General features: G+C 44.7%; 4 protein-coding genes across 15 annotated transcripts; 1 reads left to right on the forward strand and 3 right to left on the reverse strand.

The window, feature by feature from the left end:
- Positions 1-1615: 1615 nt before the first annotated feature.
- DDRGK1 (DDRGK domain containing 1) lies at positions 1616-13816 on the reverse strand. The gene is made up of 9 exons (XM_007073211.2): positions 13651-13816; positions 12282-12488; positions 10892-11004; positions 10560-10661; positions 7309-7431; positions 6987-7025; positions 4360-4416; positions 3798-3846; positions 1616-3419 (listed from the first exon to the last, which is right to left on the reverse strand). Exons 1-9 carry the CDS (start codon positions 13814-13816, stop codon positions 3253-3255), a joined length of 1023 nt encoding a protein of 340 aa, XP_007073273.1. The 3' UTR covers positions 1616-3252.
- Positions 13817-19162: 5346 nt separating this feature from the next.
- ITPA (inosine triphosphatase) lies at positions 19163-29197 on the forward strand. Of its 2 annotated transcripts, XM_042980814.1 has the most exons (8): positions 19163-19313; positions 21732-21789; positions 21882-21946; positions 22550-22623; positions 23435-23466; positions 24094-24209; positions 27495-27571; positions 28711-29197. In XM_042980814.1, exons 1-8 carry the CDS (start codon positions 19236-19238, stop codon positions 28850-28852), a joined length of 642 nt encoding a protein of 213 aa, XP_042836748.1. In that variant the 5' UTR covers positions 19163-19235; the 3' UTR covers positions 28853-29197. The 2 variants fall into 2 exon arrangements, with proteins under 2 accessions (XP_042836748.1, XP_042836749.1); XM_042980815.1 differs by lacking the exons at positions 19163-19313; positions 21882-21946 and adding an exon at positions 21164-21616.
- A 2233-nt stretch (positions 29198-31430) lies between these two features.
- SLC4A11 (solute carrier family 4 member 11) lies at positions 31431-42831 on the reverse strand. 9 transcript variants are annotated; one of them, XM_042980819.1, is made up of 20 exons: positions 42760-42831; positions 41102-41149; positions 38705-38857; positions 38527-38576; positions 38007-38238; positions 37842-37923; positions 37509-37632; positions 35304-35516; positions 35131-35224; positions 34894-35019; positions 34696-34809; positions 34473-34605; positions 34130-34203; positions 33435-33708; positions 33253-33359; positions 32993-33161; positions 32728-32901; positions 32308-32503; positions 32048-32217; positions 31431-31872 (listed from the first exon to the last, which is right to left on the reverse strand). In XM_042980819.1, the coding sequence occupies exons 1-20, from the start codon at positions 42800-42802 to the stop codon at positions 31809-31811; spliced, it is 2640 nt and encodes an 879-aa protein (XP_042836753.1). In that variant the 5' UTR covers positions 42803-42831; the 3' UTR covers positions 31431-31808. The 9 variants fall into 9 exon arrangements, with proteins under 9 accessions (XP_042836753.1, XP_042836750.1, XP_042836755.1 ...); XM_042980816.1 differs by lacking the exon at positions 42760-42831 and adding an exon at positions 41437-41793; XM_042980821.1 differs by lacking the exon at positions 42760-42831 and adding an exon at positions 41682-41770.
- Positions 42832-51428: 8597 nt separating this feature from the next.
- On the reverse strand, positions 51429-179320 carry DNAAF9 (dynein axonemal assembly factor 9). 3 transcript variants are annotated; one of them, XM_042980827.1, is made up of 38 exons: positions 179168-179320; positions 162127-162206; positions 158560-158679; positions 154792-154916; positions 153812-153908; positions 152838-152944; positions 146053-146130; positions 136970-137068; positions 133125-133180; positions 129819-129954; positions 125997-126078; positions 124980-125016; positions 120577-120664; positions 119133-119209; positions 117310-117354; positions 116892-116937; positions 113327-113438; positions 112686-112756; positions 111701-111751; positions 110484-110571; positions 99520-99623; positions 95869-96015; positions 94702-94790; positions 94186-94287; positions 93568-93685; positions 91595-91683; positions 90135-90293; positions 84653-84778; positions 74839-74876; positions 65490-65625; positions 62886-62972; positions 58795-58901; positions 58394-58468; positions 56462-56667; positions 55284-55349; positions 53875-53968; positions 53167-53322; positions 51429-51942 (listed from the first exon to the last, which is right to left on the reverse strand). In XM_042980827.1, exons 1-37 carry the CDS (start codon positions 179248-179250, stop codon positions 53210-53212), a joined length of 3534 nt encoding a protein of 1177 aa, XP_042836761.1. In that variant the 5' UTR covers positions 179251-179320; the 3' UTR covers positions 51429-51942; positions 53167-53209. The 3 variants fall into 3 exon arrangements, with proteins under 3 accessions (XP_042836761.1, XP_042836762.1, XP_042836760.1); XM_042980828.1 differs by having other exon boundaries at positions 51932-53322; positions 120577-120661; XM_042980826.1 differs by having other exon boundaries at positions 51932-53322.
- Between the last annotated feature and the right edge of the window lie 34605 nt (positions 179321-213925).

Raw genomic sequence — 213925 nt, forward strand, 5'->3', positions numbered from 1 at the left:
TTCAAATTATCTTCTCCACAAGAAAGAATGAAAAAAAAGACCACCCATTTTGTAGAAGGTAGATGTGTTGGCAACAAGGAAGACAAGATCAACAGGCTTATTAGAAGGATGACCTAAGGGATCTACCACAGTTATTTCTGTAATCTGGTCAGTTAATAAACAACTACTTTCAGGGACACCTGGGTGGCTCAGTCAGTTAAGCACTCAACCCGATTTTGGTTCAAGTCATGATCTCACAGTTCCTGAGTTTGAGCACACATTGGGCTCTGTGCTTACAATGCAGAGACCACTTGGGATTCTCTTTCCCTCTCTCTCTGGCCCTCCCCCACTCACATGCGTGTGTGTGCTCTCTCAAAAATAAACAAACTAAAAATAAATAAATAAATAAATAAATAAATAAATAAATAAATAAGTAAATGACTTCTTTCAAATTGAAAAAACTTACTTTTAAGTAATCTCTACACCCATTGTGGGACTTGAATTTACAATCCTGAGATCAAGACTGGCATGCTCCACCCACTGAGCCAGCCAGGCGCCCCTTATTAATTTTAAGCTTTTTTTTTTTTACGAGAAACTTTCAATATAAAAATAGGAGTATAACCTACATGTACCCATTACCCAGCTTTTACAATTTTTCAACTTATGGCCAATCTTTTAACCATTTTTGAAAAGACAAGTTGTATTATATGGCTCTCCCACCACAGGCTTGTCAATAATAGGCCTTGGGGTGCCTGGCTGGCTCAGTTGGTTGGGCGTCCAACTTCAGCTCGGGTCATGATCTCACAGTTTGTGGGCTCAAGCTCCATGTTGGGCTCTGTGCTGACAGCTTTGGATTCTGTGTCTCCCTCTCTCTCTGCCCTTCCCCCACTCACAGTCTCTGTCTCTCTCAAATAAATAAGCATTAAAAAAAAATAACAGGCCTTGAAGGTCCATGAAAAAGAGACGTTGTGATAGAACAAAACTGAACTGGGCTCTACTGGGAGCAAGTGGCATCAAAACAGGCCTGTCGAACTGGGCTATAAAGATAAGGCACCCAGAACAAGCATAATGAGCGTTTTGTAACTTGGGAACTCCAAAATCAGAATTTACCTGATGAGCTGGAAACAACAGTCAAGTGTTTCTGATGTGGAGGGGGGACCTAATGATGAAAAAGGGGCCACACAACTAAAGGACTCAGGGTCACAGTGAAGTCCTGGGTCCCTGCTCCTGAATCACCATCCTTCATATATATGCATCCTCAGCCATCCGAGATAATCATGCTGGGGCTCCAGGAGAAGTGAAAACTACCCTCAGGAAGCAAAAGAAATAAAAGCAGAGCCAGTGAATAAGCAAATGTAAATCATGATATTGAAATGTTTATAATCAGTTTCAGTATCACACACATAGATCAGTAATGTCATTGTTTTAACACCAGGTCTACTTTTTAAGATGTAAAAGCATTTAAAATAATTTCATGTATTAAATTTGGGGGATTTAAATGCTTAGAAGTATTTAAGTAATAATTGTTTAAATGCTTGAGAAATTACAAGTGGTTAAACCTGAAAGTTTTCATGTACTAATTGTGAAAGCGCTTTATACATATTTAGAAACATGTTAATCACTATTTCAAGAACTGTCCATTTGATAAATTTATTAGATTAGTAGGTTGATCACTAAATAATGCACAAGGGGTCACAGGTTTTTTCCTCCACACTAAGTGGGACATAAAGGGTTTTCGAAAGCTTCCAGGATGTGAGAAAGGGAATTTCCTTTTCCTCACTCTTGGCCTGTGGACTGTGTCCTGAGGGTGGAATGCAGGTGCTAAGACTCCTAGTCATCCTGCCACCTGGATAGAAGTGGCTAAGGACAAGTGAGGGAAAGGACGGAAGAGACCTTGCTCTGTAAGAAGCCCTTTCTGGTGGGGTCTTATTCTGATTCCCCTAGTCCAGAATGCAATCTGGCATGAGACTGTTCACAACTCCCCAGGTGCTTCCAATGGGCAACCAGGGCCCAGAACCATCCATCACTCAGACTGTAAGCCCCCTTTTCCCTTTGTAATTTTATGTTTCGTTCTGACACTAACGGTGCCTATATCTGTTCCTTCTCTCTCCTACTGGATTACGGGCTCCCAGGCAGTGCACGTGGCCCTTCCTAGCTCCAGGTGACTCCCAAGTGCCTGCTGCTGACGGAAGCAGCAGAGTCAGACCTCACTTGGAATTTAGGTACTATAGTTAATACTTACGGCACCAAATGAGTCAAAATCATCCTTGACAACACTCAGGAAGGCTCCACCCTAAAGCCTAATGTCCTGTCTCCGCATAATCATCCACACGGTTTCCTTCAGGGTGAGAACAGAAAGCTGCCTCCTCTACCAGGCACGAGAGGAAGTAGGTGGTTTATGTTTAGGGGCAATGTTGCATAAAAAATACACCTTTAAATACATGCCTCACCCTCAGCACAGCAGGATGCACACGCCATGAACAGCCTACAGGAACTACAGTGACTGACCCTACAGGAGACACACATCTCCCATCTCACACCCACTCCTGAGCATATGGTCCTTACATCCACCGGTGGGTGGAATCGCCCACACCATTTAAACTTTGTTGAGGATGCAGAGCTAAATTCATGCGATGGACTGTAGGAAGCACATCTCTCCACTGTACAATTCCTTCCAGCTCAAGTAGGTTCCCCGCTTCCTTCCACCTGCCCAGCCTCTCTCCCTCCCTGACTGCCCTTCCCTCCCTCTTAAAGACCGATGTCCCTTAGGATTCTATCCTTGGCACTTCACTCTTCTCCTTAAGGGCTCTCAGCACTCTATAGGGCTCCTGAATCCATCCATGTAAGCAACAGTGAGACCTCCCTCCCCAGTTAGGGGAGATGTGGCCCTAAGGTTGCTCACTTTTGCTCTGGGAAGGTTGCTCTGAGGCAGGGAGAGAAAGAACTCATCTATGTAGGGTACAAAGGAACACAATAAATGCTCAATATTCTTTTTAAATGAATGAATGCATAAGAATGGGACTTTCACCACAGGGCTCCTCCCACCCCCACCCACCCTGGATATAATTTGAGGACTAGGCTTCACTTGCTCATCTGGAATCTCAGGCCAGGCCTTTTGTCATACCAAGCCACACCAAGCTCAGCAGTGCTCACAGGTCTTTAATCTATAACTGCCTGGCCACATTCCATCTTTCCCCCAGGATGGTGGGGAGGGACCAAGATGTATGGCCAGGTAGGCTGTACCAGCTCCCAGTCCAAAAGGGAAGGGCTAGGTCACGCTGGGGCCTGGACAGGGGGCTCCTGGCCCCAGGCGATGAGGGAGTTGCTGGCCTGCGCAAGTTCGGTGATGGACACCCGGCCCCGCTGTCGGATGAAGTTAGCCACAGCAGTCAGTTCCTCGGGGGTTATGTAGATGAACTTGCCCCTGTCGTCAATCACACCTGTGGAGACAGGAGGGTTGTGGGGCTGAGCCCAGCCCTCTAAGCCCCCCTCCCCACCACTGCATAAGAATGCCTACCCAGCCACCCCTTTCTGGCTCAGAGCCCTCCAGGCTTGCCTGCCTGCCTGGCCTCCCCTGGCTGCATCCAATCGTGGCTAGGTGAGTCAAATCAGGCTGTCCCTGTCACCCTGAGCCACTCCCAGGCCTGGGCATATCCCTCTGCTCTGCGCCCTTCCTGCATGCACACCACTTCCCCATCCAGGGCTGGGAGTGCGGAGTCATCTGGCCTCTGGAACAAGTCCCTGCCAGGCCCTCTGTGGCTAGACACCCACCCCCCTCCCAGGCCAGGGTCTATGGCAAATGATTCTCATCCCCTCACCTGTCAGAGCCCCCTCAGCCAGCAGGTCTTGGATGCGGTTTATGGTGTCCTACGAGAAGAACAAGTCTCAGAGCAGAGACGGGCACTGCCATCCCCAGAAGACAGTCACAATCGCCCTCCGACCACAGCCGACTCTCCTCCCCTCCTTCTCATGGCCGCCCCCACGTGACTCTGTGCTTCTCCTTTGGAGGGGCCTAGGGGAGACAGGACTCTGGTCTTGGGGCCCTGTAAGACCCCTGAGAGAGGCTCACTTCAAGGCAGGAGAGGAGAGGTGGGGATGTCTGGCCACGAAGGCTGGCATAGCCTGTTTGCAAGACAGTTATCAAGGTAACTGGGTTTGGGCTGCCTCAGTTACAGGGGCTGCTGGAGTGATGGGGTTTGGGCTTTTTTCTTTTTCCTCCATCGAGTAGAAACACAGGATTCCTGGGGTGCCAAAGATTCCTACAGTCTACTCTTGCTTGGGGACATCAATACCCCATCTTTCAGGCGGGCCCCCTCTGACAGCCATATGGGCCCCGTGGCCACATTTCACGTAGCAGGCCACCCACCTTCAAGGGCTTACCTGAGTCCGTAGGCCCACCTGGGAAGCCAGGTCTTCCAAGAGCACGACCTTGGACTGCTGCAAAGAGGGGAGAGGAGAGAGAGGGGGACCTTGGGCAAAGCTGCTCGGCATAGAAGCCCTCTGAGGTTGGCATGCCCACCTGCTCTGCTCTGGTGGCTGGCTAAGCAGGCTACATGCTCCCATGGGACAGCCTTGTTCCGCTCACACACTACTCACACGCTCTCCCAGTTGCCTGTACACAGGCACACACGCACTCATAAACTCTCTTGTGCCCCTGCTTGCAGGGAGGGATCTGCCCAAACCACCACCTGCCCCATGAGCCACCTCCTGGCCTGGGGACTACCCTGGGACAGACACACATGAAGAGCTGAGTGCCGCTGCTACCTTCTCCTCTGCATCCGGCCATATCATTTCAACATCATGTACAGGCCAAAAACGGAAGCACCACAGAGATGAAGCCAGGGGCTGACAATTGCCAGAAGCTGACTAAAAAACTCCCTAGGACCTGTGTATGCTGAACACAAGGCCAAGGAGCTGAGGTGTATGTGGTGGGAAGGAGGGTGGGAAGGAGGTGTATGAGGTGGGAAGGAGGGTGCAGAGGTGCAAAAGACACATCCCCTGCCTGAGCTCAAGGCTGGCCGGGTAGACAGGTGAAAGCAGATGAGAAGCCCGGATGAGCCAGGGTCTTGGCAGAAGCAGTACAGCTCGGCTTGTCTCACCTTTGTTCACTGCCCCTGGCCTAGAGATCCCTGCGACCATGACATGCCACACTTTTCACCATCCCCTTCACACTGCTGAGGCACTATGCTCACCCTTAAAATAACTATGGCTAAATTTGCTCAGTGCTTTCCATGCACTACCATGCTGTGTGTGCTTCCCTCTCACCCTCAGTAGAAAGTTTAGTTCCCGGGGTGGGGGGAGGGGGAAGTGCAGGTGCTGCCGAGGCTCTACCTCTGGGTCCTACACATGCATCTGCGCCTGCCTCCCCTCCAGACAGCATAGCATGTGACTCGAGAGAAGGCGGTCTTTTGCGTTTCCAGGAATCTTCCATAGCGAATCAGCTGGGGGAGGAGTGACACGGTGACACCTCCTCAGCTGCAGATGGCATGTGACTGTTCAAAATGCCAAACTGAACGTTCAGGCGGGGAGGCAAGTGAGCGGCAGTTGGGCCAGGGGGTGGCGAGCACAAAGTGACCTGGCCAGCTGACCTCTACCTACAAAGCAGGGAGCAGGCGCGGGGTTCTCAGTGACAGCTCAGAGTGTGAGCATGGAGTCACCCTCTTAAGACCCGGCCCGAGGGGCTGCTGGGGTCAAGAGTATGTTTAGAAAAACAAACCAACCCACTCAGCCCTGGTCAGGAAAGAGAGGGGACTGACAACCTGGAGGAGCCTGGAGGAAGGCAGGTGGGCTGTATTCCAGAAGTCCTCCTCCCTGCCGACAACAGCGCTGGGAGGATCAACTGGCACGGGCCGGAAAGACCTCCAGGGTCCAGAGGAGTCTGGAGAACCCCCGGAAAATGGCCTCTGCAAGCAAGCGCTGCAACTGCCGCAGGGGGGGCGGGCCCTTGCTCAGGTCTCTGCAGAGGAGAGGGGGAGCTAACGCTAGCGATCAAAGCTTTCCTGAAGGAGACTTAAGACCATGTTGCTGTCCGCTGGGTAGGTGGGGACGGCAGGTTCCAAACAGCAGCAGGAAAGTGTGAGAGAGGTCCTGCTGGCCCTCGAAGGTGCCAGCGTGGAGAACCGGCAGAGAATGGGCTGTATCAGAGGGGAACGGCGCTCTCTCCCTCCCAGTAACACCCGGCCCCCAGGCTGTGAGCACGGCTCCTCGCCGCTGGGAGGAGTCTGAACCCTGTTCCCTTTGGAAGAGGTGGGGGGGAGGATTATGCAAGGCCTGGCTCCTTGGCACCCCCTAGTAGCACCCCCACTGCCGCCCCCACTCCCTCTGTACCCCTTCCCTCAGCCGCCTCTGCACCTGTGAGCTGCACTTGAAAACCTCTCCCCTTGTCGCATCCTTCGTGGGAGAGAAGTTGCTTAGCAGCAAAGCAGAGCAGGACGTGCTTATGCAACCCGGAGCAGTACCCGGTGCGGCTACAGACAGAGTGGGGCACACGTGCCGCCCCGCCCTCGATTCCAAAGGAAACATCATCCTGTTTCCCTGAAGACCTAAGTTCCCGGTCAGGAACACATGGCAAGAGATACTTGTTTCAACTCAGTGGAGGCTCAGTGTGACAGAACTGACAGAAAACACATGTGAAGAAACCTGAAAACACAGTGACTCACTGAGCGTGGGGTCTGAGGAGCAGGGAGACTGTCAAACCCTGACTGTGAGGAAGTGATTGAAGGCTCAGGCCTCCCACACAGACCGGGTCCCTCTCCACTGTCAGAGGAGAGCGAGGTCTGCCAGGAGCGGGCAGCTCAGACTCTCCGGTCCCCCATCCATGCCTGCACAAGCACGAATAAGCTGCCCGTACCCTGGCTTCAGTCTGCTCCCTCCAGGCCAAGAGAGCACACGTCACACACACACACACACACACACACACACACACACACACACACACACGACTCACAAGTGACACACACGCGTGAGGCAGGGGGCAGACACCCAGGCTCTGTCCGGTGGCTTCTTACCTTTATGTAGTTGATGAACTCTGTCAGGAAGCTGTGGGACTAGAGGGGCAGAGAAATCAGGGTGAATGTCTCCCCTGCAGGGGCCACAGGGGTCTACGCCTACCCACCAGCCTGTGTGAGCAGAGCCTCCCAGAGCGAGGGGTGGGAGGCACCACCTCTCCTGAGGACGAGGCCTCTGGCCGCTAGAGGCTGCTGGGCCTGATGCCCACCCACTTCTCACTGCCTGACAAGGGTGGCAGGCGAGGAGCAATGGGGCATCTGGGATGGGGTGGTGGGCCTGGTGGGCATGGGGAGGGGCTTCCCAGGGGCAGTGTGGACCCACCTGTTCCTCAGTCATGGTCTCACCCACACCTTCCTCCTCTACCACGAAGGCCTCCTTCAGTTTCAGGTACTCCTCATGTTCCCGCTGGGCCTGCTCCTCCCGGGCCTTCCTCTCTTCCTCCTCCTGTGGACAAGAGTCAGGTACTGTGGGGCAGGTGCCCACCCCATCCCTATTCTGGGCTCTGCTGCCCCCACAGCGCACCAGGGCACACAGTCCAGCCCTCTCTCAGTTCCTTCAAGACTCTGCTCTCTCAACCTCAAGCTGAGCTGCAGGCAGAGGCCCCTCTTCTCACCAGTTTCATTACCTCCCAGACACATGCTGCTCAGCCCCCTCTCCTTGAAAATCCTCCCGTGACCCCACCCCACAGTACCTTGCAATCACCCCCCCTCCTTCTCTTCTTGTCATGTCTGAACTTTGTGGACAAACGCCCAGGCTCCATTTCCTCATCACCCTTTCACCCCTCCTGCCTACTCCAGTCTGACTTCTCCACCAAAACAAGTGCTACAGTCCCACCCCTACCCTCCATCTCACCAAATCCAAGGGACAACCATCAGCCTCACAGCCTCTTAGTGGTGCCGGGAGAGCTGACCATTTCCTCTTCCCTTGCTTGGCTTGCAGACCCTACCCTCTCCAGGACTTCCTCCTGCTCCTTGGGCCATTCTCCCCACCTCCTCCTTGCTCAGCCCTGTTCCCCGCCCCCCCCCCTTCCTCGGGTCACCTTGCCATGCCCACAGCATCAACAACCATCTCCTCGCCAGTGACTGCCACAGTTGTACCCCTGCCCAGATCTTTCCTCCCACGTGACACATCCACTGGGCCATCTCACAGGCACTTCAAATTGCATATGTCCCAGAAAGACCCTGTGATCTACTCCCCACACGTCCGGTCCTCCTCCTGGGTCCCTGGCTCAGTGAGTCACACAGCCATCTGGCCACCTGGTCAGAAATAAAGTCCTATCTACCACTTCTGCCTTCAACTTCCGGAAAACTTCTCAGTCCATCCGTGTTGCTCAATCACCACCACCACCTAGTGCCATAGCCTCCCCCCAAGTCATCCTATTTTCCACAGCTCTCAAGAAGATCTTTTTAAAACACATAGCTAAAGTTGGGGCAAAGAACATAGAAAATGAACCTGGTGCATCTTGTGGTGCCAGAAAGAAAGTACTCAGGAAACCAAACAATGAAGTTACGTCAAAGGTACATGGGAGCCAATTGTGAGAGCTCCCAATGGTCTATATAATAAGATAAGACAGTATTGGACTCTAACACAACATACAAAATAAATATCCTCTAGTCTGTGTAGATATAAACAAACAATTATATAAATAAAAAAGAAAAAGTATAGCTCTGGAACAAAAAAATTCCCAATACTTTGTGTAGATACTCTCCCCTGAAAGAGGTGGAGAATAACTCTACCCACCCCTTAAGTGTGGGCTGTGCACAGCGACTTGTTTCCAAAGAAGTACAGCAAGGAAAGAGTTAACATTCCAGTGCAGAAATCTGGCAAATACAACCTGAGCCAAGCAATCAAGGTTAACATCAGTAAAGACAAGTTGACAACATGTATCTTTGATACAATGAGAATGTCACTTCACCTGTGACCTTCCTCCCAGAAACCCATAAGCCCAGTCCAATTATGAGAAAAAAACCCATCAGCTGAACGCAAACTGAGGAATGTTCTATAATATTTGCCTGATATTCCTCAAAACTATCAACGTCATCAAAAGCAAGGAAAACCTGAGAAAATGTCACAACCCAGAGAAGCCTAAGGAGACATGGTAACTAAATGTAATGTGGTATCCTGGATGCAACCCAGGAAAAGGAAAAGGAAAAGGAAAAGGAAAAGGAAAAGGAAAAGGAAAAGGAAAAGGAAAAGGAAAAGGAAAAGGAAACTGGAGGAAAATTAATGAAATCTGAATAATGTATGGGGTTTAGTTAAAACAACGTATACTGGGGCGCCTGGGTGGCTCAGCTGGTTAAGCATCCAACTTTGGCTCAGGTCATGATCTCACGGTTCATGAGTTCAAGTCCCAAATCAAGCTCTCTGCTGTCAGCACAGAGCCCACTTCGGATCTTCTGTTCCCCTCTTTCCTTGCCTCTCCCCTACTCGCATGCGCTCTCTTGCTCTCTCTCAAAAATAAACACCAACAAACAATGTGTCAGTACTGATTGTGAGAAATATACCACATTAAGATAAGATGCTAATAACGGGAAACTAGGTGCAGGAAAGGAGAATCCTTTCCTAAAGATCATTTAGGGTCCATTACACAATATCAATATTCAAAAAGGTAAAAAAATCCTTTCCACTAATGCCTCCTCTCTGCCGTGGTCTGGCCCATCTGCTATGGCACCCACAGCCAGGCTTTCTGCCATCCAGGGTCCCTGGACAATAGGACCAGTCAGAGGCCAAGGGCCAGCTTCCCCCAGGTGGGAAGCCCTCGCTCTCACTCTATACACACCACAGCTTTGTGATGTTCCTTTTCTCAAGCACTCGTTCTCAGAAAGGGAGCCACTGGCAAACAAATGCTCATTAACCACCTTTACTGCAGAAGTCCCCATTCTCTGGGCATCTATCTTCTCCATGGCAGGCCCTAAACAGGACCTGGATCAGGCAGGATCCACCAACTCTTACAATGACCTCTAACAATTTCAAGGCCCTTAGGGTCCAGACCCCACCCCCTCTCTGACCCCTCTCCTTCTTGCTTACCTTGTTCCAGCCACTCTAGCCATCTCAATTTTCTTTAAATGCTCACTTTCCTTTAAACTGTATGCTCAATAAGCCAAATGAACAAAAATCCCCATCTCAGGGGCACCTGGGTGGCTCAGTCGGTTGAGCGTCCAACTTCGGTTCAGGTCATGATCTCGCTGTCTGTGAGTTTGAGCCCCGCATTGGGCTCTGTGCTGACAGCTCAGAGCCTGGAGCCTGTTTCAGATTCTGTGTCTCCCGTGCTCACTTCGGCAGCACATATACTAAGATTCTGTGTCTCCCTCTCTCTCTTCCCCTCCCTGACCCATGCTCTGTCTCTCTCTGTCAAAAATAAATAAACATTAAAAAAAAAAAAATCCCCATCTCAAGCTCTGCTTTTCAGCAGCAGCTTTATATAGGTTGTGTTTAGAGTTCAGGGCCAAATAAACCAGGCCTGCTCCTGAACCCAGTCCATGGCCCATCTTCTAGGTTAGGTGTGGGGAGCTGCACAGGAAGCAAGGCTGCCTGGTCAGGGCTCAGAAGTTGGGGGGGGGGGTTTGCCTCACCTTTTGTTCCTCCTCCAGGCGAAGGCGCTCCTCCTCTTTCTTCCATTCTGCCTCACGCTGGGACTCAAGGCGTTTCCGCTCCTCACGTTCAGCCTCCTCTGCCTGGAGAGAGGCCTTTGTAGGGGGCATATTCCCACTCCCAACTAGAGTTTGCCCACCTCACAAACAGGCCAGGGAAGGTAATGACTGGGCCGGACCACAGACCCAAGCTGCAGGAGACAGAGCCAGGCAAGCAGCATGCAAAGAGCCCAAGGTAAGGTTCTGACATGGGGGACAAGAAAGGCAGGACCCTTTCCCATTTCCCAGAGCTGCACCCCATCCCTCCTGCTTGCCTCACGCTGGGCTTTTCGCGCCTGTTTTTCCTCTAACTTCCGTAGTTTCTTGGCTCCAATTTTCCCTGACAGGTGACTTTCCACTGGCTTCTCGATACCTTCTTCCTCTTGGGCTGAGAACAGTCAAAGAAAGACATTTCAGCTCCTGGAGAGGACCAATGAGGATGAGTCCATCCTACTCCTTGTTCTTTTCCACATTGTGGGGGGAGGGGGGATGGGATCCCCTTCCTCCCACCTGTAAATGTCACTAGCCCAGTTCTGCCCTCCAAAGACATCTGTCATGAACGTAGAAATTCACACTCTGAGTGCGTGTATGCCAAAAAGTGTGTGTAGAGTGTGTGTGTGTTGAGGATAGCAGATAAGGTGGGGTAAGGGTGAGAAAATGATGGGGCAAAGGAACAGATGATAACTTTAGATGCTGCATAGCCACAAAAAGGGAGGTGTTGGGTTCCAATATCGGAGTGTCTGAAAATCACAGTCAGGCATATCTGGGCTTGCAGAGTTCTCTGGTTTGTTTCTGAGCCAAACCTCCAGGGAAGGATGGCCCCATGGGGAAATGTATCCCTCCAGGGAAGGATGGCCCCATGGGGAAATGCAACCCCACCTCATATCTGAAATTGTCCTCACTGTGGTCAGGAACGGCTGAGGGTTCTGGGCTCAACGCCTGGCCAAAAAAGATAGCTCCAACCCCAAGACTACCTAAAATTAAGGCTAGCTAAAGGTTAACTGTTGATGCCGGGGCAGCAGGAACGTCTGATCCCAAGTCTGAGACAAGGGGGATGGTACCACAGAGTGAGTCTTTTTTGAGTCAAAAGGGGCTAATTCCCAGAAGTACAAGGGCAAAAGCCCCAAATGCCTCTTCCTCAGGCTCACACCAGGTTTCAGCACTGGAGAAGAGGTATTTTTTCCCACAATCCCAGGGGCTCTGTTGGTCTCTCAGGGATATGGACGCTTCTGTCAACAAATTTCTTCAACCTCAAACACAGGTGATCTCACTTCAGGAACTACAGAAGCTCTTGGCTAGGCACTCTGGCCCTAGAGTGAGGCTCTCAGAAAATGAATGTGCCGAAACCACTAAGGTGCTGGGATATGAGAAGTAGACTAAGGAACTTTCTGGGTCAATCTGAAGACCTCTGCCCTCTTGCTTAGACACTGAAAACCAAGATAAAGGAAGAGGGGGCTGGCCTAATAGAATAGGGGTCAGGGTCCAGAACTGCTGGTTTCTGGGACCAAAGGATGGGTCTCAAGTATTCCCTACTCCAACTTTATCTTGTGGCTCCCAGACATGTCTCCTATACTCTAGCTTCACACTCCACTCTTCCATCCAGCTTTGGAGGTGCCCTTATGCCCTTAAACAGCCCCTTTCCCCTCCAGCCTGGGCCCCTCTCACCTGGGATGATGGCCTCCTCCTCATTCTCATCCACCTCTGCCCAGGCAATACGCTGAGCTCGACGCTGGGCCTGCAGGCGGCTGCCCAGGTCCCTCCGGCGCCGGGGCCTGCCCCCTGCTCTCTGCTCCTCGAGGTCCAGGGGCTGAGGCTGGGCCACTGAGCCTGCTACTACAGGCTGCTCCTCATTGTGCAACGACTCCTGGCCAGCTGTAGGGAAGAGAGGAACCACAATACTGTCTAGCAACCCAATCCACTTGATAGCAGGGGAGAACCCCGGATGTCTCACCCTCCACTTAACGTTCTCCAGGCTCCTGCTGCCCAAAGCACAAAGCCCCAATTTTCTCAGATATTAAGGCCTTTATAACCCAGACCCACACCTTGGTCCTATGCAGCAAGATCATCCGTTCCCTCTTGCCTTTGTCAATACCTTTCCATCTGGTCTGTCAGGATACTGCCACCCTGCAAGACAGAGATGAAGCCCTACCTCCTCCAGGAAGCTCACCCTGACCTCTCCAGACTTCATGTGAATGCCCACTGCAGGACTGCATCTATTGCTTGCCTCAATACCACCTGCCATAGTTTTATAAGGCATGCCAACCAGGAGCACACCTGCTCCCGGGGGCTGTGTGTTTCCTTCCAGGAAGACTTCTTGGCTATCTGCTTTACCTCAGCTTTCTCTCTCCTGCCCTTGGAGCATGTAGGTGCTCTGAAGTAACTTGTGGGCCCAGGGAGGGGAAGAGACCATATATATACAAATCCACATAACGACAAGAAATGGGAAATGACGAGAGGAAGAGAATGATAGGAGTATCTGAACTGTACCCTGGCAGATGACATGGCCTCCTGGTCGGGGTACAGAACAGGGAAGGTGCTCTCTTTGAAGGGGAAGGACAGAGGCTCAGGTAGTTACAGCTCGTAGGTAAGCACAAAACACTCAAGTGCCCCCTTCTTGGCATCCACTCTGGAGCCGGCCTGGGTGGGACGGGAAACCCCTGCGGCCTCTCCGTTGGGTGCCCCAATGAGGGACGGGAGTGTGTCCGCCAGGGCCTGGCCCTCTGGGTCTGGAGTGTCGGAAGGCGAGAAGAGGAATTGAGAGAAGCTGTCTCTGAGGTTAGGAGAGAGGTGTAGAGCGCTGCCATCTAGGCGGCGAGTAGGGTTAGAACGCTACGTCTGCGCCCGCTCCCCGACGCGCAGGAATGCGCATGCGTGCAGCTGGCCTGAAGCGCGACGAGCGCCATCCGGCGCGGAGCAACTCGTCGGTCCAGGCAAGCAAGGCCAGCGCATGCGCAGAAGCCGCGGTGCGATGGCCTACAAAGGCTCAGGCCAGAGAACGCGGCCCCACCGGTCCTGGAGCGGCGGTATCTCTTACCTGCTGTTGCCCGGCCCCTGCTGCGAGTCAGGAAATAGATAAGGCCGACAAGCAGAGCCGCTGCCACCAAGTATACCACGGGGCCCACCATGACGAAAGCTTTCAGGCGTAACAAGCTCTTCCACCCTGAGGCCCGGATCTCCCGGGTCCCGCCCAACGTCCACATGGCCCCTCCTATCCCCCCTCTAGACCCCGCCCACCACCCGGGGCTCCGCCCAGGCCGCACACTTCATCTCATTATTTTACCCTAAGGAATGTGGGAAGCATAAAAATACCCATTCCTTTAGGTGGAAATTATTGCAAACGGTTTTGTGCAGTGCGACATTTATATATGTTTTAAAAGCACTGAGCAATACCACACAGTGTTTATGAAAACATACATATGTGGAAAAAGTACAATAAGATGCTTAGGAATGATATACACCAACTTCAGGATAGAGGTTACCTTTGAGGGAAAGCCATGGATAGGATTAAGGGCAGAGATTTGCCTATATCTGTGACATATAATTTCATTAAAAGGGGAGAGAGGAGTAGACTAAATCTCCTATTTAGTGATATACTTTGGTACCCAGACCTGCAGTTTTATACCTATTTTAACATTAGGTTTATTATTTTAAATTAGCTTTATTAGACTAATATGAAAATTAGTGACCCAGTTTTCCATAGCGAGCACTCAAAATTTAAATACCCAGAGGAGATTTGAATTTCCAATTAATTCTTAAGAATTATTTAAAGGGCCGCCTGGGTGGTTCAGTTGGTTGAGCACCTGACTCTTGATTTTGGCTCAGATCATGCATGATCCCAGGGTTGTGGGATCAAGCCCCTTATTGGGGTCTGCGCTGAGAGTGAAGCCTGTTTAAAATTCTCTCTCTCCATCTGTCCCTCTCCCCTGCTTGTGCTCTCTCCCTCCCTCTCTAAAATAAAATTAAAAATTAAAAAAAAAAGAATTACTTAAAAACTAGGAAAAAAATTATACTTCAATAAAGTTGTTTGGAAAAAAAAAAAAACAGGGGACAGGATGTGAACTCAAGAATTTTTTTTAATGTTTATTTATTTTGGGAGAGCGTGCAAGAGTGGGCAAAGGGGCAGAGAGAGGAGAGAGAGAATACCAAGCTGACAGTGCAGAGCCCCACATGGGGCTTGATCCCACAAACTGTGAAGTCATGTCCTGACCCAAAACCAAGAGTCAGATGTTTAACCAATTGAGCCAACCAGGCACTCTTCAAGATTTTTTAACAAGCAAATAGCAACTGCTGGGAATTTGCTGTAACAGTAATATGAAGTTTTTGTGTGTGTAATAACACAAAGATCAAAGGACCAATGGTATGAAGTGTAAGATTTGAAAAAAGATGGTACCATGTTAAAAGTTTAACATCTGTTATGTTGGAATATTGGGAACTTCAGCATCTATTTTATTATTTTCTGTAACTTTGGAAATTTCATAATTCACATTTTTAAATTTTAAGCAAGCAAACAGGCCAGGATAGGTGAAATAAAAATAGCAAATGTTTAAAATTGTTAAATTTGGGTAATGGGGCTTTTTTCCATATTTTGCTAAGTTTGACATTTTTGCATAAGTTGAAATTTCCCATTAAAAAGTTTTATTGAAAATTAAAAATTACGGCAGCGCCTGGATGGCTCAGTTGGTTGAGCCTCCAACTCTTGAGTTCAGCTCAGGTCTTGATCCCAGGGTCCGTGGAATGGAGCCCCACTTCAGGTTCCACACCAAGCAGGAAGCCTGCTTGAGATTCCTTCTGTCTCCCTTTGCCTCTCTCCTCCTTGCTCACTCGCTCTCTCAAAAACAAAAACTAACAACAACAACAAAACACTAAAAAATACACAGGGCATGTAGCTGGCTCAATTGATCTCAGGGTCATGGGTTTGAGCCCCACATTGGATGTAGAGATTAATAAAATACATAAACTTCCTCTAAAACCTAAAAATTAAAACATCATACATTTTTGTGTGTAATTTGCACATGCATAGAAAGTTTCTGGAAGGGCAAAGCAACAGCCAATAGAGAGAACTCTTCCTCGCTGCCTCAAACAGATATAATTTTTACAGCTTTCATTTAGTTCCCAGGTTCTCAGAATCCTGGAGCCCAAGCATGTCATTAAGATTTGTGGAGGGGGTGGAAGACAGCAGGGAGAACAGGGAGACAGCTGCTGCCGCCCGGGTCTAGGTATGAACAAAATAGGGCTGGGTTCATGACAGTAGCAGTGGGGGTAGAGAGGAGGGGACTGACTGAAGAACTATTTCAGAGGTAGAATTGACAGGACCTCACGAGCTCCTTTGAGAGCAAGAATCATCCTTCTTTGCTTAACGGGATTTCCCTCACAACGGAAGGGTGTGTGATTCCAAAGAGATTTCCCGTTATATTCCTTACTAAATTTTAGGAGGTAAAAATTCACATAGTTGAACTCAAGCATAGTTCGTTTAATGAACTACTGCAATCCCCTTTCGCTCTCTTCTAACTATGAACTTGACTGTCTCTTTATACCTTTGCTCATCAGTTAAATCAGTACATTTCTTTTTCGTTTTGTTGTTGACTAGGAGGATCTCTGTCATTGCAAACAAGAGTCCCGACTAAAGATTACATATACACAAACTTTTGCATGAATTACAGGTATTCATGTATCTCCTCTCTCCCCACAAGCTCTTATACTCCTAGGCCTTCAGCTTTAGAGTGAGGTGTAGCTAAAGCGAATACCCACTCACAATATTCCCTGCTTAATAACCCTTTATGGGCTCCAACGGTTTGCTGGGTGACTGTCCACACCTCTCCAACCTCAGTGATGATTCCCTTAGCACCCAGTGCTCCCAGGGTCCTTCCACTGACCATATTGCATGATATTTGTTTGTGTGGTACAGGGACACACGTCCCAGGCGAAGAGCTTCTTGCCTGAGGCTGTAGCTGAAGCTTTCCACAACCAGGAGCTCAGCTTTGCTCCCTGGGGAGAGCTCCCCTGGGGATTCCCAATGCCATCATGAAGAAGGAAGACAGATGACACAAAAGAAGGGCCACTCACTCCCTGAATCTAACCCACTATGTTCAGATGAACTCCAAGGACCCTCGTAGATTGCCTCATCAAATTGCCTAAACAGGAAACTTCAGACCCCATCCCCCCACCACCACAGGGCACAGTAATGCCTTTTGGCCTCTGCAACATTCCTGCTATGGTAACGTCATTGAGCAAAGGTTTTTAGAGAACATGGGAATTTTTCGATATTCCCTGACAAATTTGAGGGTCTAAAAAAAAAGGGATTATCAGAGGACAAGAACATTAAGCAAAATAACTCATCCAGGCACTGACAGACCTCTGACTTCTGATGCTCTGTCAGGAGTTTCCTCACCAGTAAAGAACCACCCTGAATCTGCCCTTGCTGAGTCCCTGGAGGAAGGAGACAGGTGATTTGTTCACTGGGGATGTCAGCAGTGGGTCAAGGCCTCTGGTACAGGTGGGTCTGCTGGGGGCACTCCCTACTCTTTGTACTGTCAGGGAGAAAGAACTTCCTCTGTCCTACAGTCCTCCTAGAAGGATTTAGAATCAAATTGACATGAGAGATTAAGAGGAGAAAACCACATTAAAAAAATTTTTTTTAGTGTTTTTGAGAGATAAAGAGAGACAGAGACAGAGTGTGAACAGGGGAGGAGCAGACAGATAGGGAGACACAGAATCAGAAGCAGGCTCCAAGCACAGAGCCTGATGCGGGGCTCAAACTCACAAACCGCAAGATTGTGACCTGGGACGAAGTCGGACGTTCAACTGGCTGAGCCACCCAGGCGCCCCGAGAAAAATCACATTTAAAAGGCATGTGTACAGGGAATCCACATAGACAAGACATTCCAAGACAATGAAATTGCTGCCTCCAATAAGACAAAGGGGCAATGTGAGGCTCACTAGGAGGAGAAGGGGTAGGGGACTGAGGATACAAAGGGAAGAAAACTCATTAGCAAGGTGAAAAGAGATATTTGGAAAAAAACAAGGTTGCTCTATTATGCAGATAAATGCCTTCATAAAGGGGGGGGTCTCTGTTAATTAATACTTCTCTTCCTGTTGCAGACTCTCCTTTCCAATGTAAATTTAGGCAGTTGGGGGGGGGTGGGGAGATAGAGAGCGTTTCCTGCATCGATTGCGTTTTCATTACTTTTAACTCGGAATAATCTTTGTGCCACAGTGGCACATTTTGGGGCATCTCATCCTGTACCCCTTCACTGTTTTCGGGATGCAAAGAACTGGCTGAGGCAGTGGGCATGGAGAAGGCATGATGGATCTGAGAGGCTGTAGGGATGAGGGAATGAGGGAGTCAAAACACAGAGGTCTCAAGCCTGGGAGACAGGTGAAAAGACCAGGTTTGTTTTAGGCTATGCCAAATTTAAATTCAAAGGCAAGTAGCGGGATCTAAAAAAAATGAAAACAGGGGCGGCTGGGTGGCTCAGTCAGTTGACCCTCAACTTCAGCTCAGGTCATGATCTCAGGGTAAGTTCAAGCCCCACATCCGACTCGCTGCTGTCAGTGCAAAGCCCACTTGGGATCCTCTGTCTCCCTCTCTTTCTCTGCCCTTCCCCCGCTGACGCTCTCTCAAAAATAAATATTTAAAACAAACAAACAAACAAACTCATAGTTAACGAGAACAGACTGGTAGTTGGATGACTGGAGAATGGGTGAAGGGGGTTGACAGGTACAAACTTCCAGTTGTAAAATAAATAATCCTGGAGATGTACAGCATGGTAGCACGTTGACTACGTACTGCATATTTTAAAGTTAGTGAGAGTCAATCTAAAAAGTTCTCATCACAAGAAAAAATACATAAGGTGATCGATGTTAACCAGACTTACGGAGGTGAACGCTTCCAAATGTATACAAAGATCAAGCCATTAGTTGCACACCTGAAACTGATACAGTATTATATGTTAATTATATCTTAATTTAAAACAAGTTTTGTTCTTGTTTTTGTTTTTAACCCACGGTCAGACTTGACGGGAAAGGAGAGACGGGAGTGGGGCTGAAGATGAGGTCAGGATAAAGACCCAGGTTTGCAGCCCTTGCCCGGAAGGAAACAGCTCTCAGAGGCAGATTTGGAGGCGCCCGCGGAGAACGCGAACCGCCCAGAGCACAAGACTGCAGCTCATTACCGTGAAGGTTCTTAGCCTCCCTCGGTGCCCCCTTCCCAGAGTGGGGAGAAAGCAGGGTAGGGGGCGGTGGTTGCAATGGTCTCTTCTGGTCCTCGAAAAGAGCGCCCCTTGGCGGGAGGGCCTGGTCTCGACCGCCAGTCTCTGGAAGACCTCGCAATTCCGGCGCAGACGGGCCGCGCCATTTTCCCCCCTTCTAGCGCCCGGCGCCCCAGGCTGTTCAACCAGATAAGAGGCGCTCTGCTCCCGGAATCTGAGCAAGGAAGCCGGGCCCCCAGCGCGGACTTCTCGCTCCAAAGGCAGCTAGGCTGCCGCTCACAGAGGACGCGCTTCCCGGGAGCCTTAAAACCGCCTTGTCCGGGACGCTAAGCCGGAAGCCGTGCCGCCCGCTTCCGCGCGCCAGCCGGAAGTGCCTGCCACCCGAGGCAAAGGGGCTTCCTGTGGGTCATGCATGCGGTTCGGCATGGCGGCCCCCTTAGCCGGGAAGAAGATCGTGTTTGTCACGGGGAACGCCAAGAAGCTGGAGGAGGTGCCGGGAGGGCGCGGGAGGCCGACCAGTAGGCGGCTGGGGGGTAGCGTGTGGCAGGGCCCGCTGAGGATAGGGCGGAGAGAAGCGGTCTCCAGCTGGAGGGGGCACGGAGAGGCGGACCCGGGCGTGTGGAACGGGCTGGGCCTCGTGGAGTGAAACAGCCTTGTGTGCGGAGTGGGGCGGCCGGTGGTTGGCCTTGATAGAATGAAGGCGTTGACAGATCCGGGCTTGTGAGCTCGGGGTTGCGGGAGCCAAAGGAGTGCCGGGTCCATAGTACCTGTGCCAGTGGTCACCTATTAAGCTAGACCCCAAACCGTGCCTCTTGACACCCCTCCGGAGCTGATCCAGGCCGCCCTGCGGACCCAGGAGTGCCAGACAACGCGTGGGGCAGGCATCCAAACTGAGCCGTCCACGCCCCACCACGGTTCAGAAATGTGGTCCTCAGTCTCTCCAAGCCTGTTTCCTTCTCTGTGAAATGGGGATGGTTTGAGAGGTCTGTTTCACAAACCAGTTGGGTGGAGGAGTGAGAGAGGCAATGGATCCAGAGTTCCTGCCTCTGGGAATTTGTGGCTAGCTGTGAGGATTCTGCGGGTGGACGGATAGCCTTTGGCAGCAAGTAATAGGGACACCAGAAGTTTATATAAACCACCAGGTGACTTTTCCTAGTAATACAATGTTACAATGTGATGTCTCACAAGACTTGAGCCTCTCAAGGGCCTATCTAGTCCTTGTAGTTCTCTCTGGATGCTCATCCCTTTCCTGCTGGTGTTTTTCTGCTTCCTTCCCTCCTGCTGGAGGGGGCAGTGAGGCTTCTGCCATACATTAGCTCTGATTAGCTTTGCTTTGGTCAAGGGTTTGCCCCTGCTCAGTCAGCCATGGCCAAGGAGGTGAGTCATGGTGCAAGATTGGTGACATCCGCTATATATGTCTGAGGCAGACGAGTGGGATGCAGTCATTAGGGGCCTCTTCATTTGTCTGCAGTATAGAGAATGATAGCACTTTTGTACCAGTATAGGGTGTCCTACTCAGGAGCCAGAGCCCTGTGCTAATGAAAAGTTTGGGATCTTGAGGCCAGACCAGTCAAACAGACAAGTAGTGACACGCTGAACAGAGCACCATCACAAAGGAAATTCTGTTGTACAATTCTCAAAATATAAATATTTGTAGGGGCGCCTGGGTGGCGCAGTTGGTTAAGTGTCTAACTTTTGAGCTTGGCTCAGGTCATGATCTCACAGTTGGTGAGTTCGAGCCCTGCATCAGGCTGTGTGCTGATGGCATGGAACCTGCTTGGGATTCTGTCTCTCCCTCTCTCTGCCGCTCCCCAGCTTGTGCACTCTCTCTCTCAAAACAAATAAATAAACTTAAAAAAAAAAAAAGGAAAGAAAGTTCAAAATATACATGTTTGTGATCTAGTTAACATATACTTTATTAACGCATTAAAGGATTCAATCTAGCAGTATGTAGTTACCATACTTTTATTTTATTCATTTATTATTTTTTTAATGTTTATTTATTTTTGAGATAGAGAGTGACAGAGCACGAACGGGGGGGGGGGGGGTAGAGAGAAGGAGACACAGAATCCAAAGCAGGCTCCAGGCTCTGAGCTGTCAGCACAGAGCCCAACTCGGGGCTCAAACTCACTTAATCGTGAGATCATGACCTGCACTGAAGTTGGAGGCTTAACCGATTGAGCCACCCAGGCGCCCCTGTTACCATAATTTTAAAAGAGTATTGTAAATATTGTGAGATTCTGCTCTAGCTATAATGGAATATGACAACATGTGTGATTTTATTTTTTATTTTTAGAGAGAGAGTGAGCAGAAGAGAAGGCAGAGGGAGAGAATCCTAAGCAGGCTTCACACTTACTATGGAGCCTGATGCAGGGCTCAATCCCACAACCCTGGGATCATGACCTGAGCTGAAACGAATGGATGCTCAACCCCACGTGTGTGATTTTAATAGATTTAAAGGTCACAGGAACTGCTGACGCTGTTTTGGTTTTCTATATTCACAATTGGAAAAGATGCTAAATTTCAGCTAGGGAGTAGTGAAAATAAAAAGGTATTTTTTCCCATCCAGGTTTACAGGCTTCTTGAATTCTGGGTAACCCCCGATCGAGAACTGGAATAGGAGGCTAGGTAGAGTTGCAGGGAGCAGGGAGAAGGGGAGAGGGTATTCCGGGTAGCTGGTTAACATGAACAGAGAGACCTGAAGTAGGAGGGGTAGGAGGCTGAGCAGATGGGGAAGCTGACCTGCTGGAGTGGGGCCCTGAAGTCTGGAGTGAGGCTCATGGGCCTAATTTGGTAAGCCTGAGGGGACTGGCCCGAGAATTACCTGAAGAGAAAAGTGGACGACAGCTTGTGTAGTATGGGGAAATTGTTAACAAATGGTGATAAATGTTCTTTCATTTTGGAACAGGTCATTCAGATTCTGGGAGATAAGTTTCCGTGCACTTTGGTGGCACAGAAGATTGACCGTATGTCTCTGTTTTGTTTTATTTTTGAAAACTCGTTCCATTTCTCTGTCTCCCTGTGACCTGACTCTCTGTGTGTCTGTTTCTCCAATAAGTGCCAGAGTACCAGGGAGAGCCTGATGAGATTTCCATACAGAAGTGTCAGGAGGCAGCTCGCCAGGTGCTTGTTCCTCCCGTGTCCCATACTTGTTCCTCTTGTCCTGGGGGCTCCTGGGGGCTGTGCCTGCTGGGCTCAGGCAGAGAATAATAGGGTGGGCACAGTTGGTCAAAACTTCAGGGACCTGCCCAGGCCAGCTAGATTGGGGCCAATTAATGTTTCTTTCTTCTCAACATTGACTGCATAGTATCTCCCAGACCACCACACACACACACACACACACACACACTTCTCTCTCTGATTTTCAGATACATACATTCCAATCTCTACATTGTCCCCACACACATCTATCTACCGCTGCACTCACACATCTCTGTGGAATTGAGAAAGAGCACTTTATGAAGAGCCTGAGTGTGAATCTCAGCTTTCAGCTCTCCTGTTGCTGTGCCTGGAATAAGCTTTACAACCTGCCAAGTTTTTGGTGTTCCTATCTCTAAAGTGAAGATAAGAGATTACCCAAGGGCTGTTTCCTGTAGCTGTTTCCTGCTGCTACAGATCACAACTAGCTGTGTGTCTGGCCCCAGCCAGGGTGGCCTAGGAATTCAGGCTAGGGACAGGGCCTACTCCTGGTCACAGGTCTCAGGGCTCCATTTCCATGTGCTGCAGGTGCAGGGGCCCGTACTGGTGGAGGACACCTGTCTGTGCTTCAACGCCCTTGGGGGCCTCCCTGGCCCCTACATGTGAGTGCTCCCCTTGCAGGCGCCTGGCCACAAAACCCCCTCAACTTTGAAATGATTGGTTACCTAATACTGTGGGTCATTCACTGTCTTGGTGTCAGCACCAATATTTCACATTGTCTCGAGAAGGGATTAGGCATGGGGGAGAGGCATGCCTTTCTTTCTTTTGTAAAGTGTGAGAATGTGATTGTGTAAGTGGAGATGGGCAAGAGGAACCCACCCGCTGGAGAGGTACATTTGTGGCAGATCAATTTCAGGAAAAAGGAAATAAGGAAGTTGAGATCTGAAAATGGATTTCCTTAAAACTGTCCAGCGCCCTGGACACCCTCAGATGGTCCTTGTGTATCTCTAGGATACAAATACCCCGATTTGAATACCCTTGGCCGGGGTTGGAGGACATACGCACAGAAGTGCTTTTGCTGGGTTTTGGATATGTATATGCTGAACTTTTGGATCGCCAGTATGTCTGCCAGGGCAGCTGCACCTTACGTATGTTGCACCATACCCTCACCGGCGCTTATTAGGGCTTCAGTGTTTTGCAGTGTGGGGGATGTGAAGTGTTACCACATTTGGTTTTAGTTTGCATTTTTCTAATTACCAGTGAGGTTGAGGTCTTCATAGGTTTATTGATCTGTGCATTGCCTGTATGCCTCCATCCTTTTTCCTATTATTTCTCTTCATTTTGAATTGCGGCATTTTCTGCCCTGTCACGTGGCCGTCCCAGGGCTCTACTCCCTGGGGAGTGCAGCCCAGAGAAGATGGTAGGAAGCTCCAGCTGCTCCTGTTGTCTGATTCACCTTCGTTTCTCTTGCAGAAAGTGGTTTCTGGAGAAGTTAAAGCCTGAAGGTATTAATCTCCTTTATTATTCTCTTCTGTTATCTATTGGGAATTGAGAATCTGGAGGTGGTCCAGTGGAGGAATCCCAACTAGTAATCAGGAATCTCAGGTTCTAGCCCCCACCATGGAGCCTGTGTTCATCTGTTTCACTATCTATAAGGAGCAGCTGCCACTCTCCCTACACACACCCAGCTCCAGGGAGCTCTGAGAAGATGGGAGTGGGAGTGGGGGTGCTGTGAGTTTTGGAGACAAAGGGGCTGCAGTTTATTCTGGCTGAGAGGGCTGGCCCTATTGACTGCTGGCCTGTCCTTGCCTTAGCGAGGGCCTGGGCTGGGGGACTGGCCGCCCCTTGCATACCCTGTCACGTTGTGGGCCAAAATGTCCCCTCCTTAGGTGCCTTAAAAACACTTTATATTATGGAGCATTTCAAACATATACAGTAGTAGAATAGAATAATGAGCTCCATGTGCCCGTCACCCAATTTCCAGGGTTATAAGCATGGAACCTATCTGACGACATGTATAAGCTCCCCAAATTTGGTGGCTCCCCCGTCCAGGGACTCAGGGATGGGGAGTAAGGCTGGGAGCTGAGCTGCACAGCCATCACTGTATCCGCGCCCCCCCCCCCCCCACACAGGTCTCCACCAGCTCCTGGCTGGGTTTGAGGACAAGTCAGCCTATGCGCTCTGCACGTTTGCACTCAGCACCGGGGACCCCAGCGAGCCAGTGCGCCTGTTCAGGGGCCGGACCTCGGTGCGTACGAATAATAGTTCCCCCATGTGCCGCCAGAGGGTGCTGTGGCTTGAGCCAATGGCCCAGGGTCTAATGCAGGAGGGTGGTGGGAAGGGCCCTCCTGGCCAGTTAGTTCCCAGAGCTTTGCCCAGGCATGCCCCTGGGCATGACAACCTGAAGTGCTGTCAATCCCCAAATCTATTTGACCTCTGAGGCTGTTGTTTCTGGGATACACACAGTGGCTCATGGCTGTTGAGGCCTGGTATACCTAGAGCCCTGCACTGTGCGCCCTTCTAGGAAGCAGATATGGAACTGAAGGTGACAACACCCAGAGCTACATGGACAACCCCAGTTGCTTCCAGCTCAAGTCTTTTTATCCCACTGCTGAGGCTATAGCTTCCCTTGAGCATCTCACAGCCTTTCCAACTTTTCATGTTCCTGTGGAATCTTCTTCCCCTAGCTCATTCCTTCCTTGGCTGCCCTTGAACACACCCATGCCTGCCTAGCACACCCTGGGGTTCAGAAACACACCCCTGTGCTTCTCACAGGGTCCAGACCACCTTCTGGGCTGGCCTGCTCCCCCGACAGTGCGGCTGTTCATCCTTGTGTCGGGAGGATACATTCTGGCACATCACTCCTCTGCCAGTCCCTTCTTCTCATGATAAGATCCAGAGTCTCCTGTGGCCCACAGAGCCATACCCCAGAGGCTCCTCTGGGGGTTGCCCACAGACATCTCATCATGCCCTGCTGGTTACATTTTTTTTTTTTTTTTTAATTTTAGAGAGAGTGTGTGCAGGGGACAAGGGGCAGAGGGAGAGAGAGAATGTGTGCCCTGTTGTACAACAGATCTCTAGAACTTTTTCATCCTGCAAAATTGAAACTATACCCATTGAGCAAAAACTCCCCCTTTCCCCTCCCCACTGAACCCTGGCAACTGGTATTCCACTTTTGTTTCTAAGAGTTTGGCAACTTCAGGCCCCTCCTATAAGTGGAATCCTACGTACAGTATTTGTCTTTTTTGTGGCTGGCTTATTTCTTAGTATAATGTCCGTCATGGATCATTTGTGTTGTAGCATGTGACAGAATTCCTCCTTTTTATTGAGGCTGAATAATATCCATTGTATGTATATTCACATTTGTTTTGTCCATTTATCCATCGATGGGCGTTTCAATTGCCTCCACATTCGGCTATTGTGAATAATGCTGCTATGAACATGGGTGTGCAGATACCTCTTGAGATCTTGTGCTCAGTTCTCTTGGCCGAACAGAGCCAGGATTGCTGGATCATAATTGCTGGGAAAAATTAGTCGTAGTTGTCTGCTACTTTCACAGAAATGTTCTCTAGAAAATCAGAAGTATGAATGACTGCAGGCCCTGCTGATGGGGCTTGCTCCCTGGGGTCCCCGTTCCCTATTTCCTGTTGTCTCCGCAGCTCTGGCTGCTTCACGCACTTTGTTGCTGGCCAGCCTCTGCTTTCGCTGAGGTGGCTTTGTTTCTTCTGGTTTTGTTCTCACTCGAGCTTTCTAAACCCAGTCACGTTGTCTTCTCTGCAACGCCCGTGCCAAGCCCTTCCCCATCTTGGGTCCTGACACCGGCTGTGTCTACCACCTGGAGTGTTCTTGCCCAGCACTTGTATGTGGCTAAAGTGTCTCCTCATGGAGTTCCTCATCTAGGTTACTGCATGCTGTTGTTCTTGAGCCCAGCTTCCTGTCTGTTCCCTCAAAGGCACTTTGCATTTGGTAATCGTTAATCTGTTGACTGGTGGAAAGCCTGTTTTGCGTAAGAGACCCATTCTATGAGGGTAAGGCTGGGCCTGCTATTACCCCAGTGCTGAGAACACTACCTGCCCCACCATTCGTGGTGTGGGTGAGGTTCAGAGTGGTCAGCTGTGGGCCTTGGTCACATAGCTCCCCACTAGCGGTAGCAGAATTTGCCTTTGGTCTGAACAGTTTGGCAGTTATGGCTACTGGCTCATCCTCATCCTCTACCGCTTCCCTTGTATTTATTTTTTTTTAAGTTTATTTACTTTGAGAGAGAGAGAGAAAGACCAAGAGAGCAAGTAGAGGAGGAGGAGAGGGAGAGGGAGAGGGAGGATCTGAAGCTGTAAGCACAGAGCCTTACGCAAGGCTCAAACTCCTGAACTGTGAAATCACAACTCCAGCAGAAACCTAGATGGATGCTTCACTGACTGAGCCACGCAGGCACCGCTTCCCTTGTATTTTTAAGATTACTATTATTGTTATTATTTTTAAGTTTTTAAATTTATTTTGAGAGAGACAGAGCACGAGCAGGGAAGGGGCAGAAAGAGAGGGAGAGAATCTCCAACAGGCTTCACGCTTTCAGTGTAGAGCCCGGTGCGGGGCTCGAGCTCACAAACCGTGAGATTGTGATCTGAGCCGAAATCAAGAATCCGAAATCAAGAGCTTAACTGACTGAGCCACCAGGAGCCCCTTATTATTTTTTAACTTTTACGGCAACATGACAGCTCATGATGCTGAGTTAAATTGTTGTTTGTTAACATTTTTCTGTTGGAATTTGCCTATTACAGCCAGTATTTACTGAACTCATTTGTGTATTGGACACTGTGCTAAGTGATTTCTGTTTCTTCATTTAATTATTAGGGCCTCCTTTGTATTTTGAGAAATGCAGCAATTTATTTCACTTAGCATAATAAAAATGAGCGCCTGGGTGGCTCAGTTGGTCAAGCATCCAATTCCTGATTTCAGCTCAGGTCATGATTTCACTATTGTGAGATCGAGCCCCACGTCAAGGGACAGTGCAGAGCCTGCTTGGGATTCTCTCTCTCCCTCTCTCTACCTCTCTCTATCACTAAAAATAAAACATTTGTTTAAAAAAATTGAGTAGCAGGCCGAGGGCTTCTTTGCATAGTTTGGCACCTTATAACTTCTATTAAGAGAAAATGTTTTCTGTCAGTTTTTCCAAGTTGACTTTCTTCTTTATTGAGGTCACAGTTTGTGAAAGCTAGGGAGGGCAGGTGGCCCCAGGGGTATCAGTGTATCTGTGGGCTCAAGTTTGTCATTCTTCCGTGTGTGTGTGTGTGTGTGAGAGAGAGAGAGAGAGCGAGAGAGAGAGAGAGAGAGCGAGAGAGAGAGAGAAGGGAGAGCTGCCCCACTGCATATTATTTGTGTATTCAGCAAACATTTGCAGGTACCATGGACCCCTTGAAACCATATCTTTTGAGTAAATGGGGCTTAACCAAACTGAACTCACACTGGCTACTACCCTTCTCCTAGTGCATCTCCTCTATGGCCAGTGACATACCTGTCCCTCCCTTTTGTCTGGCAGGGCCGGATTGTGGTGCCCCGAGGCTGCCGGGACTTCGGCTGGGATCCTTGTTTTCAGCCTGATGGATACGAGCAGACGTAAGGAGCTCCATTTTCTCCCAGGGATGTGGGGTCAGGATAGCCACAGTCTGGGTTGGGTCAGCGCCCCGCCTCAGTGCAGGCACGCGGGCACGGGCGGGGCCAGGCCACGGGCTGCAGTTCCAGCTGAAGGCAGCTCCGCTGGGGTGGACTCAAGGAATCCGAGTGGGCCAGTCTCCAGCGTAGGGGCAGCCGGGCGGAGCTGGGAGTCCTGGGCGCCCGGGCTCCAGCTCGCCATGGAGCAGCTGCAGGACTGCAGTGCTTTCCCCTTTCCGCCCTGACAGTTCTGTGGGATGATTTGACTTCCCTATCTGGTTTGGAAAAGCGTTAATATTTACAGCCTCTGGTGGGCACTGCATGAAACCCCCACGGTGCCAAGCGTTCTCAGTGTGTCACGGGAACCCACCCCCTTTATTTACACTGGACATGTTGGCCATTATTGGAATCAAGTGTTCCAGGCTAGAGGGGCCCTTAGGGAGTGTGGCCTGGGGCCTCACAATAGCCAAACAGGGCTGAGGACAACATGAAGCCCCACCGTCCAAGAATGCAAGAGACAGAAATGCTCTATGTCCGCTCTGTTCAATCCAACACGTGGTTAGGGTGACTGAGGTACTGAAATTATTTTTACTCCATTGTGGTAGATTTCAATTCAAATGGCTGCTTGTGGCTAGTGGCCACATAGCGGACAGCATGACTCTGAAGTACCCAAGAGGGGTGTGGGATTCTCACCTCACTAGAGTCCTGATGTGGAGGAGTGGCCACTGGCCGGCTGTCCCGTGCCACCCCCGCAGTACATGAGAGGAGACTGTCGTATTTGCTCTGTCAGGCCCCACTGCTTCCTGTCAACAGATGACAAAGCTGATCAAATATGCAGCTTATCCCCCAGTCCCTGGCTTCCCTTAATGACTTTTGGACAGTAGAGCAAATCTAACATCTTTCCGCACTCATTAATATGGGTTTCCAGCTACAGGGGAATTTAAAAATCTCTCCAGTTTTTTAACAAATTAACCCTGGCTGTCAGGAGCTGGTGGCCCCGCCACCCTTTCCTAGTGACTCCTTGAGCTTGGGGTTCCGGGGCAGGTGAGGGATGAACACCCCCTGAATCCAGCCTCCTCTGAACTGCTGCTGTTGCCCCTTAGGTATGCAGAGATGCCCAAAGCTGAGAAGAACACCATCTCCCATCGCTTCCGGGCCCTGCTTGAGCTGCAGAAATACTTTGGCAGCCTGAGTCCTCCGGTAGCCGGTGACAGTCGCCCTGGCGGGGGATCTGGGGAAGGCTAGCCCGAACCTCCCCCATCAGGCACCCCTCCAAGTACTTCCTTCAGGGTTCCCACTTGCTAGGGGTGTTGAGACCACCTCACCAGCCCTGCTTGGAGGAGCAGCTGGCTCTGCTTGGAGAAACTTTGGGCAGGGACACCATTTTCTTGCCCTCGGGGATTCAGTGGTCCCTCCTGCAGCCCCTGGCTTAGGATCCTAAAAGGACCTTGGATGTTATCCTGGCCACATCAGGATGGAGGTTTCGGGAAGAACCACACAAATAGCCCTAGATGTGTAAAAAATGCAACAAGTAAGTGTACTGGAAGACGCTTGTCTCGAAAATAAACGATACGTCCATTTTGAAACCTGCCCTGGGCAGTTGTCTGTCTCCCGAGTCCCTTTTGGCAGGAGCAGGAAACCTCTCAGGTTGGGGGTGATGGTGGGACAAGGGCGGCAGCTGAGGGTGTTGGAGTAGTGCATCTTTCCTTTCGTTCTTGAAGTCTCTGATCACAAGCTGATCTTTTCTTGGCCAGATCCACACCGCCCACCCACCCATTGTGGGATGCCACCACCCAGCTGGCCTCCATGGTGTTTGCTGGGTTGGGGGCAGGCAGTGCAGAATGTTGAGTGCTTTTGCAGTATTTCACTATGGCATTAGAGCAGCCAAAGTGTTGGTTTATGATTATAATGCCAAGTTCATTTGTATGGCAGGGGAGCAGGGTGGAATCTTGACCCCAGTGGGATGACATGACATGGTTCAGCCTGGGGCCTCCAAGCTTTTCGGGAAGCTTGTCTCAGCTGCCCCAGGTCCTCGCTGTGACCCAATGAAGCCATTTTCTGGACGGGACTTTAAGGGGCCTGGGGTGGCTCCCTTTCCTTCCCTGCAGGTTTCTCTGATAAGGAGGAGGTGCCCACCCTGAGGATATTCAGAAAAGCCTGTTGTGTGCAATGGGGGAGGGGAGAACATAATGCTGGGAGTCCCTCCCGGGCTTATTTCTTTGCTCACAGGCAGCTCTGGAGAATGTCACTTCCAGTCACTGTTCCTCAGTCCTGGCAGCATGGCCCAGGGCCTGAGTTTAACTGTTGTTTCCTCCCTGAAACTGCATCATTGTGTGTGGGTGAGGACAGAACAGCATTCCTTTGCTTCCCACTTGCCTGTGAGGCTCAGCTGGGTTATCTCCAGGAAGTGCCAGGGCCAGACCCAGCCTTCTCTAGTTGTCTCCTTGGTAGTGAGTGACGTCTGACTGGGCTCAGGCATGGGGTACTGGGGACCTGTCTGCTCCTGGCCTGGTGATTCTGGATAAGGCCCTACCTGCAGGGGACACCTAGGCCCCTGGGGAGGGGGCCCCAAAGGATCATGAGCCACATGGATGGAGTGGGGACCTGGGGCTTAGGGCAGGGCAGCCCTCTGTGCTTGCTACTCAACTCTTAAAGTGATGTCCTGGGTCCACAGGACACTGTCCCCCTTTGTTAACCTTGAGCTACCCATCGCCGCACACAGCGCCGTGAGTGTTCGGACCCACGCCACGTGCCCAGGAGCAGTCGCGCAGTTGGAAGATGGGTCTTGATTGTGCTCGGTCCCCATTCCTCCAGTCAGCGCGCCAGGGGATACACCTCTCCCGCTCCGCCGTCCAGCCAGCCAGGGCAGGGTCATTGTTGCCAGTTACAAGTGGAAGATACCATCTCACCGTCGGGTTGCATTTCTCAGGTACCCAAGGGCATTGTCGCCGCCTGTTACCGTTTGGGTGCCCCCCCGCGCAGGTTTGCCTCTTTTCTATTGGGGGTTGGGAGTCGTGGTCTTTTTTTGTTGGTTGGCAGAAATTCTTAGCATATCTAGTTATTATTTAGAGGTAGCAGATGTCTCCCTTGGTCTGTGGTGTATTTGTCAAGCCAAAGTCCTGTAAGGTGTGTGATGGGGTCCGTGAGCCAGTTGCTCTACCACTGCCGGTGCCCCCGATATGGCCAGAGTCTCAGATCTGTATTCCCTGCTGCCGCCATGGACTCTGGCCAACCACCAAATGACCAAGCCAGAAACACGGCACCTTCTCCCCTCCGGCAAACCAATCCCTGCATCCTGCCATTTGGATTCTTCCCACTTCAGTTCATCCCCACTCTCAGGGCCCTGGTGCAAAGTGCAGCCCCTGCCCCCCCCCCCCCCCGTACCCCTACCCCCCGACGTATAAAATCTGTACCCACTCAGCAGAGGGGACACGTTGCAACTGCAGCTCTGACCTACGTGCGCCTGTTTTTCAATCTGTTGGGCTGCTCTGCAGCTGCCTCTGGGAACCCAGGCTCACGGCCATCAGCCCTGCTCTCTCCTCCACCAGCCATGGCCCTTCACTGGCCCCGAGGGCCCTCCTCAGGGCCCTCGCACATGCTGTTCCCAGAATACTTCCCCTGCAGTTTCCTGGCAACACAGCAGCACCGAGGCCTGGACCTTCCGCATTTCCCTGTTGGACCAGCATCCACTGTGCGGGGTCGGAGGGGACAGTCCACAGATGGCGCTCCACAAACACCGGTCCTTTTCATTCCACCTCCCCTTCACATTCTTTTATTCTCAGGTGGCCTTCTGAGGCCGGGGCAGGGTGGGACAACAGAGATGGAAGCGTAGAAACGGGAGCTTTATTCTCTAATGTGCACACAGCAAATTCCTTATACAATCAAGGAAATGGTTTCTCTTTCAGACATCTGACTCTTTTATCAAAAGAAAATCCGGCTTTAGTTCCACTCTGGGCAGAAGTTGTCCTGAGCAGTGTTACTGACCCAAGCGAAAGGCTAATGGGGACAGGGATGGGCACACGCCACAGAACCCCCCCCCCCCCCACCACCTTGATGCCCAGATGTCCTAGGCCTGTTGGGACAGCTGGGAGGGAGTGCAGCACAGAGGAACACCCCAAAAGACACCCGTACCTCTCCCCACATGGCTACAGTCAGCCTGGGAAGAGCCAGAGGGACAGGTGAATGGGACACGGCCAGGGCCTCAGTGTTCAGCATCCATGACGTCCAGGTACTTGGCTTCAATGATTCGGGGCAGCAGGTTGTAGCTGCGGGGACAGCGAACAGACCGCAAGATGAGCACTGGGTCAGAGAGGAGAAGGCGGAGGCTACTCCCCGCAACCCCCCACGGGGCCAGGCTGGGCCCCTCTGGCCCACCGCCCACCCTAACCCATTGTCTCCCACCCAGCGGGGTCTCTGCTGCCTCTGCCCGCCGTCCCGTACCGGATGGGGATCATGACGATCATGATGAGGGGGAAGATCATCTTCATGTAGGGCAGGTTGCTCATGCCAAAGGCACAGAGCAGCAGCAGCTGCACGACCTGCAGGCCCGTGAAGTAGTGGATCTTCCGCTGGGGCACCCTCCGGATGTAGTGGGTGGGCGGGTACGAGGTCTGCGGGGCGGGGCGGCAGGGGCCGGGTGTGGGCAGGTCTGGAACTGGACCTCCCTCCCCCACCCCTCATTCTCCAGGCCGGACACTCACCTGGTCCTTGAGCAGCAGGGCCACGCGCTCAAAGAGCTGGTTGCCGTCAATGGAGGTGAGCGCGATGTAGAGGAAGAGGCCGTAGAGCACCGGCTTGGGGATCCACTGCAGGGGGAAGGGCAGCAGCAGGAGGGAGAAGCCCACCAGGATGCTGGCACCCAGCGTAGTCAGCCGTGTCTCCTTCACATTCACGATCCTGTGCGGTCCCAGAGCGCCAGATCACCTCCGGCCCTGGTGTGCGGGGCATGCCGCCCCCCCACCCCCGCCTCAGGTCACACGTGGGGCCCTGGGCTCTTTCACTTCTGGGGCCCTAGTCTCCTGAGCCGTATCCCTTCCTAGGTCACAGGTGGCCCAGGGTTACCCCCACCTCAGGGTCCACATGACTTGCCTCCGGCCTCCAGGGACCACTCTCACACTCACGTCTCGTAAATGTGCCCGTTCTCCACACGCTCCTCCACCATGGCCAATGCCCGCACGTGCAGTGGGGAGTGGGGGTAGGCGGCATGGATCCAGGGCAGCCCAAACAGAGACAGCCCACTGTTGATGATGGCGATGAGCAGGAGGTCCCAGTGGTAGGCGGTGCCCTTGACCAGCCTGCAGCGGACAGGGGCACGTGTGGCGGGACACCCGTGGCCCCTCGGAGGGCCGGGCACGCACTCGCCCCTCCCCACCCAGCCCCGCAAACCTGTTCTCTGGGGCATTAGCCAAGGCAGCCACCAGGTTCTGCTCAATGAAGAAGAGCAAGGAGAGCAGGAAGCCCAGGCCCATGGCACTGGTGACGGCGCCCAGGGACAGGGAGTGCATCTCGGCTACCTCAAACAGGCTCTTGCTGGGGTTGTAGCAGAACTGGCTCACTGCAGCAGGGTACATACAGGCCCCTGCTCAAGCCTGCAGCCCCGAGGAGCAAGCCCACCCCACCGCGGCCCCTGCCTGAGCCCAACTCACTTTTAATTTCCCGGAAGCCGTAGGAGCAGATGAGGGAGAAGGTGAGCACCGAGATGGGCAAGGCACAGTCTGACAGGATCTCCCTCATGTAGGGGTGTAGGTAGGGGCTGGGGATGCAGGTGGGTGTATGAGTGCGGCCTGGGGCCGGTGCCTCCTTCCCCTCACCCCGAGGCCCCCCTCACCTCTTCTTGAACTGGTAGAGGGTGTAGCTCAGCCACAGCGTGCCCAGCATGATCAGGAGGCTCAGTACAGCAGTCTCCCGGCCCGGGTGCTCATTACCAGGGCCGCTTACGGAGGTGAACTCCAGGGGGCTCGCCAGGAGGCTGGTGTTGAGGGCGGTGTGGAGGCTGGTGTTGAGGCTGGTGTTGAGGGTGGTGCCGAGGTCCAGCAGGCTCACCATAGAAGTGCTGTCTTCATGGTGGTTCCCAAAGTTGTCATAGTAGTACTTCTGGAAGACTGTGGACACAGGCCAGCAGGCCTCAGCCATTGGGGCTCTGGGAGACTGAGGCCCAGCTTCCTCCTGGATGTGGGGCGGAGGGGGCCCTGAGGGGAGAAAAGACTTCTAGGGGCAGGGGGGAAGGGAGGGGACTGCCTTTCTCAGTCAGCCAGGACCCCCTTGACCTGCCTGTCCACCCCCCACCCCCATCTCTGACAGTGGCTCACGCATGGCCCGGCGCCTCTGATCCTGCCTGAGGCAGCCCGGTCACCCTCCATTACATGGGGCAGCTGCTCTCTGCTAGTCACAGGTCCCCAGAGCACCCTGGACTGTGGCAGTAGCCTCAGCTTGCAGGCTGCTTGGCTGTCCTGGTCACAGCCCACAGTCCCCCTGCTCAACTGAGCTCCCCCTGCAGCAGGTAGCCACCAGCTAGACACTCACTTTTAACCATGCCCTTGACAGCATCCAGCATGAACGTGATGGAAATGAACAGGGCAATGATCTCTTCTGTTGACCTGCCAGGGGGTGATAATGCCTCAGCAAATGGGGGTGAGTTGTCAGGAGGCCACAGGGTAGGCTTCCCTGAGCCTCTGCACAGCCCCCCAATCCTCCTGCCATGGAGACCAGGGTCGCATGCTTCTCTCCTGGGGCAGTGATGTGGTGGGGGCACCCCATCCACTGCAGAGCTACAGGACCTCAGAGGCCAGCGTGGAGGCTGACCAAGCTCCCCGGCTTTGGTCGCCCTCCTGCTTGAGGGTCCCAGCAGCTCGGGGAAGGCTGTCACCTCTTGAAGAGACTCATGAGCAGGCTGAGGTTGAAGAGGGAATAAAGCGCGAGAAAGAAACTGTTCCACAGGCCCGTCCACGCGTAGAAGGTGTTGAAGTCCAGATCGTAGTCGTCACAGATGCCAGAAATTACTGCAGGCAGCAGGGCAGGGGTGGGAGGTCAGGGCCAGGCTGGGGCCAGGGACCGTGGGAACCACCTTCCCACCGGAAGGGCCACTGCACCTTGGATGTAGAGGGCCAGGGGTGCAGTGGTCAGCAGTACCACCAGCGGCTGCCCAGAGAAGAGTGCGTACAAGAGGCCTCCAATGCTCTGCCCTGCTATGGTTTTCTGCACATCTGAGAAGTGGGGGAAGGGGAGGTCAGGCAGATGCCGCAGTGCTCGGCCCCCTGCCACACCCTCACCGGCCTCCAGCCCCTCACCGATGGCCCCGTTCGTGTTCTCATCGTTGAGGGACCCAAAAGCGATGGTAGGCAGGAGGCAGGCAAAGTAGAGGAACAGGGTGGTGGTGATGTATTTGCCCACAGCCTTATTTTTGCCGATAATGCCTGGGAATGGGACAGGACAGAAAGTGTGTTGGGGATGCAAGACAGGCACATGTATCGTCCTGGGACCTAAGCCATAGGCTGAGCTCTCGGGGGGACGACAGGGCCACCTACCGTCAGTGAAGTCCAGTGGGTACACAGGGAATCTGCGGGCAATGTCCTCCCGGATGCCCTTCCCCATAGGGAGAAAGTCCTTGTGCTTCGGGGGCTGGGCAAGAGGACAGATGTCCGTCAGCCCTGAGGCCCATGCCACAGGCCACTCGCCCACGCCCTCCTCTCCCCTGTACCTGTGGGGATTTGTGTATGCTGATGGAGTTCATGTAACCCTTTGTCCCGATGGATGAACGCTGCCTCTCCATGGTGAGCAGCTGTCTCTGATGCACCAGAGCCTCCTTGAATTCTTCCTCCGTGCGGGTGTTCAGGAGCTTCTGGCGGAAGGTGATGTCCAAGAACATGGTGGCGAATGTGCGCCCCACCTCAGCTGCAGTCTTGGTGCTTTTCTGGGGGCAGAGGACAGGAGAATCACATCTGCAGCTCGAGAGCGGGGGGCACCCTGCCCTGCCCATCACTGACAGCCCGAAGCATGTGGCAAGTGCTCCCCACTGTGAGCTGGCAGCAAGTTTTGTCCCCCAAAGGTCAAGTGTTAGTGGACTCTACCATGATTCCCACCAGGTCAGCAGATCACTAGAACCACAGGCAGTCTCAGAACTTCCTTTAAAAACTCATGAGTGGGGCGCCTGGGCGGCTCGTTCGGTTAAGCGTCCGACTTCGGCTCAGGGCATGATCTCGCGGTTTGTGAGTTCGAGCCCCGCATCGGGCTCTGTGCTGACAGCTCAGAGCCTGGAGCCTGCTTCGGACTCTGTGTCTCCCTCTCTCTCTCTACCTCTCCCCTGCTCATGCTCTGTCTCTCAAAAATAAATAAACATTAAAAAAAATTAAAAACAAACACCTCATGAGTTCTCATAAACTGAGGCAGTGGTATTGTCCCAAGGAACACAAATCTGTATAATCGTGGATGATGAAATCACAGCGATGGAGAAGAATGTTCACCCAGCTCCGTCTCACTAGTGGTATTTGTACAGCTCGTAGGTATCTATGTACATACGTATGTATGTAGGTTCGATGCCCAGCGCAGAGCCCAATGTGTGGCTTGAACTCCCAACCTTGAGATCGACACCTGAGCTGACATCAAGAGTTGGACACTTAACCAACTGAGCCACCCAGGTGCCTCTGGTTTATTTGATTTTCAGAGGGGCTCCAGGCCTGTCAAGCCTTCCCCTTTCCTGACTAAAGTCAACTTTGTCCATGAACTTAGGGCCCAGCCTCTACCATGGCAACCTGTCCCCTGAGAGCAGTATCTGCCCCTCCATGCTGCCCCAAAGCAGTAGTCCCAGGGCCGGCCAGCCCACACTCTGCTCCCTTTAGCTTTAGAACAGTCTTGTTCTCCCGAGGAGGAGCCAGGCGTCGGGCTGGTTGGCCTGTCACGAGGCACCAGTCTAGCCGCTCAGCCCTGGGGATACTGTCTCTTCCACTGCTCTGGCCACCTGGCCAGCTGTTGCCCTCTCTGACCCATGAGCTGCCCACTTCCCTAAATTCTCTTTCCCTCTCACCAGCAGAGTAGCATTCGGGGAGGCTCACAGCACGTCTGTGAAATTGCTGGGGGGCACCCGCTTTTCCTACAGAAAGCCTACGGAGGAGGGCCATGCCAAACTTGAGTCTGTACCAGAGGCAAGGGCAGAATCATCAAGAAGCTAGTGGAAGTTGAAGCATGAAGGCCCTTCTCAGTCCTGGGCAGCAGCCTTAGCCGTTTTCTATTTGATTTGGAAATCTTTTTCCTTGAGGGACTCCTGGGTGGCTCAGTTAAGCATCTGACTCTTGATTTCGGCTCGGGTCATGATGTTGAGATTACTGAAATCGAGCCCCACGTTGGGCTCCATGCCGACAGTGTGGAGCCTGCTTGGGATTCTCTCTCTCTTCGCCCCTCCCCTGTGCATGCTCGCTCACTCTCTCTCTCTCAAAATAAATAAATAAACATTTAAAAAAATCATTTTCCTTGAAAAAAGACTCCTCGAACTATATCAGCCTCAGCTCCCACAAAAGCAAGGTGCCCCTGACCAGGGGGGTGTACGGCCCAGGCAGAAGCGGGGATCCTTGGCCAGCAAATCACAAAAGCGACCAACTGAAAGAAGGACTGGGGTGGGGGGAGGCCAATGACAAGCTCCCGTATTTGAGGGATACGAATTTTAACAAGTATCTCTTTTCAGTCAAGAAGGAAATACAACTTCCTGGGCAACGTCTGGGGGAAATTAGGGCTTGACGAGGACCTAGCAAGGACGCTTCAGAGAAACTCAGTAGGGCGGATGTGACGGACAGTGTGAGCATGAGCCCCGGACTGTGGGGTTCTCCGGCACATGGAAGAGATGCCTCCAAGAAGAGGGCCAGGTAACCTGGAGCCTTCCTTCCCAGGAGCCACCGCGAGACCCCCTACTCACCATCTTGGGCGGGGCCAGCACCAGGATGACGAATCGCACCTCACACGAGTTCTCCCCCCAGTTCTGTGGGCGAACCAGCCGGCTGATGCACACGTGCCGCTTCTGCAGGGCCTTGGAGGTACAGCTGCCGGGGTGGGGAGGGCACGCAGCACACAGTTAGTTGCCACCTTGGGAGCCGGGCTCCCGGAACCCCTAACTCTGACCCCCCCAGTGACCTCTCTTAGGGAGAGAAAGAGACCAAACGGGACAGAGTGCCCCCACCCTCTACCCTCAGAGCCGGGGGTGGTCAGGCTGAGCCGCGGGGAGGCCGGCTGTGGTGTCCTGGCAACTCACATGATGCAGATCCAGGACTGCTGGTATTGCACCCCTGTGGCCGTGGCAGTGACCCCTTGGATGGTGTCTGACAGCAGGTGGGCTGAGGCCGGAGTGAAAGGGGTAAGAGGGTCTGCCAGCCCGCCTCCCTGACCGCCCCTGCCCAGTTGGGCAGCTGGGCCTCACCTTTACCCTCCATGGGAGCCCCGGCATCCGTGAAGAGCATGGCCATGAACAGGCGCAAATTGCAGTCGGGCTCGGTGTTGTGGGGGTCGTGGGCTAAGCGGGACAGCATGGCCCGCAGCACATCATCCAGCGAGGTAGCCGTCTCGTTCAGGATGATGCTGGCCCGTGCCAGGAAGCCGTCGAGGTCCCGGTGTGCGCGTACCTCTTCCTCAAAGTTCTTTAACTTCAGGTACTGTGGGGACCCCCACGCACAGAACCACGGAGGCCCGTGAGTGCGATCCGCCGTCGCCCCCTGGGCCCTCTCCTCTGTGCTGGTCCCCTGGCTGCCCCTGCCCACCGAGACCAACACCCCTTCCAAGAGGGACAGCCCGGCACGGCGGGCCCCCGCAGCCAGGCCGAGGGCCGGTGTGAGACCCCTGTTGAGTGTGACGGGGAGCAGCCACCTCCCCCCACCCCACCCCCCCCCTTCGATCAGTGGCCCAGGACCAAGTGTCCCCTGTCCTGCAGACGGGCCACTCACCTTGCGGGAGGTGTGTAGGAGCCCGCAGCCGCCCGGCGACTCACTCTCGGCTAGAGGAAAGCGGGAGGGCTCAGGGGGCCGCCCCGCTTCCTCGGGACTCTTGGCGGAGCGCGGCCGTGTCTGCCCGCTCCCCGGTGCCCTGCCCTCCCCCAGCCTGGCCCTGCTACGACCCCCATACCAGCCTGGGCGGGCTGCACCTCCAGGTTGACGTTGACAAAAAAACGGATGCTCTCGCCAGACACAATGGAGGAGGTGACCGTGTCGAAGGCCTCATCACCCAGGTTCTCCTCACGGGTTTCCGAGGCATCGTCCATGTCACACTTGAGGTAGCCTAGAGGCCCAACCACCACCGAGAGAGACCCCCCCAGAGAGGACCCGGCTGTCAGTGCTACACACGCCAGAGGGAGGGACTCCGGGCCCGAGGAGCAGGGGCCCCTAGGCTGTCCCACTTGGTGCACTCTCCGTGAACGCTGAGGGAGGCCTCCTGTAGGCCTGGGAGGCAGACTATCTAGTCCCCGCCCAGCCCCAATCAAAGTATGGCAGCCAGCTGGCGGCCCGACCCAACTGCTTTCTCCAACATTCTTCAGCTGCGGGGAACCAGGGCCCTGCACTGCTCTGACCCATGTGTATCCTTCAGCTAGAGAAAAGTATGGTCATTTCGCAAACTCTGGGCCAGGCACCTGGTGCAATGATGCAGGCAAGACTGGCCCCTGCCCTCTTAGAACCCCCAGATTACAGGACCTAGACCTGTCTGGCTCTCTAGGTGGGACCCAAGGGAAGCCGGAACTGCTGCGGCAGCCAGCCCCCTCCTCACCTTACTGGCACAGGGTTTTAGGGCGCTTCTTTCGGGGAGGGCATGTGGGTCGAAGCATCAAGGCTGAGAGACCCGGTCCAGACACCAGACAAGGCCCAGGAAGCAGGGGAGCCAGAGATACAGTCAGGGACTGACAGAGAAGGGGACCCCCCCCCAGGAGAGACCCAATGGAGGGCAACAGGGGTGTCGTGGCACCTTGGGACTCCCAGTGCAGAGCCTGGTCTTAGTGCCTACAACTGCTCACAGCCCACACCCGCTTCCGGGTGACACGCGAGTGTTCCACTCTTGCTCCTCAAGACCTCTGGGATGACAGTTGGGGCCAGCTCTGCTACCCCTGCCCTGACCCCTGGTCCCTCAGGCCCGGTCCTACCCCCCACTTCTGATCTCACTCCTGAGGCCAGTTGGCCAACGCCCCAGGCATGCCGGGGCCTGTCCTACGAGCAGAGGGCTCCCCTCCCCAGAGGGCCTTCTTCAAGGCTCAGAGGAAGCCTCCCCTTTCGGCAAGTCCTCCTAGGTCCCTGCCGGCACCCCTTCCTGACTGCCCTGTTCCCCTGTGGTTCACCACGTGCGAGTGCTCCAGAAAAGGGGCTCTTGTAGCCCAGACCCCACCAATGCCTGACAAACACCTGTGCTGGGACGGGGAAGGGTCAGCAGCACGCCTACACCTGCCAGGCAGTGACTCACCCTGACTCACTTCCACTCTAGCCCGTCAGTTTCCTCTGCACATCCCAGGCCCCGTTCCCCCCAGTGTCCTGTGCTCAGCCTGGGCCCTTTTGGGCAGGAGGTGCTAGGCCTTCCCTAGGAGGGCCCCCTAGCTCTAGGTCTACACTGTACTCAGAGCCCAGAGTCAAAAAATGTCCTTCCCTCCTTTGTTATGGAGTTCACGTCCATGAAAAACTCCTTCCTCCCCAGTCCCGGGCCTGTTTTGCTTAGACTATCTGGCTCCCCAGCCCCAACCTGCCCTAATCTCCCTTCTGTCACCCCCATCAGCACCCATTATTTCTGGGCACTGCACCATCATGCTGTCCCCTTCTCCCCTACTCTGGGTTCTACCTAGGACCTGCCCAGCTGATACTACCCAGTCCCTGAGACACTCCTAGGAGGCCATGTCCCCACCTATAAGCTGAACCACACACCTAACCTGCCTACCAACAGCCTGGCACATGCAATCACCATGCCCTGGGGACCCTGGGTAAGAGCATATCATCGCTCCACCCTATCCAAGCACTGTCCCACTGAACAACCCTCTGATGGCCAGGCCAGCCCCCCAGGTCTGGGCACAGGAGAGCCCAGAGACGTGGAGAGCGGGAGAGCTGGTCTGAAGGAAGCAGCAAAGCTGAAGCCCAGAAAGGTTAGGTTACATTTTGTTAGAGGGACAATGGCAGCCCTTGCCTCACAGGGCTGGGCGGGGACTGAGGGATGTGGGCAGATACAACATGGCCTAACCAGAGCATTCCAACAGTGAACCAAGGGCGCTCATCTACATAGCCCAAGAGGGGGAACCGCCTGCCTTCCCAGATCCACGAGACCACCAGAGAGCCTGTCAGCGTCCGAGGCAGTGTTAGCTGCCCCCTCCACCTTACCACGATCTCCCGGAGGAGAGGATCTAAAAGCATCCAGCACCAACAGAGGGCCACAGATGGGTGATCAATGCCATGGGTGCCCCAGTGGAGGAACTAGGTCTCTTGTGACTTTTGACCAAGGAGCTCTCTTAGACACCCCCTCCCTCCCCCCCCCCACCCCCCCCACAGATGTACTCACCTACTACATCCTCAACGAATCCATTCTGGGACATTTCGGAAGAGGACTCTGCAAGGGAAACCCAAGAGTTGTTACCAGCTACACGAACGAGCCCTGGACAGTGTCCCGTGTCCAACTGCTCCCCACCCCACACCAACTCTGCTGACTCCTTACCCCTTCCCAGGTACCCAACCCAAGCCAACCTGGGGACAAAGAGTGTAGGGGGTAGTACTAGGCAGGAGCCCCTTAAGAGGAAGCCAAGCCTGTTTGTTATTCTTCAGCCAATCTGCTAGGGTCTGCCCAGGTGGGAAAGGGGAAATGTTCTTAGCATGTTTCCTCTAGGAGTTTAACAGTACCCTCGCGGGATTCGCTGCTTTTGCTACTCAGCACAGGCCGCCGAGACTGTTGGGAGGGGGCCCGTCCCTCCACCCTCCTTGTAGCAGCCGGCCTCCCTGGCCTCCCGCTCGCGCTGTTTCGCGGCCAAGCCCAGCACCTGGGCGGGGGCCTTCCTGGCGGCACATCGCGGCGCCTCCTACTCTTTCTTCGCACCCAGGGGCCATCAACACCTATCACACGTGCAGTCGCCCCCAACCGCACACGCCTGGGGTCACCGGGGGGCGACATGGCAACGGCCTCCTCCCCTCTGTGCCCCCCCACGTCCCGGCCCTCCTGGGAGGCGGAGCCGTTGGTCCTCCAAGGAGAAGGCGCGGGGCGGGGGGTTGCGCGGGGGAAGGGGGCTCTGTGCGCGCTCACCGCACAGGGCCCCGGATGGTCCCGGCTGTTTGTGCCGCTCTGTGCGAGGAAGGAAGCGACAGGAGGGGCCGCGTGCATGAGAGGAAAGCGCTTCCAGACTCGGAGACCCTGGGGGCCGGGGGGGGGGGCGGGGGCAGGATGCGGACGGACGCGCGGGACGGGAGCGGGGTCTGCATCCAGAAGGGAGGGGCGGGGGCAGTAAAGCTAGCATCCGAGGCCGCAGGGATGGCCAGAGGACTAGGGTGACGAGGGTTTGGAAGGGTGGGGGTGGTGCACACCTTACTCCCATATCGGGAGCCCCAAGTTCAGGTAAATAGTCCTACAAGCCCCAGGCTGGCCCTCAGGTATCAGAGCCGCGACGTAAAGAGTGCTGCGGTCTCACAGGGGACAGTCGGAGGCCCCGGGATCCCCCAGAATGGGCAGGCTTCTCCGCAGCGCCGGGGGCGAGAAGGTGTCCCTGGCAGAACGTAACCAGAGGTGGCAGCGTGCCCGCTGGGAAGAGGCCGGCGCTCGGGGTGCTAGGGACTCCACAGTTCCGTCCCAACTGCTTCCACGCCCCCACCCCTCCACTGGTTCAAAGACTAAGAATTTCAAGCCTGCAATAGAGCATTAAATCAAGCGCGCAGTGTCCACGAGGCCCCCTGGGCTTCCCTCCACCACCCGCGTAATCCCCCGGGCTCGGGCTCGGGCTCGGGCTCGCACTCCCCCTCGGGCCGAACTCACACCTGACCCCCCAGGGCTGGGAAGCCTCCACGACCCCCTCGCCCACCGTGGCCCGGGGCCTGTGCAAGCCGGCGGCATCCGCGTTCTCCCCGGTGCTCCGACGGCTCCGCATCCCTTCCTAGCAGCCCTTTGCGGCGGAGACCGAACGGCCCTCCCGCCGCGCCCCTGCCGCGCCCGCCGGCTCCGCCGGCTCAGGCACCCACCGCATGGCTGGAGATGGAACAGGCGCCGGGTGGCCGCGGCCATGGCCCGGCGGTAGGCCGCCGGACGGCTGCACACACGCGCGCACGCCCGGACTCCTCACCCGGGATCTCCGGGACCCCGAATTTGGCATTTCGGGCGGGCCAGCGGCGGGAGCCGGCGACACACCCCCGCGCCGCGTCTGGGTCCTAATGCCGCTCCACGCCCCGCCCTGGTGCCGCCCTGGGCGGGGTCCCGTCCGCCCGCCCCGCGCCCTCACCCGCGCTCCTGCCAGTCCCCAGCAGGCTGTTCCCGGGAGCCCGGGGCAACTCAGCCAGAACGTGTAGATCGGGCTTCTTCGAGCCCGTGTGCCCTCCCAGGCGTTGCCGGATTAGGAGCTGGGCGGGGCTGGGAAGTTTCTGGGAAGAAGCTCGACGGGCCCAGGGACCCACGGTGTTGTGCCTCTGTGGCGGGTCGTGGGAGGGCTTCTCCACAGTCGGCTTTATGCACGCTGCCGGCCCCCGCCCCACCCTCGGCAGGGGGCCTCGTCGGGGCCCAGCCCGCCAGCTGCCCCGCCCCCTCCATTCATCCCGGTCGCTCGAGCGGTAAACCCTCCTTCTCCTCCTCCAGGAAGCGCACCCCGACTAACTAGAAGGGCCGGCGCGCGTTCCCTGGGCTACGCCCTAGTCCGCAAGGGCCAGCGGCGCTCCGGGTTCGGCGGCGTCGGATTTACTTTCTGCGCGCCTCGCGGTTCCTCTTCTGGCCTCGTCGCATCCCCAGCAGTCTCTTGGGTCAAGGTCTTGACTCGTGGCTTCTATTCTTCCATTATTCGAGGTGGCCCTGCCGTCCGGTTTTCCTTCCCGAACAGGAGGGAGCCCGACCTGGGGACGTACATCCGCCAGCGCCTGGTCTTCTGAGAGTCGAGTGTGTGTGAGTGTGTGTGTGTGTGTGTGTGTGTGTGCGCGCGGGTGCGTTTGTGTAGGGAGGCGGTGTTGCGCACAGGCAGGCCCGTGTGCGCTGCCACAGGTTAGGCAAATCCAGCCCATACGATGAATCCCTGGCTTGATCCTCGGTGGCTTCTCAGCAAACGATTCTACAGCCCTTGCACCCCACTTTGACTCAGGAACTCTCCCCACCACAGTGTTTACCCCATCTCTTCACACTCCGGCTGCCAACCCGAGGACTAGCAGCGACGACCCCCCCCCCCCGCCCCGCCCCAACCCCCGCCCAGCCTCCTGCTGGAAATGAGTCCTCAGCCACGGTCCCCCAGGCATGGAAGAGAGGGGGCCGGGCAAGCAGAGTGTGAGCCCACCTCTGCGGAGGGGTTGCTCTGAAGCCCCCAAGGGCTCCTGGTGCATTGGGGGAGCCCATGTCACAGACCGGGTAAGCCGGGCGGCCGGTTTCCCCTCCCAACAAGACAGTATGCATTGGGAGGGAAGCCATGAGGGCATTCCTCTGCACATGAATGGCCCCGGAGTCGGGAGGGCTCTGAGCACCCTGCTCCTTACTACCAGAGGAGACGCTGAAATCTACCAGACTCAGGACTGGCTGGGGGCTGGCTGCATGTTTTCTGTGGGGCTGAGCAGGGCCTGGGAGGATAGACACAGGGTATTCCTGGGGAACCCCTGCACTCCACCCATGGGATCTTCTTTAGCTAGACCCTCAGCCTATTTTACCGACTTCCAGAGTCCTACAGGTGGAGAATGGAGGTTGAGGAGGAGCTGAAGGACAGATAGGCTGACTGCCCAGAGAATAAGGCTGGATGGGGTGGGTGGGTGCCAGGGTTGGACCCCTGAAAAGCCACCCATTTTGGCCCCTGTCTGGGAATGCTTAGGCTTCTGCATCTGTCTCCCTGTGTCAGCAACAGCTCCCAAACACCCAGACCTTCCAACCCACCTTCCAGGAAGCCACCCTGGATTGGAGGGGCAACCTCCTCCTGGATCTGGGACCTCACCACTTGGCTCACTGAGGAAGCAGGAGCCCACAGCCAAGGCCTCCCTCAGGGGTGGATGGACCTGACTCTCAGAGAAACTGCCACTGAGCCCTTCCTTGCTTCCTGCCCTCTGCCCCTGCAGGTTCTGTTCTTCTGGTTGCTCTGGAGAGAGGCCCCAGACCCCCCAGGCCACCCACCCCATACCCCAGCATGAGAAGCTGTTTACTTTAACCCTCCCCCCCCCCCCCCCCATCACCTGCCCTCTGTGCATCAGAGGCTGAGGGAAAACACAGGTGCCGCAGGTCTCCCAGCCTGTGCCCCGTCGGGTCCTTACACAGGCAGGCAGTTAGGGATCCAAACATGGGCATACACATTTCCTCTGATTCTCTCCCTTGGGGTCTCAGACTTTACTGGGCTATGGATGTGAACACTGGGTTCCACAAGGCACTTAATGGCTTTCCAAAGGCTTTCAACTCCGTTTCCCCCATAAGCCTATAAGGCCTAAAGATTTTAGAATCTGGAGAAGTAACTCTATAGTATCTCATTTAAAAACACAAAATAGGGGTGCCTGTTTGTCTCACTCGGTGGAGCACGCAACTCTTGATCTTGAGGTTTTGAGTTTGAGTCCTAAGTTGGGTGGACAGATTACTTAAACATAAAATCTTTAAAAAATAAAAACACAAAATAGAAACAAAGCCACTCCCTTGAACTCCCTCCTCCAGGTACCATCCAATCTCCAGAGGGATCTCTGCTGCTCTGTCTTCACACCCTCTCCCTACTTCTCTTCAACCCCGTGATACATCTGTTTTCTGTCCTCACCCCTGCACTCAAACTGCCTCAGCTCCCCTGCCTGTCCCCCGCCCCCAGCAGTGCCCAGCATCATCCATCCCTCCTTTTTCCTCCTCCTCCTCCTCCTCTGACCCAGTTCTCAGCGTGGGCCTGCCTGGATCTTGGGATCTCTCCCTGGGGCTCTCTACCAGCCACAGATTTCATGACTCCTGTCATTGTGTTCCTGACTTCAACAGGTCACAACTTACCTACCCCTTCCCCCCAACCTGGATGGCTGATAGGCAATTCTGAGGAAATCCAGGCTAAACGGAACTTCCAAGTCCACCATCCACCTGGCTGCTCTGGACCTGGGAGTCGCCCCAGTGCATCCACACCCAATCCATGCGCAAATTTTGCTGGGTTTACCTTCAGAACGGAGCACAGTTCTGCCCACTTTTACCTCCAGCCTGGTCCATCCTCTAGCCTTCTGACTTGCCCCCACCCCTATCCATTCTCCACCAACAGTGGCTTCTCGTGGTTTTTCGAAAAACAAACGAATAAATAAATACGGCAATCTCCTTCGGTGGCCTAGGGAAGTAGGGGTGTGGGGTAGAGGGTGCTATATGACCTGGCCCCTATTCCCCACCTCATCCTGTGCCTCCTGCTCCCGGGGGAGTGCTGCTCCAGCCACAGTGGCTGCCAGCTGTTCCTCCAATACCAGCCTCCACCCGAGGCCCTGATAGTCTGGGTGCCAGGAAGGTGTGTCTGCTGCCTTGAACTGCTCATTCCATCCTTCAGCTCTCAGGGCGCCCTTCCCTGCTCACACGGCCTCTAGCAGTTCCCGTCTTTTCCTCACAGACCCCCATGCCCCCTAACTGCAGCATGGCCTTAGCTCCCTAAGAGCAAGTCTGTGTGTCCTTCACCAGCACAGCACCCAGTGTAGTAGTGTTCAATAAAGCTGACATGACTGATGTCTCCACATATAGTTTCCAGAGGCTTACGAGCCGGGGAAGCCCTCCGTCCTCCACTCCCACTCTGGTTTTCCAGCTGCACCTAATGGGGACCCAGCCGGATACCCCTGATTTCCCCAGACTCCCTCTCGCCCCAAACTCCTCAGTCGGCACCGAGTCCCTTAATTTCAGCTTCTGGTCTGCCCTGTCCCATCCCTCTGCCTTCCCCTTCCTTGGACTCCTGGCAAGGGTGGCTTCGCACACCTTGCAGTTGTCAGGCTTCCCTCGAGACACCTGGGGTTTTACAAGCCTTTTGGGGCTCCTGCTGCTTTGACCAGCCTTCCCAGCCCCTCACAGCCCTTCTCTGGTTACAGCTGTACAGTCCCTCATGGTCCTGGGAGGGGAGATGCTGTTCCCACATTATCCCTCTGGTGATGCTGGTGGCCTGGGGGAGGGAACATGGCCTCCACTGACCCTCCTCTTCTGGTGTCCAAGCCCCACAGGTGGGTGTGAGGAAGAGCTTTTGGTGCCCAACGAACACAGCATTGAGCCCTCTCCCAGTTCTATTTATCCGTGCTGAAAGATCTAGGCTCCTCTGAGGGGAGGCAGGAGGGGAAGAAGCCCTGTGGAGGGCCAACAAGGACCTGCTCCCCTTAGGGGAACATTTCTTTGTGCCCTCCTCCCCTCCCGTCAACTCACAGTCAGAATCTAGAGATTGAAATGGAGTTTTTTTTAGCTAGAAAATTCCATGAAGGTTTGGTTATCAAATCATCTTTCCTCTTCCTGTTGTCCTTATTTTACTATTATTTGTACATTCATCCAGGCATGAAACTTCTGAGTAAATATGTAAAGTTTCTTAAAAATCTGAAGCCCATGTGAGGAAAAAAAATTAAACTTCTTTAAGGGTATGGTAAAAGCAGGAGTAATTGTAGGATAAAATGGATACTCACATTTTATTTGATTAGCATTTAAAAAAACAGATTTATAGTCATTTATTAGTGTGACATAAAATTTATTGACACTGATTTTTTTTTTCTTTCTTTCTTTCTTTTTTTTTAACCAAAGCCTGGAAAGAGCAGGAATAATTTGTGGATGAATTTATTTTTCTCCAAATTTTTGGATAATGAAACAACAAAGTTTTTGGAATTGTTTCACATTAGGTTTTTTTCCACTTTGGTTTTTTTCCACTTCTACCTGGAGGTCACCCCTTTGCTCTTGTCTAATTAGTCATTTTGCCTTGTCAATTGTTCCTTCAAAATCATTCTCCAGTTAGTCCTCTTCTCATCTCCAGCAATATGGAGCAGCTGTCCACCCCCACACTACAGTCTACACCATCTCTCTTATTTAGGGGGGAAAAAGATTCTCAAAACAGGCTCCTACAGAATACTGGTGTCCCTGAGTCCCAGAATACCGGCACGCTGAGGCACTAGAGAGCCAAAAAAATGGTGGCCTTTTCTCTCAGTCTGCAGGGCAAAATGGTCCTACTGCATAGGATGTTTTCAATTAAAAACATGTTTTTCCCTTGGTTAAAAGTCACTATCACCACAACAGAACAACTTTGTGCTTGCTATCTCTTGTAACAGAAAAGATTATCATAAAGCAAAATTTAAAAAATCAACTATATATCTGATTTTAACAGAAAAGCTCAGAAACGGCCTAGACCATGGTGGTCTAAGGGAGCAAGTCCTATTCTGGGGGACTGAGATCCCCAGTGGGCCTGATATGGGGGGGGGGCCTTTGGAAGTGCACAGTGACCCTTGGCCAAGCCGGTCAGAATATTCCTGATCGTTGTGACTGGTTCAGGGATGGGAATGTGACCCTAGACTTTGGTGCTGCTTCTGGAGGAGGCTGGGTCTTCCCTTTGGGGTGCTGGGGCTGCTGGTGGCGTAAAGGAAGCTTACCAGCCGGGGAAAGGAAGGCCACCAATTGCGGAGAGAGGGCTCTGATGACATCTGAGTGCCTAGGTCCAACCTGAAGGTGGTACCACCCTAGACTCTTCTTAACAGCAACCAAGCCATTCCCTTTCCATCACGGGCTACAAGCGGGGCATATAGTCAGGTTTCCCTGGGGCATCACTTTCCTAGATTGTATGATAGAAATGAATACCTGATTATTTCTCCGTGCTTCTGAGAGAGCTCTGTGATGTTCAGCAGCCCTATCTGAAACCCTCTACTCCAAGTCCCTTTCCCACCTATGGGCCAGAATTCTCTAATTCTGAGGCTTCTGCTCTGTCAAGCCTGCTCTCAGCTTTCGGTAGACCGACTGCCCTACTGTGCACTCCAGGTGGGGACAGGCCCCCTTCCTGGCCCTAGGTTTCCTGGCCTCTAAGACCTTCTGGCTCTCAAAGATCATCCCACCCAGAAGCCCTTTGATATATCTGGTCTCCCCCATCTCCCTGACAACTGTGGAGGGTAATCTCCAAATCCTGATGGTTTCCTGGGAATTGAAAGCACAGGAGCTCCGTCACGTGGCCCTGCAGGAGGGGGTGGCATGAGACTCTGGGGGGAGGGGTTGTGAGGAAGGTGATACTGCTGCCCCCTCATCCCCAATTCTTTGGGCCCCTCACATGCAGTTTTTCTTTGGTTTGTACCTAATTGAGCACACAGAACCTCCAAACCCAAGACCATCTTCCCCACCATCTGAGGGGGTCAGCTCTCCATCTTCCCAGCAGAGCACTTCCCTTGTCCGGAGGCTCCTTCCTTGAGAGGGGGACAGAAGGCAGGGTCTCCATGGAAGCATGGCACCTCAGCAACAAGCTCCTGCCCTGAAATGACAGCAACCCTACGCCAGCCAGGCCCGCCCCCAGCCCAAAACCCTGCCACACGTGGAAAGGGGCACTGGTGACCGTTCCACCAGAGATGTGAGCCTTTGGGTGGCTTCTCCCTTGGAGCATGCGGCTCCCAGGCCCGCTCTGTGGGGCAGTGCCGGAGAGGCATCTCGGATGGACTGGGAGCCAGGGCAGGGGCTCTGCTCCTTGGGCGTGTCTCGGTGGTTCCCATTTGTAAAGTAGGACCGAGGGCCACTCATGGAGTTTTGGTCATGGTTAGATGGCCAACAAGCTTTGTAAAGCACCCAGGCTGAGGCGGGGTGTAGGGTCGCGAACCCACACCCGAGCCCCGCCATCCGGGATGAGTGAGAGGTTACTGGTGGATGTGGCTTCTCCCGGGCCACATGAGGGTGAGGGTGGGGACAGGATGGCTTTTCTCTGGGGTCCTGGGGAACCCCTGTGTCCACAACTGGCTTCCTCGAGCCTCTCTCTGGGTCCTGGGAGTCCTGAGAGTGCCCATCCCCACGCAGGGTGGTATCCTCATGAACCTTACTCTCTGTGGACCCTCTGGGATCTGGGGATGGGAGTGTGCACCCCAAGGGCTCCTCCCCAGCTGCCCCCACAAAGCACTTCCCCAAGAGGCCCCAAGAGAATCCCCCGCCTTGTCCCAGGGGCCAGGCCTTCTCAACCTTGGGGCTGAGGCCACAGTGACAACCAACTGCGCCAGGTCTTGCTTGTTCAGTGAGTTTATTGGTCCTTAGCATGACGTCTCAGTTACCAAGGTAAATTCACATACACGACTGCAGGTAAAAACATGTAAAATAATATAAAAATAAATTGAAGGCTACTTTTATATATTTACTGAATTAAGTAGTGTAATAAATACTATAAGCAAAAAGCTTCAATCACACAATTCAGTTTCACTGAAGTTACAGTAGTGTCTGTAAATATGAGTTTTAAAATTTAAGTTACAAATATTAAAGCACTGAAAAACTAGTATAAAAGTGAATTTTGGCACGTAAGTGAGCTCTTCTGTCATTAGTATTCGACAACCTGGGACAATGAGGAAGCCTTTTCTCACCTACTTTTTGAGGTACAACTATCCAACGAGGCCAGCAACACGCTGGAATACTTAATAGTTTACAATCTTTGAGTTAACTTTTCCCTTTTGAGAAGCCCAAAGAGCAACCCAGAGCTTATTACTGTGCAAAAATTCTCCAAAATCCTAATAGAATTTAGGAGGGAACTTTTTCTTGTGACCTGCGGGGCCACGTGTCTTGGCCTCAGGTCAGAGAGCCCCCAGGGCTCGGACAGGGCCAGCTGGACTCCTTGCCAGCAGCCCCTTCCTAGGGTGATCCCTTTTCTCCAATTTCTGCCTCCTTCCAATCAAAAAAAAGGAAAAATCCCACATCAAAACGTAAAATAACCTATAACTTCAGCGACTCCAACATTATCACACTCACTCTGGGTGGTATAAAACTGAAGCTGCTAATAGGGAAGTTGGCAAAAAGCATGTAAGCCCCTGGAGGACTTCTGCCTGCCCCTAAGAAACCTACTACTTCTGATGTCCCCGCTGGGTTCCTGGCATCCACTCCTGAGGCCAAAATCTACAACACAGTGTCATGGCCCTTCCTCCGGAGAAAGCCTAAGACCCTGTCCCTCTGCCTGGAGCAATCAAGTGGATATTCAACTTCACAGTCAGAACCCAGAGTCGCCTGGCAGGTTCCGGAAGGGGCGGTGTGGGGGAGGCGGCATCCCCCTGCCTCAGTCCTCGAAGAGCTCACACAGCTAGTGTGCCTCTTTGCCAGGGCACAGCAAGTGTGCCGCAAGGAATGCCCTTTCGCCAGTGTGCCCCTTCACACCCCCTAGCAGGCTGAGAAGTGTCAACAGAGGCCTCAGCCAGTTCTGCCTTTTTGGCTTTGGAACTTCTTAACGTTTTGACTTTTTTCAATCACAGTTTCATATTCAAGTTGAGGTAATCACAGTTTTCCCTCTGACATCAGAGGGATTGGGACAGTGGGGCGAGTTGGTGAGAGAGCATTTCTGTGGACAATGGTCAGAAACCAAGACCACCACGTAGTACTACAGCCCCACGCAGTGGGAAGACCCGCTTTTATGGGCGGGCTCCGAGCCCTCTTTAAAAACTCTTTTGTGCAGCAGCCAGGAAATGGCTCGAGCTCCTCAATCTAGAGCTTTCATTTATAAATTCACAGCAACCCACCTGGAGTAAATGGCCTATAGTTCCCCCACCCCACCCACCCACCCCACCTCTCCCTTTTCTAAGGCTGCTCAAGTTTGAGTTTTTAAAAAGAGCTCGGTAGAGCTAAAAGAAGCTACAGTAACTCATTGCTTATTTCATCAATTGCACTTAAGATCTATGTTATTGATTCTGAAGCAGAGGCAGGTCCATTGTGGACCCCAGCCTCTGGCCAACCAGAAGTGAGGTGCTCCCTGACTTGGGCTCCACATCTGGGCCCTTGTCACCACCAGCTTTGGGAGCTGGGACTGGAGCACACAGGCCTTTTCAGAAGGCTTTCTTCATGCAAGAGTTCTTATTCAGTGGTATTTGGAGTTTTGTTCATTTGGCTTCAGATTATTTTTTTTCTAATACAAGTACATTTTACTGACAAGCCTTTGCTTTGCTACTTGCATGGAGGCCTCTGAGTGATCAGGCACACAGACCACATGTGCTCCATCCTTTCTCTGTCTCTCCTCTGGGCCAGGGGCCTTTATCAAAAACCCCTATACATTACTGGAAACTTTGCTGGTTTCGTCTATGTGCTTCTTCCTAAGGCATGCAAAAAAAAAAAAAAATGTGAAATTCAGAAAGCATTTACAATCTAGGCAGCTGAGGCGCTGAAGTCCTAAAAGACATCACCCAAACATCAGTGCCTGTGACCGCCCCCCTCCCACATACTAATTCTGGAAGTTAGGCATGGGATGCATTTGTAATACCCCTCTGCTTTGTGGTCCAGCTGAAAACAAAGCCACCGGAAGAAATTCTAAATTGGATATTGGAACTCTTTGAAGCTCCTGATCCTCAGGAACCAAGCAAGTCCAGGGCCAGCAACAATGCTTGGGGACATAAGTTTCCTGAAGTTTGTGGCTGAAAACCAGGCCTTCCCTGGCATGGCCGAGGAGAGGACTAGGTCTGGAGAGTGAGCCCCCTTCGGGGATGCCCCATAAATGATCATAGCTCTGGGGCTAAGACAAAGCAGTTGCATGCAGGATGTTCTCCTCAAAAGTGAGGCAAAGCATCAGCAGGGAGGCTGAAGCAGCAGGTTTGCTCTTGCCCCCGAATGAGGCAAAGTAGAGGCATACCATGAGGGGAGCTGAGCACCAACCTCCAGGGAAACTGCTTGTGAATTCAAAAGCCACATGCTTCTGGAAAGCAACATGCCTTTCCCCTCAGTTTAGTCTGTAAGGGACATCCCCTTATCTTAGAACAGACTGTTGACCTCAGCCCAAGCCGCTGGCTCAGTGGGCTGAGCTTGAGCAGAGCTTGGGCTGCTCCTCCCAGGACTGGGCCCAGGGCCAACAGGGCCAGCTCCTTCAATGCAAGTGGCCTAAACAGAAAGGCAGGCACTCCACTGGGGACAGGCTCTCCTGGGGCAGTGTGTGAGGCCTGTGGTGGCTTGGCCCCCAGGCACGGCCACAGTTTGGGCAGCCAGGGTTCCTTCTGCATCCCAACAGCTCCTTTGTGTAACCCAAATGCTTCTCCCCACTGTCACAGTGTCTCAGTAGCCCATAGGAGATACTGTTACCAAAGACCCAGAGGTTTTGCACTGCCAGCCCCACACACAGGGCAGGGCAGTCCCTATCGACTCTTGCTCCATGAGTACCCCCCCTCCCCCCCATCAGTGGTGCAGGTGATGCTCTTCAGCGCTGTATAGAGAATAAAGACAACATGCACTCAAGCCAGCACACAAAGGCCAAGGAGAACAAAGACAGCCCCTTTAGGAGGGGCCTCTGGGAGAGCTGAGGTTAAGTAACCCCATTTCTAAACATCCACCTCCAGGGTGGACGTTCTGCAGGATGCACAGCACAGCCTTCCCCTAGGGCCTCTGCTCAAAGAGGTCGTGATACTCCTGCTGCTCCAGCTCCCGGTTATACTTCTCGATTTCCCGGTTGGCTTCTTCCACGTAGTCATTCATGAACTGGTCCATGACTGGCATTTCATTAAGGAAGAGAGCCCTGATACTGGAGGATAAGGGAGCCTGTCCCAGCTCAGAGGGATCTGTGGGCAGGTGAGGTGGGGGACACTGACGTAATGAGCGTCCAGCTCACACAAAGGGTACGTGACTCTTTTATATTGGCAGCACCACAGCTACAGAGAAGGGACTGGGGTTGGCACAGTCCTAGAGCTGAGCCCTTCAGCTTTCATGAGGACTCCTGTCTGCCTTCTCACAGATTAACTACTGTAATCACGTCTAGTCTCCAACTTGTAAATTAGGACCCCTGATGACCACAGAAGTCAGGATGTCACCACAGTTACATTTAAACTACAACCCACAGTTGCATCAGCAATCACTGAATGAAGGCGAAATTAATTTTAATGATGTTAAAAGGCCACAATGAAAAGTCTGCCTCTGTGGCTTGCTGTGTGTTCCCAGAACCCAGCTTGCTCTGGGGGCTTGGCTGTATTGGCTCTAACAGACACCCTCTTTACAATCAGGCTTTCACATGCCCCCAAAGTTACTGCCCCTGATTCTAAGGATACGTGGGTGAAAATCAGTCTTGTCACCAAAGAAGTTGACAAACTGGGTGCCATTGTAAAAGTAGCCTGCAGGCAGGGGGTCCAGGTGGCGTTTCACCTGTAGGAAACAAGAGTCCTGTTAAAATTATTTGACCACTTTGTATCATTTCTTATTCATTAGAAACAAATAAACATGCCTATTTCCCTAGCAAGAGAGCCTACTCTGTCCCATGGAAAGCTAGACATGTCAGGGAATTAACACTTCCCCTCAGCAGTCCTCAAATAGTGACTGATGAAGGTTCCCCAGCTCTCAAGGAGGAACTCTAGGAGCCCCTCATGGGATTAAACTCCATTTGTCCTCAGTGGCACTGGTTTGATAACACAGTCTTTTTAGCTGTCTCCCCCCCCCCTTTTTTTTTTAAGTTTTATTTACTTATTTTGAGAGAGAATGTGAGTAGGGGATGGGCAGAGAGAAAATCCCAAGCAGGCCCCAGATGGTCAGTGTGGATGGAGCCTGATGCAGGGCTCGAACTCACGAACCATGAGTTCATGACCTGAGCCGAAACCAAGAGTCAGATGCTTAACCAACTAAGCCACCCAGGCACCCCTAGCTGTTTCCCCTTCTTTCTCCCCCTTACTTTCCTACTGCTAGTGACTCCTAAGAAGCACTTCCAGAATAAGCTACCTGCACTCAAATCCATGTTCAAGGTCTGCTTTTGGGGGAACAAATACTATAAGGACTGCCTTCTGGGTGTCTTCTTCAGAAGCACCGAGGGTTGCCAAGAACAGGGGCTGGAAATGAACGGGCCTCTTCAAGTCCAAAGCAAGGGCTCCTGAGGTCCCAGATTCTCTCCCACCCACTCGTTACAGGGAACAGCGACACAGCCTGTTATGGGGCCTGGATTCTGTGTCCCTTTTAGCCTTTGTCCCCAAGCCCCTCCTCAGTGGAGGTGGGAACTGGGGCACAGGCTGGGGGTCAGCTTACAGGTTGGGGGGGTTCATCAAAGAGCCTCTCGTGCTGGTCCCAGGATTCCGCCATCTGCCTATCAGTAGCTTCTGGATCTAGACAGTTTTTTCTGGGCCCTTGTTACTTTAACTGTGGTTTATCTAGCATGGAGGGATGGGAGGAGAAAAGGACTTCTGTGGCAGATTCAACAGTGTGACAAAACAGGGCTCCCTGTCATCCCTTTCTCCTACAGGCACTGCTTCTCAATCTCATGCCCAGGTCACATCAGAGGTCACCTGGTACCCTCTTCCTCTTTCAGGCTACAAGGCTGGATGGGCTGAGGTTTCTCTGTGCCCAGCTTCCCTCTGTGGTCTGAGAGAAGCACAACATCCAGCATGCCCTACAAATAGGCTCCTCACTCAGGGAGTCCGAAAGGATGGAGCTGTGCCAGCCCAGAAGGATACCCTTGGGCTCTTAGGGGACTCACATGGATGTTCCTGATCTCCTGCTGGGTCAGCATCCCCCTGGTCTTCAGGGCTTTCCTCTGAGGCTTCTGTGCAGAGATGAAGGAAGGAAGGGAGGGGTCAGGTCTCCAAAGAGCTGATAGAGTACATGGCGGGTGAGGGCTCTGGGAGCTAGTTACGGGACTAAGATCCCAGCAGCAGGGAAAGCACAAGCACGGTCATGGCCTGGACACAATATCCTGCCTGTGTGCTCAAGGAGACCACCCTCCCAACATAGAACCCTGTATGCCAGGGGAAGCAAGCAGCAGAGGAAACACCGGTGCTTTTTGCAAATAGGCACGTTCCTGTCTGTGCAGATCCTCAACTCTAAGCCCAACCAGTGACAGATATGCAGACAAAGGGACAACATGAAGTCCCCTAGTCAAGCACCAGTTTATATGAGAAAGACACAGCCCACAGGCAGCCATTCCTCAGTATAAAAGACAGGTTCCAACTAAACATCTGCAAAGGAGCCAGAACCCAGCCAACTCTATTTCCAGGGTTCTAACTCAGGCTAAAACCCTGAGGCTGTGCTAAGAGGCCTAGTACCCAAAGCTTGCATCATATTAGAGGATTTTAACTGGGTTTCATCTGGGTTTTATTTTTCTTTGCAGTACTGGGCTAAAGATGCTTGTGTGCCTCTACAGGCAAGCGTCCTCTTCCCTTGCACCTGTTTCCAGGGCCCTGGGCTCACTGCTATCAGTGCTTGAAGTCTTGGTTTGCAAACAGCTACAAGCATATCTTTGTCGTTTCTCTTTTCTAGAGAGAGAACCAAATTTAAAAGGATTCTGGGCTTAGAACACAGGACAGCCCTTGAATTAGGTTCAGCTAAGAAAAGACATTTTGAGTTTGAGTTTAGACTGCCAGGCTGATCCAGGATCCACATGGAATGGCCAGGTTTTACCCAGGACCTAGTTAAGCCACCTAATAACTGAGGTTTGCCTTGGCAGTAGAATTAGAAATGGCTGTAAGACCAGGTCTGCCTTGAGGCTGCCCTGGGTGGCTTCCTCCCAATCACAAAGCATCCCTGAAAGTGCTGGCTGAGCCTGTGAAGGGCGGACCGGGAGGGAGGTCATGAAGGGGCTTCTACCCCACAGCCAGGAGCAGCTCCGAGGTGTGCTGCTCACATCTGTGCCCGGTGTGTCTGGGCTTTGGAAACTACCTGCTTAGCTGACTGCCGCAGCCAGTCCTTGATGCTTTCTTCCTTCAGGGAGCAGCCAATGAACACGAGGTAGCTCTCCTGCTGCCCGTTGCTGTCCTGAGGTGTGCTTCGGGAATCGGGTGGTGGCGAGGGTCCTTCTAAAACTGGGACGATGCTCAAGGAATTGGCCAGAGTGTTGTGGCAGACCTCCATGGTCCTCTCAGAGTCTGCAGGGAGAACACACGTAGGCCCTGAGCCCCAAAAAGATAAAGCTACACTAAGATTGTAACATGCAGATGGTTGGGGACAGATTCCTGTGACACGCAGGAGGGAGAAGTGATTGGTGGCAAGCTAGAAAGCATGAAATAAGAGAGGGAGGAGCAATGTCAGTTTCTGGCTTGGCTGATTTGGTAATCAGGTAGAAACCACTAACCCAGAAAGGGAATACAAGAGAGCCCTTTTGGTCTCAGCAGAGCCCTGAGAAGCCAAGGGAAGAGGGTGTGTCAACCAACACACAAGTGCGGCAGGAAGGTCACATGATAGGAACAGGAAAGATTGGGTTTACAGACCAAGAAGCTGGGGGCTAGTAGTGGTGACCCAAGAAAATGGCAAGGTCCCCCTAAAAAGCAGGATGAAAAAAGGGATCCAGAACACAGAGAGGTTAACCTTGAATAACAAAAAGGTCAAGAGAAGGTCTAAATAAAGAAGAAAACAAGGTGAGAGGAAAGGTGGAGGCATTATGACCTCTGAAGCAGGTCTGTTGGAGCCTGAGGGAAGTGGGCTTGAGTAAGGGGCCAAAGTTTCAGATTCAATAACATAAATTAGGCCAAAAGTATGGGTTCAGGACCTTGAGAGATTCTTTTATATAGGTGATGTCATCTAATTCTCCCATCCAAACCCAGATGGTCCCATGCTTACAACTCTCAGTGGCTCCTTACGGCAGACACTGATTGTTGCCTGTCCAGCCTCCCCCTTTCGCCAATACCAATTCCCCATGGGTGATGGGTCCTGGAAGGCACAGCAACTCAATCATGGCCAATGAGAGGAGAAGTCTGCTGAGGAACTGGCAGGAGATGCCTCAGTAGAAGCTGTTGTGTATTGATAAAGCCACCCACAGGAAGAGCCTCTCTTATCAGCTGGATGTTGTGTCTGGGTGTGACACCTAGACCTGCAACAACGAGGGGTGGGGACCTGACACACTAAGACTGGAAGAACCCACGTTACCTATGTCCTCCGTGGCCTTGCTATGCTGCTTGACCTCTCGACTTCTCATTATGTAGCTAACACCTGCTAGTTGAGTTGGTGTTTGCTGTTGTGACAGCTACAAACACCCTAACAGACAGTCCCACTAGGTCCCTGCCACAGTGAACCTTTTTTGGTTCCTGAAATGTGCCTTTTTTGCTTGGTTCCAAAGCACATGCTATGCCTTTTCCCTGGAATATTCTCCCCTTTCTCAATGTTGAGTTGACTAGCTAACCACCTCCAGCCAGGATGGACAGACTTCAGGTCATGAGGGCTCCAGAGGTCTATGGCTGATAAACAGAACTAGTGGACAGAAGGGAGAAGGAAGGCTAAAGGCTTGAAGACTTTGGCAGAAACGGATGTGCAGCTGGAGAGCTCGGCACAGGGGCAACTCCTGGTGACAGGTCTAGGAGGCCACGGATGGCTTGAAAGGGGTGTGTGAGTCTCTGGAACAAGGAAGTCAAAGAGCTGTGAGGAGAGGCTCTGGGCAGGACATCTGGGGGAAGAGAGAACACATCTTCCACTGTGGAGCAGCACCTGCAGCAAGGTGGGGGAACTAGAAGAGCTACTGGTGTCAGGCCCACATGGGAGGGTTTTCCAGAGTCTGAGAGGCATCTGTGCTCTGCAGAGCATCAGTAGAAACTATGAACCCACATCATGGGATGTAAGCATTCCATAGTGCAGGACTCCCAAATCCAACTCCCCAGTTACCTGAAAACTTCACTTTGCCCAGGATGTGGTAGATGTTTCCAGAGAAGGGACTTGGCTTGATGGAAGACTGAATTGCTGGTGGAAGAACAGGATAGGGCTGTCACCCACCCTGGGGCAGAGGCCAAGTTCAGGGCACACAGCTGGGAGAGAGTTAGGGTCTGGGAAGGATCCCCACTTGAGGGACCAGGGCTCATAAGTCCTCCCTCCACCACACCCTCCCCAGTGGCTCTGCCACTCTTCCCAGGGTGGGGGTACTCCAGGGTCCTCAAATCCCTCTGTTTTCAGACCCCAATAGTGAGGAGACATGACAACACACATAATACTAAAATGGTGCCAGGAAGCAGGGACAACTCTGGGTATTCTTTTATTAGGGTCTGGGACATGTCCTAACCAAGGCTTACCTTTACACTTGGCCACAAAACGAGTCTTCTCCAAAGGACGACCAAACCATACGCAGATCTGAACCATTAGTGGAAAGACTGATCCAGCATCAAATTTACCTTCATACCTTAAAAGGTTTAAAAAATTGTAAGTACGAGTAATTGGGGCTTTGAGTGTTATTATATGCTACTCTGGGATGAACTACTTTGAGTTCCTTCTTACTTATGTGCCATTTTATGTATAAAACACTTGTTTTAAATATGTGTATGTCTTTTTCATCTTGGGATTGGGAAGCATGTTACCCCATTAGAGCAGGGAGGTCTCACCTCTGCAGACAAGCAGTTCCCTGAAGCCCAAGACCCCATCTACCTTTGAAGCCTACCAGTATGCCACCTGAGATTGGGGGTCCTCCCTGGCACTCCTGGAGCTCTTCCTCAGGGCCTTAACTGTACCCCACCCTTGTTGAGGGCAACTTAACAGACTGTACATTTGGATGTGTATACTCCCCAGAAGGAACTAAAGGGCTGGGGCATCTCTGCTCTATTTTCTCAGTTTTGAATTCAGCAGACATAATGCCAACCACAAACTCATTAAAAACATGCCATATTCAAGCGTGCCTGGCTGACTCAGTCAGTGGAGCATGCGACTCTTGATCTCAGGGTTGTGAGTTCAAGCCCCACACTGGGTGTAGAGATTGCTTAAAAATTGAAAAAAATCTTAAAAAAAAAAAAAACAAACTAAAAGAACATGCCACATTCAGAGCACTTAAAAAGTTTAAGTTTTTGTTATGGAAAATTTAAAACACATGCAAAGACATTGCAATAAACCCCCATTACCCAGCTTCCAAAGTTATGGAATTGTCATTCCTTCTGCTGAAGGAATTCCTTGAGATGGATCCCCATGATGGAATCAATGCAGTAAAGGGTGTAACCATCTCCTGGGTTATAATTTATACCACTCCCAATAGCACATGAGTGTTTCAGTTTCACAGGGCCCCCAGCAATGATTCTTACAGATATTTTTGGTTAAATGTAATAGATGTCAATCAAAACAACACTGAGGCATCATTTTACATTTCTGAATATTACTAAAACGGAATTCTGTTACCACGGCTGTCACTAATACTTGCTGTAAAGTGAACTGTCCACATCTACATGGACTAGGTTACTTTTCAATATCAAAATAAACTTCTCAAATATTATATTAACTCTTTGCCACATATGATGCAAACATCTTTTTCCAATCTATTATATTTTATTAGTTTCCTTTGCTCTAAAATAGCACTACAGGGGCACCTGGGTGGCTCAGTGGGTTAAGCATCTGACTTTGCCTCAGGTCATGATCTCATGGTTCATGAGTTTGAGCCCCGCACTGGGCTCTCTGCTGTCAACTCAGAGCCCACTCTGGGTCCTCTGTCCACCCCCACCTCTCTGCCCCTTCCCGACTCATGCTATCTCTCTCTCTCAAAAATAAACATTAAAAATTTTTTAAATAAAATAGCGCTACAGATTTGAATTTTACATCATATATATTGTTGAAAGTTATCTTACTCTTTGTGCTTTCTTTAAAGTAAGGCAGTGGCATAACATTTTTGTAATACTGACATATTCTTTTTGCCCTCTCCCCATCCAAACAAGTCATGGGAGACCATGGACCTCTCTGGCTTCTTTATTCAGAGCCTGAATCCATAGTGAAATTGGGAGGGGCTAAGGGAAGAGAACAGGTATCCTCCCAGACTAGAAATAAGCCTAGGAGAGATGTGGGCAGGGTCAATGAGCACAGAGAGGGTTGTGGTAGGGGATGTTGAGAATCTGTACAGCACAGAGCTGAGCATATCCTAGAGCTAAAGCCTACTCCCTCTGAGGTGGTGACCCTGACCCAATGAGGAAGGGGGAAAATATACAGATGTGCAGGAGTCTGATGGCTGCCATCTTGTTAAAAGACTAAATTACCCGATTCCTAGGAAGGGACTCAGAAGGGGAAGGTGCTGAAGGGTGATTTCTGAGGCCCCCTCCATCACTGATTCTCTACAAGGGCTGATCAAGGGAAGGCTTCAGGCTAAAGGTTCACAGAGAGACTTTTTTTTTTTTAACTTTTTAAATATGATTGTTTATTTTTGAGAGAGAGAGAGGCGTAGAGAGGGAGACACAGAATCTGAAGCAGGCTCCATGCTGTTAGCACAGAGCCCGATGTGGGGCTCAAACTCCCAAACCATGAGATCATGACCTGAGCTGAAGTCGGATGCTTAACTGACTGAGCTACCCAGGCGCCCCCACAGAGCATTCTAATGAATCCTTTACACCTGGCTTTTTCCTGGATCACTGTCTGCAGGAAAGTCTGTACCTGGAGCTAGGTTCATGTGAACAATTCCCAGAATGAGTCACCATGGATTAGAGAATGGGTGCTTCCCTAGGCACTAAGTGGAAAAAGCAGGAATTTCAGCACCAGGCCCAGAGATGTGGCAGGAAAAGGGTCAGTAGCTGTAGTCACTGGAGAGGAGGGTTTCACCTCAGATGCTCAGATGCTCCATCTGTTTCTTTTTAGCTAGGATGGAATTGTCTTGTTCAGGCATAAGGAATGATCCACTTACCCACTGTTTACGCAAGTATGTAGCTCAAATCAGAGATTCCTTCTAAGAATATGCCTAAAAGCCTTCAATTTCACACATTGGATTTTTTAAAGTTTATTTATTTTGAGAGAGAGAGAGACAGAGAAAGGGAGAGAGAGGGAGAGGGAGAGCAAGAGTGAGAGCGTGCAAGCAGGGGAGGGGCAGAGAGAGAGGGAGAGAATCCCAAGCCGGCCCCGTGCTGGCTGTGAGCACAGAGTCCAACATGGGGCTCGAACCCACGAACTGAGATAATGATTTGAGCAGAAACCAAGAGTCAGATCCTCAACTGACTGAGCCACCCAGGTGCTCCTGGACTTGTTGTTTTAACAGCACAGCACAATCATTTTTCTGCTGGTCTAAAAAGATACTGGTGACGCAAGGGGTGGTGTGGAGAATGCAAAGAGGTGTCTGCGGGAAGTGAGTAAGGATAACAAAGATAATCCAAATTAACACGAGAGAATACTTGTGGCCAAGCTTTAGTAATTGTCTTCCCCTGAACCATCACCAGGGCAGAACCCAGTTAACCGTTCTATACAGGGACAAGCACAGCATGATGGTTGCATGTACCGGCTCTGGAGCCGCACAACCTGGGTGTGAAAGCCACAGCCCTTTTGCTTACTGGCTGTATGAATGTGAACACACCTTTAACTCCTTGCTGCCTCACTTACCTTATCCTTAAAATGTGGAAAATAATACAGCCTACCTCACAGGCTTGGCTTGAGGATTCATGCGATAACAGGTAGAGCTCTTAGGGTAGCACTGTCCAACAGAACTTTCTGTGATGATGCAAATATTCTGGATCTGCACAGCCCAACGTGGTAGCTGCTGGCCACAGGTAGCTACTGAGCACTTGAAATGTGGCTTGTATGACTGAGAGACTGAATTTTACCTTTTATTTAATTTTTATTAATTTACATTTTACTAAATAGCCAAATGTGGCTGGTGGCTACTGTCCTGGAGAGCTTAGAACAATGTGTAGTACACAGTGAGTGCTCAAGTGATGTTGGCCCTAGTGTCACTACAGCGCCCTTGGCACTCTCTTTCCTTCTCCCCTCAGAGGAGAGGTTCATAGGCTGAGAGGCTGCCAAGAGAGAATAAACATCCCTTGGGCCACCACAGCAGGGAACCTACCTGTCAGGTGGGATCCCTTAAAGGACTGTATTCTTAGGAATGACTCTCTCGTGGTAAGGTTGTCACTCCTTGGTTCTGTGCCAGCCACCTCACCCTCACTAGAGGCTAGAGGAGACAAAGGACACCGTGTGCTTGGTGCCCACAGAGCCACTCCCTAAGTCTCAACATCCAGCAAGGCCCCCAAGTTGGAGCCCAACATGTGTAGGGCACTGGGCTCCTGGCACGACCAGCAGCTGTTGGGACATGGCAGGCCATCCCAGCGGCCACTGTCACCCTGGCAGAACACTTGAAATTTCACTTTCTTTTTTTTTCTGTAAATGTATCATTGTGTTTACAAAGAAACCTTAGCTACTTTTCAATGATGATACTTGCCAGCCAGGGTGCATTAAATATCGAGATCGCAGCATCTGAGGACTTGAAAAACTATTTTCTGAGAGAATCAGCTCAATGTCTTCATTCCTTTGAAAACATACAGAAAAACCCACATTAATTAGGACGATCAATCTTAATCTGCCCATTTTGCTTCCTCCCCTTTGTCTCCACAGACACACAAGCACGTATGCATACATTTATTTCTGTTACTTCACGCCTAAGTCCTTCAGTATACCTCTCCCAAGAACAAGCACATTCTCTTTCAGAAGCACAATACTATTATCACATCCAAGGAATACAATACTGTGGACCAGCAGTACTAGCATCACCTGCAAGCTCATGAGAAACAAAATCCCAGGTCCCACTCCAGACCCGCTGAACCAGAACTCTCATTTTAAGAAGATCCCTAAGAGATCTATATGCAGATTAAAGTTGGAGAAGTACTGATCTAATCCATTTTCAAATTTTCCCTTTTTTGCAGGAGAGGTCTGGGACCCGGGATCTACACCAATCAAAGATTGCTCACTGAATTTACAATCTTTATTTTCCTTTAATCTTGGGGCCCCTGGGTGGCTCAGTCGGTTAGGCGTCTGACTTCGTCTTGATCTCGCAGTCAGTGCGTTCGAGCGCTGCATCAGACTCTGGTGACAGCTCAGAGCCTGGAGCCTCCTTCGGATTCTGTGTCTCCCTCTCTCTCTGTCCCTCCCTGCTTGCACTCTGTCTCTCTCTCAAAAATAAACATTAAAAAACATTTTATTTTCCTTTAAGCTGGAATAATTCTTCTAACTTTGCTGTTGTTGTTTCTCACGGAGTAGACATTTTTGAAGAGTGCCTGCCAGCTGTCTTGTGTCCCACAATCTGGATTTACCTGGTTGTTTCCTTATGATTAGAATCCGTTAAATATTTTTGGTCGTATTAATACCTAGGTGATGTTGTGTCCTTCCCAGAGCATCACATGGAGGAAGCATGTGATGTCAATCTGTGCAAATAATGGCCTTGCTAAGTTTAATCATTTAGTTAACGTCAGGTCTACTACATCTCTCACTGTGAAAGCACTTTCCCCTCGCTGTACGCGGTAAGTAGTCCATGGAGTGATACTTTGACAACAGTTAATATCCTTTTCATCAACAATCTGTCACCCACCCGTTCTTAGTATTCAATGATGATTCTTGCCTAAATCAAGTGCTATAGTAACTGTTATAAAATGGTGACTCGCTAGTTCTAAAAATCCTTATTAGTGTTAAAGGAGATTTACTATCCTGCCCCTCCCATTTTTTTAGTATCACCATGGACTCATTTTACTCCATGTGCTATACTCTGTTATTACATTTGTTTTCTCTTATGCTCCACTTGTCCCAGTGTGGCCAGTGAGAGCTTCTTGAGCTAGCTCCTGCATCCTTTTGGCACATCTCTACTAATCTCTGAGTGTCTCCTTGCTTTTTTTTTTTTTTTTAGCACAAAATGTACCAGGTTCACCTTGTACTTTCCTTGCCCTAGACCTATAATCAGCCAATTCCCTAAGGAGTGCTGATAACTTTAATTGGGAACTGGTATATGTAGAAACCAGGACCTAAAGGTAGGGGCATTTATTCTACTGTGGTATTAGTATTTCTGGTCCCTTTCAATGGGAAGAGCTAGAAAATATACATTTTTTAATTGAAATACTGAACTTATATTGACTCCATTCACAGGGTTTCTCTTCCCTTTTCCCACTTCATATTTATTATCTTCCTTATCTAACAAGTGATGTTTGAAATCAGGGTTCCAACGTTTATGTTTATTTAAAAATTTTTTTTAAATGTTTATTTGTTTTGGAGAGAGACCGAGTGCGAGCAGGGGAAGGGCAGAGAGATAGGGAGACACAGAATCTGAAGCAGGCTCTGAGATGTCAGCACAGAGCCTGATGTGGTGCTAGAACCCACAAACCGTGAGATCATGACCTGAGCTGAAGTCGGGATGCTTCACTAGCTGAGTCACCCAGGCACCCCTCCAATGTTTATGTTTAAAAGTTATTTGAATTAATTGTTTTGTGTGTGGTCATTATTACTTTGATATACAAATGGATTCACTTTTTCATTTAGTTTTATCCCTCTTTGTCAACTTAATTTCTGAATATGTAAAATATTTACATTGCTCAAAGTCAAAATTATATAAAAAGTATGTACCTTTTAGTATATCTTTATTGAGCAAATAAATGTGCTTTATGACCAGATGTTTCCTCTTCACACACACACACAGACACACACACAGAGTCATCAATTCTCTATTTTTAGTTTGTAATTTGGACCCAAGTCCATGAAGTAAAAAGCTCATTTCTCTATGTTCTCTATCCCATTTCTTCCACATCTTAATACAAGTAATATTGAGAGTCTTGACTTCATTCTTTAATGGATGAAAATGTGAATCCATCAAGACAAAATCTCTCAAAACAGTACAGGATACTGACACATGGGGTCGTCTTGCTGATTTTTGCACAACACCAAAAACACTTCTATAAATGCCCAGGACTTAGATACAGTACAAAGACCCTGTGGGCCATAGCCAGAGTGTGGTGTCTGAGAAAGTGGCTGCTCCTATAGGGTGAAGTGAACTTGGTAAGTTTACCTGGTGACAATCCCATTTTCTGCAAGAATGAAGGCTGCAGTAGGATTGGCAGCCCTGATGAGGGTCTGCAGCTGGACAAGGAGAGGGTGCCTCTGCTCCGTGGTGTGACTGGTGAATACCACATTACTCACCAGGCCTGGGGAATAAAACCAAGAACGGTTCAGGCTTCAGAGTCCTTACTGGGGCTGAGGGCTCACACAAATGTGGGCCCTTGCTCCCTCCCTGATCATCCCTTCTAATAGGGGTCTTATGTAGATGCCCCTGACCCCCCAACACCTGTTCCCCTTTCTGTCATTGCCACTTCTTGCGGTGAATGGCCTCAACCCTGGAACTGCCTTACTTCTTAACTTTCTCTATTTTCTCAATTCTGCTTTCCAGCTGACACCTGGAGCTTCTTTATCGAAGGGCCCATTCCACATCCCTTTTATCCTTAACCTCTTCAGGAAACTGTGCCACACACCTTCACCAGTTCAGACCACAGACATTTACCAAGCACTAACCATACATCGGGCACTAACCGTTAGATTCTCAAAGAGTGCCCAGCCAAGGAGTCACTTACATGCACCTAATTCCAAGATAAGTGCTAACACAGGCATTCACAGTCATACAATAAGAGTGGCACATGTAATGAGGGATTGTGAAGTGGGTCACAATACCTCCCAAACTTCCATAAAAATACAGAAGGAAAATCTATGCTATAGAGAATTTGGAAATCAGGGAAGCTACCTTATCCCACCATACCAATGTAATTATAATACCTCTTCCATACTCATTCCTGTTTTGACATAGTTATGATCATAGCACACACACCATTTCTACTACAAGATCACTTGCATTTTTGTTATTCAACCATTTTCATTCACTTAATATTACTGTGAAAATTTCAAACGTATACAAAAATTTTAATTTGAAATGTTTACTTATTTATTTTTGAGTGAGAGAGCACATGTACAAGCAGGGGAGGGGCAGAGAGACAGAAAGAGACACAGAATCTGAAGCAGGCTCCAGGCTCTGAGCTGTTAGTACAGAGCCTGATGCGGGGCTAGAACCCACAAACCGTGAGATCATGACCTGAGCTGAAGTCGGGACGCTTAACCAACTGAGCCACCCAGGTGCCTCAACATATACAAAAATTTTAGAAGTAGTGTAATGGGGGCACCTAGGTGGCTCAGTCAGTTAAGTATCTGACTCTTGGTTTCGGTTCAGGTCATACTCTCATGGTTTATGGGATTGAGCCCTGCTTCAGGCTCTGTGCTGACAGTGTGGAGCCTGTTTGGGATTCTCACTCTCTCTCTCTCTCTCTCTCTCTCTCTGCCCTTCCCCTATTCATGCTCTCTCTCAAGATAAATATTAAAATATAATAGTATAATAGTATAACGAACTCCCATGTGCCCATCATCTGGCTTTAAGAATTAACAACATATGGGGCGCCTGGGTGGCTCGGTTGGTTAAATGTCCGACTCTTGGTGTTAGCTCAGGTCACTATCTCATGGTTCGTGGGATGGAGTGCCAGTTAGGGCTCCAAGCTGACAGCACAAAGCCTGCTTGGGATTCTTTCTCTCCATCTCTCTCTGCCCCCTCCCCTCTGGCCCGTGTGTTCCATCTCTCTCTCTCAAAATAAATAAGTAAACTTAAAAAAGAAAAAAGAATTAACAACACTTGGCTAATTCCTCCATACCATATGCCAGCCTTTCCCCCTTTCCCCCGGATGATTTTGAAGCCAATCTCAGACATCCTATTATTTTATCCAAAAATATTTTAGTATATATATCTCCATAAGATGACCCTTTAAAAAGTTAAAAATTAACAAATTCTTCAATATAAAAAATAATATAGTCCATGTTCAAACTTCTCTGCCTCATGAATGTTTTCCTAGAGTTAATTTTTTTGAATCAGGAACCAAAGTCCACACACTATATTTCACGGATACATCTCCTAATTCTCTTTCAGTCTGTAGTGTCTCCTTATTTCCATGTAATGTTGCTTAACATACTAGTAGCTAGATCTCTTTTATAGATTCAATCTTTTTAAATATAAATTATTAAAAGAATTTCTTGTTCTTTTTCCAACTTAAGTTGAATGCTTAATTCATTATTTTAAAAAGTTATGTCTTGGGGCACCTGGGTGGCTTAGTTGGTTAAGTGTCTGATTTTTGATTTTGTCTCAGGTCTTAATTTCATGGTTCCTGAGATTGAGCCCCGAGTCAGGCTCTGTGTTGACAGTGTGGAGCCTGCTTGGGATTCTCTTTCCTTCTCTCTTTCTGCCCCTCCTATGCTCTGCTCTCTCTCTCTCTCTCCCTCAAAATAAATAAATAAACATTTTAAAAAGTTATTTCTTGTTTAGTAATGTCATAACTTAAGGGTACATGCTTTCTTTTGAATTATTTGGCATAGAAATACTCATAACAGGTTGCATAGATGGTATCCTTTATCATGAAAAACTGCCTTTGAAACTTTTCAGCTTTTTGGTTTGAATTTAACTTTGCTGTTAGTGTCACCTCTTTCCTTTTTGTCTATATTTGTCTGTTATGTTTTTTCCCATTCTTTTATCATCATCCTTATTTAGATTTGTATGCTTCTCTTGTATACAGCATCACAGAATTAGGTTTTGTTTTTTGGTTTAATCTGAGATACTTTTCCTTTTAATATATGTTTATCCCATTTGCATTTACTGACACTTTGGTTCTTTCACCTTGGTTATATTGGATCAGTTTAAAAGTCTTTTTTTTTTTTTTTTTTTACCTTTAGCAGTATTATCTCTGCATTCCTTATTTTTTGTTTTCTTCTGATAAGTGGTGGGCTTATAGTCTGTTTTTAGTTCTTACAATGGCTATCCTTACAGCTTTAAAAATTTTTTTGAAGTTTGTTTTGAGAGCGATAGAAAGCAAGGGAGGGGCACATAGAGAGGGAGGGGGAGAGGGGGAGAGGGGGAGGGGGGGAGAGAGAGAGAGAGAGAGAGCGAGCGAGAGAGCGAGAGAGCGAGAGAGCGAGTGCGAGAGCGAGAGCGAGAGCGAGAGCGAGAGAGAGAATATCCCAAGCAAGCACCATGCTGTCAGCAAAGAGCCCGAGTTGGGGCTTGAACTCATGAACCAGGAGATCATGACCTGAGCTGAAATCGAGAGTCAGACGCTTAACTGACTGAGACACTTTTTAATAGATCTAAATCACTGTTTCTTATAATGTCCCTTTTACACAATGTCTACTGGCTTTTCTACGTGACTGATGTGGAAGCTGGTAAGTGTTCTTCCCATTTCCACCGTCACTTTCTGGTTGGTTATATTATTTAGTTTCTCCAGTGAATGTTCTTATATCTTTAAAACTAACTATATACTAAGAATTTAACTCTTTATAACTTGATTTTACCGCTCTAAACTTTATTGATGTCCCACTTTGGAAGATACAGACAGAGTTATTTCCTGCTGCCTTGTAATTCTTTGTTAAATATAATTTCATTTTATAAGTCTTCAAGATTTTCAACATTTATATTCTACTTTTTTTGGAAAATTTTTAATTTTATTTATTTTGAGAGACAGAGAGCAAGTGGGGGAGGGGCAGAGAGAGAGGGGGAGAGAGAGAGAATCCCAAGCAGGCTCTGCACTGTCAACGCAGAGCCTAATGCAGGGCTCAAACTCACAAACTGTGAGATCGTGACCTGGTCTGAAACCAAGACTTGGACGCTTAACCAACTGAGCCATCCAGGCGCCCCTATATTCTGTTTTGTAATAGAATTTTCATGGGTATTATCATTAACTCCATATCTAAGGATCAATTCTCATCATCAATCTTGTTTTTTTTAAGTTTATTTATTTTATTTTGAGAGAAAGAGAGCACGAGCAGGGAAAGGGCAGAGAGAGAGAATCCCAAGCAGGCTCTGCACTGTCAGCACAGAGCCCGACATGGGGCTCCATCTCACAAACCGTGAGATCAGGAGCTGAGCTGAGATCAAGAGTCAGATGCCTAACCTTGAATGAGCCACCTAGGCACTCTGAGACTAGCTTTGATAAATGATTAGTTCATAAGCAATTATTTCTAAATTACAGAGATGTCAACTTTCCTATGTAACCTTGTAATTGTAGGATCCTGAATAATGAACACTCAGTATAGAGGACTCTGTACTGATTTAGTTCAGCTGGGTGTTTAGTTCAAAAAAATTAGTTATATTTAGTTTCTGAGGGCAAAACTCAAACAAGGTAAAGAAGGGTTTACAGATAAAATAAATTCCCTTCCTCCCCAGCCACCTAGTTCTCTTCCCTGAAGGCAATCACCATTATCAGATTCTCAGCTCTTCTTCCAGGATGTGCTAAGTATGCACAAGTAAATGTGTGTATGCTTTTCTCCCCCCACAAACAGTGGCATGTTATACTGTTCTGCACCTTGTTTTTTTAAGTTTTTTAACCTTTTAATTTTGGTAAAGCTTACTTCTTCATTAAAATTTTCCCTAGTATCTTACCATTTCAATCCTTCCCTCATTCCACTCTGCTCCTCCTCTTCTCTAAACTATAAAAGTTCCTTCCTATAAATAACACAGGTGGTGTTTAAAATACAAGACTCATATTCTTATTTATCTTCTTCATATATGTAAAAAGACAGCATGATGTAAAGATTCAAGCATGGGTTTTAGAGCCAGGCAGACCTTGAGTTTGAATGTAGGGTTCCACTAATTGCTAATGAGTGACATCAGGGGCAAACTCCTCTCTCTGAGCCAAATTTCCTCCTCTGTTAGATGGGAACAATAACACATACCTGCAGGTTATCAGTAAATAGTTTTCACAGGGCCTGCAGATAGAAAGAACTCATTAAATGCAACTTATGGCCACCACCACTACCACCATCCTCATTACCAGCGCAGCAACAGCTTAAAATGGGACCTCTATGTGTACACTGAGGGGCTTGGACTAATCCATTTCTCAGACCAACAGGGGTGGCTGTGGCACGTGGGCCTCAGCAATAGCAACCAACAGGAAGGTAGATGAGTGGCCATCACTAGATCAAAGGCAACTTCCAGGATCCTTGGCCCCTGCCTCTAGTCTGTGGCAGAAGTAAATTATACTTCCTTCCTCTCACTACTCATACTAATGAGAAAAGTGTTCCAAAATTGCTAAAGACTGAATCTAACCTCACAAATTGTCTGGATGCATTCCATTCATGACTAGGGAGCAGGGATTAGGAGCTTCATGCCAATGGTCACATTTTAACACGGGAAAAGGGCACACACGAAGCACAAAGGTTATGTATCATGCCCGGGACCACAGATGCCAGGACTTACAGCTGACCTGCCAAGCACAGAACCTTCTTCCTAAGTGCTTATGTATAGTTTAGGGATCTATCAGTTCCTTGATTCTAAGACACAGGTCCTACTCTTCTCATGTATCTGTTTAGTGCTCAGCTATTAAGTTGACCTTACGCCTCTGCACAGTGCTTGAGGGACCTCTAAGGATTCAAGGGTGAGTTTCCTCAATGGCTTTCCTTAAAATCTAAGTGGTGAGGGCAGCTCTGCCTCCTCTGGTCTCTTGGTGAAAGGCTTCCTGATTCCCCAAATGTGGGCCATGCAGGCACCAGAATCCTCCTCTAGGCCTGGTGAGTGCCAAGTAGCTCCTGGATCCATCATCCACTCTCAATCCTGGCTACTGTTTGTCTAGTGCAGTCTACCACTTTCTTCATTAGGTCACTGCTTATTTTGTGCACTTCCAGGCTGTTTTTACTACAATTCATTTTAACTACTATCTTTCAAAAGAGTTATCTTCCAAAACCAGAAAATCTGATCTTATCACTTCCCTACTTAAAATATGTCAATGCATTCCAGGGACTGCAAACTTCTTGGCCTGCCTGACCTATCTGCCATGCTGTGCTTCCTCAGTGGCCTGGGTATGCTCTGGTCACCATCAGGCCTTTACTCTTATTGTTCCTTCTGCCTGGAACCATCTGTTCTTTCCTCTTTGTTGGCCCAACTCCTCTTTCAGGCTATAGACAATGTGAATAGCATCTCTTCCAGAAGGCTTCCCTAATCCCCAAGGACTGGGTTGGAGCAGGTGCCAGATACAGATTTGTTGAATAAATGAATGAATGAATCAAGTATAATAAAAGATACATGCAACCTGATCTCCAGGGCACCTGCCTAAGTAGTTAAGTTGTGGGTACCCATGTGTCAGAGTTTTCCTCATTTATAAGTCTGAGCAAATCCCATTCATCAGACAACCATCTGAAAGCTTTCTAAGACTTACTGATCGATCTATCGATCTATCTATCTATCTATGGTTTTGGTAGAAAATTCATAAAGTACAAAAGGGTACTCAAACCAAGCTTCTTCCTCCCTCCTCCTCTGGCACCGAGCCCAGAGGCTCATGGCATGCCAGGCCCAGAATGGGGCAGAGTGGGGAAGCAAACTGGGTTCTAGAAGGCTCAGCACATTCCGGAGATGACAGCCATGGGAGCTGGATCTTGCAAGAGGCCCATGAGATTTCCAGCAGAAGACAAGAATAGCTGTGGTGGATCTTGCAGGGAGGGGCCAGCAAAGGCTGAGTGAAGACCTATAAAGGCCCTAGATTCTGTTTGGTATCTTCTTGGGCAAAAGAAACTGGAGAGTTGGGACTAGTGTAAATGTGCCAACCCAAGTGGCATGTGCCAGGGTCACAAACATAGGCAGGGCCTGTTCAGAAAAAGGCCAGAAAAGACCTCTGACAGATACCTTGCCCAAAGTTCTGTCTGCCTCATGAGTGTCATGTAGATAAACCTTGTGGATTGGGATTTTAGGTCAGGAATTGGACACAGAAAAGGGGCTTTGCTTTATAGGGAAACAAGCAAAAGGATTATCCTCCGCATTCCTTAGGCCAGCTATGCAAACTACCACCTGCCAAGAGGAAATGCCATCTGTGAGGGCAGGTACAGCAGTTATCTGGAGCACAGGGTGAAGAGGCCACTGTGGGCGGTTTCATCTTGCTTGGGCCAGGAGCTTCCTTCTGTTCTGTATCAAGGAGTGGATACCCACATTTGGCCAAGGTATTACCAGTCTGGGCTGTGAGTGAGCGGGCAGCCTGATATGACCACTCCCCAGAATGGAGAAACCCCTCTGAGGTCTGACTGCACTGGTCTGAGCTAAAAGCTTCCAATGGCCCAGAAAAAAAGTTTACTGCTTTTATCTATCTGTAGATACTTCCAAAAGTGGTAGTAAAATGTCTTTGCTTTGCTTTCAAATCAGCATTATAATGAATCTTGTTTGCTGTTTAAGCATTGAGATTATTTCCTAATTCTTGGATTTCTGTAACACGCATTATCTTGGGGCTGCAATATAGTCCTTTTCTTGTTGTAAAACAATCCTTTGTTGTAAAAGCAATCAAACAGGGAACCTGACTCATGCTCAGGAGCAAAGGGAGGCAATATGCTCCCTCAGGACATGAAGTGTTTGTCTACTGGTGGCAGATCCTACTGCCAAGCTAGCCACCAAATCTCTGAGGATAAAAGAAATACTTGCCTTTTATTTCCTCCCTCCCTGGACAGCCCATGCCCATGGTGAGCCAGGTCAGATCAGTTCATAGGGTCCCTTAGGCCCATATATAAGAGGAAGATAATTACTAAGACACTGTTACTCTACAAGCCCTTCCAAGTTTAGAAAAACAGCATGTATGGCCTCAAGGTCACCTGCCCACATGTGGTCACATCCCTATCTTTACACATGCACAGAGCTTGACACAAGTTGCCTTTGGACTCTGAGTGAGGAAACAGTGTTAAAATGTGTCTACCAAGTGCCAGAGAGAATCCAGTCTGTCTCGGCCTAAAAGGACTTTCCTCCTACAATAGTGGCCCAGGTTCATGGACATTGAAGACACAGCTCCTCCCCAAGGCTCATCTGTGCTTTGTGTGCAAAAAAAGCAGAGGGGCACTGAGGGAGAAAGTACCAATGAGTCAAGGTGCATTAGGGTGGCAGTATCATGTGGTGGACAGGGGATAATGATAGCCCACACCCTTGGCTTTGGCCATAAGTTACAAACATGTATCTGAGGACCAGACAGTGATCCTTGGTTATCTCCTGGACCTATGTTTTTGCCTATGCTTTCTATTCCCAGGACAGATACTGACAACCTTCCTGATCTTCCAACCTAGAAACTTAGAGGGGTTCATCCTAGATACTTCCTTCTCCAACTCATGCCCCATAACTAGTTTGCCACCAGATTCTACTGATCCAACCTCCATAAAATCTCTTTCATCTGCCTGGAGTGGATACTGTGGGAAGGCCCAGCCACCTCTATTTCCCTCTGCTTCTGGGGTACAGTGCCTGGAAAGCAACAAGGGCCTCTAAAAGCTGGACTTAAGACGCCCTAGTGCAGCAGCCCAATACACACATCCTTCCCTCCAGTGACCTGGCTCCTGCCCTGCACTGCACCCAGCTCAGCTGTTTCCCAAGACAATAGCTCTGGTATGCTTGGTTGTCTCCGCTCCCTGTGGACTGGCAATGGGATCAGCAAGGCAAAACTGTGCTGGGGACACTGAGTTATTTCCTTCTATCTGATTTCTACTTGCTGGGCTGGCTCAGGAAGCTCAGACCCCAGGTCTTCTGACAACAATGAGCATTTTATCATCACTACAGGAAATTTAGAGTTTATTCTGGGTCTCCAGGCACCATAGTTAACATGACTAAAAAGTGCTGCTTCCAGGGTTGCCAAATGATAGGACAATGTGAAGTTGAGTGTAACCTACAGGATGGGTGGACTTTTCTAAATGTTATCAAGGAGGTGTGGAAAATTCCAGTGTATGCAGGAGGGGATTAAGGGAGAAGGTCCTACCGGACCATACTATATACTCATGGGACAGGAGAAGTGCATCAAGATCATGTTGATCCAGAGGCTAGGAATACCTGATACCTTTTTAGTCCATTGATATTAGTTGGAAGGCCAGGGAAGGCTTAATAAGGGAGGTGCTCAAGGGAGGTGCTGTTATGGCAACTTATCATCTTAAGAGATAAACTTGGGAAGAAATATGCCTATCAACTATGATAAAAGAAAAAGATGTCAAAATTTCCCTGGACCAATTTTGTTTGTTTTAGACTTAAAATATTTATTTTGAGAAAGAGAGAGAGCGAGCAGGGAAGGGATGGAGAGAGAGAGAGAGAGAGAGAGAGAATCCCAACCAGCCTCCACTGCCAGTGCAGAGCACTATGTGGGGCTCAAACCCATGAATCATGAGATCATGACCTGAGCCAAAACCAAGAGTCAGAGGTTTAACTGACAGAGCGACCCTGGTGCTCCTGTTCATTTTAGATTTTAGAATGGTAAGAAAGAGCATGAAGAGAGAAGTCTGTTGCATCTAAACACAATTTGAAAGGCATGCAAAAGTAAGAAGTAAAACATATTGCTTACCTTGTGAACACTGGTCAAGACATTTAGGAAAGAGAAATCTATGGAGAGGAAAAAAGAGAAATATTTAAAAACATTAATGTTAGGATTGTCACTGGTTATTTCCCACTAAACTGTGACTATCCAAGCTGACTTATTCAATAAGGCAAGTGGCAGGCAGTACTAAGTACCAAGAATAGCCATGGCTCTGCAAAAGGTTTTCACAGGAAAACCAAGAAACCCTACAGAAATAGCTCTTATGTGGCCAACTCTTGATGGAATGTTGAAGAGGGGATACTGTTGAAGAGGGGATATAGGGCCTGTTCTCTATAGACAATAGGAAACAGAGAAAGAAAATTGATGTTTTTTTTTTTTTTCTTTGAAAGAGACACTGTCCTGATAGTGAAGGGAAATTTCATGGGAAAATGAGAATTACCTTCCCCTGTTTGGGTCTTCAGTGCTAAAGCTGCCACACTTCCCTTCCTGTGCACGCTAGAATCCTGGTTCTCCTTTAACACTATTCTGAGCTCTAATGGTGAATGAATAGCAGGAAACTGACTGGATCACACATGAAGCAGGTGAAGGTGACTGATTCAAAGTGTGAGCTTGTTAACTAAGAGGAAAAACCCACTCTGTCAGTGCTTTAAAACTCCTAAAACATCACAGTACCCTTCTCAGGGAAGAGAGCTAACACTAGTGAGAATAGCTGCCTTTTTTCAAAGTTCTTCCTATGGCCTGGGTACCATGCAAGCAGTTCACATGTATGGTCTTGCTCTGTCCTCATGTCTACTCCATGCCTTGGGTACTCACAAGCTGAGAAGAGCAGGTGGGTTTGTAACAGCTGAACAGTCTAAGCACTTTGCCCATGGCCTCAGACAAAGCTAGAAAGTGGGAGGGCTTATGCAGGGTCCCAGGTCTGTTTAGCACCACAGAGCTCCCATGTTTTCTCTCCCTACAAATGAGATGCTTGCTGAAGCCACGCTTCTGAATTGTTGTTGGTCTAGGTGGCACGTGGTAATCATGTTCAAAACACCGGGGAGAATTTCTCTCCTGCAATCTCCTTAGTGGTGGCAAGTCTTCATCATTCTATTTGCTTTCTGAAAACACTATTTGGAACCAAATTTGGTGGACAAGTGAGCTGGATGAATACCACTTTGGACTGTTGATGAGGTTCTCTTGCCTGACTCCCTCATGGTTTCTGAGGAATTCCAAGGAGGAACCCCTACGTGCTCTGGGCAAGATCAAGAGTCATGGAACAGGGAAGAGACATCCTTCCACACTGTGGAGTTTCCCCAAGAACAGAACTCACTGACTTCACTGCACTCAGTCTACTGAATGGCCTGACACAATAGCAAATACATTCTTAGAAAGTGTCTGTCCCCATCAGTGCCTGTCACTTTAGAGTACATGCTCTTAAAGGCCTTCTCAGCACCCTGCTAGCTCCCTCACAGCAGCCCACAGCAATTCACACCAAAGACATCTTAGACAAGACAAGCAAAGCTCCCCCTCAAGGCATTTTATCCAATCACAGGCTGGATGCTCATGCTTTAAATCTCTGACAGCTGCAAAGAAAACATAGACTTGCACATATATATGACTCCCTAAAACTGGAATGCAATTTCTCTTATCTTGGCATCTTTGGCATCTGTCCTTCAAATTCATGTTAGCTTTCTTTCCTAATCCAACTAGCAGTTACCACTGCTTCTTTATAATTCTTATAAATGCATTAAATATTTTATTATAGGACTTCCTATCTATAACACGATTGATTGTGTACATTCATTGGTGTGGCATTTGGAAAATTATTGAACTTTTCTGAGCATTAGCTCCCTCAAGGTAAAACATGGTAATGATGCCTACCTTAAAGAGGGATTTTGAGGATCAAGAGAGGGTAAAGCATCACAGTGCGAGACAAATAGCACAAAATAAATGTTGGCTCCCTGCTTTCCTTCTCTACATATCATCCTCCTTACCAAACTCTAACGGTTTTTTTTAATTTTATTTTTTAATTTTTAAAATTTACATCCAAATTAGTTATCATATAGTGCAACAATGATTTCACGAGTAGATTCCTTAGTGCCCCTTACCCATTTAGCCCATCCCCCCCCAAACTGTAACATTTTTGAAGAGTGCCAGTCATAGCATGACTTTTTTTTTTTATTTTATTATTTTATTTTTTTTCAATATATGAAATTTATCGTCAAACTGGTTTCCATACAACACCCAGTGCTCATCCCAAAAGGTGCCCTCCTCAATACCCATCACCCACCCTCCCCTCCCTCCCACCCCCATCAACCCTCAGTTTGTTCTCAGTTTTTAACAGTCTCTTATGCTTTGGCTCTCTCCCACTCTAACCTCTTTTTTTTTTTTTTTTCCTTCCCCTCCCCCATGGGTTTCTGTTAAATTTCTCAGGATCCACATAAGAGTGAAACCATATGGTATCTGTCTTTCTCTGTATGGCTTATTTCACTTAGCACAACACTCTCCAGTTCCATCCACGTTGCTACAAAGGGCCATATTTCATTATTTCTCATTGCCACGTAGTACTCCATTGTGTATATAAACCACAATTTCTTTATCCATTCATCAGTTGATGGACATTTAGGCTCTTTCCATAATTTGGCTATTGTTGAGAGTGCTGCTATAAAGATTGGGGTACAAGTGCCCCTATGCATCAGTACTCCTGTATCCCTTGGGTAAATTCCTAGCAGACATGACTCTTAAACAGAGCAGACAAGTTTTGTGCCAATAAACATTAAAATAATGTATGTACAGGTTATTTACCAGCTCTTCCTCTAAGTAACAAAAGCAAGTGTGATATATATTCCTAAGCCTCACACAGGTATGGTATTGTGCATTTTGTAGTGTGCCAACCAAGTACCTGATTTAAATAAAATTCTAGTAAATCAAGAAATGATGATACTGATCCCATCTGCCCTAAAACATGGGCCCCACAATTCCTACATGCATATTCACAAAAATGTAGCTGTCACACAGGCAGATGTGGGACGACTTATTCCTTGCGGCCCTCTCAACGATTAGAATAGTTCCTGGCACACAGCAGACACAAGACACTCACTGAATGAAATCCTCTAGAAAAAAGACACCAGGTAAATCTCACATATACCCATTCTGAATCCAAACTGAGCCCATCCTTAAATTATACACACTAACCTCCACTTCACAGAATGGAAGAAGAAGCCCTATTATGCTCTGCCCCCAGCTGTTTTTTTTTTGTTTAACCATGATCTAGAAACAATGATGTAAATTTTACCTTTGCTAAGGTAGCCACTTTACAAAAACTTGATTCTCAAAAAATCGTTTATGATAAAAGCAATATATAATCCATAGCTAACATCATATTTAATGGTTAAAGACTAGATGCTTTCCCTTTCAGATCAGGAATAAGATACAATGTCCGTTCTTGCTACTTCTACTCAACATTATACTGGAGGTTCTAGTAAGGACATTTAGGAAAAAAAAAAAACAAACAAACCCAAAAACCAAAAAAAACAAATACAAAGCCTCCAGATTGGAAAGAAAAAAGTAAAGCTATCTCTGTGTACTCATGACACACTTTTGTATATAGAAAAATCACAGAGTCATACAAAACAAAGCAATGAACAATCCAAAGATGATATGCAGAAAACAATTTCATTTATAATAACACCACAAAGAACAAAAATATTTAGGAATAAATTAAACAAAGAAAGCATAAGAGCTGTACACTGAAAACTAAAACATTGCTGAAAGAAATTTAAGACCTAAATAAATGGAAAGACAGCCAGGTTCATGGATTGTGAGGCTTAGTATTTTTAAGATGGCAATACTTCTCAAACAGATCTATAAATTCAATACAATCCCTACTAAAATCTCAGTTGTCTTTTCTGGCAGAATACTGACAAGCTGATCCTTAAGTTTACATGGGAATGCAAGGAACTCAGAATAGTCAAAACAATCTTGAAAAAGAACAAATTGAAGGACTCTCACTTCTCAATTCCAAAGCTTACTACAAAGCTACAATAATCAAAACAATGTGGTACTGGCATGACGATAGACATATCTATCAGTGGAACACAACTGACAGCCCAGAAAATAAGCCTTCACATTGATAGTCAATCGGTTTTTTACAAAAGTGCCAAGACAATTCAATGGAGAAAGAATAAGTCTTTTCAACAAATGGTGCTGAGAGAACTGGATATCAACACGTGAAACAACGAAGTCAGACTCCTACTTCATGCTATATGTAAAAATTAACTCAAGATGGAACACAGGTCTACATGTAAGAGCTAAAACTATAAAACAGAAGAAAACACTGGAATAAATCTTTGTGACCTTGGATTAGGCAATGCTTTAAAAAAAGTTTTTCCAATGCTTTTATTTATTTTTGAGACAGAGAGAGACAGAGCATGAGTAGGGGAGGGGCAGAGAGAAGGGGAGACAGAATCTGAAGTGGGGTCCAGGCTCTGAACTGGCAGCACAGAGCCTGACGTGGGGCCTGAACTCACGGACCATGAGATCATGAACTGAGCTGAAGTCAGACGCTTAACCTACTGAGCCACCCAGGCACCCCTAGGCAATGCTTTCTTAGATATAACACCATACATACAAGCAACAAAAGAAAAAATAAACTGGACTTCATTAAAATTTAAAAGCTTTTATGATTTAGAGGATACCATCTAAAAAATAAAAAGATAACCCATGGGAAAAATTTTTTGCAAATCAAATATCTGATAAAGGACCTGGATTCAGAAAATATGAAGTACTCTTGCAACTCAAAAGGAGACAACCTGGGGAGCCTGGCTGGCTCAATTGGTAGAGCATGCAATCCTTGATCTCAGGGTCTTGAGTTCAAGCCCCACATTGGGCACAGAGATTACTTAACAAAAAAAGTAGGGGATACTTGGGTGGCTCAGTGGGTTGAGCGACTGACTCTTGATTTTGGCTCAGAGACTGAAGCAGGGCTCGATCCACAACCCTGGGATCATGACCTGAGCCGAAATCAAGGGTCGGATGCTCAACCCACTGAGCCACCCAGGTGTCCTCGGTATGTATCCTTTTAGATATTTCCTATATACATAGGAATAAACATTTAAAAAATACATATTGTTTTGGCAATTTACTTTTCTCAGTTCACAAAATACTGTGGACATTTTTACATGTTAAAATCTACTTAATTGTTTTAAATCCCTGACTAGTATTCCATTGTATGAATATCCCAAAATTTAACCAGTCTCTTACTAATGAGCATTTGGATTATTTCCAATTCTTTGATATTACGAACAGTGTTTTTTTTAAATAAAGACTTTTTATTTTTTAAGTAATCTCTACAAACAAAGCAGGGCTCGAACTTACAACTCCGACGCCAAGAGTCACATACTCTACTAAGCCAGCCAGGCGTCCTGATTTTATAAACAGTGCTGTTTTGAACACTGCAGAGCACATCTGTCATGTTTCAGACTACTCAGTACCTTCTAAACAACTTTCCTAGGCTTGAACTTACGAAGTCCAACTTTTTTTTAAACAGCACAAACTACCTTTCCAGCCTTTCTTGCAGTCTGGGGTAGGCATGTGACCTAAGTTCCACCAACCAAATGTACTACAAGACTCCCACAGGCAGTGAGTCAGGTGAGTGAGGGGATGTATGCTAAGCAGATCCCATTTTCTGGTGAAGGAAGTGATTGAGATATCCCCCCTACCAGGGCAGCCCTAAGAGGTTTGATTGCTCCTGGCTGCCTAGCCAATACATCCTGGCCCTCTTGGAGACTCTGCAAGCTGTAATGTCCTTTAGTAAATCTCTTTCCATTGAAACATACTGGAGTAGGCTCTCCTGTTTGGAATTAAGAATTCTATATGAAACAAACACCCCTATACCTATGTATCTTTGCACATTTGTACAAATTATATGAAATTTTAGCAATGGAATGGCCAAATTTGTCTTCAAACAGATTATATCATTTTATATTCCTATCAACACTGCTTTTGAATGTACCTATTTTCCTACACTGTTGCTATGTAATAAGCCACACCAAAACTAAGCGGTTTCAAATAATGATGACGTATTAGCCCTCATGATTCTGTGGATTAGATGGGCAGCTGTTTTGGCTTGGAACAGCTCAGCTGGGGCTGATGGTCTAAGATGGTGTCATTCACATCCAACTGGGGTCTCAAGCTCAGATGGGAGGAATGGGATGACTAGGCCTATCTCTCCACATGATCTCTCATCCTCTACCAGCCTAGCCCAGGCTTCTTCATATGGTAGTCTCAGCTCCCAGAGGCAAGAGAGGGCAAGCCCCAATGTGTAAATGCTTTTTAAGCTTCTGCTTATTTCTTGCTTCTTGATGTCCCATTGGCCAAAACAAGTCACATACCCAAGCCCAAATTCCAAGTATAAGAACTAGATACAACTCTTCAACTCTTGATGGAAGGGGCTGTTTTTGCTGTGGGCATATTTTAAATCTTCCACAGCTGGCCACGTAAAAAAATTTTCTTTTTTTAAAATTGGTGGGCTTAACACTGGCCACTTACTATTTTTTTAATGGAATGGGTTTAACTTTATTTCTTATTTAAAAATTTTTTTAATGTTTACTCCTGAGAGAGACAGACAGACAGACAGACTGTGAGTGGGGAAGGGGTAGAGAGAGAGGAGACACAGAATCCAAAGCAGGCTCCAGGCTCTGAGCTGTCAACACAGAGACCAACATGGGGCTCGAACTCACAAACTGTGAGATCATGACCTGAGCCGAAGTCTGATGCTTAACTGAGCCACCTAGGTGCCCTGGGTTTAACTTTAGTAAGTTTCTGTTCTTGATCACGTGTGCCATAATTCTCTTATTCTATTCCATGTGCATGTTATGTGCATGTTATGTTATGTGCATAACATGCACATGGAATAGAATAGCCCCATAGCCCATATGCATGGACTAATCATTAGTTTTCCAACAGAGCATCAGTGGACCACTACAGTAAATTACTTTCTGGGAGGAATTCAAAGGTAAATTTGGAAATTTCTAATTTCTAAAAAAAAAATTAGCCAATCAGTAACTTTGACTTACTGACTTAATACTTTTGATGTCCTAATATGAAAAAAAGAGGAAATTAGTATACTCATACTAACATGCATGATTTTGTTACTTGTATTTTTATATTCTATGACCGTAATTCACACATGATATAGCCTTATTCTATTCTTAAATAGATTACATGCTCATCTTCGGTCCTTTTATATACTTCTCATATATCTGAATTCTCTTAAGGACCTTTAGTCCTCACATGCTGGCACACCCATTTATTCACCAGATATTTCGTGAGCACTTACTTGTATTAAGCATTAAACAGAAATGGTTTCGGCACTCACAAAAGCTAAGTCTATATTCTACAGTTCCTCTCTTTTCTCTAATGATCTTAATTTGTCTATTTTTCCTCTTCACTTTGTTATTTTATCAAGCTTGAGGCTCTCTGAACAGACTTAAGTTTTAGCAGTGTCTATTCTACTTCTCACTGCTTTGATTGAGATTTTTTATTGCGATGGTGGTTTTATTATTGTCTTCATTTTCTTTCTAGGGCTCTAGCAGTTCATTTTGTATCTGTATTTGCTAACTAAACTCCCTGGTCTCCCTGATCTTTTCTATTTAAGAGTTTTACTGAGGTATAACTTGCATATAACATTCATTCATTTTATGTGTACAGTGTAATGATTTTTAACATAAATTTACAGAAGTATGCAACTATCACCACAATTCAATTTTAGAACATTTGTATCACCCCAAGAAGATCCCTCCTGCCCACTTCCCCAGACCTTTTATATAACTTCTCTGAGCTCTTCCCACCTCACCCTATTAACTTCTCTTCTTCTTAATTTTTTTTTTTTTTGACAGTGCAGAAGAGTACTCGTCTAGGCTAATTCTTCTGAAGTATAATCCCCATCTGTCGTTTGCTTATTACTATCTTTTCCTACCTTTTAAAAATGGTATTATCTGTCTCACATTAAATCTCCGTCTGCTTTAGTGCATCTTTATTTATTTATTTTTTTTAAGATTTTATTTTTAAGTAATCTCTATACCCAACATGGGACTTGGAAGTCACAACCCTGAGATCAAGAGTCCTATGCTCCTTCAACTGAGCCAGCCAGGCGCCCCTTTAGTTTATCTTTAAATGAACTCTTGAGGAAAATAAGAAACACGACTGGTAGAAAGGTGGCATGTAAGAGTCAATATGGTAGTCCAAAGTACAGTGGTGATGCTCAGCATTCACCATAATAACCTAGGACAAAAGGAAAACAGACCACCTTGGCTTTCTTATGGGAGAGCAGAACCTAAGTCACAGCTAAAGAGAAGAGACATGGCGAAGACATTTCTTGAAATCAGTCGAGGTGATAAGGGAAGTAACCTCCAATATAATTTATAAGAGACATCTGAAGATATCAACTTGGGACTTAAATAGGAAGGGAGCTCTTTCAGATGAAGGTTGAAGGGTAGATCAATTAGTTTCCAGGAGAGAACAGTAATTTGGACTAGTCAGAAAGAACACATGGTTACAGACCTGGGATACATTCCACTAGGCTAAAGGGACAGGAAGTCAAATAGCTCTCTGAAGGGACAATGTAATGTTTGAATCTCTCCCCAGTGAGGAGTGCTCTGATGATGAAATAGATACTTCCAGACACCACTGGAGAGGTATAAACCACAAAACCCACTCGGAAAGCAATTTTCAGCTGTGAATGAAGAGTAATAAAACTGATCATACAATTAATTAATAATATCTCTTTGAAGATTCTAAGGAAATTATCTCAAATTTGAGAAATTTATATGCATAAAAATATTCCTATATCATTATTTATAATAGTGAAAAGTTGGAGACATCCTATGTAACTAACCGTGGAGAAACTGTTAAGACAATCATATCCAGCCATATGCACAATTACCACTGTGATACTGGAACATATGTTAACTTATATAGTATATGCTACTCTAAGAAGCATATAAAGTTATATGTAGACTGCAACAGTGAAGACATGCAGACAAAAAAGGCAAGGAATTCACAAAAATTATAATACTTAAACCACTGAGTTAGTGAGATTATGGGTAAATCATTATCCAATTTTCATTGTTGTTATATTACTTCCAATGTCTAGAGAAAAAAAGAGTTCACCTATTAGTAGCAAGAATGAATGTCATTAACCGAGGTTAAGGTGGCTTAAGCATAGGAAAAATTATCTATAAGATACTCCAAGTACCTTGGGAAACAAATCACCTCCCCTGTAGTAAAGAGGAAAAGAAAGGCTGCCATGGGCGTTCTTTTTTTTTTTTTTTTTTTTTTAATGTTTATTTATTTGAGAGAGAGAGAGAGCACGCATGTGCGAGTGAGAGTGTGTGGGGGAGGGGCAGCAGGGAAGGGGCAGACAGAGAGGGAGGCACAGAATCCGAAGCAGGTCCCAGGCTCCAAGCTGTCAGCACAAAGCCTGACATGGGGCTTGAACCCACGAACCGTGAGATCATGACCTGAGCTGAAGTCGGACGCGTAACTGACTGAGCCACCCAGGTGCCCCATGGGCATCCTTTTTTTATGGGAGAAGCTGTTTCAAGTCCCACTACTCTAGATGGGCAACTTTTCAGTGCAAAAAAAAAGGGGGAGAGGCTGCCAGTGTATAGGCATCTCCTGAGAACCTAGCACAAATCAAGCAATAACTGAGCATTCATTATATATAAGGTAGAGTAATGCATTCCAAAAGACAATAACACGTAAAGATGTGTCTCCTTCTGGTGGGTGGGAGAAAATCGCTTTCTGTACACTTAAACCCATCACGTCTTGTGGGCTGGAGATAATCCGAAGTATGTACCTGTGGTCCATGTAGCAGCTCAGGGGCTCCACACACACCGTGATGGCACCAATGGTGAAGGAGGACTTGACATTTGAGTCTGGATGGGTCTGCAGGGCCTGGACAACATCAATGACATCTGTGTAGCTGGAGGAAAAAAAGAGAAAGATTAGTTTACTGACTGGGGCCGCAGAATGGGGGAAGAGGGGCACACTGAGGGGCTGAGTGAGCAAGAGTGGAAGGAAAACCACGAGGAGGTACCTGTGACTAGGTTCCTTGGGGTCATCCCACTTCATGATTCAGAGCCCGTCCCTGCATCCCACAGTGTTTCTGCATTCCCAAACCCCATTAGTACTCCTAACTGTGCAAGAGTGAGTGGAAGAAGCCCCCATCACTTCTAGGAGTGAAGGGAAGCCTGCAGATGACCCTGGCGCTCTGAAGGTGGGATTGGTGTCCTTAGGCCTGTTTTCCAATCAACCTAGGAGCTTCGATGTTGGTCTATTTCCTTTAATAGCTTTCCCCTCTCCTTCTGCTTCACAGAACATGCAGACAAGAGAGAATGGGGTTCATCAGGTACCTCTGTAGGTCAGCAGACACATGTCAAACCCCGCTTGCATTTGTCTTTCCTGCTGGGAACTCCCTCTAAACTACAACTTCCAGAGCCAACTTTAATTATTTTTAGTTAGAATGTAATATGTTTAATCATTTAACTCCCCCATGCATGCTCCTCCCAAGGCCTTGTCCTTCTCAGCAGAGGGGACTCCATTCTTTTAGCTGCTAGGCCAAAAAATTTGTTGCATCATCATTGACTCCATTTTTTCTCAATTTTTGAACTATAACTAGAATGAGATGGCTGCTCACATTCTCACACTGCTACTGGGCCAGGACTGTCACCATCTCTTGCACAGATCACCCCACAGCCTCCTCACTGGCCTACTTTTTTTTTTTTAATGTTTATTTTTCAGAGAGAGAGAGGGAGGGAGGGAGAACGCGTGCACCCATACACATATGCACACGCATGCGGGGCAGGGGCAGAGAGAGGCAGGCAGAGGATCTGACGCAGGCTCCACACTGACAGCAAAGAGTCCAATGTGGGGCTCAAACTCACGAACTGCGAGATCATGACCAGAGCCGAAGTCGGACACTTAACCGACTGAGCCATCCAGGTACCCCTCACAGACCTCCCTACTTCTGTCCCTGGCCCTGCCTGACCTGTCTTCAACACAGAAGCTAGAAGGATCGTGCTGACCCCACTGTGCTAAGCCACGGAGTGGCTTCATCCCACTCAGAGTCAAAGCCCAAGTCCTTACGGGGCGCCTGGGTGGGTCAGTTGGTTAAGTGTCCAACTTCGGCTCAGGTCATGATCTCGCAGCTCGTGAGTTTGAGCCCCACGTCAGGCTCTGTGCTGATGGCTCAGAGCCTGGAACCTGCTTCAGATTCTGTGTCTCCCTCTCTCTCTGCCCTTCCCCCACTCATGCTCTCTTTCTCAAAAATATTTAAAAAATTAAATTTAAATAAAATTAAAGAAAATAAAAAAGCGAAAGCCCTTACCTCAGCCCCCGCGGTGGTCTATGATCTGACTCCCACACTGCAAGGACTTTCTCCTCCTACTATTCCTTCCCTTACCTCAATCTAGCCATCCTGACCTCCTGGTTCTTCCCTGAACATGCCAGGCATATTTCCACCCTGGCATTCTCGGTCCCTTCCTGTGGTGCTCTTTTCCTCAGGTATCTGCCAGGCTTGCTTCCTTGTTCCCTTCAGGTCTCTGCTCAAATGGCATCTTATGAGAGAGGGATCTTCTGACTTCCTGCAGCCTATGTGACACAGCAACCTTCCTTTTGGCACCACCGGTCCCCACGAAATTCTTCCCTACAGCACTGAACATCAGCTACATTGTATTTTCTCATTTATTTGTTTTTAGTCTGTTTCTGCAATAATAATGTAAAGTGATTGAATGGTGTAATCTATGGTGCCTAAGCAGGATAGATGAAGGAACTGGATGTTCAATCATGGGTAGACCCATGGCCACTCCAAGAAGGGGCCTTCCCTCTTTACCTTGTAGAGAACATTTTCCCAGCCTATCACCAAAAGGTCAGTTCCTATAGAGGGAAGGGAAATCAGAAGGCATCCTTGCTGATCATATGGGCCTGGGTCCTAGACTGGGCCCTTGGGAAGCCAGTGATGGTGGCTGGGGGGAAAGGTATAGCCTGCCTGAGCCACTCCCTGAGTTTCTACAAATAATTCATCTGCAAAATGTCACTTGGCGTTATCCCAGACTGTAATATTCACATCCCAATCCCCAGGTCTGCCTCTGTCCTGACCAACTAGCAGTACTTCAATCAAGAACAGGGTGTGCCTGGTTTTAGAGCTTCCCCACAAGTGCCGGGTAGCCAGAGAGCTGTTAGAGTGAGCCCTCTGCTCCCCGGTTTCTCCCCCTGCCTGGGCACACGTGTGGATGTCCACATGGGGTTCCTTCTCCTGGTTCTGCAGTGTCTAGTTAGGCCTGGATGCAAGAGAGCACCCCACACTGCCTGCATTGCCAGGCGTTCTGCACCCTTGTTAAGTAGGACTGACTGATGCTTGCACACTGCCCCAAATCTCTTTGTGATCATGTTTACCAGATTTAACCCTCCTGGTTAAGTGCCCCAGCCTTGCTCCTAAGCATCAGTTTTCTCTCTCTTCTAAAAATAAGTTCCGGAAGCTTTTTATTTTCCATGTCTGGTATGAGCCTAGAGAATCCTTTCTGAGGGCAGAAAAGAACTGAAAGATTTACCAAATCCTGGTCATTTTGGTCATTTTAATATCCTGGGTTTTCCTTCAGAGAGGGTGGCTGGTAATTCCCAGGTTTTCAGAGCATTCCATTTAATGGAAAAAAGGCTGGAATGAAAACAGGCCCCAAAATCCTTGGTGGGAGCAGTGTTATCGAGGTGATGAATGTGGGCACTGCAGCCAGGAACTGCTGTGGCAAGACAGGAGGCCCTTGGTGTCTGTCACTCACTGTACTTGCTGTGGGGAGGAGGCGGCTAGGCTCTCCCTCCCTCCTCAGCCCTTGCCCTGTAATCATCCTGGCCAGGGCCTCCCAACAGGAGGAGGCAGGCTTTACTACGGAAGGAAGCACACTGCTCCAGCTACCAGAGCCTGAACTCGATCACTTTGGCTAATAAACTGCCTCAAATGCATGATGAAGGAAAAAAAAAACCAAAAAAACAAAAACAAACACACACAAAAACCCCTGGTTCTTCATGTCTGCCTCTTTCTTGTCAGTTCTCTCTTTATTAAAAATAAAAGCAAAACAAAGAAACAAAACAAAACCCCAGCAGGATTTTTACTTTCTTTATTCTGAAACAACATACCCCATTCAACTGTCCTTTGGCCTCTGTTTTATGTTTGCAATTTAAGCCTACAATTTGGGCATGTGTTTTAGATTAATAATTCAATTTTTGTTTTGAGAGAGACTTTAAATGTAGATAATTTAAAGAATAATTTTTTACAATATTCTGGAGTATAAACAAATATAATCTCTCAAATTCCTTAAAATTATTTTTTTTTAATTCAGATTTCTCCAGTTTTATGTGTGTGTCTGTCTGTAAGTTCTAGACAATTATATTACCTGCATAGGTTCCTGTATCTACCACCACCATCAAGACACTGAACAGTTCCACCACCACTTGGTTCCCTTGTGTTGTCTTTTTATGACCACATCCACCTTCTTCCTACCTCCCACTCCCATCCCTAAGTCCCGGCAACCACCAATCTGTCCTCTATTTCTAAAATTTTATCATTTCAAAAACATTAATTTTTAAAAGAACAATTAACAGTTCCAGTGGATGTCAAAGCTCAACACCACTGCCCCACTGCTGTAGAAAGTCAAATGGAACCAGGCCACTCTGGGGACAAAAGAAAACTGCCCTAGACCACAGTGTTCCCCCATGAACCCTATAAATGAAGATAAAAGCCATATCCAGGGACTATAAATCTCAATTTGAGAAACCTCTGGAGTCTCCCTTCACTGGCAACCTCAATACTGGGCATGAAGGTCCAGTCCCAAGGAGATGGTCATGCAAAAAGGAGGCAGCCATGAGTTCCCTGCTGAGCCTCAAGAGAACGGGCCTGGCCCATAAGAACCATGTCTTATCGAGAGCCATAGCATTTTGCTGGTATTTCCACTGAGTCCCTCAGGAAAGCTGAGATCCCTAGCATCCTGGGACTTCGACTGCGCAAAGGCTGGGTCTGAGAGTGGGCTGGCCATACACGGTCACTGCAGTCCAGCACAACCAGGGCAGCTGACACTTTTGCAGACCTGTACTGCCAGAGACAAGGAGTCAACGATGCTTTGTCAAGTGATGGAAGATGGAAATGCCCTCAGCTGCACAATGGCAAACTGCTGAATTTGACTCCAGGTCCACACTCCCAATGACTCTCAACTCTGGCAGGGACCAATCCATTCCTTTGACCATCAGAAGTGATGGAAAGCCAGAAGAAAACAAGTGGTTTCAAGCCTAGACTCTTGCTCTGTGGCTTTCATGACCTCAGCCCACAAACAGGACAAAAGGGCTGACAGAAGGGAAGGCCAGGGCAGGTGTGAGAACAAGGCCTGAAGAAGAGGAACGATGGCTTGGTGGAGTGCACAGTGCTGTCCACCTCCTGACTCAGGACCACCAGCCCAGCTTTTCTCCACTTCTCACCATCCATCCGCCCAGGAAACCCAACAGAGCTTTGGATCTGGGCCTGCTTTCTACTGGAAACAATTAGCCAATTGCAAACAGTAATTATTACGAGCACAAAAAACACAGCATAGCACAAAAGCGCTTTGTGAGAACTGCCAAAAGCTTCCGTATTACCAGCCATCATCAAGACCACAGACTATGTTTTCCCTGACCTGGCATGCTCTCTTCTGGGCCTGGGGGGTGGTGGGCCTACATAGGGCTCCTCCCTGGAAGGCCTTAGAACAAACAGGTCGAGGTAAACTCCTTTCAGCTAGGGTCACTGAAGCAGTGGTACTCACTCTGTCCAACCTATCCTCACAGGGAGCTTCCTGCCCAACTGGACTATTCATGCTCTCCACTGAGGGTCCCAGGAAAACCTCCTGGACCAGCCATCCTGGGAATGGTGGGGGTCGAGAATGCAGAGGATAGGGGCTGCCTCTGCAACTCCACACGAGGGAGGATTGAAACAGACAGCAAAGGAAGAGACCTCAGGGCCTTATCAAAGAATCTTGCCCAGAGAATTTCTTCCCTAATTCTCTACTGTGAGGATAGAGAATTTTGAGGATACCATCGTGCTGAAACCAAACTTAAAACTTGTGGGCAAGCTACAGCAGCTCTCTGGGCCACAAGATGGTAACCGGAGTCCTTGCTTGTCTGAGGCCTCTCTGGGTAGTGCAGACTCTGCTCATGCAAATGTGGAGGTCATTCTGTGTCCCAGGCTAGCCACACACAAAATACAACAGTAATGGCAAGGTCATCACCATTCCCATTGTCCCCAGAAGACTTCCAGTGCTCACCCTTGCAACACCACTAGCAGTCGAATCTTCTTGCGGATGTAGGCTGACTGGCGGGCAGAGCGGTTCTGCTGGGCCTCCAGGACACTGGAAAGGTATCTCTGGAAGTGGGCAGCATGAAAACATTCGGAGCTGTCCATGATTTGGCGGTATACCATCCACCTGGAAACGGCAAGTATAATCTCAGCATGGGGGCTGCCTGATGGCCTGGCCCCACAGACTCAGCCAGTGGATCCAAATGTGACCAGTACTTCCACAGACATTCTGCCCAGTGACCCCGCACAGGAGGCCTGGGGAGCTCCGTATCCTGAAACCACTATCACTGGAACTTTTGACAGGAAATGCCTTGCCACAGGGGAAAAGGTCAGGTAAGCACATGACCATTAATCAGACTTCAGAATTGAGAAAGACTCCTTATGACTGGGCAGTCATTTCCTGAAGGACCATCCGATAAAATGGCTTCAGTCTGGTGCTGAGTAAAATTTTTGCTAAGAAGTGAGCAGGGTGAAGAATTCAGACTATTTCTACAACAAAAGAAATGGAAATAAGGGAGGAACTGGCTAGCTACTTAGTACTTGTAAGAAGACCAATATTTCTGGAGCATCTCTGTAAAACTTGTCCAACCTCCCACATCTCCCTAAACTCCCAAACTTCTAGGTGATTTCCATCTTCTCCATCTTTTCCATCTTCCTTATGGCCTCCTGCAGGATGCCTTACTTCGAGGTAGACTGACTAGATATTAAATGCCTGTTCAGTTAGCCAAGGATGTTTAGTAATCTGCCAGCCATATGAAACTGATGGATGAACGATCTTCCCAATTTCCCCTAAGCCAACGTGTCCCAGATGCACTGGAACGGATGCAGTCCCCTTGTGGTCAGGGACGGATCACACCCACCAGCTCCCAAGTTCTAATCAGCCCGGTCCTGAGTTGCCTGTTAACCAGGCACACTCCCTGGCCTTTGCCTGTGCTAGTTCTGCTGCTACAGTGCTTGTCTCCAGATTTCCAAAGACTCACTCCTCCTCATCTTCTCCTCTCATCTCCTCTCATCTGCTCAAATGCCAGCTTCTCAGTGAGGTCTTCCCTGAGCACCCAATTTAAAACTGGGACCTCCCTCCCAGCTTGGCAATCCCTATACCCTTCTCTACTTTGTTATCTCTATGGCACTTTTCACTAGCTAATATACTACTTTCCTTGTCTGGTTAATTGTCTTCCTAAACTAGAATGTAAGGTCCACGAAGGCAGAGACATTTTTAGTCTTTTTTTTTCATTTGTCGCCCACACTTAGAACAATGTCTGGCATACAGGACGTGTTCAGTATAAATGTGTTAAATGAATGGACGGATGGCTCCTGTGCTAATACCAATCACACCAAAGGCCAGTACATGTTGAAGGTTTCCCAGTGCCTATGTGGGCCCAGGCATAGAATCCCTTTCCCCAAAGCAAAGGCAGCAGCCGTACTAACCTGCCATATTCCTTATGCAGAGTGACCAGGAAAGCACAGAGCTCACTAGCATGACAGCCTGGGAGGCCAGTTACAATGCTGATAGTCACCTACATGAAAGAAAAGTCACGTGAGTTTGTCATTCAACAGGGAGGCAGCGTTGTGTAACAGGTTAAGAGAAATGATTTCTGGAACCAGGTTCTGTGGGTTTGAACCTCAGCACCAGCACTCACCTAGGTATATGTCCTTGGGCTAATAACAGAACCTATCTTGCAGGTGGGTGTGATGATTAACTGAGTTAATATATGTAAAGTGTTTAGAACAGTGTGTGTGGGACATAGCAAACACCACGTAAAATGTAGTGTTACTAATATAATTTCTATGCAGCAGGCTTGACTAGATCAGTTAAAATACCATGGAAAACACTGGGCAGAAAGGAGGTCTGAGACAAAGTGCCACAGGCTAAACTGGTGTGGTAAGTAAGCTCAGCCAAGGAAGAGGAGTGGCATGGGGATGTTTCTGTCTGGCTGCCCAATCCACCCAAGCCAAATGGCCTGAGCTAAGGAAGCAAACAGAAGGTAGGAAGTACGTCTGAATCTTGACTAGGTGAAGAGCAGGTTGGACTCTCTTAGCCTTAACACACAACCAGATGAAAACAGGGCCCTCTGCAGGTATGTATTCTGAAGCAACTTAAAGGAATCCAGTGACAGAGAAGAGGTGGAGCAGGGGAGGAAAGGAACCATACACCTACTGAACAGTATCAATGTAAATTTTTAAAACAATTTTTTAATGTGTATTTATTTTTTGATATAGAGACACAGAGTGCAAGTGGGGGAGGGTCAGAGAGAGAGGGAGACACAGAATCCGAAGCAGGGTCCAGACTCCGACCTGCCAGCACAAAGCCCGACGTGGGGCCTGAACCCACAAACCACAAGATCATGACCTGAGCCGAAGTTGGATGCTTAACTGGCTGAGCCACCCAGGCACCCCTCGATGTAAATTTTTGTTTCACAAGACTCACTGGGATGGGCCTGGTCACAGATGAGTTAGATTAAAGCTTAGCTGGTGGCAGTTACCACTCTAGTTGGTCACATCAGCACAAAGATGGCTGTGGATCTCTCTTCTTTTGTGGGAATCAGAAGTTTTCCCTCCTCCCTTCCAACCAGGCTCCTACTCTATATCCCTTACTGTCCCCGTGGGCAGTATTCCATGCAACTTCTTGTTTATCCTCCTCCCTACCCTGGTCCTATTCCTCAGCGCCCAAGTCCCTGGCTCTCAAATCACAGCACATGTGCTTATAGCCAGACACCGTCTTACTTTAGGGCCAGTCCTATAGCACCCTTTTAATGAGTAGGCATTTTCATTTTAAACTCTTGCCTTAGGGAAAAACCAGGCTTCTAACTGCTTGGTACTCCTATTTTCTTTTGCAGGTGAGTGTCTTCTAGATTTATGTATAAATAAATGCCCTCTTGGAGTATATTATGACTTCTGGTTCCAGAGAAATGGTGGGAGGGGTCAAAAGGAGGGGCATGTGAGGTGGGAGTGGATTAAAATCCACTCTTGGGAAAACAGTGTTTATAAAGTATCACCTTACCCTAGTGATGCCAGCAAGGCCCAATAAGGCCCTTCCTCTTATTAAGCTCAATGTGTCACCCACTTCCAGGTAAGTCCTTGTCACAAACAGAAAAGGCTGATGGGATGAGAGCACTGAGCAAGAATCTGAAAGATGTGGAGAAGCCAGGGGAGGGCATGGCAAGGTGCTAGGGCTTTATGGCTGCTACAAGGCTTGGCTGGGGTCAGTACAGACACCTGTACACAGTCATTGTACAGAGTAGGTTTCCTGTATATCATTACATCAGTATCCTAGGAGGTGGAGAGTCTTACAAAAGGGACCCTGCTTCAGCTCTTTTTGTTAACTGACACAGAAGGTCAAAGGGCAGGCTATCAGGCTTATCTTCCTGTGAATTCCCAGCATATTTGCTGAGCTGCTGTACCTTGTCATTTTCTACTCGGTGAGAAGGGTTGATTTCAGCTTGCTGTAGCAGGACTGGGAGATGGGTCCTCATCACAGGCTCTCGACTAATGCTGCTGATGGCAAAATGCTGAAGAAACCTAGAAAAACGAAGACAATGCTAATGTTACCACTGCCAGCCTTGCCTGAATGTGCTCCTTCACATGAGAAACGCCTTATCTAACTGCTAAAAAAGAAACCTTAGGCAGATACTCTCTAGAGAATAAAACTATATGGTGTGTCACTACTACTGTTTACACTGATCCCTAAGAAGCTACAAAGAAAAAGCAGCTTAGATTTTTTTTTTTAATGCTTATTTATTTTTGAGACAGAGAGAGACAGAGCGCGAGTGGGGGAGGAGCAGAGAGAGAGACACAGAATCCGAAGCAGGCTCCAGGCTCTGAGCCGTCAGCACAGAGCACGATGTGGGGCTCGAACCCACAAACCGTGAGATCATGACCTGAGCCGAAGACGGACGCTTAACCGACTGAGCCACCCAGGCGCCCCTGGAAAAAGCAGCTTAGAAAGGACCAACGCTGAGGTCTCTGACATTTCAAAAGCCAGAACATGAAACATCTATAAACAGAAAACCAGAGCTCACCAGTCCAGCTCTGGGAGTTTGGCTGGGAGTAGCTTTAGAGGACTCCGTTTCTCCCCAGCAGAATGGCTCAGGACACTGAAGAGCTTCTGCGCACTGGAGTGTCTGGAATATCAAAAGCTCACAGATTAGAACTCCATCTCCCTATAGCACCACACTTTACATAACTTGATGCTTTCAAGCCAGAGTCTTGTGACAGAGTCAACACTTCCAAAATAAGCATCTCAATGACTTAAACACAGTGCGGTATTAGTGTGTGACAACTGGTGTACCCAGAGAGGAAGGCTTGCCTGAAACCCTTGGTAATATTACAGGTTTCTGATTCTTGGTGGATTTCATCTCTCTTGACTTCTGTTTCCCCAAGGGCACTGGCTACCTGCAAGTGGCAGCACTGAAATGACTGTGCTGGCCCTTTCAGAAGCCAAGACCCCTGTGTTACATAACGTAAGTCGTCCTGCAGAGAGAGCAGACACACACAGCTTAGGGAAACAAGCATAAACACTGAAGGCAGCCACTTACAATCTCTTTTGTTCCACAGATAATCCATCTTCCTGGATCACTTTTAAAGACAGCCCTGAGTTAGCCTGCTGTTGCCAGGGGGAGAAGACCTAAACAAAACAGAATTTGAGCAAAGAACACTTTAAACCCAACAACAGGATATGGAATCCACATGGGGATTTGATGGTTGTTGAAAATCTAGACTGTCAGGACAGAGAAAAACCATCATAACAAACAAGTTTGTTTCAAAAATAGACGCCTGAAGCAATTTTGTTCTGTATTTTTCAAAACTAGAATTTCTTTCTGGGTTCCTCTCCCAGGGATTCTGTTCCTTCAGAAGCCAGGAAGCACGGAGGAAGGTGTCAGGTAACACTGTTCTGGCAGCACAGGCATGTTCTTCCCTGGTGATGGGGCCAGACAGAAGGAGCAGTTCAAGCAAGTCCTGTTTAGGGGCACAGAGATAGCTGAGAAGAATCTGAAGTGCTATCTCTATGTCCCTGGATTGAAAGGACAAGCACAAGGAGGTAGGAAAGATGAGCAGGCAGTAAGAGTAAGACATAGACTAGCCTGCGATGCCACTCTGCAACCAGGCCAACCCTTCTCTCTTCCATGTTCTGTCAATCTGTCCTGAGAGAGGGACACTGTCCCCTTATAAGCTGCTGCAATCAGACCTTTCCGAGCATTTCCACCAGTCATGAGGCTGGCCATGTGTTTAACTTTGGCTACAGCATGGTCTCTAAGTGGGTTGTGTAATTCTTGGTAAGCTCTCTCACTCATGCAACCTGTACTGAGTGCCTATAACATGCAGACTGTCAGGTGGGACCATTCACAAGGGCAGGGCTTGTGAACCTTGGGCAGAGACTGGGGAGGGCTAGAGAGCTCTTATCCAATAGGTATGGCCCAACAATTCAATAAAGTAGCTAAAAGAAAAATGACTCTAATTAGGATTTAAAGGGACAAAGAAGATTTATCTTAGCAGCTAAAAAGCTTTTTGTTTGGTTCTTTTAGGTTCTCATCTCCCAATGGCAAAAGCACTATTCCAGGACCCACAGGGATTAGAAGCAGCCACTTCCACCATCCCAGCTCTGCCTCTCATCACCTCACTGTTAGCCCTGTGATGTGGCCTTATCATGTAAACTCCTAAGGAAAAGAAAAGTATTTGTTTTGCTGACTAATGATTGCTGTTACCTCTGAGTAAAATGCTTGGTATATCTTTGATCTGGGGAAAAGGGCAATCATCAGAAAATTGCTTGATCCATGGAAATGAACTGGGAGATGAGGAAGCAGAGAACTTTTGAACTCTATCAGAAGGGCAGCAACAACACTGGTGGAATCCTAAAGAGAAAAAAAAGGGAGCATCAGTGAGAAAAGCCATTTGCATAACACTAGTCCTCATGATTACTGTCAGAACACATATAATGAATTTCACTGCAATTATTTTCACATTATGTGATATACTAGGGTTCAATTATGGATGGCTGGAATTATGGAATTATGGTATTGGCTTTCCAATACCCAGTTATGGGAGATACAGGAAGTACAAGGGTCTTTTCTCCTAAACTGAAAACGTCACCTCAAAACTCTTTCTATGGTATTAATCCCTTATCAGATTTACAATCTTTTTTTTTTTTTTTTAACGTTTTATTTATTTTTGAGACAGAGAGAGACAGAGCATGAACAGGGGAGGGGCAGAGAGAGAGGGAGACACAGAATCGGAAGCAGGCTCCAGGCTCTGAGCCATCAGCCCAGAGCCTGATGCGGGGCTCGAACTCACAGACCGCGAGATTGTGACCTGAGCCGAAGTCGGACGCTTAACCGACTGAGCCACCCAGGCGCCCCTACAATCTTTTTAAAAACAATCTCTATACTTAATGTGGGGCTCAAACTTACGACCCCAATATCAAGAGTTGCATGCTCTACCAACTGAGCCAGCCAGGCACCCCACAATTTGTAAATATTTTCTCTCATTTTGTGGGTTGTTTTCACTTTCTTGCACTTGTACTTTGATGCACAGAAGTTTTCAATTTTGATGAAGTCCAATTTATATATTTTTTCATTTGTTGTCTGGGCTTTTGGTGTCATATTCAAGAAATCACTGCTTACTCTAAGGTCAGTCAAGAGGATTTTGCTCCTGTGTTTTATACTCAGAGTTTAGTAGTTTGGGCTCTTCATTTAGGTCTGTGCTCCATTTTGGTTGATTTTTGTATATGGCATAAAGTAAGGATCTAACTTCATTCTTTTGCATGTGGATATCTAATTTTCCCAGCACCATTTGTTGAAAAGACTGTCCCTCCCCACTGAATGGTCTTGGCACCCTTGTCAAAACTCATTTGACCATATATGCAAAAGTTTATTTCTGGGCTATTTTATTCTATTGGTCTGACCTTATGCTAATACCATACGGTTGTTTGATTACTGTAGCTTTGTAGTAAGTACTGAACTCAGGAAGTGTGAGTCCTTCAACTTTGCTCTTTTCAAGATTATTTTGGTTGTTTGGGCATACCTTGAGGCTCCATATGAATTTCAGGGTGGGTTTTTCTATTTCTGCAAAAAATGCCATTGAATTTTGATAGGGACTGCACTGACTCTGTAGATCACTTTAGGTAGAATTGTGGTCTTAATAATGTTAAGTCTTCCCATGAACATGGGATGTCTTTCCATTTATTTAGAACTTCTTTAATTTCAGCAATGCATTGTAGTTTTCAGCATATAAGTCTCCACCTCTTTGGGTAAATTTATTCTTAAGTATTTTATTTCATTCTTTTTGGTGTTATTGTAAATGGAATTGTTTTTTTACTAACTTTTTCAGACTGGTCATTACCAGGGTATACAAATACAACTGATTTTTTGGTGTCAATTTTGTATCCTGCAACTTTGATGAATTCATTTATTAATTCTAACAGGTTTTCTGTGTGAATCTTTAGTGTTTTCTACATATAAGATCATTCCATCTGTGAAGAGAGATAATTTTACTTCTTCCTTTCCAATTTAAATGCCTTGTAATTCTTTTTCTTGCCTAACCACTCTAGCTAGAACTTCCAATACTATATTGAATAGAAGTGGCAAAAATGAGCATTCTTGTCTTGGTCCTGATCTTAGGGAAAAGCTTCTTTAAAAAATTATTTTCATTATAAAAATAACATGTTCACTAATTAAAATTTTGAAAAAATATAAAAATAGAAAGAGAAATTAAAAAAAAAATCAATCCAAAGTTCCATAGTCTAAACCCAACCACATCTAACATCTTACTAATTTTCCTTCTAGTCTTTTTTCCTATTCATTTACTGACTTGCCTTTTTCAGGCAGTGCAAAATTGTATCTATCTTTCTAATTCCATATCTTGCTTTTATTTTATTTTACTTTACTTTACTTTATTTTATTTTATTTTATTTTTTGAAGATTTTATCTTTAAGGTTACCTGGGTAGCTCAGTCGGTTAAGAGTCTGACTCTTGATTTCAGCTCAGGTTATGATCTCATGGTTCATGAGTTTGAGCCCCAAGTCAGGCTCCATGCTGACAGCCTCTCCTGTGCATGTGCACTCTCTCTCAAAATAAATAAACTTTAAAAAAAAAAAAAAAAAAAGGAGAGAACGAGAGAGAGAGAGAGAGAGAGAAGTAATCTTTACACCCAACATGGGGCTCAATTTACAATCCAGAGATCAAGAGGCACATATTGGACTGACTGAGCCAGCCAGGCACCCCCCAGGACCCTGCTTTTAAAACTTCATTTACCATCAGCACCTGCCAAGTTGCTACAAACTATCTGTGAATATTTTCAAAGATTGCATCCCACTATCCTCTAAAGCCACCCCTATGGCTGGACATTCATATTACTTACTGCATTTCTCCTTGCCAATAGAACCTTTTATTTATTCTTTGCCAATATACTGTTTTTACATGGTAGTGTGAGGCTGTTTCTGATGTACTTCCATGTATCTGCTAACTAACTTCATGTTAATAAAGACAGAACTATTAATAGAAAATAATTTGTTCTAATCACCAAAAACATTTTATCCAGTTTACTTTTTTACTTTTTAGTAAATTCTCTCCTTGAGACTTTCTAGAGTTTCAAATTATAAATTAGTCTGATAAATTTTATGTTACATCCAAATAATGAAATACCATTCGGCAATAAAGCAATAAGAAGGAACAGACTATTGATACAAACATGGGTGAATCTAAAAATCATTATGCTGAATGAAAAATGCCAGACTCAAAAGGGTACAGAATGTATGATGTCCATTTATGTAACATTTTGTTTTATTTTATTTTATTTTATTTTATTTTATTTTATTTTATTTGCTTACTTTGAGAGGGAAAGTGAGTGTGTGTGCACACATGCAGGGGAGGGGCAAAGAGAGAGGGAGACAGAGAATTCCAAGCAGGCTCCACACTCGGTGCAGAGCCCAATGTAAGGCTTGATCCCACAACTGTGAGATCATGACCTGAGCCGATACAAAGAGTCAGATGCTTAACTGATTAAGCCATCCAGGAGCCCATATTAGAACTGCAAACTGATCTACGGTGACAGAAAGCTAATTGGTAGTTGCCTGAAGCCAGAAGTAGAGGAAAAGATGAACTGCAAAAGAGCATTAAAAAAGTTTAGGGGTGATGGAAGTCATCTGTATCTTGACTGTGATAGTGGTTTCACAAGTATATACATTTATCAAAACTTTAAATGGATATAGTTAACTGTATTTAAAGTATACTTCAATAAATTAAATTATTGGCAATCCTGCCCCATGGTGGAGGAACAGGGACAGGGAGTTATTTGGTTTTCACCTCAGAAGTGTGAGTATCCTTCTGAACATCAAAGCCATGGACTGGTAAAACACCTACCCCATCATAGAATAAAATGGAATTCATGTGATCCTTGGAAAGGACGATACTTCCGTGATGACGGTGAGAAAACAGAAGACCACTAGAGAAGAAATGCACTTTCCCTGGAAGGAAAAAAGAGCTGGTCAGAGCTGGAGGGTTGGATCTTGGGGGCTAGATCCCAATGTCCTCACAGGTACCAGGGCAAACCACAGTGGTAACTAGAGACTAGTATCTGTAATGCTTAAGTTACACAATTTTTCTTAAATGTTTTTATTTATTTATTTAATTTTTGAGAGAGTGAGAGCACGAGCCAGGGAGGGGCAGAGAGAGATGGAGGACAGAGGACCTGAAATGGGCTCCGTGCTGATAGCAGAGAGCCCAATTCAGGGCTCAAACTCACGAACTGTAAGATCATGACCTGAGCTGAAGTTGGACGCTTAACGGACTGAGCCACCCAGCACCCCAAGTTACATGATTTTTATGCTGAGCCCCGTGCTCTGGGGAAGCTGATGTACACTCCTAGAGCTTCAGAGAGAAATGAGGCATCACAGTCTTTGTACACAAATTAGAAAAAACACGTAAGTTATCAGCTGATGGGGAGAGGCAAAATTCACAGTCACTTGTGGGTGTCTTCTACGGGAACACACTGAAAAAGACTTTGGGGTATGTTTGTTCTACCGCTGAGTTTATAAACTCTGCTTCCTCCTATTTTGGCAGAAGGTGGCTTGGCTCTAAAGAGACCACATCCCTCACTTAAGGCCCAACAAGAGCAGTAGAGTCTCAGCTGAAGGACAGTAAAGGGAGCCTAAGGGTCCCTGTGGCCAGCAAAGGAATATTTGAGTTAGGCAATAAGGGGATTCTATATACACCAGAGACCTGTTGTTCTATATTCACAAAAGATGGGTGGGATGTAGACACTAGATGTGGTTTCTTCAGTTCCGAGGATTCAGGTCTGAGGAGAACTGTTGTTTTCTGGGTGGTCAAGGTCATACAGAATCGCTCACTATGGGCCCTAGGGGGCAGACCAAGAAAGGATGGAGAGCTAAGATGACAAGTGTTAAGGCTGGGTTTGGAAACTGAGATGAAGCACCCAGAGCACCCATAAGACCACAGAGGGCAGAAGACAAAGAAGAGGGACTGATTCCTTGAGCTGTAGCTCTAGGAATGCAGCCCCAAAGCTTGAGATTGTAATGACAAGAAGAACAAAGGCAAAGGTGAGGAATTTTGGAGACTTCAAGTTTTCCTGAGGAGGTGCGGTTTCAGGAGGCAGAAGGCCTGAGTAAGTGTGCTGGAGTGTGCATGTTAATGGGGCATGAAAAGAAATAGGGCAGGTAGAGGCAGCTTTTAGGTACAAGAGGAAGGTTTGGAGGCTGAATACCAACAGACAAACTAGATGGTCAGTTAGAGGGAAATAGTGCTAACCTTAGCATCTGGGGCAGCAGCAGCTGCCCAGTTTAAAGCATCCAGGTTCAAGGCCTATAAGCCTCACAACCTCTAACAAGTAGAGCCTGACCTCTTTTGCACATAGGCTTGCCCTATAGGCTTCTTGAATAGAAGCCACCCACCACCCAGCTTCATCCTGTATCAGTGCCAAGGTTCTTCACGGCTGCTCCCAGACCATTCCCTTCCATGATGGCACAATATTTTCATTCCCTCAGACACAGAAGCCCTTTCTTCCCTTCAATGCTCACAATGACTACCCTCCTAATCATGCCACATGTTTCAAACAACCAAGACTTCCATCCCTTCTTAGAGATCCAGGGGATGACCCACACCCCATTCTGGACTCACTACTCCTCAATCCCAATGCCACAGCAGTAAAACAGAACCCAGAACATCTTAACCTCTGAAATCTTCAGCTCCAGAACCTACTCTTGGAGTGCAACATCCTATCATCCTTTTTGCTATCTCACTTCCCAAATCTTATCCTCTGATGTCACTGAGCCTTTGAAACCTCAGGCCCCCAGTTTTCCCCTACTGCTCAGAAGTTTCTGACTTTCCTCTCACCCACATCTAGGGCAGATCTTCCAGGACAGGGCATACTTTAACTTCTGTTTTCTTAGGGAAGGGGATGGGAACAGATTCTGCTCAGTATTTACTAATTACACTAACTGCACCAAGCACGTCATACACATTATAGTTTTCCATCTTCCCAACAAATTTAACAAGTAATCTTCTTCTTACAGGACTGATGGGGAGACACAAGCTTAGAGAAGTTTCTCCCCAAAGTGACAGAACTATGTGCAGTGCAGCCAAGGCACTGTGGCACCTGGGCCCCTCTGGTTCTTACCCGGCTTCTCCCCACTTGGCTCTCTCCAAATGGCTCCCTACGGCTGATCTGACGATGTGCTCTCTCTGCTTCTTAGCCTCAAGAGGCCCACAGCGCTGCTGCAGTCCTTCCTCTGCTCTCTCAGCTCCTCTAGTAGCTCCCCCAAGTCCCAGCCGAGATTTTCAGCACTCTCCTCATGTCATGACCTCACTGATTCTAGCCACAAGATAACTCTACCTACTGTTTACAGAGAAAAGAGAGGTCAACAGGTATTAGGTTAAGAACTGCTCCCCTACTACTGCTTAGTATCGGTACCCTTCCAGGTTCTGGGCTCACCCTCCACCTGTGTAGCTCCAACAAGACGCTTCTCAGAAGCAAGAACAGTGCCACTCAAAGGCCTCCTAGACAAATCTCAACATCCTTCCAAAGCTTCCAGAAAAGAGCACAGATGTGAGAGGTCATCTCCAGTATTTCCTTTCTCTCTAGACTCAAGCTTGAAATAAAACGGAAAAGACGAAGACAGAAATTCATAAGGCAGTGTTGGAAAAGCACTCATTTTGGGGCCTGGCCCAGGGCAAGAACACAGTAAACAGAAACTGATTTTAGTACTGGCGCAAAGAGACTGCCCTGTGTCGCAGCGACCCCTCGGCCTGGCTCTGGGAGCAGTAACTTTCATTATCCTGAGAGCACACATGAAATGTGACTCACTGGGTGGCCCAGTGCCTGTTACCTGGTCTCTGGATCCTAATCCACATAAAGTAAAGACACTTCCAGTATCTTCTCTGGACTCATGACTGTCAGACTTCAGTCTGAAGGGAAATGCCTTTGTAGGGGTTTCTCAGTGACCATGGGAGCCAACTCCTGATGAGATCTCCTTGGCTCCTTGTCTCATCCCCAGTGCCCTTACTGAATGGCCTCTCTCATTCCTTCTCCATTCTGTGAGTCTAAAAACCCAAAGTAAGAGCAAGTTCCCCTTCACTACCCAAGAAGCAGCAGGGGACTGAGGCCTGGGTCTGTCTTTCATTGACCTCTGTATCACCAGGAGTCCAACAGAAGGATGAGCCCTCAGGCAAACAAGACACCAAGTGCCAATGAAGAATTTGGCTTTTCCTCCTTTAGAAAACTGGCTGTACAAAGAAAACTCCTCCAGTGGTCCAGCCTGTGTGAAGAGGGAACATCTATCACTGCTGAGGAACTATGATACAATGGCTGGATAATTTTCATTCTGTGTGAAAGTGTGTGAAATGTACACGTATGGTTTAAAGAAAATCAGTAACAACAAAATCTCAACGCCTGTACACTCACCACTCAGACTAAGAAATCCAGCATTGCTAGTACCTTTGAGGCCTTCCAAATGTCCTTTCTCAATGGCTCTCTCTCTTCTACCCAGAGGGAACCAACACCCCGAATTCCATATAATTTTACTGTATTTCAGTGTATCTATAAACTATTCATTATTTGGTCTCATCTGTTTTGCTTTCATATAAATAGAATTTTACTTTTTTTATTAAAATTTTTTTAAATGTTTATTTTTAAGAGAGAGAGAGAGCAAGTGAGTGTGGGGGAGGGGCAGAGAGAGGGAGACAGAAGATATGAAGCAGGCTCCACACTGACAGCAGAGAGCCTGATGTGGGGCTCGAACTCATGAACCGTGAGATCTTGACCTGAGCCAAAGTCGAACGCTTAACCAACTGAGCCACCCAGGTGCCCCTTTATAAATAGAATTTTAATAAATTTGTCCTTCTGTGATTTGCTTACTACTCTCAACATCTGTTCCTGAGTCATCTATGCTGTAGGTAATATGCAGGTATATAATCCATTCACGTTAAGTGCTGCAGAGGACATTCTCTCTATGGCATCCCTGGCTAGCTTCATGTGGACACAAGGGAACACACAAGAGGGTTCAGAATGAAGTCAGCAGATTAGCAGTTGCCCACTGCCTAGGTCTTCCCAGCATAGGAGGGTGGGACTCAGCATGGGAACCAGAGTTCTCAGGATGTGTCCACTGCCCCATGTGCCGATGGGACTGGAGTCCCTGTGCCTCAATGCTGAACAATCTCTGCCCAGTAGAAAAAAACACTCCGCGTTCTTTAAAGCCCTACAGGGACAATGAAGGAGCTGCCTGAGAGCCAACCATTCACTGAAGCCTGTAGGAAATAGTAAATACGTACAGTCAACTGATATTCAACAAAGGTACACAGACAGATCGAGGAAAAAGGAGTCTTTTCAATAAATGGTACTGGAAAAACTGGATATTCCTATGTAAAACAATGAACATCAACCCATACCTTGAATGAGACTTTCTGCCCATTCCCACCAGCCACAGCAGAAAGCCTCGTATTTCACAGGGATGTCTGGTAGAGTACTCAGAAGGCCTCTGCCTCAGCAGTGGGGTAAAATTAGCCCTAAATTAAATGTTGTTCTGCCACCTGGCTAACAAAGTTTAAAAGCAAGGCCAGATAAGACTAGAAGAAAGTATATTAAAAAAATTATTATAGGGGCTGGGTGGCTTGGCTGGTTAAGCTCCTGACTTTGGATCAGGTCATGATCTCACAGTCTGTGAATTTAAGCCCTACACCGGGCTCTCTGTTGACAGCTCAGAGCCTGAAGCCTGCTTCAGATTCTGTGTCTCCTTGTCTCTCCGCCCCTCCGCTGCTCATGCTCTGTCTCTCTCTCTCTCTCTCTCTCTCTCTCTCTCTCTCTCTCTCTCAAAAAATAAACATTAAAAAAATTAATATAACGGTATCCTATATGTTGAAGAAGCTAGAAGACTGAACCATGTTAACTTGAGATATGAAAAGATGTAAAAAATATCTCAAACTTCTAGAGATGAAAAATACAATGTCTGAGAAGAAAAATACACTAAATGAGATTAATGACATTAGATAGTTGTCAAAGTTTAGCTAAGCTACTCCAGGATATTGCTGCCTACGTATACATTTTGTTTGGCCAAGAGGCCTGGGGGAAAAGGGGCTTAAAATCAGGCAAGCCCTATGTAGCAGCCCGTAGAGTCACAAGAGGATGTAAGTTCCTGACATGACTTCCCCAACAGCTCTTGTTATTAAGTCTCCCCTGGGGGCGCCTGGGTGGCTCAGTCACTGGGCATCCGACTTCAGCTCAGGTCACGATCTCACGCTCCGTGAGTTCGAGCCCTGCATCGGGCTCTGGGCTGATGGCTCAGAGCCTGGAGACTGCTTCCGATTCTGCGTCTCCCTCTCTCTCTGCCCCTCCCCCGTTCATGCTCTGTCTCTCTCTGTCTGAAAAATAAATAAAACGTTTAAAAAAAAAAAAAAAAGTCTTCCCTGCCTTCTAGGGCTATCCCCTTGTGCTTACCAAAACCCTGCTTTCTTGGTTTGAATTAACCAATCTGGACTTAGCCTGGGAACCCCAAAGCACTCTGCCCTAATAAAGGCATGTGTCCCAGGTCTTGCCTCTCCGTCTGCACTCTGCTTTGTCCTTCCTATGTGCCCTTGGAGGCATAAGGTATGCCATTGCGTGTACTTCCTTCAAGATTTGTGAGTAATAAACTTCTCTATTTCAATTTCTTTCATGGTCTTTTGTTGAACTTGGCTCACCCTTCGGTACTCCGTGCTTCACTTAACAAATGTTAATTTAATAAACTCAACAGTGCAGGAAAGAAGGTTAGTAAATTAGAATACATACAAATAGAAACTATGCATAATGAAACACAAAGAGAAAAAAGACTGAAAATAATTGTACAGAGCAATAGGGGCCTGTGGGGCAACTCCAGGCAGCAAAGATATGCAACTTGACCCCGAGAATAGGAGGTGACAAAAAAAAAAAAAAAAAAAAAAAAAAAAAAAAAAAGCCAAAAAACCCCTCCCGATTTGAGGAAAACTAAATCCATCCAATCAAGACATAAAATGATTTCCAAGCACAAGGAAGATGGAAAAAAAAAAACAACACATGAAATCACATAAAAATAAAATTGCTTAAAATCTGTGATAAAAAGAAAGACTTTCTAAAGCCGCTGGAGTGAAAAATAGATAACTTCTATAAAAGGAACAAAGATAAGAGGTGGATTTCTGGTCAGGAACGATGCAAGTGAGAAGACAGTGAAGTGGAGCAGCACCTTTCCAGAAAGAAGGAAACTGTTAGGGTACCTGGCTGACTCAGTCAGTAGAGCATGCGACTCGATCTGGGGGCTCGTGAGTTCAAGTCCCATGTTGGGCAGAGAAACAGAGAGGGAAAGAAACCGGACTAATTGCTAAGACAACTTTTTAAGGACTCTATTAATGGACCAAAGTTGTATAACAAAACTGAGAAGCATCTATTTGAGAAATTCTACTGAAGTTTGGTGAGAACAGGAGAAATCTGTGGTGTTTCAGCCAGGGGCTATTCACACTGATGTGGAGAATAAAGGCAAAAGAAAAAAAGTAAACTTCTTTATAACTTACAACCCAGTGACAGGTACTAGAGACAGGCAGAGTAACCTTCCCCAAGGAGCTTAGCTGCCTCGATGTTAATACTTTGCTAAAGGCAAAAGGCAACCTTAGCTTGACATTAGCCAGACCTCTATGATCCTGTAAAAAATCCCTTTGGAAACTTCCTTTATGTCTACCTTCCTCCAAGATATATGTTTAACAATCATCCTCCAAACATATGGCCCACTGATATATACCTAAAGGGTTTCATGACTAAGGTTTTACTAGACAGTAGTAAATGACCTTATCCTAACAACAGCTAGCCCCTCAAGGTCCTGGAATTCTTGCTTCCAAATTCCTTAAAGACTTACTTTTATCCCTACCTCCCTCCCAACTCGAAAGTATATAATCAGCCACTCCTCACAACCCCAAGGCAGCTCTTTCTGCCGCAGGTCCTGTCCCCGTGCTTTAATAAAACCACCTTTTTGCACTGAAGATGCCTCAAGAATTCTTTCTTGACCACTGACTTCCAAGCCCCAACATTCCACATCAACATGACCTCCCCCCTAGTTCCGTGGTGCAGAGAAATCTTATGAGGCAAACCATAGAAAATTCTACAGCTAGGTAAGTTAAAAAACAATAGCAATCAAAGTGGCAAACATTCAAGAAATGCCAACATACCAACCAGCCAGAATGTAACAGGAAAGTCAGGGGCCTGAGACAACATATATCAATGATTATACAGCAAGGAAGCTGTGTTTTAAGGCATCTTCCGGGTGCCATGTGCACCAGGATACAGGTATAAGAAGGCTCATGACAGGACTGTCTGCAATAGCAAAAAACCATAACCTCAAAAACCATCAACAGTCAAAGAATAAACAGCACATTTTCATATAAAAGAATCCTATGGAGCCATGAAAGTAAATGAACTATATGGCTACCCATAATAATCTGGGGGGTCTCAGGAATAGAATAGTGAGGAGAAAAAAAAAAAAAAAGCAAGTCCCAGAAGAATACACAGTGTGTGATTATATATGTTACACTCAAAAACAAGACTTTGTTTAGGGATATAGGCATATGTGGTAAAACCCTAAGCAGGCTCCTGAGGATTACGAGCTGGGCACCCTGAGGGTGGGGAAGAGAAGGACACATGAAGGACATAAATGAACAGGAAGCTGCTATGATGCAGAAGTCACTAACTGGGGAAGGAAAAAGGTTCTAAAGCTGGAAGCATTTCAAAGTAAAGAAAGTACTATTCTTGTCTATATGTAGTTCGAAATGCCAACCCTGGACTGAGAATCAGAAGACCTGGTCCAGATTTTAGAAAAACACTGTGAGGGCCGCCTGGGTGGCTGGGGGTTAAGCGTCTAACTCTTGGGTTCAGCTCAGCTCTGTGCTGACAGCACAGAGAATGCTTGTGATTCTCTCTCCCTCTCTCTGACCCTCCCCCGCTCGATCTCTCTCTCAAAATAAATAAAATAAAAACTTTTAAAAAAAGGAAAGAAAAGAAACAAAAAAAGACCGACCTAGTTCACCTTCCAGAGCTACCTGAACTTGCAGTTGTAACCTCAGTCAAGTTTTCACTTATGGGATTCAGGACAAGAAGCTCAATTAAGACAATGCATGCTGAAGAGCGTTTTAAATTTATTTTTATTTATTTATGGTTTTATTTATATTCAAGTTAGTTAGCATATGGTGCAACAATGATTTCAGGAGTAGATTCCTTGATGCCCCTTACCCGTTTAGACCATCCCCCCTCCCACATGAAGAGCTTTTTAAATGCCTTTGGGGAATGGGAACAGATAAATTTCAAGCTCATCATAGTCTCAAGGAGAGAGAGACTCACCAAGACCCTAATGACACCGAAGCTTCAGAACCCCTCACCTGCCCAAGCCCCCTTCCAAGGCCCGAGAAGAGCCCTACATGTTTTGTGTTCTCTTTCCTTGAGAGCCCTAAGTGGTACAAACTCGAAGCCCCACTTGACCTGAGCTCCAAAGTGGCAAAAAGCTTAACAGATAGCTAGAGGAGATTCCTGTTTAAATTCTCTGCTCCTATTTAATTTTTCTGCCTCAGAAAATCACCTAATTCAAACTACATTTCCCTCTGAAACTAAGAGTGCACTCTCAAAAGAGTGTGACTAATAGGGCTCCAGAAATCCCTGGCTGTGCCCTTTATATGGAAACCTCAGGACACACTGAATCTTGCAGGAAAACTCAATACAATTTAAAATTATTTTTCTAACGAGGCCCTTTGCTAAGAAGGTGCAAACTAATTTTGGCAAACATCCTTGATAAATATTGTAACTGGCTCAACTATGACAGAGCACAACCACCTCTGTGTTGCCTCTACAACTTGCTTCTGAAACACTATGCAATCTTGCCCCAAGGCTAGTGGCACTGTGACGCACCCGCTGCCCTCAACAAGGGTTCCTAACACCGGTCTTCTGCACCAAGATCTAGATAGGCAGAAGTGCAACCAGGGGCTGTAGTACAGTCATGACAGCAAATGCTATTACTTACTACCCCCAGCATTTTGTGGAACACCAAAACTCCTTGTGCTTTGTCTCCTCCGTGAACGGAGAAGCAGAAGCTGAGCCAGTAATCTGAGAACAGAGAGAGGAATTTGCCACTGGACAAAATATTTTCAAGGAGAAAAAATTATCCAGAAAGGGGATTTGCATAGTAGAGGTTGAGAAATTTGTGGAGTAAGTCACAACTCTTCCTCTACAAAATGACTGTATCAACCAGAGAAAGAATAGGACTAAGAAAATGTTATTTTGGGGAAACCAAAAAGGAGCATGGAATGAATCCCCAAGAAATCCATGCAAAACCAACAAGGTTCTTGAGAATCTTGGGTCAGCAGAAAATACTGCCAGCTTGGACTGAAAGGGACAGAGAGAGTGTAAATCAAAAGAGATTACTGGATTCTCAAAATTCTACTGGCAAGAAGCAGGCTGATAAAACTCAGCTACAAAGTGCCACCTTTATGAAAAAAGGAAGGATGACCAAGGTGTAGCCACAAGCCCAGAGGGGAACACTAAGGGTTTAGTTGAAACCAAGAGCCAAGGTGGCAGAGATCAGAGCTATGGAGGACTATTCTCAGGCCTTGAAACCTAATCCAGACTCTGGAGTTTGCCCAGCTGCATTTCAAAGCTACCTTGGGCTGATGACTCCTTTTTATTTTCTATTTCCCCCATTTTTGAAGCTGAATGTCTGTAACTGTTATCCTATACCAGTGCCACCTTGGGTGTTGGGAAGGCAGAGGCAGATAACTGGTCTGTTTAGTTCGACAGGGCCACAGCTGGAGAGGACTTGTGTTCAGTTATACTTACTGGATTACATGCCAGAGCTTATCTACACCTGATTTACATGATCTTGATGAGGAGATTTTGGATTTGTGAGCTGGTGAGATTTAGGACTTTGAACTATTACCATAATGAAATGAGGCCCTTGGTAAGGGGTGATTGTATTTTGCACGTGGGAGGGATGAATGGGGGGCCAGAGGTAGACTGTGGCTCCCGTGACCTTCATCTCCTGATGTTATGCCTGTGTTCATGTAACATTATATGGCAAAAGAGAAAATATCTGAGTGGGCTTCTAATCACAACAAGCTCTTTAAAAGCAGTTTTCTCTGGCTGGTATAGAAAGGGAATTTATACAGAACAGAAGCATAAGAGAGATTCAACAACACAAGGGAGGTTCTCATTGCTGAGATGGGGGAGGGCTGTCACAGGGTGGAGACCTCTGCAAGAAGGAGCTAAGCATGGTCCTGGCTGTCAGCTGGCAAAAAGACAGGGACCTTAGTACTACAGTCTGAAGGAACTGAATTCCGTTGATAACCTAGATGAGCGTGGGAGCACATTCTTCCCCAGAGTCTCCAGACAAAAGTCTAGTCTAGCTGATGCCTTAACTTCGGCCTTATGAGACCCTCAACATGAATCCTTCTGACCTACTGAACTGTGAGATCATAAACATGTATTGTTTTGAGCCACTAAATTTGTGGTAATTTGTTATACAGCAATAGAAAACGAATCCAGACTTTGGTCCACAGATTCCATTTCTGAACATGCTACGGCTCTAGCCCATTCTGAGAACAAGCCTCAGGAGGCAACATAAGGACCAGATTGTGGTTCTGGGCCCATCCCTTCAGAGCACAAGTTTCCTATCTGCAAAATGGGTGGATAAAAGGAGAAAGGTTGTAGGAAAATACTTCTATGCCAACAAGTCTTTTCAAATATCTGATGTATTATTTATCACAACACCCATGCCAATACCTGCAGAAGAGGAACCCAGACACAGTCAGGAGGAGAACAGTAACGGCTGGCTCACCTTCCTCAGGCCAGGAGTGTGGGTTGCTGGAATAAAGATATGCTCCTTCTCCTCCTGTTAGAAAAGTGCCCAGGAAACAGGCATCCCCCTTTAAAAACAAGCAATCACAAAAAGTAAATGATTTATAGCATAAACATTCACAGAATCAAAAGTTTTGCCCATTTGTCTATCTACAAAGCTGCTTAGTAGCCTCAGATATACCCAATTTCTTCCACACCTCTGGCACTGCCTGGCTCTTTGTCATGTTACTGGCATTCTTGACCTGTGCCGAAGAAAAGAATGTGAGGTCCTCTCTGAGTCCAGGCACCAATGCTGCTATGCTTGTTCATGCTCCAGTGGATTTCTAGCCACTAGAAGCAGTTCTCCTTGGCCCAAAGCCTTGACCTCTCAGTTCTATATGTCTAGGTCAACCTAAGATCTGCTTGTAATAGTACAGGGAGATTAAAAAAAAACACACCAGAGGCACCTGGATAGGTTGGTCAACTGGGCGTCCAACTCCTGATTTTGGCTCAGGTCATGATCTTGTGGTTCGTGAGATACGGCCACGCTGGGCACTGCACTGACAGTGCAGAACCTACTTGGGATTCTCTCTCTCCCTCTGCTCCTCCCCTCACTCGCACTTCCTCTCTCTCTCAAAATAAATAAATAAACATTAAAAAAAAAAACCCACAACACACCAAAAGGCCTAAATGCCAGAACAAATCCCCTCTAACTGTGCATCCCATTAAATGGTTATTTAAAACAATTTTTTTAAGGTTTATTTTTATTTATTTTTGAGACAGACAGAGCATGAGTGGGGGAGGGGCAAAGAGAGAGGGAGTCACAGAATCTGAAGCAGATTCCAGGCTTTGAGCTGTCCGCACAGAGTCGGACAAGGGGCTTGAACCCATGGACCACGAGATCGTGACCTGAGCTGAAGTCAGATGCTCAACTGACTGAGCCACCCAGGCGCCAGCTCCCCCTACTTTTTTTTTTTAATTTTTAATGTTTGTTTATTTTTGAGAGACACACAGTGTGAGCAGGGGAGGGGCAGTGAGAGAGAGAAATGGTTATTTCTAGAGCTTTGCCAGGAGGGGAAGAATGCAAGCAGGAATTGAGACAGAGAGGAACATATCCTTCAGATCAGCTCTACAATGAAATATTCCAAATTATCTTCATAAATTGTTTACATTTCATTTTGATATAATGTTAACATTAAGAATAAAAAGGCTGCTTACCTTAACTGCTTGCTGGGTTTTCTCAGACAATTTTACTTCATTATCTTCTACCTGTATCCAAGAGGAGTGCAAATTTTCAGTTTCCTACTTCAAGGGTAAAATTCTGCTAGGTTTCCCCCATGTTCAAATATTTCCAGGAGACAGGGCAGCCCCTCGACCAAATCCCATGCTCTCAGGCCCTGATGGCTGGCAGAGTTGGCTGGCTGCCAGTCATCAAGTCTTAGAGCCCAAAGCCATGGTGGGTTCTCTCACTGGGACCTGAGGTCCAGCTAAATGAGCCTACAATATGTGGAAATGATGTCTTTGTCTCCAATTATATTTCAGGGAAAAACAACTATTTGTAAGGATGAAGGGAAGAGAACATATTAAAATATTTTGAGTGCATTCTCCTTTAAATGTGTTCATCTCTGAGGCTGATTCTTCCCTTTCCATGTCAGAATTGTAGAAACAATATAAACAGAGTTTAAAATAGGTACTTAGACCATTACTTCACTCATTACTGTCATACTTTCTGTGTCCCACGGCACCACAGTTTCAGACCAAGTCCCACTGGTGCAGATGGGACCCTTCCACATGTAGAGAAATCATTGCTGTAAAAACTCAGCAGCAACCATTCTGACCAGAGAAAGGAGCCACGTGATCTATTCCGCACTATCTGTGTGACTTTAGACAGGCTGGTCAATTTTTAGCCTCAGTGTCCTCATATGGAACATGAAGGTGTTAATGTCTTTCTTTCAATAATTTAACAGGGACCGAAATCATTTAGTTCCTTTCGTATGGCACTTTCCCAAGATTAGGAGAGAGTTAAAGAAACTAGGTTCGTTTGCATAAACACAAAGAGCTCAGATAAAAACTTCCATTCCTGAACAACAGCTGGTTTAGGATCTGACACCCCACCAGGGACCTAATGAAGAGGCTCTTCTTCAGATGTTCTCCCCGATTTCTCCACATTTAAGTCCACTTCCATTGGATGAATAACACTAACCAGCCAGGAGCAGAATCTGGGTATGGCGGCTGTCAGGACTATGGAGCTGGTTTCTGTGGTAACAGTGCCATCTGCAGGAAGACCACAGACATGCTAGTTACTGCTCACTACCTGGCCCACCTTGTAGGCCCAACAGCTAACACCCCCTCCCCTTCTCAGGAGCGAGGGATCCTCTTATTAGTATACAAAATCTTATGCCCTCAGAAATTGAAAACCTCCTCATCTGGGGACAGGGAGACTAAGAGGGGAGGAATAAAGTTTTCCCTGTGATATTAACTCTATTACTTTTCTTACAACAAATAGAATTACACATTTAAATGAAGAGTCCTGGGAATCAGTCCTTTTTATCTACACTTTTAATTTTTATCAAGGTAGTGCAAAGGTTAAAAAAAAAGGATCTAATTATTATTTAAAATTGTTTCTTCCTAACTACCAATAAGGCTGTATATGTGAAAATAATGTTATATATTAATGTTAATAACACATTATGTATAATTAGATCACAATATACAATAATGTATAATTATTATATGTGATTTATATATACATATGTACTATGAAATTATATATAACTTATTTTGCCAAAACAAACAAAAAAAAACTCAAGTTTTGCTTTCTAAAGACCTCTTATAAACACTTACCCTTTTCTTTAACCAAGATCTGAGATGTCAAAAAGGATTCTGAGAAGACCACAGACCCTAAGCACCCCCTTCCTCCCAGCAAGTCAGGAATGTCATAGACAGTCATACAAGCCTATATCAAATGAGAAAACAGAGTTAGGCCAGTTGTCAGTTTTAAACTTTCAGGGAGAGACCTTTAAGAAACAGACCACAAAATGCTGCTTTAAGGCACATTTCAAAACAATACTCAAGAGTTTCTAAGGAAAACGAAAGTTATCCTGAACTACATCTCAGAACTGGGAGAGAACCTCAGCATTACCCAGGCATCTCTGCAACTGCCGCGGCATCAGAGACACACTTGGGCTAGAGGAGCATTTTTCTTTTAAAGTTTATTTATTTAAGAGAAAGTGTGAGCAGGAAGGGCAGAGAGAGAGGGAGACAGAGAATCCCAAGGACGCCCTGCACTGAGAAAGCAGAGCCCAACGTGGGGCTTGAACTCACAAACTATGAGATCATGACCTGAGCTGAAATCAAGAGTTGGATGCTTAACTGAATAAGCCATCCTGGAGCTCTGGACCAGTGGAGTATTTTTATGTTTCTTCTATAAAGTCCCTCAAATTGTCTATCTTCCCTAAGAGAAACATAACAGCCTTCCTTCTTAATTGTGATGAGGCCCTGGCCTCTCAGAGTTGAGGGCGTTTCTTCCAGGGTTTTTTTTGTACCCTCGCGTACTCTTTACATCCTGGCACATCAATACGCTCACCAACTCCTTTTTTGGTTTGGGCTCAAGTTCTGGACAAGCCTGGAAAGGTAGTCAATCATTTAGTACACAAGTCTTCATGGATATTTCTGGGTATATACTGACACCTGCAAATGCTTCTTTCACTACCAAGAAAATTAAAAGAAAACTATATAAGTTTTTATGGCAAGATAAAATAGAGCCTTCAGCAGGCTGGAAAAAAATTGGAGCAACAGAGTTCTTGAATATCTGGTAAGTAAGTCCTAATTTATATTAAAACTAATGAAAATGGAACAATTCGGGGGGCGGGGGGGGGAGGGAGGAATCTAGCAGAAGAAATGCAGAAAATAGTATGAGCCAGAGCCAGGGTCTAGAAAGGTTGAAAATCTGGTGAGGGACATGATGAGTGGCACAAGGAGCCCTCTCAGGTACCGTCTCCTCCTGGTCTGACGTTGCTGAATGAATGCCCAGGTGCAGAGCTCCTGAAGCAGAGCCCACCTTCACACATCTTTGTCCTTGCCTGGGACCCCTGCACCACCCTCAGCACAGAGACAAAAGAGACCTGGGGCTCTTGAAGAAATTGCTAGATCCCCAAACACAAAAAAGCAGCAGAAGAGTTGAGGAAAAAAACAGAGTTAAAGCCAAAGTTGTTAATTTCTCATGTCATCATGAAAAAAGAATGTACAAAAGTGACAGGTAGGCTTTTATAGTTTAGTTAACTTTTCTTTTTTAAAATAAATTTTTGTTTAAAATAATTTTATTTTTTAAAAAGAGACAGACAGAGAGAGAAACAGAGCAAGAGAAGGGGAAGGGCAGAGAGAGAGGGAGACACAGAATCTGAAGCCAGCTCCAGGCTCTGAGCTATCAGCACAGAGCCCAACACGGGGCTTGAACTCATGGAACGTGAGATCGTGACCTGAGCTGAAGTTGGATGCTCAACCCACTGAGCCACCCAGGTGCCCCTCTTTTTTTTTTTTTTTTTTTTAAGATTTATTTTTAAGTAATCTTTACACTCAACACTGGGCTCATACCCACAACCCTGAGATCAAGAGTCACACACTTCACTAAGCCAGCCAGGCGCCCCTGTTTTAGTTAGCTTTCTGAGTAGGTCTGACAACTGAGGTTTTTTATCTTAATCTGCTCCAAAGAATTTTAAACATCTAACGATACAAAACCTTCCTGGGCTATGTGGTCTCTCTTAAGTGGCAATGAGAATACCACTTTGGTTCCTAGATCAATCAGGAAGACAATTCTGTGGGTTATACCCAATACCTTACTTTCATATTTGGCTTCTGATATTGAGGAAGGGGAGAGAGAAAATTAAAAGGCAGAACCTCATCTCAGCCTGGAAGGGAGGACAGGATTTGGACTGAAAACAACAACTTCTCTCTTCTTTCTTATTTCATTAGCGGCTGCTGAATGCATACTTAACACAATAGTATGATTCCACTGGACTCCCGACTACCTTCTATTGTGCCAAGCACTTCCAAAGCACTGCACGACAGTCTAAGTAGAGAAGTCAGGGCTTAACGTCTGGCAAGGAGATAAAGTACTATCACTTAATATCAGAAAGCATTTCCTAGCATCTTGATTATGTCAATTAATAAAATCTAAACAAACATCAATACGAAATGGTGACAGATAGAGGGAACAGATACATTATAAAAAGAGAAATTACAACCTTAAAGTTACCCCTCTTGTACTACTTTTTAAAATTTAATTTAATTTTTTAATTTTTGAAAGACAGAGACAGAGCAGAAGTGGGGGAGGGGCAGAGAGAAGGAGACACAGAATCTGAAGCAGGCTCCAGGCTCTGAGCTGTCAGCGCAGAGCCCGGTGCAGGGCTCAAACCCATAAATCGTGAGATCATGACCTGAGCCAAAGTCAGATGCTTAACCAACTGAGCCACCCAGGCGCCCCATGTACTACTTTCTTTAGATAACACTACTGTTTTCCACTGGTGATGGTGGTGGGCATGCATCTGCACAGAATCATCCACACCTGTGCACCAAGTTCCTGGTGACTAAAAGCTCACTGGAATTAAGGCTTGGGCAGTAGCCGTAGAACAGACTCAAGGCATAATCTGTGCCCATATCTATTTCAACCAGACTCTTGGCTGGATGGGCCACTATCCTCTCACACGTTGCTTGCCGATCATCTACACATCAGGATGCACTGGGATAAACGGAGGACTTGGCTTGTGACCAGGAGCAACTAATCGAGAAACTGCTCCCCTAGGCCAAGCCAGTCAGCTCACCTGGGGACCTATATTTCTACATCTGTAAACCATCCAAATGGCCCATCAGTGTGCTCCCAGCACATGGGTCCGTAAGTTGTGCTCTGACCACCCTTTTCACTGGTGGCTTAGGCCCCATTTTGTTGTTGTTGTTGTTATCTATTTGTTTTTATTTATTTTCACAGACCCCTGTTAATAAGGGCATCAGCACAGGCTGTGGAACACAGAGAAGCCACTGAAAACTCAGCCTGTATTGAGGCAGGCTTGTCCTCTGCTCACATTTCCATATGAGGTCAGAGCAATCACAGTCACTTAGAGGAAACCTTCCTAACCTTAGGAAGAAGTGTCTGTCCTAGCCTCCAGCTAAGACTCTGGACCCTGGGAGCCTAGGCATGGGGGTATGATGTGGTGGGCCTGGCACAGCTGCCTGGGCACCCTCAGAAAGCACAGGCTCCCCACTCCCTCTGCAGCTGAAATGCTCCTGCGAATAGACCAGTTTCCTCAGGTAAGGGAGGGACTGCCCAAGAATCCCACATCCTCCTATCTCACCCCTTGCAGATGTCCCTCTAGAGGCCATTCTCTGCCAGCTGACTTAAAACAGCTCTGCTTACCGTCTTCACAAAATATAAGCTATCTTCACTGTCCAGAGGCACAATCCTAGAGGAGGAAAGAGATATGTATTACATTTACAATGTTCTCTTTTCTCAACTTGGCGGCAACCCACAGACCTAGATTTCTTTCAGGGCTTTTCAAGGCACTGGGTTGCATGTAAGTAGAATTAGTACATAGGCTGCTGGAGGGAATCAGGTCCACCTCCTACCCCATGCCCGATGCTTCAGTGGGAAGCACTCAGGGCAGAAAGTCTCAGATGAATGTAGCCAGCCCCAAGCCCAACCCTGGCATAATGCTGTTGCCAGGTGTGGAACTCTATGAAGACCACCCACATCAGCAGTTACAAGACAGCCTCTCTCTTCTTCTTTGTTCCTAAAACTTGCCCCAAATGAGTATGCACCACAAACATACACTTACCTTCCGTGATTATTCACAGCATGTATATGAAAAGTCATCTTGGAGCTGTAGACCCAAAACAAAAGAAGTCAGTCTGCTCCTGGTGACCACAGCATTGGTGCCCTCCCCAGACACCTACAGCTGCAATGCACCTGTGCTGGGCCCTCATGGCACCCTTCCCAAGTGTGGGGCCAGCGTCTCACTCGTCATAGCTCTTCCTCTGTGCAGATTCTCAGGGCTACCTTGACTCTTGGACAGAGCACAAGAGAACCATGTGACAGAACTACGGTCTATTGCAGACTGGGAAGACCCTCTAGTGGCCCACGGCCTCCTGCCCCATAGCTATGACAGCTGTGACATATTGTCCTAATCCTGCTCTTCTTTACTACCTTTGGGTCAAGCTGCCATCTCTGCTCAGAGCCCAAGCAGAGGCCAAATCCTGTGTTCCTCTTGGGAGATGGTTTGCTAATCTGATGTAGTGTGAGGGTACTCAGTAAAGTGATCTTGTGGAGAGAAGGGAGTGGGGCTCCAGATGGAGGGCTGGCCATGGGAGACGCTTCTCCTATTGCCCGGTATTCGTTCCTTGCCAATCCTTCCTCCAGCTGGGAGGTATACCCGGGGCTAAAAGGCCTTGGGGTTGAAAGGTAGCCTGTCCTGGAGAGGCTGAGTGGCCTATGCAAGGCCCTGAGGAAAGGAGAAAATGAATAGGCCAGCTGTGTTGATGGTGACACAGAAGAGCCCCATGCAACAGCAGCTAACGTTTACATGCCTAGTCTTTCAGCACAGTGGGAACATGAGGAAACAGATGTTCAGAGAGCTCCTTGTCTTGCCCAAAGTCACAGAGCTGGAAAGCAAAGGTGCTTTCTCAAACTCAGGTCTTCCAGGAACAGACAATCCAGGCCAGTGCAAGGCCTTAAGGGAACGAACTTCTTCTGTCCCCTTCCTCTCAGGGCCTGAGCTACAAGATCCAGAAGACCCACAGGAAAGGAACCTTAAGCCTTGCACCAAAGAGATCTGGCTCTTCCCTCCACTCCTGGAGTTACAGCGATAGAACTCTTGTTAGATCAATTGACTGACTTATTGTTCTCAATACTCCTTCTCACTACCCAGGGCTATAGATATAAGAAAATGTGGGGTACAGAGATGAGGCACCACAGGGCACGTCCCATAGAGTTCTTAAAGAAATTCCCCAATGTTGGGGTCTTCGGTCTCCTTTGCAAAAAAAGTGCACCTAGTGGTCCTCATATGGTACAGAGGGTTAGGCGGAGTGGGTTCATGAAAGTTTTGCTATGGACACAGACCACACAGAGAGCCTCTGTGATGTGCCAGGAGATGTGTGATGCTTAGACTGCCAGCAAGCCCAATTCCCACAGCATCTAGCCCCTGAGGCAGGGCGATGACACCGGCTGACAATGATGACATTGACACCGGCTCAGGGTGTCAATGACCTGAGAGGGCAAGGAGGCCCAGAGCCAGGCTCTTCTAAGCAGTGACTGCCTTCTCGTGCCCAGGGACCTCGACCCAACAAGCTTCACCTCTCATGTCCCCAGCTTCACCTTTCTAACTTGTGAACCTGGGTCCTTCAGGTCTCCGACACCTCTGGTATTGATCTGCCTCCCCTTCAGTCATCAGGAATGTGTCTGACTCTTTCTCATACAGTTCCTCCATCTTAGGCTCCTTGGCCTCTCAAAGCCCTGATCTTGAGTTTCTCCTTCACACATCCCCTTATTTTACTAGAACGTTTCTCAAAGAGAAGGTGGAATATCAAATACAAGGGAGAAGAGGGTCTTTATAAAATGAACATTAAAAATAATTCCTTATATAAAATAGCAGTCATTGCTTACCGTAGGCCTGCCTTAAACTGTGTTAAATCAAAGGAATCTAACCCGGATCCCAGGGTCTGCTCAGCTACCTCCTTGGCCTGTAAAACCAATGACAAAACAGAGACAATGAGCTTTCACAGCAGGAAAGAGTACACATCACTGATGGGAAGTACCCTTCTAACATTTGGCCAGGAGAACACTGTGCCCCTCCCCTCTACATGACTGCTTTGTATACATCAATAGATCAAAGTGGAAACATTGTGTTAAGGGAAACAGGTGCCTGCTTTCTTTGGGCTGGGTTCACAGGAAACACTTCATTCAGGCAGGTGGGCACTGGAACTTGATCTGCTGGGAACTGTAACCAGCTGAGATGATGCCATTGTGAGGTCTGGAAAAGTGTTTTCTCCCCCCCTCTCCCCTGGCCTTGAGGGAGAGACTACTGCCCTTGGAGTTTCTGTCAGATGCTAAGAATATTCAAATACCTAGATTCACAAAAGATCAGTTAAAAAAACAAAGGTATGAGAACTGATAGTGCCTAAACTTTCAGCTAAAGGGTTGAGAAATCCCAAGTTGTGCCAGGGATTCAAGTTCAGTGAGGAGGGGAGATAGCAGGGAGCTGGTGACTACGGCTACAGTGTCTCTGGTATCTACATCATACACAACCTTTCCAATGTCAAATGGCTTCCTTCAGGAAAGGTCCTATTGGCATTGGGAGGCATCAAGCCGACTCTTCTCATCTCCTTACTGGGTCAGATATAGGAATCCAACTCAGCAGGGCAGGTTAACCGCAAAACAGCAAGGAAGAGAACGGTCAGAGAACGAGAACACATGTGCTTGTCTAGGAAAGGCAAGTAAGATTTTCTGATCTTTAGGTTTTTTTTTTTTTAACACTAAATTATAGGAAATCACACTATATAGTTCAAAACAAACTTGGGGAGCCTGGGTGGCTCAGTCAGTTAAGCGTCTGGCTCTTGATTTCATCTCAAGTCATGATCCCAGGGTTGTGGGATCGAGCCCTGCATCCGGCTCTGCACTGAGCATGGAGCCTGCTTGAGAGTCAGTCTCTCTCTCTGTCCCTCTCCCCCACTTGCATGCTCTCTCCCTAACATTAAAGAATCAAACTTACCTAACTTTATATTTTTCTTTATTTTTAACTTTTAAAAGGATTTTTTAAAAGCTATTAATTAAAACACTATGCTACAGAATGATTTTCTTTAACACAAAGATCTACAAAGATCTACAAAGAAGTGCTGATTAGTGGTCCTTCGTAGGACAAACGACACTTCGGTCACAGGCAACAGAAGCCCAGTGCTCTCCAGGCATCTCTGTGTCTGGTGCCAGCTCCACCGAGGCCCGAGCTCACACAAAACTGAGTAGTACCAGGTATCCAAAGCCAAAACAGATGGATAGGAAGTTTTACATTGAAATAACTACTAAAGAAAGAGAAACATGGTATTTAAATTACCTTTGTTAGACTGGAAGTTTTAGCATAACATGCAATGCCAGCCAAAACAGCCTCAATAACAGCAGCATACACCTGGGACAAGAGCCTACTTTAGAACAAAAAAATATGGGTTAACTACAGCATCATAAGGTTTCAATAAACGCTGCATGCACATAAATGACATTCCCTAAGGAACTGAATGAGAAAAGTGCAAAAACAGAACTCATTGATTTCTAAACCTTTTAAAGCCATGTGCCCCATACCTGAGATACACTTTGCTCTTATGAAACCATGACAGAAAAGTCAACTCTTCTTAATTCTGCTCAGAAGACCAACCTTCCCTGTTTGTGATCCCACAGAAGAGAACTCTATGGGTTCCCTAGCGCCTTCAGTGTCATGGTACAGACTTTGCTTTTCCAGGACCAAGCACACCACACCTTCATGTCATCTTCTCCCAGGCCTGCTGTGGGCTGGCTGTTACTGGAATCTCAGGGTAGGAGACCTCAGGGGCAAGAGAGATTACTAGAGAAGATGAGCTCCACCTAAATTCAAATTCTGAGCTGCAGACCACTTTACAAGTAGCTTACCTGCTCTAGAGAATAGAGAATGTTTCTGAGGGGAAACATTCTCTTCCTAAAGCCTCCCTGCTCCCTGCCCGCCAATCTTGTTCTTTCTCTTGGACTCCTCACTTCCCAAAGTGATTATAAAGTTTTTTTTTTCCCAAAGTGATTATAAGAAGGTTTCTTCCTTTGCCAGACTGAGACTGCTATGAAGGTCCCTAGAAAATCCGACACTGGTTCTTCTTAAGCAAAAATTTTCAATCTCCGTATTTTGGGCCAGATAATTAATTCTTTGTCATGTGGTCAGTCCTGTGCACTACAGGATGTTTAGCAGCACCCCTGGTCTCTATCCATTAGATGCCAGCAGTACCCCAGTTGGGAAAACAAAAATGTCTCCAGCACTGTCAACCATCTCTGGGAGTCGGGGGTAGGACTGGGGGGAGAGGAGCAGTAAAATTGCCCTTGGCTGAGAATCACGCTTTAGGGGAGGGAGATCCAGGATCTTATCAGGATAATTACAGACAGAAGGGGTTCATTCACAAGGCCCTGAAATGCAAAGGAGGTGCCTGGCAAGAAAGTGATAAAGCCTTGCCTCAGACTACTACAGAAAAGTCTATTTTTATGCCTGAGAATCTCTTAACAGGTAAAGGAAGGTGACAGGAATTGGAAAGCAGGAAGGAACACAGAAATGATCTGATCTAACTCCTCTGACAGAAGAAGCAAGTAGGGCCTCTGAAGGTGGAATAAGTTGTCCATGGAACAGAAAACGAATAGCAGACTTGAATTCAGGTCTGATGCCAGCCTGGTGCTTTTCTACTGTGCCATGTCATACTGCCAACTTCTTTAATTTCCTCTTTGGCTCCTGCACCACACCTCTACATTATAGGTAAAGGATTTGAGTTGGGTAGAAGAAAAAAAAAAAGAAAGAAAAAGTATACATAACAAAATGATAGCTCCAAGAATCAGCATATCCTGAAGACTGTTGGCCAGGCCATGAGAGAGGGATCCATCCTGGTATGAAGTAGGCCTGGCAGGGACACTGACAATGAGCTTGGCCACTTCCAGGTAAAACCACAATCCTCCACACTTAAACACCAACACCAAAGACATATATAGGTCTTCCTCCTTTCCCCACCCAGCTTGATTCAGACATCATTCAGTACCAACACTGTTCAGGTCTCCCCACTCTTGGCCTTCTCCTATACAGACCCTCAGATAAGAGCTGAATGCAAAGGTACCTGGTTATGGACTCAAAATGGCCTGAATGGGAGGACCGAGATTCATGACAAGGGAAGAGTCTGCTCCATGCCTAGATGGCACTGCTGTTGCCTTCCCTAGGACTCCACAAGGCCCAAGTTCTACCAGCTCTGTGATTCAGTAAGTCTCCTGATATGGGCCCATGCACCCCTCAATACCAGTCCCTGAAACAGGGCACCAATGTATTTGGTTTAGGAAAAACGCCAAAGATCCAGAATGAAGATCCAGTGGCTAAGCACAGGTGGCATAAAAGTATCAGCAGATACAAAGCAAGATTATATATACCCATCAACGTATGAGAACGCAGTTGACTTGCTGCTAAAGTGCAGAAAATCCACACATTTAAAAACTGCACAGGGGCTCCCGGGTGGCTCGGTCTGTTGGGCATCTGACTTTGGCTCAGGTCATGATCTCAAGATTTGTGAGTTTGAGCCCCGTGTCAGGCTCTGTGGTGTCAGCTCAGAGCCTGGAGCCTGCTTCAGTTTATGTGTCTCCCTCTCTCTGCCCCTCTCCTGCTCGTGCTCTCTCTCTCTCTCTCTCTCTCTCTCCCCACCCCCTCTCTTAAAGAATAAACAAACATAAAAATTTTTTTTTAAACTGCACACACATTGGGGTGCCTGAGTGGCTGAGTCAGTTGAGTGTCTTCTTGATTTTGGTTCAGGTCATGATCTCATGGTTTGTGAGTTTGAGCCCCGCATCGGGCTTTGTGCTGATATTGTGGAATCTGCTTGGGATTCTCTTCCTCTCCCTCTCTTTCTGCCCCTCCCCCTGATCTTACTCTCTCTTAAAAACAAAACAAAAGGGGCGCCTGGGTGGCGCAGTCGGTTAAGCGTCCGACTTCAGCCAGGTCACGATCTCGCGGTCCGTGAGTTCGAGCCCCGCGTCAGGCTCTGGGCTGATGGCTCGGAGCCTGGAGCCTGTTTCCGATTCTGTGTCTCCCTCTCTCTCTGCCCCTCCCCCGTTCATGCTCTGTCTCTCTCTGTCCCAAAAATAAATAAAAAACGTTGAAAAAAAATTAAAAAAAAAAAAACAAAACAAAAAATAAAATAAAAAATAAAAAACTTCACACACATTAATTACCACTATACAAAACCTAAATGTAGAATTTTTAAACACCCAGAAAGATACACAGTAAGATATTAAAGGGTAGTGCCAAAGAGGAGGAATTATAGCCGATCTTATTTTTCTTACTTTCTTTTCAGTTTTCCAAATTTTCTGTAGTCTGACTATATTCCTCACGTTATATTTTTTCCAATACACTTTAGTGTTTCCTACCCCAGAGGGGTAGGGGTAATTCTGGGAACTACTATAGCCTGAGGATCATATATTTATAAAAAGATCCTTAGATGATTCTCTGTGGCCTGTCACTATTGGCCTTTGGGAAGCACTTGTCTAGACCATAGTAGTTTATGTTGGAATATTTAACTAGGTAATAACAGAACTCTATTATGTATTTCTAAAGGAAAATTCCTTTTTGGAATTCAGTAGTTCCAGCATTGTTATGGATTGAATTGTTTCCTTCTAAAATTCATATTGAAGCTCTAACCCTCAATGTGATTGTATTTGGAGATAGGACCTTTAAGAAGGTCATTAAAGTTAAATGAGATCATAAGAGTAGAGCACTAATCCAGTAGGACTGGTATCCTTATAAGAAGAGGAAGAGACATCAAAGACTTCTGTTTCTCTACTAGAGCACAGAGGACAGGCCAGGTAAAGACACAGCAAAAAGTGGTGGTCTGCAACTCAAGGAGAATGGCCTCACCAGAGACCAACAATGCTGGACCTAGAACTTGGACATTTAGCCTCCAGAACTGTGAGAAAATACATTTCTGCTGTTTAAGCGACCCAATCTCTGATATTTTGTTATGGTAGCCCAAGAAGACTAACACAAACATTAATGAGTTTATTTCTTATCTTTGGTTTCCTGTTATATGTGGGGGGAGAGAAGTTAACACTAGGACCTTTCTAAAGTTGCACAGCCTAAGTTCAGATCCTAGCTCTGATCCCTAAGCCTGAGAGTCAACTCCAGAGGAAACACTGCTCAGACCAGATGGGGTTTCACAGATTCTCCCAATGCATTTTAGGATGTTTTATTTGTGGGAAAGCCTCTGATAAAAAATGTACTATGTAGAAGACATAGAAGAGTCAGGCCATTGAAATGTATGGGTGTGCAGAGAGGAAGTCTCTGAGTTCTGGAGAGAGGAGCACATATCAAAGACAGCAGGACTCCATGCTGAGGGACAGGGGCTGGGAACTAAAGCTCTGCTCACTACTTCACTCTGCTCACTCCCACCCATTGCTGATCTCAAAGTGGGACAGCCACTTCTTCAGAGTAACTCAACTTTGAGAAAGAAAAAATAAGACAGAGGGACACTTGGGCGGCTCAGTTGGTTGGGCATCCGACTCTTGATTTTGGCTCGGGTCATGATCTCACGGTTTGTGAGTTCAAGCCCCGCATCGGGGCTCTGCACTGGCAGTGTGGAGCTTGCTTGGGATTCTGTTTCCCTTTCCCTCTGCCCCTCCTCCACTTACTCTGTATCTCTCTCTCTCAAAAATAAATAAAAATTAAAAAAAAAAAGAAAAAAGAAGATAGAAATGAAGACTTACATTTGTTCAGTTTTCTTGGGCAGCTTACTCTCATCACCTGTGAAAAGAGAACCATGAATTAAGTGTGACAAGATCACAAGACATGCAAACATTTCACAAGGAGACTACAATTTCGTAATTTGAAGATGTCAAGAATTACATTTTTTTTTCTTTTAGGTTAAATACAGTACAAGCACACACAAGAGAGAAACCCAGCTTCGCCCGGTATCCTCCTAGTCCTTCACTCCTGACGCTGATTTTGTCACCACTAAACACCAGAGAAGACATGGGGAATTTCAGGCTCTGGAATGTTTTTGCCTTTGTTTTTAATTTTTTTAATTAAGAGGTATAATTAAGTAGGCTCAGTTCTGACTCTTTCATTGTCTCCTTAATTAGCTGACCCTTAATTATCATGCTTCTTTCAGAATCTTCTGGCTTATATGGCAACACCCAGGTAAAAACCTGGTTTCTGCTATACCCTCTGTGGAACAGTGCTGAGATCCTCATTCATTCTAGAGGTTCTTCTCTATACCTCTTTGGATGTCTGCAACTTCTAGTTACCCTAGCAAGGAGAGCAGCTCTAGTGGGCCTAACCTTTCTGGATGGCCCTGCAGCATGGAACACTTGCTCCTGTGAATGTTCCCAGTCCACAGGTAGCCTTCTACCATGGTCCTTCCTCACAGAACAGCAGGCATCTGGCTGAGTCATCCAAAGTCCCACTGTAGCCCACACCTCCTGCTATCCCCTACTAGGACTTACTCATCTTTGCCTTCCCTCTGACACTGAGCACATGGTCTCACATATGGTTAAACTATATACATCCTGAGCTGATAACTGTTCCTCCTGAAATACATTCTTTGAGACATGTGTTAGGCACATCAACTCTCCTTCTGGAATCAGAGAGGGAGTTGGAGGCTGACAAAGTGGGTATCTTAAGCTCCTGAGGAAAGCAGTAAACTGTGAGTCCACTTTCATCTAGTTCATGGGAGAAAGTATTCATTAGGTAAGTTGATGAGATGATAACTTACAAGAACTTACCCAAGTAAGGAACGTGGGTAGCTCCAAAAAAGTATGTTCTTGAACAGGCAAGGGGCCCCTTCGGTGAGACACACTGTACTACCTGGATGTCAGAAAAAAGTAAGAGTAAAAAAGGAGCAGGGACTTAGGTGTGTACTGTTAGAGAAATGAAAAGTGCATAGTTAATGGAAATCAATTTTATTTCACCAACAGCTGATTTATTATTTTTTAAAGGCACAGAGGAAAAGGTCACGTTTAGCTGTTGTTTTTCCAATGGTATTTTGTGTGTGTGTGTGTGTGTGTTTTTAACCTTGGCTACATTGTGAGGTTGCTGTCGGGTCAGCCCATGATGCTAATGAATTCACATCTTAGAAGGAAAAGAGGAAATATGCTTGGATTTTGACTTCCATTAATAGTCTAGAACTTTCACAGTGAGGACCTTGGCCAACATGACAGGCAGATGTGTGGGGGAGCTATAAATTCAAAGAGGGTGCTCCCCAGGTCCCCATCTTCATTTGTATTTCATCTCTATACACAGGCCTTGGAGAAAAGAAAATAAGTTTCCTAGATTTAAAAACTCTTATTCTTCTTTGTTTAGTTCATTTATACAAAAGTAGATAAAGATGTCCTTTTCTCTTGTGAAAATCCAGCATCTCATCAGGGTTCCCAGGATATCAGGTATAAAACAACAACAAAATAATGCTACTATAGGAGCTAAAGGAAAAGAAATTAGCACAATATATTAAAATAAAATAGCAAAATGTGACACAAATATTCCTTCTACTCCAACGTTTAAGGAAGTCACAAGAGAATGCATGGCATTTTTTCTGTAATATTGTGAACACCGTGAACCCAAAGATTTGTACTAAGGACTTGTTATGACTACTCTGTAATTCACCATCATGAACATGATCAATATTGCCATGATCCCAAATAAAAATGCATGTACATATTTCTAATTGTTGGTTAATGGACATATTTCCTCAATAAAACATGTTCCCTGGACTCCAAATTTCTCCTAACTCAAGTTTTTTTTAAAGATGCCATGTGTTTCAAACCAGCTTCCTGAGATTATATCATAAATTTGTATAAGTAAATTTCACATCTAATTTACTGATACATTAAAAGAAATCAGTACAAGAGAATTTACATATATAATGTACAACTACTCAGATAATCTGGATTTGCATGTTTTACCTGTCACTGATTAATCTGTAAATTATTCATAAATGGCACAGAAGTGGAAAGGGTAAGTATGTTACACTGAAAAAGAGATGAATGAAGATGAAAGGTCATAATCGCAGACCCCCCACCTCCATCCCAGGATCAAATCTCATATAAGTTCCTTGACCTCATTAAGTTTCTGAGTTTATAAAATAAAGGTCCCCAATTATTATAAAAAGTTCTACAAAGAACTTGGAAAATTAAAAAAAACTTAATAGATTGTTTTGAAGAGCAGTTGTAGGTGTACAGAAAGAATTAAACCCACAAGTGTGTGTGGCCCTCCCTACATTCTGCAGGAGTCTTCCTCTCTCACTCTAGTCCATATTCAGCCTCCAGGAGTTCATCAAAATTGTTATTTACATGTGGCTTCTGCTCCAGGTAAGCAGACATTGGCTGTGACTCTCTCGACTCACCGCTCTATGTTTTGGAGTGTATTTGCCTTGAGACTTCAGTTCTTTGATGAGCCCAAGAAAAGTTGTTGGTTTTAGGTTTTTTAGCTTTTTTCTTGTAAGGGTGGGAGAGATGATTTCTAAGCTCTTTATGTGTTAGCACCGAAAGCGGAAGTCTACCCTGGATCTTACTGAAATCTTGCACTTTAGTAGCCCTTCTTTGACACTGCTTCTGTGGGTGAATAGGGGAGCACACTGCTTTGTTACCGCCTGGTAGGAGCGTTAAGTCCAGGTTCTCCACACAGACTCTACTGACACCCAGAGTGTGTGTGTGTGTGTGTGTGTGTGTGTGTGTGTGTGTGTGTGTATGCGCACGCTCGAGAGCGTGTGCTCCTTGTTACTGCTGGGCAGAATAGGAGTTTAGGTTCCCCAGTATGCCTCTAGTGACACCACCCTGGCTTGGGAGAGTCACAGACACTATGGGTAAGTGATGGCCTTGTTATAGCTGAGTGGTGGTGGAAGTCCTGACTCTCCACTGGCCTCCAATGATACCACCCCAAGAAGAACACCTCGTTACTGCTGGATAGTGGTGTACATCCAAGGCTCCCCTGTCTCCACTGATACTGCAGGGGGAGGGAGGGTTCACTGGTGCCCAGTGGGGATGAAAGTCATGGCCCCCTACTGGGCCTTCTCTAATACTGACAGGGGTGGGGGTAAGGTAATGGTGTCCTGTTACAGCCTGGCAAGGGTGGATATCTAGGCTCTTCACTCAACTCTTGTTGGCAGGGGTAGATGGAAATATTTTCTGAGGGGTTTGGCAGGAATAGAATAGCTGTTATCTAAAAATTTTCTTTTTTTTTTTTAATTTTTTGAATGTTTATTTTATTATTTTTTGAGAGAGAGAGAGCGCGCGTGGGAGCGAGTGCGAGCATGAGCGGGGGAGGGGCAGAGAGACGGAGACACAGAATCTGAAGCAGGCTCCAGGCTCCAAGCTGTCAGCACAGAGCTTGACACGGGGCTCAAATCCACAAACCACGAGATCATGACCTGAGCCGAAGTAAGACGCTTAACTGACTGAGCCACCCAGGCACCCTGAAAGTTTTCTGTCTTGTTAGGCTGTCCCCTTCCTAGTCCTTCCACCAGAGAAAAGAGGCTTTACTTAGGGCTTTCTAGGTCTGTGCCTATTGGCATTTCTGGGTTGTCAGCTTTCCAATATCCAGTCTGGGATATATAGGCAAAAAGGAAGCCCAGAAAACTCACTGCCATTTTGTACCTTTGGTCCTAAGGTCCTCAGCCAGCCTACTTCTTCTACCCTCCTATGTTTCTTTTATATATAGTGTCCAGGGTTTTCAGTTGTACTTAGCAGAAGGAATAGGAAGAAGTAGGTCTACTCCATCTTCCCAGAGGCAGAAATCAGCTAGTCTCCTTAAGTTTTAATTTAACATGTAGAGTCAACAAATAAGATTACACAAAGAAGCCTATGCCATTTGGCATTTTCTGTATATTCCAAGGGTGCTCTGGGGGGTTGAAATGAGGCCTGAGCCCTCCCATTACAGGGCAGTAAGATCCTGACAGCATATCTATTCGAGCAGCCCTATGTTCCTGACTGGCTTGGAGGCAGATTTGAGGTTTCAGTCCAGAGAGACTAGGTCTCATGTTCTCCAGTCAAAACTAAACAATAGTACCTACCTCCCCAGCTTTCCTGATTGTCAGGAACATTCTGAAAATAATCAAAATTCCATGGACTTTTATAATCACTAGAGTCTCACATTTCAGTCTAATGTTTCCTTTAAAAGAACATAGTAGACAATTTACCACCAAATGCAAAAGTCTTCTCCCTGGCACCCTCAATACAAGAACAGTGACCCTCAAGGTTTATGTCCTGAAATGTAACAGTTAAGACAAAACAAACTTAGGCTTGGATGACTCTATTTCCAAGTTAATTTAAAATTCTTATTCTATTGACAATACTACTATGACAACTTAAAGAGTCTGGTTTGTGGAAGTATTTTTTAACCTTTTTCCTTCAAATATTTAAAAATTAACTATGATGTTTTCAAATTATACCTAGTACTTCTATAAATACAGTCAGTTTGCAATCACTTCACTCCAAAAACAACTTCAAGTTCAAGGTTAAATCAATACACTAACCAGAAAGGTTACCCTTAACTTCCCCTCTTTCCTATTTAATAATAAAACCAATTAAACACCAGGTAGTCAAGCCACTCACCATGTGTTTGGCAAAGCTCCCACTGGGACCAGTGCTGCGTACCAGGTGCCCTTCAGAAGGGAAGTTAAAGTTGCCAGCGTTCAGGTTTTCTCGTGTGGAGTGATTACCAAAGAGAACGAATGGCTGCCTATTAGGGCTAGAGTGGCAAACCAGAAATGTGGTTAGAAAAGAGATTCCTGGCTAGGACAATTTCCCAGTGAGTGGGTTCTTGGGGTTTTCAGAGTGGTGTCCTGCGGTCTGAGCAAAGTGGTCAATACAGCCCCCCTAACACTCCCTACTGGGTGGGAATGGATGCCAGATGTCTCTGACTCCTCCTACTGACCCATAGAGATCATTTAGGGACATAACTAAATCCAAGCCAGGTTTATATTTTCAGAAAAGCTTGTCCTACTTCTTAAGGAGAAAGTTTTGTAAGTCTGCTGTCCATGGTGCAGAGATGGAGCAAGAATCCAGTTTCACACAATAGCATTTTAGTGGAAACAAATTTTAAAGGATGATAGCAGTTGTGATAGACTGTAGGCAGGCAACAGAGACATTAACTATTTGGAGTAGCCTTTAGGATGGGAAGAGGAGAGTAGGGCTACGAATGTCCTCACTACCACATCCACCTGACTTGCATGTGTCCCCTTCTTCTGTCTCCTCTCTTGGTTAGACTTGTCTTTTTGTGGTTTTTTTTTGTTGTTGTTGCTGTTACTTCCTTTTTTCTCAGCCCACTTCAACTGACCCCCTCAGTCATTTCACTCAAATTACTCTTGCAAAAGTCACCAAATGACTTTCACGTAGCAAACAGCCAATCCACTAGGCAGCCTTCAGCCTGCCCCTCCTTGGTCTCTCAGAAGCACCGGACACCCTTTCCCTGCAAAAACTGTTGCTTCTCAGTCTCCTTCATCAGCCATTCTCCTCTTCTATCTGTCTCAGAATATTCCTAGGGTTTTACTTTCAGCTATCTGCCTCTCCTCTCCTCTTTCATGATCTACCCCACTATACCTGTTCCCCTGGAATCATTATCCATCCAGGGACTGAGCCAGACCTGAGAGGCCCCCTTAGGCCTCCTTAACTTCTTCTGCCCCTAACCCTCTAAATCCAATCAATCAACTCACTAGTTGTCCATTTCCCTCAATCCACATGGTTACAAGCCTCGTCGATGCTGCCATCATTTCCTCCCTAGATAACTAGAATGCTTCTGCACAGCTACCCTGCTTCCACTCTCGCTCTCCTACAGTGTCTTCTCCACAATGCAGAGAGCACAACCTTTTACACATGCAAAGAGTGTAATGTCTTTATGTTATTTTCAGGAGGACTGAAATCTTTCACATGGTGAAAGATGATCTACATTCAACTTCTTTGGCTCCATGAAAGGCCACTCTCCTCCAACTCCTATGTCCCACCAAACTCATCCTCTTTTATGTTTCTTATGTTCTCATCTCAGGGTGCTTTTCTCCCTTTTTTTTTTTTTTTTAAAGATTTTACTTTAAAGTAATCTCTACACCTCATGTGTGGCTTGAATCCACAACCCCAAGATGAAGAGTCACACGCTCCACTGACAGCCAACCCAGGAGCCCCTCCCTTAATTACCTTTGCTCATCATTCAGATTTCCTCCCAGAGGAGTCCATGCTCCCAGCTATGGTCTTCACAGTACCAAGTTCTTTTTTCCTTTATGGCACCAGAGTTTGTAATTATATTTTTTTGTGAGGTTGCTTGATTAAGGTCTTATTTCTCCACCACACTATATACTCACTCCATGAGGGCAAAGACCATGACTAGTTTATTTTTGAATTTTAATTTTTTAAAAATGTAATCTCTATGACCAACTTGGGGCTCAAAATCATGAACATGCTCTACCAACTGAGCCAGCTGGGCATCCCCGTGGCTGGTTTACTTTTTAACCATGTTTCTCTTGTTTAATATGTCATATGTTCTCAACAACAGTCAGTGACTAAAGGGTATTTTTATTTTCTGTTATTATTTTTTTAATGTGTATTTATTTTTGAGGTGGGGGAGGGGCAGAGAGAGAGAGGGAGACACAGAATCCGAAGCAGGCTCCAGGCTCTGAGCTGTCAGCACAGAGCCTGACATGGGGCTCAAACTCACAAACCATGAGATCATTACCTAAGCCGAACTGTGGGACACTTAACTGACTGAGCCACCCAGGCGCCCCAAGGGTATTTTTAAAAAATAGTTTCTGCTGTGTATTGAATGTATCCCCACAAAATTCATAGGTTAAAATCCTAACCCCCAAAGCGATGGTATTAGGAGGTATAGCCTTGGGGAGGTGATTAAGCCATAAGGGCAGATCCCACATGAATGGTATTATAAAAAAGGCTCTTATAAAAGAGGTCTGAGAGATCCCTTGCCCTTTCTGCCATGTGAGTTTATAGTGAAATGAGGAAGCAGGCCTTCATCAGACACTGGATCACACAGTGCCATGATCTTGGACTTCCTAGCCTCCAAACTGTGGGAAATAAATGTTTTTTGTTTATAAGCCACCCAGTTCATGGAATTTTTGTCATGGTAGCTAAAACAGATTAAGACAGTTTCCTTTATCCCTGATCCTTTCCTTAAATTGCCCTTAGTGTGTGTCACGTGGAAAAGTGTTTACATTTCTTTGAATTATTCTTAAAAATACCTCCTTAAGCTTCAGGCAAACAGGGGCTCTTAAAAGTAAACATAACTGATTTTTCTTCTGAAGCTTAATTCAAGTTAAGTGACTCTTCAACCAGTGTAATCTGTCTCATTTCACATTGGATTGGAATTAGGAAATAAAAGAGAGGAAAAATCTACTTTGATCTACTTTGATCCCATCCCAGGCTGGGCCCTCCGGATTACCATGACAAACAGAGGTGCTAAAGGAAAAACCACAAGAAAACAAAATGCAGCAACCCTGATACTCTCTTGTCTTCCTGGGGCTGGACCTTTATTGCCAGAGCCCTTTTACTCTCCACAAATGAGGATCCCTGCCCAGCCCATGGACATCCTACTTCCTAGCTTTCCTGGGGTAGGGATGGAATATAAAATTCCTTTCTTAAGATTTCAGCAAGCTACAATGTTTTAAAAACTAGTTTGCTATAAATCTATATTAATATATATATACATACACACACATACATACATATACACACATATACACAAAAGCAGTGAAATGGACAATTTTTCAGAGTACGCATTTCTTAACCTATGATGACTAAAGTCAATCTATAATATTTTCCTGACTCTACCTTCTGGACTTAGATGCTCCCTCACATCCACTTCCCTTGTTAAACCCCATTTCTCTAACATCATTCACCTTTCTTCCCCAAGAAGCCTACCTGTTTTCAGTTATATGGCTGGAGATCATTCCATGACTGAAGTAACTTCTGAATGGCTAAAAAAGAAGCCAACACTGTATTATATCACAATTTTATAAAACAATCACAAATCTCTCATATATATGTGTGTGTGTGTGTGTGTGTGTGTGTGTGTGTGTGTGTGTGTGTGTAGGTATAGAGTGTGTATGTGTGTATTGGAAAGAGAGAAAGAGAGAAAGAGAGAGAGAGAGAGAGATGTGTTTATAGGTTATTATAAGAACATGGAAGGACATATGTGGTAGAAAGCAACATGAATTTGGGGGACAAGTAACTAACAAACAGCAACAGAAATAGACAAATGGCTGGAAGAGAAAAAGGAAGGTAAAGAAAAATTCTTGTCAAATTTTATGATTTAATTATTGAAACAAAATTGGACCAACCATTATCTATGGTCCAAGATACTAATCATGTAGGAATTTTCCCTTCTATTAAAAATTTGTTTTTCTACATTTCTTCTTTTTAATGTTTATTTTTGAGAAAGAGAAAGTGAGCAAGCGCACGCTGGGGCAGAGAGAGGAGGACAGAGGATCCAAAGCAGACTCTGTGCCGACAGCAGAGAGCCCAACATGGGCTTGAACCCACAAACCATGAGATCATCACCTGAGCTGGTCAGACACTGAACCCACTAAGCCACCCAGGCACCCCTGTTTTTCTACATTACTAATAAGGGAATATACATTAATTCTAACATACTAATTTAAAATCAGCATTAAGAAAGAATCAACAGAACTTAGAAATACACAGAAAGAAGTTTCCCAGGAAAGCACAGAAGTATTTCTCAGCATTGGTATGTAAAGTGCTAGGCTAAACACTAACCAAAAATTGATACGCAGGGGCTATGTCAAAAGGGTCAAAATTTCAAAATGCAATTTTAATCCTCTTAAAAAACATCTATTGTTTACCTCTTGCTCTGATTATGTAAGTAATATATGCTTATTTTAAAATATAACAATCTAAGAACTGTTAACTTTCTGGTAAATTTTCTTCCTATCTTTTTTCTATAGTACAACCATAGCATATGGATGTACCGAAGTTTATTAAATAGTCCTCTATTCTTAGAAATCTGTTTCTTATATCATAATACTACAATAAGCAACTCTTCATAAGTTTTATTTGCAGCTTTGATTATTTTCTTAAAGCAGATATGGAAATGAAATTATACGGTAAAAAGGCAAAACTATATTGCCAAATTGTTTTTCAAAAAAGTTTTATCAATATACACTTCCACTTACCATACATGAGTGTGCCTATCTCAGGGTAAACTCGTAAGCACTGTCGATTAAATGTCCATTTAAAAATATATTTTCCAAGTTGATAAATGAAAAATGGTACCTCACTGCAGCTGTATTATACATTCCTTTGATTTCTAATGAAACAGAGTATATATTCAAATATGTTCAATGGCTACCTGGATTTCCCTTTGGTAATTAACTGTTTACATCCTCTGGATGTTCATCAATTGGAGTTTTGGTGTTTACAGATCTTACTGATCTGTAAAAACTCTCTATATATTAAAATAATAGCTATATTTTACTGAGGTTTACCTCTACTGTGACAGACACTTAAATGTATTATCTCAAGTAATCCTAATAACCTAGGAGGATCATTCGATCACTATTTTCTCTAGTTCCGTTAATAATACTGTACTAATACTAATACGGGAAAAAAACATATGAAAATAAAATATAAAGTGGCCTTCAAACATGAAAAAAAGTTCAAGCTTACTCATTATTAGAAAAATACAAATTAAAATAATACTGACATACCATTTCTTATCTACGAGATGGTGAGAAATTAAAAAGTGTGACAATACATCCTGTTGGTGAGGCTGTGGTGTAACAGGCACTCTCATATACAGCTGGTGGGAATGCAAATTGGTCAACCCTTCTGAAGAGAAATTTGGCAATAGCTAACACAACTAGATGTGCACTTACCTTGTGACCCAGCAATCGCATTACTAGGTATACAAACCTCCAACAATATGAAAATACATAAGCACAAAGTTATTTACTATGGCACTGTTTGCAATGGCAGAATATTGAAAACAACCTAAATAAGCACACATAAGAGAACGGCTGAATAAATTACAAATCCACACAGTAGTATACTATGAATCATAACAAAGAATGAGAAGATCTCAATGAACTGACTTGGAGAAAGTTGCAGGATATTTTCTTGTTAAGTGAAAAAGTGAAAATGACTACATGTATGTTGCCCTTCAATGAAAAAAACAAGAGGACATTAAGAAAATACACATGTATCTGCTCATGTGTGCAAAAGAAAAAAAAAGACAAATCAGAAATGAAGAGATTTGTTATCTACTGGTAGTAGAGTAGGTGGAAAATGGTGGAATGAGGGAGTGAATGAGAAGGAGGTGATAGGAAACAAGGAGTGACATGTCACAGAATATACCTTTTTGAGTATCTTTTACTCTAGGAACCACAGTAATGAGAGAAAAAATAATCCAGAAAACTAAAAAGGGCACTGGTGAAATGTGGGACTACTTCACGTGGCCTAATATAGAGGTAACTAGAGTCTCTGAAAAAAAAGATGGACAGAAAAAATATCTGAACAAATAATGGCCAAAAACTTCCCAAACTAGATGAAAACTATGAATCCACAGATCCAAGAAGCTCAACAAGAGCCAAGTGCAAGAAACAAAGAAAATTATAGTGAGACACATCAAAATCGACTCAAAACCAGTAAAAAAAGAGAAAAGCTTAAAAGCTGCTAGAGGGGAAAAAAAAAACAGTTATACAGAGAGGAACAAAGATAAAGACGAAAGAACAGACCATCAGAAACAATGCAAGTGAGAAGACAGTGGAACAGCATCTTCCAGGTACAAAAAGGAAAAAACGGTCAACCAAGAATTCTATACGTGGCAAAATGTCTCCCAAAAATGAAAGTGAAATACAGATATTTTTTCAGACCTATACAAGTTGGAAGAATTCATCATCAGAAGGTTTTCACTATGAAACATATTAATGGACACTTCAGGGAGAAGGAAATCATACCAAATGGAAATCTGGATTGTCACAAAGGAATGAAGAGCATCAAAAACAGTAACTACATGGGCAAATATGTAAGATTTTTTTTATTACTTAAATCTTCTTAGAAAGGATTAAAACGAGATTAAAAAGAGAACTGACTGCTTAAACAAAAATAATAGCAATGCGTTGGTGGCGTTTATAACATATGTAAAAGTGAGATGCATGACAACAAAGGTCAACACCAGCTCCAAAGATCAGGAGTCAGTGTAGCACAGGGGAGCTGAGGACTGGCGTGCAAAACCAAAGTAGGCTCAAGTACAAGCTCAAGATTTGTCTTCTGATCCTTCTTACTGACTAGTTTTGGGCACTGGCCTATGCCTCGGTTCTTGATTTAGATACCACTGTTTACTCCTGGAGTGAATCTTACCCTGAATCTAGTAACTTCATCATTGTTTGCGTGGAAAAAAAAATTTACCTAGAGACTCAACTGACAAAGGTGTGCTACTCACATGTGGAAAATTATGTCTAGGCTTATCAACTACTGCCCAATAGAATTCCTTGCTGACATAGGTATCATGACACTGAAAAATGACTATCCATCTTATATAGGAGCTGGTACCAAACACCCAACTTCCTTATAGATGTTGGTAGGTTGGCATGGGGGTTAAAGACTTCTATACAGCATACAACAAAGCATAAGGAAAGAATAAACATATTAGGATCGGTAGTGTTGTATTCTGAAAAAATTAACAAAACAAAAATAGAAACAATAAGTTAATCAGGTTTTTCTTTCTCTTTGACCCTTCCCTTACATACCTCACCCGCTTGAGATTCAGAAAGTTCCAGCAGGAAAGGAATTTCTGTATCAAAATTAGCAAAGAAGCTAGTCCACTGATGTTCAAAAGCCACCAAATCCTATGAAGAAAATGAAAAGGATAATGCATTTGGTTATATTAAGAAGTACTTTAGAAACATGAATCAGATCTCAAGTACTTAAGAATCATGAATCAGATCTCAAAATAGCAGACTGTTTAAATGTTTTAAAAGTTAACAGCAGGGGAGCCTGTTGTGGCTCAGCTGGTGAAGCATCAGACTTCAACCCAAGTCATGATCTCATGGTTTGTGAGTTCAAGTCCCACATCAGGTGTGAGCTGTCAGCACAGAGCCTGCTTCAGATCCTCTGTCTCCATCTCTCTCTGCACCTCCCCCACTCGCCCTCTCTCTCAATAAATAAACATTTAAAAAAGTTAACAGCAAACTACAGATACATGTTACAACATAGATGAACCTCAAAAACGTTATGTCAAGTGAAAGAGGCCAGATATAAACGACCACCTGGTGTATTCTCCATTTATATGAGATATACAGAAAAGGCCAATCTATAGAGACAGAAAGTAGATCAGTGATTTGAATGAGGAACAGAGACTGACTGCAAGTGAACACAAGGGAATTTTTTGGGTTGATGAAAATATTCTAAAATTCGATTATGGTGATGGTTGTACAACTCTGTAAATTTCACTAAAAACTACTGAATTGTACATTTAAATGGGCGAATTTTATGGTATATAAATTATAGCATAATAAAATTGTTTAAAAAAAAAAAGGGGGGCAGTAATGGCCACTCCAAAACCTTTAGCAATCTTTGTTGGAAAGAGGGAACTATTTATGATGTATCTTAAAGATGGTACATCCTGTGCCAAAAGGGTCACATCAGTGGAGCTTTAAGGACAAGTTAGATGACCTTAGAAGTTGGGTGGTGCCATGGGTGGCCCAGAGCCCTCTCCTCCCTTACACCTTCCCCCAGTGGCAGTGGGAGGATTGTGAAACAGTGTGCCCTTCCCAGTTGACTCTCCTCTTTGTGCAACCTCTTTCCTTCCCTATCCCAGCTACTTTTCAGCCTCCTCTCTGAACTCATTCTGGTTCCCAGTCACCACACATTGCTTTGTGCTACTGGCTTTCCTTTAAAACATCATCAGTTAACCAAAAGAAAAAAAAAATCATCTATGAGTTGCTTAAGACACTCAAACAGTATCCTTGTCTTATTCTGAAGTTGCTGATAATTTGTACTGAGATAAGTTATCTTCACTGCCCATCTCACAGTTTAAGTGTCTGTATGTTGGGCGCTGGACTAGTGCCTTGCTCACAGCAGGCATTCTGTTTGCTGCATTAAAACTTACTAGCTGGATTTATGCTCTCCTCCATTCTTCTCTCCCAGTCAGGGATAAGCAAGTACTCAGACCTATGGGCTCCGTGTTAGCCAGGTATTGAGTCTACTGGCCCTAGGCATAGAGCACAATGGACCCCTGCTGGGAATTCTTAGTGTAAACAACATTCTTACTAATGGCTCCACTGCTTGTTGCCCAGATGATCTATGTTTTATTTATAAATAAATACAGAAGTATATGTGTATATGTATCTAAAATTATTTTAAGTAATCACATGGGTGACAGTGCTGATACTGCTTTCTGAATATGTTTTATATATAATTTGGGATAAAAAAATCAGGTATACATGTGAGAATATTTGTATATACATATGCAGAGAAAGACACACACAGAGAACTTCCTACCTCTATCCACTGAAGAGATATAGACACAATGACCAAACCAGTACCAATGAGCATTCACAGCACCTACACTGTTGTGCTAAAATACCACTCCCCAAACAAACTAGAACTTATTAGAGAAATGACGATTCCAGACCTGGGACAGGAAATGTATAAGAGAACCCAGGAATCTCTTATCGTAGTATATGGCAAGGAAGTTATCAAGGACTATTAGGGTTGTGTCAAAACAATTTGTAACCAACTTTAAGTGAGCTACTACCCAAAGATGGAACAAGCTGAACATCAACAAAGATGGTAACTGCACTGGATAAAAACACATCAAATAGGTTTAAATCTATGAGTTCAAAATGAGATATATTAAAAAGAACTAACTGGTTACTTTTGGGAATGGTTGGGAACCAACTTTATTTTGAAAATTGATAAATAAAAGCAAGAATTCAAACAATTATCCTGTTCTTCCCACATGAACTCCACCACTGCATAACCAAATAGCAAGCTGAATTATTTCTCTTTAGAGAATATAAATGAAGAAGGAATTATAGAATTGGAATACTACCATTTTACAATGGTGAATTAAGGATCTAATTAATCAATTAAAGACCTAAGGACCGTACATCAACGACTGTTCACAAAATTAAAAGAGATTCAATTACACATATATACTTCTTGTAAAGAATACCCTCTCAGAAGTAGTTTTCCCTCGAAAAATCATTCCTGACACTGATTAAACCTCTAGATTCAATTACCAATAATATAGAAATACATCAGACAGGGAAAATGTTAAACTACATGACAGGAATGTGATCAACAAATCCCAACGAGGATAACTATAAAACAAATGATCTGATTTCCTTAATAAATAGTTAAGTGGGGGTAGGGACAAAAAGAACCTATAGATTAAAAGAAACCTAAACACACACACACACACACACACACACACACACACACACACACACAGGCAAAGTTAAACTATGTATATAGTATACATAGTATGCAAAGTATAACTAGCATTATACATGAAGCACATTTGGAAGCACATTTTGATGATAAAATTGCAAAGAAAAGCAGGGGTCATTGCCATAGAATTCATGATAGTGTTATTCTTCGGGGAGTAGGAAAGAGGTGATGGGTTTGGCAAAAAGCACTCAGACTGCTTCTGGGGTGGCAAGACTCTGTTGCTTTGCTTTATAATGACTTATTAAATTACGTATTAGTTTTATGTTCTTTTCTGAGTCTGTGTTAATAAAAAGTCTTTAAAAACAGACACACAAGTAATATACATTTATTACAGAAACTCAGAAAATCTAGAACAAAAATCACTGTTAACATTTTGGAAAATATGGGGCACCTGGGTGGCTCAGTCAGTTAGGCATCCGACTTCAGCTCAGGTCATGATCTCACAGCTCATGAGTTCGAGCCCTCTGTGCTGACAGCTCAGAGCCTGGAGCCTGCTTCAGAATCTGTCTCCTTCTCTCTTTGCCCCTCCCCCACTCGCATATTTTCTCTCTCTCTCTCTCTCTCTCTCTCTCTCTCTCTCTCTCAAAAAAGGAATAAACATTAAAAAAAATTAAAAGGAAAACATTTTGGAAAATGTTCTCATTCTAATTTTACAGACATATTATATATATATACAAAATATGTGCATTTTTTTTTTTTAAGTTTGTTTATTTTGAGAGAGAGCAAGCTTGACCACAAGTGGGGGAAGGGCCGAAAAAAGGAGAGACAGAATCCCAAGCAGGCCCTGCGCCATCAGCTCAGAGCCTAATGAGGGGTTCCAACTTAGCAACTGCGAGATCATGACCTGAGCCGAGATCAAGAGTCTGATGCTTAACCGACTATGCCACCCAGGAGACCCCAAATATGTGTCTATTTGTAACTGGAAATCTACAATTACCTGGGTCAGACTGTCCTACCCTACCACCTCTGTGCCTTGGCCCAGTAAACCAGACTTCCTGAGTTTGGGATCCTGACCTGCTACTATCAGGTCCAATCAGTGCCCCTGATCCAGGGTCCAAGATAGTCTATGTGTTTTAGAGGATACACGAAAAAAGATGGGGCACTCTGTTCCAAAAAATTTCCCCGAGGGAGCCAGGTGTGTTAGTACTAATTACAGAATAAGATAGAATAAATCATTAAATACTGCTTTCAGCTCCATGCTAGGAGTGAACTGAAAGATGCAATGAATTCTCATATTAAAAGTAACTAGCATTATACATGAAATGCCCACATAAATGTGCACACACACACACACACACACACACACACACACACAGAGTCTTAAAACACCCTAACATCCTTATATTTCTCTATGCTCACTATAAAGATGAGGAGACTGAGGCACTTCAGAGTAAAGTGATCTACCTAAGGATGGAATACTAAAGAGGAGCAGAAGTGGAAATATATCTAGGCAGGAGATACCCAGAGCCTGTTTTTCCCACCACAGTATTCTCCAACTTTTCCAATGGATACTGTGTATGTAGGTAGAAATGGTCAGTTGCATTTGATGTGGAAGAAGGGAAAGTTTATCTGCTCAGACTCTTTGAAGTCAAATCCAGAAGACAGGCCCAGATAGATATCAAGGTCAGATACGCAGCAAAGGTCAGAAAATGCTTAGACTGTGTCAGTGTGCCTTCGTTCTTGGCTGGTGGCAAAAGATGCTGAACTTTAGTCAGAACTCTTGGCCCTATGCTGGCATCCTGCTCTCTGGTGGCTCAAAGTCCATATCCATGGCACCACCGGTAAGCTGAGCTGGCTTAAGGACTAGGCAAGGGGACAGCAGCCACATTTGAACAACTTCTCTCAATGTTGAAAAGGAGATGATTCTGGGGCTCAGACAGGTTCCTTCCCTGTGGCTAGAATGCTTATACCGCCGCCTCCTTGGTCTGGAAAATCTCTGATCACCACACATGCTCTGGGAAGCAATTCCAGGAAGAATGATTTTCCTTACCCTTTATGTTCCACTGCAATTACAGCAGTTACCAAAGTATGCTGCTATTATTGGCCTAAGAGCCCATTAAATAGTATGAGCAGGAGCCAGGTCTACCTATTTCTGTGACTTTAGCATAAGCACAGTATCCAAGAAATAGCAGGGATCAAGGACTATGTATTTAATAAATCAACAAGCAAAAAAAAAACCTCAAAGGCACTATACTGACTGACCAAGAGGGGAAAAAAAGCTCAATTTCAATATTTAAAAGTATTTTTATGAATTACACAATGCAATAAAAATGGGAAAATGAAAACAAGTGACCAATAAGACTATCACCTAAAGTTTCTAAGACACAGACATACAAACTTTACAAAGATGGAATACCTTTTACTTTTTTGCTAAATATATTTTGAACATCTTTCTATATCAAATTCAATTTTTAAAAAAATTTTTTAGTGTTTGTTTATTTTTGAGAGAGAGAGAGACAGACAGAGCACGAGCAGGAGAGGAACAGAGAGAGAAAGAGACAGAGTGTGAGTGAGGGGTGGAGAGAGGCAGACACAGAATCTGAAGCAGGCTCCAGGCTCGGAGCTGTCAGCACAGAGCCCAACATGGGGCCTGAACTCAAGGACCATGAGATCATGACCTAAGCCAAAGTTAGACGGTCAACTGACTGAGCCACCCAGGCACCCCTATATCAAATCCAATTCTAAAACATCATTTCAAATGACAGTATAATGGGCCACTGAGATTTTTTTTTTTTTTTTTTTTTTTTTTTTAGAGAATGAGTGCTAGGGAGAAGGGCGGAGAGGGAGAAAAATATTTTTTTTTAAAAGTTTATTTATTTTGAGAGAGAGGGAGAAAGAGTACCCCAAGCACTGTCAGCACAGAGTCAGATGTGGGGCTCGATCCCATGAACTGTGAGATCATGACCAAAGCCGAAATTAAGGGCCGGCTGCTCAACTGACAGCTACCCAGGTGCCCCTGAATAGTTTTATTTAACCAAATTCCTATTGTTGGACATTTACTTTGTCTACAGTTTTTATAAATACTTCAAGTGAACATTCTTCAGTGACATCTTTAATTTCTTCGGATAAATTACTAAATCGAAATTGCTGGGGGGCACCTGGGTGGCTCAGTCAGTTGAATGTCCAACTTCTGCTCAGGTCATGATCTCACAGTTCATGAATTCAAGCCCTGCATTAGGCTCTCCACTGTCAGCATGGAGTTGCTTCAGATTCTCTGCCGCCTCTTTCTCTGCCCCTCCCCCGCTAGCGCAGCACGCTCTTTCAAAATAAGCAAACATTTAAAAAAAAAAAATGCTGGGGGCACCTGGGTAGCTCAGTTGGTTAAGCATCCGACTTTGGCCTAGGTCACGATCTCGCGATTTGTGAGTTCAAGTCCCACATAGGGCTCTGGTGCTGACAGCTTGGAGCCTGGAGTCTGCCTCAGATTCTGTGTCTCCCTCTCTCTCTGCCCCTCCCCTGCTCACGCTCTGTCTCTCTCTGTCTCTCAAAAATAAATAAATGTTAAAAAAAAATTAAAAAGAAAAAAAAAAAGAAATTGCTGGATAGGGATGCCAAATGTTCACTCAAGACAGGCATTTCACCTATTCCGTTGAAGGCCTCACTCTTACTCTGACAAGTGGCAACTCAATCTAGTCTTTTAGAAATTTCTAGCATTTTTATAGATGAAAAAGTAGCACCTCCTTGTAGTTTAATTAGTGTATTTGTGAGAACTGGTGCAGTTCATCTGTAAAGAATATTTCATGGAGGGGTGTCTGGGTGGCTCAGTCGGTTAAGCGTCCGACTTCGGCTCAGACCATGATCTCATAGTTCGTGAGTTTGATCCCTGCCTTGGGATCTCTGCTGTCAGCGCAGAGCCTGCTTAGGATCCTCTGTCCTCCTCTCTCTCTGCCCATTCTCCGCTGGTTCCCTCTATCTCAAAAAAACCAAAAACCAAAAAACCTTTAAAAGAAAAAAGAATATTTCATGGAAAAAATAATAAAAGAAAAAAATACACTTCGCAGAGGAGTATGCACTCTCCCTCTTGAGATCTGTGGGATCCGACCAGGAAGCATGGAGCTGTACGTTCGCTGGCCATCAAAGAGCTGCCAGCAATGATTGGCCAATGGAAATTAAAGCCCAGATGTCAATCCTGGTTTAAGATTACAATCTTGGCAAAGGGGGAAATAAATATGAGCAGAAAAAGTATTTGGATGGTGGAGAGAAAAGAGGGTTTCAGAGAAGTTTGGAAGCTATGAAATAGCTGAGAGAAGGGGGAATAAGGCAAATTTTTAAAAAGTAATATAGGTATGGATTACCACTACTGCTTCTTCAGCCAAAAATGTCACCATCTGTTCAGGTGCAATTAAAAATATCCTTCTGGGGGGCACCTGGGTGGCTCAGTGGGTTAAGCGATCGACTTCGGCTCAGGTCATGATCTCGCAGTTTGTGAGTTTGAGCCCCGCATTGGGCTCTGTGCTGACAGCTCAGAGCCTGGAGCCTACTTACTTCAGATTCTGCGTCTCCCCCTCTCTACCCCTCCCCTGCTCATGCTCTGTGTGTGTGTCTCTCTCAATAATAAATGTTAAAGAAAAAAAAAATTTTTTTTAAATATCCTTCTGGGGTGTCTGGGGGGCTCAGTTGATTAAACAGCTGACTCTTGATTTTTTTTTTTAATGTTTATTTTTGAGAGAGAGAGAGACAGAGAGAGACAGACAGAGAGTGAGTACAAGTGGAGGAGGACAGAGGATCTGAAGCAGGCTCTGCACTGTCAGCACGGAGCCCGATGTGGGGCTCCAACTCAAGAACTGTGAGACAACCTGAGCTGAAGTCGGAGGCTCAACTGACTGAACCACCCAGGTGCCCCAGACTCTGGATTTTGGCTCAGGTCATGATCTCATGGTTCATAAGTTCGAGCCCCACCTCAGGCTCCATGCTGACAGTGCAGAGCCTACTTGGGATTCTCTGCTCTCCCTCTCCCCCCGACCCTACACCTCAAAATAAATAAACAAACTTAAAAATGTCCTTCTGTGTGGTCCCTCTCAATGGGCTCCAGAGATGCTTCCAATGTTCTCCAAACTACAATGCTACATTTAGCCTCCATGTGTGAACAATGGCATCCTCACATTCAAATGACTGCAGGCAAGTTGGGTATGGGTCTCAGACAGTTGTAGAAACTCCTAAACTACTTATCTCTCTTTCTTTGTGGTTAAATTTTATCATTTTTGCATTCTTATGTTACACGTTTTTGCATTTTCACTTTTTTCCATAATTAGGCTAGACATGGATTGATGATGATGATGACTAGGTCTCTTCAAAGGATAAAAAGTTCAGGTTTTATTTTTCTTTTATATTTAATTAGAAATGTTTAAACAGAATGGCTGTTCAATTTTATCAAATGCCTTTTAGACACCTATGGAATCATCACAAATCGTTCCAAGGAGAAAAATTAGTATAGTGATTACACTAATAGGTTTCCTGACACTAAACCAAATATTGTACCCTTGTTAAGCTCTGTTTCATCAGGGAATACTCTGACATGGTACTGGATTCTATTTGCTAATATTTTACTTAAAATACAGGCATCAACATGGATAAGTGAGACCGGTCTGCAGTTTTCATTTTTGTTATTTTCATTGGGTTTTAATAATATAACTAAATTAATTAAAACGCTACACACTGTTCTTCTTCTATGCATATCTAGCCATGGCCACTGAGAGATACTGCTGAGCTGCTTCACCACAGCAAGTATTCCCAGAGCCTTAGTTTTATCCGTTGCTCCTCACTGCAGTGTTCCACCCAACTTCATGTTTTCTTCCAAGTTCAGATGAACAGTTAACGCCCGACCCTCTAATCCAGGAATCAACAAGTTATGGCTTGTGGGCAGGCCACATATTTTTTAAAATAAAGTCTCCTTGGAACACAGACACCCCCATTCATTTAAGCACTGTCCACGGGTGCTCTCAGGCTACAATAGCACTGCCGAGTAGTTCTAACAGAGATGGAGGGCACACAAAGCCTACATGTGCTGACCTCTGCTCTAATTCTTAATTTGTTTAAGCCCAACCCCATCTTTGCTTTCTTTTTGTCACAGAGAAAGAGTACAAAAAGACATCCTCTGTATTGTTTGTCTAAAGTCCAGCCCAACCGAGAGAATGTCTTTAGGTGGAAATGTAAACCCTGGTAGGCAGCTTTGGCTTCGCCTCAGGTGAGGTTTCCTCACAGCAAAAGAGGCAGTATCACTTTTTCAGGTCCACTTCTACTCCCAAGGAGTTCAAGATAACAATCTGGGAAGAAACTGTTCAGACAAAAATATCTCTTGCATTTCTTCAAATACTGTTAGTGGATAAGTGAGCTGGCTGTAACATTTATAAGTTAAATATATAGTTAGGCTCCTTACTTCTGAAAGCAAACTCTCCAGAGACATAGGATCCATCTTGCTGTAGACGTTCCATAGATTCAAACTCACATCCTGCAGCTGCAACATAGGGCAAAAACATTGAAATAACTGAGTCAATATCACTATAACAATCAGATTTATCAGAAATGACTATCTTGGTGAAAACTAAGTGATTAGACTAATAAATCAAACTTTTATCAATTATATTAGAACCAATACATATTAATAAATGCTATCCAACTGAAGGAAACTAACTTTACAGAAACTTTGGTACATCTTTTGACTATCTTCAATGATAAGTACATATACATATATGTACATACACACATTTATTTGCCTTTGCTTAAGTTTTTTAATTAAAATAATACATGCTCATGGTTTAAAAAAAATCAAATAGTACTAAAGGCTTAGAATAAAACATGTGACTCGCCTACTCCAATCTTTCTCCAAACCTCCACTGTCACAGAGGCTATCACTCACAAGTCTCTTAACATTTTCTTTCTGGTAGTTACCTCCAAATTTTGATATAACATGCTTCTATCACTATTTGATTTCTCAATTTAGAAATTAAATATTAACCATCCCTATTCTCACACTTTTTCTCCACATACCTATACCCTAACATCATCTAATATCATGATTTTTTAATTATACCAGTAATTACTATTTATAACATTAAGATCATACATACATTATTTACTATAGGAACATGTATGCTATACTCCTAGTTGCATTCTTAAACCAATTTTATTTTTCTTAGGGCTACCGACAGAGTCATTTTTTTTCACTTGTGCGGTTAAAATCAAAATCAACCCTGAAGTTTTTTCTAATTGTCCCACCCAATTAGCTATGTTTACACTAGGGTTTCTAAACATCAACACTACTATCATTTGGGGCCAGATATTTCTTTGCTGTGAGGCACTTCCCTATGCATTGTAGGAGGCTTAGCAGCATCGCTGGCTTTTACTCACTAGATGCCTGTAACACTGCTACCCCCAGACAATCCAAAAGTAATTCCAAACACTGTAAAATGTTTCAGAGGTGGGATGTTGGGGAAGGGGCAACAAAATCATCTTGACTGATAACCAATGACTTAAACATATCAGATAATCTAATAATTCTTTTTCTTACCTCATTCTGGTCTGGCTGTTATGTAAGCTTGCTGTGCAACTACAACTTTTGCTTTGAGAGTTCTCTTTGCTATCATCCTGAAGCTTTCAGGTGATGGATTTGGTTCCAGGGCTTACTTCTCTCTTTCTTAATTAACTCACTTGTTTACAGGAGTACATCCTCAAATAGCTTTTTTAAAAATATTTATTTATTTTTGAGGGGCGGGGAAGGGCAGAGAGAGAATCCCAAGCAGGTTCTCTATTGTCAAGGAAGAGCCCAACACAGGGCTCAATCTCACGAACCGTGAGCTGAGCTGAAATCAAGAGTCGGATGCTCAACCGACTGAGCCACCCAGGTGCCCCTCCAATATCTTTTCAGAAGGCAAAAGTTTTTTAGTTTTAAAATGTCTTTATTCTGTCCTCAGGCCTGACTGACAGCTCATTAATGCTCTTTCCATTCTTTTGGATTCTTCACTCTCTCCATGCTTTACCTTGATAGTTTCTACTGCTATAGCTTCAAATTCACTAATCTTTTCTTCTGCAGTGTCTAATCTATTGTTAAAACCTCTCCCATCTCAGACAATGTAGTTTTTACCTCCAGAAGCTCAATTTGGGTCTTTTGAAAATTTTCTCTCTCTGTTCAACAAGTTCAATTTTCCTCCTAGCTTCTTGAAAATATGAAATACAGTTAGAATAACTATTTTAATGTTCTTTGCTAATTCTAACATTTCTGTCACTTCTAGGTCAATTTTGAATGATTACCTTATTATCAGTCATGTTTTCCCATTTCTTTGTAAAGTGGATAATCTTTGGATGCTAGACATTGTGAATTTCACCTTGTTGGAGACTACGTATTTTTGTATTCCTATAAATATTCTTGTGCTTTGTTCTGGAATGCAGTTAAGTTACTTGGAAACAGTTTGATCCCTTTAGATCTTGCTTCTATGAATTTTTAGGAGGTCTAGAGCAGTGCTCAGTTTAGGGGTGACTATTCCCCATTACTGAGACAAAACCCTTCTGAGGACTCTACTCAGTGCCCTTTGAATTATGTGTTTTTCCAGTCTAACTGTTCCCAGCCCTTAGCATGTATCAGGCACTGTTCTGGATTACTTTTCAGATGTCTTTTTTTTTTTTTTTTTAATGTTTATTTATTTCTGAGACAGAGAAAGACAGAGCATGAATGGGGGAGGGGCAGAGAGAGAGGGAGACACAGAATCAGAAGCAGGCTCCAGGCTCTGAGCTGTCAGCACAGAGCCCAACACGGGGCTCGAACTCACAAACCGTGAGATCATAACCTGAGCCGAAGTCGGTCACTTAACAGACTGAGCCACCCAGGCACCCCCAGATGTCTTTTGTTTAACTCTTGCCTTTGGTAGTTACCTGACACATGGATGAATTGATCAATACTCTTGAATACTTGGGATGGGGGGAGGGGCAGGGAAATCTTGGCAGACCTTTGGTATTCTCTCTCTGGGCATTTTCCTTTTTAGTACTCTAGCTGCTCTCTTACCAGACCCTTCACTGCATCTTCTCAACTCAGGAAATACACTAGGATTCACATGGGTATCCCCCTCCCAATGCCATGGCCTGAAAATTTTTCTCAAATTACTAAGCTAGCAAAATCATGGGGCTGTGCTTGCCTTTTTTTTTTTTTTTAACGTTTATTTATTTATCTTGAGAGAGAAAGAAAGAGCTCGAGCAGGGGAGGGGCAAAGAGAGGAAGAAAGAGAATCCCAAGCAGGCTCTGCACTGCCAGCACAGAGCCTGATGAGGGGCTCGAGCTCATGAACCATGAGATCATGACCCGAGCTGAGATCAAGAGTTGCTCGCTGAACCAACTGAGCCATCTAGGTGCCCCTGACCTTGTTTATTTCTATTTCTCAGGGAATCACTATTTCTCAGTGTCTGATGCCTAGTGTCTTGAAAACTTATTTTGTTTCTTGTTTGTTCTTTTGGTTTGGTTAGGTTGGGTTGTTTTGGGAAGGAGAGAAATCTGGTTCCTATTGCCTTATGTAGGTGATTTATTTTTTTCTTCTGGAAGCTGTGATATTCTTTTATTCTTAGTGTTCAAAAAAGGCATAGATAGATTTAAGGTTTTTTTTCTTCATTTATATTTAAGTCATTTAATTTAAAAGTTGTATTCTCTTTATCACTGGAAATTGTTTATTCTTTTAAAAAATTTTCTCCCTCCTGATACCTCTGCTCTAACTTTCTGCAACTCCAACTTGTATATCAGACTTCTTGGAACAGTTCTCTATGTCTTTTAATTTTTATCTCATATATTCTGTCTCCTTGATTTTTAAATTTTACATTTTTAGAAAATTTCCTAACTTTACCTCCCAGCCCCTCTATTAATTTTATTAATTATAATTTCCCAGAGCTCTTATTTTCGTCATGTTAATTTATGACAACATAACACTTGTTCTATGGTCACCAAATCTTGTCTGGGCATCCAAAGTGGAGTTTTAGGTCTTAAATTTTCCTCTATATCTTAATTATCTTTGGGTCTTACCCACTGTCTTTAAAAAAAAAAAATCTTGATCTTTTTCTTTAAAGTTACAGGTATTTAAAGCAAATGTCTGGTGATCTTTGGTTGCCTGTTTTTATTTCAAAATGGAAAGGCTAATTGGAAGCTTCATGCTTTCAGCAGAGCTTGTCAACTACCAGAAAGTTTTTTTAGGGAGAGCAGACAGCCAGCAGGTGGTTATTCAGGATCCCTACTCCCTTACATTCTAAATCTCAATAGACTGATTTAATATATTTGGCCCCTTTCTCTGTAACCTGGAACAGCTTTTCAAATGTCAACTGATTTGATTTTTTGAGGGTGCTGAATTAAATTTCTAATTTTAAATGCAAACGTTAACTCTACTATTAATTTTGAGACATAACATTTCCTCATGTCATCCATCTCCCTTTTTAATTCTGTGTGTCCTACCTATCATTTCTCTTTTTACAAATTCCATTCTTTTTTTTCTTTTTTAATTTTTAAAGTTTATTTTGAGAGAGACAGAGTATGAGCAGGGGAAAGGCAGAGAGACAGACAGAGAGAGAGAGAGAGAGAGAGAGAGAGAGAGAGAGAGAGAATCCCCAGCAGGCTCTGCAGAGTCAGTACAGAGCTCAACATGGGGCTTGAACTCACCAAACTTTGAGATCATGACCTGAGTGGAAATTAGAAGTCAGACGCTTAACTAACTGAGCCACCCAGGCGTCTCTTTACAATTTACCCATTCTTAACAGGTACAAAAGAGATCATCTTTTTTCTCATTTTTATTTTATTTCCTGGAGAAACCGTTTTTAAAAAGCACGCTTATCTCTGCATCTAATATGCTATGGTTTCCTTCCTATATTTTGTTGAATCTTATTCGTTAAGTTTCATTCCACCTTTCAATACGAACATCTTCTGTTTGTCCATAAAAAGGTAAATGAATGTTTGTTCTATGGTTACTCTCATTATTCAGAAGTTTGCTATTAGAATCGTCTCCTTGGGAGCTAGCTGATGTAAATTTACTTTACTAGGTCACAGCTCCAGCAGCTGGAGAGTTAAGGAGGAGGAAGCCGAAGGCAGGGAAAGCCCCAGCAGAGGAACTTCCCTGTGCTGCTTCCCAGGAAGAGTTCTCTATCTCATAACTGAGTTTGATCCAGCCTAAATGCCAAGTGTAAGTTATGTGGGTCTGGTTTCCTCTCTCATGCTGGCACCTACTACATCAGGGACATAGCAACCTCTGGGTTAATGACTTTGTTCTGGGTGTGGACATACAACAAAACAGAAATTTTTAATAAAATTAAGTTTCTAGTGTCCGTAGTTCTCCTTCTCTTGACCTTCAAATGATGCAAAAGTATTTCTGGCTCAGACAGTTATCAGGCCTTAGGTATGTGACTCAGAGTGGAGTACTGCTCCATATCCTAAAGGCCGATAAGGAAGAGAACTGGGGTGGGGGTGGGGGTGGGGGAGAGAACGAGATGGAAAACAACAGGAAAAGTATTGGAGAGAATGACAATTAGCAACTACAAAGAAGGGAAGAATCTGGAGAAAGGGATCTTGAGAGAAGACTTATAGTAGCCCGACTACATGGTGTGTGTGGTTTCTTCCACCCTACAGAAAAGATCTACATTACCTCGTAAAGGTTTTTTAGAAGGGGATTTTGTGCCTTTTGGATCTGTCTGCACAGTGTAATGCTCCTCAAGGCAGGAGCCAGAAAGGCCTGCCACATGTGGTCTGCAAGAACCCTGCGACCTCCTAGTGTACTGCTTTTTCATGCTAATCTACCCACAGCACAGGGCTTAGGAGCACAGGCTCTGAAGCCAGACCCTCCGGATTTGGCCCCACCCCTGCCCCTCACCAGCTACTAGCTCTGTGCTTTTGGGAAATTCATTTAACCTCTCTGTAGAATAGGAACTAATAGTACCTACTTCAGAGGGTTCTTTTGTAAGAATTACAGCCAACTCATATGAAGTGCTTAGAACAGTGCCTGGCATATAGGAGACACTATAAATGCCCATTTTATACAATTAATTAAAAATAAATATTAGCATTATTGCTAAAAATTTTAAGCTTCCTCTCTACCTCCTATGGCTTGCCCCCTTCAAGCCCTTACTCTTCTAAATTAGAGAGCATTACTTCCTAGCGGGAGCAGCTCCCACAGCCTTGTTTACTAATAACTTCTGCTGTTGTAGTCAATGTGAGAATACTACAGTTTTGGAGCAGGAAAAGTGGAGTCAAGTGGTGTGCTTCTCTTCAACCCTATAGCCCATGTTTCTTCCATATTAGGGAGTCTACCAGGCAAGCACCCACTCACTTCCTAGGGATTCTGCTACTTCTTGGAAAGGAGGGGTAGCAATTAGCCCTGGGTCATGCTTCCAAAGGTCCCACTTACTCTATGCCCAATAGTATGTCCCCATTCTGAGCATGTCAATACTCACTCCCTATTTCTGTGCTGGGGGCTGGTCATCTCACTGAGGATCCTTTAGAGGCCCGTGGATGCTTCTGGGGATGCTGCTAGCCTACCAGGCCATCCTCCTTAATATGCACTCTGGATGACCCCCTCTCCCAGACTCATTCATCAATTCACTTAACAAATATTTATGGGTCATCTCCTAGATAAAAGAAATATTGAAATAAAAGACACTGTTCTTAACACAAAAGATAACCCTTTTATTCCTCTAGTATATTGTACTTAGACAAAATTTTGCACTGTCCTTTTCATTGCTCTTGAATAGTTCTCAAGTTATATGAATTTCTGAGATACAAACCACAACAATGAAAAGACTATTTTTGTTCTCAAGGAGCTTCCAGTCCAGAGACCAAGGGCAGGTGGATACATGAACAGGGGTGTGTGGAAAATGTATAACATAGGACAAAAAAAAAAAAAAAGCTGTAAGAGGATTCAGCCTAGGATGCTACAAGAGTAGACTGGAAGAACAATGGTATCAGAATGGGGAAAAGAGAGAAAGGAGGACAGAGAGAAACTCCTAGAAGAAAGGACATATGAGTTCTGTTTGGGGACCAGCTTTAAACAACAACTATTTTCCATTTCAAGTCTTTTAACTTGCTCCATACTCTTGAGAGGTCACTATTAGCTTTTCAGTGTTATAATGATGCACAATCACAATGTGGGGGTCCTTCATAAAGATTGCAGGTGGCAGATAAAAGCCAGGCATACTGTCTTTCATACATACCTCATATTTCATGGTAAAAAATCCATCCCCTCCAATGCCCTCAAGTGCAAAGGCCTGTACAATTGGCCACTTCTCTACTACAAACATATCAAATATCTGCAAGTGACCTAGAGGAATCAAATACAACAACATGTATCAAATACCATCCTGGATATAACAGTCTAAACCTGATCTTAAGTGGTTACCCAGGCATCTCTCACAAGTTCATTACGGTCACATTTAGCAGAATAAAAGTAAAACAGATAAAATGCTTAGATATTAAAACTAGAAATTAAAAATGAAAGTCAAAGAAAATGCAAACCATAACAAGCTACATAAATTCAGATTTCTCTATAGTATAGCACACTCTGGTTTCCTAAGTAAGCAAGTAAGTTAACGAATAAATAGTGGCCTATTACATCTGACTTGCATCACTTAGCAGATATAATTATTAACAGACCCCAACTCGGCTCTTCCCACCCTTAAGAAACATAGCCAATCAACTTCCTTAAGGGAAAATTACCAAATCAAAAATTTTCCTTTCTTGCAGCAATAGCTCCAATGTGCAAAGTTTAAGAAAAAAATAAGATAGAAGTACTGCTAAATGTGTTGACTTTTTCCTTTATTTTTACACATTTTTCAGCCTCTCTGTCAGCATATTTTTAACAGCTACTATTTCTTATTACCAAGAGGCTCCACAGCTATACTCTACATACAGTAGCAAATGGCACAGCTAGACGGCAAGTGTGGTAAATCCCTTATCAGTTCTTCCTTCTGAATAGATGGCCTGCTGTGTTTTTTAGAAACTACAGTTATAAGTAACCAGCTTGCACAGAAAAATCCCCAAATTTCATTCTGTTTGATCCTCTGCCTTTAGTAAAAATAGATCAATGGGTTTCCCAGGTGAATGCCTCCAATGGAAGGGGGAGGTAGAAACACTGGATTCACACATCATCCAAGCAAAGTTCTAATAGGGCTTGCTGTCAGATACTCACCTTGGGAGCTGTAAGGAATGCCAATTCTACTACAGTCTCGAACCATGTCCACAAAGCTGGCAATTTTAAATTCTTCTGCAGCTTCCTCATCTTCATACTAAAGAGGGAAATTGAAAGGAAAACAGGCTCTCAGGTGACATCATGCAAAATCCCCTATTTCCTCGGTATTTTATCAATCAGAGTTATGGCAAATGACATTTATAGAGGACTGCACCCAAGAGGGTGTTTCCAAAGCCAACTTCTTGTGTTGCCTTACACCACACATAAAAACCAACTCAAAATAGATCAGATACCTAAATGCAAGAGATAACATTTGCCTCCAAAATTCCCCAAACGCTCACATGGAAAGAAGGGTGCTTCCCATGTTGTTCAAGGGCCAACTGTACATCAGTATATTTTGCGATTCCATTCTATTTTTCTTCTTGTATTAGAAGTCTGTTGTGTTATTTTAGTGACTGCTTACAATTTATAACAAACATCTTTAACATTAAAAAAAAAAAAGAAAGAAGAGTTTTTAACCCACATCAGGTCACAATTTCTATGAAATCCTAAATCTCAAGTCCCAATTTGATTTCCAGCCAAACACTTGAAAAGAACCCCAAAACAAACAAATACCAAGAAATCCAAACACAGAAATGTCACAAAGCTTATCAAACTCTCCTGAGGCAGTCCGTGGCACTAGTCCTCTGAGAGAATGGGCTCAGGCTGGTGATGAACAAGTAGGACAGGAAGCTAGGGTCACAAGCCTACGACTAGGTCCCAATCTGAAGAGTCCTTTTTGTCTCTGTCAGGCATACAATTTATCTATAAGGTAGCCTCATAATGAATTATGAGAAGTTCCACTAAAACAAGTAACTTTTTTTGTGTAACCACATCCTGCAAAGTGATTTTTTTAAGGGGCCTCCTGGTCCAGATCTACACTTTTTTTGAAGAATATCCTTAGAGTGTCTCTAAGTGCCTGTTCTATCTTTTCTCCTTACCTCATTTTCGGTCATGCAATGGAAATGCAGATTTCTCCAATGTGCCACATAGGGTAAGAGATAGCGATAGTTTACAGGATTACAGTACAGATGGACACTATCTGATTTTACCAATATAATTACATCTGTAAGGAAAACAAATTTAAAACACAAGATTGTCAAAGGCATTTCTTTTGCACATTTTCTGTCCACCTAATTAATAAAACCATTAAAAAACTATTTCAGAGAAAAGGTAACAAAACTCTAAACTAAAAATTCTTTAAGTAGACAACGTGCCTCAAAGTGACTGTGGAACACTCACGTGTGGACAGCAAGGATTTTCTAGTTCCCACGCGATGCTCCAATCATTGTGGCCCTCTGGTTATGACAATGCAGGCACAGAATAAGTCAAAAGAACAGCCTTCAAAGTGTTCTGCTTTTGCAAAGTTCAACACAGTCACATGTATGGTATCAGACTTAGCTGGGTGTTTTGCTGCAGAGATAAACACCAAATGGATGTGCCACAGCCTAACACCACTGAGGCAGGAAATATCACCGACTATGGCCAGTGATGGTTTTCCTGCAGACCTCAGTGTCTAAAGCCCTTGGCTGTTGACTCAAGGCAATCATGGGCCTGAGGATGTCACTGTTCAGCTCTGGGAAGCGTTACTATGTACTGGGGTGAACTTTGTACACAGGAAAAGCTGGGAGGAAGGAAGTAGAGGCAAGTGGACAAAGCTGCTATAAATAGATCAGCAGCTCACAGACTTAAGGGGTAATCACGGATGTTGCTGGGTCAAATAAATAAAACAATTCCAAGAGTACGAATAAATTTAGGTAAATTAACAGAAGAGCCATGGAATGCGGCAGGAATATTAAAGCAGTTTGAAGACTGAGAAAGCAGTCATACTTCCAAAAGAAAAGCAGAGCTCACTGCATGGCTCCTCAGAGCCATCTCAGGCATCTCTCTAACAAGGTGACGCGAGGGAAGTTGCTGCAGGAGGCGGCTGGAAGTGAGAGAAGCGTGGGGGCAGAGAACACCTGAAGCAGCAGGTTTAGGACAATGCCAACACAGTAACACAGTGTGACAGCCAATATTCTACAAAAACCTAAGCCCGATGAATACTGACTGCAGCTGATGACACCAATGGGTGGCCTCTTGAAATAAAGCTCCAGGATGCTGGCCTTTGATTTTTCAAAAATCACTCTGTGCTCCACACCTGACCAGACCCGGGTATCCTAGGGAATGCAGTATGGTGCAGCATATTCACTGCTGACTCTTAGTTAAGCACCAAAGCCAAAAGGTGGCAAGAGATGGGAAAAGGGTACCCTCTCACCCTGTTGGTCCTCTTCACACAGGCCCTCTAATAAGAGCCTTGCCCTGAATTACTTGTAGAACGTGTGCTGAAGAGAGACTGACATCACCTGGAGAGCCTGAGGGTTTCCTAAGACTGTGCACTACACTAATGTGTAACACTCCACAAGGAATTAGGATCCAATAAAAGAAATAATGCAACAGCTACTAAGCCTAATTAAGCATTTTCAGAATCTCATAGGACTCTGATGTCATTAAAAATTTTTGTTTTTGTTTTTTAATAAATCCTTCATGTTGGCCTCTTTTCCTCTCACAGAGATCAAAATGTAGATGCACAGGGGTACCTGACTGGCTCAGTCAACAGAGCATGGAACGCTTGATCTCAGAGTCATGAGTTCAAGCCCCATGATGGGTATGGAGCCTACTTAATTAAAAAAAAAAGAAAAAGAAAGAAAGTAGGGGCACCTGGGTGGCTCAGTCGGTTGAGTGTCCGACTCTTGATTTTAGCTCAGATCATGATCTGGTTGGTGGGTTTGAGCCCCACTGCACTGACAGTGGAGAGCCTGCTTGGGATTCTCTCTCTCTCCCTCTCTCTCTATCCCACCCCCGTTTGTGTGCTCTCTCTCTCAAAATAAATAAATAAACTTTTAAAAAATTAAACTTCAAAAAAAAATGTAGATGCTTAAATGCAGTGATCTCAGTTTGCCAATTACTAGGATTTAAAACATTAAGTTATTAATTCACTTTTAATTCATTAATGATTTATTTTTCTTCAAAGAATTCTTTCAAATAAAATGCTCATTTCATAAATACCCATTGTGCCAGGTGACAGGATAAAGACAATGATAAACAAAAAAGCACACCTTTGAGGATTTAAACTTTCCTTAAGTTCAGTACCATACTGTCCTTAGCAACGTTGGCTTCAGTGAAATGTATGGCTGGTATGAGCACCTGTCTTTTTATAACTCTAAATGAGCTGCCAAGATGAATTTTTTCTAAACCAGTAGATGCTGTCCAGCATGAAGAAACATTTTCAAAAATCAAAATCTGAAACTAAATTTGAATTAAAAGAAATTATTTTTTTAATTTTATTTATTTATTTTGAGAGAGAGAGGAGGAGCAGGGGAGGGGCAGAGAGAGAATCCAAAGCCCACTCTACACTGTCACCACAGAGCCCCACATGGGGCTGGAACTCACAAACCATGAGATCATGACCTGGGCCAAAATCAAGAACTGAACGCTTAACCGACTGAGCCACCTAGGTGCCCCAAATTGAAAGAAATTTAATGGAAGTGAAGCCTGCTCTGTCTGCACTTCCTAACAAAAACGAAATCTTTAATCAATCTATAAGGATACACACTATTAAGGATTTTACCACAGAAGAATTTTCACAAACCGTAGACCAGGGTTCTGTAACCTTGGTACTATTGACAGTTCAGACCAGATCATTCTTTGTTGTGGAAGGCTATCCTGTGCATTGTAGATGTTCAGCAGTCACTGAACATCAGTTCATCAACAATAGCTGGGACAACTGAAAATGTCTTCAGATATTGCCAAATGTCCCTTGGGGAATAAAACTGCTTCCACTTTATAATTTTTTTTGAAAGTTTAATTTGAGAGCAAGAGAGAGAGAGAGCATGCAGACAGGAGGGTCAGAGGGAGGGTGAGAGAGAGGATCCTAAGCAGGGTCCGCACTGTCAGCACAGAGCCAATGGGGGGCTCAAACTCATGAACCACAAAATCATAATCTGAGTCAAAACCAAGAGTCCAGACACTTAACTGACTGAGCCACCCAGGTGCCCCAAAACTGCCCCCACTTTAAAACCACTGCACTACATCCACTGCAAGATTACTTTAATATCAGATGTTTGCTTTCATGCACTCCCCAGCTGCTTCACAAGAGCTGCCTGTCTCTTGTCCAGTTTGATTTGTCTATTCCTGTGTCTCCTGATCCATCTGGCAAACAAGTCATGATGCTAAGTATGTGCTATCAGAGACAGCTCCTGGGCATCAGCCCACAACAGCATCAACACAGGGAGAGTGTCTCAGAGCTAAAGAAAGGGGAATGTAAGCAGAAAGCCTCCATTGTAGTCATGGGCATCGTCATGAATTAAAGTCACACAGAAAACAATTCCCAAAGACGGAGCAGGACAAAGAGCCTTTGTTCCTAAGCTGAAGATCCACATGAAGTCTTCCTTGTAGGAGTAGCCTGCAGGCTCATCCTTTACCCACAAGTGAATGTGCTTTCACAGGACAACAGCACATAATCTGAACCTCCCAGCACACAGAGGCAGTGGGAAATTCAGAGGAAAACTAGTGCTTTGCCAAGAAAATATAAAACCAAACTGATACGTATTTTTCCCCCTAAAACTAATTTACCCATTAAACATATTCTGAAAACTACTGGTCACTAGTCTTCTATCAACCAGCAGGTGACCAATAGGAGCACACTATTTACTACTATATATACTCACCATCTAGAACTTCTTCAGAAAACCCTGTTTTCTCAAAATCACTTGCATTCTGATTGTACAAACCAAACAGAAGATAATTTGCCAGCTCTCTGCAGCCTTCATTGTACCTGCTATCGATTCCTGCAAGGCAAAGAAGGCTCTGATCAGTGGTACTGTACTATGGGAAGCAAATAAGTCCCAGTAATTTGCCCCTGCTCAGCAAAACCCTGATGGTTAGGTTAAAGGCAGAAGCTCATACCAGTTTTGTGCCAGGAACCAAACTAAACAACCCTATGAAAGAAGCATCAAGTACTCTTACTTGGATTTCAAGATCTATATAGTTGAGACAATTAAACCATATACATTATTGAAGCTATTAATTTCCAAAAGGCAATTTTTGAGTATAGAATGAAGCAGAAAATATGGTCTAGGTCCTTTGGTGCCTGTTTAAATACTGTGGAATACTGTTCAGCTGGAATAGGGGGATAGAAAATATTCACTTTTCAAAGAGAGCTTTAACAAAACATGGGGTATCAAATAAAGACAGATTAAGGTGGTTTGAAAAGAATTAAGAGAAGTGAAAAAGAGGACAAGTGAATGGAACCACAGACACCTATCATTTCACAAATATTTATCAGGCTCAAGGTCTACACTGTGCTAGATGCTGGAATGTGTGGTGAACATGACTGCAAACGGCCCTCAAGATGCTTACAGTCTAGTGGGGCTGGATCAGAGACAAAAGGAAATTAAACAACACTGCCTTCACTACTGCCTGGTTCCTGAGTATCTATGAAAGCCCAGAGCTATGGCTCTGGGCAAGAGGAATGTCTCACAGGCAAGGCAGTAGCTGTCTAGTTGAGACTGAGGAAGGAGTTAGAGCAGAGAGACCTCCAAGAATAGAAACATGGCTGGAGCCTGGAAAAGAAGACTGTCAATGGTCATCCGGACAAGGGACAAGTGAAAGGTAGAAAGTAACGGTCACTTAGACCAGAGGGGCCCAGGACTGCTTGTGGCAGAGGACTTCTAATGTAAGAGAACTCCCATCTCAGTTGAGATTATAAGAGAACAGCCCTCCCTGTTTATCTCATTCAACACTTCAGCCAAGGGAGGGGTGAAAAAGAATCAAAGTCAGAATGGACTGCTATCTACGGCCTAACATTTAAAGGGCTATAGAGTTAAAAACAAACAGTGGACTGGGCAGACCTAGCTTCAATGTTTATTTATTTTTGAGAGACAGAGAGAGACAGAGCACGAGGAGGGGAGGGGCAGAGAGAAGGAGTCACAGAATCCGAAGCAGGCTCCAGGCTCTGAGCTGTCAGCACAGAGCCCAATGCGGGACTTGAACTCACAAACCGTGAGATCATGACCTGAGCCGAAGCCGGCACTTAACCGACGGAGCCACCCAGGCGCCCCTGGGCAGACCTAGCTTCAGCATGTCTACCTCTAAGGATTCCAGCCGCATAAACTGTTAACATGAAAAAGACTATGTAAAATTAAAGGCAAATGAAACTATATATAGGCACTGTGCTTAAGCTGATAATGTTGTTTCTCATGGGGTATTATAGGTTAACAATTCTGATGTTGCTGAATATGTATACTAGAATTAAGTAAACTGATGGTGGATGATGGGCGCCAAGTTTCTCACTGATGAAGTAGGAGTTTACAGGTAAACGAAAGGGGGAAGCTAGAAAAATCTATGTAGTAATTGGTTAGGCTGGAGACATTAATATGAATTCATGTTTAGCTTAATTTGGGTACATAACATTTGCATTTAATGTACACATATGTATCTTGTTACTCTGTCAGCTGCCAGGGCTTAGCAGCAGTGACATCTAGTAATGAGAGTGTATCCAAAGCCCAGATCTTGGTTTCTAATACCATTCTCCAATAAAAGGAACCTCAGTGCTCCCTGGAGAAATGGCTGATTCTAGGACTGGAGGAGGAAATACACAAAATAAGTCTAGAGTACCTTATAGTGCCAGAAAGCACATAAGTGCTAAACAAACAAAACTTTGATGGGATGGTATGTCAAAGGGAGAGACACAGAAGCCAAATGAAATAAGAGCATAAAAACAGTAACAAACAGGTGGTTTTATTCATAGGTAAATTCATGGCAAAGACAGCCCCTACCCTTTTGAGGGCTGCAGCTAGAGAGGGGATCCAATGAATGTTGTTTAAACATTTGAAACCTCTGACAGGAATTCCAGGTCCACCACAAGTGTGTCTTTTTTTAAATTTTTTTTTTTAACGTTTATTTATTTATTTATTTATTTTTAAAAAATTTTTTTTTAACGTTTATTCATTTTTGAGACAGAGAGAGACAGAGCATGAATGGGGGAGGGTCAGAGAGAGAGGGAGACACAGAATCCGAAACAGGCTCCAGGCTCTGAGTGGTCAGCACAGAGCCTGACGCGGGGCTCGAACCCACGGACCGCGAGATCGTGACCTGAGCCGAAGTCGGCCGCTTAACCGAATGAGCCACCCAGGCGCCCCAACGTTTATTTATTTTTGAGACAGAGACAGACAGAGCATGAACGGGGGAGGGGCAGAGAGAGAGGGAGACACAGAATCTGAAACAGGCTCCAGGCTCTGAGCTGCCAGCACAGAGCCCGACGCGGGGCTCGAACTCACGGACCGTGAGATCATGACCTGAGCCGAAGTCGGACACTTAACCGACCAAGCCACCCAGGCGCCCCCACAAGTGTGTCTTTATAGAGACTTGCCAACCTCTGGGCTTAGTAGTGGAGCCAGGATTCAAACCCCAAATCTACCTGGCTCCAGAGTGCATGTTTTTAACTACTCTGCACACTACCTCTCATAAGGCTAAAGGCAAGTGCTGTTAAGTGAAAATACAAAATTATGCACAGAATATATGAGGAGAGACAAACAACAAACTAGTGGCAGTTTGCTTCTAGGAAAGAAACTGCAGTGGTAGATGGACAAACCACCAGACCTAACAATTCCAATCCCATGACTCAATGAATATAAGTGAAAATGAGACAAAGAAGATCAATCTGATATAGAAAAATCTCCAAAATATATTGTCAAGTGAAAATTTAAAAATTAGGTTAATTACAGTATAAACAAAATGTTTCCATTTGTGTTAAAAAAACAGATACAATTGACAATGTTATCTCTGGGGAGTGAAACTGGGTATCTGGTTGGTTGGGAAGCTCAGTTCATTTTCATTTGAGGATTGTCTTAATTTTTAAATTATACAACGCATTTTCATAATAAAAAAAAACTTAAAGAACAAATAAGTGTCCAATTCTGCTACTCTATGGTCCTGGGCAAGTCTGTTCCATCTCCTTGAGTCTCAGTATCCCCCTCTATAAAAAAGGGGACTACACTGCTCCCTTTTAAGGTTGCTGTGAGGGGAAATGAGATAACATGCACAAAGTGCCTGCCTCATGGTTGTGGGTCCTTATCCCACTGATATCTCACCTGACCTCATTAAAACAGCAACAGATTTCAAGGGAACAAGAGCTGGAAGAAGGACAGTAACCCAAGCTTATCTCACAATGACACTATTATTAATATCTTCCTTGAACAGAAGCCCAGTTGCCCCAGCTTGTTAAAAGCACTGACCTAGGATGCAGAGGATCCCATCGGGTTGAGACTTGCTGCTCTGGGTCAAGATGCTCTGAACCTGGCGGAGTCGGCTGCAGCTGCAACAAGAACAGAAACAAGCTCCTGAGTGCCAGCGCATGAAGGCATGAGGAAAAGGAAAGGGATGGAAACTGGCCCTTGCCTGGTTTTGGTATCAGAACTGTGACATGACCTGGGAAGTACTCCCTTCTCTTCTGTTTTCTGGAAGACATTATGCAGAATGTGTCTGAAGCCTAAATCTGAACTGTTGATTACAAACTGGAGAGTCCATGGCTCTGTGGCTCACCAGAGGATGGAGCCAACGCTGGACTGGGACTCAGCAGCTGACCAAGGGCCCTCCAATGACTTCTCATTTTTGAGGATTATCAAAGAAGAGTTACCACACTGATCTGCCCTAACTGTGGTCCTCATCGGTTTGCCAAAAACAAAAATGAAAAACAGTTAAAACCAAAAAATTGGTTTAAGGACCTAAATGAAGCTCTGATTCACCATCACAACTACCCCCAAAGAGAATGTTAGCAAAGGGTACTTGTTCCCGTTTCTGTGCAAGTCTATTCCCGTGGACTTAGGGATACCCCCTCCTCCCAAAGTATAAGGAGAGGCACTCCCAGACATTAATATCACCTCTAAGGACTCCATGCTCTCCATACCAACCTCTCCTCCTTCCTAGTAGTCCCAGAAAAAGGTGCTCAAGACTGATTCTGTTCAAGACTGATCACGTGATCAAGGATCAAACTGATCCTTCCACTAGGTCTCTCCCTGTCACCCCCAGGTTCAGGATGTGCCTCTACTATTCATTCCCTAACACTCCCATTAAATTTTTCCCTACAGTCAGCATATTCCCAGCCTTACCACATTATTAACTAAGATCCTCCACAAACCAACACTAAGCGTTCCATCTAGGACAATTAAATTTCATTCCCACTCGTTGCTGAATCTGCTCCACTGCATGTCCTATACTCACCCAAGCAACCGTATTCAGCCAAACAACACTACTTCTCTTCCCTGAATGCTTTCCCCCGCCCTCTGGATTCTTTCTGATGTTTACACTCCTCAACTCATCCATTCCATGACTTAGCGGTCATTATCACTGTCTTCTATCAAGATGTTCACATATACCACCTAACATCAAAACCAGAGACAGTACTGCCAAAAAAGAGAGCTACAGACCAATATCATCATGAATATAGCTGTAAAAACCTTTAATAAATGATTAGTAATTAGAATTCAACAACATATAAAAAGAATTATACACCATGACCAAGAGGGGTTTATCCTAGGGATACAAGGCTGGTTCATTATTGATAAATCAGTCAATCATATTAACAGGCTAAAGAAGAAAAAAAATCACACAATGATGCAGAAAAATCATTTTCTGCACTAGTTTACAATAAAAGCCCGAATGAACTCTATTTCTGTATTGAAGCAACAAAGATGTGGAAACCAAAATTAAAAATACAATGTGACCAAAATATAAATTTAACAAAACATGTATAGGATTTACATGTTAAAAACTACAAAACAGTAATAAAGGAAACCAAAGAGGATCTAAGTAAATGGAGAGACACTGTGTTCATGGATTGGAAGACTCAAGATAGTATAAATGTCAATTCTCTCTAAATTAATGTATAGGTTTAACACAATTCCTTCAAAATCCTAGCAAGCTTTTCTGTAGATACAGACAAGATCAATCCAAAACTTACACAGAGAGGCAAAGGAACTAGAATAGCTAAAAAAATTTTGAAGAAGAAAAAATAGGGAGAGGAATCACTCTGATATTAAGAGTTACTACATAGCTAAAGTAATCAAGACTGAGTGGTACTGACTAAGAAAGAGACAGGATCAATGGAACAGAACAGAGTTGCCAGAAATTGCCCTACACAACAGAGCCAGTTAACTTTATTTGATAAAGGTTCAAAAGCAATTCAATGGAAGAAGGATAGTCTTTTCAATAAATGGTGTTAAAGCAAATGGATATCCACAGACAAAAACACGAACCTCAACCTAAATTTTGTACCTTACACAAAAATTAACTCAAGATAAATCACAGATTTAAAATTTTAAATGTGAAATTATAAAATATTTAGAAGGTAACAGAAGAAAATATTCAGAACTTAAAATCTGATGAAATTCTTAGACTTGATACCAAAAGTATAATGCATGAAAGAAAAAAAAATCAATAAATTTGACTTCATCAAAATTGTAAACTTTTGCTTTGTGAAAGACCCTGTTGAGAGAATAAGACAAAGTACAGATTGGCAAAATATATTTGCATATCGCATATCTGACAAAGTAGAATACATAAAGAACACTCCAACAGTAAAAAAATTAAAATCCAATTAGAAAATGGGCAAAAGGTATGAAGAAACATTTCCTCAAAGAGGATATAGAGATGGCAGATAAACACCTGAAAACATGTTCTACATCATTATCTATTAGGGAAATGCAAATTAAAACCACAATGAGATATTACTATGTATCTACTAGAAAAGCTAAAATAACAAACAGTGATAATAGGAAAATGCTGGGAAGGATTCAGAGAAACTGGATCATCCATACATTTCTGAAGGAAATTAAAGAAGATACCAATAATGGAAACACATCCATGTTCATGCACTGGAAGACTTCTTATTGTTATACTGTCAATACTACAGAAAGTGATCTACAGATTCAGCATAAGCCCTATCAAAACCCTAATGATGCTTTTTGTAGAAATGGAAAAATCTATCCTAAAATTCAAGGGACCCAGAATAGTCAAAAGCATATTGAAATGGACAAAGCTGAAAGACACAATTCCCAATTACAAAAGTAACTACAAAGCTATGGTAATCAAAACAGTGTGGTACTGGCATCAAGATAGACATATTGACAATGGAATAGAACAGAGAACTCAGAAATAAACTCCTTTTGTGACTGGCTTATTTCACTCACTATAATATCCTCATGGTCAAATGATTTTTCACAAGGGTACTAAGACCATGCACTGAGAAAGGACAATTTTTTCAATAAATGGCTTTGGAGACACTGTATATCCACATGCAAAAGAATGAATCTGGACCATTACATCATAAATAAAATTTAACTCAAAACAGAAAAAAAGACCTAAATGTTAACCTGAAACTATAAAACTTTTAGAAGAAAACATATGGGAAAAACCTCATGAAACCAGATTTGGCAACAATTTATTGCTATGACACCAAAAGTACATACAACAAAATAAAAAATATGTAAATTAGATTTTATCAAAATTAAAAACTATGTTCATCAAAGGATACAATCAACAGAGTGAAAAGGCAGCCAGCAGAATGGGAGGAGATATTTGCAAATCACGTATCTGATAAAAGGTTAATATCCAGAATATATAATTCCGAAGGAAATTAAAGAAGACACCAATAACGGAAATACATCCATGCTCATACACTGGAAGACTTCATATTATTAAGCTATATATATAATTCCGGATATTAGCCTCTTACATATAAAGCACTCCTACAAATTCAACCATACACATGCAAAAAAAAAAACAACAAAAACACTCAAAATGGGCAAAAGACTTGAATATACATTTCTCCAAAGAAGATACACAAATGGCCAATAAGCACATGAAAAGAAGCTCAACATCACTAATCATAAAGGAAATGCAGATCAAAACCACAAAGAGATACTATTCCCACACAAATTAGGATAGTTACTATTAAAAAGAAAACAACAAGCAAGGATGGTGGGGAAACTGGAACCTTTGGGCATTGTTGGTGGGAACCTAAAACAGTGTAGCCACCATGGAAAATGATATGACAATTCCTCAAAAATTAAAAATTGAGGGGCAGGGGGAGGGAAGAATGAAAAATAGAATTACCCTGTAATCCAGCAATTTCACTTCTGGGAATATATAGAAAAAAAAATGAAAACAAGGATTTGAAGAAATATTTGTATACCCATGTTCAGAGCTGCATTATTTACTACAGTCGAAAGGTAGAAGCAAATATCTATCAACAGATGAATAAACAAACTCTGCTATATACATACAGTGGAATATTATTCAATCTTGAAGGAAATTCTGAGACTTGCTAAAAACATGGATGAACCTTGAGGACATTATAATAATGAAAAATAAGCCATTCATAAAAAGACAAATATCACATGATTCCATTTATGAGATATACTTACTATATTCAAATTTATAGAGACATAAAGTAGAGTGGTAGTGTTGAGCTGGGGGAAAGAGGTGGGGTTACTGTTTAACAGAGCTTTATAAGATGAAAACAATTCTGTGGGTGAATAGTGGGATTATAGCACAACAATATGAATTACTTAATGTTGCTAAATTGTACATTTAAAGATGGTTAAGATGGTAAATTTTGTTATAGTTATTTTACCACAATTAAAAAAATTGGGGGTGCCTGGGTGGCTCAGTCAGTTAAGTGACTGACTTCAGCTCAGGTCATGATCTCACAGCTCTCAAGTTCAAGCCCCACGTTGGGCTCTGTGCTGACAGCTCAGAGCCTAGAGCCTGCTTCGGGTTCTGTGTCTCTGTCTGTGTCTCTCTCTCTCTCTCTCTTTCTCTCTCTCTGCCCCTCCCCCACTCACTGTCTGTCTCTCTCTCTCAAAAATAGAAACATTAAAAAAATTTTTCTTAATTTAAGTTAAAAAAAAGTCAATGTCATGTAAAACAAAAAGAACAGAGAGGGAGAATGCTTCTAATGTGAGAGATTAAATAATAATAATCTAATGTAAAAACCTTAATTTCATTAAAAACAAAAACAAAAACAGAGAAAGAGCCATGAGACATCTGAGAAAATTTGATGGTAGTAAGAAATTACTATTAATTTTCTTAGGTGAGATGTTATTGTGGTTATACCTAGAATGTCCCCCCCCCCCTTTTTTTTAAAGCAGATACATGAGGAAGTACTTAGAAGTGTCATGATGTCTATAACTCACTTGAAAAGGGTTTAACAGAAAACAAGAATGAGGAAAAGAAAAGAAAAATAAAGATAACATACATGGCAAAATGTTAAAAATTATTGACTCAAAGTGGTGGGTATATCAAGTATTCACTGTACTACTACTCTTTTACCTTTACTGTATTATTTGAACATTTTCTTAATAAAAATCTGGGGATGGAGGTAAGAGGGTCACACGGAGTAACTTTAGGGTTTTTAGAAGTAGCACAACAGAAACTGCAAGATAATCAAGATTAAAGTTAAGAAAGCTTCTTTCCTTGGGAAATTATCTGCCTCTCCCCCACCTTTTCATATTTAATACAAGACCAATCTTGCAATCATTCTCTACACCAATTTCATCAAGTTGGTCCTTTGGCCCATTTCCTAACCCAAATGAACAGCAGTCGACTGACTGCCAAGGGTACCAAGAGCTCTTTGATTTTCAAACTAACAACGAGCCAGTGACAAAAAGCATGAATAGGTCATGTGACCAGGAAACAAACAGCTCCCCAACTACTGCTGTGGAAAGCCAAGACAATACTGAGAACAGGAGCAAAAAGCATTTCTTTTCCACAACTAGCTTGGCCAAATAAAGTGGAAGTATATAAAATGTAGAAAGACCTTCCTTTTCCCAGAGTAAGACATTTTCCTAATTAGTATCTCTTTTCTTGTCAAATGAGTAAAACTAAATTGTTCTTTCCTCTATACATTTTCCTGCTTCCCAAATTTAATTTTTAACCAGAACATAGCCTATTATTTGTCACTAAACCATTAAACTTGTCACTTATTGAAATACTTACCTATTAAAAAAAACCCCAGTTAAGTATAGAGAAAACCACAATCACCCGTATCCCCAGCACCCAGAGTTAGTCTCTATTATTAACATTTTGGCATACTTGCTTTTATCTGCCTTAGTACCACATGTAAAATACGTATTATCCTTTTTTTGATGAAAAAAAAATGGAATATTACAAAAGTAACTAAAATTGTCATTGTTCCTCACCCCCAGAATTCACCACTGACCTTGCTATATATCCACCAGTCTTTTTTTTAATAGAAACTTTCAAACATATACCAAGTCCAGCAAGAGCACTGCCCTCTAGCTTTTAGGTCTACCCGAGCACAGCTGGCACATCCTGGGTAGATGGCCTGTGGTCACCACTACTTTACAAAGTTCCTCTTTTAGAATACTTGTAGTCTCAGCAGATGCTGAGGTTTATGTCAAATGTGTTATGTCAAAGGTTATGTCAAAAACATAATGAGGTTTATGTCAAATATGCCACTTGTATGCTATACTTTATTTCTAACTTTCCTTGGATTCAGACTCAAAATCTAGACACGATAGTTGACAAAGTGAAGAAGCCAAGACCCAAACAGAAGCAGTTTACCCAAAATCACAAGGCTGAGTAAAGATTAGCAACCCCAGAACGTGAGCCACCATCAGATACCCTAAGTCTGAACTTTTCCTTTCTGCTACCCCTCAGTGATTTCCTGACAATAAAGTTTGCCACAAAACAGTAATTCTGAATTCTAAAGTCATCTATTTTTCCCATCTTCAGTTTATATGTAACCGTTAATTCACTGGTCACTGCTTTTACAAGTTACCATATACATGGCCAGGTATACTTCCCTGTTTATATTTCATTATCCTGGGTCCCTGGAAGTGAAGGAAAAAAAACCTGAAAATTTTGTTTTTGCCCATTTTTTCTCCATAAGTTATGTTAACTTTTTTATTTTCAAAATTAAACAATTAATGAATATACTGTCCTTATATTCTGTGTGCTTTGTGTTTGGATTGTTTTACAAAGTGAATCCTCACACCAATCTGATTCACCTTATAATAGAAAACTGCTGTGAACAATTTGGTGTGAATCTCTCAGTAACATAGTTTGGGTGAGGCTTTTTTCGGAGGTGGACTGTTTTTACATGAAATCATAATCATGAGATATGTAACTGCTCTGCAACATGCTTTTTTCACTTAACATTATACATTAAGATCTTTCCAAGTTAGTACATAGAACTCAACTGCATTTTTAAAAGTGCTGTACTGTATTCTTTTTTTTAGCCACTATGAACATTCAGGACATTTGTTATTTTTGCAATAGCAACAATGCTTCAAAGAATAACTATATCCATCTTTGGCCTAAGTACAAAAGTTTCTGCAAGGTAGAGACCTAAAAAGTAGCACTGGCAAGTTGAGGTATCCGCATTTAAAATTTTGATAGATTGTTTTCTAAAAAGAGTCACCTACATATACCAGAATACCTGGTCCCCACAACTTTCTAAACCATGTGTTATCACTTTTCAATTAATGTCAATGGTTAGAGTTATTATCATAATTTACATTTTTCCCTAATCACTAGAGAGACTGTCAAATGTTTTACTGATCATCTATATTTCTTTTTCTATGAATGCCTACTTTTTTTTTTTTTAGGTTTATTTTTGAGACAGAGTGTGCACGTGTGGGGGAGGGGCAGAAAGCGAAAGAAGATCCAAAGCAGGCTCTGTGCTGACAGTAGAGAGCTCAATGTGGGCTCGAACTCAAGAACCTTGAGATCATGACCAGAGCCTAAATCAGATGCTCAATCAACCAGCTGAGCCACCCAGTCACCCCTGTGAATGCCCATTCTTGTTCATTACCCATTTTCTGTTTAGTCATGGGGGTCTGAATAATTCATATATTCCATCATATTTTAAAAATTGTGTTTTGGTCATATGTTGCAAGTATTTTCTCTAAACTTCTAGACTTTGTTTATGGTATCTTTCACACAGGAGCTGTCAAGTTTTACAGAACTAAATCTGCCTAACTCTACTTTTAGGCTTAGGAGTTTTATGTCTTCCTTTTGTGTCTTCCCCACTCACTATTATTTAAAAAAATAATAAAATGCCAATTTTTCCATTTTATTTGTGTGTGTATTTTAAACATTTATTTCTTTATTCCTATGAAATTTGCTTTTTTACTTTTGTGAAGCAGGAATATAACTGTATTTTTCCTCCAAAATATAAATGATTGTCCCAAGACTACATATTATTCCTTTTAATCCTCTGATCTAGAATGACACTTTTAGTGTATGATAAATTATTATATAAAACTGGATCCATATTTTCAATCTTTATTTGATCTATTTACCTATTCTCACAGAAATAGTACATTTAAAACAATAATCAGAGTTTTATGTTATTACTTGAACTTTGTTAATAGATTATTTTTATCTGATCTGATTATTTTTATCTGATATTTTTATCTGATAGTGCACGTCCTTCTATCATTGTTTCAAAGAGTCTATGGCTTTCATTGAACATTTTCTCTTTACGATGAATTATAAAATCAGCTTGTCAAGTTCCAGAAAAATTCCCACTGAGAATTTATACTGTGATCATACAATCTGGTCAGCACTGAGCTCCCCACTCAGGAACATGATATATCTCTCCATTCATTCCTCTCCTGTTTTACGTACTTCTGTCAAGTTTTATATTTTTATTTATATAAGTTTTACACATTCCTTATTAGGTTGACTCCTAGATATTTTACAGCTTTTGTTCCCATTTTGAATGTGATCTTGAGTCCATTACCTTTTTCAAACAATTTGATAAACTCTTATTAGTTCTAATAGTTTTACCTATTACCATAGTTTTCCAAATAGTAAATCATAGATAGCAATTTTATCTTTTCAATACTTACAGCTTTTATTCCAACTCATTAATTCTTCACATTTTTTTTTAATGTTTTATTTATTTTTGAGAGAGAGAGAGCGAGAGTGCGCACACGGGAGGGACAGAGAGAGGGAGACCCAGAATCTGAAGACAGGCTCCAGACTCTGGGCTAGCTGTCAGCACAGCCAGACGCGGGCCTGAACCCATGAACCCATGAACCCATGAACCAGGAAATCATGACCTGAGCCGAAGTCAGATGCTTAACCGACTGAGCCACCCAGGTGCCCCAAAAGAAGCTACTGTAGGACTTCTAGGGTTTAAGAAACTTGGCTCTGAGTTAAAGTGGCAATTATTTACTCCCCTTGCAAAACTAGAGACTTGAGGGGGCACCTGGCTGGCTCAGTAGTGCAGCACATGACTCCTGATCTAGGAGTCTTGAGTTTGAGCCCCACGTTGGGTGTAGAGATTACTAAAAAAATAAACTTATGGGTGCCTGGGTGGCTCAGTCGGTTAAGCGTCCGACTTCGGCTCAGGTCATGATCTCACGATTTGTGGGTTCAAGCCCCACGTCAGGCTCTGTGCTGACAGCTCAGAGCGTGGAGGCTGCTTTGGATTCTGTCTCCCTCTCTCTCTGCCCTTCCCCCCCCCCCCAATAAATAAACATTATAAATAAATAAACTTAAAAAAAAAACCACAGAATAAAACAACAACAAAAAACCAGAGACTTGGAAGAAAGGCAAGAAGACAGGATGTGTAGCAACGCAAGAAACGTCATTTCCTACTGGTATCTTTGCTGGAGCAATAACTTACAATGGAAAAAGCAAAGCCAACATTACCACTGTCATGGTCAAAACATGATTAACCACTGACTATAAGTGATATAAACTCAAAGTGATTTACACACTGATAAACTGAGATACACACATAAGATATGAACGAGAAATGCACTGGCATCATCAACTATTTAAATGACCTTCATTTTCTCCCAGCACTTTGGTGCAGCTCACCAAAGCTGTTAGTAATCCTAAGTAATGTAACTTTCATTCCAGGATGCTACCTCACTGAGGGAGAGACAATCACCTCATCCATATCCATTCTCCCCTTCTTTTTCACTCACAGTACCCCAATTTTATTTGGGGCAAGCAATGGCGCAGTTCCTCTGCTTCTAGGGCTGACCAATGAGACATGCAGAAGCTATCATGTGGAAGCTTCTGGGGAAACTCTCTGAAGAGAAAGAATCAACTTAACTAGGAGAGCTGTCCTTTCTCTTTCCCCTTGCCTGACAGACATGATAGCTGGAGTTCTTCCAGCGATTTTGTGACCATGAAGCCATGGAATCCAGTTGCTAAGAATACCAAAATACACAGAAGAGGCCTGGTTCCCTCCCTGATGACTTTATACCAGGACTAGCCTACACTCCTCAGACAAACATCTTTTTTAAGAAAAAATAACCCCCCAAGTTAAGTCATTGTTGTTAAGCATCTTTTACCAGCTAGCAAACATAGTTCCTGATAGGCCACATTACCTAAAATGGTTAAAACTGGTGCCCATTTGCAATTCATGTCTACACATATTTCATAAACTAGGGTGAACAAAATACTCCACAAACTAAATTCAAGGACTTCATAAAATGCTACCTACCACACATGGAAAATGTTATCTGGAAGTCTGTTCTCATGATACTCTAGTGGAACAACATCTTATTTTCCATTTTCTTCCTCTTCTCTGGCTTTCTCTGAGCATTTCCTCACACAATCTGCTCTTTGTAAAGTCAGTTTCACAAGTCTTCATTCAGAAAGCATCCACAATTATTTTCCCTCACTTCTTTGACTATTAAATGCATGCCAAATCTAAATGCAATGTGGGATCTTTGGATCTTGGAGTAGAAAAAAGACATTAGTGGGAAAACTGGGGAAACTCAAATAAATAGTCTGGAATACTAAAAGCCAAGTAAACAAAATTTACTTAGTAAACTAAATCACTATACCAGGATTTTGATAAATGAAGATGGTTATACATAAGATGTTAACATCAGAGTAAGCTGGATAAGGGCTATATAGGAACACTCTACCATATCTGCAACTCATCTATAAATCTAAAATCATTTCAAAATAAGAAGTTGAAAATAAAAAACATACCAAGTGAGCTGACTTTTCCTCAAACCGGGGCTCAAAATCACAGATAAAACTTTTTTTAGTATTTATTTAAAAAAAAATTTTTTTTTAATGTTTATTTTTGAGAAAGAGAAAAAGAGTGTGAGTAGGGGAGGGGCAGAGAGAGAGGGAGACACAGAATCTGAAGCAGGCTCCAGGCTCTGAGCTGTCAGCACAGAGCCCAATGCAGGGCTCGAACTCACAAACTATGAGATCATGACCTAAGCCAAAGTTGGACACTTAACCAACTGAGCCACCCAATATTTATTTCCGGGGTGGGGAGGAACAAAGAGACAGAGAGAGAGAGAGAGAGAGAGAATGAGCAGGGGAGGGGCAGAGCGAGAGACAGAATCCCAAGCAGGCTCCACATTCCCAGCACAGAGCCCAACTCAGGCCTAGATCCCATAAACCGTGAAAACATGACCTGAGCCAAAATCAAGAGTCGGATGCTTAACCGACTGAGACACCCACATATAAAATTTTTAAACACCCCAGTTGCAGACTCTGCTTTTTCTGTTCTTTTTCTTTAAACTTTCAGGGCAAAAACAACAATAATTTAAGCTGTGTAACTCTGGAGGGCATCTGCATCTCATTCACTCCCTTCTCTAAAAATTAGAACATCATAGAAAAGCCCAAGAGTTAGGAAACATTATCAAGATACTGTGCACTATTAATGCCACAGTATTCACTAAATAAGAGTCCTCAGTACACAGTCATCCTAGACACAAGTAAAAAGACAGATACTCAGACCTCTACCTCTGGGCCAGAAATAAGACAACCATCTTTGCTTCTATAGACACCACACCAAGCCTCCCTGGCCAGCATCTAAATATAGGAGGTAAAGCTTTGCATTTTCAGATATACAAAGTCATAGCCTTGCTTTGCATTCTGAGTTTCCTTAAGGCAGGATTATGTGTACAATAGTAATTATTACTTCTGTAGATCTGTAAACTACAAGAGTACCATGTGTATTGGCCACTGGCCAATATATATCACCTGAAGAAGTAACTTGTTTTTGTGAGACTTTACTAAAGTGCACTGTATACAGCATCACTATGGTGAACCACTTCTCACCATCTAGCTCACATATGATTCTTCATTCTCTGAACACTCCTGAAATTTAACATAGCCCACAGCTTCAACTGTAATTACTCTCTATTCATTCAATAAATAATTCATGCAAGCAATATCTCATAATAGCTTACAACAGCAATTCATATTTAGTGAATGCTGTCTATGTGCCAGACACTGATCTAAGTACCAGGGTAAGCAATGTGGGAAATGGTAATAAAAAATGGTCCCAGCCCTTTGGTAATTTCCAGAGGTAACAAAGAAAGCCCTTCCTATGAGTCCCTTATAGAGGATCCCCAGCACAGGAACCCCTTAATCAGACTGCTTTGCTAGAGCACATCTTCCAGTGTTTTGTTTGTTTGTTTGTTTGTTTTAAGAGAGAGACAGTGCACCTACGTGTGCATGAAGGGTGGAGAGGGGCAGAATGAGGGGGAGAGAATCCCCAGTAGGCTCCACGCTCAGCGCAGAACTCAACGTGGGGCTCAGTCCCATGACTGTGGGATGATGACCTGAGCTGAAATAGACTTGGATGCTCAACTGACTGAGCCACCCAGGTGCCCCCTGCCAGCGGCTTCTTAATAAAGGGTGCATGGAAGGTCAAACTTTGAGAATTTGCATGTGTGAAATGTCTTCATCCTTCATCTGCCTGAGAGTATGCCTGGATACAGAATTCTAGGTAGGAATCCATTTTCCTTCAGAAGGCACTGCTTCTCCATTAGCTTCTAGTTTCCAATTTTGCTACAATACTATGATTCCTGACCCTATCTATGTGATTTGTCTTTATAGTGCTCAAAAATTTCATGATGTTCTACCTTGGCATGGATATTTTTAAATTAGTTGTGCTGGACTACTGGTGAGTCCTTTTAATCTGGAAACTCACGTCTTCTGGTTTTGAGAAAATTAATTACTTAAACTTTTTGCTTTATTTTATTTCGGCTGATTTCTCCATGTCATCCAACAATAACTACCCATTATCCCTTCTTCCACTATCCCTTCTTGTTATAAATACCTACAAACCTCTGGGTCATTCAGTTCTCTACATTCCCTAAAGATTTTTAGCTTCTCGATCACCAACCCACCAGCATTTGGGTCCATACACTCACCAAAGATGAACTGTCCATGTACCTATCTAGTCTGAGACCAATGTATCCATTTATGTCCTAGACCCTATTCCCTCTCACCTGCTCAAGGACTTCACCCCTGCAATTTTCCCTTCTCTCTCTTTAATCACCAATTTGCCTCTCTGTACTCCGTCATTAGTAATCAACTTCAAACATTTTCAGATGGATTATAATGTCTGCCCACCTAAAACCAAAAAGAACTCTAACACTTCCACTCTTCCAACCACAGCCCTATTACTCTGCTCTCTCTTATAGCCACACCCTATTATTTTGTTGTCTGTCATAGCCATACCCATAGGGCTCTGCTCTTCAATCCTTGAAACAACATCATTATGGCTATCTATACTCACTGTCTTCAATTCTTGTCCCATTTTTTCTTAAACCCACTGCACCAAACCTGTTCTTGTCAAGGTCACAGATGACCTCCATGTTAACAAATCTAATGGTCTATTCTTAGTCTCACCAGCTCATCAACAATATCCATCATTTGACTTTCCATGATTGTCCTGTATTTTTTTCCTATCTCAAAAGTAGGAAGCCACTGTCCATTATGGTTTCCAAACTGGAAACCATTTCTACACTGTCTTTCCTATATGGAATATCCCAGGGCTTGGATGCTGGTCTTCTTCTCTATCTACATTTACTCCCTGGATCTCTACCCAGTCTCATAGATAAAATAAAAATGTGGGAGTCATCAGCATGGTAGTCCCAGTCCCAGTCTTTCTCCTCAACTCCAGATCTAATATCTCCATCTGGATATCTATTAGGCAACTCAAAATGAATAAAGCCAAAACTGAACTCTATTTTCTCTACAAACCTGCTCTAATTCCAGTGTTTCCAGTATAGGTAATGGCAACCTCATCCTTCCAACAGTTGAGCTCAAAACCGACTATGCCTTCCAACATTAGTGTTCCTTCAGCCCTTTTTCTTCTCAACGCTGTTTATTATGATTTTTGCTATTTCTCTTTCCACTTATAAAGGAGCTCTTTGAGGGCAGGGCCTGCCTTGTCTGAATCCACAACACCTAGCACAGGTGATATGTGTATAAAGACCAGTAAAATTTAAACCAATAAACAAGTCCTGAGCAGGATCAGGTCCCTCTGCAGAAAAAGATTTTTGAAAGAGGGAAGCATATTTCAGCTATTTCCACTGGTTCCTTAGTACAAGTCAAGATAGTTACTTGGTAACAACTCCAAAATCTCAGTGGTTTTAAACAATGAAGGTTTACTACTTGCTCTACATGTCAAACATAGGTTACCTGGAGGTTTGCTCTGGGGTACCAGACTAATGGACAAGCCACCAGCTGAAGCACTAACAGTCACCATAAGAGAGGGAGAGATATTGGCAAATTACACACCAGAAGCTTTTACCATTTCTGAGCACACTTCACTCATCAAAGACAACTCATAAGGCCATACCCAACTTCAAGGGGGCAAGCAAGTATAATTGCAGCACATGCCCAGGAGGTGGAAGCCAAAAATAGTTGATGGGCAACAATGATGACTACCATATCCTGATAAAGAAGCTTCTAGTTCTAAGTATCATTTTAACTCCTGATCTCTATTCTCCATCTGTGAAAATGAACTCCATTGCTAGAAGAGAACCACACACTTGCAAAGTACTATCTATGGGTCTTTAGGAATGTGACTTCACCAGTTAGGCCTGCCTCTCTCATCAGTCAGGAGTCAGAGTGCAGCAAAGCAGCCAAATATGGGTGACAGGAAAGTGTTAAGCCCACACCTGCCATTCAATGCCCAAAGTCAGGTAAAGGCTTAAATGAGTAAGAAAAGCATGTTCAGTTCTGTGGAGGTAGGATAAAGGAGAGGAACCTTGACTAAATTTCTTTTACCAAAGGTATATAGAACAGCCAGGCCTTGCGGTTCCTTGCACTATCCTTTGTCTGAGGACTAACAAGTTTCACTCAAACCACTTAAGATTCAGAGTTTATGATTAACAACATTAATCTAACATACAAATACTAATTAAAAAAAAAATGCTGTGCACTGTCATGCTCCTAGAAACAAGAAAGGCAGCAGTTAGAGATGGATTTCACTGAGAAGCTTTTTTTTTTTTTTTTTTTAACGTTTATTTATTTTTGAGACAGAGAGAGACAGAGCATGAACAGGGGAGGGTCAGAGAGAGGGAGGGAGACACAGAATCCGAAACAGGCTCCAGGCTCTGAGCTGGCAGCCCAGAGCCTGACGCGGGGCTCGAACTCACGGACCGTGAGATCATGACCTGAGCCAAAGTCGGTCGATCAAACCGACTGAGCCACCCAGGCGCCCCTCACTGAGAAGCTTTTTTCTCCTAAAAGTTTCAAAGACTCAAGATTCCTAAGCTGAAGATGATCTAGGATCAACCCCACTTCTACACAGAGCTTAGATTTAATGGATGGCTGCTTTAAATTCTAAAGTGTTCTGTGCAGGAGTGTCTACCTAGTTTAGCAGGTAGAGCATGCAACTCTTGATCTCAGGGTCACGAGTTCAAGCCCACTGTTCGGAATGGAGCCTACTTAAAAAAAAAAAAGTATCCTCCACAGTTTCTATTCTGTACAGAGTTCAAATATTTTCTAACAGTGAAAGTGGCTGCCAGAAATGTTAGGACAGATTGGAGATGGTTACCATAAGCAGCTAAACACTTGGAACACAAGGAATTCCACTGAAGGGCAGAGCAGGAGTTCCAACAATGTCACCTGCCAAATTTGAAGCAAATTAGGACTCCCAAATGCAAATGGGTATCTAGCCCTACCTCCTCCATTCTTTATTCACTCAACAAATGTGCATTAGTTGCTGGCGTGGGGGAAGGAATGCCAGGAAGTAAGAGAGATACAGGATTCTAAGATTTAGTTCTTGCTCTCCGTGAATTTGTTGTTGTTAAAACAAAACAAAAACAAAACAGATTGGCGAGCAAAAAGTTAAAAATACAATGCTTTAAGTACCGTAACAAGAATACAAGAAAAGCCATTTTAACATATAAGTTAACAGCTTCCTTTCAAGGGAACATATTTTCTTTGCTAAACTGCTAAAATACAGAAAAAGGAAAACAAAAAATCGCTCTTCTGATTTAATGACAGTTTAGCAGTCCCAAAGCCCATTTCGCTCTCTCTCCTTTCTTCCCTCTCAACGATCTCGGCCGCAAATGCTCCTTCATTCCAATCTCCATACTCTGCGGGCGGCCCCATAACAGCTCCATCGCAAACAATGCCCAGGCTATCAAGGTCAGCCCCAAAGACACTGGGAGCAGAAATCGGAAATGGGTCTTCCTTTAACGAAAGGGGGCGGGGACCCTCCCCAATATCCCCATACCGAAGCACCCAGAGGCTCGGTCTCTAACCTCAGGGGCTTGGGGTCTGCCAATTCCTCAGGGGTTGGGGTCCGCTAATTTCGGGAGTTCTGGCCTCTTTTTCCTATTTGTCCGGTTAGTTTTCTCTCCTGCGAGCCTAATGACCTCCACCTTCCCCCAACCTGAGCTCCCTATTGTGGAATGAGGGAGCGTCGCGATGCAGGCTGGGGCATGGGGAGGTGGGGGAATGCGCAATAAGGAAGATGCTGTCAGCGTGTGTATATGCAGGGGGCGGGAGGGGGGCAGTCTTTAGGGACGCGGCTGTCAAGGGAAAGGCTCTAGAGAAGACCTACTGTAGGAGAGATTTATACGGAAGCCGTTTCTGGGGGAACCGAATTGGGGGTTATATCCAGGGGAATACTGTGGGGGGGGGGGTCTCCACAGACAACCTTTTCTGGGGGAAATATTCCAAGGGGAAGGCAACTGAGTTACGCATACAGAACCCACTGCGGAGGTTCTCCACAGGGAAATCTTTTCTGGGAGAAACCTACGGAGGCGGAGATGTCATAGTAGGGGGTCTCTATAGAGGAGACGCTGTGGAGTTGTCTACAGGGGAGCCATTGTGGGAGCCGCTACACACGGCGCCGTTCCTGGGGAAACGTTTCTCTGGCAGCCGTTTAGGGAAAACCATCTGCAAGGAAGCCATGTCGGACCACGCCCTACGGCGGGAGGCGTCGCCAGACCCCAACAGTCCGCAACCCCCAGCCCGGCCTCCCCTCTGCGGCATCGGCCCGCGTACCTGACGGAGGGCGACCCGCGGCCGGGGCCGCCGGGGAACCGCCCGCGGAGCAGCCCCAGCCGGTGCGGGGGATACACGTCCATGGCGGCGGAGGAGGACGCTGCGGCTGCGAGGGTCGCTCAGGCCCGTGGGGCAGCTCCAGGCCCGCGGCTGCCGGGCGGGGCGGCTGGGCGTGTCGGGTGGGCGGGGGGCGCGGCGCGCGGGGGGCACGTCGAGGCGGGGGCGGGGCCGAAGGCGCGCACAGAGCGTGGATGGGGGCGTCGGCACCCGCTGGGATGAGGGTGGGCGCACCGCGGCAGGGCCGCGCCCTTCTTAAGCTGCGAGGCGGCCCGGCGGGACGTTGGGAATGCCGGTCCTTACGGTGAGGGCTTCCACGCCAGGGCTCTGCCCTGTCCTCAGATCCCGCATCATGGAGTGGGACTCTGCTGCGCCCCCAGCCACGCACACGGACGCGCCCGGGGGCGGGGCCTTACCGCGTCCCGCCCCACTCTGCCGGCTTCGGCCTCCAGCGAAGCCTTCCGCTGCAGCAGCCAGGTCCCGGGGCGCCGCGAGAACTTAAGGCACTGCCCGGGTTCTCCTCCCGGTCCTCCAGATGTCCCAGGCCGGTGCCTCGCTGCTCTTTCCTTCCCCGCTGCTAATCAATTGCGCACCCTCCCTTCAAACATCCTGCCGATTCCTAGCCGACCTCAGGTTAGCAGTGTGCTCACACTCGTGCGCAGGGCATGGGCGTCAGGGGCTCATAGGTTCTCAGAGGATCCCTGCCCTTTACTGTTCAGATCCTGGCTCGACCTGTCCTTACGAGAAACCTAATGCACCGAGACTCAGTCTTTTCGTGTGTAAAATGGGGGAAATACTTAATTGTTAGGGTTATCAGGAGTTTCACTTATGCAGGACATATTTCGATTTTGTTTTGCGTCCCATATTGACTTGTCAGGATGCCTTACGTGCCCCGTATCCATCTTTTTGCAATTACAAAAATATTAGAACAATTTTTCCGCCAAGGTAATTGGAGCTTAAATCGCTTAAACGGTAACTCTAGTTGAAATATCCTAACTCTGCAAATAAAAAGATCTGGATAATACCTATAGATCTTCCAGCAGGTTTAGCTGAGGGAAGACCAAAAGAAAGGACTAGAAATTAAAAGTACGTATTCCTATTCAAAAAAGGACTTCTCTTGGCTCAAATTTCGAGTCGTGAACAAGTAACTACCATTATTTAGAGATCATTTCACATCAAAACACAAGCTCTGAAAATCAGCCAATCAGTGACTGCTTCACTCCAGTGGCTATGCTTCAGAAAATCAGCCAGTCAACAATAGCTTCACTCCGGTAACTATGCATCTGAAAGTTAGTAAATCAATGACAGCCCCTAGCTTCTGAAAGTCAGCCAATCATTGGCAGCTCCACGCTTCAAGACATAAGCCAATCAGCAAGTGTCTCGCTCGGGTGACCAAGCTTCAGAAGTTAGCCGGGTCTTCAGCTGCCTTAGAGACCACACTAACACTGCTGGAAGTCAGTTCATAGGGAGCTGGATGCTTCTGCTTCTGAAATACCTCCAATCCCTGAACGCGGGGCTTCCCAAAACATATAAGATCACCTCTGGCTTTGTTCAGGGAGGCTGTGCTTTACAAGTACAGCTCTCCTTTGCAGGCAGAGAAGTTCATCTTTTTCTGCATCAGATACTGAGTTCAATTTTTTTTTTTAATCTGAAGTTCACAATCCTTTCAAGATTCAACTCCCAGCTACCATTAGTGATAGGAGTTGGGACTTGTGACAAATTCAAGGACACAGCCATGGGATTTATCAAATACAACCTTTTCAGTTCTTGTGATGGTTGCTATTTTCTTTACTTTTTTTTTTTTTTTTTTTTTTTTGCAGTTCTATGGGTGTGTTCACAAATTTGTACAGTCACCAAGCTTAGAACACACACAACCAAGCTTAGAACATTTTCATCGCCCCAACAAGAAAACCTACACCTTAAAGCAGCCATTCCCCCATTTCTCTCCAATGGTCCCAGCCTTAGGCAACCATGAATCTTTCTCTCTCTCTATGGATTTGTCCATTCTCAACATTTCCTACAAATGGAATTATAACTATGTGGTCCTTCGTGACTGACATTTCATTTAGCATAATGTTTTCAAGATTCATCTATGTTGTAGCATGTATGAAAACTTCACATTTATGGTTATAATATTCCATTGCATGGATAAATCACGTCTTATCCACTTATCAGTTGATGTACATTGACGTTATTTCCACATTTTTACTATGTTTTTTAGCTAATGCTGCTATGAAAACATTAGTGTACAAGTTCTAGTGAGCCATATGTTTTCAGTTCTCCTGGGTGTATTACCTAGGCCTAAAATTACTAGATCATACAGTAACTCTTTAAGCTTTTGAGGATCTTCCAAACTATTTTTTTTTATTTATTTATTTTTGGGACAGAGAGAGACAGAGCATGAACGGGGAGGGGCAGAGAGAGAGGGAGACACAGAATCGGAAACAGGCTCCAGGCTCTGAGCCATCAGCCCAGAGCCTGACGCGGGGCTCGAACTCACGGACCGCGAGATCGTGACCTGGCTGAAGTCGGACGCTTAACCGACTGCGCCACCCAGGCGCCCCTTCCAAACTATTTTTCAAAGCAGCTGCACCATTTACATTCTCACTAGCAATATATGCAAGTTTCAATTTCTCCAAATCCTCAGCAATATTTATTATTATGTATATTTTTATTATAGCCATCTTAATGGGTGTGAAGTGGTATGTCATTGAGGTTTTGGTCGACATTTCCCTGATAGCTAACGATGTTGAGAATCTTTTCATCTACTTATTAGCCATTTGGAGAAATGTCTGTTCAGAGCTTTTGCCTCTTTTTTATCTGGTTATTTTTATTAAGTTGTAATAGTTCTTTTTTAAAAAATTTTATTTATTTTGAGAGAAAAAAGCATGAGTGGGCAAGGGGCAGAGAGGGAGGGAGAGAATCCCAAGTAGGCTCTCAGCACTGTCAGTGCGGAGCCAGATGTGGGGCTTGAACTCACGAACCATGAGATCACGACCTGAGCCGAAGCTAGATGCCCAACCTACTGAGCCACCCAGGCACCCCATAATAGTTCTTTATATATTCTAGATAAAAGTCCCTTATCAGCTATATGGTTTGCAAAAAAAATTTTTTCCCATTCTGTGGGTTGTCTTTTCACATTCCTGATAGTGTCCTTTGAAGCACAAAATTTTTAATTTTGATGATATCCAAATTTATCTCTTTTTTCTTTTTGTTGCTTGTGTTTTGGTGTCAGATCTAACAAACCAGTGCCTAATTCAAGGTCACAAGGATTTACCCCCACATTTTCTTCTAAGAGTTTAACAGTTTTGGCTCTTAAATTTAGGCACATTTGAGTACATTTGGTACATTTTGAGTTAATTTTTATATTTGGTGTGAGGTAACGGGGTCCAACTTCATTCTTTTGCATGTGGCTATCCAGTTGTCTCAGCATCATTTCTTTTCTTTTTTTTTTTTTTTTTTTTCAACTTTTTTTTTTTAATTTATTTTTGGGACAGAGAGAGACAGAGCATGAACGGGGGAGGGGCAGAGAGAGAGGGAGGCACAGAATCGGAAACAGGCTCCAGGCTCCGAGCCATCAGCCCAGAGCCTGACGCGGGGCTCGAACTCACGGACCGCGAGATCGTAACCTGGCTGAAGTCGGACGCTCAACCGACTGCGCCACCCAGGCGCCCCCTTTTTTTTTTTTAATAGTTATTTATTTTTGAGAGAGAGCATGAGCAGGGAAGGGGCAGAGAGTGAGGGGAACAGAGGATTCCAAGAGGGCTCTGTGCTGACAGCAGTGGGCCCAATGTGGGGCTCAAACTCAAAAACCGCAGGATCATGACCTGAACTAAAGTCGACACCTAACCGACTGAGCCACCCAGCTACCCCTATTTTTATTTTTTTGAGGGGAGCCTCCATGCTGTTCTCCAGAGTAGCTGCACCAGTTTGCATTCCCATCAGCAGTGCAAGAGGGTTTCCCTTTCTCTGCATCCTTGCCAACATCTGTTGTTTTCTGCGTTGTTAATTTTAGCCATTCTGACAGGGGTGAGGTGGTATATCTCATCGTTGTTTTGATTTATATTTCCCTGATAATGATTACGTTGAGCATGTTTTCATGTGGCTGTTAGCCATCTGGATGTCTTCTTTGGAAAATGTCTGTTCACACCTTCTGCCCATTTCTTAACTGGGTTGTTTGGGTTTTTTGGGTGCTGAGTTTGATCAATTCTTTATAGATTTTGGTTACCAATCCTTTCTCAGGTCATTTACAAATATCTTCTCCCATTCCTTAGGCTATTAGTTTTGTTGATTGTTTCCTTCTCTGTGCAGAAGCTTTTTTATCTTGATGAGTCCCAACAGTTCATGTTTGCTTTTATTTCCTTTGCCTTCTGTGACATGTCTAGTAAGAAGTTGCTCTGGCTGAGGTCAAAGAGGTTGCTGCCTGTGTTCTCCTCTAGGATTTTGATGGTTTCCTGTCTCACATTTAGGTCTTTCATCCATTTTGAATTTATTTTTGTGTATGGTGTAAGAAAGTGGTCCAGTTTCATTCTTCTATATGTCACTCCAGTTTTCTCCACACCATTTATTGAAGAGACTGTCTTTTTTTCATTGGATATTGTTTCTTGCTTTGTCAAAGATTAGTTGACCTACCGAAAGTATTTTCTAATTCCAAAACTGTAAGCAAAATTTCAAATGCCAGGACAAAAAAATCTACTGCAGTAATTAAAAATGAAATGACTCCATTTGCTGTTGTAGTGATTATTAAAGCTTTAAATGCTTCATCTTTTGACGGCATTATCATGGATGCAAGTAATGATTGGCAATGCAGAAAACGTTTTCCTTTGTGCAATACTCTTCTTGTGAAAAGGCTCATTTGTAAGACTATTTTGAGAAAATCCCTTCCAAACGAGACTTCAGACACAAGAGAAAATTTTTGTTCAGACTCTAATTGAGTTAGGAGTTAATGAAGAAAATTGTACTGCTTTTGGTGGAAATCATACAAATACAAATGTTGGTAGATGTTTGCACGAAGTGCAGACATTGTCTATTCAAAGCTGAAGGTAAAGCATGAATGATTCTATGGAAGCTGTTGGCTGTCCTGCTTATATTGTGCATAAGGCTGCTAAAATGGCAGTTCATGTCCTTCCATTTCTTTGATGTAATTGTCATGAAATTGTTCTTTTTTTTAATTGTTCTCTTATGCCAGCATTTGTACAATTCAAACTGAACAATTAAGGGATTTTGTGATTTTGCTGGCATTTTGTATTTTTCATTTCTCTTGTTAGCTCTCTTTAACAAATGGAGTTGAGAGAATTCTGTTTGAAGCACTGGAATCTTACTTTCATTCTTAAAAAAAAAAAAAAAAAAAAAACAGCTCCCAAAATTCTTACTGGCTTTAAAAACAATCCATTAGGGGCGCCTGGGTGTCTCAGTCGGTTGAGCGGCCGACTTCGGCTCAGGTCATGATCTCACACTCCGTGAGTTCGAGCCCCATGTTGGGCTCTGTGCTGACAGCTCAGAGCCTGGAGCCTGCTTCAGATTCTGTGTCTCCCTCTCTCTCTGACCCTCCCTCGTTCGTGTTCTGTCTCTCTCTCTCTGTCTCAAGAATGAATAAACATTAAAAAAAATAATAAAAACAATCCATTAAGGGAAACCAATTTATTTCTTGTTCATAGTTTACAATATCTTCTTAGCAATTGGATTATGCAAACTGAAAAGTGTTATTGCAACACCCCATTACTTAAGGGAACTGTTGTATGTATTAAAGGAAAGACTGATGAAGAAAAATTTATCCCTTTAAGTATCAAGACTGTTCTTAAAAGGGACAACACTACTTATGAAAAGGAAAAGAAATTCTAACTTGAAGTGGATAATTCTTACAGCACCTGTCATGACTACTTTTTGAAATGGATTTCATCTTACAAAGAATTTGATTTTTTTACATGGATATTGCTAAATACTCATATCTGACAGCCTGGGAACAAGTGGAATCACCTTGTGTAGTAGTGAAGAAGAAAGGAATAAAAATTAATAATAATGCTGTGTTTTGTTAGTGGACGTTTTAAAGTTATTGAGTAAGAGATACAACATAATACTGAGGAATGGAAAAGCAAGTCATGCCATGAAAGATGGTATTGGCTTCAAGAAACCAAATTTAAAGAGCAGTTTTCAAGGTTGTCAACTTTATCCTAGTACATGTTCGGTATACTGGCTCATGATGCTAATGTTGAACGTATTTTCCATTAATGAATGATCAATAGACAAAAGAACTAAAGAAGTTAGATGTGACCACTGAAGAAGCTATGATACAAAGGAAATGAACTTAGATGGTATTTGCAAGGAATTTCATAAGCAAATTCCACAAAACAAGTAACTATTAAAAAAGAACCAAAAGGTCAAAAAAATATAATTAAAGGAAGAAGTATATAATTTAGATACTTATAATTTATTTCCTTTAAATAACAATTACTTTTTAGCATGTATCCTGTATAATAGTTTTCTTTTATATCATTGTACATATGCATAAACAATTAGATATGATTCAAATTTAACAGGGTCCCCCTAAATCTGACAATTCTCCTCATAGTACCTCCTAGATCTGAGGTACTATATGCAATCTATTTAATGAGGATCTTTTGAAAAGCTTTTCCCCAATAATCTTTTTGTTTTGGGGGTACAGTTTCCCTAGAATAAAATGGATAATTAAATGCACAGTTCAATGAGTTTTAACAAATGTATACAGTTGTAAATCATTGCCCGACCCCCCCCCCCCCCCACCCGTCAGGATACAGGAAATTTCCATGACCATAGAAAGTTCCCTGGGGCCCTTTTCCGGTCAAATCTGCCACCCTTGCCCCAGACAAACACTCATTAGATCTTACCGGTCATAGATCAGTATTGTCCTCTCTTGAAATCTATATAAATTTGTTATGCAGGAAGAGATAACTAATATATCTCACTATAGTTCTATAAGGTAAGAATTAGAGATATTTCTTATACACAAGTAAAGAAACTGAGGTTCAGAAAGATTTTAAGTGACTTTCCCAAATAAGTATCAGAGCAGGTTTTTCCCTTGACAAATAATTTTTTTTTGCAATTTTCATGGAGAAACAATAAAGAAAAACATCATAGCTCAGATAGCAAATCTCATCAGCCTTCCCTGAACCTCTTTTATTTTCCCCCAATGTTCCATCATCTTTTCTTGCAAACTCTCAAGCCTGCCCAACTTCATACTCTGCTCTCTATATCCTGTCATCTGGCAGTGTTCACTAAGCAAAGCAAATGCTGGTTACATTAGAACTCAGTCTTGATTCTATCTCTATCTTTCCCCAATACCCATTTCCTAACCACTGCCTTCTAGAAGAGTTTTCTAGGAAGAGAAAAAGGGAAGGGCATTAGAGGCAGAGAAAACAACAAGTGCAGAGAAGTGAGGGTTTGACAGAAACCAGCAGCTTCTGAGGGAACGGATGGATAGTGGTTCAATGTGGCTAGAGAAAAGACCTCCTGGAAAAGGAGATGGTGGGGTGAGGCAGGAAAGGAACTGGTAGTTGGTGTGGAGAAACCTATACACCATGCCAATTTGGAGTTCTCTACAGTAAAAGACTTTAGACAGGGAGAAACATGCTTTTTTCTTTTCTTTTTTTAATGTTTATTTAGGGGTGTCCACCAGTGGCTCTGTCAGTTAAGCGTCCAACTTCGGCTCAGGTCACGATCTCACTGTTCGTGGCTTCAGGCCCTGCATCCGGCTCTCTGCTTGGTGACAGCTCAGAGCCTGAAGCCTGCTTTGGATTCTGTGTCTCCCCCTCTCTCTGCCCCTCCCCCACCCACACTCTGTCTCTGTCTCTCTCTCTCTCTCAAAAATAAATAAAAAACATTAAATTTTTTTTAATTTTTTTTTTTTTTTTTTTTTTTTTTTTTTTTTTGAGATAGAGAGGGCCAGCAGGGGAGGGGCACAGTGAGACAGGGACAGAGGATCCAAAAGGAGCTCTATGCTGACAGCAGGGAGCCTGATGCAGGGCTTGAGCTCACTGTGAGAGCATGACCTGAGCCAAAGTTAGGCACTCAACCAATGGAGCCACTCAGGTGCCCGGAGACTGAGTTTTCAAAAGACTTTTTGGTAGCTTCCCAGACGCTGTTGGTGCTCCTTGGCACTTAACCACTTCCCTGCATGTCTGCCCACCTTCCATGTCAGCAGGCTGGAAGCCCTCAATCCATGACTGAACGGAGTTGCTATATGAATATCTGACTTATCCCTCCTCAGGTAGGATGACTCAGAAGCACACACTCCATGGCGTTTCTCAAGGTTCCTCAGTAGGATAAGCTCTAGCTGCCCAGTGATAACTTGCTGGAAATCATGCACTTCAACTGCTTTCCTTGCCCTGAATCTCTTCCCTACTCTCCAGCTGGTTCTTCCTGGGATTATTTCCCAAAATAGGTACTTGCACTTAAATTCTTATCTCAGGATTTACTTCTGAGCAAAGTAGCAAAATGAAACATGGATTACAAGATAATATATCCCACATTTATTCAAATGCTCATTAAAATGTTGATTCTTCCCCAAATACTCTTATGAGTTAAATGCAATTTCCAACAAAATCCTAACAGGATATTTTTAATGGAACTTAACTGATCCCTATGTCATTAATAGCAAAGTTGGTTATGAAAAAAAAAAAAAAAGGAGAGGGAACTTGCCCTACCAAATAGTTAGATATGTTATAAAGCTTTTAGTAGTTAACATTCACTCCAAAACTATCATAATGGCACAGTGAGGGCAAACAGACCTAAACATATATGAGACCTCATTGTATAATAAACGGGGCATTACAAACTATGGGGGAGCTGGTGGACTGTTCAATAAGCAGTACTGAACAACTGAATTCCCTTGTGAAAAGAATTAAACTTCTATGTGACATAATATACAAAATAAACAGATAATTCAAATATGAAAAACTGATGGGAGTATTTGAGAATATCTTTATAACTCAGGGAAAGGGAAGGATTTCTTGAACAAGACAAACATCAGAAATCTAAAGAAGATTGATGTATTCGATAAAATAAAAATTTGAAACATATGTACAACACATGGTAAAAACAACCAAATTAACCATCCATGCTATAATACGGATGTAACTTGAAAGCATTAAGCTTAGTGAAAGATGACAGTTGCAAAAGATCTCACATTGTATGATACCATTTTTATGAAAGGCTCAAAATAAGCGAACTGATACAGACAAAAGGTAGATTGGTAGTTGCCAGGGGCTGGGAGGAGAGGGAGAAGGAACAATGACTGCTAATAAGTGCAGGATCTCTTTAAGAGATGATGAACATGCTCTAAAATTAGACTGTGGTGATGGCTGCATAAATCTGTGACTATAACTAAAACCCAATGAACTGTACACTTTAAATGGGTGAATTCTATGGTATGTGAATTATTTCTCAATAAAACTTTTTTTTTAAGGCGAGACACCCACTGGGAGAAGATATTTGCCATGAATATTACTGACAGATTATATCAATTCTGTAAAGCAATAAAAATGACAAACCTCTCAATATGAAAATGCACAAAGAACTGGCAATTCAAAGATGCAGAAACCCAGGGGCGCCTGGGTGGCTCAGTCGGTTGGGCATCCAACTTCAGCTCAGGTCATGATCTCATGGTCTGTGAGTTCGAGCCTCGCGTCGGGCTCTGTGCTGACAGCTCAGAGCCTGGAGCCTGTTTCGGTTCTGTGTCTCCCTCTCTCTGACCCTCCCCCATTCATGCTCTGTCTCTCTCTGTCTCAAAAAATAAATTAAAAAACATTAAAAAAAAAGATGCATAAACCCAGTAAACATACATAAATGTGCTCACAATATTAGGAATGAGAGAGAAGAAAATTAAAATAATGAGATACCATCACACCCATTAATTTGGAAAACAACATTTAAAAGCTTGACATTATTAAAAAAATAAATAAATAAAAATAAAAGCTTGACATTATTTAGTGTTGCCAGAATATGGGAAAATGGAAACTCTCATACACTTTTGGTGGGAGTATAAATTAATATAACCACCTTGGACAGCAATTTAGTAATACCTAATAAAGCAGAAGCAGCTTGCATGTCCCTATGAGCCAGAAATTCCAGTTCTAAAAAAAACTCCTTTTTTGAAAAAAATTTATTTATTTTTAGCAATCTCTACACCCAACATGGGGTCTCAAACCCACAACCCCAAGATGAAGAGTCACACAAGGTCTTCCAACTGAGCCAATGAGGTGCCCCCTTAAGAAACTTTCACGTGGGAACATGTGAAGTGAGTCCAAAGATGTTTATTAAAATGTACCACAGCATTCAGTATGCAGGGGCAGATGGATACAAGTAAAATTATGGGGAGGAGGGGCCCCACCAGGGCAGGAAGCCAGGATGCCCAATCTGTGGGATCCCATCCTTTCCATCGATTGATATTTTCCTGTTGTCTATGTTGAATTCTTTCCTTGAGTTCCTTAACCTTAGTTGTAACTATTCCTGACTGGTTTCCGAAATAGCAACATTCCTCCCCCCGAAAGATGCAAGTCCCTCCTTTTTCTAAAGTGAGGAGGCGGAGGGCTCGCCTATTTTGGAGGGTCACTGCCGCCAGAGAGTTTATTTGGCTTTGTAAGGTTACCAGAGAATCTGCCACCTGTTCCATGTCTTCATTTAGCTCTTGAGACAGTCTATGGTATAGTCCTATGGATGAACCTGTGCCCCCTATTCCAGTTCCTATTCCTGTTGCAATTCCTGCTCCTATCAGAACCGGTAGCAGGACTGCCCATTTAGCCCGGGGCCTTGGGGCTAAAGGCTGTTAGGAACTGATCTTCAGTGTATATGGATATCTCTGGGGTTAGGAAGATGGAATAACATATCTGAGTCCATTTGGCCTCTAAGCATCAGCAGGCCGAATTAGAACACAGATAGAACACCCCAGGGGTTGAACATAGTAGGGTTGCATTCCTCTTTAAGGTTGTATTTCTTCCGCATAGAGAGGTACCATTCATACCTTCAGGGACTGTACAGATTAGATTGTTGGCATTTGTGAGACGGATCCCAGTGGCCAGGCGTCCAATTAAGACAGAAGTGTTGGTTTTGAGATTTTCAGGAGCTTCCCAGGTCAAAGGGATAGGAGTGGCTAAGTAAGCCCTCCGGCTGAGGGGAAGCACATCCAGCAGGTTTGGGTGTGATTATCTATTTTATGGAGGACTGGTAGAGTAGTGTTTGTCCAACGTTGGAGTGGGGAATTGGTAAGCATCTGATTGAGGGCTAAAAGGCTCAAACCCTGGTAGGCTGCCGGGGGAGTAGTCGCCTTTATGGCTTATATTACCCTGTCCTGGGTATCCTTTTTAACCTTTTGAAGGTCCCTGTCCTGCATCCCTTCCCCGCCCGAGATTCCCCCATTGAGGAAGGTAAGTGTAGCAAGCTTCCCTCTCTGGAGGCCCTTGTTGTTACATGGGTTCCTGACATTTTGGGTTATCTCTATGGTCCAGTACTTAGTCCTTGGGGCATCGGGTGACTGACAGAGAGTGGGTGTTTTTCCCTTGTAGCAATCTTTGTGGAGGGAGGTGAAGGCACTGAACGCCTTATTGTCATATTGTGATATAACAATCCTGGGGGCAAAGTGGGTAAGCGGAAGTTGTGAGGGTGAGAGAGGTTATCATAATATACAGGCAATACTTAATAATCCTTCCATCCAGAGGAGGTATGTGAGACCTAGCATGCACCTTTTGTCCCATGTCCAGCTTGTTGGCGCAGTCTCTATCAGCTCAACAGTAAGAAGTAAGATGAGGGCTACGACACCAGTAAGGGACAAGGGCTGGCAGATTGCATCCAAACCCCTGGGCTTGGTCCACCTGTTGATTCCTCAAGCTTCTGCCATGCTCAGGCCAGCCAGCTTCCAGGGTGTTGCTGGAGCAGGGCTGGAGATCTCAGGGGCCAGTGTCTTTTTGAGGGTCAGTTTAAGCAGGTTGACTGGATCTGGATCACTGCGCCAGGTTGAGGGTTCCTCTGAGTTGGCCTTCTTAGCTCTGGAGTGATGGACCCATGGGGTAATACCTGAAACTGAATCCTCTATTTGGTTGTATGTCTGTTAAATCCACCTCCAAGTCTTCGAAAGGGGGGGTTTCTGCTGTCAGACCAGGTTTAGGGAACATATGGGTTGCATATTTAGAGATCCATCCTGTTTTCCAGTTGTTTAAATAATCATATGCCCGTGGGGTCTTATTATTATCCCCACAGTATAACAAGCACAGAAGATTGCCTATACATGAAATACTGTGACAATTTTCTGAAGTTTATCTCAAGTTGTCTAGTTTAGGCAAACAACAAACATTTAAAGGCAATCATAACTAGAATTTAACATCCATAACAGTGCATTGTTGAAACAGTTGTTCTTTCTAACCACCCCCCCCCCCCGCCCTTTCCAGAGACAGCCAAATTGAGACAAATGCATTTGTAGAACAAATCCAGTCTTAACAAATCTGGCCTAATTATTTACATAAGCTCAGCAAGAGTAGCGATTGATCATGAGGATCTTTTAAAGTTTGCTTTGTTGGAACCTTTTATAAGGAATCTCTGGGTTGAACTTTTAGTAGCCTCTCCAAGCCAGAAGCCAAGCCAAATACTTGCCATCAGACAGGCCTGCAACACCTGTAGAATTGGGCGAATTCCTCTTCATGAGGTCCCCAAGATATCCTGAGGTTCCTGCACCTGCCAGGAAGTGACCTTCTTTACTTACCTGATGAGGCTCCTGGGAACTCTGTAAGCAAGGCACCAACATTTCCAAGGGGCTTTATGGCTCCATGTTTTATAAAGCCAACCCTAATTCCTTAAAGTTGTCTGGTCATATTTGGGTCTATGAATGTCATCCTCAAATATGACATTCCAGTCAAAGCCTTGGTAAAATAACCAGTATTTCCAAATGGTGACCTGTTATAAGATGAACAGATTCTTATTGAATTTATGCAAACAATTGTAATTGCCATGAAAGAAAGAATACTCATTGAGAGTTTTGAATTTCAGGGGAATTATGTAGAGAGAAAAGATAAATGCTTCAGTTTACAAATGCATACTTTATGACATTTTTGTATATCCTAGATATTTTAAGAGAAAGTTTCCTTAATCTGGAAGAGGAAACATTAGGGACCCAGCAATATTTTCAACAAGAATCACAAAACTATAATCCTCCTTAGTTCATTTAATCCCATGTTCTTAATTCCTGTTCAATTTGAATGTAGCTTTTTAATTCTGGACATTTTTACCCATTTTAGTATTAATCTTAAAGATGTCAAATACCTGCATTTATCCCCAAAGTCCTTTTTATAAATCTCCTTGAAGAAGAAACACGTTTTGTGGGAGAATAAGAACAATTATAAATGGCAAAATCTCAGAAATAGACATCGTTAAAGATCTGATGAGAGTTCATTATGATGCAATTGACAAAGAAATTCGGTTATTTCTGTGACACATAACATCTCAAGTAATCAGAATATTAAATAATGACCTTATATCAAGACATTAAAATTTTAGGAATTGCATGTATTCGGGCAGTTACAACATTTACCTGTGCAATACAATCTAAGGTTTACCATTGTATGACAGAACTTTTACAAATAACTTAACATCCGAAATAAAAGGACCTAATTGGTCAAGAAGAATTCATTTACCATTTAAATCCTGACGGGGCGCCTGGGTGGCTCAGTCGTTAAGCGTCAGACCTCGGCTCAGGTCATGATCTCACGGTCTGTGAGTTCAAGCCCCGAGTCGGGCTCTGTGCTGACAGCTCAGAGCCTGGAGCCTGTTTCGGATTCTGTGTCTCCCTCTCTCTCTGGCCCTCCCCTGTTCATGCTCTGTCTCTCTCTGTCTCAAAAATAAACGTTAAAAAAAAAAAAATTAAATCCTGAGAAGTTTGTTAAAACCCCAGAAATCATAAGTGCATCCTAAATAGGATTACAGATCATTACAAATCTTACAATTTTATATATTCAACCAAAGTGGCAATAAAAGATCCCAAAGGTGAATGTATAGCATTATACAGTTGTTATCAAAACCTAGCTCCTTTAACATTCAGAAGTTTTAACTAACTAATCAAAGACCTGATAGAGATGAGACCTAAAACTTTGATTTTTCCGGAGGACAAACCTTTGTTTGCATTGTCTTATCAAGAGCAGATCAACAGTTCAAGAAAACTTTGTCATTTGAGCAGAGAGAAAAGCAGGATTTCAACCTTATACTAGTGTACTTTTAAAATTCCATTCATCTTAACCTTCTATAACTTTCTTTTGTTTCTAAATTTTGTCCCAAAGCCATTTCTTTCCAAATAACCAGTCTTTCAGGACAAAATTACTTTCTTCTACCCTCAACAAAACTGTATTTCCATTCCTTATATCTTTCTTATATACCTCCTATTTTCCTACATACAGAGTTGCTTTCTTGATTTTCATCAGTCTTAAGTACATTTATCAGAATTTTAACTCAGAAAACCTTAGTCTCCAATTGAGGACTTAGTAACCAATGGAGAGGTGTTTACATCAGAATTTTTTTAGATGGTAAATTCATGAACCAATTAAGTACAAAACATGTTTTCCAATAGGTCTGAATAGCCTTAATTTCTCAGCAATAAGAAGTTAAAAACACAAACCTATGTTCAATAATCAAAGCTTTAGCATTCCATCCTATTTGGAAAGTTTCAGGTTACCAAGAAACTTGAAAGTTATCTTAGCAATTACCCATGAAAACTTTGAGACAGACAAAATTAACTATCATCAACAAATTGCAACAGAGATAACATGAGCTTATTTGGCCTTTGCTGATAACTTTAAAGACAGGTCCAACAAACTTAAATTAGTTTAATTTTTTTAAAATTTTATTTATTTTTGACACAGAGGGAGAGACAGAACATGAGTAGGGGAGGGGCAGAGAGAGGGAGACACAGAATCCTAAGCAGGCTCCAGGCTCTGAGCTGTCAGCACAGAGCCCGATGCAGGGCTCGAACCCACAGGCCGCAAGATCATGCATGACCTGAGCTGAAGTTGGACACTCAACTGACTGAGCCAGCCACCCAGGTACCCCAACTTAAATTAGTTTAAACATCGCATATGTTTCATCTGCATCCACCTAAAAGCCAATCAATTTTTCCCCATTGTCAATTTTCATTTGGGGCACCAGTGGAGATATCTGAAATGGGTGGTCCAAGGTGGGGGGGGGGAGTGCACTTTTCTCCTTGACTTGGAGGGTGGGAGGAGGAACCAATGGTGCCTGAGACACTGAGGATGGTAAAGGACCAAACCCAAGTTGGTGCAGAAACGTGAGGGGGAGGGGAAGGGGAAGGCAGAAGCAGCAACTGCTTGGGAATATTCCTTAAAGTCCCTGTCCGGAGGGACTAACCACAGTTGGCTCCATTAATAGCTGTTAACCTGGGAAATGAGGGAGAATCCCTCACATCTATTAAGCAGAGAAACAGGGAGAGAGAGAGTCAGTGTCCCCTTTTAGTCTGGGTCTATCTCAGCTAGACCAATAGGGTCCCCTTCTCGAGGTTCCTCCTGATCTCCGCTGGGTTTTTGGGACTTTCCCTGGTTGGAACATTTGTTCTTTTTAATGTCCTTTCCCCCTTGCAACTGGGCATATTTATGGCCTTCTCAGTCCCCAGCTCTGATATCGGTGGATGTGGACCAGCATTTGGAGGCCGGTCCCTGGCTGTGGTGAGGGCACAATCTGCCCACGGGGCCTTGTGGGGGAGGGTTTTCTGGCCTGGAAGGGGAGGAGAAATGGGCGGTGGAGGCAGTGTCCTGGAGGCAGTGGCAGCAGCTAGACTTGTCCGCCAGGGGAGGAGTTTCAAGCTCAGGGGAGAGGGGAGGGAGCCTAAATAGTCATCAAGAGGGGAACATTAGGGGAGCGGTGGGTCGCTTCTTTGGCTCCCTGGGTGAGCCTCCGGATAAAGCGGCTAAAACCTTTGCCTGGCTCTCCTGGCTCCGTCCCGACCCCACAATGCTCCCGTGAGGCAGAGTCACAAAGACAGAGGGACAGGGGCACCCCCTCCAATGAGGAGACTAGCCAGATGCCCGCCTGGCAGTGTCCTGAAGGAACCCAGGCGACACTCAGCCCCACAGGTCACAGCCCTGCGACCCATGATCAGAAACGTTCTGATATCGCCACAGACCGAGTGCCATCCATCATGGAATCGCAGACGGGCCCACTCACACTCCGTGGCCCCCTGGGGACCCCAAGCATGCCTGCCTGTGGAGCCACAGAATTGAACTTGGCAGGCAAGCTAGACTGAGTCGCACATTCACATTCACATACACACCAGAGGTTATTATATTCCCTACTGTAGAATCCCTACCTGTGAGACTTCTGACGTCTCCGGGAGTGATCGGGTCCCCCTTCCACTCTTGCGAGTGGGCCTGACTAGATTGGGCCCCAGCCTTACTGGTTCGGACGTCAGGACCAGGTCCTCACCTGCCAAGTCTCCTCGAGTCCAGCAGGAACGGCGGAGCGGGCCAGCCTGAAGGGGACAGAGGAGACTGCCGAAATTTAGGCAGGGTGCTCGCTCTCCCTTGTGATCCCTCATTCCGTCACCGCCCCGCTGTTCTCCCAAACTGGTGGCAGCAATGGGCCAGTGCGGTTGGGTTTCTCGGTCGGGGAACCAAGTATGTTACAGAACCAGGCTGGAACGCTGGCGGAAAAACCAAGTGGCACTTGGAGATCTTGGTGGATTGGAGATTTATTTTACACCGGCGGGCTCAGAGGAGACTGTTTCTCCAAAGTTCTGAGCCCGGAATGCAAGTGGGGAGAGTAATTTATAGCCGACAGCCTCCATAATCTGTGGGGATTTCGCGCACACAGCAAACGAAGAAGAAACTGGAGGAGGGGTCTCTAAGCTAGAGACCAGAGTTCGTTTTAGTCCAATCAGCCATCTTTGGTGTACTTTATCCACTTCTCCAAAACAAGCAGGTTGGAGCATCACTCTCCTATCCTACATGGTGGCTTTCTCCTAGAAGCTCAAATGTGGAATGGAGTGATCCCTCCTGCATTTGGGGACTAGCTGAATTTTCAAGCTGTTTCTCTTCCTTCAGGTTAAAGTCTACAATGGAGAGACTAGGGCCCATGCATTCCATATTCTCTCTCTGCTTCTCTTCCTCTCCATAATACCTTCAGGCCAAGGCCTAGGTTTTGAAAGCACACTATGGAAGTAAAGCTTCAATCTGGTAGCTATTGATATGTCAAATGAGAGCTACAGGAATTTAGAAAATTATTTCCCTTTTGACGATGCCTTGCTTTGAAGTCTACTGATTTGCAGCAAAACTCTATTGTGAATGTCCAAAGCTGAAAAAAGAAAACAATCCTCTTTGCTTATTTCCTGCAATAAATCAAATCTTCATCACCACCCCAATAAGATGGATGAATTGTGGTAGACATGGAGATTTGCTGCCCAGATCCCCTTTCAAGGAAGGATTTGCTGCCCAGCTGCAGAGAGCATGGTCAGCAGCAAGCCATCAGCTCGTTTCAGGGTCTGCCTCAGCTATAGACAGCTGACTCTTCCAAGGTCACGCCCCTCTGAGGCAGCCTACCTAAAGACTGAGTCAGGTGGAGGTATAAAGACCTGGCTTTTTTGGTCTAATGTGGGCCCTTCTGTTGGGAAAGGTTATTGGAAAGATACGACCACTAGTTGACCTGTGAGCTGGACCTGGGCAATCAGAAGCTCCTACCCCTACCTCCCTCTCTTGTCCTTGTACTATGGGTTCTACTTGCCTTTCTTGCTCCCAGAGATTGCTCCAAGGACATAGCCTTGAGACAGTGACATGGTTGGTGTTGAGAATATGTACATGGTATATGTGACTGAACCCAGTTAAGGCCTCTGTATAAACGTTCAAGAGTTGGTGGGCAGGTGTGGGGATCTCCTTGTCTTGCTGCTGCTCAAGGCAAACCCAGTATGTAAGTTCCCTGTGCTTATTAAAACTGACACCTAAACTGAGGGTTGTTGTAGAGAGGTGGGTGGGGAGATGGGTTAAATGGGTGATGGGCATTAAGGAGGACACTTTTTGAGATGAGCACTGGATGCTATATGTAAGTGATGAATCACTAGGTTCCACTCCTGAAGCCAAGACTACACTGTATGTTAACTAATTTGAATTTAAATTTAAAAAAATCAGAGGACACCTCACACACACACACACACACACACACACACACACACACACAATTGCCACCACCAACCTGGAGTGGCCTGCCTCTTTCTTTGGTCTCTCCCTGCCCTCTATGTTTGGGGGCCAGTTTCAGATCACACCCAGGAAACTCCTGAGAAGGCTATAAACCAACACATTCTACCAGGCAGTACTCATTCAGCAAGGCTTCATTTGGCCTGTGTCACAGTTTGATTTCTTCCTCCTCCCTTTCTGGCTTCTGCCTCCTTCTTTCCCATAATAAATATCTTCACCCCAAACTCCATCTCAGAATCTAAATCAAACCTAATGACATGGACACTCTGGGATGAACATAAAGATACTCTTTTTTTTTTTTAATGTTTATTTATTTTTGAGAGAGAGAGAGAGAGAGAGCACAAGAGGAGGATGGGCAGAGAGAGAGGGACAACGGATCTGAAGCAGGCTCTGTGCTGACAGCAGTGAGCCTGATACAGGGCTCGAACTCACAAACCGGGAGATCATGACCTGAGCCAAAGTCAGACGCTTAACCAACTGAGTCACTTATGTGCCCCAACATAAAGATCCTTACACATACAAGGGAATATGATTCTGCCTCAAAAAGAGGAAATTCTGCGGTGCCTGGGTAGTTCAGGTGGTTTAAGGTCCAACTTCAGCTCAGGTCATGATCTCGCAGTTTGTGAGTACAAGCCCCACGTTGGGCTCTTTGCTGACAGCCTGGAACCTGCTTCGGATTCTGTGTATCCCTCTCTCTCTCTGCCCCTCCCCTACTCGTGCTCTGTCTCTGTCTCTCTCTCTCAAAAATAAATCAACATTAAAAAAAAAGGAAGGAAATTCTGACACCTGCTATAGCAGATAGATGAATGTTGAAGACATTATGCCATGTGAAATAAGCCAGACACACACACACAAAAACAAAGATTGTAGGATTCTACTTATCTGAGGTACCCCAAGTAGTCATATTTATAGAGACAGAGAGTCTCTCCAGGGTGTGGAAAGAGGGGAAAATGACAAGATACTGTTTAATAGGTAGAGTTTTAGTTGGGGAAGATAAAAAACATTCTGGAGATGGATAGTGTGATGGCTGCACAACAATGTGATTGCTTAAGGCCACTAAGCTGCACTTAAAATTGGTAAATTTTATGTTATGTATATTTTATCACAATAAAAATTGGTTTACAAAGTCAGCCATAAATCAAAGAATTACACACTGCAGGCAAGTTTATGGAATATAAGGATGGTTAAATATTAGGAAATCTTGCTGAGATGCTGCAAGTCTAAAGTGGTCCCCTCAGGACCATAATGTAAGAAAGTGCCCTCTAGATATATTTCAGCAGCTTTCGCACAGAGTGACGGTGGCATTGGACACACTTAACAAAGACATAAGAAATAGGTCAGAGACCATGCTCACTCTTTTCATATTACAGAGACCTGGATGGTGACATTTCCAGAGGGAGAATGGAGGATGCTGAGGGGACTACAGAAGTCTCCCCTGGTCACTTTCAGAACATGAGGGAGGCTGTGGCAGAAGGAAACTGAAAGTTTCAAAGTGTTGATCATGTCCATTAAATAAGGCATTGGGTTTAAAATCACTATGACATTAAGGGGCATTTGGGTGGCTCAGTCAGTTGAGTAGCTGACTTTGGCTCAAGGCATGATCTCATGGTTCATGAGTTCAAGCCCCACATCAGGCTCATGGCTATTAGTGCAGAGCCCACTTCAGATCCTCCGTCTCCCTCTCTCTCTGCCCCTCCCCCACTCATACTCTCAAAAATAAATAAAATGGATTAAAAAATAAAAATAAAATCACTATGACATCATATTGCACAGGGCCCTGATATTACCTGATTTTCTTTTTCTTTTTTTAAGTTTATTTATTTATTTTGAGAGAGAGAGCACAAGTGGGGAAGGGGCAGAGAGAGAGGGAGAGAAAGAATCCCAAGCAGTCTCTGTACCAGGGCTCAAACTCCTGAACTGTGAGATCATGACCTGAGCCAAAGTCGGATGCTTTATTGACTGTGCCATTCAGGCACACCTACCTGATTTTCTTAAAAATAAACCTGGGTTCACATTTTTGATAAATGTAGTAAGTGACCTGTGTCTACCTCAGTGTATCACATTTGTCAGTTTGTCACATTAGTGATGATGCTAGGTGTAACCCACTGGTCAAGATAGTGACCACCAGATCTCTCCATGGTAAAGTTTCCTCTCTGCAATTACTAAATATTCTTAAGATAATACTTTTAGACTTTTTGAATATCCTTTTTCCCATCTCCTTTCATTGCAATGGTTTTATCTTTCATTGATGATTCCTGTCTGAAACAAATATTACTAGAATGTTTATAAAATGATTTTCCCATTTCTGTCATTCCTCCTACATTGGCTAGTTGGCATTCTTCTATGAAGAAAAACTACTTTCTATGCCCCTAATGTGTTTTGTGTTAATATTAATATAAATGAATAGATTTATTTTCATTCAATATATTATAACCCATTTGGTGCATTATTTGAGGCTAGTACTGCCCCAAGTTTGACATGGGGCCCTCTTTAAAATGTAGATTCCAGAGGCACCTAAGTGGCTCAGTCAGTTAGGCAGCCTACTTGAGCTCAGCTCATGACCTTACGGTTGGGGAGTTCAAGCTCCATATCAGGCTCTCTGCTTCGGGGCTCTCTGCTGTTAGCGCAGAGCCCGCTTCAGACCCTCTGTCTCCCCTTCTCAGTGTCTACCCTGCTCACGCGCAGGTGCGCTCTCTCTCTCTCAAAAGTAAACAAACATAAAGAAATAAAAAAATAAAATGTAGATTCCAAGGTACCTTCTCCATCTTCTGGGGGTGGAGTCTGGGATTCTACATTTATAACTGGCTCCCCCTAGTGCTACTTACGCCCATTAAAGTTTGAAAAGCTGTGGTGAAGCCCTTCCAAAGGACCATCTGAGCAGTTTATGTTAACAGTGGTCCCGCACCCACAAGGCAATACACTTAAAACTTGAAAACGCTACTCTTCTGAGCCAAAAACTGGCCAGAATACCAGCAAACAAAAGTCTGTCTTCCACGGGTGGGAAGGAATGAGTACGAAGAGGGTGAAGAGGTTGGGAGACAAGATACCTACTAATTCTTGCAATGTTAGGGCAGCGTTTTTCTGCATAATGGGAACCATTTGCTTCCATCCACAAAGGCGGGGAGCTCTTTGATACTTGAAACCAAACATTGATATAATCAGAAAAAGGCCTAGATCAAGCCAGCAAACAGAATATATGAATACACACTGTCATTCCTGCTGGAAACTCTGAATAAAATCCAGAAAGGATATGAGAGAGGGAAAGTATTAAGTCTACAGCAGCATCTGGAAACTGAAAAACCAACAGGCCAGGTGTTTCAAGAAAGTCTTGGAAGATAGCAGAAAGAAATGTGTGATCAAAAAAAGGGAGTTGTACTGAAGCGTTTTTGCCTGCTTCCTTTTCAAACCTCACTAAAATAAAAGTAAATTGAAAAAAAAAAAAAAAGCACAAACCCCACAAAGATTAAAAGAACAGGCTTTGAGGCAGGCAAGGCCAGGCTAGCCATGTCAATAATATATTAGATGTTCTTACCTGACATAAGGGAGAAAGAGAAAATGGGGCAAAGCTATGGTTGACTGCTTCCTGGTACCTTGAGAAAACACCTTCACAAACCCTGCTTAATGAAAGTAGAACCTAGTGTCCTGGGAATGTAATTCATTACCACAATGTATCTAATTGATCCACAGCTATTATGGTCCTATACTTTAAACTTTAGAAACCAGTAGCTTCTATGGTGTTATAGGCTGTTGTGTAGCTAAACACAGAATTTTATTGCCCTGTAGAAAGTTAACCAGTCTTGAATCTTACCTAGCAAATTGTCTTTGGAATTCCTTTCATTAAATCTAACTCTGTGTACACACACACACACACACACACACACACACACACACACCACACACCACACACACCTCTGTTTTTCAAGCATTGGCAAACCACTTTTTTTAAACCTGCTGATTCCTTCCTTAAAGGAGTTAAATAAAATTTTGATATATGCTCACAATCTCTTGGTTTCAGAAGTTTGTCAGTTTCTCAGTTGTGCCAGGTAGATGGTAGTGAGACAAGAAGAAAACCAATTTGTGTTTCAGTACCCCAGAAAGGCTCAGAGACTGGAAATACCACATAGCTTTGATATCATGAGTGAGGGTTGGAGCTAGAATGGGAAGACATAGTTGAAAATCTGGGTCCTTCTCTACCAGGAAAGTAGAAATTCCCATTTGGAAAGGTTAGACCTCAAAGCTCTCCCCGTAGGGAGATCAGGCACAGCAGAGAGTGAGGCTGCTAGAGTGGACACTGGGGAATGGAGTGAAGTCTGCGTTATGAATGGAGAGAGCCTGGCATCATCCACCCTGCTCTGAGCCAGACAGATTCCACCACTCTCCATTCTTTCTCTTCCACTCACACATATGCTTCCTGCCAACAGGCAAAAGATAGGAAGAGCCTTTGTTAGAGAAACTGACCAGCCCAGAGAAAAGTACCTACTGAAATTAACATGGGGGGGGGGACCACAAACACCTACAAATACAAAGCTCCAGTTATTGTGCATATGAACAGAGGGGCACACATAGGTCACCTAACATGGAAAGCTGCTAACATGAAAATCAGAGACCTGAAACAACAAAAAAAGGAACTTGAGAAAACAGAGAAAATGACAAAAAGCAGGAAAAAACTTATAGAAATCTACTGTAATTAATATTCCCAGAGAGATTAGAGACGATCTTATATCCATGAAACAAGATTAGAATGCTATATATAAAAAAGGAACATTTAACGAGCATAAAAAAAGATTTTAGATGTTAAAATGTTATGGCAGAAACCTTTTTAAAAATTAAAAGTTTAAAAGATGACATTGCAAAAATCTCCCTAGAAAGTACAAAAAGACAAGTAGAACAGGAGAAAAATAATTATGATGATTAGAAGAACAGTTCAGGAAACCTAATTCCTCTCTTCCCTTTGTATCAAAGTGTAGATAGGGAAATCAATCACAGGCAATGTAGTTCAATAGAATAATATTAATTTAGAGAATTCAACACAACAGCGGCAGAAGAGTTACAAGAGCCAAATGAGATGCCCAAGGTTTAGCCCCAGCACAAACCTGCCATCATCACCAAAACTGGAAGAGAAAGGTATCAAGAGATGTTACTAGAGGTGATGTTACTCCAGGAGCTGGAATTTGCCAGCAGAAACTGAAATCATGGTAGGGGTGCCCCAGAAGGAGATTCAGCCCTTGCCAAAGACTATACCCAAAGCAGAGAGAAACAGGGAGAAATACCCTGTTCCCACCTTCCAGTTTCCTGCCATGGCCTCTCATAGCTCAAGGGAACCTGAGAAGCTACATGGGTCAGCTTCCTACAAACATAGGAGGGGTGGGCAGGGAATGGGTGTGTGAGCAAATAAGCACCTGCCCAGTACACCTTTGAAACACCAGCTAAATTCAGACAAAGGAAGAGAGAGGACAGCGAAATAGGGACAGAGACAGAGAGACAGACAAAAACAGAAGGGCAGAAACAGAGATGGAGACAGAGACAGGGACAGACAGACACACAGAAAGACATACAGAGATATAGAGAAAGAGAGCTGAAATGAGAAACTCGGGAAAGGAAATTGTCAAGGAGAAAATCCAACTTCCCACAATCAAAGGACACAGGGTTCTAGTTGGAAAGGTCTCACCAGGAACCCAACACAATGAATAAACTTAAAAGTATAAATATAGACAATCAACATGAATTCATGTTTAGTTTAATATGTACACAGATGGATAGATATAAAGATGACTTTAGAAATAAATATGTGCCTACACAGGTTAGTATATATACACATATTTTCTAACTCTTGCTGAGAGATCCTGAGAGCAGGACAGGATCCTGAGAGCAGTGACACCCCAAGAGAAACAAGTACACTCAGTGCCCAGATCTTGTTTTCTAATACCGTTCTCCAGTAAGAACCTAGGCTCTATAGAAATGACCAAATTTAGGGCTGGGACAAGGAAAATACAAAATGAACCCAGAACATTTTGTAGTACTAGAAATTAAGGAATTGCTTAAATACTACAGTAACAACAAAGGATGGGACATGTCAAAGGGACACCAGACCCAACTTGGAGGAGTTCCCAATGGCCAAAGCTGAAAAAAAGTGGTAAACAAAATAAATAATGTGGTATTGAATTATAACACAAAGTGTAAAATAAATATACATTTATACTTGTATAAATAAATTGGTTGAATAAATAAACAAATGGGGGAGAAGCAACAAATCTTCACAGGAGAATTTCAAATAATAGAAGTAGACATGCTCCCTCTTTTGCAGAAGGTAGAGTTTATTTCCTTTCCCTGTCCCCTTTGACTTCGTGACTCATTTCCAAATAATACAATATGGAAAGGAGAAAAATAGTAACCTTACAATGGAGAAACCTGACAACACCTTAACCAAATGATCCAGGTTAACATCATCAGTAATAAGTTGTGTTGATATTATGTGTCTCCTGATATCATGTGGTCAGAAGGACTTTCACCTCTGTGCTATCCTTCCCCAAATAGCAAACATCAGGCAAACCCAAACTGAGGGACATTCTGAAAAATACCTAGCCAGTACTCTTCACAAAGATAAAGGTCAAATACATACCATGGAAATACTAACCAAAAGAAAGCTAGTGTACTTATATTCATACCAGACAAAACAGACTTTAAGGCAAACAGTATTTCTAGAAATAGAGACTTTTCATAACGGTGAAATGTTCAATTTGCCAGGAAAATATAAAAATTCTAAATTTGTAGTTCTCAAATGTAGTTCTCAACATGAAAAGCTAAATAGGGGTGCCTGGGTGCCACAGTCGGTTAAGCATCTGACTTGATTTAAGCTCAGGTCATGATCTCATGGTTCTTGAGTTTGAGCCTTGTGTCAGGCGCTCTGCGCTGATAGTGCAGAGCCTGCTTGGGATCCCCTCTCTCCCTCTCCCTCTCTCTCAAAATAAATAAATAAACTTAAAAAAAGTAAAAAAAAAAAAAAAAAAAAAAAAGCTAAATAGAACTAGAAGGAAAAATAGTTGTGCCCACAATCATTACGAGCCATTTTACCATACTTCTCTCAGGAACTGATACAACAGACAAAATAGATCAGTGTGTGCTTTCTGGCCTTTTCTTTCTTCCTTCTTTCTGGTTTGTTAATTTATTAAAAAGTCAAAAATTAGCACTAGAAGCATGATTAGAAATAAGGGCAGAGGTGCCTGGCTGGTTTGGTCAGGGGAGCATGAGACTCTTGATCTTGGGATTTTGAGTTGGAGCCCCATGTTGGGTACAGAGGTTACTCAAAAAGATAATAAAATCTTTTTTAAAGAAAAGAAGAAAGAAGGATATAAAAACCAGGCAAAATAATCTTAGCACTCAGGTTAGGTGGGATTGGCAAGGGGAATTCACTTTTCATTATGAGCTCTGTGATGCTATTCGAACTTTTAAACCATTTTCATCTGTTGCTTTGGTAAAAATTAACAATTCAAAATAAAATTTTAAGTCATTGAATACATTTAAAAAATGTGGCAGAGTCAGATTAAGGGAGAATAGGAGCAAAGAGAACAGCCCAAAATCTGCCTGTTAGAAGAAGTTTAGTACCAAGTAAAGTAGTGGTTCCCCAAGAAGTTAACTGTTGTTTATACAACATGGTATTGTCATAGGAATAGAAGATCAGATCAATGGAGCAGTGCATACTCGGGAAACAGACTCACATAAATATAGAATTTAATTTGTAATGAATGTGTCACATCTTAAATTTTTTTTAACATTTATTTGTTTTTGAGAGACAGAGAGAGACAGAGTGTGAACAGGGGAGGGGCAGAGAGAGAAGGAGACACAGAATCTAAATCAGGTTCCAAGCTCTGAACTGTTAGCACAGAGCCTGACATAGGGCTCAAACCCATGAACTTCAGATCATGACCTGAGCCGAAGCTGGATGCTTAACCAACTGAGCTACCCAGGCGCCCCGTGAATGTGTCATTTCTGACTGGTGGGGGAAAGGACACTATTCAACATGTGGTTTGGGGATAATAGGGTTTACATATGGGAAAAAACTAAATTAGGTTTGTACCTCATGCCATCAATATAAATACATTCCAGATGGAATACAGATCTAAAATGAAAATACAAATTTTTTTAGAAGTAAAAAGTAAGAGAATTAAAAAGGCATAAATACACACACACATATACATACATATATATGTGTGTATATATATATGTATACATATATATATGTATATATATGTGTATATATATGTGTATATATATATGTATATATATGTGTATATATATGTATATATATATGCATATATATGTGTATATATGTGTATATATATATGTATGTATACATATATATATATAAATACAATTTGGGGAGAAATAGGTTTTCACAAACAAGACACAGAGGCAAGGATGAGTATGGTAGCTACTGCATTTGTATCAGGCTTTCCTTTCCTTCATTCTTCCATTACAAAACTCTTACAACCTGTGTGGAGCACATTGTGAATAGTTTGGAATGACTAATCTGGCTATCAATATGTAATACATATTGGTCAGAGTGCTCATAACAGGTTAGCAGGCTCTCCTGGGATTGCTATGCCTGATCCATCATACAGTCCTTCTCTCTCCCTCTGGAACCATCAAATGTAAGAGTGGGCCATGTTTCCAACAAGGCAGAGGAAGCTTCAAAAGAAAGAAGGCCAGGGGCGCCTGGGTGGCGCAGTCGGTTAAGCGTCCGACTTCAGCCAGGTCACGATCTCGCGGTCCGTGAGTTCGAGCCCCGCGTCAGGCTCTGGGCTGATGGCTCGGAGCCTGGAGCCTGTTTCCGATTCTGTGTCTCCCTCTCTCTCTGCCCCTCCCCCGTTCATGCTCTGTCTCTCTCTGTCCCAAAAATAAATAAAAAACGTTGAAAAAAAAATTTAAAAAAAAAAAAAAGAAAGAAGGCCAGAGAACTCATATACTAAGAGAAAAATTATCCTCATGATACTGTTGGAGTTATGATTCTACTCATGGCTCAGGACCAAATACATCTGGAATTCCCAATTTTGTGAGTCAATAAACTGTCTTTTTATTTGAACTAAATTGAGTTTGGTTTCCATCACTTTCAAACGAAGAACCATGTCTAATAATCCAAAAATGATATAGGTTAAGCTTGTTGATTTAGATCCCATAAAAATTATAATCTTCTAAATAATGACAAATATCATAGATAAGGTGAAAGACAAGTGGTGGATTGGTATAAATTATTTACAGTAAACGGCGGGCAAAAGATCAATGTCTAAAATATATAAAGAATGCCTACAACTCATTAAAGAAAAAATAAAATGACTCAAAGGAAAATTGAGAAAAAGGTCTCGGTCAAAACTCTTTCCTTCGAAAGTGATAAAGCTTAACTCTTATTCTTTTAACCAAAAAGGGGAATTTGTTGGTTCAAACAACTGAGAACCAAAAGGAGCAATATGCTTCAGGAATGGCAGGTTCCTGGTGCTTAGCTATTGCTAAAACAATTGCTTGTTCTCTCTCCCTCTCTAAGTTCTTTCTTTTTTATATATAGATTTCATTGTCACCCATTGGTCTCTTCACATGGCAGCAATATATTTTCTTGCAGCTGCAGGCTTGCCATCATTGCATCTGTCATCACTTCATCATTGCTTTGGCTTATTTTTGTTTTTAATTTTTTTAATGTTTTTTTATTTCTGAGAGAGAGAGCATGAGCAGGGGAGGGGCAGAAACAGAGAGACACACAGAATGTGAAGCAGGCTCCAGGCTCCAAGCTGTCAACACAAAGCCCAATGGGGGGCTTGAACCCACGAACCGTGAGATCATGACCTGAGCCGAAGTCAGACACTTAACCGACTGAGCCACCCAGGCACCCCATCATTGCTTTGGTTTTAAGTGTTATAAAACCCAACCCAAAGTGGTGTAAACAAAAAAGAGAACTCATTAGCATGTGAAATCAAAGAAGTAAAATCTAAGGTAAGACGGTCTTTGAGTGAAGCTTGAACCAAGAGCTCCAATAATGTCAAAGTAGGACATATTTCACCCTTCTGCAATGTCCTGCCTTCTGCTGTGTTGGTTTTATACGCAGGTCCTTCTCTCATAGCCCTAGGTCCTCCTCATCCTTGAGGCTGTCATTCCAGGGGGAAAAGAGATTTTCCTGTCTTAACCCATATTTCAATAGCTCTGACTGGGTCAAGACCTCCCTACACAATTTCTGTGGCCATAGAATGTGATTGGTTAGAGTGGGTCATCTGTCCACCCATGGATTCAAAAAGAAGTCACCTTCACCCAAAGTAGAACTGAGAATAAGAGAAAGAAGTAGTTCCTTCTCCCTTCCTCCAAAGCCAAGAAGTAGAGTAAAGTACATTTTAGGGAGTGAACATGTAGCTACTATAATGCTCTTACATATAGCTCATAACCTTAGAGAAAAACAGATCTGCTTTTTCTGAGATGCCCACAAAGGCTCGAGTTCTGCTGGGGCCATGTGTCTCCCTTTGGCCAATCCATCATTGTGTCCCACTGAATGGGTGCTAGCTGGGCATCTAAGAAGCAGAGCCTGAGACTTGCACCTTAATAATTGAGGAGTGTTCTTGGGAAAATCCTGTTAGAGAATGAGGGAAGCAAGACAGTGTCAGGGAAGAAACTAGGCAAAGGTGAGGATCCAGCTGCTTTCTTGCGGGAGTTCTGATGCATAAACTACACTGCAGAATTGTCTTCCCCACCTTCCTGTGAGACAGAGGAGCTGTCTTTGTATCTCCTTTTAGATGTGGAATGCCTGTGGTGGGAGGGTATGCTATCCCAGCCAAATTGGCCCCCTCCTCCTAAGGGCAATTCTCTGAAGAAAAAATGCAGCTGTGAGCCTCTAGTGGGCAATATTCACCTGAATTGGAGGATGGGAGCACTGACCAGTAAAGTGGATCTGACTGGGGCACCAACAGTAGCTACTACAATGACTACAGTGATCGGTCTGCTTGGGTCATTTGTATGTCCTGAGACAGAGGAGATGGACCTTTTGAGTGATGGTCCGTCCCCCAGAGTCATATGCAATGGGAGAAGGGCGATTCTGAAAAGCATAATGAGATATTGTCTGCATTTTACTTCTTTAACTCACACACATGTGCCTACAATTAAAAAAATTTTTTTAGAGAGAGAGCACAAGTCAGGGAGAGGGGCAGAGGGAGGGGGACAGAATCTTAAGCAGGTTCCATCTATGCTCAGCATGGAGTCCGACACGGGGCTCCATCCCATGACCCTGGGATCATGGCCTGAGCCAAAATCAAGAGTTGGATGCTCAACCAACTGAGCCACCCAGGTGCCCCATGTGCTTACAATTTAAATGAATGTCCTCATTTAAGGTAATGAAGCTAACTCAAAAGTGATGAGAAATCTTCTGCGTTTTTGCAGCAGATGCTGTCACTGCCTTGCCCATATCCCCTTGTCCTTACCACTTTTGGGCATACTGACCTGGCTTCTAGCTGCCAGCATGTGCACTTCCTTGCATAATGGCTTTCTCTGATTATTCCCTACTCTGTCTTTGTCACTTACACAGGAGGAAAGAAGTGCAGAGGAAATAATATTTCTTCCTCCCTGGAAGCTGCTCTCAACCAATGACTGATGGGAGTTGATGTGTGAACATCCCAGCTCCCTTACTCCTTGTAGTGGAGTAAAACTATGATGCATGTTCTATACTGGCTCCCAGAGTTTCCCATGGGATTAAGTCCCAATTGTACACAATGGTAACTGGATTGAAAATGCACTCTATATTGGTTGCCTTACTTTCTCTGTCTTACTTTCCCACTCTCCTACCAGTCTTTTCTTTTTATCTCCCAAATAAACTACTTGCAGTCAAGTCTTTGTCTCAGGATATGCTGCTGGGGACACAGAAATTAAAATATCCCCTCCCCAAACAGAAATAGCTCAAGTCATGCCCTGCTGTTGCAAGAAGGTGTGTGTGCGTGCAAGGGGGGTTCCTTCAGTTGTGAGCTGGCTGCCTTCTTCTAATTTAGATCTGGATGTGGCTCTCCAGGGTCCAGCAACATACAAAGAACACTCACAAACGAACAAGCATATTGTTGGAAGAGGGATGGAAGAAACTCCTTCAAAAAAAACCCCTCACATTTGGAACAGGAAAGAAAGACAGAACATCAAGGAGTAGTCACCAGTTCCCAGCACACACGATTCCCCTGCAAGACAAGAGCAGTGAGTGCTCTGTGCTTTGGCAGCAGACAACTGCCTTGCTCAGTCCACCTCACTGTTTTCAGGCTACTCTCTGTGCTCACATCCCTTATTCACTGTCCTCCATGGCCACATCTAAAGGGTTCCTTGGATGGATTCCTTTTCTGAACTCTGTACATTATGAGCAGCTCACTTCCTGTTGATGTGAGATCTGAAGCCCGAGGATGCTTTAAGGTAGTGTCAGTCATACTTGTCTGATCATAAGACTCACTTGGAATGCTTATTAAATACATAAATTCCTAGCACTGCTCTTTACCTTGCTGAAGGAGAAGATCCCAGAAACTTGTCTTTGCCTGGATTTCCTAGAGAACGGAGCAAAAGGCAAAGACTTCTTGGTAGGATATTAACGGGAGGTGCTATCGTAGAGCAAAAGTTAGAGTCAAGCGGAAGGAAGAAAAGCAATACAAGAAGGTATATTATTGACCTCCCTGTAGCTTCAAGAAACCATCCTTGGTTGCTTAGTTACAGAGAAGTCTTCTTAAAAAGCTATGCAAACCCACCATGTTTTGAAATGGCCCACTGTGGGGTGAGAAGGAAAAATTATTTGCTGGTTCCTTCCTGTCTCTTACCTTGCATTGGCCCAAGTTCACCCATGGGGTGTTAACTCCCTCATGGCCTGGGATTCGTTCCCACTCTTGCAGAAGGGAAGGCCAAGTTCCTTGACTGACAGGCTCACGAAATCATGGGTGGTGGGAGAATAGTAGCTTCCTCAAATGTGGAAATGCAGGCAGACAACAATTAATTCACAGAATTTGAAGGTCACAGGTGAAGGGGTGATATTCAAGATATTTAACAATAAATACACAGGCATAGCTGAATGAGAAATTATTATAGGACAAAGAAAATGAATACACGTACTTGTATCAATGACATTAAAAACCAAGATTCTGGGCTGTCTGGGTGGCTTAGTTGGTTAAGTGTCCAACTCATAATTTCAGCTCTCGTCATGATCTCGTGGTTCTCAGGATCCAGTCCTGTGTTGGGCTCTGCACTGACAGTGTGGAACATGCTTGGGATTCTCTTTCCCCCTCTCTCTCTGCCCCTCCCCCACTCATGTGCATGTGTGCATGTGCCCACACACTCTCTCTCTCACTCTCTTAATTAATTAAAAAACAAATAAACCAAGATTCTCACTCCAGGACAAAAGAGATACAAACATAAACTCCCAAGAAGTATAACTCTGTAGTCCTAAATTTGAATTTATAGCATCAGTATGAACCTAAGGTATATTTTCCCCCAAAATAAAAATGATTATTTTCTAGCTCTGTATACTTAAAAAAACAAAACAAAACAAAACAAAAAACTAAGTCACTGGGAATAAGTACCCCTAGCATCAAGATTGTGGTCTCTAAATACTATTTGTCTCTAAAAGGAAAAAGGATACTTGAATAAATGTCTGATTTCATATTTGAAGCAGAAAATGTACAAGAAGAGCCTGTAACATCTTGTATTTGAAATGAAAACAAACAAACAAAACCAAACAGACAAACCTATAGAACACTACTGTAGGAAACAACCATTAACATATGGGAAAATTTGAACATCAAAAAGAATAGTAACTACAATGAACTGAAAGACATCAGGTATGTTGTTTGTGAATCTACAATGACATTCAAAACAATAAAAACAACAAAATGCTTTGGTCAACTTTGGAGGATGCCAGGGAATCGTTTCATTATCCTGTATACTGGTGCACAAAGGCAAATACTGGTGCACAAAAACACTTACCATGCTTTTACTGTATGAACTACACCTCAGAGTAACTAAATAGTTGACAAGGGAATGTTATTCTTTATAGAACAATTACAACTGATAAACATATAAAGGAGAATAGATTAAAATGAAATACTAGAGGGGCACCTGGATGGCTCAGTGGGTGAAGCGTCTGACTCTTGATCTCAGCTCAGATCTTGATCTCAGGGTTGTGAGTTCAAGCCCCATGTTGGGTTCCACACTGGGCGTGAAGCCTACTGAAAAAATGAATCAAAATAAAATAAAATAAAATGAAATACTAGAAATAGTAAATATTAGAACTAAAGCAAAATAGTGGTTCTAGGCTAGCTCTGTCAAATATAACATTCTGTGATAATGGAAAAATTCTGTTTGCATTGTTCAACAGAGTAGCCACTGCAGCTGTTGAGCACTTAAATGTGGCTAGTGTGACCAAGGAATTAAATTTCTTTTTTTTTTAAATTTTTTCCCCCAAATTTTTATTTAAATTCTAGTTAGTTAACACAGAGTGAAGTATTGGCTTCAGGAGTAAAATTCAGTGATTTCTCACTTACATACAACGCCCAGTGCTCATCACAACAAGAGCTCTCCTAATACCCACCATCCATCTAGTCCACCCCCACCCACCTCCCTCCAGCAACCTTCAGTTTGTTTTCTATTGTTAAGAGTCTCTTGTGATTTGTTTCCCTCTCTTCCCCCTGCCTCCTGTATGTTCATCTGTTTTGTTTCTTAAATTCTACATATGAGCGAAATTATATGTGGTATGTCTTTCTCTTATTTCATTTAGCATAATACACTCTAGCTCCATCCACATCATTGCAAATGGCAAGATTTCATTCTTTCTGATAGCTAAGTAGTATTCCATCATATATATATATATATATATATATATATATATATATATATATATATATATACCACATCTTCTTTATCCATTCATCAGTTGATGGACATTTGGGCTCTTTCCATAGTTTGGCTGTTGTTGATAATGCTGCTATAAACATTGGGGTGCATGTATTTTTGAACCTTTATTTTTGTATCCTTCAAGTAAATACCTAAGTAAATACCTACCTGAGTTAAATACTCAAAAGTTCTCCATAGTGGGTCATCTGGGTGGCTCAGTCGCTTAAGCACTCAACTTCAGCTCAGGTCAAGTTCTCATGGTTCATGAGTTTGAGCCCCACACTGTCAGATTCTCTCTCTTTCCCTCTCTCTCTGCCCCTCCCAGACTCATGCTTTGTCTCTAAAAAATAAATATATGAACTTAAAAAAAAAAGTTCACCATACTGTTCTCCAGAGTGGCTGCACCAGTTTGTATTCCCACCAACAGTGCAAGAGGGTTCCCGTTTCTCTGCATCCTCCACAACACCTGCTATTTCTTGTGTTGTTAGTTTTAGCCATTCTGACAGGTGTGAGGTGGTATCTCATTGTGGTTTTGATTTGTATTTCCCTAATAATGAATGATGTCGAGCATTTTTTCATGTGTCTGTCAGCCATCTGGATGTCTTCTTCTTTGGACAAGTGTCTATTCGTGTCTTCTCCCCATTTCCTCACTGGATTATTTGTTTTTTGGGGGGTTGAGTTTGACAAGTTCTTTAGAAATTTTGGATACCAACCCTTTTTCAGATATGCCATTGGCAAATATCTCCTCCCATTCCATAGGCTGCCCTTTAGTTTTGTTGATTGTTTCCTTAGCTGTGCAGAAGATTTTATCTTGAGGAGGTCCCAATAGTTCATTTTTGCTTTTGTTTTCCTTGCCTCCAGAGAATTGTCAAGTAAGAGGTTGCTGCGGCTGAGGTCAAAGAGGTTGTTGCCTGTGTTCTCCTCTAGGATTTTGATGGTTTCCTGTCTCACATTTAGGTCTTTCATCTATTTTGAATTTGTTTTTGTGTATGGTGCAAGAAAGTGGTCCAGATTCATTCTTCTGCATGTTGCTGTCCAGTTTTCCCCACACCATTTGTTAAAGATACTTTTTTCCATTGGGTAGTCTTTTCTGCTTTGTTGAAGATTAGTTGGTCATACATCTGTGGGCCCATTTCTGGGTTCTCTATTCTGTTCCATTGATCTATGTGTGTGTTTTTGTGCCAGTACCATACTGTCTTGATGATTATAGCTTTGTAATAAGACTTGAAGTCCAGAATCGTGATGCCTCCTGCTTTGCTTTTCTTTTTCAGGATTTCTTTGGCTATTCGGGGGAAGGGAGGATTAAATTTCTAATTTTGTTCCATTTTCATTACATTTAAATAGCTACATGTAGCTAGTTGCTATTGTATTGAACAGTACAGTTCTAGGGCATGATTATCTTGGGCTGCTAAAATTCTTAGGTGAAAGACTAGTGGGGAATTTATAACGGGGAGATTAGAATTACTACCCCTAAATTTACTGATCAATTTTAAAATCACAAAAAGAGACAGACGTTATGTATTCTAATTAGATGCAATGGGGAGTATGTAACACCACCCATGAAACATTCTTGCCAAAAATATCAAACCTAAATCTGATCCAGCTTCTAGATCTAACTACCAGTTTT

Source organism: Panthera tigris, chromosome A3 (genome assembly GCF_018350195.1).
Source record: "Panthera tigris isolate Pti1 chromosome A3, P.tigris_Pti1_mat1.1, whole genome shotgun sequence".
NCBI classification, from domain to species: domain Eukaryota; kingdom Metazoa; phylum Chordata; class Mammalia; order Carnivora; family Felidae; genus Panthera; species Panthera tigris.

Excerpts from the sequence above, each read along its gene's own strand:
- ITPA (XM_042980814.1), top strand. The coding sequence starts at position 19,236 with ATGCGGTTCGGCATGGCGGCCCCCTTAGCCGGGAAGAAGATCGTGTTT. Across the intron at positions 23,467-24,093 it reads GGAGAAGTTAAAGCCTGAAG|GTCTCCACCAGCTCCTGGCT; the intron begins GTATTAATCTCC and ends CCCCCCACACAG. Across the intron at positions 27,572-28,710 it reads CCTGATGGATACGAGCAGAC|GTATGCAGAGATGCCCAAAG; the intron begins GTAAGGAGCTCC and ends GTTGCCCCTTAG.
- DNAAF9 (XM_042980827.1), bottom strand. The coding sequence starts at position 179,250 with ATGGACGTGTATCCCCCGCACCGGCTGGGGCTGCTCCGCGGGCGGTTC. Across the intron at positions 96,016-99,519 it reads CCATTTTATTCTATGATGGG|GATTCCACCAGTGTTGTTGC; the intron begins GTAGGTGTTTTA and ends TTTTCTCTTTAG. Across the intron at positions 90,294-91,594 it reads CTGCATAAGGAATATGGCAG|GTGGATGGTATACCGCCAAA; the intron begins GTTAGTACGGCT and ends TGCCGTTTCCAG.
- SLC4A11 (XM_042980816.1), bottom strand. The coding sequence starts at position 41,704 with ATGTCGCCCCCCGGTGACCCCAGGCGTGTGCGGTTGGGGGCGACTGCA. Across the intron at positions 38,858-41,101 it reads ATTCGTTGAGGATGTAGTAG|GCTACCTCAAGTGTGACATG; the intron begins GTGAGTACATCT and ends TTGGGCCTCTAG. Across the intron at positions 38,577-38,704 it reads GGTGCAGCCCGCCCAGGCTG|CCGAGAGTGAGTCGCCGGGC; the intron begins GTATGGGGGTCG and ends GCTTTCCTCTAG.
- DDRGK1 (XM_007073211.2), bottom strand. The coding sequence starts at position 13,816 with ATGTGGACGTTGGGCGGGACCCGGGAGATCCGGGCCTCAGGGTGGAAG. Across the intron at positions 4,417-6,986 it reads AGTTCATCAACTACATAAAG|CAGTCCAAGGTCGTGCTCTT; the intron begins GTAAGAAGCCAC and ends CCCTCTTTGCAG. Across the intron at positions 3,420-3,797 it reads GGCTGAGGGGGCTCTGACAG|GTGTGATTGACGACAGGGGC; the intron begins GTGAGGGGATGA and ends CTGTCTCCACAG.